The sequence below is a fragment of the Electrona antarctica genome (genome assembly GCF_951216825.1).
Source record: "Electrona antarctica genome assembly, chromosome: 2".
NCBI classification, from domain to species: domain Eukaryota; kingdom Metazoa; phylum Chordata; class Actinopteri; order Myctophiformes; family Myctophidae; genus Electrona; species Electrona antarctica.
In genome coordinates, this window is record NC_136807.1 from 40676056 (window position 1) to 40958555 (window position 282500).

Sequence of the window (282500 nt, forward strand, 5' to 3'; positions counted from 1 at the left end):
TGTAAATTGTAAATTGATTACTGCATGTTTTTTGTGAGGGTACCTAGTCTACCTACCCTAGGGGACATGGAGGGAAGAACATGCAAACTCCACAGAAAGGCCCTTTTGCCAACCCCATGCACCTCGGGTATGGGCATTGGGCACTGATGACGCGGAGGAGAGAACATGTCCACTCATGCCCACAGCATCCCCAGCGGGAATCGAACCCAGGACCTTCTAGCTGTCATTATTATTGATATATGTTTTGAAACATTTATGGAAAATCTTTTAATTTATTTGGAAAGTTTGAAAATTGTACTTCGTTTTGTGCTTTAGTATTTGTTGTGATCGTAGGTCGCAGTTTACTAAGAAAACCTGTCAGTCAGTCACTCCTCGTGACACGCTCCATATATGGCCAGTTTCTCTTTGAATATTAATTATGTTTATTTGTACATTTGTTTTATTATTTGTAACTTTTGAATACAAGTACAAATAGTACAGAAAGCATGTACAACTTTACCTTGTATGTATGCTACTTTGTCCCCGACTACACATCACCAGGGCAGATAGTGAGCCAGCAGGCTCGCCTGGAGCCAACTGCATGTTCTCTGCTGCGATTAGGAAATACGGAAATGAAATTACTGCCGCTGAAGCGAAAACATCGTGAAACTGACTTACATGGCCGGTTAAGACTGATATGAGGTTTGGGGACTTACGGGCCGGTTAAGACTGATATGAGGTTTGGGGACTTACGGGCCGGTTAAGACTGATATGAGGTTTGGGGACTTACGTGGCCGGTTAAGACTGATATGAGGTTTGGGGACTTACGGGCCGGTTAAGACTGATATGAGGTTTGGGGACTTACGGGCCGGTTAAGACTGATATGAGGTTTGGGGACTTACGGGCCGGTTAAGACTGATATGAGGTTTGGGGACTTACGTGGCCGGTTAAGACTGATATGAGGTTTGGGGACTTACGGGCCGGTTAAGACTGATATGAGGTTTGGGGACTTACGGGCCGGTTAAGACTGATATGAGGTTTGGGGACTTACGTGGCCGGTTAAGACTGATATGAGGTTTGGGGACTTAAGGGCCGGTAAAGACTGATATGAGGTTTGGGGACTTACGGGCCGGTTAAGACTGATATGAGGTTAGGGGACTTACGGGCCGGTTAGGACTGATATGAGGTTTGGGGACTTACGGGCCGGTTAGGACTGATATGAGGTTTGGGGACTTACGGGCCGGTTAAGGCTGAGGTTAGGGTTAGATTTAGGCTTATGGGTTAGTAATAGTCAGACAACACGTCTTCATGTGTATTCAGTAAAACCTGAAAATGAAGCCAATCTACAAATAGGTCAATCTACAAAGTCAAGAGCTTGTAGATTTGTTTTTTTTCCCCGGCAATGTGACACTATCGCACTGAGTATAAATTAAGCAAAACGCCTAAACGCGTACCCATAACATTCTGTGATATGCTGCACTGCATGTTGGACATGGCGGTAATGGTGTACACGCCATGGTAGGAATGCCGTGCTGGTCATAACATTAGCCGGGGTAAATAGGAGCAATCATGTGGCATTATGAAATTAGGCGGAAGAGCCATTAGGAGTGACCTTCTCCCTCTGCTTCCCTTGCTGCTTTCAGAGTCTTCAGCCTCCGCCTACAGCAGGTCCATCCCTTCCTCTCTCTTTATCTCCGTCAGTCAGCCTCTCCTGCTGCCCGATTTTTTCGCTCCCCACATGTTCTCCTTCTTGTTTAGTTTTCGTTTACTCAGACGCCCATTCTGACCTTCAGTTTTCCTTTTGCAAAGAACATGGCTGGCACGTCAGCAGAGATTCTTAGGTAACTGTGTACGTGTGTGCGTGTGCAGGCACCATATCAGAAAGATCAGACAGGTGAGATGTAGACAGAGAGAGAGAGTGTCTGTGTGTGTGTGTGTGTGTGTGTGTGTGTGTGTGTGTGTGTGTGTGTGTGTGTGTGTGTGTGTCTGTGTGTGTCTGTGTGTCTGTGTGTGTCTGTGTGTGTCTGTGTGTCTGTGTGTGTCTGTGTGTGTGTGTCTGTGCATGTGTGCGTGCGTGCGTGCGTGCGTGCGTGCGTGCGTGCGTGTGTGTGTGTGTGCACTAGCAGCCTTTGGGGATCAACACATGGCTCTGCCAGCGTGTCAAGCAGGTCCAGCAGAAAACAGCTGACAACAGTGGAAGTGGCCCATGCAGACACCAGAGACGGCACGCTGGAGAGGACATCACAAGGCACTCACGACAACACAAACAACATGCAACATCACTGGAGGGAAAGCAGGCATCATTATTCAAATGCATTAATAAAAATGCATGGGCATATAGTCAGTGCCTTTGAGCACAAAATATATTTCGTTCCTTATATATGTTTCTGCATCGTTACATTTGATTAAAAAAAACACTGATTCGTGGATATGGCACATATTGGATGCAGGGCAATTTTTGGGTGATCCTACCCGAGTTTCTTCCTTTTCCTTTCTCTCTCAACAAGGATTAGTTTGTGCTTGCCTAACGGAGGTTCTAAGGACAGGACTGTTGTTTCCTTAATTTAAACATGGGCCTGTAAAACCATTAGAGACTGCTGTAAAGGTGATTTAAGGGATATACAAAACACAACGTGGTTTTTTTGTTTGGATTTGTTTGCCGGTGACATTTGTTTCCTGTAGTGACTAGAGGGGAAAAGCCAAGGAGTGACAGGAGTCTGTGATTTACCTCAGATGTGACTGTGTGCATGCAGGCATGCATTCATGTGGACGTGCACACATCACATCGCTGTGCTAACAGACTATAGTTGAAGGTGTTTGCGTGGGCTGATTGTAGGTGGCGTGGCTTTTGAGGAGGGCTTGTGCAGTCGACTCATCGACTCAGATGGAGACAAGAGGAGAACGGAGTGGTCCCCGGGGGTCAGGTGATAAGTGGCCTATATAGCGCTGGAGACCACAGCTGCTAGAGGCTCGTGTGACATGTAAGGACACGTGGTTGGCTCCAGAGGGACCACTGGCGCACACACACCACCACACCCTGAAAAGAGGGGAGGAGAGTACTGTGTGTGATGAATGATAACGTCCTCCAACTGTCCTTCACAACACGTCGACATCGATTTGGGACGGTCGGTAGGCAACTCAGGACAGGACAACTGAGGACAAATAACATCACTGTCAATCAAAGAGATGAAAGGAAACAGGAGGAAGAGAGCTCATGCAGACGCAAATAAATTACAAACGGTCTAATAATGGCATGGCCAGACTTCATGTGGCCAGTCCTGTGAGTGACGTACTTTATCTATTGCCTACTGTACTGTATGACTCCACATTTGGGAAAGATTTCAGCCTGACCAGAAACCCACAGACCTCCATGACCCCACTCCGTAACAGCCAGATGTCAGGTCCAGTTGTCTTTGCAACATCTACATATGCACATTTCTGTGAAAATCTTTTCCAGTTCCCCTTCAACAGGTTGTGCATTTTCATGATATTCTAGCTGCCATTTAGCAAAGCAACATTTTCCGCCCTAAGCTTCCTTGCAGACAGCTTAGTGCCAAGATGTAGACTTTGCCCGAAACATCTGTCACGGTCCCTTTAGGTTGGATGCACAGTGTAATCGCTGTCTATTCTCCATCAGTCTCTCTCTCCACCATAGGGAAATGAGCTAGGTCAGACGCAGGGCTTTTGTACTTTGCTAACACTTTGCATGGAGAGGCCCCAGAGGAGAGGCCCCAGTGGCACAACGACTGGCCCCAGTGGCACAACGACTGTGGGAAAGTGTCAAAGATTGCTCTTTCCCGCCTATTGCACCAGGCTTGCTGGTGCATGCATGCCCAGAGTGAGACATGATGCATACCGAATAATATGCATCGCACGCACGCACGCACGCACGCACGCACGCACGCGCGCGCGCACGCGCACGCACACACACGCACACACACACACACACACACACACACACACACACACACACACACACACACACACACACACACACACACACACACACACACACACACACACACACACACACACACACACACACACACACGATGGGATGAAAGCAAATACAAATGCAATATTAGTAAATCACTAAAAATCACACCCGTGTGAACTGAGTGGTGCAAGGTCTTATATAGTCTGATCAGCTATGTCAGTGACGTGAAATGAAATGAAATAAAATGATTACTATATTTACCCAGGGTATCTGGGCTAAGCTCAAGAACTTGTTTCCAGCCAGGACCTGCTCATAGAACACATTTCATCGTAGTGGTTCAATGCCTTGTTCAAGGGCACTTCAGCGGTGGTAATTTTAACGTGTCGGACCGCTGATTCGAACTGGCGACCTTCCGGTATCAAGACCGCTCCGCTATCCGTTCGGCCACCGCTGCCACAACACGCACTAACCATATCAACCATGCTCACCTTTGCACGGACACGTACAGGTACACAAACATACAGACAAAGCTGGTTGTTGGAGTGGTTTGCACCACTCAAAAACATGTGCAGAAAAAAAGACACCATTAGTATAGTATAGCATTAGTCAGGAGTTTTGTGGAGCAGTTCAAACAGAGCAGCGATCAGCATCATCGCAATAACGATAAACCAGGCCAGGTGAGTGCATCACAGAGGCCCCATTTAAAAAAAAAGTGCAAATCAGCAATACTTTTCTTAAGTGCTCCTGATCTAATCAAAGAAACACAAGGTGGCTGGAGACGGAGGCAAGAGGGAGACGCACCGCCGCTAAAAGGCCGCTAAATGACTGTATATGCTGGAAGGAGAGTGGGAGGATGTTGGTGATGAGAGAGAGAGACAGAGAGAGAGACAGAGAGAGAGACAGAGAGAGAGACAGAGAGAGAGACAGAGAGAGAGACAGAGAGAGAGACAGAGAGAGAGACAGAGAGAGAGACAGAGAGAGAGACAGAGAGAGAGACAGAGAGAGAGACAGAGAGAGAGACAGAGAGAGTAACAGTGATCAGTAAGTGTCCATTTGGGTCCATTCTCACACTCAGCTATATTAACAGAGGAGTTTACTGTGGAGTATCCATCTTTGACCCACCTACAGTTGGGTGCCACCGATATTGTCCCTTATCATTTGACCCATTTAGGCCTGACCTCAACATTTAAAAAAATCCTTCTAAATCCTCCAGTTTTCTGAAATAAATATTTTCACGATTTTTCAAAAATAGCAGACCTACAAGCTCGTAGCGCGCCACTCGGTGGCGCGCTATGAGCTTGTAGATCTGCTATTTTTCAATAGCTAAATTATAACATAATGTTTAAAACACCAAAAGGGGTTCCCGCCCAAAATGGGTTAACTGTCCTTTTGCGCAGATCACGCAAAACTCAGCAAAAAGAAAAGGACAATATCGATGGCCTCCAACTGTATGGCTGCATGTTCCTTCAGAGTATGGAAGTGCATGTGCACGCACATGCACGGCAAGGGCGCGTGCGCGCGCACACACACCCACACCGACACAGGACACACCCACGCACACTCACACACATGTCCGTGTTGACGTTGAATGCTATGGTTTTCAGTAATTGTACGACCAGTGAAGTCGGTTCAAGGGGATTTGCCTGCCATTGAAATAGAGCTGATTGGAGATAAGAGAGAGAGCAGGTCTGTAGGCTACTGGCCACTGATACTGCTCTCTGTCAGGGATCTCATTGGCAGGCAACACAGTGTGTGTGTGTGTGTGTGTGTGTGTGTGTGTGTGTGTGTGTGTGTGTGTGTGTGTGTGTGTGTGTGGTGTGTGTGTGTGTGTGTGAGAGAGATAGAGAGAGAAAACATTTATATTTGCTTTAGAGGTGGGAGATGGCATCGTTAAACATGACTCATTTGTTTGTTTAAAGTGTGTACGTGTTTGTGTGTGTGTGTGTGCGTGTGTGTGCATCCATGCATGTCAGCAGCATTGTGTACCAATACTAGGTGTCAATAGCCTCTCTGCCATTCCTTTTCTCACCCCGCAATCGCCATGACAACGCCCTGACTCCAGCCCTGCCGCACACAGCAAATATTTCTCTCCCCTCCCCCCTCCATCCATCCATCCTCCTCCTCCTCCCCCCATCCCCCACTCCCTCTCTCTCTCCCTCCCTCGCTCATCGCTCTCTATTTTCCTCCCTCTTCCTTCATCTCTCATCTTCAACATCTCTCGTCCTCTTGCCTGCATGCTTTCCCTATCTCTCTCTCTCTTTCTCACCAGCCCTTCTGTAATGTCTACATGTTATCTTTACTTCGAAGTCTTCCTCTTTACTCACTGCAGTCACTGCCTACAGTGTATCTCTCTTTTATTTGTGCCCCCCCCCCCCCTCTGCATCTCTCTCTCTCTTTCATTATTGCTTCTTTCTATCTCTCTCTTTCTGCTCCCTGCTGAATGCAAAGCTTCTCGCTGCTTAGATAGCTTCTCTCTCCATCTCGCTCTCTTCCTCTCACGCTTTGCTCCACTCTTCCTTCTTTCCTACAGGGAGATGCCTGTAGATCACGGTCTCCCAGCCGTGCGTCATTAGATTGTTCATTACTGCCAACCTGCTAGCATCACGTGTAGCAATGCAATTACAGGTAGTGCCCTATCGGCCCCCCATCATCATCAAGCATTAACATCCGGAATTATGCTTGCCGGCAAGAGCAGATGAGCTTTTGGATTGGCTCATCTGGTCTCGCAAACAACACAGACAACAACATTGTGTGAATTCAGCTTCATCAAACCCCCTGGAACATAATGTGGTATGAAGGGACAGACGTGGCATGGATACAGTAACCCAGACTCTGGCTAACATCGCCGTCACATCTGTTATCATTATCATCAGCAAACCGCCTCGGCTCGGTAACTAAATCCAATCATTACCAATGGACTCCTCGGCGGAAACGCGTGCGAGGTGAAACGCGGCTCGTCCTCCCCGTCAAAGGAGAGCCGGCCGACATCAAAGGCTGCTGCATTATCTGAGTCGCGCAGACCCTCTGTCTCTGCGGCGGTCCGGGCAAAATCCACCCCACCCTCCCTTCCCTCCCGCCCCTTTCTCTGTGACTCTCTCCCTCCCCTCCCACCCCCCCCTCTCCCTCCACATTACTCCATAGGCTCCATTCCTCCACGCTGTGCTGTGTGGCAGCGCAAAGACATCAAGGACATGACATTTTGGTGAAACTCGCCCCAATTTTCAACAACACAAGATACCAGTATCAAAGGAAGTAAACAGACAAACAGTCTGTCTATCTGTGTCCTTTCCCATCACACAGTGAACAGGAGCGACAAGCGTCTCTGTCTGTGCTTAGGTTCTAAACTGTCAAATCCTGAGTGTTAATTTAACTCTGAGAATGTAAAAATGCACCCACAGGGGTACATTTCTGCCCCACCTAGTCCTAGAGGGTGGTGTGAAAAAGGAGTTCTATTCATCATTACTTGATCACTTCATGGGGCTTAACAATTCTTCGCTCTTCCTTCTTTCCCAGCATCCCGTTATTCTCCTCTTTCCCTATACCTTCCCTCTCCCTTTCCTCTCCCTTGGTCCTCAGGTATTCCTCTGTCGCAGAAGGTCCAGCTGCGACCAAAAAGCTAGCTCCACAGTGTCTCCTCTCTCTTACTGTCTCCCTTTTATTTGGCTTACGACGAGAGACGACAGGAGAGGTTGGCCATCATTCCAACGGCAACAGACTCTGCACGGGGAGCAAGAGAGCAATGGGATGCAGAAGATGCTGCGATGACCTTTCCCCGCAGCTAGAGAGTTAGGCCGACATGCTCTGACAAACCACATACACACACACACACACAGCCCACATGGACCCGCAGCCAGCTGTGTACACCCTCATGCATATTCATGTACTCCCACACTCGCTTTCACAAAGACACATACAGTACACGTGTGTGCACGGCACGCACGCACACAGAACCCATCATGGTTGAAAGGGGCATCATGGCAAGAACAAGACTGTACAATCTCTCTCCATTATGGTTAACAGGCGTATCATCATCACATCATCATGATCATAGCATGGGCCCGTGCTTCTAACCATGCTGACCACATCACTTCCAATATAGGACACATAGACCAGACCACACCACACGCTAGGTCAGCAACTACTGTACTGTTAATTAGCCCAAGCAGCGGCCAGATCCAACCACGAATGGCTAACCAATAAGCTACTGTACTGTACTTAACAGCATTAGAAATGCTTGGTCAGTCGTTGATCATATCAGTAATGGGCCTAATGGCCGATAACGGCCTTAAAAATGCAATATCAGTAGATTCTGTATCAACAAAATACTGATATATATATAAATATTTTAACCAATATTTTATTAACTGTGAATTAATGCTTGTTAATAGGATGTTCGTTTAAAATGGTACTTACTTAATAATATTTATGTTTGAATGTGCTAAAACTAGCCTTTTACGATGATTGAAAACAGCCAATTCAATCACTGTTTTCTGGGATACGGTAGCTTTCAAAAGGTCCATATCTGTGGAACAAATACAAGGGACCGGGAACAAATTATTTTGAGATGGGGGTCGGTGGCCAAATACCGGTACATACAATATTGGAGGTCCTTGACAAACATTGAGCAACATAGGTTTTTTTCAGAAAACTGATTTATAGAAGACATTTGTAGACTCACTCTCCGGTCTTAATGGGTTAACTGGATAGTGGGAAGTACTGCTTTTTTCTGATAAAGACCTCAGAGTCCTTCAGACAGAGCCCGGGGTCAGCGGGCGGAGGCCAGTGTGTTGGCGGAGGAGACAGGAACAGTAATGGCCCTGTCACTAATGTTTACAGTTGGCTTGTTTGTCCCCACTGAACCAACCGCAAGCCCGGTCGTCAAAACACCAAACGGTCATAAATAAAACCCTGACAGTCTGGTATGTCCAGCCAGCGCAGAGATGTAATGTAAAAGATGAACATGGACGGAGAAAGGAGGACAGGAAAGGGTGAATTAAGAGGGAGCAGCCAAGGAGAAATGAAAGGCACACGGGAAGGTCGGGAACATCATGTTTGTTATCAAGCAGAGCGGAAAGTACATTAAGCGTAATGAGAACTCATAAAGACGGATGATATATATACAGCACATACAGCGACTGAAGTCCTCTCGGTACTTCGGACGTGTTGATTTAATCATGTCTGTTCGGTCTGTATAGGCGGAACTACCATCAGTGGCTGAGGATGGGTACACAGTACTTCCTGTTATGTAATTAGTGTCACAAGGGTATTCTTTACACGGCCTGAGAGAGTGCAGGTGTGTGTGTGTGTGTGTGTGTCACTTATACAGTACATCTGCCCCTACACATGTGAAATTTTAATCACAACAAGGATCTCTCTCTCTCTCTCTCTTCTACATCCTTCTCTGGCTTCATCTCATTGCATTGTTACACCATCTAAGCTTGATTCAATCCACTCTCTCCAGCGCCCCGGAGCAACATCACACCCTAATGCTATAATCAACGATACTAAAAGGTTACTGATAATAGACCTCCATTATTTTTGTGTTAACTCAACACCACCCCACCCCCACACCCTTTTCCTCTCTGCGCCCCACCCAGCCCGGTTTGGCCCGGAGGATGAGCTCTTTGCTTAAAAGTATAATTACCTCGTTAAGCTTGTTAACAATGTCCGGACCCGATCTTGTCTCTTCTCTCTCATCTCTCTCTCTCTCACAATGGGATTTGTTATTCCGCCCTCCACCCAGCTGACATCTGCTCCCCTAAATAAATCTATACAATCTATTTTGCTGCGTTTGGGTTTTTTGGTTTTCTCCTGGGTATCCTTCATGTTCTCCCTCTATATCTCGCCCTGTCTCATCTATTCATCAATTCCCCTCATATCACTACAATGTTTTTAGTCTCTCATCCTCCAAAAAAATTAATAATAATTAAGTTCCTGTGAAGAAGAGAAATTTCAAATAAAAGCACTTCTAAAGTTCTAATATACGAATACATAAAATGCCAAAAACAACCCTCGCTTCTTTTCGGAGACTACAACTTGAAAAAGTTTTTACACAAACACAAATGATGCTGATGTGCAGCGGAGCATGATGTCTGATACAGGGGTACACACAGTGTCTCATTGTATCAGTTCATCCACTTACATGCCCACTCCAGTTTGGTGAGCAAATACAAACAGCTTATTATACTGTAGTCAACTACAAATAATAAGTAATGAAAACTTGAATTGAAAAAAATATAGAAAAAAGAAAAAAACAACATTACATGATTCTTTTTAAAGGAGCATTCAGTGATTTTGGTGATTTGGAAAAAACCCCGGTCCGTCCCGGTAACAAGATGTGCACAATTGCACACGCTCTACATTGGGGGAAGTACAAAAGACCAACAGCACGTGCACCAAGGCCCGCCCCACTCGATCATGATTGGAGGAAGGCCCCTCTCATCCTGATTGGATGAAGGCTTTGCCACCCAAAGCCCAAACCGAAACCAGGGTTTTTTTTACCCCAGGGGCTCACTGGGGACAGGGAGGAACTCCTTATATATGGTCAGCACACTTTATAGTAGGGAGGATTATCCAAAAAATAAGAAAAAATAAGTGATATTTGAATTAAGTGAAATCACTGAATATACCTTTAAATGTACGATAAATGCGGTGGTCTATAATAAACACATGTTACATGGCTTATGATACATGGTGTAGGTTAGATACACTTTTGAGGCGAACAACAAGCTTAACATCACTGCATTATTACGTTCGCTCATCAATCCTGTGTTGCAGATGTGTGAGTACAAATACAATCTATGTCAAATATATGGAATAAGCATGCACTGTAGCCTGAGATGAATCAGCTGAATGAATACGTCCCATTAATATTCTATATTGTGGTATTGTTCAAAGTAAGTCTCCGTCTGCAATGTTCTTGAAAACATGTACTCGGTGTGCTGCAGAAGTACATACTGTACGTGTACTCGGATGTTCCATTATCATGCAATGGTGTCGTGAACACAATCAACCAAGCAGTGATTCATTCTAATGTATTCAAGAATATATTCAGCATGACAGCTGAAGAGGCTGATGGACTCACAGGCTCGCCCACTTAACCCATTCTGGGCGGGGACCCCTTTTGGTGTTTTAAAGCATTATGTTATACTTTAGCTATTGAAAAATAGCAGATCTACAAGCTCATAGCGCGCCACCGAGTGGCGTGCTACGAGCTTGTAGGTCTGCTATTTTTGAAAAATCGTGAAAATGCGGCACAGATCTTTGAATATATATTCTATCAGAATTATTATTATTTATTTTTTGACGTCAGGTCAAAATGGGTTAAGCTGACAGCGATGCACCAGAACATTAAGACCTCCCAGGTCAGAGAAGAGCTAATTCAAATCCAAAGGAGGGAAATTATTCCAGGAACTTTAAAACAGTTCCTGGCAAAATAGGGAGTTTTTCCCACCTCCCCTGTCCCCTTACTCCTTTGGTTCACCCCCTCCAGTCTGTGTTCTCTCTCCTTAATCCTTGACATTCAATTTCCTCTCTTTCTTTTCGTGTAGGCTATTTCTCTCCCACCGTGGCACTATTCAACTCTCCTTTTCTCTCCACAATACTGTATATCCACTCCATGCTCTCTCCTTTAGCACCGTACCTCTTGTTTCCGTCACCCCACTCTAACCCCTCAAGCCCCCCTCCCCGCCTCCCCTTCAGTCAGTGTCTGAGCACGCACGTTGGTGGGCGTAAGTGTGTAATAGGATGGCACAGTAGGTGAGATTAAATTAGGCCAGTGTATGGGGATTACAACCCACTTCAGATTCGATCCCCTCCCACTCCCCGTAATCCAGCACCTAATGAATGTATCGTGGCTGACACGGCAGATATAGGGAACCCCATGCAGTCACAACATGTGCAAGAGGGGGAAGACGGAATACTGACAGCCTGTTTACTCACACTAGTGTGTCTGTTGTGTTGTGCGCGGGTTTGCTTTGCTCAAAGAATGCACAGTTAGAGTTTGTATGTCCCATCTGCTCCCGTGCACCGATTCGTTAACGGGAGGTGTGTGGGATGAGGTACGGAAACAATGATTCAGAATCAATAAAGCGAGATATAAACTGAAGACAATCCTTCAGCTGTATTGACAACACAATTCACACCATATATTCCTGCTGCGATCGTTTTGCACACAAGGCAAGTCGTACACAGCGGCTGACTCAATGTCAAACAGTCATCTTTCATTCAGTGCATTTAACTCCCAATGTCTCAGTGCGTCAGAGAGACGACACACATCTCAATTGTCTGCCGTCTCTCTCGGCTCAAGTTCTCTCTTCCTCCTCCTCTTCCTCCTCCGATACACACACTCTGCTTCGCCTTCATATCACTCCACGTTACAGACACAGTCAGATGAGTCATTCTATGACAACCATACGTGTGGGATCATCATCACACTGCATTACCGGACACAGCCCAGCATGTCCGGTAAAAGCATACTATAGTGTTGCAACTTTGCAAGAGAACAAGCCAGCTGGAAAAACGTTGCTATAAACAGGGTTGCACAATCAAACACCTCTGTAAATGCCAGTTGGCAGCAGTTATGAGCACGTACTACTATGATACAGTCTTGGAGTGATCTAACATTTGATTTCACATGACAAATGATCATCAGATCATTCATTATCCAAGTGATCATAACAATGTTAGGATATATAGAAAGTAAACTCATCATAATTGTGCAAAAAATGTTTTCTATAATAAAGTGTTACAAATGTTACAAATACATTTAATTAATAAAATAAACATTCGGAATGAATCAGTCATGATAATGGTGAAATAATGCCATATGTCTCTCACTGTTAGGGTTGCATGGCCATAAGGGCTCCCTCACTCCGAGGCTTTGCCCTTGTCTGTCATTGACCCACTTCACTCACTGGTTTGGATTGGCCCTGTTATTTCTCTCAACAAATCCCTTTTTTCCATGACCGGCTCCGTAGGGAATTATGCTATTTTTCATCAGTTCCAGTGCTTAATAAACAAATCTATCAAGTCAGTCACTGCCAGGGTTACTTAACCCTGCTGGCAAGCTTTTATAACACACTGTCACATGGATATTCTTCCATCTCCATGTGGATAGCCTATTAGAGGTTACACACATCTCTCTGGAAATGTGGACGTGACTCTCGGAGGTTAATGAGGGCATTACTGAGATCTCGTGCCAATTTCACTGTGCTTCCATGGCGAATACGATGCCTTCCATCATTGGTCCGGCAACATTCGAGTCTATCAATTGCCAGTGTTTTCACATGCCAGCCACATGCAGGGATTTAGTGGTGCCAGAATGGGCTGCTTCTTCACGCTTTTAACACATTCTGGGCGGGAACCCTTTTGGTGTTAGCATTATGTTATGCTTTAGCTATTGAAAAATAGCAGATCTACAAGCTCATAGCGCGCCACCGAGTGGCGCGCTACGAGCTTGTAGGTCTGCTATTTTTGAAAAATCGAAGAACGACTGACAAAGAAACATAGCTTTTTCAGAAAACTGTCAGGATATAGAAGACATTTTTAGAATCTGATCTCAGGTCAAAATGGGTTAATAGACATGATGGTTTCAAATTGACCAAGTAACATACTTGTAATGTAATGGTATAGTAATAGTGTTCACAGTCAAATAAGGGTTAAAAGGTTAAATGTGATGATAGAATTATTTTAAAGTGATTAACATAATGTATTGTTTTTAATCAATTTCCAAACAATTGGAATTTATCCTTATATATTTCTAACTATTTTCCTTTATCAATTTTCAACATCTTTTAGATATAGTCTAACTTGATGCTGAAGAGACATGTGGTGACTTACACCATTATGAAGATCTCAGTTACAGGGAGGGTTTATGACACACTGTGGTCACTCTCACAGGCGTCTAGTAGGCTGGGCTATTCATGCATGCACACGCACACACGCACACACGCACGACACGCACATCTGCAGTTAGGCTGTATACAGAGGGTCATTGAGCCTAATTTTAGTCTCTGATTTGACTGATAAAGCCTCTTTGATAGGAATGACGGTGGGGAATTCTCTCTGTGATTCACACAAAGACATAATTTTGCCAGAGACGCAGAGAATGAGGAGGGTGCATGTGTCGGGGTGTCTGAGAGACGTTGAGGAAAGGTCAGATACAGAGTTTCTCTTCATGTCTTACCATTTTTTTTCTCCCTTTCTTGTTCTTGTCAGCTCTGCAACTTCATCTTCACCCTTATCTGTGGTTTCTCTGGTCTGGATTGAAGTCACGTACGTCATTCACAGAATAAGGAAATGGATTAATTCTAAGCCATATGCATTTCTAAATCACAACATTACAGTAATTAGAGGTTTTGACAAAATAGAATCTTCCTTAAACGTCTTATCTTTTCCGATTTGTTTAAACGTAGCCTACATTATTCATTTCTCTTATGGCTCAATCCAATAAGTGCTATGCAGTTTCAATTTCATAAGGAACCAATACAATATTGCCTCCCAAGGGAATGCTCCCATTTATGTTTTCTGGCGCGCAATCAGTGCTGAGAGACATAATAAGGTAATTCACTCTGTCAAATTAATTCCGTTCTCCACACATACAACGCCTCTGTTTGTGCCCCCCCCCCTCACTACATTGCAGATTCAATTGAATAATTGGGTTCCTTTTATGAGTCTTTGTCAATCTTGCTCATTTGGATTATGGCCATGAGTTAAGGCCGGCCGCGCTTCTGCGTGCGCTAATGCATGAATACACACACGACACGAAACGCTCGGAGGGAAGAGGAAGTGGAAGGAGAGAGAGAGGAGATTACCTCCTAGGCTGACAGGTTTGCTCTAGACATCTACTAGGCCAACTTAAAGTGAAGACTCGCTCGGTTGAGGTGGTGCTTCAGATACTGGTCTGACAATTGAATCCACCTCTACTCCACGGCGTTTCATCTAACAGCCCGCTTCACCTTTCCCAGTTCCACCCACGCGCTTCATATGAACCCATGTTCACATATCATTCCATTCTCTGCCTCCCACTTGTCAATGGACCCGACTCCTTCTCTTTGTAAATCATCATGATGATAGGTTTAACATAACCTCGCCTCACCAGGCTTTCCACCACCTCGGATGTTTAACAAGTTAAAGTAGCCTTGTCTTAAAAGGGGGGAAAACAGTTTTCAGCACCTTCAGCACCTTGGACAGCGACCTGGGATATGATTCTTCCTTCTTACATTAAAGGATTGTGAAAGCTTACAGGAAGGCAGGCATTTCAAGATTTTCTAAACAGCTAAAAATGCTGAGCGGTCCAGTGGTTCAACTAAAATCCTCATAGCATCATAAAGACATGTACTCTCACATAAGTTTGTTTCATTAAAGTGCAGATCGCGCACAGAGAGAGAGAGAGAGAGAGAGAGAGAGAGAGAGAGAGAGAGAGAGAGAGAGAGAGAGAGAATCATCAAGAGCCAGGAGGAACCGACTCTGGGCTTTTGCTGTGCTTGTACAACTTTACTTTATGTGATATTAGGAGGATAAGAGAGACATGAAGACAGGTAAGGGATGAAACAGTTGTTTACTTTTCAGTGTGAAATATAGTTCACTCTTTCTTTAGCCATTCTCTTGACAGTTGAATCCCTGGAAAGAAGCAGGTGCAGTCTCTGATCTATAGCAGACGTTTACGAAATCAGGCCAGCCAGGCAAGCTATGATGGAGAATGTTTAATTTGGTGCGGACGCAACAGGATGTTACTGTGTGTGTACAGCTGATAGAGAGCTTTTCATTTAGTGTATGTTTGTGAGTGTGTATGTGTCCTATTTGCAAAGGGTGTACAGTATATGTATATAAATAGAAACAGGTGTGCACACTGCATGTTATTAGCAAACTTGAAGTGCAAGTCAATAATACCAGTGGTTTTCTGCCTGAAGTAAGTGTTTCTGTGTGTGGGGTAACGGAAATGCTATTGTGAAACTGCCATGCATGTATACTATACATGTATACAAGTGTTCCTGTAAGCAAGCGTGCGCGTGCACAGGTGTGTGTTTGGCGGGTGCATGGCTGACTGCTAGAGGTGCCCTGAGGCTAGAACAGGTGGCAGAGAGAGAGAGAGAGAGGAGAGCCGGGTACTGCACGCACACAGTGCACACTGCTCTTCCCTGGAGCCTTCCTCTCCTGACTGGCACATTGAGAGCATGATAGCTCGTCTCCTCCTGCAACTATACACAATACCGCCATGACATCTCTCTCTCTCTGACAGAGACGACGCTAAACTAGGCTGGGAAACATAACAGGCCAGTCTCGGCTGTTATGTACTTCGCATAAAGATTAACTGAGCAAAAGCGTAAATACACCACCATGCACCAGCCTGGAGGGGGTGACCTCCCTGCGTTGTTCACAGTGGAGATCGGAATCCTTTATTATTATACGGGAATGTGTGCACAGATCCTCATTCTTTCCACCTTGTTTCCTTGGTTCCTTCTGTGACCTTGGCCTTTCTCTCTATCACAGTTGATCCCTCCTTCCCCTCTCGTCTCACACACAATACCTCTGGCAGCACAGGATTTGCCTTTCAAATGGAAGCCAACACTCTTCACCCTATCTCTCATCATATACGCCTCCCCATTTCTCCTTTTTTTATCTTTGTTGCATCTCTCCTGCATTTTCTTTCCCCTGTTCCACAACCCCCCCCCCCCCACACACACACACACACACACACACACACACACACACACACACACACACACACACACACACACACACACACACACACACACACACACACACACACACACACACACACACACACACACACACACACACACACACACACACACACACACACACACACACTTTATCTCTCTTTCCTTTCTATGTTCTCTTACTTCTCTCTGATGGAACAGCTCAATTAGCCAGCCAGTGTCACAGGGGAGATTACTTTCGGTACCATATTGTAGCAGAGCAGTAATCATACACTGAACTCGAGCCAGCTGCTCTGACAACGAACAACAAGCTATTCTGCGACAACGCCAGCTATCAGCCCCGGCTAGCAAATCGCCAACTGTATAGCCACAGCCACAGCCACAGCCAGCCACCCACCCACCCACCCACACACACACACACACACACACACACACACACACACACACACACACACTAAATAGTATGATAATGTGGCTAGCAGTACAGGGTCTCTGGAGCATTTTTAACACATTCACGCCTCTATAGCTAGGGCTATCTTGATCTACAGTGTGTGTGTGTGTGTGTGTGTGTGTGTGTGTGTGTGTGTGTGTGTGTGTGTGTGTGTGTGTGTGTGTGTGTGTGTGTGTGGCAGCAGCAGCAGCAGCAGCAGCCAGCAGCATGTTTATGGATGTGGTACAGATGGTAACAAGTCATTGTCAGGTGCCCCTCCCCTCTGCTCCCTTGACTCTGTTCATCTGGGACAGGCTGCAGGCTACAGAGGCGGCGACATTCTGAGACTGAGAAGAGTGCGCTCGGTTCGCACCGACGCACACACACAACACTAGCACACACACAACACTAGCACACACACAACACTAGCACACAAAATAAACAGGTGCACAAAGAAAGGGCTGCATGTGCACCCACGCAGTCAACACAGTCAGAACACACCCACATACACAAGCAAAAAAACACACAAACAAACAAACACATACACATGCAGGCTGGAACACTGACAGCCGTTGGGGTGTGGTGGTGGTGGGCTTTCCAGTTCTGGTGATATTATTTTCCATGCGTAATGTAATTGCTGGAGCCTTTCTTTTCTTCAATGTTCCCCTGTCAGGTGGAACAGATGTATTCCAGGCTACTCTACTGAGAGCAGCAGCAGCAGGCAGCTCTCTCTCTCTGGCACACAGCCAGGTAAGGGCCTTCCTCTCATGGGCACACCTCAATCTGTTTAGTGGGCTGCCTGCCCCACCCGCATTTTCACTCTTCTTGCCATCTCCCCATACCTCCATCCATCATTCCTTCCTGTTGATATCTCTCTCTCTCTCTCTCTCTCTCTCTCTCTCTCTCTCTCTCTCTCTCTCTCTCTCTCTCTCTCTCTCTCTCTCTCTCTCTCTGCCTCTAGGTCCATAATTTATGGTTACCTGCAGTTCGGTGTAGCTTCAGGAAACAAGCCCACTACTACTGCAGCAATAGAAGAGAGAAGAGGCAGCGAGTAGAGCGGTGCACTCACTCACACTCTCTCTCTCTCTATCCTTCTGTCTGTCTCTCTCTCTTTATCACAGGCTACTACATTATAAGGGCTCCATCCTCCACATCCATTGAACACCATTAAAGCATGTTGCAATCAAGGAATATACCGCTATTAACCACATGGCGCCACTCAGCTACTGGTCGGGGGACGGGAAGACAACATAGAGGTAAAACGTATGTACTGTACAGTACATTACAGTAGTAAGATACAGGGAACGATACATCAACTAATAGCGTATTTTTTATGGGAAATGACCCACAGTTGGCAGAAACCTAACAAAGGTAACACAATTTGGCTGAAATGTGCAAAGCATGCACATTCACAGATCCAAGCTGTATAGACAGGAATTGAATCATACTTGGTAGGAAATGGTAATCCAGTGGTGTTGAAATGTTTTTGTTATACATGGCATGCATGATGATAATACAGATAGTCCATTGGACAATATAGAACACACATCCATGATGTACTAAGAATGTGGGGGGGAAAAAGAAAAGAAAAAATAATGCATTTTTCTTCTAAAATGTGTGTATTCATATTATACAGTATATACAACAGCAACTACAAAGTGCAATGGTCAGTATTAACACGTACGAGTTCATTTGGTTACACTCTCAGAGTTACACATTCACTACTGTAGGTATATTACCATGTGGATGTGTCACAGACATATCAGGTAATATTGTAAACATATTGACATGATCACTAGTGATAGTTGCGGTGTGTTCTGTGAGGCAGCATAACAGCGCACAGCATTATAGAACATCCAATATTAATATGAGAGCAGAGCGACCCTGTTGCATGCAACACACACAGAGCATCCTTCACTCGGCAGCATCACAGTAGACACACAACACCCTGCTTTTACCCAAACGGCAACATGTATACGGTACCAACAAATCAGCCTTGTGAGACAATCGTTTAACTTGCAATGCAAATGAACAATTAAAAGTATGGCATAAGATATTCCACAGCACTACGTTTCACCACAACACACCCACCAAACACTGAAAAAGAAAGACTTCCTTGCAGTCATTTTCTCAATTTCTAGAAATAGCAGCTTTTATATACTGTAGTTTTCCTCAGTGACAAAAAAAAAACTCAAGCAAAAGAAATAACATTCAATAAACAAATCTCCCCCCAACTCATTGACATGAACCCGACTACCATCTTGTGGTACCAGCAGATGTACTGACGTACCCAAAGGTGTGATTCCATGACAAGTGCCTCCACCCAACAACCTAATTAAACAGCCCTATACGGCCCCTCCTCTCTTCTTGTTAATGGCAAACTCTGTCCATGTGTTGTGAAATGGCCGCGGTTGGGTTCTTACCTCCTCCACAGGTTTGAAAGACGGCCTCGGGGATGCTCCTTATCCACTGGCTCGCTCCTCGCGTCCTCCCTTTTTTCTCCTTCCTTATCTAGTTGTCTTTTCTTCTTCTTCTTCTGTGTAAAATTGATTGTGCCCTCTCCTCCGTGCTGATGCTGCAGTGATAGAAAAACACACCCTCTCTCGGCTGCTCTCTCTCCCTTCCTGACTCTCATTGGCTGCTCGCTAGAGGTGACATCACCCCTACTCCTCTGCCTTCCTCCCTCCTACCCTGTTCCCTCCCTTCTCCTCTCCTGCTCTCTCTTTCTCTCTCTCTCTCTCTCTCTCTCTCTCACTCTCCTGTGCTCTCTCATCTCCCCGGTCTCTGTGGATTCTGACCATTCCTTTATTGCATCCTCCCCCCATCCTCCTCTCTCCATATCCTCGATGCACCTCTGCCCCTACTTCTCTCTCTCTCTCTCTCTCTCTCTCTCTCTCTTCCAGTCTCTGTGACTGGATTAGCAGGGCCAGGTTCCAGCCAGTAGCCCTATGCCAGAAAGGCCACTTCAACAGTTATATCTGCTCCTGTTATTCAGCCATGCAGAGCAGCCATAACAATACTCTCATTAATGTTAGGAGCACGTACAGTACAGCAGCGTATGGCCCTAGAGGAACACGTACAGCAGCGTATGGCCCTAGAGGAACGCCTCCTCCTCTGCACCAAGCTGGGAGCTAAAAGGCCACACAGGTGAAGCAATGACCGAATTAAAGTGTGTATTAATAATCTCACTGTGCTTTGCAGAAGCACGCTTTTCTCGCCTTGCATCGAGATATTATCGCTGGGCTACATTTAACAGCACCACCAAAAACAGCTCTGGATGTGGTGACTGTTATGTAATGCTGGCGTGTGCAACTGTGCGTGCGAGCGTGTGTGCGTGCAGGTGGTAGTGGTGGGGGGTATTTATTTACTTTTGTCTTTCATCTGTATCTGAGGGGTGGGCCGGGTAGAAGCACAGATACAGTGTGTGTGTGTGTGTGTGTGTGTGTGTGTGTGTGTGTGTGTGTGTGTGTGTGTGTGTGTATGATGACGACAGGATGGTTCATCTGGGTGTATGTCTGCAGTGTGATGTGATTACATGACAGTGGTGAGGCTGGTAAACAATGATACAGCAAGCAGAGTGCCAGAGACGTGCGATATGATGCGATACCGGCATAGCACTGCCTGTGTGCTGTTGACAGCACCCACCTGCACTCACACACACTGGGACTTGGAGCTGCTCCTGAAATAAGGAGCCCCAGAAAACACACACATGCGCGCGCACATGCGCACACACGCACACACACACTTAAGTGCAGCAGTTACATCCAAAAAATCCACTTAAGTGCAGAAGTTACATCCACAAAATCAAGAAATGTGTCCTCAATCATGATGATACAACAAGCATGTCACCCAGCACTCCATGGGCACAAGGAGTAGCGTAGTAGGCATCCCGATTTTCGAAACCCTCTGCAACAACCAGTCCACATGCATGTCCCAGGCTGGACCTTGCATTTAAGTTGCAAATGCATCTTAAATCTGCACCCACTACATTAACGGTGGTAGTTACAACGGAGCAGTTTAACGTCATGCCCAGGACACCGCGTGCACACACACACACACACACACACACACACCCTTACTTTATACTTTCATTCATTTGCTTCTCCAGTCATGATTTGCTTCCTTCCGTACAACGTGTCCCTATCTCAGTCTGCCTCTCCTCACCACATCCGCTATCGTCTCCGCTCCCGTCTTCTGTCTCAGCTCTGTGCTCATCTCTCTCTCCCTCAGTGACATGATGCAGCACTTCCATCTGATCATCCTCATCCCTGCTCTGTCCAGCTTCTCCTCGTGCTCCGTCCTCAGGGCCCGCGTCTTGCTTTTTTAAAACTAAACAGTTTAGAGTATATAGTCATGCAACTTCTGACGTAGGCCGAAAACACTTTCAGAGATGAAAGGGCAAGTGTATTCAGCCTGCATCAGAACGTCCCGAACCCCACTACTCCTGCCCCGTTCACATTCAGCTCCTGTGGTTCTCGGATGTGCCTCTGACTCTGACTCCCCCCCCCCACCAGCACTGTGCCAGTGTGCCCATCTGCCAAACGTGCCACCAGGATCTGCCAGGCGGGTGGCTGACAAAAGCTGTGGGAGGGGGCAGACGGAGGTGGTCAGGGCATGGGAAAAATGATTGATGACAGAGGCTCAGGTAGTCACAGACCAGAGTCATTAGCCTCAGTTTGAGGGTGGGCTTGGAAGGTTGTCTGGAACATAACCGTGGCTGGATGCCAAGACCGTAGACAGACAAAGACTGGGCATCAGCTCAAAACGATGATGAGATTGTGTGCTCCCGGCTCCGCTCACACTGCAGTCCAGTCCATTGTAAAGGGACGCAGGAATATAAAATATGTCACACTCACTTCTTAAAATAATTAGAATCCATAAAGTGGAAGTGGATTTACAGCCACAGGACAAAGGTTATATTCTTTTTCCTAATGGATAGAAGGCACTTCAAGGCAGGCCATTTCCTCTTTGTATTCTCCCTTCATTGAGAAATACAGTAGACAGCAGAGAGAGAGAGAGAGAGAGAGAGAGAGAGAGAGAGAGAGAGAGAGAGAGAGAGAGAGAGAGAGAGAGAGAGCATAATCAAAGAAGAGGCAGCTAAGGTGGGATTCATTCACAGATCTGTTCCAGGCAACAGGGCATGAGAATGGTTTTGTGCAAATCCAAAAGAGTTTGCATAAATGAAGCATACTTTATACTTCGTCGTTAGACTGTATCACTGAAAAATGATTTATGGCGAGTGACACGACAAAGTCTAAATTACTCTTAAGCGTGTGCATGTGAAAATCAGTCCAGCACTTTCTCAGAATTGTTTCACGAGTGGTCCGTGTTAAGACCCAGCCGCTAAAACACAGTAATGTAATATTTAGCAGGTACTCGGCAGTGTAGAGCAAGGGATGGAGAGGAAATCAGGTCTACAGCTTGTAGGAAGTCTCACTCAGACCGATCAATAGAGATAATGTCTCCTCTGTCTCTTCCAGCTTGTTTCACCTCATCATAGCCAGCCTGCCTGGCTCTCACATCGCCTCTGAAACCCAGCTGCATATCGTTGCCCTAAGGCAAAAACCTCGTATGAACCCGTGGATCCAGGGTTCTTTAGTCATTACATTTTATATTTATAAAACCAACAGACTTTCACTTCACACTTTCAACTTGGTATTTTCATTGTAGGTGAAAAGTGTTAACATATAATAATACACTTTGTAACGTGTTGTGAGCTTGTAGAATTGCTATTACTACACTGTCAGGCAACAAAGTATAAAATATAATGAAAACAAATTAAAAAATAATAATAAATACAAATATAAAGATACAAGGTTTCTGTCCAACAGTGTCGATATGAATCCGTTTCCATGTCCTGACTAAAGTGCTGAGGAAGATGAAATAACCTTAAAAAAAGAAATTGAGCCAAGTAAGAGTAATTCTACTCTGTGTACAGTACAGTTCATAGAACCCAAGCTGTCAGTCATCCTCTGTTCAAAGGCCCTCTGTTTAAAGCAGGCCCTCAAGTTTAAACCCATTTGTGTCAAAGAGACTCTTCACCTGCCCTTGGAAAACCGCTTTCCTCCTTCTGCTGCTCTCCTCTGCCTCCCCTCTCCATACATTGCTGTAAGTGAGTCAGCTGGCAGACAGAGAACAAGAGAAATAGAATGATATACGAGGAGGAAGGAGGGTGTATGGAGAGGGGGGGGGGGGGGGTCGGTGGGGAGGGAGAGAGAGAAGAGAGAGAGAGAGAGAGAGAGAGAGAGAGAGAGAGAGAGGGAATGGACAACTTTAAGACCGGGTTTGCAGGAAAAAGTGATGCGGTCAGCAAACAAGACGGAGCGAAAGTATTCCATCAGCTTAAACAGTGAGGCAAAGAAGTGAAGCAATAGAGTAAATGGATACAGTATATGGGCTCAAGAAGGCCTGGGAAGGAGGAGGGAGAAATGGAGAAGCACAGAGAGGAAGATGAAAACAAATGGGGGAGAAGAGTGTAAACCACATGATGGGAAAGGGTGAAGAAAGGAGATGCAGTGGTGTATGGCTGATGAGGTGTGTGTGTGTGTGTGTGTGTGTGTGTGTGTGTGTGTGTGTGTGTGTGTGTGTGTGTGTGTGTGTGTGTGTGTGTGTGCGCGCGCGCAGTCCGAGACGTGCAGACGGGTGAGAAAAGAGAATACGAAGTGAGAACATGTTGAGAGAAAGTAGAAGAGAAGCTGGAAGATGGGGGGGGGGGGGGGGGTGAGACCGACAGATGAAATGATATGGCATGTGAGCCAGGGAGGAAAGAAAGAAGCATCAGGAAAGAAAGTAGATCAGGAAGGAAAAAATAAAGTGGGAGGGGCAGCTCGGCACACAGGCATTGGGAAGAGTGAGAGAAAGAGAGATAGACATGATTTGTCAAAGTGAGAAATATAGCGAGAGTGAGAGATGGAGACTTGCAGACAGCCAAAGATACAGTTTTTTAAATGATCCACAATTATCCCTAGGCGTTTCCTAGAGCCACTGATGACTGATTGGTTGTTGCTAGGCTCCCGATGTGGCCCATGGTTTGGTGGCCCCATTGATCCAGTTAAACTCATTAGTTGGCTCGAAGGTCAGTCGTCCGTTTCTGACCCCAGCGTTAATCACTCTGTAATTGAAGGGAAATGACTCCGATTGAGTTTCCTGTCATACTCGAGTGGCCTGGCTGCCAGCTATGACCAGCACTTTGGTAAGCCAAACACGTGTCATTAAAGCATACTAGCTGCATGTAAATATAGCTAATTATTTGAGTGAGAAAATGAAATGCCTTCTGGCATTATGCTGTGGTAGGGGGGTGGCGGGGTTAGGGTACCGTCGAAGACGTTAGCCACCAGCCGAGATTGAGAATTTTTAATGGCACAAGGTGCTATCTATGTTTTCAAAGTGCAGGGATGAATGTGACCTCAGCTAGTTTGCCATTTGTCACTTCAAAGACTTGATCTGCTGTAAATGGTACATTTATATAGCACTTTTATCGAAAGTCGCTTTACATAGATTGTGCATTAGATGAACTACATTTCCACACACATACACACACCGATGGCAGAGGAAACCATGCAAAGCTTGCACATCTGGAGCAATTAGGGGTTGACTTCAGAATCTTGCTCAAGGACACTTCAACTACTAACTCTGGGGGAGCCCGGGATCAAACTGTGAACCTCGTGGTTCCTATTCGGCTGCTGTACCGGCCACTCTACCCCTAAGCCACTGCCGCCCCATGCAAAGAAATGTCTCCTTTTTGTCCTTTATGTTGAGTTACAAAGAACCATTTTAAAATGGCATCATCCCATGATTAGCATTATTTATTTATTTTTCAATATTAAGATGGCCATTCTAATATCCCGCAGAGGTTCCCAACCACTGGTACTAGTACCACTAGTGGTGCTTGAGCCCGCCTCTGGTGGTACTCAGTAACCTGACTCCGCCAGATGGGGCAGCAGAGATGCTGCCCCATCTGGCGGAGTCAGGTTAGGTACACAGAGGAGTCGCCCAAAAACGGAGAAAAGTGGAATGAAATATTTATATTACTACAGGTAGTTCTTCTGACCAAGCAATTGGTTGAAATAGGCTATCTAGCCGTGCTGAAATGAACATGACAGCATTAGGAATAGAACAAAAAGGGCAGATATACACTCCTGTATTTTCACATCAGTTATCTGAGGTGGTACTTCAGTATAAAAAGGCTGGGAACCCTGCCTTTTGGTAGGGTTCTGCCTTTTGGTAATGGTACGGAGCCCTCCGTACCATTCAAATGAACCATGAAGATGACATAATTAACTTTCCAGCAGTGAAAGGCTCACTCCAACAGTAATGTACAGTACACCGTTTTAAAGTTAGCGTTTCTTAAATTTTGTATCCCTCGATTTTGTAACCCATTTTTTCACCCCTGTGCCAATTATCTAATGTGATCCTGGGCTCTCTACACACCCTCCGCCAACCTAGTCCCCATATATGGGGGACATGGGGAGAGCAACGGACTTGAACTCATGCTTCCTTCCTGCCTGAGTGTCCAAGTTGCTCCTTTACACGTGACAGGGGGGAGTTTCCCTGGTTGGACGTAGCACGTGGAAGGAACACGTTATTCCAACTAGTTCCTTTTCCCCTCCATCAGGCGCCCCGGCTGGCCAGGGGGAGGCAGTTTGTTTAGAGACCAGGATTACTGCATGTTTTTGTGAGGGTACCTACCCTAGGGGACACAGGGAGAACATGGTATGGGCACTGATGACGCGGAGGAGGAAACACGCCGCCAGCACCCACAGCGCCCCGAGCGGGAATCGAACCCAGGACCTTCTAGCTGTGAGGCGACAGCACTACCAACTGTGCCACCGTGCCCCAAGTTAGCGTTTCAACGCTTCAAAGTAACATCATGTCATGATAAACTTGATAAAGCGATTCAACAATCATTAGTAAATCTCTGAAAAGCTCATAGTCCGGCAGCCGACAGGATTCTTTTGTTCTTGTGGGAAATTTTGTATAGTCTTTTTTTATTGGCTTAAAATATTGTCTATATACATACATTCATCATTATTGCTGACAATATTGAGCAATTTTTGTATAGGGATTTCTTGTGACCCTACCATTAACATAACCTGACTCCGCCAGATGGGGCAGCAGAGAGTACACTGGGTTCCCCCCTCCTGCTCCCATCTGGGAACTCTCAGGCAGACTTGATGCCCGGCCACAAAACGGCCTGGCCAATCAGCAGATGAGTGTTAATTTCTTTTCATTTGCTGCTTTCGTTCGTTTTAGAGATTTTAGCTGTTTTTGACAGGGGGGCATATTCGAGCATGGGGCTAAATATGTATTTTTTTACAAAATATTATGGCAATTTCTTTTTTTATTATTTACTATTGCCCTAATAGACCCCAGGAAATTACATCTGGCTACAGAAGATCACAGGATCTACTGAATGTGAAGGTAGCCTACTGGGGGGAAGCCACACTGTGTGTTATAGGCTCAATATGTCAGTTTGACACATTCAGTAATCAGTAGATCTTTTGTGGCCAGATGTAATTTCTTGGGGTCTAGTAGTAGGACTATAGTAAAGAATAAAAATCAGACCAGTCTGAAGCGAGTGGTGCAACAGCACTCCCTATTGGTACTCTAAACATAGTGACATAGTCCCATATTCCCACAGGGACAAAGCTGTTCCTTGGAGTGGTTGCACCACTCAAAAAAAATAAATCGCTATGACATTTTGTAAAGAAAAATACATATTTAGCCAGCCCCATGCTTGAATGCCCCCGCCCCCCTGTCAAAAACAGCTAAAATCCCTAAAACGAAAGAAAGCAGCAAAAAAAAATGAACACTCATCTTTTATTTTCTCTAATAACAACCTAAAACATGAACCTTGGTTGAAAAAAAATAAAGTTGTCCTTTAAGTAGCATGTGACGTGTCAAACTAGGGGATTTTCATGATTCTGAATCCATTCCAAGCATTAGTTTTGCACAAAAAACACAACTTGTGCTAAAAACGGCCATAGACGTCATGACAAATGTGATGAGGTCAGCACATTTTGGGCACATTTGGGCAAGTGGCTATGGCTGTTTTTAGCCCAAGGAGTGTATTTTGTGCAAAACTAATAGATTCAGAATCAGATTTTTGCCTGCCATAGGATGTTAATGGTAGGGTCACAAGAAACCCCTATAAGACAGCCGGTCAGCAAGTGGATTCACAAATGTATGTATAGACAATATTTTAGGCCAATAAAAAAAAGACTATATACCAAATTTCCCACCCGTCCACCTCGGCTGCCGGACTATCAGAGCAACAAAGACAAACTTTACTACTATACTTAGTTGATCTATGCCCCTTCCTGTTTTTGCTCTATACTAAATATCTTTGCAGAAAGAAGCTGATTTACATGCTGCCCCAGAATAGGGATGCTAGGTACACTAGGGTTCATGTGGTTAAAAGCCCATATCCATTCACTCAAAATAGTCAGATTGTTTGATCTAGCGACCACCTGCTTCTTCTTAAAATGCCACAACCCCTCCTGTCATGGAGGGTTGCTGAGGGGGTGGGGTGGTGCACAGCAACATCTAAAACGCGATGACCTTTACAGTAGACGTGAAGTGTCACTTCCGTTTTGAGTTTGGAATGTGGGGTCACAGGGTTTACGTGTATACTCACTGTATGTATGACCAAAGGCCATCCTGAATCTACGCGATGACCAGCTGAGCTCCGTCTTCCAGAGGTCGACTCTCTCTCTCTCATAACTCTCTCTCTCTCATACTGTTCACACACCACCTACACAATACAGTCATACACAAATGATCACTGCAGTAGGCCATAAAAGTCACATTACACATTGTGCAGGTACAACGTTCTACTTCAGTGACGGCATGGGAGAGAATATTTCTCATTGTGGCGGGGCGAGGTTGATGGGAATCATCTCTCCTCTTTAGGAATAAGTCGACAGTCCATGTCTATGCTGCTGCTCTCGCCTGTCTGCTGGCGTGCAGAAATAGCAGCCTAATCAGGAAGTGATGACACGCTAGGGGGCTTACTTTCACAACAGCTCATAACACTCTGGCCAACGTGTCACACCACTGTCAAAAGAGGCCTCCCGCCCCTCACGTCTGTACTTTTGTCTTTTCTTTTCATCCGCACAACAACAGCACACCACAGTTCACTAGATAAAACGCAATATCTTAGTGGATAAAGAAACATCAGCATTAAAGTATGACTATTAAACATTGGCCTACAGTAGATTCTCTCCTCACATGTCCACTGGGATGCTTTAAGGTTGACAAATGGGAGCATCAAACCATACGTACTGTTCATGCTTAATTCATAAAGATGTGTGGGTTCGCATGTTGGGGGCGGGGGGGTAAATGATGCTGCAATCACATCTGATGTAAATATATCACACGCGTACAAACCGAGGGCTCCTCCTCATATAGCCTTTCATCTGTAACTGCATCTTAGTGCAGAGAAACAGTGTTAAATTATGCCAACATATACATAGGCCGACAATAGATTCTCTCTTCAACTATCTACTGGGATGCATTAAGGTTGACAAATGAAGCATCCAACCAACCATACATACACAAACAGTGCTTAATTAATAAGGGGAAGTGGCAGCATTCTGTTCAAGGGCTGTAAATAACGATGCTGGAAACAGGTCTCTAAAGTAGATATATCAAACACCTCCAATGATGTATGCAACTCTGGTCCCCACCCCACGATGCATCTACTGATAAGGGCTCTCCAGTGTTCCCTTTCTCTAGCAAGCAACCCCACCCCCACCAGTGTTCTTGGAGCATGATCATAAGAATTGAATGAAACCCGGTGGGAGTGGGTAGCGAGAATCACAACTGTCATTGCTTCCGTCCTGAATACATCACTTCAATCAAGCCAGTCAGAAGCATTTAATTTAATTAGTCTAATGAACTGATCCTGTGCCCACCCTCTAGACTAGAGTTTGGTGCTCAATTCTGAAAGAAAGCTTTTATCCTCTGGCTGTTTGTGGGCCGTTCAGTATTGTGATTTATTCCAGGGATGCTGGAAGCATCAGCAGCAGAATGTATTAGTCTGAGAGCATTCTGACATTATACACAAAGTAGATTTTATTAATGAACCGCTATACCAGCCTTCATTTCCTGTTCCGCGCCCACTATCAGGTCTACAATCACTGATAGACTGTTGGGTCTATTATACCTACTCTCTGTGCTGCTTGTAAGCAGCAAGGGAGGCGGCACTAAATATGTATGCACAAAGTGATGTTGCAGAAGGGAAATGATCTTGTAAGACAAAAACAAAATATGAATAAACTATGACCAATTACTGATTGGTTCCCCTGCCTTTCAGAAGCAAACTGGGAGCATCAGCGGTTCCAAACAAACATTGGTCAACCCCCAAAACATGCCTGGGGGCATGAAATGGAGCACATGAGGCATGGTGGGTGACTTTGCTGGAAAACAACTGTATTCATGAAACAGGAAACGTCCTGTTCACCGTGTTGAGTCCCATGGGGCAGAGTACAGTGAGGTTACACCGAAAACGTATCAAAGCTAATTTTGCCAGACAATTGATATCCTGATTATTGCACAACTCAGGAAGCCATTGTGGTCAGTGTTTCTATAGTTTCTTTGGAGTACCAACCAACAAAAAAGAAAAAGACGGCTGCACGGTAAACCTAATTATCAGGGAAGGTATTAGAGGGTATTGTGAAATCCTCTGCCAGGCATATTCCCAGGGTGGCTAGCAATTATTTTTCTACTTTATTTGAGAATCATAATCTCCATGCAGCAACTGATACAATATGTTTAAATTATGTGTGGCCAATATCCCAGCGCTAAATTGCATCTGTGACTCTCCCAGGAGGGGGCCAAACAAGCCGGTTGGCCTTTCTAAAAACCAGAAGTTACAGTGGGGCCTGAAATTCCCTGCATGACGGCACTGTAATTTAATTTAGCACGCCTCAGCACACACCAAATCATACACGATTGCTCCTATTGGACTGCCTGTGTGGCTTTCAGCAGGGAGAGGGGAGCGAGTCTAAGAAGCAGCCAAGAAGTGCCAAAGAATAAGATTCGATTTCCTCCGAGGTAGCACGTCTTCAAGTGGAACAAATACAGCACGCAAGAACAGGTAGCAGTAAATGGATACACAACATGGGATTAGGAAGGGAGAAAGAGGGAATGACAGGTGCAAGTGCCCAAACACATCCTCAGTGGAGGAGCATGAGGCTAGACGGGTTGAACAGAATCAGGTGAAGACAAGCTTGGGTATTGTTAAAGTGTGCTGTTTGGCTACACAACACAATTACTTGTAAATCCTTACAGACATGTTTCTGAAGTGCAATACATCTAGAGATTGAAGAAACAAGGAAAGGCAAAGGGACATTGAGAGCCATTTTCATTGTTTAAATGTGTTAAATGAACATTTGTTAAGTTTGTGAACACAACCCAATACTTGTGGTCTGAACCGTCTGCCATCGTGGTTCATTGTGAGGTCCAGACGGTCAGCGAGATGTTCTTCCAGAGACAGCAGACCAGATGGCTCTAACAAAGACCCAAACCACATAATGGTGAAATTATCTGGTCTACTGCACAGCAGTTTAAACCTATACACGTTAAGAAAGTTGTGAGATTTCTGTTAAAGGTCACATTCTGCACCCACCTAAGAGTTTCAGGTCACCAGAGGAGGATATTGTGGCAGAGAAGGGATACTTCGTCACATAATCAGGGGCACAGACACATTTGAGCCAGGCGAAGCACTGGGCCGGTGTCAACATGTAAATGCCAAGCAGCTGATGGGAACACTGTTCCTCTGCGCTACTGTCAGACGGATCCTTTTAACCCAAAGGCATGAGAGACAGAGGATGAGGAAAGCACTTAAGGATGGCATTAGATCGCTGTTCCTGTGACTAAACCTTCATCCGTTTGTCTGATAACAAAAAGAGCTAATACTTTAAATGTCTCGTGGGGAAATCAATTGCTATAGGAGCATTTGAGTGTGGGCTTTACTTCTTTTTTTTTTAGGTCCATCACCTACGAATTACTCATTTTGATATGCAATTGTAAACCTTACACCACACTAAAGATCAAAACATGAGTCAGGTATCGTCATTAGGAGGGATGGTGACTGATAAATACTCACTAGCCATGAGTCAATTCAACCATCACAAACTAGAAATTTACAAGTGTGGTTACAGACCACTCGATAATTAATTTTTAGTTTAGATGGAGGGTGAATTACACTACACATAATGGTTATTATGGACAATGTTAAAAGAGACAATGGACTCAATTTTATGCATTTATTCATGTAGTTATTCCACTCTGATTCAAAGGCTCAAGGCTGGGTCAGCGATTTAATAGCCAAAAATACTCTAGAATTTATGGTTAATTTCTCCTTCAGGTGTTCTCTTCATTTTTTGTACCATCCTTCCTTAAAAATGCCACAAAACTTTGAAAAGTGCATTTTCGCAAATATCTCCAAAACTTCTCAAGTTGTTCTATATCCCCCCCCATAAAAATTTTCCCCATTTTCAAGGCTTATGAGGTCACAAATTTGCAACAAGAAACAGCCAACATTTTTTCCCCAAAGGTTTTATAACCATCCTGTTCACACACACACACACAACCTTCTCCTTTTTCTTTTTTACACAGCCAGAGAAGAACAAAAAAGATTAAACATAATAAACTCCCAAACCTTTTGTACAGAGAAATCAAACTAAATGGAGAAAATGTCTCTTATATTAGTCCATGTTTTTAATCCTCTGAATCCGCTCACGCGTTTTGCCATTAAACTGGGAAGGGAGACACAATCGTGTCAACATGAGGCTCTGTGTGTAGTAGGCAATGTCAATCAGTCCCATTTCGCTTGCTGGTTTATCTGTTTCATTATATGGATTTCAAAACCAGTAAGTCTAGGCCATTCAACAAGTTATCCAGTAATGTTTATGATAGTGGACAGTATGTGTGCACGTGTGGTGAGTGTTTGTGTACATGTGCGTTTATGGGTTGTTGTATGAATGTGTCAAAGAGTAGGCGAGTCTAATTCAGGTGTTCTGAATGCATGTCTGTGTTAAGAGTCTCAGTGTTTAAGCCAGTCCGAATCCCTCCGAGCATTCCTGAATGGCCATCAGCAGCATATGTCTCAGCTTTTCATAGCTCTCATAGGCTGGGAGATCCAGCTGGTTAAAGCTAGTGGGAGACAGAAAGACAGAACAAACTTGTATAACACATTTACATTATAAGGTTCTATTCATAAAATAATAGTTTAAACAGAAGCAAGATAATCTCTGTGGTGCATGTCTATATATATATATATATATATATATATATATATATATATTGGTTAAATATGTGTAAAAGGTTGCAGTCTAGCTTCAAACTGTACCAGGTATGAGCAGACGGCAGGCGGTCAGTGGAGCGGTCATCACGATGGATCTGGAACTTCTGGATGCCATTCATGCCCTCAAGAGCAGCAAAACCCTGCAGGGGCACCTTGGACGTCCCTGTAACAAACTGTAGGAACTTGGCCCGGTCTGCCTGGTCGAATGAACGTAGGGCCCTCCAGAACCACTGAATCTTTAAAAACATGAAGGAATTTAATGATAATATTTGGTATATTTGTTGCTATTCTGAATCCATCTCATTTTAAGGTGTGTGGAAGACATGTGACTGTGTTAATCATGCTATGTATAGGACTAAAGGCTAAATAATTCAGAAAAGGCTAGCTATAAGTCATCAAATTGTTTGTTAGAGATTTCAAATTCAGTGACAAAGAAAAAAAGAAATTCTATTGCAGGACAATGGCATGGAGAAGTGTTAGGCTAGATAAAACCATTCTAAAAGGTGTCAGAAAACATGGAGTATTGCTAACTGGGATAAAACAGATAGCCTTTTCAAATGTGACATTAAAACGCCCCCTTCTGGCAAAAGGCAATAACAGCATTAAAGCCTATAAGAATTCATTATAAACCATTAGAGCACTCTACCTAATTGAGTTTGCACCCTTTAGGATTTGAATCCATTCAGGATGGGAACCCCTTTTGGTGTTTTAAGCATTGTTATACTTTAGCTGTTGAAAAATAGCAGATCTACAAGCTCATTGCGCTGCACCGAGTGCCGCGCTATGACCTGCTATTTTTGAAAAATCGTGAAAATGCGGCGCAAATCTTTGTATATATATATTCTTTCAGAGCGAACGTTTTTAACTCAAATCTTTGCTTCGGGTGGGGGGGTGTTTCATGGAACACCATATTTTCAGATGGGGGTCCGCGGCCAAATACAGATAATTCTGGGGGTCTTTGACATGAAAAAAGTTGACCACCACTGACATAGAAACATAGGGTTTTTCAGAAAACTGTTAGGATTTAGAAGCAATTTTCTTTTTCTACACTCTGCCACAGGTCTAAATGGGTTAAATGTATATCCTGATGCGTTACAGTTAATTGCTCCGCAGTACCTGAATAGAGCTGGACTGGTACTTGTGGTACTCCGTGTTGGCTTTGAGGTCGTCGATGTCGATGTTGGGCAGGCCAGAGATCAGCAGCTCCAGCTCCTGCTCAGTGAAGATGGAGATCAGCCTCTTTGGAATGATCTCGTAGAAGCCCTCCAGGAAGGCGGCCAGCTGCTTACGGATGGCACCTTAAGTAGCAGAACACAGCGAGTATGAAGTCAAAACCACTTGAAAGTAGGGATGAACGATATAATATGTAGCATAATTGGCCATAAAAATGCTTTATCGTATTGGTCTCCTTTTTCACCAGCAAAAAAAAAATTAAAGATTCATCAATGAGTTCAATATAAATCAAGTGTCAAGTACCTCTAGTCTAGAACAAAAGCCAAATCAAATATGATGTAAAATCTTAAGTAAAAATAAACTTTACAATTTTCTACATTTAATTTGTGTTCTCATCTCATTCAATTGTGAAAACAGACACTTGGAAAATAGAAGTATAGGCTATTTATTGATCGATATAATACTTTATTAACAGGCTTTGGGCCAAGCCCCTACGCTTGATTCCATTGTGGTCCTCTGTATAATATCGGAACCGGTCAGAATCGGTATCTGCAGATATGACCATGCAAATAATCGGAGATCGGATATCGGTCATATTTTCAGAATCGTGCACCCCTACTTGAAAGCGCTTTCTTCGGTGGATTGATCCCATTCAAGAGGAGTGACAGATTTAGTTTGGTCAAGTCAACTGCCTATTCTCACCCGTCATCTTCATCTGGCAGACAAGGTGTACATATTCCTTCTTGTTATCCTCTGTGACCACGATGTTGGCTCCATTGGGCTTGAGGTCCCTCACTTCACACACCCCAAACTCCTGGACCTACACACACACACACAGGATATTTAGCACTGCTTCTCTTCAACTGTTAAAGCCCAATCTCAGATAGTCACAGTTGGCATCCATTAACAGCAATTTAGGTCCAGCTGGCTTTAAATTACAGTTTTGAGGCACTTAGGCGGTGTAATTAGCACTTAGCTTCCCATGATGAAAGGATAAAAAGAGCATGAGCATGCTGGACTCAAATCTTTCCTGCCCCATATCAATATAAAAAGGTTTAGGGCACGTTGCAGCACGAGAATCAATTTTCTACTAGAAGCTAAATGGTGAGATGAAGTGAAGCATTACTTCAGTGCTGAATGTCAGCTCATAGCCCAGTGTGGACACGTCATTTTCCAGCAGGTATACCAGGCCCTGGAAGAAGGGGTAGTCCTCGCTCTCCATGTCTGTGTACCTATGGATAACACAAACAAACAGAAAATGTTCACACATGCAAGAATTCCTTGATCCTTTTACTGGCCTTCACTTTCAAAAGGTTTATTTCCTGTGGCTCCACTAACCTGACACTCTTGCCCAGGATGTGCTTGTAGAAGCTGCGTGTGAAGTAGCACTCGAGCAGCCGGTTGTCGTAGACCGCCTTGGCCACAACGCGGCCCACAAACTTGAAGTAGCTGAGATGGTTGGGGTTGCAGTGGGAGGAGGGGTTGATGGTGTAGGTGACACGGTCGCCCGGCGAGGTGCGGAACAGGGCGTACATGGGGTTGAACATCTCCCTGGAGATGATCATGTACCATTCCCTGAGCAGGCCACCGGCATCCTGGCCCTCCTCTCCTTCAAACACAATGTACCTGGAAGCAGGAACACAGAGACGGAAAGACAAGTAAGGAAAGGTTGTCCCAATCCGATCACGTGATCGGAAATCGGGGCCGATACGTCATTTTTCAAATGATCGGAACCGGGAGCTAGAAAACGTGACCGGGACATCCCGATCATGTTTTTTTAGCTCCCGATCCGATATAAATATTAAATCCATATCATGATAGACTGGATATTGTCTGTGATTTGGGATATCGTACTATTGTGATACGGCATAAGTGTCCTATAAAAATATAAATAACAGATCGGGAAAAATCCGTATCGGCAGATACTCAAAATCAAATGATCGGAATTGGATCGGGAGCAAAAAAAAAGGGATTGGGCCATCCCTACCAGTAAGGGTTCTGGAAGGGAAACAACGAGAGGGGGGAACCAGTCAGACAATGAGTAAGTACACTTACAGCCGGTTCTTCATGTCTTCTGGGCTCTTGCGATGCAGTTCCCTGTAGGAGTCCTCGAACACGTGGTCTCTCCTGACATGTACAGCCATGTCTTCCTTCCTCAGGCCCTCATCCAGACGCTCAAGCTCCTGGCGGAAATACCTGCAAGAGAGGAGGGCAGAAAGGGTTAGGATCATTTCAAACAATTTATGAGATGAAACAAACCTGAGGCAACAGCAAAATCGCCCTTACTTCCTCTTGACATCGAAGTCAAGGATGCGGATGTAGTCGACCAGCACGGCAAAAGGCCCGTCGGCCAGGTGAGTGGTGGATTGGCGCAGGATCTGGTTAAGCACTGTGCGGTGAGTTTCTAAATGATAAAAAGAGGAGATGGAAACATGTTTAGTAACTCATTACTTTTCAATCCATTAGTTGGATTTTCCCTAAAACAACCCATGATCCTTTTACTATGATCATTGATTGATTGATTACTTTATTGAAAATACATTCAAAAGGATAGTCACAAGAAAGCCGTTAGGCTTGTTTCCGTTGGGGAAAGGAGATGGGGAGCAACAATACAAAACAGACAACAAAATACTTGTATTTTGCCAAGAGACAAAAAACAAAAAAAAACATAAAACAAACAAATTTTTTTTGAATGCATCCGTTCTACACTAAAAAGGTCAGTATACATGAATTTGATGATGTTGGGTCACTCACCGGCAAAGCGGAGGAACTTCTGGGTATCGGGGGGCAGATTGGAGGAGATGTGCATGGAGGAGGGCTCCCTGGAGAAGAAGGGGTCCAGGGAGGAGGGAGTGGCGGGGGTGAGGGGCGCTGGGGACAGTGGCGGAGGCTCGTCCTTGATGTGTGACAACTGACTCTCCCGGGTGTCCCTCACCGGGGGCTTGCTCTCCCGTTCCGTAGCGTGAACCAAGAAGAAGGCCTCCACCGCTGGCTGGAGAACTGGAGAGAACAGAGACATGACATGATGAAATGAACCAAGAAGAAGGCCTCCACCACTGGCTGGAGAACTGGAGAGAACAGAGACATGATGAAATGAACCAAGAAGAAGGCCTCCACCGCTGGCTGGAGAACTGGAGAGAACAGACATGATGAAATGAACCAAGAAGAAGGCCTCCACCGCTGGCTGGAGAGATCTACAAGCTCATAGCTAGGGTTGGGATTCGGAACCGGGTCCATTTCAGACCCGGTTCCGACATTGCGGATCCGGAGCCGGTTCCATCGTTTTTGTATTAACGGTTCCCCAAACGGTTCTCCTCAGTCGTCATTTAGCTCCACTGTGTCTGTGTGTGCATGCAAGCAGAGTCTGGGGTGACGTCACCCCACCTACATGAATGAGTGGGATCGGGGAGGATACGCCCACTGTTCTGTGCATTCAGCGACCGCCGCGGAGCGAGTGTGACAGTATGTCACACAGATCTCCAAAGTGTGGTTAACAGAGAGGGAAATGACTGAGGCTGAGCACGCAAATTGCAATAAATGCGACGCTATAGTTCCCTGCAAAGGTTGTTGCAACTTGTACCACGTCCACATTGAGGAAACATCTCAAAATCAATATGCCTACACGAGTCCACAACTCACGAGAATAATCTAGGCATAATCTAGGCACATCGAGTTTGTGAGCCATGCGGAAAGCAGTGCACGCTCTCACCGCAGCTCTGATTTCAGCTTTGATTTGGCTCTAAATTAATCGCGTGACTGTTGAGAGCTCAGCGTTTAGGTGCATATACCTACATAGATTGATTACTTTATAAACAGTTTGCAGAAAGAAAGCACAGGAACATAGCCTACAACAGTTCAATACAAGGTCTGCTAAAGGATTTTATAATCCAAGAAAGCACTATGGCTTGTTTCCATTAGGGTAAGCGGTCCTTCATATTAAATTAATCTGAACATTAAAGACAACATTTGTCACCACAACAATATCATTATTGCAATGTGTACTGGTACTATATATTTAATATACAGTATAAATTGCAATATACAGTACAAATTGCAACAATGATATTGTTGTGGTGGCTAGCTGCTGGTGAAGTTTAAATAGTGCCACCTCATAATTATAAAGTGCATTTTCAATAATTTAATTAATGAATTTGTGTTTATTATTTACTTGGTTAGGTTAGTTTTAATAAGCATAATCTGTCAGAAAAAAAGGGGAAAAAATATTAGGATCCGTTAAGGGAAACGCTCAGAACCGGAACCGTTAAGAGGGATCCGGGAAGGATCCGGAATCGTTAAAATCCTAACGAATCCCAACCCTACTCATAGCGCGGCACAGTTATGTGCCGCGCTACGAGCTTGTAGTTGGTGGTGCAAATCTTTGTATAAATATTATTTCAGAGCAAACGTTTTTAACTCAAATCTTTGCTTCTGGCGAGTCCCTGGAACAACATATTATCAGATGGGGGTCGGCGGCCAATTTCATATATTTTTGGGGATCCTTGACATGAAAACGTTTTTAGAACTACCGACATAGAAACATGCGATTTTCAAAAAACTGTCAGGATTTAGAAGGCATTTGTAGAATCATCCTCGGGTCTAAATGGGTTAAAAGGAAATACGGGTTCTATTTCAGTCCTAGAGTACATAAGAAGAACCACCACTGCTACTTACCCAGCACGGCATGCTGGTCATGGGACTCTTCCAGCTCTTTTAGGCACTCCCCGAGCATGTCCCACAGCTCGTCTAAAAGCAGCTGCTCACTCAGCAGAGGGAGGTCTGGAAGCCTCTCCTCACTCTCAGACTGACCATTGCCTTCTTCATCTGAACATGGGGGAAATTGAAAGGCAATATAATACATCGTCAAACTAATTATTATACTTATTTAACTTGAACCCTAGCTTTCCTATTCTGGAAAATAGCAGATCTTCAAAATGCATCGCAAAATGTTTTGAGCTTGTAGATCGGCTTAGATTCAGCTAAGATATCTTGTGTAGATGGAAATATAAGTAGATCTAGAGTCCTGGGGGATTCCTGTCAAATAAAATGTACAAGTGGCAACTGAGGATAATAGATTTATTAAAACGAACTGAAGTTCAACCGATATGGGCCATCAGAGGTGCTGTGGCTTGTAGGAAGTGTGTATAGATGTTTTGCTAGAGCTGTGTCTATAAGTGGCCCTACCCAAAGGTGTAGCATCCTGATCCAGAGGGGATGGCTGGTCCACGTCCATTGGAGACTCATCTCTATGGGCTGCCTGGCTCTCCGACACAGACTGAGCGTCCGACTAATGGGATGGGCACACAGATCAACATACAAGATACAAGAAGAGTGAAAGGAACAAAGATTAATATAACGCAAACCATTTTGTAGTTACTGTCAAGTCTTAGACTGCCGTACATTACAATGACATTTCCATGAACCTGTGACAGGGGACAGGAGTTGGAGAAGGGCAGGGGAAGGCCAAAAGCAGGAAGCCATGTCAGCCAGCTAACCGATCAGATAATATCATACAATCTGGAGCAGGCAGCACATTCACACTGCAAACCGGTTCAAAACATGTCAATGCAGACCAAACCACTAGAGAATGCAGCGGGACCACAGGTGCATCTGTCTCTTTCAGGGCTGCCAGTTCTCATTACATCAGCAGTGTGTAGTGTACAGTACACTCACAGATCTATGACACTGCAGGCTGCAAGAGAACTGCAGTCTGAATTATATTGTCGGTAGTGGCAACGTCGTACAGTAATACAATAATTTAGGGTACCATTTATTGCATTTCCCCCCTGTATTATCAGTTGTAGGGATAGCTTATTAATGTTCCAAGATGCACAGGTAGTACACACCAGTAGCCAACAGCCTCTTGTGACCAAAACAGAATTTGACAGTATTCTGTCTGTAGTTAGTCATACTTGTGTAACATTTTAATAGTCCATTTTAATGACATCCCTTGCAGCTCGATTGTCATTTGTAGGCATGAACTACTGCTGAACATGGAATGCAGCAGGGTCCTATGTTCCAATGCAACACATCGTCAGAAACCGTATTTGTTAATTGTAAACACGTGATTTTGCGGCGGGGTGTTGGGGACAGACACGCGAACAAAATGTTCAATAGCGTTTTGAGAAGTTGGCAAAAAACACATTGTGGAATGGATATTGTGAGAAATATACCAGTGAAAGACAGTACGACTATCAAATATATAATGTTAAATTGAAAAAGTTACAGTATGCCTTTACGTTCATCACAAGTAGGTAATATTGTAGATGTGTAACACGGGAAATATGATATTGGAAGTGTACCTATATTTGAACCACATCGATTGACTGTCATGTCTGTCTGTTGTGGCGGTGTCTTGGATTAACTAGCCTGTATGAATAAGGTTACATGTCTATCTTTGTACTGTTTCAGTATACAAGCTGTGCGTGTGTGAGTAGCAGTCTGCCTGCTGTCAGTGCAGCCCATGCTAACCGTGGCGGTGCCAGCAGCGCCGGCAGGGGGGGCAGCGCCAGCAGGGGGGGCATGGGGAGCCGCCACGGAAGATCCTGCAGCGGCGGCAACAGCAACGGCGGCAGAGGCGGTGGGCGGTGGGGCCTGCTGGAGCCGGCGTGCCCGCTGGCCCTCTCTCACCATCTGGATGATGGCGTCAGCCTCAGCCTCTAGCTGACGCACCGCGGCCTGGATGCTGCTGGCGGAGCCTAGGCTGCTGGAGCCTGGCCATGCAGGGAGCGACGGAGGAAAGGAGGGACAATTGTCAACATAAATAATTGGGGAATTAGCTTCAATTGGGAGAAATGCACGTCAATTGATGTAAAATAACTACTGTGGGTGTATGTAGTTCTCCTACCTAACCGTCCTGTCTGCTTAGCCTTCTTGTTGGCACGGCGCGTGTCCTCGCGGAGCTGGATGATGACCTGTAGCACGCGGAGGAAGAACTTCTGCGTGGATGTCTTGGAGGTCAGGGAGCTCATGCAGGGCAGCTGCAGCTCGCGGCCCCCCAGGGTGCGCTTCTGAGCGGCCACGATCACCACGCTTTCTGAGCCATCGAACCTGCGCCCCCGCCAACACACGAGCATGGGCGACAAGACGAATGCAGTCATTATAAAGAAACGAGTGAGCATGCAAAAACAGGCACGCACAAAATGACACCCGATTTATCTGAATCCCAGTAGTTGGTCCATAATGAATTCATATATATAAAACAGGATTAACATCCTTAGATATTTTAATCTTTGTAGGGTCAATTGTCAAAATGAGCCAAATGTCAGCTTACTTACAAAGCTGAACCTGTTTGCTGTTCTACATCGAAATGTCTAGGGAATAGGATGTGTGCATTATTGACCAAAATCTCCTGAATAGTCTTCTGTCCCCAAGGATGAACAATCAAATAATCGACAAGACTATGGTTGGATAAATTATTACTACAATTTACCATCTAGCTATCGGGTGAGCCTCTTTTTATTCAAGTCTGGTCTCAATGTAAAGCAACCTCCTCCCATAGCTGCTCTCGGCTCACCTGCTGCTCAACTTGCCCTTGAGCCTTGCGGAAAGGGACGAGTCCTCTGGAGGGGCATCGGGGGACTGGGCATCAGCTCGCGCCCTTCTCTGCTGCTCCAAGTTGTATTCTCTAAGCTCTGCCAATAATGTGCCTGGGGGAAGGAGGGTTTAAGATATGCATGTAAGGAAAGAGTAATGTTGGTAGAAAATATACAGTATGCATGCATATTCAGCTAGGGATGCAAGATTGTAACGGTTTGTTTGTTAAAAAATTTAAAATCACACCCTGTGTGAAGTGAGCTCCTATCATCTGTACATCATCATGACGTAACATATCGATTTGCTCAGACACATGATGTAAATTCTCCTTTCATTGTCTATGGCAAATGTGACACGAGTTAGGACAAATAGCTGTATATCATGCAGTGGTTTGAGGAGTCCTCTTTTGAAGCCTTCATTTGAACATTTTGACTTGAACATTTTGACCATCGTAATTATGGATTTTTGCAGACAGAAGTGACCACATTTGAACCAAGAGGATGGAGCTTAGTATAGGCATTGTAACACCTCTCCCTCCCAATGTAGTATACCAATACCCCCCATGTTTATAATAGCTGTGACTGTTAACCCCTAATGTTTCGTCTTGAACAACCACGACCATGTCTCCAACACACATCGGATTTTGTTTTTATAATGTACTATATATTCTCAATGCTGTAAATGTAACATTCTAAGAATGAAATTAAGTCATCATAATGACCAGTGGCACTGTACTGACCAATCTGTTTGCAGAGAGTGTATCCCAGGTGTCTGGCTCCACTGAGCAGCAGTCTGAGCACTGTGTCTCTAGTCGCTCCGTCTCCTCTGGACAGCTGAAGCAGGATGTTGGCCGCGTCTTCCAGACCCTCCTCTGAACATGAGTGAGATGTTAACACCTGGTGAAAAGAAGATCAGGAGTAGGGTTAGGATTTTGCGCTTAAAAGGGATACTTCCTGGACTACAATTCCTATAATGCTTTGGTGCACCAATCCTCCTTGTGGATAGGGGGAGGAGTCTTACTGAGACAACATGTAGTCCAGGAAGTAAGTGAACCCCATGTCCATGACATCAGAGACACTGGGCTCACTGTGTGTAATATGTGGTTTTAGATATTTTACATTTTAGCAAAGACCCCCAGGAAAGTGTTCTAAACGTCATTGTCATATTATTTTTTTTGCAAAAAAGGGTGAAGTTTCCCTTTAACCCATTTAGACCAGAGGCCGATTTAAGAAAAATGGGCTTCTAAATCCTAAAGGTTTTCTGAAAATCATGTTTCTATGTCAGTGGTGCTCAACCTTTTGCATGTCAAGGACCCCCAGAATGATCTGTATTTGGCCACCGACCCCCATCTGAAAATATGTTGTTCCAGGGACCCCCCAGAAGCAAAGATCTGAGTTAAAAACGTTCACTCTGAAAGAATATATATTCAAAGATTTGCGTCACATTTTCACGACTTTTCAAAAATAGCAGATCTACTTGCTCATAGCGCGGCACTCTTTCAACAGCTAAAGTGCTTAAAACAACCCGTCCAGAATGGGTTAAAAGTTGACATGCTAATGATCACAGGTCAAATGGCAGAGAGTAAGACTAGGTAACTTTTTTTTTGGTTACATCAATTCCTATGAGTGGAAAATTCTCAAAAGACTATGTTTTCCATAGTGTTTGGGGCGTTGTGCCTGTATGAAAAATAACTAAAATTAAACTTTTCCCCTACCTCCACAGAGAGTTGTAGTTGTTTCTCAGTGAGTCCAGTGGAGGCCATCTTGGTATCACTCTCAATACTGCTAACAACAGTCCTCTGCTTCCCTGTTCACACAACAAAAACATATTGCTCAATCTTTTGCTCCAAATTTTACAACAGCCTCATGAAGAGACTTTTCCTTGGCCTGCTACAATGGTATGCCACATTAACATTAATTAAATTAACATTTAATTAACTAAATGACAGTGTATATACCTGTGGAGCTGACTCCGGTGGATGTGGGTATAGATACTGCTGTAGAAGAGGAGGTCTGGGAGGCTGCCAGAACAGGCCCAGAGGATGAGCCCTGGGCTCCAACTCCCACCGAGCCCCCTGAACTTACTGCGGCAGCCTGGACAGAGCCAGCTGCTGCCAAAGCCTGGGCGGCAGCCTGGGTGGCAGCCATGGCTGTGGCTGTGGCTGCAGCAGCAGCAGAGCTCACAGTGGTGCTGGGGTTGGCAGCCTGCGGGGTAGGGTGGCCGGCGGGCACCTCGGTGGCCTTGTTGTCAGGCAGGGCAATAGAGATGAGAGAGAGCAGCCTCAACAGCTTCTCTGTAAGCAGGGAGCTGCGCCGGATGACAGGGTGGGACAGCATATTCATCAACTGGCCCAGCGGAGAGGCCTCCAAACTGAATTGGGCTCCCTCCGCCTCAGAATTGCCCCCCAGTGGCACTGTCTTCATGGAGGCTTTGCCCTTTCGGCTGACATTCATGTTGTCCAGCTTGACCAGCAAGTCCCAGAAGTCGGTGGAGATGCCCAGGGACTGGGGCGTGAGAGCAAAGGAACCCAGAGAGTTCATAGAGGTGTTGGAGGGGTTGGAGCTAGGGTTGTTCTGGGATCCTGACCGTGAACCCCCACCTCCCCCTCCTCCACCAGATGAGCCCGAGAGTAGGCGAGCGTCTAAGTCAGTGGAGGACAATGACAGATCCTTACAGCGCTGCTGGGTGAAGTGGCTGGGAAACACCTGCAGGGAGGGAGAGACGAATAGTTCATGTTAACCTAAACCAACACATTTCTACAATAGTTAAAGCTTGACAATGCATTTTGTAGATCAAATTCCGTTTAATATTCAGAAAGCCACTTTCTGATCTATTACCTTATATCTAGAGCTGGACAAATAATCGCAAATCTATCAAATCTAGAACCTCCAACATTGCACGTTAATGGATTTTTTTTGTGATACGCCGGGGCATGACGACATCATCAAAACAAGAATATCTGAAGCTTGAAAAAAGAGGTTATTCGGTACAACCGAATGTCCAGTGACTCACCTTGGCCAGTTGGATGAGTGTGTCCAGTACATGTCGACACACCACCGGAGCGGCCTGAGGGTGAATGTGCACAGTAGAACCTCCACCCCCAACACACGTGACACCTGCCGATGCCCCAGACAGGCTGCCTCCTCCTCCTAATGACGCCGGTCCTGCTGAGCCTCCTGTGGAGTGGCGCTCGGCGTGCTTCCTACTAGACGCTCGCTGGATCTGGAAAATGTTTGTGCGACAGCCCAGGGCCGCGTCCATGGAAACCGAGAGCCAGGAGAGCTGGCTGGAGCTGCGAGACTCCACCCTGTTCAGCAGCTCCAAGGAGGAGGAGGACGATGAGGAAGAGGAAGAAGACGAGGACGAGGAGGAGGAAAGGGAAGAGGCGGTGGTGGCCGAGCCTTTCGGTCCGCACCCCCCCTGGGCGCTCCTCTTGCCCCGTGCCCCGTCTTCAGGGCGTGTCGTCTCCACACAGACCTCGCTCTCACTGCTCCGCTGCAGAATGGAAAGCAGGCTGCGGATCACCCAGCCACGCGTCTGCGAGTGGTAGCACAGGTTCCTGAGCACACGGTGCAGGCGGCTGGTGTTTAGCTTGGGCTCATCCACAAACAGCAGCACCAGCAGACAGGAAAGCGCCTCGTGGTCCAGCAATAGCCGGCCTCGCAGACGGAGCAACGAGTCTACACTCGAACTGGACGGTCTGTGGACAAGACAAATCAATTATTTTTTATATAAATAACCCATGAATCCATGAACAAATAACTACTTGTAAATTTTAACTTGTGATTGTACTTTCAGTGAAAACACTGTAGCAACACGATGCATTGGCACAGATTTGGTGCAGGGAAAAAGTAGCGGTATAGAGCTCTAGGGGACCCCGGACGACATAGGGTTTAAGTGGTTAATAGACTGCTCTATTATTTTATTTTTTTAAGTTTCACTAAAAATCATTCTGGGCCAGTCACCTGCTGTGGTTGGTTCCTCCTCCCATCTGAAAGGTTCCTCCTCTCTGCACAGCCAGCCGGGTGTACTGGACACCACGGTTGCTGCCTAGCCGGCTGGTGAAGGCCGGCGAGCGTAGGATGGCTGACAGGGCAGAGGACGAGCTGTGACCAAACAGTCTCTCGTGCATCAGCTGCCTCTGGCGGGCCTCCTGTTCTCTGCGTAGCGCGGCCGCCTCAGCAGCGATGTCGGGGGGCATCACGGCCAGCACGCTGTCCTCCATGTCCTCCAGGACGCTGCGGCGGAGCTCCGAGGGCAGCGTCTGGATGAAGGTGACCGGGTCCAGGGGAGTGTCTCCCTGGGTAGGCTGCTGGGAGAGCTCCCTGCGCTGCTGCTCTGCCCGCTGCTGGGCCAACACCTGGATAGTCCAAGAACATGTCACCAATTAGCTCAAAATATATATGTAACCAGGTCTAAATCTCATTATCTCAGTAATTTATACTAATTATGGCTGTTTTTGACTAAAATAATTCATAGTTTAATACCAATAGTCATAGTAATTTGTTGATCAATTAGTTGATTCAACAAATATGTTAAAATTTCCAAACACGCAGAGACTAACTGTTTCAGTTAGTTGGTAGACATAGTGAAATCAACTTTCTCAACATTTCTCAACACCTATCGTTAGTTATAGACTGGCAGAATTAAAGGTTTAAAGCTGAAGTTTACAAGAGATCAAGAAGTAACTCAATCAGCAAAAGCACAAATAACAAAATAAGACTTTCAGAAGCTGATTAGACTAATCAACTTTAAATTATAGAACAGATCAACAGATTGGAATGAGTATTATGCATTTCCCCTCACCTCCTCCTGGATGGCTGGTGGTAAGGCTGCGAGGAACTCGGGGCTGACCTCCGTGACCCCTGGCCCTCCAAGGACAGGGGCGGTGGTGGAGGGCAGAGTGGCGGAGGCAGGGGGACGGGCGGGCGGCCTGATGCCCAGCTGATTCTGCAAGACTTCACGACGGATGTCCTCAGGAAGTGCTGCCAGGAAGGATGGGTCCACACCCTCTGGCAGACTAATGCCTGCGGGTGACAAATACAACGGTGAAAACGCAAAGACGAAATGCACACATTACAAGACCAAAATTATCTAATGTCGAGGACAAGCCATGCTAGGGACATTCAATCTTACCTGCCAGTGGGTCTTCCTCGTCGTTGCTGGTGGATGGGAGGGGCTCCTCCTGGATGGCCTGGGATTGGCTGTCGGCACTGTCGCTCCTGGGCATCGTTTCCCCGGGTGATGAGATGGATGTAGAGCTACGACAGGAAAAGAGAGGCATCATTCTTCTGTCGGACAGAATTCATAACAAATGTGGAAAAATCCTGTCCTCATTTTGTACATCTACACAATGTAATTCATCTCCGAGTTAAATCAATGCTCAGGCATTATTCTACAATGTAGAAGAATCATGTACATTGTAGAATGTACATGATGCCTCTTGAAGCCACTGACCCCGTATCTGCATCCGTCTGCCTGTCCGTCAACCCACTCTCCCCACTGCCGGACAGTTCCTGGGAAAGCTGGGCGGTCTGGGCAGGATTCGATGGGGCTTCTTCCAGTGTGGCAGAAGCAGGGCTGCTGGTATCCATGGGTGACCCCTCCAACTGTGACACGCCGACCGCTGCAGGCTCCGAGGTCTCCACGATGTCTGGACTTAAGGAGGCTGAGTTAAGGGAGGGAAAGAACAAGACACATTTCTACATTTGAAATGATCTTCACGGTAAAAAAAAAATGATAGTTTCTAAGGCATATGGTTCAGAAAAGCGCATGACAGATCTTTGGCTACCAGCTTGGTCAATATCACTGCCAGTACAAGATGTGTGCCCTTTGCTGCTGGCTAGTGATTATAAAGAGTGTTTTCAAAGATAGTCTACCTTCCCTGCCTCCATCCAATGCTCCTCCACCTCTCTCACCGATTGTGGGCGCTGGAGACATTTCCATCTGGGACGCCTCTGCTTCACTGCTGGGTCTATCAGCTGCCGTCCGGGGTGGAAGGTCCGCCAAACCCAGAACTGTGGACAGCGAGTTGACATGCGACTCAGCCAGCAGCTCGGCACGCGACTCCGCTAGCGACTCAGCCAACAGCATGTCAGCGATTGGCTGGTGGACCTGCTGACTGATGGCTGTCTCCAGAGAGACCAGGGCCTGTTCATGGGGAGCAGGGGTGGTGGGGGTGACTTCTCCTGATGGGGGAGCAGTGAGGAATCCCTCAGAGACCCTGGGTGGGTCCAGACATGACACGGTACCACCCTGAGCCTGTTCGCCTTCTGGAACAACCAGACAAGAGAAATGTCACACTAGTGAAGGCCTTACCCACTTTGAGGGTTTTGTCCACCATCAGTGACTGTTCACATTCATATAAAGCAGAAACAATGGAAAGTATTATTTTATTGTGACAGGTTTTACACCTGAACCTCTAGTCTGATACAAAGCTAAAGGCTACTGATCCATATAGGCAGGAATGCAGGGAGTCACGGACCTACACTGAGGAAGGCAGTAAGTTGTATAGTTATCTCCTTAACGGGGTGCACAATCCTGATCCCCAACAACAACACAACTTACTACCTCACCACAGCATAGACAAATATGATGTAAATATCTACCACTGGAAAGCTACAAAGCACAGGGTTGAAAGCTACTATACCAATAAAATAGAGTTAAACAATATTGCTAGACATTTTGCAATCAACACAGGAGTTCTCCACTGTAGCTGTAGGTTGAAGAGTTGTTTGGCGTTGCTGTAAGAAAGACAGTAGACTGTATAGTTATCTCCCAGATCTGGTGTGATCCTAAAACTATACAAACTACTACCTCACCCCACAACACGCACTGTCTTTAGCTGGCCATCACATCCTCATCGGTCTTGTCCTCTCCTCAAGGACCAAGATGGCTATGGCACTTTAACCAAATAAGGCATAATAGGTTTAATGGTGACTGTACCTGCAGTGCTCTCGGTCCCATTAACTGTCCCCAGTCCAGAACCCTGTCAACAGACCAAAAAAAATGATTAAAAGCCAAATAATTGACATAATCTTAATCTGAAAAGTGCTAGAGATGCACAGTCCACAACCATGTCTGTCTCCTAACCTGCAGGCTTTGTTCCCTAACATCCTCTGCTCCAGAGGCCCTCCTCTCATTCTGCTTGGTCTCCTCCTCCTCTGCCAGCTGCCTCCTCCTCTTCTCCCGACGCTCTTCCAGCTCCTCATCACGCAGACTCTCTAGGTGCTGCAGGATGGGCACCTTCACCACTGAAAGTATTGCACAAAAGGTCAGTAACCCGTACCATCTGTGGAGCATGCAAATCATAATTTGCCTTAAGTCCTAAAATCAGCCAACCTGCTACGCAGTCGTGCATACTCTCAGCATCCAACACTTTACACTCGTCTGTCCATCTCGTTAAGGCAGTGGGTATACTAGAGAGGGTGCCTAGAAGGATGAGAAGTGAGCAGTGTTAAGAATACACCAAGATCAGCAAAAGTGTCATTCACCACACGTATATCAATGTGTTAGTGATTTTTCACCTGCTTGTCCACCTGTGCTGCTCTGCTCATGGAAAAAGTCATCTAGCAGCTCATCGTCAGAGCGGGCGATTATGTGCACGTCCTCGTTACCCACCAGAAGGCGGGCTCGGCCACGGGATTGCAGGGGCAGAGAGCTGGACAGCTGCAGAATGTCCGCTGCAGCACTGGGACCCAGTAATCTGAGCAGAAAAGGAAGACCCCAATTATAAGCATTAAAAAAAAAGAAAAAGTGGCAGGCCAGTTATGCCCCCAGGTTTTGAGTGACAATAGAAATGGACAAAGAGACCAATTATTTTTGTGTTTCAACAGCGTTATCAGACAAGGTGTGTTGTTGTCACACCATTACATTCTTTGACAAGCTTAAGTGAAACCTCCAAAGACTGCAGTTGATTAAACTAAAAACGCTTCCATCAGGCTTTTAACGCACACTATGACAAGTAACGTTGGTTACGTTGTTTTTTAAAGCCCTGAATGGTCAGGCTCCTGTATAGTCTTGTTAGTGACCGCTGCCCGAGATTCTCCAGCAGGACCATAACTAATGGTTCCAAAATCTTGGCTCGTAAATAAGGGGGACTAGGCTTTTGCTATGCAGGCCCCTCAGCTGCGTTAACATCTTGCCTGGAGATCTCAGGGAGGTAAACGGTCTTTTACATCCCTTCTTAAAACTCAATTTTATAGTACAGATTAATGCCATCATGTTTCTTAAAATGTTGGGTTTTACTCACTTTTATAATGAATTTATTGTAAAGCACTTTTGTAAACTATTTTTTGATAGGTGCTATACAGTATACTGTAAATACAGTTATTAATATACAGACTCTTCTCATGGATCCCAAGGTGATCCACGGTCAACCAATACATCAGTGGTTTCACCTCTGTAGGATGAGTGGGGGGTTGGGCTGCCGGTTGCCAGGGTAGTGGACATGGATGGTGTGTCCGGTGTTGGCGGTGAGCTGGCGCAACGTACGCTGGCTGCGGCCCATGCCTTGCGCCAGGCGGCTGCTAGTGCTGGCCGAACCCAGGGTGAGGGAACCATGGTCGGCGTGCCGCACCATCAGCGGGTGAGAACTGGGGATGTTGCCTGGGGAGGGAGGGATGTCAGCTGATGGAAGAACACAGTAGAGAAGAGGACGCAGACATTAAAGGACTGCTCACTCGCAACCCCCAAGTCATTCACATCACAAGTGTGTCAAGTGAAGGTACCGCTATTCTAAACCTTCATGTTGTATTATTTGACAACAACAACAACATTTACAAAGTGCATACAAAGTGCTTTATATAAAACTGAACCAAATAACAATAAAGACATTTTGCAGAATAAGAACATGATAATATCAGACATGCAAACTGGGTGTGACAAAGAATTGGGGGGGGGCCCATTACTCTCCAAAATTGAACACTTCAAGTTCTGTTCAACACGCTTTCATTATTGCTATGCGGAACTAGGGTTATGAGACATACACGCCAAGTTTGAGACCAAACGGTCGGACGCTGTCCAAGTTATGCCAGGGACAAATTTTGGGTGACAGAGATTCAATGTATTATAGTAGATTCATTCTAATTCATTAGGCCCTATTAATTTTGACTGTTGTCTAAGCCATTGGTTTCTGTGTTTTTTAATGTTGTCTACACAGTTTGTATTTCATATTATATTTTGTTGAATTGTGCGGTCTTTGAGTAAGTTTTGTTCTGCATTCAAAAATGCCAATAAAAGATTGTACACCTGCTATATGTATAAAAAATAAAGTGCAGGGAGAAGTAAAGTAAAGTTAATCATTAGTGATTTTACAAAGCGATTCTAAAAGAAGGTACAGGTGTAGCACAATTAAAGGCCTAACGCAGAGCTGTGTGATATGCCTTACAAAATTACTTATGTTTGAATTAAACTTGAAAATGTGAGACGTATACGTCATATAATCAGACAATTCAATACAGTCCCGCCTACTTACCAGTGGTGGAGAACATGCTGTCAAACTCTATGATGAGGTCGTCGTCCCTATCGAACCTCTCAAATCGGATGTGGGGTGCAGCGTTGATGTCAGGAAAGTCTTCATCTAGCTCCATTTCTGAACCTTCATCATCATCATCCTCATCTCCTTCATCTTCATCCTTGGGGGGGAATGAAGCCGTGAGCATTGAAGACAAATCCACATGCCATGTTTCCCCAGAAATGTTATGCATTTTTCTCCATACTGTACCTGATCCTCCTCCTCTTCCTCTTCTTCTTCCTCTTCCTCATCCTGGCTGTCCTCATCGTCGTTACTCCCGCTAGAATCTTCCTCCTGCGTGTGCTCCTCATCCTCTGGCTCCAGAATGTTCATGGAGTCTGATAAAGGAGAGAGTGTAGTCGTCATAAACACAAAAATAAACAAACAATAAAACAAAACAAGTTCTCAGACTGAGGCCATAATTGCACTACGACCATACAAGTCGCCGTTACCGCCTCACCTTCACGGTTGGCCTGAAGAGTGGACGCCTGGCTAATATTGGAAGGGGCCTCGTCCATCAACACATCCTCCTGCGATTCATCCTCACCACTCCGTCCCACTGGTTGATAGAGGAAACAAAATCAGACTCAAGCTCTTGGCATCACCTATGAACTTAAAGGGCCCCACCAAGAGGGAGCTGAAGGCTTACCTATAATGGCACTGTTAACAGCACCTCCATCTCTCTCCAACAATTCATCAATCAGATCCACCAACTCGTTCTCCACCTGTATGCATGTATGAAACAGGGCACACAAACGCAATGCAAGACACTGTTATATCAGTGTTGGGTAATGGGCGGCGTTACCCTTTGAGAAATACCACCTTACAGATATTCTTTGAGCCACTCACCTGCATGTCCTGTGTGCTGAGCACCTCCGGCTGGCCAGCAATGACCACCGTGTCTCCTTCCGCTTCTCCATCCATCAGATCACTGTCTGTACCCGGCACTCTGAGGCTGCCTTCCACTGGCTCTGCCTCACAAGACTCACCTGGAGAAACACAAGGGGGATGTTTTTGGATTCAGTCACCATTGAGGTCCATATCAATGAATGTGAATTAATTGCATGATTAATGCTCCCAGTGTGTGAGTACAACACAGAACGTGAATATTAGGTGGCAATAAAGCGCAATTCATTTTCAAAACTAGGTAAATTCTTTGTGAATAAAATCATCAAACTGTATGAATGAGGCACCACCAAATGAAATTATGAAATATTTGTGACAATTTCATATAGTTTATTTGTCACGCACCCATGAGTTTGTGTCATTTGGATTGTTTGATTGAATACTTTATTAGCAGGTTTGTTAACAGTACACAGACAGTGTACTATAGTACAGTACTACAGGTATGTTAAAAGGATAACACAAAAAGCCCCAGAGCACTTGTTTCCATTGTACTTAATTCATCAGTAATACATATTGGTAGAAAACTCTGTAGTATCAACAGGTATATTTACCTTGGTCCTGTGTGTTGCTGTTACTGTCCCTGGCAGTGCCCACTGTGTCATGTTCGGTCTTGTTCTTGCTGGAACCTCCCTTGCCACCAAACAGACTGCTAGGTTGATTTACGATTCGAGACAGAGTCTCCAGAGGCTTCAAGGCTGCATTAACTGTATTGGCCATGTTGGGACTGAAGCAATCACACGCACACATGAGAAAGAATGGATGTAAAGCCAGTTCAGACAGAAAAAGAGAAACAGTCAAGGAAAAGCCTCAATATGAATTTACATAATTGTAACTTTTGACACTCTGTTCAATAAACAGAGGATTTTGCTCCCGAGGTAGATGGAAGAGGGAGCTCAGACTAAATATGTTCTATTGAATTTAGATTAAACAATATTGTGACATGTTCTCAAAATCCTTATATTAACATGCCTGAAGAATACAATGACTTGTGAGCAGTACTGTAAATTACATTGTGGGTTAGTTTATGTACCTGGACAGATCCAGGCTATGAGGTACACGGGCCAGATCGTTGACCAGGCCTTTCTTGAGGAAGAGGCGAATTATATTATTCATGCCATTGTGCTGCGTCTTGGCCGCCGCAGTGCTATAGAAGCTAGATGTGGAAGGACACGACTCCATAATGGTACTGATGATGCACATCACTGCCTGCAACCTGAGCGGTGGAGAGATAAAGAGTCAGTGATGTGTGATTCTAAAAATGACTTCGAATTCCTACAGTACACTTACTGTATAAAAACAACTTTAGTTTGAACCCACATTTCTGCCTGTCAGGCATCAGTTTTGTATGGTAAGTGTTAAATAATTTTACTCCAGTTTTCCTGACTTCTTTTACCTTGCATGTTTCTCTGTGCCTTCAGTCATAGCCAGTGCCCGACTAAGTGCAGCCTTCACCTCATTAACCAAGGCCACCTGAGCATCAGTGCCTGTGCCAGCAGCAGCCAAGCTGGCCAGGAAGAGGCGGGCCAGGGCTGGGGTATCCTTATCCTCAGAGTTCTGGGTGTGGGGCAGCAGGTGGTCCAGCACGAAGGCTAGAACACTACAGTCCTATGGGATGGATACAGTACGGTCAACAAACAGGACGAGGCTGTCAACTAGGGCTGATCTCAGAAACTCATTTGAATGTTGGTCTTCAAAATCCAATGACTAGTAGCTCATCAATAATAATTGTCAATAGCAAGTTTACAAAAGGATAATATGAAATAATATTTAATAGGGGAAAAAAAAAACATGGAGTTCCGCACTAGCAGTTTTTTTCCTGAATTCTGTTGATAGTGTATATTTAAAAAAAAAAAAAGATATAGGGTGCTGGTCCTTTAAGAAAAGGTAGGCGGGGCCTTACACTGGCTCTCATCTTTGCGGAAGGTATACAACAACAACATTCCATGGTTGGACACAACAAGATTTAGTTAAACTAGTTAAGTCAGTTAAACTCAATAATTTGTCCACCCAAATCCCTCAGGCTGTTTGTCTGACAGAGTATTTTTAAGGTATATCCAGACCGGATGGATACAAAAATAAATATGTTAAAAATGTATGTAGGAACTTTTAGCTGTTTTTCGGTCATGTTATGACCATGGAATGTGTTTTGGTTGGTTAACATGGACGAGAGGCTGGCGTGTGCTCAGTCTGCACATGCTCTGAATCTACATTATACAGAGACGTATCAAAGACCGTCAATGCTGTGGTCAATCTGACAAAACATTGAGCAGCAGCCTTGCCTATTAGGCCTGACTCACACCTTTACAACAGACTGTATAGCTGATGCATGAGACTTATTTACTGATGCAAGCTCGCAATTAATTTCCAATGGGAGTCACATGGTTTGACAACATTTGTTGTATGAGGGGGGGCAGTTGAAACAGCCGAAAGCCGTACAACACAGATGTTGTGTCAAACCATGTGACTTCCATTGGAAATGCATTGCGAGCTTGCATCAGTAAACAAGTCTCATGCATCAATGTTGTATGCTAGATGCGAAGGTGTGAGTCAGGCCCCCCCCCCCCCCCCCCCCCCCCCCAATCAGTATTTCCATAAACACAGTAATGTCATGATTCTGGCATACAGCTCCTGAAAATCAAAACATCCCATCTATTAGAATATTTTATGAGACCCCTAAAAAACATTTATAATACATAAATGTCGACCATCTGAAAAGTATGTTAATGTATGCACTCTGTACGTGGTCTGGGCTACTTTTAAACAAATTATTTCATCAATGGGGCGTGGCATGGAGGTGATAAGCCTGTAGCACTGTTGAGGTGGTATGGAAGCCCAGTTTTGCTTTGATAGCAGCTTTAAACTCATTTGTATTGTTGAATCTAGTGTCTCACACCTTCCTTCCTACAACCTAGATTCTCTGTGGGGTTCAGGTCAGGCCAGTTGGCTGGTCAGTTAAGCACAGTAATACCATAGTCAGTACACCAATTACTAGCAGTTTTGGCTCCGTGGGCAGGTGACAAGTGCTGCTGGAAAAGGAAATCAGTATTTCCATAAAGCTTGTCAACATACGGAAGAACACAGTAATGTCAAATATCCTAATAGATGGTTGTGTTGCATCTACAATTGATAAAACACAGTGATGATTCGGGTCCATGTTATCTGCATGGTGTTTGTCCACTGACAGTGAAAACTTCACACTGGAGTCAACACAGCCATCTACCAGGATATTTTAGAGCACTTTGTGCTTCAGTATGTTGACAAGCTTTATGGAGATGCTGATTTTCCTTTCCAGCTCGATTTGGCACCTGCCCACAGCGCCAAAACTACTAGTAATTGGTGTACTGACCATGGTATTACTGTGCTTAACTGACCAGCCAACTGGCCTGACATGAACCCCACAGAGAATCTAGGTTGTATTGTCAAGAGGAAGGTGTGAGACACACTAGATTAAACAATACAAAATGAGTTTAAAGCTGCTCAGTATCAAAGCAAAACTGGGCTTCCATACCACCTCAACAGTGCCACAGGCTTATCACCTCCATGCCACACCCCATTGAAGGAGAATTAAAAGTAGCCCAGACCACGTACTGACTGCATACATTAACATATTTTTCAGATGGTCGACATTTCTGTATTATAAATAGAATATTTTTAAAAAAACATAATATTTTGAGATAGGATTTTAGATTTTCATGAACTGCATCTCTTTTGAGTTACCAGTCAGATGTAATTTACACAGCCTACCTGGTTCGGGTTTTTTTCTCCCCATTCTGAATTCCCATAGACTTTTATTATATCGCGTCAAATAAGAACTGTGTTCCAAAAAGAAACAAATAACCCCGGCGGTTTGACTCGTATGGATATGAAGAATCAACAGACGGCGAGAAATCCTAATGTTACGACCGCCGAATTAGTAACATTTTCGCTAGAAAAAGACTATCAAATATGAGTGACTGACTATCGTCAACAATACAGAGCCAGCCAGCCAACAAAAATGCATTGATTTGGAAAGTGAATGTGCACTTTGAAGAGTACAAATGTGACAAAGAATTTATAACTGAGGAAACACGTACCTCCTTGATGAGCTCAGATTGTCCAGCAGTGTAGCAGTAGGAGGCTATGAGTGTGGCGATGCCCACATAGGAGCGCACAAGCTCAGCCAACAGTCTAAGGATGGTGGAGGTGGGCATCAAAGGCTTGCTGGCCTTTGCTTTAGCTGCTTTAGCCTCCTCCGAGGTGGCGCTCTTATCACCTTCCTGCTCTTTCTTCTCTTCTCGCATCTCCTCTGGTGTGGAGGCTGAGGGAGACGGGGACAAGAGTTAGGACCAAACTCAACTGTGAAATTGACCTTTTCCTCCAATAATAGATATTGAATAGACAAATAAATGTAACCGATTTCCATCTCACCTTCCCCTTGTGGTGTGCCAGACTGGGAAGACTCGGCTACACCCCCGTCTGCAGCAAACACCTGAGCCTGATGAGGAAAAAATTGGCTTCTGTTACGAGTCGTGTTAATCATCACATGCTGTGGCGCTGCGGTAAAGAGAGGTCCCACACACACAGCGGCTTATCGCTCTGATAAAAAGTTGACTGTAAAAATTTGGTACACAGCATTTTGGTCTTTTCTCGTTATTTATTGTAGTCTTGCAGCAGTGACTACTGGATGTGCCAGATAGCTTTGATACAGTAGCGTTACGCTCAGACTGTGTGGTCTACACAGGATTGTTGTCTATTAAAATAAGCAGTCTGCCGTCATTTAGTTAACAGAATTCATTGCTTTTAAATGTTCAAAACATTCATATGGCTCTGTTGCACTTGCTACAGGCTCATTAGCTAGTGCACAACCAGAATGAAACACTGATTTGTATTAAAATGCAATTGATATGACCACCAGCCACCACATGATGTCGCCAAACCACCAAAATAGTCCATCTTGTGACTAATGGGCAAATTGGGCATCATTCCACACAGTAGCCGTTTTGTGCCGCTGCAGGTCAGGTAGACTCACGTTGATGTGGAAGGCAGACTGGGAGTCATAGTCGCTGCCCTGCCTAGTGAGTCTGTACTGCTGGTAGACGTCATCCCCAACATCCTGCAGGATCTGACACAAGTCCTGGCCTCCAGGTACTGTCACTGCTCGCTCCTCTGGACGTTCAGCTGCAACACACACACACAAAAACTTAGCTGGCGTATAATACAAAATAAGGCTGACAATAAACAAGTTAATAAACAATGTGTTGAACATCCATGTTTGCTGCTTTAAAATTGTGATATTTTTGGAACAATCCATAACCTTTTTTGGTAGATAAAAAGTTTGGCTTAGTTTAGTGGTTTAAAGGGTGGGAAGCAGGGACATTTACTTTTAAAAATAATGATGCATATCTATCAAAAAAACCCTGAGGATGTCCAGTTAAAAAAACGATTTAGAAAAAAATCTAATATTTGGGCACAGTTGCAGTCAAAGTAAGTCCAAAGTATAGTTAGCCAGTAGATGGCGCCATTTCACCATGTCGATGACGTCAGAAATATTATGTGAACACAGCTCCGCTTTTACAACGCCTTTGCTATGGACAATGTTCAGGTCAAGATTGATTGACATTATTCACAGAATGGGTACAGTTAGAAGGTACAGGTCAATACAAAAACTGCTCTGAGGTTAAAACCAGTAAAAGCACTAAGACTACTCAGGGTTCTCCATTTTCAATTCATCAGGAAACGATGACAGCTCAGTCATAAATATATTCTGGTTTAGAGGGTTAGGCTGTAGTGTAAATCAATTAATATTCAGATCTACAGGAAAATCAACACTTTGATGATGATTGGTTACCATGGTAACCAATGTACAGGAAAATGTATAGGAAAAAAAACAGGCAGAATAACTGTGCATGTAAGTAACATAGCCCAACGATGCTTTGAGTTTGATGCAACAATAATATTTATGTTGTATGTTTAGGCTACATGTATGAATTATTCTGCTCTGAATTATCTAAATCTGAGTAGAGTAGCCTACTATAAGCAATCCATCCATCCATCCAAACACAAGTCTGCTTCTCAGAAGTGACAGCGTTGTATCAAGCTTGTTTAGGCATATACATTGATATGCAATGCTTTGCAAACGTTTTGTTTCTAGGCTATAAGCTGCAGCTGTGTAGTAGAAGAAATAAAGCCTAGAATCTCGTTTGGTTTTTTTTGTCGTTTCCCCCCCCCCCCCTTTTCCATGCATCATTCCATGCAGCTCCGTATGACAGAATCGTATAACATATCACTCCATTCGAGACTACACTGCATACAAACTAAACAGTATGCACACAAAACAGAGCATGTCGTTTCACTTTCATTCTTGACCCACACCCTCTTCTGCCTCTTCCACAATGATTGATTCACTTTGGCCGCGCTGATGATCAGCGTTCGTTGATCACCCTTCAACACACAACCGGCCGCGGGGGTGACAGTAGCCCACTTCACACAATCCTCCCCGCTTGGATCATGATGTCACGTCAATAAAACAGTAACGGTCTGCGATACCATTCTGTATTTTATTCTGCTTTTCGTCGAGCAGCAGACAGAAAACAAACGTCATGTCATCATCATAATCACATTGTGCTGCTGTCCGACCGTCGCGAATCAGGCTGTCACTCACTGCAGTCTGCGTGCTAAGTTTATCTTTCGCTAACTCTCATTCTATTAAAAATGAAATTAAAAACACATATATATATATATATATATATATATATATATATATATATATATATATATATATAGGCCAATAGTCTACCTCTACCTGTCCACTATTAATCGAATGTAGTGTCACTGTTGTTCCAGCCACACACAAACACAGAATAGAGAGGTGAGATACAGAGGGAAAAAAACCCTCCATAAGACACCGAGTCATTTCACTAGTTACACCCAGAGAACAGCACTCATTGTGGGCAAGCTGATCCGCCGTGAGTCCGCTGGCTGGAACAGCCTGGTTGCGATGGACACGACCCCAAGCCAGTACAAGCTCTGTTTCCACATCGATACGAAAAAAATGGCCGGCGCATTATTTACAAAAAATCTCGAGTGTATAGCAGACATGTCATTGGTCATGGTAATCAAAAAGGTTATTTATTTATTTCATTATGAAGACGCTAAAATAGTGCAATCCCAAGGGGCTTTTAACATGGGATCCAATGGGATGACGTAGGGGAGATACTATCGATGACAAGCTGTTTTGGCTCGGCCCTCTCCGGCGCGGTGGGAGGGATTTTTCAGAGTAGTGGCCACTAGCCCGCCCCGACTTCACACAGCATTGAACAGGCTGTATAGAGCCTTATAGTTGCATTTTTGATTATTATCACAACTTTGTCATAATTAAACTCAGACAAAGTAGATGCCAGCGTGATACTCTGCCTTTAACCCGTTTCATGGCATTTGAGTCACGGAACACCATTTGATGAGATTCAGCCTCTCGGACCCAAAACTTATTTTGATTTTGTCAACAATTCCATGCTGTATTGATGTTGGTACCATAAATGTTGATTGAAATAACAATTATTCTACATTCTCTAATTGTGTAGACTTCTTGTAAATTTACTTTAGTAATGCAGATGTTTAACAATAATGTAACTAAAGAAAATAACATTTAATGCTACACGGGTACACAGGAGACCCAAGTACCAATTCCGGGTTATGACATGACAGTTAGAGTTCAGCTTTAAAATACAGATGGGTCAGCTCTTTGTACAAAGCAAATATGATCAGCAAAACTTCAACCACTATTTAGTTATGGTTTCCTAGTCACACCGTCTTACCCTCTTCAGGTGCATGGTAGGCAGCCAGAGCATTGAGCATGTCGTAGATGACCTCCTTGATGGTGTCAGGGATGGTGGGAAGCGGGGACAGTTTTAGTGGGGTGGTCTTCACCAGCTGGACAGCATTGGGACCCTTGATCCGCAGGTTCTCAAACTCGTCATCGGAGGCTGAAACGAAAGGTGTTGACAGGACGATGGAGAGTCAACACTTCTAACTTCCTAGAGTAGATTTTATTCCCATTGCCTAGTCGTCAATACCGTTAGATCCCGTTTTTGCTCTCCTCATTTACATTTTGCAGCACTTGATTCATCATTGTGCAGTGAAAATTTAAATATTTAATAGTGTTTGCACATACAAGGACTCTTAAAAAGACAAGCAGCAACAAAGCATTATAATGGTTACATACATTATTAAGTTACGGTATCTGGATGTATATAAAGTTTAACAAGAAAATTATAAAACGTATATATATCCCGTTTACAGAAGTGCTTTACATGGTGTGTGCACTTGTTGCATCAAACAATCAGAAATGAAACTGATTTAATAAAAAGCCCTTTTCAATTCATCTTCATGTAATTGGTCCTCACTAATTAGATAAAATTTCTGTCTATTCACTCTGTATCTCAGAGGGCTATTTGGACAGTTCCAAAACCTGCCTACCAGTGACAACGGTAAGGAGATTGTCATTTCAAACAAGAACTCAATGCAAGCATAAGAGCTTCTATTTCAACATGCTAACTTTCAAGGAAGCATAAAGCTGTAGATTTTATTGGGTTGGAATCCCCATCGATGATGTAATTGGTAGGCAGGTTTCTGAAGTCAATAGCATAGCATTAGCCTTTCGCTAAACCCCACCATAAAAGCCATTGTCCAATGCCAATCCAAAAGGTTTAGCCACCGTTGCTAAGGATGGCAAGCTTTCGTCACCTCATAACTGTCAATGTTATTTTGCATAGCCGTGTTGAACACATACACAGCTTAACGTTGAGAAAGTTACACGACTGAGCCACCCAGGTAATGGCAATAATACTAATGACCTTAGTCTTACCGTGCATTACATGAAAACTGCTGTCGAGCGGTCGTTAAAGTTGATTGTTGGATGTTTCTCTCTCTAACATTTCCTTGCATTTCTAGTTTATTGAAATAATGTCATGCACATTTGTCCAGTGCATAACCTACTGCGGGCCTGGTTGACTAGATTTAGAATACATTTTGAAGCTCTTGCTACTGAAATGATCGATTATATGGAGAAATCTTTCCATTTAATACGCATCTCAATGGGTGAGGAAGGAAAGCTTGCCATGTCTCCTCTCAGTAACCGGTGTGCACTGCCAACGTGCCTATTGGACAAGGACGGGTTGGGGAAGGACTTAGCGAAGGGCTAATTGCAAACTCACCCGTACCAGCTCCGCGGGGTGCAGGCAGCGCAATACGGACACAGTTGTTGGCTGTGTCGGCAAAGCAATCAGGGTTGCGGCAGGCAGCTGGACCCAGGACACGCAGGATGTAGTTGATCTCTCTGGAACCCAGACTACCCGACACCACACCTGATGTGGTGCTTCCTGCTCCACTGGTCACTGCTGACCTCACCACCTAAAAAAACACAGCAGACAGTCAGTCAGGGATGTTTTATGATATGGTATAGATGCCTACTATACTCAAGATATCATGACCTGTTCCTCAAATGTATCTAACCTTCTCCATGGTGTGCCTAAGTGTGGCTGGATCCTCTATGATGTGTCTGAACAGCAGGGTCACAAGTGGGGTGAAACCATTGAAACCCGAACCTTGCGTCAGCCCTAGGATCATTCTTGTGCTCTTCAGCTCAGCAAACATCATGGCGTAGTGGTGGGTACGCGTCAGGCGCAGGCAGAGGCGCAAGGTGGCATGGAGGGTGTCCGGGTCCACAGGCACGCTGATCATACTGACACAGGCTCTGATGAGGACGGTGGTCATGTCCTCCGTCAAGCCTTGCACCACAATATCACCCTGGGACTGTTCTGGTTCCAGGGAGACACCAGGAGTGGAGGAAGCCGGTGGCGCAGATGAAGCCTCCTTCAGCTGGCTGGAATCATCTTTTGGAGCTGCCATTTCCACTGCCACAGAGGCTGAATCTAGAAGGAGAATACAGATTAGTGATGTGTGATATTTGGATCAACAATTCAATGTGTGACAGTGTCACAGTAACGTTTAAAATAGCTGATCTACAAGCTCACAATAAGTCATGTGAGCTTGTAGATCAGCTTTTTTCGTTGTGCAACCCTGTCATACGACGAAGTGGCCTATAAATTCACCGTACGAAGTAAATGCTTGCCCGGGCCGGCCTAGCGGTCCAGGCACCTAAACTGGTAATCCAGCCTGACAGCGTGTCGCAGGTTCGACCCCCGATCTGCATCTCTCCCCCATTTCGTGTCTAGCTATAAAGATATTTGAGGGCTTTTTGCCTTTTATTTAAAGTAAATGCTTGTTGACTGACTTGTACATACTGAAACAGGGATTAACCCCTAAAGTTGAATAGTACAATCCTGTACTACAGTCCCAAACGTAAGAAGAATAATAGAATATATAGAGCCTTTCAAAAACCCAAGAAACTCAAGTTTCTCCGCAAGGAGCTAAACATGAGTATAAGAGACACTGTATGACGCACACTTATAGATGGGGCGAAATGACACGGAAGCTTGTGTTTCTGAACCAATCGGAGCGTCGCATCCCTTCAAGCTAGCTAGTTAGTAGTATCCGCGACGCGTGGAATGACTGCAGTGTTTGTTTGTCAGTCAGAGACTGAGACGGACGGCTAGCTCTCAGCATGTTTGCCACTACGTGGCTAATTTCGAACCCATGTTTTCAGATACATATTTTAGTGTGCTTATTAAAGTTTAAAAAGAGTAATAGTGTCTGGAATCTGGATGTCATCTTGAATGAGATTAAAAACGGAGTAGTTCTGTAATCAAAATCAGCCGTGTTTGGAGGAACGCACAGTAATGGGAATCAAAGAGGTGAATGAAATCAAGATTAATTTTTATTCATGCCTTGACACATCATCACGCATCACGTTTTCGTTCAAAGGAATTCAATAAAATTGGGAAAATTTCCATTTGTGTATTTTTATATCGAAAGTGCATAAAAATCCATCGTTTTGGCATAAATTATTAGGTATGCCCATATGATGACCACGGATATATATATATATATAAAGTGTGAAAAACTTATTTTTCCTTTCACTGCGTCCAGATCCAGAATCCAGGTCCACTGATCCAATCCTCGCTTTTGACCATTTCATCTCCACAACAGGTTAAAAGTACAACAGTTCGCAGCAAACTATGATACTACTGTGGATATTTACATGATGCGTTAGTCAATAGAAATTGTCGGCTCCCAAGCTCACCCCCTCTCCTTCCAAATTCCCACACTACAGTGCCCAGGTGAACGTCATGATTCATCATTATCATTAGCGTGGCAGCGCCCCAGTTCCGGTGATCACCACCACCACCCACCACACTACTACCAGTGCCCAATCTGTGTGCCCAAGTGTGTCATACGTTCACGTCATCATTTGAACATTACCCGTGTCAGGCTGGGTGTCCTCTCCTTTGCTCTTCTCTCCCTCGTCTCTCTCAGACTCTGTGGTGGTGCCAGTCTTGGCAGGTTTGGTCACACGAGGTACTCTCTGGACGGTGAGCATCACTGGCCTCCTGTTACCAGTCTCCTCATTCACCTGCCGCACAGAAACAGGGGACAGCAACCATCACTTGCATATACTGGAGTACACACCACACATTCACACATGATGCTATGAATATCCAAACACTGGTCTATGTATTTAAGAGGAGAACCATGTTCAGTCTTTACCTGCACCATAGTGTTGAATTGCACAGTATATCTCCTGCGTCCAGCTGTGAAGCGGACACTGCTCTCCCCCGCCCTCCAGGCAGAGTCGATTGTACTATTGTTGGAAGCACTGTAGCTGCACCAGCGGCCAGAGCGGTCGTCGAACCACCGCCAGTTGTTACCATTAGGCTGCAAGTACTGGCAGAACAGACAGACACAATAGTAAACAGTAGAAGGATTGTCTTAAAAAGTGGGGTCAATTATTAATTAACTATCAGAATTCATAACTTTGGTTTTGTTTGGGGCACAAATTCAATGGCTACCTTGTTCATTTGTGCTCTGCGCTTTGAGGAGACTGCCATCTTCTCGTAGAAGTCGATGATCAACAGCACTGGGGTGATCCATCTATACAGAAGACAGTGTAAAAAGTTACGAGATAGTTATATTTTCTGTAATGTTGACGCTCAAAAACCTAAATACAAAGAATGCCATGAGTCACAGTGTGTTGGCATTTAGAAAATTGGCAAAGGTTATCCAGAGCTATTTTTAATCCGTCTGCTCTGTAGATGGCAAGTTGTAGACCACTCACTTAGGTGTCTGTATGTCCTTCTGTTCTTTGGCAGCCTGCAGACAGGGCTGCACCACCTCCAGCAGCTTAATCAGCAAATTGAGAATCCCGCTGTTCTCCACCACTCTGGCACACAACAGCTTCAGCTCCTGCATGAAATTAACAGGCAGTGCCATTACCCCAAGATGTGCTTTTATTAAAAGGCACACAGTGATGGTTCTGAATACTAAGGACAACTCTGGCCTGTCATTCTTATTTGAAAACATGTGAAAGCCAGATTTTCACATGTATCCCATTCCTCACAGTGGAATGATAGTATCAATGTAAAAATGATACGTCACCCTTGAGTTACAACACTGCATTTATTCAAGTGCTTTTATTTTTGTGTGATTACCTCGAAGAGCAACGTGAGCAGCAGAATTCGAGTTGCCAGTTTGGAGGCCTGGGGCAGTGTGGCCATCTGCCTGGTCCACTCAGCTACCGTCTTTGTGTCACTGGTGGTCAGAGGCACGGCGGCCTTGATCAGCACGTCTGCTGCATTCCACACCTACACACAACCCACACACAGCATCAGGCTGACGCAAGCACTATGTTCTCCCACGCCACAACAAATACAAGTGAAATCTTATTCGAAGTAACTTACTTTCCGCACTGTTACTTTCTGCACCCGAATAACCCTTTTGCAATAGTCATCATAGAGGATTTAAGATTTACTGCCATATTAACTCAATTAGATAGTCACAAGAGGCCACTGCTCAGAACAATCATATAACCCAGACATTAGGTGCATATGAACTTATTTTCAAAACAAAGTAATAAAGATCTTTGGAAAAAAAGATTAAAACTAAATCACAAGGTAAAAATCATAATGATATACAATGTTCACACCGACCTGGTCAACAACCTGGCTCAGGATCAGGTCTCGGTACTCCGGGCCACTCCTCTTGATGGCCGTCATCAGCAGATCACAGAGGCGGTAGACTGTGTCGGGAAGCTCGTCCAACAGGTGGAAGCAGCCAGGCAGCATGGAGTCTGTGAAGGTATGAAGCTCTTGGGGGTCCAGAGGCTCAGCCTCCATGAAGCGTTCCAAGCAGCGTGCCTCCTCCTCCTCTGCTCGCTCCCTGGCTCGTCTGTCCTCCTCCTCACGTCGCCGGGCAGCTTCCTGAGGGAAAAAGAAGAGGCGGACATGGGAGGTGACGTCAACCCGTCATGTCATTTAGCAACAGGTGGCTCAGAGTGTGTGTGTTCCTCTGCGTAATGTGTTACGTAAGGAGGCGCACCTCAGGGGAGTCAGAGCGCTGCTCCATGCTAACCTCTTGTCCCAGTGACATGGCGATGGCCCTCATCATCTGGTCCTCTTCAGACATGGTCAGGTCCTAGAAAAACCAAGGAAGAGACACATGCACCAATGGTGAGGGACAGAAAGGAAGTACAGGAACAGTTTGTGTGTATTATACTGTACATGACATTCATATCTCTCCTTTAATTGCTTCCAAGTAGCCTTACCCTGACAGCTCCACTAAGAAGGGGTGGAGGGTGTGTCAACAGGTACTCTGTTGCCTGCTCCATGGTGCTGGTGTTAAGCAGGGCCTCCATTGCGTGCTCCCTGGAGAAACCCATGTCCATCAGCTGGAGGACAGACAGTATGCGGTCAGGTCACAACATTAATTAAGATAGTCGGTGGGTGCGAAAAGAAAAGAGGGAATGATGAGGATGCAAGGGATTCTTGCAGAGAAGTCAAGGAGGGCAGAGAAACGTCAAAGACTGTCACTGAATATTATCATTATTAAAGACCAGGGAAACATTCTTCCACACATTCCTTCTCTTCCCTTCATTTGCTTTTAATAACACTTGAGTGGCCTCAGCAACCGGTTCTCTTTAATCTCTGCATAGCATCCAATCATCATACCTTACCCAACACCACCCTCATGAACAACCTCAGATGGGTTGAATCCCATTACTCTGATTAAAATTCTTCTCTCAGCGTTTCTTCTTACCAAATTAATCCTTCTCCCTCTCCATGTTTTTTCCCCTCTCCGCCTAATCTTTCCTCCCTCCCTCCCTCCCTCCCGCCCTACCTCTTCTGCCAATCTCTCCATCTCTTATACCTGCTGAAGTTGAGAGACCCGTGGGTGCTTCCCTCTCCCCCGTTTCAAAACAAACGCTGGGCGCAGGGTTCAGTTCACCCAGAATATGGAGGAAGTCTCCCTCTCCATAGTCTTGCGTTGCCAGAAAATCTGCCTTCCAATATTCCTGGTGACATCTGAATTCAACATAGTTGCTAGACAAACATATGACTACTGCTTAATCATATCACCATCCAAATATGAAGGACCACCATAAAGTGTTCACATTGGTTCTGCAATTGTTTTTCTTTCTTTGTCTTTTTTTTTACTGGGTTTTCCACCCAGTTTTAGCAACATTGAATTTAGATGTCACCGGACTTCTCAGCAGAAAGATCTCCAATCTAATCTTTCATCCCTATCCATCCCTCCCTCCCCATCTCTTATACCTGCTGAAGTTGTTGTGGCCGATCAAGTGGGTGCCTCCCTCTCCCTCTGCCTCTTCCCTGTTTCAAAACAAACGGTGGGCCTGGGGTTCAGTTCATGCATTATAGGGGAGGAAGTGTGGCATAAACACAGCAGCTCTGCTCTGGTATCACCGACATGGCCGCCTAGGTATCTAATTATACTGTTAGCCTGTGCTGTCAAAACTGCCTGCATACCACAGCAAGCAGACAACACCACTGTAACTAGGCTGTGAGAAAGCCCTGAGCCTACAACATATATAATACTACCACAAAATAATCAAAGCATATGAAATAGCCATACAATACAAAAGGTATCTTAAAAGAAAACAATAAGTGAGCAATGATGAATGATCCTGGAATTTTAGGCCAGAGGTTAATAAATTTGGACAACTGTGACAGAACAGAAGGAGGACAAAACACAAATTGATTTTTGCAGATGGGGAAGTAATGGAAATACAAACATACTGAACAGTGAACGTAAAGATGGCTGTCTCCTTACCTGTGTGAGCTGGGCCTGGTTGACCTGCGGATCTCTGCGGGGGGTGGAGTTGGTAGAGTTGTCGTCGGTAGACCCTCCCGCTGCTCCGGGGGCCGGCGCCGTCCCGGCCGTCGCTGTTCCCTCTCCAGATGGTGCAACGACACTGGGGGCGCTGCTGCTGCTGCTGGGTGCAGTGGGTGCCGAGGGGGTGCCCTCCTCTTCTGGACGGGCCGTGCCCTCAGTCTCCTTGGCCAGGCGCTCTTGGATGACAGGTTCTCCTCTCAGGATGTGACATAGGATAGCCAGCATGGACTCTGCCATTCGACCTCCATACACCTTCAGAGGTTTACGGTTCCACAGGCTTTTGATGCAGTTGAATGCAGCCTACAGAGGGAGGAAGAAAGGTTACTGTCAACAAGATCAAAACCATATGTATGGATGACCAGTTTTCATAGGCTCTTCACTCTTGCAAACACAGACACCAATCACACAATTGTTTGTGATATACAGATTAAAGTGCTTGTAAGGTGAGGCATACCCAAATCAGTCTGTTATGTTAATACTAGTCACTGACCTTTTGGGTGACAATGAGGAACCGCAGGGCACTAAACTGGGGTGTGGTCGGAGTGACACCAGGAACCTTAGCTGGTAGGGAGTGTGGAGAGTCCAGCACAGTGCTGGGGTTCACCATCTTCTCCACCAGCATCAACCAGGCGTCCAGGAACTCCCCTGTTCCATCTGGCAGATCAGTGTGTTCCAGACCCTCAGACACAGGCACCTTACCACCCATGGTCAAGGCCCAGTTAAATGTCCTACAGAGAGAAGAACATAATCAACCGTTGCTGAAAACAAACTCTTTTTTTAGGTCCACAATAGTCCTTTACAAGCAGGCTGAAAGTGTTTTATCAGACTCACTCGAAAAGGGCATCATGTCCTCCAGAGCAGAAGAACTTCTGCAGCATCAGATGGTAGGGGTACTTCCTCTCATCAAATAGCATTGGAGACGTGAAGCCCACGGAGCATATGAAGAATGTCAGCCTACAGCAACAGAGAACACAACACTTGACCATCTTCAGACAACATAATCCATTACTAATGCTAACAAGCAGATAATATCAGATTGAAAACAGATAGTCATGTCATTATTTACAAGCCATGACTAAGATAATGACTGACTCAGGCAGGTTTGCTCATACCTGAAGCGAGGCGTTGGAGTGTAGGGTGGTGGCTGCCAACTCAGGCCCTTGGTGAGTAGCTTGGTGAGGGAGGAGGCAGTGGCGCGGGCGGCAGGAGTAGGGGCAGTGCCCGTGCTGGTGGCATGATGAGAACGGCGCTGTCTCACTGGGGAGCCCACACACAGCTTGACAAGTAGGCCAAAAAGCTCAGCCAGAGCCCTGCCAAGACGAGACGAGGCTAGAGGGACGGAGACATGGGTTTGCTAAGAATGTAATAATCTATTAAGCAACCAGAAGTCTAGGATGTGAAAACACACCATACAAATAAGGTGCCTTGCCTTTACGTCTAATGCCAATATTGACAGACTGTATGAGAAAATTCAACTTAATTTGGTGACACCCACTCACCAGAGAGCAGTGGTTTAATTTGTTTAATGCGAGTGGCCATGGCTGGGGTGAGTTTGGACTTGGCCTTGGGGTCGGTAGTGGTGGGCTCATCAGTTTCCATTGGGGCGAGTGTGTCGCCATCCAAGCCCATGCCTTCCAGCAGGCCCCCAGCAGATGAATCCACAGTCACTGCCTCAGAATCTACATGGGCAAGTCAGAAGGAGAAATAAAGATAAATGGAAGGCCTTGACTTCACTCATCCATGAACATGACGGAAAACAGTTTGTTTAACCAAGTCAAATGGCTCCATTACCAGTTCTCCTGGAGGCAGAGGCTGTGGATGCTGCAGAGCTACCAGGTGGCTTCTCTTCCTTGGGTACCAGTTTCTGCATGTCAGCCTGGCCAAACTCGCAGCCTGGAGGCAGACTGGAGGACAGATACGCGAGGGTCATTGCTTGACAAATGATCAGGAAAGGAGGAAGAGAAGGAGGTGAAGGAGGAGTACTGACCTGTTGGGCGTGCAGAGAGACAGCAGCACTGTGCTTTCCCACACTAGGGAACAGTAGAGCTGGCTGAGCTTGTTGAGGACACTCAGGCCAAGCTGAGATCCCCACTGGTTCACTGAGATTGCTCTGATCTCGCTCTACTCAAACATGAAGAAAGGACACAAATTAGGAAGGGAATCAATAATTTATAGAACATGGATAAAACCAAAAACTCCTCATGGCTGACATTTTGTCAGGCGAAGTCCCATTCTGTGATTTGTTAAACACTATAAGGAGACAAGGCACACTAGCTTTCTGTGTCCTAAACAACTGTAATGAAAGTAGGTCCAACAGGGGAATAAATCTTAAATTGGCACATGGGGTTAGGCTATACATTTTCTCAATAATCTCAGATTTGTACTCCTTGATTCTTTAATATATGATAAACTGTTTCCCTGATGGTCTCTATGGTCTTCACTGTGAAGTGTGTGCCAATTCATGCTTTTTTGTACCAGGCTGACAGTGTACTGATTGAACATTGTCACTTACTAAAAATTATCCCCTACTGTACAGTGAGAACAGCTGCCAAATTAGCCTACTAAACCCCATTGATAGATATGGCGAAATCACAAGCAGTGCATAATTTCCCCTGGTAATTCAAATGCTTCAAGTGTCCCTGCAGTAACCTAGGTTTCAGACAGCCAGACCATCAGTAGAAAGTCAAACTCCATTTATGTAGAACTGAAAATTTTATAACTATACATATTGACCAAAAAAGAGCAAGGCAGGACTCTGCTACAATAGTGCATCACAAAACGATGATCAACCATCTCATGTAATGTCTCATCTACGACTGTGTTGCTTGCCAAAAGGAACAGATGAGATCTAAGCTAACGAGGCAACGCCCCAAGATGCTATTTGATATCACAGATAAACATGTGTACATCTATATCAAAAAAAGTAGAATTGTGCAGGGATTGTTTACACTTTTGTTAAGACATTCTCACCAACCTAGACTGAAATATCCACGATTGACCCTTGCAGAAATGTATTGCCTAAACTACAGCAACTACACATAAAAACACAGAAAATAGCCAAGTTTACCTGGCCCACCCTGCAAGTATGGACAAACATGAGGATATAGGCATGCGCTGCTGTGAGTGCATGCAGCAGTGGCGTGGCACGGGCAGACAGCGTGGCGTCTGTGACATGACCGGCAGTGGCCAGTTCTCTGAGCAGCACAGAGCCTCCAGGCACCTCGATGGGCCGGTGTAGAGGCTCCAGGGCTGTCAGGATGCTGTCCAACTGGCACAGACCCTCTTGGAGAACCTTGGGTTCATGAGACAGGGTCTGGAACAAAGAGAGTCAATTGTTAGAGGGGATTGCTTCAGTCTCAACATTGAAGAATCCAAATTGATACGCCAACATTGTCAACTCGTGGCTCACCAGGATGGACTTGCAGACGCCAGCGACAGCCTGGCAGGCAGCGGAGGTTGGAAAGTCTATGGGCAGGTTAGGCAGACCCAAGATAGAAACCAGTGGAAGCAAGCCCTTCTGGTTAACAAACTCCTGACAGTGGTCATCTGTCGTGTTGTTGCTAAGGATGGATTCCACAAACTTCATCTGGAAAGCACACACACACACTCCAAATAAATGGTTAACTTATAAACAGGTGCATATTTCCCTTATTGTTCAGTGAAAACAATCTTCGGAAGACACAAAATACAAAGTCAAATACTCACAACATTCAGGATATAATCCATGAGAGGAATCGGTATCCGCTCCTCAGTTCCGACCACCCTGCAACAAAAAAAAAATCACAAAATCAAAAAGCCACCAAAAAAAAAAGACAAATTTAAACAAACATAAATCTAGTATTAATACAACTCAGTCTGTTAGGAGTCATCATTCTACTACTCTACTGTGTTTTGAACTCATCGTCATACAGTTCAATTGGCACTGACTGTCTGTTGCTCTCTGGCTCCCCCTGTTGCTGGGTGAAAGTGTGGAGAGCCTCCTCCTCTTCCTCGTCCTCACTGGACGCCTCCTCTGCAGCATGGCTGGAGCGCACTGGCGGCGCCACCACTGTGCCATCCGCCTTCTGGATGGATGGCTTCTGGCAAATGTATTCTGGGGCTCGGCCCAGATTACAGATCTCCTCCAGTAGCTGGAAATGCACATTTATCTTTAACGACCCCACCTTACCACTCTGGACAACTGACATTTTTTGTTTTATCATGGGAAAAATGGAAATGTGTTTGGGTGTCGGACCTTGATGATGGCAGTGGTGGCGTCCGTCTTTAGAGTGGGTTGGTGTCTCATCAGCTCATCCACGGCGCTGCCCAGGTTTGATGCAGTGTCACCTGCAGATGCACGTATAAACAAATGTTAGCTGCACATTCTGCTGTACTGTATATTTGAATAAAGTTTATGAACAAGAACACGCATAGATAGAGGTTGAACTCACCCAACGGGTCAGAGCTGCGACGACGTCGCATGGCCGGTAGATAGTCAGGGGACAGCAACACCTTGAAGAGGCGCTCAAAGGGCTGACACTGAACGAAGGAGTGCAGACCTCTCGCGTTCAGACACAGGGCACTGAACACATTGGGCAGCGAGCCCAGCACCTCACGGGTCGCAGGAACCTGCAGAGAGAGACACTGTGAGAGAGAGAATAGGCAGAAAGAGAAGAAAGAAAAAAAAGGAAAGAGGGGAGAGAAGGCAAGGGGGAGAGAGTGGCGAGGATAGGGTTAACTGCGATGGAGGAAGAGCGGGGGAGAGCCAAAAGGCAAAGGCAGTGAGGACCGGTAAGAATGCAAGTGTCCAATAGAAACGGAAGGGAAAATGAAATGCTGTGTGCGCGCATGAGGAGAAATGCAAAAGAAAAGAGAAGCTTTTCACTGGCTGTGTTCTGAACCAGTTTAAGAAAAATGTGACATTTAAAAATGTTAAAGATTGAGGGGGGGAGGAAGTGTGATGGAATAGCCGTATGGGAGGAAATGAGAGGGATACAGTGAGCTGTCCAGAGAGCGAGAGAAACGAGAGGGGAGGTAGAAAGAAAAGAAAAAGAAAAAGAGACAGCACACAGGAGAGGAGAGTGCTGGCAAGGCAGACTCACGTCTTTGATGAGAAGGGCATGCAGCATGACATCAGTGAGGCCGTTATCCTGCAGGGAGGAGAGCAGGGATGGCTCCTGGAACACAAACACCGTCACAACCTCCGTCGCTGAGAACCAGACATGAAGAGGGGACAGAGCAAAACAAAGAAAGGGAGAGAGCCGGGCAATGTTTAATATATGCAACAATGACAACAGACAACTACAAATTGGCTGAGTGACTAAATTGAGGGGAAAGGGAAGAATTTTTTTTTTTGCGGACAATCATTTTCTCTTTCACCCGGAAAATACATTTTGTAACCACGATCGGTTCTTCAGGTATGGTCCATTGAATAAAGCTTGTTTTGACCAAAAACAGAATATGGGAAAATAATCAGAGATAAATGCATTTTTGTAAATCTGTTTACATTGAGGCGGATGGAAACAGAGTTTTCACTTCCGGTTCATTTGCGGTTGTATTGGTCTCCTAGCAACCTAGAAGCATTCATACGTTGGCGAAGAGCGCCTGCGTCTCTGGCGTAATCACTAAAAACACGGTATTGACGTCCGGCCCGGGGAATGGTGGTTAAACCATTTTGACCTGAGATCAGATTCTAAAAATGTCTACATCCTGATGGTTTTCTGAAAAAGCTGTTTCTATGTCAGTGGTTCTTTGATTTTTCAAAAATAGCAGGCCTACAAGCGCGTAGCGCGCCACTCGGTGGCACGCTATGAGCTTGTAGATCTGCTATTTATCAATAGCTAAAGCATAACATAATGCTAACACCAAAAGGGGTTCCCACCCTAATTGGGTTAAGTGTTGGATTTGGTCTGATGTCGTCATGGGGCAGTTAATGTGTTAGTATTTGATATACCAACTGGCAAAGATACTACTTGGGTAAGTTTTAAAAGAGGGCATATGCTTTTCCTAAACTAGGGATGTTTACTCACCCAATAGAAAGAGTGAAGGACCGTAATACTCTGCATTACTGATGATGTGCTTGAGTGAGGTAGGCAAGGACCCATCCATTACTAAAGAAAGCAAGTGAGAGACACAGGTCAGCAAAGGCACACACTATGACCACACTATGCATTTGCATAATGCAATATATATAGCAATAGCAAGATTTGCATAGGGATCTTGGCCTAAACACCACATTATTATTAATGAGCCTGTATGCCAATAGCTTACCATGGCGGATACCATCAGAAAATGCAGGATCCTGGATGGCTTTCTTTAAGAAGTTTAGCATCGACTTCAACAGAGCTGCCCTCTGGGGGATACACTGTGTGCCTGTGGGGAAAGACATTGGCATAATGAGAAAATGAGCTACTGAAGAACATTTGTATGTAGGAAACTTGGCGCTTATGTGCGTGTACCTGTGCGAGGCGGCGTGTTGGCAGTGCTGCTCTGCACTCGGTGGTCCATTTCTGGTCTGGAACCAGAGGATGTGGATGGGCCAGGGCTGCTCTCCATTGCAACTTCTGACACTGCAGGAACACAAGCACACAACACATTTAGACACAGGTAAGGCAATGTATGGCTCAGCAGGATCTGGCAAACATCTCTAATCTTTGAACCCCTGTTGAGTCTCAGTGCACCCCAATATCCTCGGTAGGGTTATCCTGGGTTCTAGATTAAGACTAGCTATTTTTGGCGAAGAGCCCAGGGGTTCTCTGGTCAACCAAGTATAGGGTTTAACAATGACTGACTGTCCATGTCTGTATCCATATCTTCCGACTCCACAGTCGTGCTGCTCGGCCTCTGGATCTTTGGCTTGATGACAAAAGGGCACTCTTTCCTTGACAGGTCCACTTCATGCTGCAAACACAAAGATAGATGGAGAGAGGGGTTAGCGAGTCCAGACATTTGGCCAGGCCTATGGTGAATTTGTAGTTCGAGTGCTGCGTCAGACACTGTGAAAGAAGAGCAGAATGCATCACCAACCTCCAGTCGGCTGATAAAGATGGTAAGGCCGGTGTGGGACTGAAAGGCAGCCATATCTAGGTTAGTGATGAGGTCCACTACTCTCACTGCCCGCGTCACAAAGGTGATCTGGTCCTGCTCGTCCCCAAGGAACTTGATCACCTACACAGAGTGGATAGGCGTTAGGCAAGGATGGTAAAGACGTGAAAGAACAAAAATCCTATCATACTGTTATCATAACACCACTGGCAGTGATTTAAAGTTTGGACATACCTTAAGTAGGGCTTCCATCATGCCACAGGATACTAAAGCTTCTCCTCCAGCATCATAGCTGGCCAGGTGGTAGAGGAAGGAGAAGAGTGCTGTTGCAAACTGGTGCGGGTAGGGTTCCATCAGGGGGTCTGGCAATAACAAGCATTGTTCCAATTTAATGTGTGTGTATATAAATACACACACACACACACACACGTATGCATAGGAGACATTAATGCACAACATTCTAAATTGGTGCTCACCAATCATGGCTTGTATACAGTTGCGCACCAACACGGGCAGGAAGCCGTGATAGGAAGCAGTGCCGGTGCAGTCAATAATGTTGGATAGCTTTGGTGTTCTTTCCAGATGGACGATGGAAGTTAAAGTGCGCAAAGATGCTGCCTTTATATCCTAAAGGGGAAGAATAGCACATTTGTGGTAAAATTGTATGGGGAGTCCATTTAAAAATGTATTTGCACATGAATATTAATCAAACAACCTTGGCTGCACTTGGACATAGGATACAGAGTATGATTTCATAAACAAGTACTGTCCAGCTTCTTACCACAAGCTGTTTGTCCGTTATCTGTAACACATCCACCAGCTCCTCTATTAAGCCATTGTATAGAATACTGTTGGCTGACTCCTGGAGTGCATTCGAATAGACTGGGAAAGAGTGACAGAATAATGTCAGCAGTGAGCACTCACTGTAAGTAAATAACCGTATATAATAAAAACTGTTTGCATAGTAATAAAAATGGACGGTACTGGTGGACACTACTCACCCAGTATAGAGATGGCATGCAGTCGGGCCTGCACAGCCTGCAGCCTCTTCTTGTGATTTGAGAAGCCGTGGGCCAGGCGGATGTGTGTGAACAGCAGGGTCTGCTTGTCTTTAGGGATGTTGTACATCACCGTCAACGACTCCATGATCTCAGAGGGACTCTCAGAAATCTGGGAGAGACATGGAGCAGGGATAGAAATAGCAGGGGTGTGAGCAGGCAATGTAAAAGGGGTCATTATACACAATACTTGCTGATAAACAACACAATTCAATATCTTGCTTTACCTTGTCAAGCTGCTCGATGTGAATATAGTGTAGTGTATTACTACTGGTCTGCTGTAGAAAGAAGATAGCCCAAATTATTGCCATATTGGTAAACTGACAATGGCAAAAACAAACAATAATGACCTTCACATTGCTATTATGTATTGTACAATGTTAGGAAATCATACACACATTTCCTGCCATTACCTTTCTCTCTACTTTGACCTCAGGACCGGGTTCAGCATAGAACTCAAAGTGCAGTGTGGTGGCACTGGGGGGATACTTCTGTTCGCATTTCAAGGGGTGTCAGCACAGTAAGAGGAATAGATTATTGAATAGTGAATCTTTAGTCTTATTTGAAAGCCATAATGAGAAAAGTAATAATTCCACAAAAGGGCAATCGTTCTGACTTTTGTCCAAATGAGTTATTGAGTTTTAACTTTGACAAACACTTACAGTCATAGACAGGTCCCTGCAGCATTCTGCTAGACCGAAGCCATTCTCTTTACCACCCCAACTCTGTGGGATAGAACAAAGACACTCACAATACACTCAATTCTTGAAAAAGGGACAACTGTCATTATGTCAATGGGGGAAATTATGGCATTATTCAGACCTCTGCCAGGTGCTGCAGACGGGCCAGTAGAGGGGTCCTCTTGTCAGAACCCAGTCTGGTGATGTAGTTTGACCGCTTACTGAACACATAAAGCAGGTTCAACACAGACAGGACCACCTGCATGTCACATGACGCTAGCAAGGTGGTTAAGTGCTGTGAAGAGAGGAAAAACAAGAAAGAGACAGAGAGAAAGTGGTTAATAAATACTAAAAAGGAGCGAGTTTGTTGACTCTAGTTCTAGTCTGACAGGTACATGTTCCAGAGGGGAACAAGGAGAATGGTAGATGATACAGAAGAGAAAAGGAGACTGTCAAGTTTAGGCTTTATGCTTAGGGGGCAAAACGTGTTGTGCAACATGTTGGCACAACATGCTTGACAAAAAAAATGTGTATTTTCAACCTACCTCTATAGAACTGTAGAGGTGCCTGGAGAAGCTGTACTCAATGAGCAGTGCTGTAAAGTTGAGCACAGCCAGCAGCAGGGCTTTGAGTTGCCCATTGTCTGGCCGGTCACACACCAGCAACCAAGACATATTCTCTACAGTCTGTCCTGCGTCGCACAGAATGCCATCGAAGCGGTCTAGTAGGTCCACCCAGTGGTACAGCTCACACTGATGACACAAGAACCTTTTAATAACTACGCCAAACATTTCACTTAGGTTTATCTCCAAAAAAAAATACAGAGGTGCTTCAAGTTTGGATACTTTTTTTGGGATGGGAGATAGTAAGTCCAGGTGCAGACTATGACTCTACATGAATAGGAATCCCTCCCCCTTGCATCTTTGTTGCTTACCTTGCCAATATTCCAGGTCTTGATGTGCTGCAGTTCAAGCAGCAGTTGTTCGTCATTGCATGCCTTAAGTTTCTCTATAAGCGTCCTGCAGTCAGCAGGCTGCACAGATCAGATCATGATAATGTTAGGGACAGACAGGAAAATTACAATGATCATAATTAGTAGTAACTGAGTCTGAGCCAACATCATGTACACTCACAGCTTCTGTGGGGGTTTTCTTTAATTTGCTTCTGTCGACTTTCATTGTTGCTTCTTTTTATTTGTTGCTTCTGTCAAGAAATTGCATATGTCATTCAACTGTACCAAGACAACACTGAATATAGTGGTGATTATCAAATTAGTGGTACAAAAGTAACAACATTTTATGACATGAATAACTATTATTTACTTACAGTAAGTAATTTGGCAATACCCACTTAACAGCATGTTCCATTCACGTTACCTGCACACACAAACACATTGTATTAATTAAGCTGGTTTATGGTAAAACGCAACTTAAATTTGCAGAAGCCAAGACCTCAGATTGTACAAAAATGCAATGAAATCAGTCAACTATTACTTAAAGCTATATACAAATCATGGTCAGTCAAATTAACCTGACATTAGCATCACAATAAACAATGCAACAGCAAAAAGAAAATATATTCTAGAACTTGAAAATAATATTGATTCAGTTTTGGTACAAGGCAGTCAACGAATTGACTAGACTTCAGTCATCCTGTGAAAAACAATGAGTTTAGAAAATTAGTGCTACTAGTCAGCAAACTGAGACCCACTATAATTGGCTAGCAGGTGATGCTAACGTTTCGTTTACCTTAGCTAGCAAGCCAGGCGAATTAGTAGCTAGCCAACTACTATACAAAGTCACTGTAATTTGTTTGACGCCCAACTCGGTGAATTGACACGTTTTACATGCTCAAGAAAAGGCACTCATGTATGTTGACCCATGAAACAAACGTCGAGCCAATTGACGGCAGTGGTTGGCCCGTCAGTGACTTGACACTGACAGGTTAAAGTTATAGCTGAAGCTGGCTAAATTTAGCCCTATCGTTAGCAACACAAACGTTACCTGACTGCCTTCAGGCTGCCACAAGATTCAATAATCGAACACCTCGGTTACTAGATCAGCAACATGCCCGTCTCATACAGCGAGCGAAACCCTCACAACGAACCGATCCTTCAGATCGATAGCTGGGGGAGTTGGTCTGTAGGAGCTATACCAGTCTAGTAGCAAACAGCTACTTCAAAGCAACAAAATAAAATCCAGGCGGAAGAAAAAAAAACTTGCGATAGCCAGCTAACATTACCATTCACCACAGCACGTGATACATAACATATGCACTGGGCATCAAAACGCAGAGGTTTAGCAACAGACTTGAGAAAAAGCCTGCCGTACTGTACTGAGACTTGTAGACCGCCACTAGTTTTGACTCGCTGTCCCGTGGAACACTGGACTAGTTTAGCTCGCGGCTGCAACAGCGCAGGCCGCACCGTCGATGCTAACACGTATAGCTACACCTCGTCAAACCAGCGCGTCTCAGTGAAAACGAATGACGCAATTTTCAAATGAAAAAGGTGTCGACGACAATTTTTTCCGTTGAAAATGCGTCATTTTTGTCGAGAGACACCGCTCGTGCGGTGAAGTATAAACGAAGCATCAGAAGCCCGCACTGTCACCCCCCTGCATCACCACCACTCACAAGAAGCCAGCGGGTACGTCCGTGGCGTGCACCCGGCACAGCTCAACAACAACAATAGGTTTTTGGTTGTGCATCAAAACACTTGCATTCATATTATTTCTGGCAAAAGTTATAATTCTTACCCCCGGCCTTTCAGCTAGACAGCCGTGGCACGCGCTGCTGGCTGGCTAGCTATAGCGAGCTAGCTGCTAGTTGAATAGCAATAGCAGAAACGCATAACGTTAATAACTCGCTGAATCATTCTCAGACGGGTCTAACGTGACACTGCGAGTTGGTGTATTTCAGTTTTCTTTTTGGGGCAAACAGCCGAGTAGAAACCGGCTCGGGATAGTGATGTGTTCCTCTGCCAGGCTGTTAGATTATGGTCATTTTTTTCGGAGAGCAAGCGCGCGTGTATCCGTAGCATGTAGTCAGTGGGTACTGGGTACTGGCTGTCGGCACTACAGTCACTATGACTGGGTAGTGTGCAAAGTGAATAACGTTATGACACGGGCCAGTGTCTTTCTTGTCTCATACGTTTCTCAACGCACAATATACAGACAGAGCATAATGGGTGACCGTTGGTATTTAATTTTATATCAGCTTAATTGTTTTGTAGATTAATTTATTTGTAATCAATTATTTAATGGCCAATAACACTAACGTTGTCAGCAAATGTTTACATTACATAACTATATAACTAATTTGCCTACCCACAATAATAATATATAAACATTAATATCCATCAGGTGTGCAGCCATTTTAGTTATGCTAATTACAGCACTATTAAGGAATGCAGTGTGCCTTCAACACTGTCACTGACATGTCTTGCTTTAAGTAATGCTTTAATTATTGTACTTGTCAATGTGGTTCCAAAGCTCACAGCATAAATTAACTGGACTCTTAGCTTATGAGTGAAATATTGATAGATTCAAAAACAAAAAAAATCCCATTTCAGATTTGATTGTGGCCTAAGGTTAAGGAAATATTACTAGTGTCTGGAACTACATAGTCTTGCGAGCCAGACTGTTGCCAACTTGCCTCCCACAATTTTCTAAAATGCTTCCGTCATACAGTCTGGGAGCACCGAAGCGCTGAAAATGATCAAGCGAGATGTGACACCTCCTTCCCACATCCCTTTTTGTCTTTACAGTCACACAAACTTATCAGAATATAAATAAAGATCATCCAAGCATCTAATAGATTGCTGCTTAGCAGAAATGAAAATTAAAAAAAAGAAATGACGAACAGCTTCTCGTCTCGGATTTCGGGAGATGTGGTTCCAGACTATATAGCTGATAGAGAGATTGTGGAATAGTAGTCTGGCTACTGGAGACTAGGAACTACAGTACACATTCCAAAAGCCGAGAATGGAAGCTTGTCATCTGTTAGTAATTTCAGCTAACAAAACATATTTAAAAATATCTTTAACATTTATTTTGCAATTTCCATTTCTGATAAGCAGCGAGCTATATAAGCTTCGATTATTTGGATTTATATTAGGACATATTTGTGCGACTGCAAAGACGAAAGGGAAGTGGGCAGGAGGTGTCACATCCACTTTATCCTCTGATCAGAGCTTCCATGCGCCAGACTGTATGACGGAAGCATTTAGTCCGGCAGCCGACAGGCCTCTTTTGTTTAAAGTGGGAAATTTGGTATATAGTCTTTTTTATTGGCCTAAAATATTGTCTATATACATACATTCATGAATCCACTTGCTGACCGGCTGTCACTATTGGCCAATTTTTTTATAGGGGTTTCTTGTGACCATACCATTAACATTCTATGGCAGGCAAAAATATCAAACTCTCCTTTTGTTTTTAGTGGCATGTCAAACTAGGGGTTTTTCATGATTCTGAATCCATTCCAAGCATTAGTTTTGCACAAAAAACACATTTGTCATGACGTCTAAGGCCGTTTTTAGCCCAAGGAGTGCATTTTGTGCAAAACTAATGCTTGGAATGGATTCAGAACCATGAAAACCCACTAGTTTGACATGTCACATGCTACTTAAAGCAAAAGGAAAGTTTGACATTTTTCCTGCCATAGGATGTTAATGGTAGGGTCACAAGAAAACCCTATAAATAAATTGCCCAATAGTGACAGCCGGTCAGCAAGTGGATTCATGAATGTATGCATATAGACAATATTTTAGGCCAATAAAAAGACTATACCAAATTTCCCACCCGTCCACTTCGGCTGCCGGACTAATTTGAAAAATGTGGAGGCAACAGTCTGGCTTGCTAGCTGACTAGCCGCAAGTAACTTAGATACTATAATGCTATCTGGCATCCAAGTTCATTGATAGCCCATTCATTGAAACTGAAAAGTCCTATCTGATTATATTAAACAACTTTAAACTCACCAAGATTGGACCTGTATGGAAAGCTCTTTGTATCTGTCAAGTCTTTGTTTCATAAAAATCCACCATAGACAATAAATGGTGCATTTATATAGCGCCTATATCCAAGGCGCTTTACAGAGATTGTGCAACACACACCCCCCCCCCCTCTGGGGGAGCCCGGGGTTGAAGTTGGGAACCTTGCGGTTCCCATCCGGTCACTCTTCCCCTGAGCCACTGCCGCCTACGACAATAGACATGTTTTGACCTACTTTCTGTCAATATAAATACATTCTGTGCAGGTGATTAGTTTTCTTAAGTGTTCGAATGTATAAGGGCTCATTGGAAATCACTCAACGGTCCTGTGAAATTGTACATAATGCGGCAAGGAGGCAGCAGGACATTCAGTTATTGAAAGAGAGTGCTTCCAAACTCTTAACGCTAATAATGACCTGCAAAGAATTTAATGTGGACTTTTATGAAGCAAAAACATGACAGATAGGCCTACAAAGAGGATTACCAAAGCTTTCCGTACAGCTTCAAGATTTGTTTGTTTAACGTTGTTTAATCAGATAGGACTTTTCTTTTGGAAGAATGGGCTGTCAAGGGTTGGTATTGCAACTCAGACACTAGATAGCATTAAAGGCATCAAAATTGCTTGTGGCTACTAGCTGACCAGTGACCACAGGAATGATACTGTGGAAAATCTTTCATAAAACAGAAATCAATTTATGTATCGTTTACAGGTGTTCATGATGCATTGTTGCAGCAGGTGTTTATTCTGCTTTAAGTCGTGTACATATTAGTTTTTATATGCTTTTATGTAAGTTTTATGTATGCTTTAGCCTCATGTGTTGAAGCAGTATGCACAGTTTATTTCCCGACAGATATTTTGATAGTTTTTTCGTACAGGAACGAGACTGTCTTTAATATCTTGTGTTCTTGTGAGGCATTGTGAATTTGTATGGCAACATTTCTGATGGTAAAGTATATATTTCTGCAAAAACAGCCAGAATGGTGATGGTAAATGCCAGGACCTTCCTGCAAACTTTTCTTTTTTGCCAACGCAACAGGAGCCCCTGAGATGATGTGGTAGTCCCAAACATACCCCTGCTTCTATGCCGCAAAGCCATACCTGCCAGTGTCAACTTTTGAAAATAAGGGAGATTTTCAAACACAATAAGGCCCCCCACTCAAAAGAACCCAAAACAAAACACACAATGAATACTTTGTTAGCCTACTAGGCACTAAAGCACTATTGTGTTCTTCTGGGCCAGCCTTATGTTTAGAATGTCGCTCAATTTTTATACGTGCATGTATGTAATATGTATATTATATATATATATATATATATATATATATATATAATAATCAGTTGCATTCAACATAAATCCATGGATATTCATAAACCATTATCATTCCAATAAGTGGGATGGTGCAGTAACAAAATGCGACTGTAAATGCACCAGACCAGTGCAACTATATGGTGCAAAGGCTAACATTGGTTATTAAAATGATAACGCTTTAGCATTAAGAGGAAGGAAAGAAGGAAGGCAGGCAGGAGAAACACTAGGTTAACCAGAGTAATACTTGGTCATGGCTAGATACTATAGGCACGTCTAGAGAAACACTAGGTTAACCAGAGTAATACTTGGTCATGGCTAGATACTATAGGCACATCTAGAGAAACACTAGGTTAACCAGAGTAATACTTGGTCATGGCTAGATACTATAGGCACATCTAGAGAAACACTAGGTTAACCAGAGTAATACTTGGTCATGTCTAGATACTATAGGCACGTCTAGAGAAACACTAGGTTAACCAGAGTAATACTTGGTCATGGCTAGATACTATAGGCACGTCTAGAGAAACACTAGGTTAACCAGAGTAATACTTGGTCATGGCTAGATACTATAGGCACGTCTAGAGAAACACTAGGTTAACCAGAGTAATACTTGGTCATGGCTAGATACTATAGGCACGTCTAGAGAAATGCTTTCGTAGATTCTTAGTTGGGGTTAGGCACCGTTACACCGGGTACTTTTTTTGTATGTGTGATTAATTAGCCAGAAAATATTTTACGAATTGTTGTTTGTGTCATAAGTACATCCAAACGCAAATATTACAAAAAGATACAGGGACACAATCTTTATTAAGTTCAGTAAGACATTATTTCTTACTGAACTTAATAAAGGTATTAATCTGTATGAATGAGGCATCAAATGATCAAATATATGAATAGCTTTCATGGAAATTTCCAACATGGGTTTGGTGCGATTTAATTAATACATTTTAGTTATACATGTAGGTTAGGCAATGTTAGTATTGTTGCGTTTGAGGCATGGGTTAATTAGGTGTGACTTAATACATTTTAGTCAGGGTTAGGCACTGTTAGTATGGTTGGTTGAATTATTAATACATTTTAGTTAAGGTCATTTTACTAATTGTAGTCAAAGGTTAGGCACTGTTATGGTTACACTAAGCATGGTTTTGATGCCATTAAAACAATACATAATAAAATACACTGTAGTTGGCACACATGTTAAGTTCCTTCCCACCATGGAGACTGGGGTTACACTGTAGTTAACTGGGTTAACACCCAGTTAACAACTTAGGCTGTGTAGCCTGACAGCGCGTCGTGGGTTCGAGTCCCGATCCCGACGGCCTTTGATGTGCGTCACTCCCCGTCTCTCTCCCCGTTTCCTGTCAACCTAGTGTTCCATCAATAAAAGCATGAAAAGCCCCAGAATAAATCTTTAAAAAAAAAAAAGGGTTAACTTGGATCTATCATTATATTGAGGAGGACGGAGGATGTGCTGTATAAAAAAAAACTAGAGCTCAAGCTCAAAGCGCACTCATAAAATACATAAAGCTATCTGTATCAAAGAACACACTGGGAAGTGTCAAAATACAACAATGATAACATTCACGTTAACTATCGGCAAAGTCCTCCTTTAAGGTTAGCCATGGGTTTGGTGATCGTTATGGTTAGGATAATGATCTGAGGAGGATGTTCAATGAGAGAATGCGAGCAGCTTTAACAAATGTCAGGTCCCATCTAACCATGGAGTGCGTGTGGATAAAGCTTCTGAAATATCAATGTCAATTGAAGGGACAAAAAAAAAAATTAATCTCCTACTGACATCAGTAGAGCACGAGAAACATTTTAACTTTTGAGCACATAGTAATTTTTTCTGGGTTTGGCACAAGTAATTCCAGCCATAAACCAGTTTCTCTATAATCTCTAGCGAAAGAAATGACCACATCTGCTAGAGAAAAGACAAAATAAATAAGCCTAATAATTTAGTTGAATATCACTGAATGAACAAGTGTTCATATCATAAACTTTGCCAACAGCTGTAGCCAGGCCTTCAACCCTTATTAGAACCACAAAGCATGAATACTGAATGATAAATGAATCATGGAACTGAAGAACAATGTAATGGAGACAGCACCTGAACGTACCAATTGCATTTGAACTTGTTTGCTCTCGTCTAGCTGAACAAGCAGGGTGGATTTATTATAGTAAGACCTGTTCTTCAATACAGACAAACGTAATTTAAATCCTCTGCATCCTCAACTATATGTTGATACCGGTACATATAGTTTTATAAGTACTAATAATTGTTCATTACAATGATCCGGGAACATAAAGATGATGGCCTCCCATTTAGACCTGTATACGTTGTTATATCTTTCAATCCAGGACAACCTCTGTGTTTCATTAGTTATTGCTAAACATGTGTATTTTTTTTAAATTTGAACTTCGGTTAGAAACATCCAGCACACAGATGTTCTTCAGACAATAAAAATGGGCGGCAGTGGCTCAGTGGGGTAGAAAGAGTGGCCGGTAGAGTGGCTGGATGGGAACCGCGAGATCCCAGGCTCCTCCAGAGTTAGTGTAGAAGTTTCCTTGATCAAGACTCTTAACCCCTAATTGCTCCCGATGTGCAGGTTGGTGCCTCCTTGCATGGTTTCCTCTGCCATCGGTGTATGAATGTGTGTGTGTGTGTGTGTGTGTGTGTGTGTGTGTGTGTGTGTGTGTGTGTGTGATGCACAATCTATGTAAAACGCCTTGGAAAAGGTGCTACAGTATATACTGTAAATGCACCATTGAAAATGGTAACGGTAGCCATTTCGTGCAAATATCTGTTAGATTCACTGTTAGATTTTATCCACCACCCATCCATCGTGCATCGAGCTGTGAATGTGTTATGCACTAATTGCACTTGACCTATAGAGCACCGAAGTCCTGACGTCACTGCCCTCTACTACCAGTAGAGGGCAGTGAGCGCCATGGTTCATGTACGTTTTTATAAGCATTGTACTCTCCATAGGGGGATTTTAGATCGCCTCATATAAGAACTGTGTTTGAAAAATAAACCGATCACCCCGGCCTTTTCACTCATATGGATATGAAGCATCGACTGAAGGTGGAAATGTACAAATATACCCAAAGAGTAACAAAATAAGCGTTAGAAACGAGCCAAACAACCCAGAGACTACATTTCCGGGTAGGCTGCTTCTGCCCGCAGCCCGTCGCACAACAGATACTGAACGTTAATTACGTTTATTTTAATTTTATTGATATATAATGTATCGTGGTTAGTACGAGTCGAGTCACCACCAGCTGAGCTTACGTCAACGAGGAATCTCAGGAACGCAATATGTTGACAGCTGGGCGTGACGTATATGCTCAGCGACATTGCATTCATATGTAGTTTCAAGGCTTTTGCGGTCACATTAATTCCATTTTCTCTAGAAACTGGCTGTATCAAATATGAATGGACATCATTAACGACGCACAGCCACTCCCCTGACAGAAACGCTGAGGTGGTCGGTTTATTTTTCAAACACAGTTCTTATATGAAGCGACCTAAAATCGCCGTTTGGGGATCTCAATGCAAATAAACAAATACATGAAACTGGAGATTGACGCCCTCTACTGAAAGTGACGTCAGACTTCGGAGCTCTATAGACGAATCCACAGAGCGGCAATCTTATTCTGTTCTGATGGCTAGTAGCGTACTACTGTATCAATGTGCCTCAGCCTAAATAGTTCACAGCATCTTGGCAGAACATGCCTTCACAGTGTAACCATTTTTAGCAGTACATTGTACATACCACAATCTGCTTTGGTTCATTAGCTCCATCATTCTCCTCCTCGGCTAGTTTCGTAGTCTCTTTAAACTCTCTGAATGAAAGGGGAAACAAAAAAAGATTAAGACCATGAGGATAATCTTTGAAGTTCCCCCTACTGTATACCAGGCGTAGAAAGAAAGGTTTAACATACATGAAATGTTAAAAAAGGTAAATATTGTCCGTGATCATGGCTATTATGAAACTATTTACAATAGCAAGCACTTCAAAAACAACTAACACAAGTGTCACAAGTTTTACTCATTAGCTGAGGATCTTATCCACATAAACTTGCAATGACTGATCTCAAGGACACTGACAGAACAGAGCAGGAATTGAATTGTGATCATTTGCATCGTATAATTAATATACATTAACCACTTCCTTCTTTCTGATTTTCCCCTTCTTCTACAATAAGTGCGGTATTGTCCTCTGGCTAGCGGCCAGAAAGTGTCTGACTTTTTCCTTTTACTGGTCCTTATCCAAACAAACTAAACCAAATGAGTTGAGCTGCTGATCCTGTGGCACTCAGCTGGATTTAACAGTGTACAATATATATATATATATATATATTTTTGCAATTACATGTTCAGGCACAGAGAATGGCTTTAACCGTCTTCCGTTCGTACCTGATGTGTGGTGGACTGAAAATAGTAATAGCCTAACCATCTCAAAGTTTGATAACAAGGCTATTTGTCTCTCCCACACTGGTAGCGTGCTCAGTCAGAGCATGCTCGTGCATGTTCATGTTGAAGTCACGTGAATCAGTAAATATGAAAGAGATGAACACTATGCAACATTGCAATGCAAACTACTGTGATTGGTCACAGCCAGGGCACATTATGAAAGGAATAGCTTCACTTAATATAGTAGTGTTTTATACAACTAAATAGTGAAAACCAAAATCAGCTTCAAGGGAAACAAGGATTCAAAGTTGTTATGGTTAATCGCGTGGTGGCAATTTGTTTGTATACATTTGAAACCCAGAAAGAGTTGGCTATCAATTCAGTCAGGTTGATTTGAAATTAAACAATCAACATTTCAAATTCCATCAGTGCTTCCACATTGGCCCGTGCTTTGAGTTAGTCCTGACTCCTTCCTTCAGCTTAGTAGTGGGTTGGCATGTAAGCAATTATGCCAGCCATTGTTACAATGCAGATTGATTTGGGGGCATGCATGTACGGTTCGCCTAGAAAATGATATTATTTCACAAGCGTATAAGGTTTCAAATGGACTGGATATATCGCACACCCCTGTCATTATTAAAAACTTGCTGATAGGAAAGTACTGCTGGATTACATGTCAAGTTCAAACTTTGTGGCAGAACAGCCAACTGCAGTTGAACAAGATGGTTGTTTAGAGACGCAGTACGTCTTTTTCGGTCCAAAACGTGCCCCAAGATTGTAACGTTATTTTAAACATGTATTTTAGTGGGACAGCTATTCTTGTTCACCGTGTAACGTTATAGACAACACACTTATCCAAGATGAAGAAGGCAAGACACATGTATGTTGACATAATCAGCATCATACAGAATGCAGGGATGTCAGGCCAGCTTCATCGCTTGTCTGACGTAGTTTGGCTACACTAATTAGCAAGCTTCCATCAATCACTTTACGCCGGTTAACGTTTGCTAATGCTAACCTCACCGGCACCACAACAGTATCAGTGAAAGGTAACCCTAACTTGAGTACACGTAACGTTGGCAAAGTTAGAAACTGAACAACGTTAGCTGGCGTGAAGTTATAGCACACGGACATTGGCGAGCTGCCTCCCGTCTGCTCCAAACTGGCGTTAACCGCTAGCTGCTTACTTACATACAAAATGTCAAATCCTCAATCTGACACTGGCATTTTCTCACCGCCGTAAACGTTTACCCAACAGTACCACACAGACATAACGTGCACATACCAACACACATTGAACCCGAGTGTGGCGTGTGTACGTATGTTAGCTAGCAAGCAAGCGGCCAGCAGCACACAATGCTCTATCGGCGGAATCGTGGCTAAATTAAAAATGGCGGTTTACACAGCAGAAAGGTCCGGACTTTACCCCTCAAAAGACGATCGCTTTGTAGGACATTAAACACCATTTTAGATAGAAACTCAAAACAGCAATTAGCTAAGAGAATGAATGTACAGCCTCCGGAGAGTATAGACCAAAACTATAGTGTGGAATACATCTGTCTGCTTACCTCGGTGCGTGTTAATTTCACTTCTCCATCTTGCACTAACGCGAGTAGTAGGGCAGTTTATTTCTCGCGAGAATGACCGCCGCTGTGTGCGTGCGTTACCCTGGGCACTCCCTTGTTGCTAAAAAACAAAACTAATCATGTCTATTATTTTGGGCCGGGGCATATCTCATAAGTAGGGTGGGTATTCACCTATGGTATTCACTTACTACACATTATCTCTACAGTGGTGTATAAATGTGCACACGAAAAGCACTCGGCACAATGCTTTTAGCTTTGAAAAATATACTTTAATTCATCTCGATATGAAAATGTATTCAAACTGAATGAAAACCATGGGATAAAGATCCGACATTTTAACAAACAAATGTTTTATCCCAAAGTTGACTGGGAAAAGTTGCGGTTAGAATAAATGAACAGCTGCTGTAGTAATGCTTAAACAAGTCACCACTAAAGTATGGAGAACAATAAAGGAAACAACCCTGAGAATAACTGTGTGGTCCACACTAATCAGTCAAAAATTATCACTGGAGTGGTTTGTTATTACAAAGACCCATGAACTGTACCCACCATAAAGTAAGGAATAGCAAATACAAATTCATGGGAAGAAATCAAACTGATGTAAAGACTAGATGTGTTTAATACAACATGTTCCCCTTTATATCTTTAGGATGACAGTAAAACTCAGTGAATTCAATCTTTGAAATGTGTATAAGAATATTGGTCAAAAAAGAAAGCAAGCAAGCGCATCCATGGAAAACAATCCATGTTGTTATACTATATTGGCCCTTTAGAATAAAAATCTAATTTTTGGTATGGGGCACTCAAATAATTTCAGTGAAAGAAAAGCAACTTTGCCCAAGGTGTATTTTATCTGTTCCAGGCCATATTTGTATTTAACACATCATGTTTAACATATACAGTACACTGACATAGTGTGAATATCAACAGTATTTAAAATAACTAACAGATTAAACCAAACAAGGGCAGTTCGTTTTAGCGCAATAAGTTCATTACATTGACAATACTACATGAACAAACTAAGCATGACATATTTACTGCATACAAATAAAATAAACTACATACCGTTTCCAAATACAGAAATGCATCATTTACAATGTATGTTAAGAAAGATTTCAAACAAAGTCTCCTGAACTATAAAAGAAATTAAATTACAACATTTATTTACACAATACATATCAATCCATATACCTAATACCAACCTTAAATGTCTTCTCATAGTTAAATCTACAATTCCTTTTGATGCTAGATCATTCCTAAAAGAAAAAGAAAGCATGTCTCTAGATCTGGCCCATGAATGTTGCTCAGACATGGGATGCAAATTATGATAAACTGAGAGGCGGTCTCTTCAGCCCACATTTTACCATTTTGTTTAGCTATATAAATAAATATTTACAATGACTTGAATGAACCAGTAAAAAATAATGAAACAATGAAGATACATTTTTATACAGTTATTACATGGCTGACGATGCAGGGAGGGAAAAAACTGAAATTTACATATAGTTGAAGTGCTGACATCAATTACATAAAGAAAAGGAACTATAAGGAGAAAATATAGAAATACTATATTAAATAAATATTAATAAATAAAGTTGCATGATGCAATGTCTCCTTGGAAAGACAATTTTGGCATCAGCTTAGCACTTTCTATTCAGGTATTAGGCTATTTGTAATAGTTTGTCAACAGCAGGGACAAAATTAAATTGTTTTAAAATTAAATGTAGCATGTGGCACAGTGGACATTTACCACATACATACATATATACATATATATATATATATATATATCATATGTATATCATCCATGACAATGATATACAGTATGCCACTGAAATGCAAGGAAAACAAAAAACTGGGAGAAAGGACTAAAAACAGTAAATCCTGTCCAATTAAGACAAAACACTATTTTACCTGACCAAAAAAAATGTTCTTTCCCTTTACAAATTAATAATAACATTATAACCTCAATGCCTAAATATAAACAAACTCAAATAGCCTAAAACCTCAAATGAGTACATCAATTTAACATGCTAGCTAGTCTTGTTGGCTAAATCCAAGTCTCTAAATTTGGAATTACTACTTAATTCTTGCAAATTTATTTTAGAAAAATAGTAGGATTTACCCACTTAAAAGTTAGTTACCAAGTGTGAAAAATGTTTAACCATCAAATTAAGTTGTTGGCTGTAACTTAATGTCTCCTCAAAATAAGCAATAATGTAATGTTATAAGTGGAAGCACAGTGTCAAAAAGATAATGTGTATTACTTTTATGAGAAGATGACATAACTAAATAACTGTAGTACAAAATATAAATCACTATCATCTGAAGCAGTTACTTCCTTGAAGCCTTCTATAATAAAAAGCCATTTTCTTCGTTCCCATGTAAAATCTTCAGCCACATTTCCAACACCTCACAAGAGAAGCTTGCCATTACGGTGGATTTTCAGGATTTTTCCAAGTCTCTGTTTTGCAGTCGCAAGTCCTTTCTTTGGACGCTTCCCTGATAAATGAGGGTGGAAGGAGAGCAATGAATTAGAAATGGTGCTGTTGCTAAAATTAGTAACTACTGGTTGATAGACAGTAGACACTATACACACATTGTCTGAAATTCACTGTTGATTATGGAGACTCCCTCTTTCCCAGGTGTTTCACCTCGATTGCATCTAAACCCTAACATTTAACTTCACTAAAACTATGCCTAAACCTAACCTCACAACCCTGTCAAACTGGGCGAAACTCCTGGGAAAGAGTGAGTCCTGCTGGTGGTGTATGTGTAGAAGGCAAGTCCGTTGATATAGATTCATATTTCACAAGATTTCAGATTATTTTGATATTTGGCCAATGGCCATTGATAATGATGTCACGAAACACACGATAGACAATATCTGAGATAATCAATAGTCCACAAAATGTCATCTGATACATACATCACAATATCTGTGTACCTGAAGAAATACCAATAAAGAAGGCAAAAAGCAGGAATTATGTATTTATTCACAGAATTGACATGAAGATGAAAGTTTATCAGATTCTTTAAGCTGAATTCCAATACCTCGGCCACTCGCTCACTCACACTGTCACTCTACTCCAGCATGGTGGTGTTACGGTGAAATTAGTGACCTGCTGAAATATGTGACAATCGTGTGTAGACGCCCAGGGATGTTATCTGCTAAGTACGAACACGTTCGTACCTAAAGCTTTACACCAAATATGAAACGGTTGAGCCGAAAATCACCTTTTAACATTGACCCGTTGCTAGGCAACGCCTCCGTCACCCCCAGAACCAGGATTTTTGCACATGGCCCCCATATGCCTCATGTCTCTGAAACTACGAGCACTGTCCTTGGGGATCGTCATCCATCTGTGGTTCGGATGTGATTTTCTATCGCATCACTCCCGACGTTAACGTTTCTGGCGAAAGGTAAACGGCGTGAGATACTGCCAATATTAGCCGATCTTTACAATGGCGGTCTCCATGCCGGTAAGCAAGCGTAAAAATGAAACTACCTATATATACGAAAAAAACCCTAGCAGGGTTTAACTACCATCTCCCGCCACCAGGTGGAAGACAAAGACTTAAAGACCTCCATGTAAGTTGTTATGTGAAGTCCACAAGATGGTCAAATATTTCGGCAGGTCACCAATTTCACCATAACACCACCATGCTGGAGTGACTGAGTGTTAAGTGAGCGAGTGGCCAAGATTTTGGGTATTGGAATTTGGCTTTAGTGTGCATCACAACCTGACCAGTTGTACATGAACAACAATTTGCATAGTGCCTCTGTAACATAAACGGACAGCAACCTGCCCACGACTCCATTTATTAGTTAGTTCTTGGTTCCAGCCGGACTTCCAAACTAACTTTTCACCGCCATCCCAAAATACTAATTCAAATGTATAAATATTGATACCCAGTGCCAGTGAGTGTATTAACAAAAGGAAGCACGACAAATTTGACAATATGGTAGTATACATCTTTTGTCTCACCCCTACAATGACAACTGAGGCCACTTTTACACGGCAACAGTCTCCAGAGAAAATGGCAAAGTCCTTTTGCACTCACTTTTTATTCAGTGTTTACACATAGATGCAACAGTGACAGAAAACGCTGTGGTGTGCATGCCAGGTGGCTAGGTGGGGATGACAAACTGCCAGATAGACAAGGCATGCATGTGTACTAGAACCACTTCCGTTTGTTTACATCATGGTTTACATTCACCAATGCAGCAGCTCGCTAGTCGCTACCTGCTACATTTGTATTCGTATGATAAATGGGGCGAGGGAGCACAGTTTGCTCATCCTAGAAACTCCAAATATCAACTACAGCTCTGCACCAATGTAATAAACATAAGCACCGTGGGCCGACATGAGCCATGATGTCACACGTTTTGCGGATTAATCATTTTGTCCGTTTACATGGAGACGCCAGGCAGAGCGTTTTCAAAGATTTCCACAGTTTTCACTTTGTGTTTTCAACCCCCGAAAATGCTGTTGTCGTCTAAAACGGACCCGTGCAAACAATACTTTATTTTTCCGTTTTCTATGGAAACCATTCTAAAAGGGGCCTGAATTTTTCTCCTTGGATCAATAAATGTTATCTTATCATTGGCTGTGAAGTGTTAAGCCACCAATGCTTACCTTGACCAGGTCCTGTGGTGCCTTGGCTTGTTACGCCTGCAGGAGTCCCGCCTGATGGAGAGTAAGTGCTGCTGTTCTGAGGAGAGAGTGAAGGTCGCCTAGAAGTGAGGAAAACACCGGGGGCCATGGCTCCACTGCCTCTGGGTCCTCCGGGGCCAAAGGGTCCTGGTCCTGCTGTGTATTCATGGTCCAGCAGACTGGCAGAGTAATACTCCATTCTCCTGTCTGGACTGACAGATTCTGGAGCTGCTGGAGGGGAGGGTGGAGCTGGTTCTACCTGGACAGGAGGCGGGGCTACAGGTGCAGGGGGACGCGCTTTTTTGGTGTACTTTCTCTTGGCAGGTTTCTGCTGCTCCTAAGTCATAATAACGGACCAAAAAAAAAGATTAGAGCTCAAGTTCAATGCCACAGAGTTCATAGGTTGGTTGGTTCAGCTGATACTGTCCCGTCAACTCACCTGTTGCGCTAGCTTGGCAGAAGCAGCAGCAAGGCCAGTTTCTACTGATGCTACTCTAGCCCCTTCTCTCGGTGGGCGCTCCTGTTTTGGAAGGGTTGGCATCACCCGGGCTACAAAATGGCAACAAAATGTTTAGGGATCAAACCACCACAATCTTAAAACTGATGTTCTCTGTTATGCAACTACGTTGATTACCTTTGGGGCTCCAAGGCGTGTCATCCCAATTTTTCTTCCGTTTCATCCTGGCTTTGTTGGCACGGTCCTCCTCATCAGACTCCAAGGAGGGGTAAACTGAAAGACATATTTGAGAAATCAAACAATAGGTTGATCATTAACTAATTGTAAACGTTTGTGCTGTGACCTGCCTTGATCATCAGCAGGCACAAGGAAAGTGTGTGACTGTGTGTGTGTGTGTGTGTGTGTGTGTGTGTGTGTGTGTCACTGTCCCATGTTGACCGTGAATGTGTTCATGTGTGTCATTTACATTCTGTTTGGATCCATGCACCAACTGACTTATTTCGCGTACATATGAAAAATAGTTGGTCCCTTTTAAAAAACATATATATATAAATGTGGAAATAAGGAATAAAATAAATAAATAAAATAAGGGAATTAAAATGTGTGAGTCTCTCACCATAATCTGAGTCTTTGAAACAAGTGCCCAGAGCCTCTTGCTCATCTGGACTGTCGTCCTCGCTCAGATGTCGGGCTGGCTTTTTGATGGCCCGTTTCCCAGGCCGCTGCTGAACGGCAGGCTTCTTCTCAAGATTTGACCCCGACTTTTTTATACCTCCAGTCACCCACACTGCCCTCCCTCCCTTCTCCTTGACCACTCCCAGTCCCTCGGTCAGGCCCCCAGAGATGGAGAGGGGAGATGAGGATGAGGAAGAGGACGACGAGGAGGAAGGAGGGTTAGCCATGGAGAGCATGCCTTGGATTGCATCTCGGGTACTGGGAGAAGCCGGTGCTTCCTCACTGAGTCAAAGAAAAGTAAAACGATGGTTACAAAAGCAACACAGGACAGGACAGTTTTACTCTGAACTGGTACAAAAAAGGTTCAGTCTTAGGTTTTAATATACTAACTACACTATCAAACCAACCTGAGTGGAGCAGAGTCCAAGCCTGCCACTTGCTTGCTGGCTTTCAACAAGTCCAGAATGCCTCCAGCTCCACCCTTTACTCCATGGGCTGCCAGTACCTCCTCATCTGTGGTATAGTCCTCCTGAAACCACACGGGCATAAATGCATTAACACCGTTATCACTGCTGCATGACAGTGTTAAGCTAAATGTATGCTCCACTGTACGGTCGTACAAGTTCACGGCGTGTCACGGATCCAACACATGGTGAGCTTGTATGGTGGTTCTATTTTTTTCCGTACGACAAAGTACCGGTATAAAACGGACTTTAGACAAATAATGATAGAAGCCCTGAGTATCGGATGGTTGATTATATTTATTGCATTTTCATTTGGATATTAGTCATATTATCTCACCTCAATGTCAAAGTCCACCTCTCCTGGCTCTCTGATACGATTGGGGTCAGAGCAGGGTTTGGCTCTGGGAAGTTTCCTAGGAAGACCTGAGAGGACACATATTTTTCATTCGTTATACAGTTTTCAGTGGTTATAGTAGTGACTCCTAAATCAGATTAAATGTTCCTTTTTAGAGCCAAAACGTTCCCCCTTACCAAGTTCTCCCTAGATCAATTAAAATGTTCATAGTTCTGTTGAGTCAAGATTTCCTCTTTACCACTTAGTTTCTTCTTCTTGCCAGATGCTGCAGGCTTGCGTCTTGGAGGCGGAGTTTCATCAATCTGCAGCTCATCCTCAGATTCAAAGTCGGAGAGGCTGCTAGACCCCTCCATGTCCAGATGCTTGTACTGTCCAGCACTTCCTGCTCCATTACTGCCACCTGAACGGCTTACTTTCTTCCTACAATCATGGTAAAGAGAAGACCAGCAATGAAATAAAGGTTGGGAAAGAGTGCCACCTACTGTATAGTTAGAAAATATAGAAAATGATGAGATTTCTGGACTCAAAGCTTACCCTTGAATTTTACCATTGGTCAGTACCAGTTTTAGCTTGCTTTTATTTAATTTCCCTTCAAACCCATCCAGTGGTAGGTCCAACTAGAGTGCAAGAAAACAGAATTGTGAGCAAACTTTCATATATAAGGATACAATCCATAAGCGATAAGAGCAAACGTCTAATAATATAATAACAAAGATAATAATACAAATGACTAGTCAGTGTACATTCTTGGTGGCTTCTGTGAAGTCTGCTGAACTCGTACCTTATTTTTGTTTTTGGACTTCCCAGGTTGGAATTTCTTGAGTGTGTGCTTGGTGTGGATCTCAAGGAGGTCCAGTTCTCCCGGCTCTGCTTTTAGTATAGATTTCTGGCCCTTTTTCTTAGTTCCAGGGGGTCCTACACTAACACCACCTTGAACATCTTTAGGTTTGGGACCTCGCTTTTTGCCAGGGGGGCGGCCTGAACTTTGAGAGGTGGTCAGTGGAGCTTTGGAGAGAGGTGAACCAGGGAATTGAGTTCCACTGCGGCCAATATTTTGCTGAAAGATGTCCTTGGAAGAGAGAGATGTGTTAGAGATCTACGATAATAATGTTTAACACTTTTACTGCATGAAAACTGTATGACGAACTTCAAGTACATTTACTCCAGTTCTTCTGCCAATTACCTCAACCAGGCGGATCTCCTTGGCCAGGTCCTTTATTAGCTGTGTCGTCTTGATAGTTTCTGGGATCTCCACCTCATGGTCACTCAAAGCCTGAGTGTGAGAAAATCATAATCCATCATCATTTCTGGCTAAAAGAGCTAGGGCCCTATTTACGGCAGTGCCTTACCCCTTAACCCTAAACTTCTTTGCCTTTTCTTTTTACTATTTTGAAACACATTAAAAAACGTGTCTACATCGACACGTTGTGAGCTTGTAGATCCTTATCATACATCATCTCATTCTGGCCAATTACAATTTGCGTCCTCACTTTTCCCATCTTAACTTTTGTCTTCAATGTTTGTGTTTACACAAACCCGGAAAGCTGTGCATAAGGGACTAGCACCCCTCAAAAATAGTATAAAAAAAAGAGAAAAAAGGCAGACGTTTAGAGATAAGGGGCAAGGCACTAGTGAAAATAGGGCACAGTGTCAAGACTAAATTTAGAAAGATCAGTTCTATAAATCTTGTACTGTATAATTTACAATACTGGCGAATCTTCCACATTTTTCAAATCAAATTGCACTTTTAACTGCATTACACACAGTGGTAATATAATTTTGACAAAAGCTATGTTGATTGTCATACAGTACTGAAATTAATGGAAACCAATGGCTTCCTGGAAGGTAGGGGTGGGAGGAATGTTATGCACTGGAAAATGGCCACCCGTAATATATATGTCATTAACATATTGGTATGGTCCTATCAGTAAACATGAACTCTGAGTGACCTCTTTGCGAGTCCAGGTACGGAAGGCATTGTTCAGGGCCTTTGCTCCGTGGACCAGGTAAGTAGCAGGATGTCTGCGGTTTTCTCTCAGACCTGCAAGAGAAACCAGCAACAGCGTTAGTGAGATCGCAATAATGTATTCATTGCTAGTAATAAAATTCATGGGAAGGCAGTGCGGTCCCTTACCTCTAAATGTGTCAAGAAGGTGCTTTCCGACATACCAGCACATAGTCTCAAAGTTGGGGAATTTGAAAAGGTCTGCTGTACTTAATCTCTTCTCTATTTCATATGCTCTGAAGGTAAAATACAGCACAAATCAATTTGTGATCAATGGAAACAGCCACAACCTGGAATATATATATCTGTGGATGGATGACTTAACCCATTTTGGGCTTTTTTAAACATTTTAAACATTATGTTGTAATTTAGCTATTGAAAAATAGCAGATCTACAAGCTCATAGCGCGCCACCGAGTGGCGCGCTATGAACTTGTAGGTCTGCTATTTTTGAAAAATCTTGAGAATATTTATTTCAGAAAACTGGAGGATTTAGAATAATTCTTTTAAATTTCGAGGTCAGGCCTAAATGGGTTAAGACAAGTTCTAAATAATACCAAATATACTGTCAAACAGAACCAGAGGGGACTAACCGTAGCTGCATGTCAATGTTGAGACTGTGCAGGAAATTCCCTCCAAAAGCCAGGCAGTCTACTGGAGTCAACACAGAATGAATCCACCCTGGAAGACAGACAGAGGAGACATTTGAATCCCACTAGTACAATACTACAATTACAACTACTGTATATGCCAAACCTAAATAACTAACAAACATTATAGCTTACCTGTTGGGATGAAAAGAGTGTTTCCTTGTTTGACAGAGCATTTATAGCACATGTCAACTTGATCGCCGAAGAACATCTCATTCTGACTCGATGAGGCGTTCCAACGCTCAAACAGGGCCAAGTTGGCTGGTGTGGGTGAGATCAGGTAGAAGATTTTCTCACCCTGAAGAGTAGCAAGGATACATATCATACTGTTATTTATGAGAATACATGTCTTCAAATCAAAAGCTCCAATTAATTCATCCAATAAAAACGCATTCTCAATTAGGTACAAAGACATATTACAGTAATTAAATGTACAAATGCATTTTGGTAAAAGAAAGGTGGAACGCCTCTTGATAGCACAAGTATGTTTAATATTGTTCACAATAGTGCATTACATAACGTTTTTTTTTGCATGATGCTCTCGCTTTGTTAATTTTTGCAAGTTTGTTTTTAGTAAACCACCTGAAGCTCAACCTGGACAAGACCGAGCTGATGTTCCTCCCGGGGAAGGGCTGTCCGCACCGAGACATGGCCATCACCATTGATAATGCTGTGGTGACCTCAACTCGGACTGCGAAAAATCTGGGTGTGACCCTGGACGATCAACTGACGTTCTCGGCAAACATCGCATCAGTGACAAGGTCCTGCAGATTCCTCCTCTACAACATCAGGAGGATTCGCCCCTTCCTCACGGAGAAGGCAGCCCAGGTGCTCATCCAGGCTCTCGTCATCTCCCGCCTGGACTACTGCAACTCCCTCCTTGCTGGTGCTCCGGCATCTGCCATCAGACCTCTGGAGCTTGTTCAGAAAGCTGCGGCTCGTCTGGTGTTCAACCGCCCCAAGTTCTCCCACACAACCATCCTTCTCCGTTCTCTACACTGGCTCCCCGTAGCGGCCCGCATCCAGTTCAAAACCCTGGTGTTAGCCTATAGGGCAGTGAAAGGAACAGCTCCTTCCTACCTCCGGGCTATGGTCGATGCCTACACCCCTGCCCGACCACTTCGGTCTGCCACCTCGGGGCGACTGATTGCCTCGTCACTCAAGGGTCCTTCTGGCCGATCCACACGGTCACGACTCTTTTCTGTTCTGGCCCCACAGTGGTGGAATGAACTCCCCACTGATGTTAGGACAGCAGAGTCACTGCCCATATTTCGCCGCAGGTTGAAAACCCACCTCTTCAGGAAACACTACCCTTCCTCTCTGCCTGACCTACTTGTTGTTAACTAGTTGTACGAACGCTTGTTTTCTATTGTTGTATTGTTTATTGGATCTTGTTTAGTCGATACACTTAACTGTTTTAGCTCATGCCCATTTGATTTAGCTATTTTGTCTCATCTGGTTAAGGAAATAGGTAGCTGATATATTGCACTTTTACCTTAGCGCTAGGTATACTCTTGGTTGCTTGTTTTTGCAGAAAATGCACTAAAGACTTCTGGTGATTAGTAGTTTTTGTTCCCTACCTATGTTGAATACACTTATTGTAAGTCGCTTTGGATAAAAGCGTCTGCTAAATGACTGTAATGTAATGTAATGTAATGTAATGTATAGTAGAGACAGGAAACTGAGGGCAGATCGAGGGAACGACATGCAACAGTCTTCAGTCACAATATGGTGTGTCCACATTATCACTGTGCCCCCAGTTTCATTGATTTTCTGCACCAAGTTCACCCATTCATTTTCTGCACCAAGTTCACCCATTAAAACCAAAAAGAATTTCTCTCTTTCTCTCTCTCCAAGTTAAACCTTTGCATTTTCCCCACTTACCCTCAGAACATGATACCACACTGAGGTGCCTCCAAAGTCAATGTGGAAGTCTGTGTAGCTGTCTTTCACTCCCATCAAGCAATACTTCTGCACGTTGGGGCGCTCAAACACAGACTCCTCGGGCCAGAGGTTTTCCACCCAAGACAGTTTCCTTACGATCTTTGGAGTTTCTACCAGGTTTGACAGCCTGAAACAGGAACACATTAATAATTTATTTGACCTGAACTCTCAAGAGTTGACATACATACATGTATAACATTCAGATGGTTAACTAGTTGAGCCTGAGGGAGAAATTGTATTAAACCACTTACTGTACCCATACAGTAAATTAATGGACTATGGGTCACTGATCCATAATGAACTCCAGATCTCACTACGATGGATTAGGAATCTAGGATGTTATCTGTTAAACAACTTGGTATTATACTCTTGTCAATTCATCTGTAGCTAAACAATCCTCTTTAGCTAGCAAGCTCACAGTTGTTAAATTTAACCGGACCAAATAATTTAAAATGTCAAAAATAATTTTAAATATTAGGGCTAGACTACAGTTTAAGACCCATAATTATTTTTTGGTTAATCATTCGTCATTACATTATTAGGGAATACAAATATGGCATTGCGGTGGCTTCAAATGATTACATAATCATCCTCCTCAATCCAGAGTTTATTATAGACCATTTTGATGGGTTCAATATCCAGTGGTACCTAGTCTCAGAAAACTCCAGGCTGATCACATTGAGTACTTTGTCTCTGTTTGGGCGGTTGTAGTATTCCACAAAGTCTCCTAAGCGCATCTTCATATCACTTTGACGAGATACATCAATCACATCAATTTCTTTGTCGGCACCTAGGATCAACACATAATCAATTTATAAATGAATTTATATTTCAATAACTGATTTTCAAGCAAACAATACAACAAACAACCGAGGAAATAATCAGATAAAATATTTTTTCTGAGCCTGGGAATCTTAATGGCAAAAACATCCTGATTCCTGTCATCCAGGGAACAATAAAATATGTTATTTAGGACAAAAGTAAATCTCCCTGGCTGATAGGCAGTTGTTACAAAGTGGATTGTTTGAGGCGAGCCATCGTTGGCATTGTGACCGTGACGAGTTGTGGATCGGCTAAACAAAAAGAAAGGGTGAAAAAAGTTAGTCTTGAGCCCTGTAATCTGGCCAGAGGCATACCGATGTAGTGTTCCACATCGCTGACACCAAACGACGAAGGAGGCAGGTTCATGCCCAGGCCATCCCGCCTTAAGACCAAGACAGGAACACTGAACGAACGTTCCTCTAGAAACTCAACTGTCAGCTGGGCGCCTGAGGGCTTCAGCAGCACCTCGTCCGCACTGTCATAAAATAAGTCACACACACACACACGCACAGAGACACAGACACACGCACGTGATTGTGACCACAATATTTTTCTTTAAAAAATGTTATGGCCATTAAACAAAAACTGATTCTTCAGAGCTTTTAAAATATTTGTTGTGGGATTAGGCTGTCATAATATGATTTTACATGAGAGATGCTGTGTCATATTATGACACAGCATCTCTATAGTTGAAAAATGTTAAATAAAGATGCATAAGATGCTTATGACATTTTAAGTAAGTTAAAGTAAAGATTTACACTCTGGTCAGCCAATAAAATCAAGTTGACATTGTACAGTAGTCCTGCCCCACCATGGCAAGGGTGGTGCATCGTTGGTTGTCAGTTCTCAAAAATGTTCCCTTTCAACAAAACAAATCCTTGTTAAAGGACAGGTCCAGGTGGCTGGTTTAGACGGTTCTATATGTAACAATTGCAATTTTTTTTACTGACAGAGATTTGATTTATTTATTAGATCCCCCTCATTGAATTTGTGTGTCACATGACATAGTCTGTCCTGCAATTCCGGACCAGCGATTTTCTTACCGTAATCAGATGTTATTATCCAACAACCAGTGGTAGAGGCGATGGGGAAAAAAAGTACTCCATCCAGAATGCAGTGGAGCTCAGAACATGCACACTGGGTCATAGGCTTGTTCGCCTTTTTACAGAAGCCCCTTTGGGACAAAACACTGTACATCGTATATATGACCCAGCGTGCACGGTCGGAGCTGCAGTGCACTCTGGAAGGAGTTATGTAATTTTTCACCTGTATCACTAGTTATTGGATACAATACCATCAGACTACGGTAAGAAAATGGTTAATTCTATTTTATGCAGAAATACATCAAACCAAAGAAGACCAAAGACCCCTGAACACAACTGATTGAAAATTTAAATAGAATGATTTGTGCACATGATGCCTCAAATGTAGATGTACCTTGGGAATGTGCGGCTGCGTAGCTCCCTGACGAACTGTGGACTTCCTGTCTTGACAGGTCGACTTGGATCTCTTGCTACACTAAGACCACCATCTGCCTGCTTATTTCCCCCACGGCGCTTGCGCACTGCTTGGGAGAGAGGGGAAAGACAATCACATTTACACTGTCAAAGACAAGGGCATACAGAAGTGTTAGCTGTACTGTAAATGACCACAGAAATACTGCATGCAGTATGGCATGAAGGCAAACCCAGAAATAACTATAACTTACTGACAGATGGCCCATGGGAGACCTGACAGTTGGGGCAGTGATACAGATCAATCTCTGCAGCTTTGTCCTCCTCCACTCCAACACAACTGCAAAGAAAATGATCAATTATTACACAATGGAATGCAGAATAGGTTTATGATCAATTAACCAGGTAAATGTGTTGTACTTTGAGGTTGTCACAATAGTCATGTCGAATTATGCCCAGAACTGATAATGGCAAAACAGACTGTGTTGAGTTTTTCCATAATTCACAAGTTACCATGGGGAACTTGTAATACACTAGTGACTAGATGTAGATTATACAATACAACAATTTCCAACATCAAGTGATGTGTAATGCTGCATTCACAATGGCAGATACAAGACATATTTTAGAAGGAGGATACCAGCACTCACGGAGTAGTCCTTTAAGGCACTTTATTGTTTCATCTTAAATGGGATAGGTATGCTGCAAGCAGCAACACAACAAACGCGTTTCGGCCAACGGCCTTCGTCAGCGTTGTATGCTGTAAACAAGGCTAAGTGTCACATTTATACTGTCCGACGGTGCGACACAATCCCCTGTCCGGGTTGATACACACAACCAGCTAAACCCAAAAGTACAAACACAATAAATTAAGGTACATATTCAACAAAAGATGTCCAACAAAAAATGTCATAATGTTTAGCCAAAAGACTTCGGGAATTCATAAGGCACCAACTGCAGGAATCAGTCTTTTAGTCCAATCCAACATTATTAAATAAGCTCAAAGGGCATAACTGGCTGAGTCCTTAAAGGGGTGGGGGGAGTTAAGGCCGACGAAGGCCATTGGCCAAAACACGTTTGTTGTGTTGCTGCTTGCAGCACACCTATCCCATTTAAGATGAAACAATAAAGTGCCTTAATTTTTTTCCCCAAGTCTGTATATATACGTACGTTGACGCTAGGTGGCGTCATATCCCAAGTCCGTATATATATATATATATATATATATATATATATATATATATATATATATATATACCCCAACGTAGACTCCGTCTATATAATGGTTGATGCCTACGGAAGCCTTTAACATTGGTCCGCTTCGCATAGCAACGCCCCACCGTTCCAACTATAGGATTGGAAATACATTCACAGTGCAAAGCAGTGGAATAGGATTTTCAAACCGTCATAACTCAGATTCTAGGATCGCTGTCCTTGGTGGATTTTCTGCCATCCACATTTCGGAATTAATTTGTTCCTTTGTACTGCGACGCTGGCGCCATGTAAACGCTTCTGACGAGAGGTGTGTGCTTATTCCAATGCTGCTGTGGTGTGTGTAACAAGAGTGTGTGGGGGGCGGACAAACTCCGACTTCTTAAAGTGTATGCTGGCCCCTGGAGCTGGGGTAGCGGTAGAGCGGGTAGCGGTAGAGATAGAGTTAAAGGGCTACTCCGTGAGGGCTGGTATTCTCCTTCTTCTAAAGTGATTCCTGACCATACACCCGGTAAAATGTTCTAAGAGATTGAGACAGGTGGAGTTCCTTCTTTCCGAGATACAAGAAATACAAAGCTACGCAGCATATCTGTCACTTTGTAGCTTTGTATCTGAAGTTGAAACCATCTCAACATTTTTTGTAGCTTTGTAGCTGTTGTAGCTTTTGTAGCAGCTACAAACGTCTGATGCATCTTTGTATCTTCATGTTCCTGTCTTCCATTGAAAATCAATAGTAGACTGTATCTTTGTATCTGCCTAGCCGCAATTTGCAAAATTAGATTTTTTTTAATATGTTGAATCTAGAGTTGCAACCCGAGCCATTGACAGCCTATTGATCCAAACAAAATGATTCTGTTGTATTAAACTCACTCACCAACATTGCAGCTGTACGAAAAGCTTGAATTATCCTCTCCATCTGCAAAGTGTTTGTTTCATAAAAACCCACCCTAGACATGTTATGAGCTACTTGAAGAAATTCTGTGCAGGTGATTATTTAGTGTTCGAGTTTGGAAGCGCTCGTTTTCAATAACGCAACCACCTGCTGACCCCTGCATTATGTGCAATTTCAAAACACGTGGTACGCAGGTTCATTGAGTGATATCCAAGGAGCGCTTCCAAACTCCAACACAACAACCGAATGTCTTGACAGAAAGTAGCTCATAATAACGTGTAACGTAATGTGGATTTTTATGAAACAAACACTTTGCTGATAGAAAGAGGATAATTCAAGCTTTTCATACAGCTGCAATGCTGGTGAGTTTAACATCGTTTAATACAATCAGATAGGACTTCTATTTGGATGTATGGGTTGTCAAGTGTCAATGGCTGTTGTTGCAACTCTAGATTCAACATATTAAAAGAAAATCTAATGTTGCAAATTGCGGCTAGTATCTGCTAGTGTGAACAGCTGTGACAGCATTAGACAATGTTCATTTTATAAACACTGACTCACCTCCCATGGAACCAGTCTTGACAAATGTCACACTCTATCATGAAGCGTGTCACATCATATGGCAGACGACACAGGCAGTACACAGGTACTGAGGCCATACTGAGTAGGTATGGAGATCAGCACCGCCTTAAATATCAGTCAAAAATAAACTCCAGGAGACAGATGCTATGCAATGTGTCGAAGGTGAACCGAGATCCTGGGCAAAGCTGTTACTGGTGGTGAACCGAGCTGTGCCTCCAACACCTGACTTTCAGATTCCCACTTCTGGCAAACATGGCACACACAGCATTCACCTGCAAACCTGTTGAAATACAGCAGCACAACGAAGAAGCTGTGAGAAATATGAATGGAAGTTTAATGTTTCAACTACTACTTAGCATGTATTGTAACCCTGAGCACAGATAGTAACGTCACTTTGTTCAACGTACAGAAAAGCGTCAAGTCCTACTAGTTAGCAAGGTAATCTTTGCAAATTTTAGTTAGGTTGAGATCGTATATTTTGCTGTCAAACAAACTTTTCACCATTGTCTTATTATGTTACATAAAATCCGAGGCGCGGATAACTTGCTGAAAGCACACACAAATAAAAACAACCAAACCACCCGTCTGATATCTATAAGTGTGCCCTGCTAGCTGATTAACTAGCTGTAGCTTTCTATTTGTAAACACTGGATGTTGATAGTACTGCCCGGGGCGCTAAAACATTTAGCAAACACGCTAGCAAGCTAGCCATGCTATGGTACTTAACGTCAGATATCAGTTATAAAAACAAATCGTATCTTCTATTCTAATACAAAGTAATTGTATTTATGTTATATAATAATTTCACACAACAGCAAAAAAAAGGTTTTTTTTAATATGCTCAAAAAACGATTTGTTTTTAAATACGTTGGCAAAATCGTTTGTTAGCAACTTACCATACCTTGTGAGCTAGCGGTCAGAAGCGGATCAAATCCCTACGATAGCTCGGGGGTCGATGCGGCCTTATTGTTCAGGGTAAATTAATCACAACTACTGCCACCACATTCTAGTTTAACAGCTATGCAACGTCCAAATATAATGAATCATGTCCAGAAGTTAACCCTGGCAAGGGCGAAATAATGGAAAAGACACCTATATTAAAGCACACTGACTGGAAATAAATGAGCACATAAACGCATCAGCGCCATTTCAAAGGCAACAGCGCGAGACGTTTGTTTCGTTGCTGACTGTCTGTTGTTGAGGGAACAATAAAGTTGCGCCTGTTCACAGGGCTGCATTCAGCGAGACGACGTTGCGAAATGGTAATAATACCCTTATTATAACTCAATTGAATAATACGCAATGCCTTCTGGCTTTGGTGGTGAAAGTATCAATACCACAATATAGAAATACCAGTTAAAAGTAAAAGTTGTTTAAAATGAACTCAATATAATTAAAGTAGCCAAAAGTACTTTCGGCATAATGATCATTCTGCATAAAGTCCCATTTCACAGTTAGGTTCAGTATGTATTTTCAAAAAAATTAAAATGAAAATAGTAAAAGCTCACAACACATCACAACGCATTATGAGCTTGTAGATCAGCTAATGCATTTTTTTGCAAAAAATAATAATAAATGAATATTAATAATCAAAATCTAGTAACTATAAGTAGGCTAACTAAAGTTTTCAAATAATTGTAGTGAGATGTAGGCCTAATGGAGTAGAAGTTAAAGTATACTGAAAATTGGTATATAGGCCTACTCTAGTAAAGTTTAAAAAATAATCCTCAAATTTGTACAGTACTTCAGAGGCTAAACGTTGGCAAGATATTAATATTCACATTTATCACTTTTAAATTTCAACACATTTCCACTGGATAGGCTATAAATATGGTAAGGACGCAACAATAAGTTTTGATGTTTAACTCCATCATTTATTTTGATTAGTTACAAAACATAAATAAAATCAACAGTTGAATTAGTTACAATTTACAGAGGCTAAATCATATGCAACATACTTTTCATTGTCTACGTTTCTCTGTTTAAATATCCTTTAATCATTGGTTCTCAGTCATGCATTGTTGGTAGTCCCCACATTTTTTTGATATTTTCTATATTATTTTCTATGCAGACCTGTAGGTATATAATTTACTTTGGCCCAGCTGAAATATATTTCCCAACAGACCAAAACATTCTAAGAATCATCTGTCTTGGCCCATAAAAGATGTAATAAAACCAGGGAGTCCCATATCTATAAACACGGATGAGAACCAGTGATTTCTAGTTTCAAATAACCTCTGATTTATAATGATGAGAACACAATTTTACAATTTTTACAACCCCAGTTCAAAATACAAAAATAATCATTTTTCCTTTTAGATAACATTTTGGTAACACTTCAAGGACAGGGCGAGTTCCACATTTCATATCATGAATATCATCAAAGCTGTGGCATGTGGTCAACATGTTAGTAATGGACATGACAGCACAGTAACTCACCTCCACTAATAATGAACTACATCTCTGTGAAAATGTGGGTTGTCTTTTAAAACAACATAAATACTGAAAACCATTATGTTAAATTCTAAATTATGTGTAAAGTTTTACTTTTGAACAACCATAAGCGTAAGCACAAACTGTTCCTCCTTCCACTCTCTTATTTTAAGTGCGTCTCTGACTCACACTTTGTACAATCTCCTGTTTGCCATGGCACAGAATCTCACAATCATTCATTTCAATTAAACAGAAATGCTGCTTTCACTATAGACTACTTGTCCTACCAAGTAAGGTTTCAAAAGATGTATCAATGCCTGACCATTAATGGCCAAATCTGTATATGGCTAAGTACACTGATAACCCAATAAAACATCAGTATAGATGTATTACTCTGTTTCTCTGAGGAATGAAATGTTATAAGTAAACCATTTGAAGTGTGCACAAAGCACTTAATATGCCAGCAGTCTAGCTTATAAAAGAGTCACACACTTTAAACAGCCTATGATGGTGAATGACAAGTGGTTCTTAACTGATATAATAAAAGGATCAGCACAATCCTTGACAAAAAGTCAAGTGAGTGGGGTTCACAGGATGCTACTTAACAAATTAGACCTAAAAATAAGATCATTATGGTTCTGTTCTGTTCTTCTTTTTTTAAACTTTTTGTTTAAAGGCCAAATCAGTGATACACATGTAAAACAAATGGGTAACCCCAACACACACAAAAAGAAAGAAAAAAAATGAATAAAATGCAGTGGAAACATGGTTTTATTCTCTAGATGATTGAGCTCTTGATAGGAGGACTAACTATAGACAACAGATACATTATTTTTTTTAAACTGCATTTGTTGTGGTTTGGGGCTGTAATACGGTAGGTTTTTTATATTGGTAATGTTTGTAAACGTTGGAGTAAAACTAACATATTTGATGATTCATGATGGGGTAATAAAGTTCCAAATTGCATACTGTGCATCAACAAATTAACTTGTTAAGAATGTATGTGAAATTGTGAATACGTTCAAAACAATCTCAGAATGGACCTTTAAAGAGTAAACATTTGAAACTGGGTACAGTATATCGTTTGATGAGAGGCTGTTTTTGTATGAAAACAATGGGGATGCAAATTATGACGCAGTGCAGCAGTATCACAAAGATTTGTCACACAGAAACAAACACTCTCACAAAAAAGTATTAATTCTAAAAGGCAATATGCATGGGAACAACCTGTATGGCTTCCCCATTCCACAATAACTTGGCAGTTTTTCTTTTTTCATCTTCCTCTGTATGACACCTTGATATGCATTGCGGCAATTCTAACGCGAAAATATTTAATGTAAAAGCCTATCAGAGACTGATAAATGACCCAATTTGACTGTATACAGCAGATGTGAGCTTCATATAAATGTGTCAACGGATTGCATTGAGTTCAGGTATGTCAAGATCATGCAGTCTTGAGTTGAGTGTAATCTCACTGAAAGTAGATGCCATATCTCAATTTCATCAACATATTACCAAGATGAGCTCATTAAAACATCTATCATGTGACCTGTGTCAATTCAAATTTCAACTCTAATTTACATCTACAAAGTAAATTAAAATACAAACTAAGTACATGCTGTGCACGTGCATGACACTGCATAACAGAGTGCTCGTGGCTTGTGGTAGTGTTGGAGGCCAGATTACATTACCAAGCTCTACTGTGTAACATGCTGTTGTCTTAACTGCGTTATAGTTCACTGCCCATTGAAACACTTTGTGCTATAGGCGTATACTTATTAAAGGTCAGTTGATTCTGTCTTTGATTTTTTTCCCAACGTGCTTCTATAAAAATATTTGTTTTATGCCTTACAGACAAATCACTACAATACATAATGATCAATTTAGATGACAGTTACTAATTGCACTTTTAAATTCATAGTCCTTTCAATGTAAGTAAGCATTGACAAATAAAACATAAAATGTCAATAAATGATTTCAAAAATCTTAATTAATTGAGGTCAAAAGACGAAGGGATATGTACTCAGACAACACAAGACATCACAATCACGCATTCACAATCACAAATGTGCGCACACACACACACACACGCAGAATGTATACACCTCAACACCCAAACATACCTCTATTCATAACCCCCTGTCCCTGGGTTTCCATATTTCCCTCTGTACATACTAGAATCTACCATCTCTCATCTCCCATCCTTTCAGGAAATACACACAAATCTAAATTCCCATTATCAGTCACATCCTTCTCTCTCTCACTCACTCACTCTCTCTCTCTCTCTCGCGTTCTCTCTCTCTCTCTTTCACTCTCGCGTTCTCTCTCTCTCACACGCACATACGTACACACACACGCACCCGCGCACGGACACACGCACCCGTGCACGGACACATGCACCCGCGCACGGACGGACACACACACACACACACACACACACACACACACACACACACACACACACACACACACACACACACACACACACACACACACACACACACACACACACACACACACACACACACACACACACACACACACACACACACACACACACACACACACCATCTTGTTCCAACGTAATATTCCGGTCCCTCGCTTCTTTTTAAACTCATTATCACTCTTCGTCTTGGTTTTGTTTTTACTGCTGTCCCAGAGGAAGAGTGGAAGTGGGGGGTGTTGGGTGAAGTTTGGCACTGGAAGGCAGAGCAGCAGTAGAGCAGGAGGAGGAGCAGGAGGAAGAGGAGGAGGAACAGGAGCAGAATGTCCCCCCAGTCGCAGTGCCACAGTCTGAGGGCACCGCGGTGCCAGCGCCAGGCAGCAGTGACCCAGCCGGGGGCATTTGGGAAGGCAACAGAGGTTGACTCTGAGGCGGCGAGTGGGGCAGCTGGGCAATGGGCTGTGTCTGTGGTTGCATGGGCTGGGTCTGAGACAGTAAGGGCGCTTGCATCCGGGGATGAGGCATCTGCTGGAGCAGTGACGGCTGCTGGTAGGGCATCTGCTGGAGTGGGTGGGACTGATGGAGGTGTAAACTTTGCTGCAGCTGTGGGACTTGAGCCATGTGCGTTGGTGGCGGTGGCCCCGGTGAGCGCAGGGTGGCCAGGGTCCCGCCTCCTGTGTAGTGAGACGAGGCAGACACAGGAAGGCTGGTAGGGGCTGGGGGGCTCAGTGGAGCCACTTGGAACCAACCAGGTGGAGCCACCTGGATGGAAGAGACCAGCACAATGACGATCATGAAAAACCTTTTACTCTGTAATATTATAATACAGACAGGGAACATTACATAAACCTTGGAACAAAATCGTTACCAAGAAATGTCTTCACCAATGTGTTCGTAAAGGTGTCTAGTAACAAAAGGTATCAATAAGTGATAGAACCCGTGAATGATAGCTGCTTAGCCCATTAAGACCTGAGACTGATTCTAAAAATGCCATCTACATTTTTTTTTCTGAAAAACCCATGTTGCTATTGTATATAGTTAAAATGACACAGATGCTTTCCTGGATTGAATGGGGTACCCACAATCTCATCCGGAAAAATTATCAATTTGGCCTAATCCATTGCAAGCACTTGTTTTCCAGCCCACCACAAATCCGTTTTTGGGGAAAATAAATATGCAGCATGCATGTAAATTAAATTAGCATTCAATAATTCAAGTACTATGAAATACTGCTCCACAATGTCAAATGCCTGATGAGATTAGGTTGCCTGGAGGATCTGGTACATCCGGAGGCCAGGTATAAGGAGGCCAGTCTCTCCTCTCCTATGTCTGGCTCAGACAGCTTGCTCAGACAAGGCCCTTCAAGGCTATAGAATGGGACACCTGGGTGCCCATTGGGATTGGGTTTCCCGAGAACCACTGCAAGTGTTGCAGGAGCGGGCGGTTTTAAAATAGCTGCAGACAGGAATGGGTGGTCAAAAAATAACTGTACTTCCCCCCAAATCCTGCACCATCTGCAATAAACTCGATGTTGCATATAGCATATGGCATATGTAGTTGTGCTTTAATTTAGCTTGATATGAACACATTTATCTTATGACTAAACACAGAGGAGAACTAATTTTAAAATATTGTTTGCGGCAGGTGTGTGCATAATGTAGTAGTAAGTTCAGCTGAGCCCACTGTGTCGCTGTCCATGGTGCTACAATGGCCGCCTCTCTATCTCTGTCTCTCTGTCTCTCTGTCTCTCTGTCTCTCTCTCTCTGTCTCTCTCTCTCTCTCTCTGTCTCTCTGTCTCTCTCTCTCTCTATCTCTCTCTCTCTCTCTCTCGGTAGCTACATGCTTAAAAATGTTCATGTGTTTCGGCAGGCCTGTATGAAAAAACTTTGTACAGACAAATGCCCATTCATACGTCTCCTACCAAACTCTTCTGTTTTCAAAATGCCATATCCCGCCTAATCAGTAATCTGATCAATGAATCTACCTAGCAACCCTGTTGCTCTGTTCGATTCTACAGCTGCTTGATAAAAACCTGGGATGCACCATGCTGGAGACAGTGTGGGTCTCGGGCGGCTAACCATTGGCATATTTTCTGGGGGTGCCCAGTGATTAGAACCTTCTGGACAGAATTTCAGAGATCAATAAATGCTGTGTAAAAAGTATTTACACGGCACTGGTTGCTTCCTGAGGCCCCCACCATGAAAGAATGGATAGATATAGTAAATGATATTTATAATATGGAACAGATCACTTTCTCTCTCAGACTGCAGAAGGAGAAATTTATAAAGTTTTGGTCTAACTGGGTGGAATATGTCATACCTTTGCGACCAGATTTTGTAGCGGCAAGGATTGAATGATTCTGTCTTGTTGTTTTTATTTTAATTAGGCGGCCTACTGCTCACAGCTTCAAATACTCTGTTATGTCTTCCTATGAGTATTATATTGTATTGTACTTTAATATTTCTGTACACATCATCCATCTCTCCCATATGCTTTATTTTTATTTGTTGTATAATATGATTGTGGATGTCCCTAAATAAAGAATACAAAAATATTGTGGGATTATGTGGGACTAAACGGTACGTAAATCTTGTTGCGAGCAGGAGTGGTCCGAAATGAACTGTGGAAATTGTGGAAACAATTGCAAGTGTGGACAGGAATGGTCACAAAACATATTTTTGAGGAAATGTCCCTTTTCTGATAATATTACCTGACTACTATTAAAACTAGGGCAAATTCAGAAACAGTATGTTATTTTTGTGTTTTACCTCAGCTGGCTGGCTCCAGCTTCCAGCCAACTCCTGCACCTGCTGAATCTGCTTGATCTGATTGAGCGAGGGCTTTGGAGGGGTGGGGCCCACCGTCTCCTTCGTCCAATCATCAACAAGCTTGTGCAGTTCATCTGTGAATGTGCTCTTCCTAGGAGGACTCTGGTCTGCAGTAATACAAATAATAATACACTATTGGTACAGCAGTTTAACCCATTCAGGCCTGACGTCGAAATTTAAAAAAAAAAGTTTTCTAAATCATGACAATTTTCGGAAAGATTTGAGGCACATTTTAACGATTTAAAAAAAATAGCAGACCTACAAGTTCATAGCGCGCCACTCGGTGGCGCGCTATGAGCTTGTAGATCTGCTATTTTTCAATAGCTAAATTATAACATAATGTTTAAAACACCAAAAGGGGTTCCCGCCCAAAATGGGTTAATGGTTAATGTGGTTAAACGCTAACGTGACATGGATGCGTTCCAGGTCTCAATGGATTAAAACAGTTACAAAGTACTTCATATACCATTAAAAATGAAAAACAAAGGAAAGATTGTGCGAGAAGTAACAGACCGAAGCAAGTCTATAAAAGTTTGAAGTGAAGTGAACACTTCAGCGAGCATCATCATCGCTGACTGTATGTTGCCTCCATTTTGATATCGACAAACCTCACCTTTTTTGGTTGTCAGTGATGTGGGATGGTCTGGGTTGCAGTACAATCTGCTCTGTTCACCACCTGAGAAACTACTGGACTGCTGTATGCCTGTAGGAGAGCCATAATGAAATAGTTACACAATGTCAAAGGAACAAAGCAAGAGAGACAGAGACATAGAGGAATTGTTGAGTGGAATGATGAGGGAAGAATTAGAGAAACATTGGGTGGAATATGTAGGGGTAAAAGAGGAATGTTGAATGGAATATTAATGTGAAAAAGGTTACTGCACCAGGATGTGCAACTCCATTGTTGTCCATATGAGAGTGAGGCCGAGGCCGAAGCTTGACTTTGAGCGGCCGGGACCTACGAGGGGAGAGGGCCGGGGGGCCTGCTGGCAGGGGAGGGGTCCGGGGCAGAGGGAGAGGCAGGGTCTGCCTGTGGTCTTTCAGCGAGCGGAGCTGTCTGTACAACTCCTGCAGCTCCCTGTTCTGCTGTGACTGCAGCGACACCACTTCTTTAATGTGCCTAAAGAGAAATGGGTACAAAACAAGAATGAGGTTTTCAAAATCATGAAATTATTTGGTGTGAAAATCTCGGGGCTAGTGAAAACGTAAGGGCAAATTGTATTTCTGCATAGCCATAGGGTACGGTAGGCTAGCAGCATTTGACATACATTTCATCACCAGTACGGTTGGTGTACCGTACAAAAGCATCCCAGATTTTGTGACAGCGTGTGTGTACACTGACTGGACATGTGCTAGAACAAAAACACAGACTCTCTGTTTGAGGAGAGGTTGAGTGAGGAGATTCTCAAACACTGCTGTATAACATTATGTGACAACAAAGACTTGAACTCTAAGTGATGTTTGTTGCCAAAGCCAACCAGTTGCATTTTACACCCATGCCTATAGAGCGTCGCAGTCCCGCCCCTACCATGGACCAGGAAATGATTCTCCGTTCATTTTCCTCATAGACATTTCAGAAAGTATTTATTTAAAGACGTTTACACCGCGGACAAAGCCAACTCGAGTCGTGACAAATCATGACAACAAACACAATTCTTTGGGCCGAACAAATAATTAGAAAGAAGAAAAAAACGGCAGGTTACAACACTTTTTTTGTTGTTTTTCTTCTTTGTAATTATTTGTTTGGTCCAAAATATTGTTTGTGTTGTCATGAGTTGTCACGACTCGAGTTGGCTTTGTCCGCGGCGTAACCGTCTTTAAATAAATACTTTTTGAAATGTCTATGGGAAAAATGCATTGGGATTCATTTCCTGGTCCATGGTAGGGGGCGGGACTGCGACGCTCTATATAGTATACACTACACTACACTACACTACAGTATCAGTATGTCATGAAGACTTTGAATACATTTAATGAATGTCACAATGACCTTGACCCTTGACCACCTAATTCTAATGGGTTCTTCTTTGAGTCCAAGTGGCCGTTTGTGCCAACTGTAATGAAGTGCCTCAAGGCGCTCCTGAAACATTGCATTCATGAGAATAGGATGGGATGGGCGGACAGACGGACAGCTGCACAACCTGAAAACATAATGCCTCTAGTCATGGCTGTCTGCCGCAGAGGTATACAAAGCATCTGTAGAGTTCTTCAAAGAATAATGGGAATGCACGGGAAATAACTGACCCAAGTTAGATTAAACAATTAGACTTCTTCTCACGATGGCCTCTTGCCATGGCACATGTCCTTCAGTTGTCTGGAAGACAACCCGCATGGCCATTCCTCCAATCTCGATCCATGCCGAATAGAGGTCTGGATAAACTCTCATTTGAAACAATGGATAGAATGCGCTAGCAGCTCACTCCCTGGGGCTTAGCTAAAATGTGATTGAGTGGTAACAGGACCAGAGTCTGTCTGTGTTTTTTACAACCGGGTGCAATTCAATCTAACAATTTATATAGCAGCAAAATTGGCAGACAAATTCATTAAAACATTGCCTAGGGTATGTGCTCTGCACAATATAGACAAACATGACACACATCAACAGCTTTTGTTGGTGTACCGTTACTTTCTGCAGTAGCCATGTTTGTTTCACTGAGTAGTAGTCAAGTCTCCAGAAGGACTGGGAAGGCTTTTTGAAGAAAAGGTTTCCAAGTGGCCAACTCTGGTACCGCAAGCTTAAACCCAAATCATGAAGGAGCAAAACGGACTCGACCAATGGGTTCGACTCACAAGGCTTGCACATGGAGGTAGTTTGTGAAACGTAGATGCATAATAAAGGACACTAATGCTCATGAGCCCATGATGTCATCAAACCCACTGGCCCAAACCTGGAAGGATAGATACCTTAGTGGGCTCTCCAGATAATATAAAGATATAGTTTAGAAACGTCAATAAATGGCTTTTTTGCTAGCTGTCCAGCTAAGTTGCTAAGTGAAAACGGAGGCATGTTGTGTCTCAACCAATCCAGTGTTGCATTGGTGAATGTATCTCTGGTGGGAGGCTATTTTAAAGATGTCACAGTGCACACACGTCGCTTAACAATTAACACCTACACTACAGGTCACACAATGGACCATTGACATGTCTGTCTGTCTGTCTGTCTGTCTGTCTGTCTGTCTGTCTGTCTGTCTGTCCGTCCGTATGTTTAGGATACCAAAAGAGGGTGCTGTTGCACCACTCACTTCAGACAGGTCTGATTTAAAACTTTGTTGAGGTGTGAAATTAAGGTTTGTTTTTGAGTGGTGCAACCACTCCAAGGAACAGCAATGTCCGTGTTAACCGTGTGTGTGTGACTATGAGTACCAGTAGGGGCAAAAGTGGCGCTGTTGTGCCAGAAACAGAGCTGCACTGTTGCCTGCTAATGAGAGAGAGAGAGAGAGAGGTGCATGTGTGTGTGCGTGCTCCTGAAAAATCTCTGGGCGGAAGGCGCGGTACTGCGTGCAATGACTAATGCAACACTGAACCAATCACAGTAGCAACCAATTACTCAGATTATGAGATTGATGAGACACATGCTGGCTGAGGCCTCAAACATTTTAGTGTACTGTTACTGAAACGAGTAATGTGCTGTCCGGCCAACAGTGTCTCTATAATTAGAAACGCCTGCATTTGAAGAAACATGAGCTATGTATGGGAATCACACAAGGTGAATGAAATCATGATTCATATCGTTTCATAAGATAAGGGGTTGCTGACGTAAGCACGCAGTACTTTGCGCTTGACAGGAAGTCAACCCCCCACCCCCCATCCCCCTCCCCGAGAAAGCAAGCCTGGGATCCATGGTCATTGTGCCTTGTTGCGAGTGCAGCTCATGTTGCTCTTTCTCTCTTGAACGCAGTGTCTGCACTCTGCAGATACTGTCACTCGCATCCACTGTGCACACGGACCCCAGTGCCTATGCGGACGTATAATCAGTATACTCAGTCCTATAGACAGGAAATGGACAACTGAAAGGGCAGATGAGATGAGAAACATCTATATAGTCATAAAACCATCCATCGGAAAACAGGAAATAATCTAATAATGGTGTGTGGCCTCCCAATGCAGTGTTGAGTGAAATTAAGCCACACTCTACACAGGATAAATTGGAATGGCATTGTCCCCGCACTGACAAAATGGTTGATTGTGGGCATGTTGACTAGTGTGGTGACAGTCTACATCTTTGAGGGGATGTACACACACACACACACACACACACACACACACACACACACACACACACACACACACACACACACACACACACACACACACACACACACACACACACACACACACACACACACACACACACACACACACACACACACACAAATTAACCTCGGTCCAGAGATGGCATGGCCTTCACCCACATCATAAAACATTTCAAGACAATACTGATCCCACTTTCCCTTCCCTGTCTCACTTCTCTCTGAGCTTGTGTAGTTCTCTCCTCAGGTCATCATCCTCAAGTTCACCCTCATCATCATCACTGCTGCCCAAAGGAGAGTAACCATGTCCATGACCTCGTGGAGGGTGGGCCAATGACGGTGTCCTCCTACCCTCCTCCTTCTCTCCCTCCTTCCCCCGGGTTCTTCTCCGCTCCCTCTCTCTGTCAGGAGACACCGGGGAACTGTCGCTCAGTGCCTCATCTTTCTTGGTTTCGGCCTGCGTGACAGAGAAGCGCCCCACTTTCCTGTGGCCAATGTCCTGGCCTGAGGGTGCCTCCTTGGGGGGAGAGGCTTCAGGAGGCTGAGGCACTGGAGTCACCTGATGAAAAGATAAATGTTATATGGGCAAACAAAATAATAATAATATATACTTTCTTATTCAGATCAGGTCAGTGTGGGGAACCAAGGGAGAGGGGAGAGACATGCAAGAAGTGGTCAGATTCAGAACCCAAGTCCTTGCGCTCACAAGGAGCATATGGTCTGTGTACTACCCGGCAGAGGCATTTGAGGTTAAGAATTAAATTGCATATCGGATTAAAAAAAACATCCTTAACACATTCCTTATGATTATGGGCATTCTATAGCCATATCACCGATGGTGGCTTTATAAGGTTGCATGCAATGTCCCCACCTGTGGCAGCGGTGGCCGAACGGATAGCGGCGCGGTCTAGATACCGGAAGGTTCCCAGTTCGAATCAGCCGTCCGACACGTTAAAATTACCACCGCTGAAATGCCCTTGAACAAGGCATCAACCACTACGATGAAATGTGTTCTATGAGCAGGGCCTGGCTGGAAACAAGTTCTTGAGCTTAGCCCAGATACCCTGGGTAAATATAGATTTCATTTCATTTCATTTCATTTCACCTGGAATCGTCCTTTGCGCGACTGTGGTGGATCTAGCGGGACAAACTCCTTAATATCCTCCTTTATAGCTTGACTGCTAGGGTGTCCATCTAATAAAGAGATCAGGGAAATGAAAAACAAATAGGGGAGAGACAAGGACACCGGAGACAAGAACACAGATAAGACGACACACACAAATGAAGACGGACACAGACAGACCGAAGCATGCAGGAACAGAAAAAAATTACAGCACGAGGGATGTACCAAAGCAGACAGACATAGACACACAGACACAGAGACACAGTGTTAAAAATAATCCACAAATATCATGACACATTAACAACCTCTGTGACTTACATGATTTCACATGCATGGAACTATGAAAACGTGTAAACATTTATATTGAATACTGTGTGGCAGTCATCATTTTCTTTCGGTGAAAGCAATTAACTCAACAATGTAAGTAAGCTTTTGTGGTAGTAAAAAAGCAAATGCTTTAAGCAAACAGACTATACGTTATGGGGGATGTGGGGAGGGGTGGTAAATATGTGTTTAATAAAGAAATATATATCAATACATAAACAGAAAGTCATTAAACAGAATAAAGGAATATTAGGGAATGTCAGTTGGAATGCTTAATACAGTGATACCCTCACCCACCCACACATCCACTCTCTCCATTCTTACTGACTCACTGTTCCACTCATATACCAGCCAGCAGAGATCAATATCACCTTTGAAGTCTGCGCTGAGATTCGCAGTGAGATTGTTCAGTGTGTTTGGTATATGGAACACTATACTAACACAACACTAGCAGTGTGTATATGGATTTGCTGCATCATCTGAGATGCACTTGGGAATGAGCAGCATGTTTATGGAGTTAACCCATAATGTTATTGCCATATAGACACACATATGCTGAATATAATGCACAGACTGTGCATTATCATGTCACACATATGCTCAAATAACAATATCTAAACATGGAGCTACATTACTGCTACACACATACAATATATAAATGCAAGGATGTTAGCTTACTAAAATATAAAGCTTTTTCAAGCTTAAAGGAGTAGTTCACCTAAAACTATTTTCTAGCAATTACACAACCCATGAATGATGAAACCTTGAAATCATGGAGATTTTTTTCCCGTATTCCTGAGACAATAATTTGATGACCGGGTCATCTGTCAGTAGGAGACTCTTCGACCGAATCGCTGGTCATCAAATTATTGGCTCAGGAATAAGACAACATTTTAGGGGCGTGAACTACTCCGTTAAGCTGGATTCATTCATGGCTTCATGCAACGGTGTTGTACAGCGGCAATAGCTGCTCTACAAGCTCACAACAACCTGCTGTGATCTCGTAGGTCTGCTATCGTTGGCATGCAACGCCGTCGAGGGATGAAGCATGAATTAGGCATAAGCCATACACAAAGCAGCTAAGAAGGAAACTAACAGTAACGTGTAAGCCCTGGACAATGTACACAATATGTAGCAGAAATGATGACTTTCATCATAATCTGGATATCACATAGTTGCAAATTGCGGTAAGTAGTGTCCATAAACAGCATATTATGCAGCTCTCATGGCGTGATGCTGGATGAGCTGACTCTGTCATGCACAAGTATATCCTCAGTGCGCACAGTAAAATCCTCAGTGTCATTTGAACTCTGAGGGCAGTATTATGCGTGTCTTAAGTACCAGGTCTTATTACTTAACTTAAGACCTGGAGGCGTGGTCAATGCTGTTTGGCCACTCAGAATAGCCAAATGGCATTGATCATGCCTCCAGGTCTTAAAGGACCACTTCACCATTTTTCAACATCTCTTCATATAATTGGTCCTCACTAATGTTCATGATAAAACACCACCATTTTTTCCTACTCAGTCTGTGTCTCATAGGAGGGCTTTGGGCAGTTCGGACACCGGTCCACCAGTGACATCATCATTAGGCAGATTTTTTTTTAAACAAGATTTAAAAAATATATATATTTAGATTTTTATTATCGTGAGAACGATGGCTTCAACTTTTGCATTGCAACTTTTCAGGAAAAGAAAGCCTGCCGTTTCTATTAGCTTGGATTCACCATTGATGATGTCACTGGTGGACGGGTTTCTGAACTGCCCACATCCTTCCTATGAGACACAGACTGAGTAGGAAAAAATGGTGGTATTTTATCATGAACATTAGTTAGGACCAATTATAGGAAGAGAAGTTGAAAAGTGGTGAAGTGGTCCTTTAAGTTAAGTAATAAGACCTGGTACTTAAGACACGCATAATACTGCCCTGAGAGTGGACAAATGGGAACCACGGGTTCATTTGTTTAAATTTGTACACTCTCAAGTGTTAAATGAACACTCAGGATTCTACAGTACATTCTCAATTGGACCACGCAGTGACTTATTCTGATCTATTTGTGTATAGACAAGATAATGTCTGTGATAATGAGATCTGGTGCCAAGGTGCATGCGGTGGTGTCAACTACTCTGTGCCAGCAGGTGGGTGGGTGGGTGGAGGTGAAGTGAGATGGGTGGTGTTGGCAGTGCCTGAGGACTGGGGGTTCAGCCGGCCGTTAGTCCAGAGAGCTCATCTGCAACTGGGGAGGGGCATCAGACTCCTCTTATGCCAACATCCTCCGACCTACACTGTGCCAATCTCCCACCCTTTTACTGAATACTCGCCACTGTTATCGCCACTGGGTGAGTGACCCATGCAAAAAGAAAGATTGCCCAAAAAAATGAAATTTAGTTAAAAAGAAAAGAAAAAAAGGGGAGGGGGGGAAAGCAATTCAGCAAAATCAAATAATTCAAAAAACAATAAAGTATGTTGTGATATCGACACTGACACTATACAGGGATTACAGTCACGTTACAATGTACAAAAAAATACTAATTTAGCCATAAACAGTTTCAAATTAATAAAGATTAATTCCTGACAGTCTAGAACATTACATCTACTATGTTAACACTAATAACGAGACATTAGGTTTTAAGTCCATGCCCCCAACACCCCATGCTCTCTCTCGCTCTCTCTCTCGCTCTCTAAGAAGACGCTACCTTGCTGGACTCTGGGCTTCTTGAACAAGCTGGCGGAGTGGCGCAGTTTGCATGCCCAGCTTTTGAATTTGCGAGTCCAGGATTTCTTGCTAACAGGATTTCTGATACTAGGACATGTCAGGTTTAGGCCAAAATATCCACCTCCTGCATTGTGCTGCTGCTGCTGTCCGGGCCGGAGAGGGATCAGTTGCTGATGATTAGGTGGCCACGTGGCGTCTCCTGTGGTACTGAAGTCAGAGTGTGGGGGGACAGCCTGGGGATAGGGGCAGGTGGGGAGGACGGTAAAGGGAATAAGGCACAGTGACAATTAAGGGTAGGTGGCTGTACAGGGTTGAGAGTGACTCACAAAGAAGAAAAGAGACATTGAAACACCACACATATACACAGTACCTACTGGCTGAAAAGGAAGCATTAGGTGTCACAGTATACTGAATGGAACTTTATCCAACTCCGGACACAGTATCCAAGATAGGACGCAATCGATGACTCGATTTCCAGCCTTGAATGCCATGTCATTAATATACCTTAAAGTTATTGTGTGGAAATAATTTAAAACAAAGTCCCCCCCCTTCTGTGTAGCCTAGAACTGGAGGTCTAGAACTTGGGGTCATGTGATCAGTGACATCACAAAGTACTTTGCAATCCAAAGAGTACAACTTTGTGATGTCACTGATCACATGACACAAGGTTCTAGACCTTCAGTTCTAGGCTAAATAGTAGGGGGGACCTTTTTATTATTTCCACACAACAACTCTAAGGTATATTAATGACATAGTTGAAAATGAGTGGTGCTTTAACAACTTAGTCACTTCTCGCAGCAAGTTGTAACATTATGAAGGTACTGTAAGGGTTAATATTTACACAGTCAAGAACTGAACGAAGTGTCCGAAATTGGATACAACAGTATCAAAACTATGTTAAAAACTACTTAAAAAAAGAAAAAAAATTAAACACATTTATTATATTTTATTTAAAAGGCTATTTTCAGATTCGGCTGGTATTCACTTACAAGAATGGTTGGTTCTCCAGGTACAGGTGGGCGCAGGTGCCCTGCAGGGTCATCCTGTGGAAGAGCCAAAAGGCAGGTAGGGGGGATAGCAGAGGTGGAGGCAGAAGCAGAGGTGGAGGGGAGAGACGGGGCAGGCTGCTGCTCCACTGGGCCCAACTCAGCAGACATGGGTGCTGAGGAGGCCTCCTCACCTGCTCTCCCCCTCTCCAGGTCCGGGGAGGTGGAGGAGGATCGGGACGTGGTTGACGACGAGGTGGTGGAAGAAGAGGAGGAATGGGGGGAGGTGTCTGAGGAGGAGAAGGCGGACAGGGGATAAGACGAAGGGCGGAGTTGGTGAGGCTCGGACGACTCATCCCCTCCTGCTGAAGTGGAGGCAGCTGATGTGGATGTGGGGGCCGCGGTGGCTCCACCTGCCACCACTCCCCCACCGCTGTACTCCTGATACAACAAGTTCCGCAGCTTTTCGTCCAGTGTCTTCATGCGGTTGTCTACAAACTCAATTTTGGGAGGGCCCTCGCTGTCTGACTCGGCCACGGAGGAGGGCTGAACAGGGGATGGGGACATGGGGAGGGAGACGGGAGGCAAGGAGGTCTCGCTTGTGCCCAGAGGCAGGGGGGGCAGAGAGGAGTCAGAGGAAGGATAAAGGGGGGCAGAGTGACTGCCTGTGTCCTCTGTGATACTGGCCTCTCCCGTGGAGAGTTCAGACTCTGATTGCTGGAAAGAGGGCTGCTTAGGTAATGGAGCCTGCTGCTGTTGCTGAGGCAGCTCCATGGGTTTAACCACCTCCTGCTGCTGTTGAACCTGCTGTAGCAGCGGCTGTGACTGTACAAACTGCTGAGTCTGCTCTATTGGGATCTGGGGTTGTTGCTGTTGCTGCTGCTGTTGCTGCTGCTGTTGCTGTTGTTGTTGCTGCTGCTGCTGTTGTTGCTGCTGCTGCTGCTGCTGCAGCTGCTGCTGCTGTTGCTGCTGCTGCTGTGCAAGGCCAACATTAAGAGTAAGCGGTTGTGCTGACTGTTGTTGCACACACTGTTGACTGACTGGTTGGGGCAACATATGACTTTGATCTGGCTGTGTAGAGACAGCAGGCATAAATAACTGTTGCTGCTGCTGCTGTTGCTGTTGCTGTTGCTGTTGTTGTTGCAGTTGTTGTTGTTGCTGCTGCAGTTGTTGCTGCTGCTGCTGTTGTTGTTGTTGTTGTTGTTGTTGCTGCTGCTGCTGCTGTTGCTGCAGCACTTGCTGTTGCTGTAAGTGTATCGCCTGTTGCAGACCCAACTGCTGTGGATGTTGAGGATCAATCTGGGCCTGCTGTTGAGGCATTGCAGCTGCTTGTTGTGCCATAGCTTGCTGAGGTAACTGCTGTAACGGAGGCTGCTGCAGTAACTGCGAGCTATACTGTGGTGCTTGCTGTTGAGCTGGTACTTGCTGGTTCTGCTGTATGGACACTGACAGCATTTCTGCCGGGGGCAGGGACTGTTGGAGAGGCACAGGCTGCTGCAACAGATCTATTTGACTTGGCTGCTGCAGCAGCCGCACCTCAGTTTGCTGTTGAAGTGTCAGTTGTTGTTGTGGTTGTTGGTGTTGTTGAGATTGTTGTGGTAGTGGTGGTTGTTGTTGTTGTTGCTGCTGTTGTGGTGGTGGTTGTTGTTGTTGTTGCTGCTGTTGTTGCTGCTGTTGTGGTATTGGTAGTTGTTGTTGTTGTAGTTGCTGCTGCTGCTGCAGTAATTGTTGTTGCTGTAATTGCTGGAGAGATTGCTGTAGCACTTGTTGCTGCTGTAGTTGACCCTGCTCCTGCAACACTTGCTGCGTTTGTTGTTGCGGCAGTGGGACCTGCTGTATCTGTTGGGTCAGTGGTACTTGTTGAAGCTGCACCATCTGTGGTTGCGGTGGAGATGGGTTTACTTGCTGCTGGAATGCCGGTTGGACCTGGGCCTGTGATTGTGGCTGAGCCGGTCTGGTCATCTGGGCAAGTGTTAGCTGTTGCTCTATACCAGCGTGACTAGCTGGAGGAGATGTCACTGCAGCAGCAAGAGGCGGAGGGGAATGTACAGAGGTGGACGAGTGGTCCCCTCCAGACACACTCTGCCCAAGGGGAGCTAGTCCCGCACCCCCCAGGTTGGGACCTATAGTGGAGCTACCACTATTTCCAGGGGACATGAGGACTTCAGGTAAACAGGTTGGAGGTATGCGAGGCATAGCAGCAGGAGTAGCGGCCATGGTGGGGAGGCTGGCAGCGGTGCTTATTAGAGTGGTCATGGATGAAGTGGCACTGGGAGTTTTGTCAACGAGAACTGAGGTGGTGGAAACTGGCTGGTCAATGCCAGCCGGAGGAGGAGGAGCAGCAGCAGGGACAGAGGTTATGGCTGCACTAATGAGAGAAGAGGCTGGGGCAGAGATGCTGTCAGAGACATTGGTGTCGGGAGCGGGGGCAGCGGTGGCTGGGGTGGACATGGAGGCAGGGGCTGAGACAGTGGAGACAGGGGGAGAGGTGGCAGACAGGGGCTGGCAGGGAGGGGAAACCAATCCAGTCAAAGACTCCGACCTCTGGCATCCTTCACTTTCTACAGCCGCCAGAGAGAGGGACACATGGTTAGTTTGTGTTAGGAGTCAGTCAGCCCACTCAAACAGGTCAATTAGCTGCACAGCTGCCAGGGTAATTTAGGAAGACCTTTACCTTTCTCTACCGGGGACTGTGGCACCCTTGTCTCTCCAGTAGGGGGTGGTGTGGCAGCTCCCTGGCTGGACTGAGAATCTCTGTGGCGGATGGTCTGGTTGATGAAGAAGCGCCAGCGTCCCACTGGTGATGACTGGGGCGCTGGGTCCCCTGGGAGATAGAGAAACAAGTACATGCCCATATGTGCAGATATGTAAAGATTTATTTATCAGAGTGAAAGAGACCTCCGCAAACTCACCTGTGGTGCCAGTGGGAGTGCTCACATGCAACTGCTCAATAGATCCAGTCTAGCAGGCAGATAAAAACGATTCAAGCTCTTATTCAACCAAACATTACCATAACAATGACGTTACATTAAGAAGTGTCGAATCTGTGAATCAACACACCTGTGAATGTGTCAGAAGAATTTCCTGGGCTTTCTTTACAATGCCTCTGAGATCCCCCACAAATTTATCTTTCTCCAACTCAAGGATAAAGTCCTCCTCCACCTATAAATGAACATAACAGGGAAGTCATTACTCATATACCGAATATTGCATTTAAACAATTACTGCAAAAGAGTGTATATGGTAAGAGTAACCTACCATGTAATCGGCAATGTCCTCAGGTGCATCCCCTTCGCTGTCGAATTTGAATGTCACCATCTTGTTAGTATGTGTCTCTAACTGACATTCCACCATATTGTCCCCACTGCCAGATACCTGTGGAGGGCAAGAATAATTATGATCGTGGTATAAAAGACAAAAGGCTGAGTGTCAAAACAAAAACAATCCAAATAATCCTGGTCTCTAAACAAACTGCCTCCCCCTGGCCAGCCGGGGCGCCTGATGGAGGGGAAAGGAACTGGTTGGAATAACGTGTTCCTTCCACGCGCTACGTCCAACCAGGGAAACTCCCCCCTGTCACGTGTAAAGGAGCAACTTGGACACTCAGGCAGGAAGGAAGCATGAGTTCAAGTCCGTTGCTCTCCCCATGTCCCCCATATATGGGGACTAGGTTGGCGGAGGGTGTGTAGAGATAGCCTGGCTAATAAGCCAGACCGAATCAGCCGTTGGCACAAAAAAACAAACACTGCCGGCGGATTACGGTCTGGAGAGGCTCAATTGTACGCCCATTTCCTACACCAGAGAACTGGTGTGGCCAATCGGGACACGGTATGCAATATGGGCGGGCTTTGGTACACTGACGTTCAATGCTTGAGACCTTTGACTGACAGTAGCTCTAACCAATTGCGTCAAAGAGAAAATGTTTGAACCCGCCCCCCGGGAAACATCCATACATCCATACACAGCATCTCCAGACTCAAATACCACACGACAGTGTGATTTGAGTCTGGCTTATTAGCCAGGCTAGTGTAGAGAGCCCAGGATCACATTAGATAATTGGCACAGGGGTGAAAAAAATGGGTTACAAAATCGAGGGATAAAAAAAACAAAAAACAAAAAAAACAATCATAGTTGTGATAGTATACTGTATATTCAGCTTTCATGGATTCCTCTTGTCCAATCCAATTACTCAACCCACTGTTATATATTATATATTATACTGTATCTTGTAAATCACACCTGCAGCATGCTCAGTTGAAACTGGTGCAAGCCTCTCTCTGGCCTATGACAGATGGAAGGTCGTCTCTGAGTCTTCAGCCTCTCTAGTTTGCCATTGGCCAAGAGTTGCAAGGGATCTTCTCCATTGGCTGGAACAGACCTGTGTGAGTGGCAGAATCAGTGTCAGTGATGAGCCAATGACAATACAATCCCGCACAGGGCTCTACGTCACGCTTCAGCGCTCTGTGCCCTTCAAAAAGGAAATAGTTAAACTTTTGGAGGGGAGCCTTGCTCATCAATTGAGCCGGAAGTAGACATGATTGTTCCAACAGCAGTTGTACCCGGAGACAAAATCATCTGTTGATACTGCAGTGCTTGAGGTTTGCTGCTGCTGTGCAATGAGAGTGACATCCTGTTGGATTGATGGCATAGCTTGGCAGGTCGATTGTGGTGCAGGAATGTATTGTGGTGCTAAAAGGCCAGCGTGGGCCTGAGCTTGCAGCTGGCTCTGTGGCTGGAGATTGGGAGGTAACAAGCCATGTATTTGAGTTTTTGTCATGGTCCTGCAAAAGTGTATTAAAATGTTTTAACAGAAAAATCCACTCCAGTATGCCATGCCAAGTGTTTTTCTCCTTGTGTTCTAAGCTTCTTCAGATGCAATGGAAAACGCCTTATTTTAGCCAACAGATGGCGATTTGCCTGTCAATCATCGCCCCTGCTCTGAACTCAATCTGTGGACCCTTAAACAACGCACTAGTAACCCTAGTACCCGTGAAGCGTCAGGTCATTGCAAATCACTCCAACGAGAGCATCAGCCAAAGAAATGTGTAACATGTAAATTCACAGGTACAGTTCCTGAGCATATAATTAGAAATGTATTCAAGCACAATACAGACTGTCACACGTACCCGGATGAGGAATGGCGCTCTGTGCCAGATAGATGTGGACTATCCTGTGGAGTGACATAGTATACATACAGTATACATACAGAGAGGGACACAAAACAGAAAAACAAATTAAACAAATCATTAGCTGTACGAGATTAAGCCAATCACAAAAAACTAAGAATACTCGGATATTATTAATCTAAACTGGTTAGTTTGTTTTATTCATAGACCTTTTCAATTGAATAGTTTTCAAACTCATCGTTGGTACATTAGTACTAGGGTATTCATGCAAAAGAAGATTAATCAATTAAAATAGGCAGAATATATTCCAATAACCAATGAAGTGGTGTGTACTTCCTGTACCTGAGAAGCACCCAGCAGGGGAGGGTCGCAGTCTTGCAGCGAGGTTTGGGGCAGCAGGGGAGAGTTAGATTCAAAAGTCCGGAGACTGGTCACGGGAGGAGGGGAGATGGGGATAGTGTCAGCACGCCCCAGTAAGGTTACCGGGGCCTCTGATGTAGGAGCGGGTAGCGCTTGAGCTTGAACAGTGGCAGGATAGAGGGATGGAAGGGATGGGAGAGGTGCTAGTGATGCTGGGGGGCAGGATGCATGAGAGGGGCTGGGAGGTATGTGTTGAAGGGGGAGGACAGCTTGTGGCAAAACAGGCTGTTCAGCAGCGGGTGTCTCAGCTGGCATCTGTGTGTGAGAATGGGCCTGTGTCTGAGTGACTGTCTGTGTGTGGGTGAGTGTATGTGCCTGGATGCTAGTTTGTATCTGTGTCTGGGCTGGTAGGACCTGTTTGGCTTGGTGCTGGGGGGAGGGAGACGGGCCCGCCACTACTTGACTGTAGAGTGGTAGAGCCCTGGACTGGGGTTGAAGCTGGGACACATTACTAGCGACTATCTGTGCAGCAGGTTGGGGTACTAGTTGTGGAGCAATTTGGGGCTGAGATGGCAGTGGACTCTGATCGAGAGGTATTTGGACCTGTTGAGAGGGAGGTGGCTTTTGAATGGGCGTTGAGGGCGTTTGGGTTGGTAACTGGACCTGTAGCTGTTGCTGTGGGGGTGATGCTGCTAGTTGATGTTGTTGCACCACCGATGGAACCTTCTGCAGCTGTTGCTGGTACTGCTCAATAGATTGAGGCAAAGCAGGTGGAGGAATCGATTGGATTACAGAAGGTACAACTGTGCTTCCCGTGAGCTGCGGTTGGGCTTGAACAACTGGTTGCAGCTGTGTTTGGCCTTGAGCATAGGCCTGAATAGGTTGGGGTGCAGGGGTAAAGGTTGTGGGTTCAACTACTGAGCCGGAAGTAGACATGATTGTTCCAACAGCAGTTGTACCCGGAGACAAAATCATCTGTTGATACTGCAGCGCTTGAGGTTGCTGCTGCTGTGCAATGAGAGTGACATCCTGTTGGATTGATGGCATAGCTTGGCAGGTGGATTGTGGTGCAGGAATGTATTGTGGTGCTAAAAGGCCAGCGTGGGCCTGAGCTTGCAGCTGGCTCTGTGGCTGGAGATTGGGAGGCAACAAGCCATGTATTTGAGAATTCGGTTGCACAGCGGGCTCATGCTGGATCTGACTAGGAACTGAGGCAACTGCAGCTGGAGCCTGAATATGGGCTAGATTCTGCTGGGCAATCATCTGCGTGTCGATGGTTGCGATCTGTCCCTGTGGTGGCTGAGGCTGATTAATGACGGGATGCAGAGCTTGAGACGTGATTAATGGCTGTGCAACACCCTGCCCCTGTATAGGAGCTACGTGGATTGGAGTTGTGGCCTGTATCTGAACTTGCTGGGTCGGGGCGGGCTGAGTCGACCCCTGAATGGGGGCAACCACTTGAGGAATTATTTGGGCCTCGATAGTAGCCTGCGATACCTGTGGAGCAGACAGGGATTGAAGTTGAACCGGGACATGGACTTGGGTCTGGGAGTGAGGGTTACTTTGGCCCTGGTGGGTGACGACTTGTGTTTGAAGCACAGTAGGCGTCTGGGTCGGAATTTGGGTGGTCTGAATGACCACTGGGACCTGAGCCTGGGACAGCATTTGAGTTTGGAGCTGGATAGCCTCAGTGATGGCTGGGGCTCCAATGGGTATGCGAGGATCCACTATAGAGCTGCGATGCTGCGTCTGGGCTATGTAGGCTTGCTGTTGTTGGATCAGAGCTGTTTGCTGTTGTTGCTCTATCATTTGCTGCTGCGTGAGGATGGTGTGAGGCTGAAACTGTGTAGCGTTTTGTTGTAGGATACATGCCTGCTGTACATCAAGCGGTTGCTGTTGAATCAAAATGTGCTGCTCACTCTGCTGTTGAATAGGCACAGCTTCTTGTTTCTCAGCTTGCTGCTGTTGAACGATAGCAGTTTGTTGCGGCTGTTCTTGAACCTGTTGCTGCTGTATCAGTGTTTGTTGTTGGATTCTCTCTGCTTGATGCTGTTGCTGTTGTACCAGTGCTTGCTGTTGACGTTGTTGTTCCATCTGCTGTTGTAGGAAAGCCTGTTGCTGCTGCTGTTCTAGTTGTTGCTTCAGTTGGGCATGTTGCTGCTCCAGTTGCTGTTGCTGCTGGAGACTTTGCTGTTGTTGCTGCTGTTGTAAAATAGCTTGTTGTTGTAAATGTTGCTGTAATAGCATGTGTTGCTGTTGTTGCTCCATTTGCTGTTGAAGTAATACTTGCTGCTGTAATTGCTGCTCCATTTGTTGTTGTGTCAACTGGGGTGGCTGTTGCAATGCAACTTGATGTTCAGTTTGCTGTGGCATCTGTGCCTGTTGCTGTATTACAGCTTGCTGTTCAATTTGTTGTTGCAACTGAGGCAGCTGTTGTATTACAACTTGCTGCTTTTGTGGTGGCAGCTCAATGTGTTGTTGCATTTGACTATGCTGCTGTTGCTCCAGTTGCTGCTGTAAAATTGATTGCTGTTGTTGTAAGATTGCTTGCTGATGTTGATGTTGTTGCTGCTGCTGCTGTTGTTCCATTTGATGTTGTAAAAGGGCCTGGTGTTGTTGTTCTTGTTGTTGCTGTAGCTGGGCTTGTTGTTGCTGTAGAAGTGCTTGTTGCTGTTGCTCTTGTTGTTGTTGCAGAAGAGCTTGCTGCTGCTGTTGCTCCAGGATTTGTTTCTGTATGTGAGTTTGTTGTTGTTGATCAAGTTGCTGCTGCTGCACTTGGGACAACAGGCCCTGCTGCTGTTGAAACAATGCTTGCTGTTGCTGTTCCAGCTGCTGTTGCTGCTGTTGCTGCTGTTGTTGCTGCTGCTGTTGTTGCTCCAGCAGCATAGCTGGTTGCTGATGTTGCTGCTGCTGCTGTTCCGGCTGCTGTTGTATGTACACCTGTTGCTGTTGTTGTTGTTGCTCCAGCAATATAGCTGGTTGCTGATGTTGCTGCTGCTGCTGTTCCGGCTGCTGTTGTATGTACACCTGTTGCTGTTGTTGCTCCAGCAGTATAGCTGGTTGTTGTTGTTGATGTTGCTCCAAATGTTGCTGCTGCTGCTGCAGCAGCTGCTGTTGCTGTTGTTGTTGTTGTTGCTGCTGCTGCTGCTGTTCCATCTGCTGTTGTATGTATGCCTGGTGTTGCTCCAGCAGTATAGCTGTTTGCTGTTGTTGCTCCATATGTTGCTGGTGTTCCAGCTGCTGCTGTTGCATGTATGCCTGTTGCAGTATAGCTGGTTGCTGAAGTTGCTGCTGTTGCTCCAATTGTTGCTGCTGCTGCTGCTGCTGCTGCTGTTGTTGCTGCTGCTGCTGCTGGTGTTGCTGCAGTTGCTGCTGCTGCTGTAGTAACAATGCTTGCTGTTGCTGCTGCTGCTGCTGCTGCTGCTGCTGTATCAAAGCCTCCATCTGTGGTTGGTGTATGTAGGTCTGAGGTTGCTCAACAGGAGGCTGTGGTGGTAGTGACAAGGCTTGTTGCTGCGGTGGTTCCATGCTTGGTTTTGTTGGTAACACTGACTGCTGGGGGGGTAGCTGGACATGAGGCTGTTGACCCAACGGTTGTTGTACATAGATCTGCTGCTGAGGCTTAGGTTGATGATGGACAGGCAGGACAGCTGTAGTTGAGAGGTTTTGCTGCGGATGTGGATGTAAGGTTGTTGTAGGTTGCTGTGGCTGCTGTGTGGCATTCGCTTGTTGCTGTTGTTGGAGCAGAGCAGCCTGGGCCTCCATTTGCTGTTGCTGCTGAAGGGTGGTGGTCTGTGGCTCCATCCCTATCTGTTGTTGCTGAACAATGGTCTGCTGAGGGATCATGACAGGCTGTGTTTGCTGGGGTGCTGCCTGGGGGATGATGTCAGTGGGCTGCATGGGAGTGGCAGGGGGCTGGGTCTGCTGAGCGAGGGGCACAATGCCCCCCGCTAGTCCAGTGGGATCACCGCCCGAGAGGGGCGTAGTGAGGACATTGATGGGCGCTTGTGGAGAGACAGGGGGTATGTATGACTGTGAGGGGGCCATTGAAGCCTGGGGAGTGGCAATCTGTGATCCATCTGAATGGTATGGCTGTGTTTGTTCAGTGATAATGAGAGGATGATGAGTGATGTTGAAAGAGGAAGGAAAAGACAGCGGTAGAAAAATAAGGTAAGATTAAGCTTTGGCAAGGGGTAATGTTATTCATAATTGAAACATTTAAAAGCACACAGTCAATACTAGCAACGTGATGAGGATAAAATATGAATTGTTTAATTGAGGAGAGAAACACAAAACATAAGCAGGTAATTGGTTATTATAGCTATAGTCCATGACTGACAGTCACAATAGCCTTTGACTTTAAGCGAACCACTTGAAATCAGCACGACTCGTCACCTGGGAATATTGTTGAGGTACACTTGGTGAGACCTGTGTCGCCAGGGCACCAGGCTGAATGAAGGTCTGGCCAACAGGCGCCCCTCCACTTTGGCCTACAGACAGGCTGGAGAGTCCACCGCTCTGACCAATAGGCACACTTGGAACACCTCCGCTCTGTCCAATGGGGAGCATTTGGAGATGAGTCATGACCCCAGTGCTCTGCAGGGCCATAAATATTGCTAAAGTGATTGAATGAATTCACATAAAAGTGAATGGATGAATTTGTTATTAGTTCATGAACAGGGCAGTAACAGAAAACAACTTACAGAAGCAGTAGAGGGATGGCTAGCTTGGGAGAGAGTGTATGACTCTCCTTGTTGATAGTAGGCCTGACTCTGACCACTTCCAAAAGATTCACAGCTCACTGATCCAATGCTCTCGCCTTCAGATTTAAAGACAATAGAGCGATTACAACATTATATTATTATTATTACATATTAATTACACGTGCTGTAATTCCCAGATTTGATCAATTACATGTTAATTTCCTTCTATCGCCACAACGCCATAAAATAAAATGTAATCTTGCATTATCTTAGCGCTACCTGGCAGAGTGAAGACCGGCCCACTGACAACGGGCTGCTGTCTGACATGCCGGACAACCTCTGGCAGCTCCCCAGACTCAGCTTGTCCTCCCGCTGCTGCCATTGGCGCAGTGGTCCCTGGTCCCAATGAGGAGGGGCAGGAGGGATGGGGGCAGGCGCAGGACGCCAGTAGGGTGGAGTCTCTTCTCTCGTCTAAGCTTCTTCCAGCCTCTCTTCTCTCTTCCAGCTGTTGCTGGCGGCGCTCCCGTGACTTCTTGATCTGCGTAACTCGGTCTCGGATGGACTTGCCCACCACCTTCGCATCACTCTCATGGAAGAAGCCTGACTTCACCTGAGAAACAGTGAGTGGAACATTGGAGAAAACACATAAATGTTATAATTGTTATGTAGCCCCAAACAGATCTAAAAAAAGACATGGCTATCCATACAGTACTATACAGCAGAGACAGAGATTGTTTATTTTCATATTCCATATTGATTGGCTAAGATTGGCATTTAAGTTAGCAGGAGTGGCTTGTTTTCAACAAAATGCCTCAAATCATAAACACAGCATCTGATTGCCATGCAACTTTGCATGTACATTCCCAATAGACCAAGAAAGAAATGTCACCCTTTCACATTGTCCTGTTATAGCAACACCATTTAATATTACTGGTACTCCTAGGGCCCTAAGGGCTCTATTTTCGTCCATGCCTTGCCTTACCGCATATAGCAGGTTTAGAACCTTCCACTATTGGTAATGGTATCTTGCGGACACACACAACCCACTATACATTTTGCAGACTCCTGGGGGTGTGGCCGGAGGCATGTTGATGCGCTTTCCTTGAAATTGCTATCTTGCCCATACAGGTTTAGGACAGCAGAAAGTGCCTCCTCAAACCACCCGCAATGCCAATTCCGTTTGATAGAAGAAGGCGCTCCTGAGTTGGAGCTGCCTCGACCACAATGTTGCAGAACATTCACAGCTCAGAGGTCTCGTTCTGTCTTAATTCTCCACAAATCTCTGTGATTGTAATTTTACATTTGTGTGTGTTTATATAATTATCTATTCAAAGAAGTTATTTGATTTGTGCCGTGCATTGTGCACGATTCCATTCGCTCGTTGAGTTTAATCACTCCATTGCGCAGCAAATATTTTATGGATTACAATAATATAAAATTCCCCATAATCAGTAACACGTAGACCAAATGTAGTTTTATTGAAAGGCAATTAGGCTAGATGGTAAGGAAGCGACGGGTGTCATTTCCAATGTTATTTCACCTCAGTTCAGTGCAAGTCTGTTTAATTAAACCGAACTTTGCTTTTAGCTTGATACCGTTTCATAGAGAGACAATAAAATCACGATCTATATACCAAAAGAAAACTGAAACCTTATATATTACACAGAACTTTGCATTTTTGAAAATGCTTCAGATTCGAGTTATGGCTTAATGAAATGACGAGCTGTTTTGTTTTGTGTTTTGTGCGCGTTGACATTCACAGGTCTCATTAGTTTTGTGTTTCCCTGTGTAAGGCCACCTATGTGCATTGGTGATTTATATGTTTGTCTTGTTAGAAAAAAAATAAAAAATAAAAAAAGTTTTGTGAAACTTTGGCGATTGTGTTTGGGCTAATGCGCTCAAGACAATCAACCATATTGAAATGAATTGAGAGAGAGGAGGAGGGAAAGAGTGGGTCGACATTATTCATGAAATGGGGCAGAAGGTAATTTGAGTGAATCTAGGTCAGACATACTGTAGTTGGCTAGGAACACCTGATAAATGAGCTGTGGGATTTAGTCACATACATCAAAGTTACTGTACTGTGCCTTTCTTTCAGCATTCTGCCTTCCATTAGATCCAATCCACTTTATTTTAAGTCAGCAAAGACTTAACCCCCCCCCACACACACACACACACACACCCAGTACAGATGACCACCTCATTTCCCTCAGTCAGACCACCTCCTTTCCCTCAGTCAGGCCCAATGTCTCACCATCTCCAGCGCCACCTCCTCAGCGCTGTCGTTTTCCAGGTCATAGCTGAACTCGATGGCCTCATTGTCCTTGTGCTTCCCCTTAAGCTTCTTGGGCTCCTCCACCCAAATCCGCAGGGCCAGGCAGTCCTGGCACCCCGTGTCCTCCTCTGCCAGCTCCACCCGCACCCCTGTGTCCTCCCCAAAGAACGCATGGTTCAGGAGGTCCCGGATGGAGAGTCTGCCCCCAAAAAGAAGGCAATAGAAGAAAAGATATGAAGCAGTCAAGCAGAAGCACTGTGATGTTTTACAAGCACTCAGTCAGCAGATATCCACACGATAATACATCATGTTTCACACAAAAAAACTGCTTACCTCTGGGTCTTGTTCTGACGAATGCAGCACTCGATGATCTCTTTAATCTCTGGGTCGTTAACTTTATCGAAGCTGGCTGGTTTTATACCCTGCAACAGAAAATTAGGGATTTGTATTTGTAGGCCTCCTATCAAAACAGGATAACCCGAAAATGGATATCATCACAGAGGACAATTCTTTCCCTCTTCTTCTACTTCCATGCATTAGGAAAATAATGCAGGCAATGAGAGAGACTCACACTTGTGACTTTGCGGTAGATTTGAGCAGCATTCTGGCACTCTGAGTAGGGGTATTCTGAAGTGGCCATCTCCAGCATACACATCCCAAAGGCATAGACATCTACAGACTCATCATAGTGCTCCTCATACATCTCTGGAGCCATGAACTCTGGGGTTCCTGTAAAAAGCACACAATTCATTAAACACCAGTCAATTACTAAAGAAAAAGAAGAAAAAAAAAAACGTTGCCGTTCTCAGTATTTGTATTCACTGTAGCATGTCCAATGCTATCCAGAGAGTTGTAAATGTAAATACAGAACATCCCAGATTGGCTCAGCAGGTATCGACGCATTTCCAGACAACATCACACTGAACTGCGCGCATACTGGCCACCCTACTGGCCGCCCTACTGGCCGCTAGTTTTTTATTCCTAGGATAGCTCAGGTTTAGGAGCGCTCGTTTTACCGCTCCGCCACATCTTTTACTACCGCGGATTTTTTAATAGTTTTTGGATTAAGGTTGGTGAGGGGTACGTTAATAGTTTTTGGATTAAGGTTGGTGAGGGATGCGTTGCTCCCCTGCTTGCGGTTATGTTTAGGTTAGAGTTAGAGATAGGGTTAGTACTAGTAGTCATAGAGTACTAGTAGGCATAAACACTTGTGTGCGGTCCAAAACACAGACCCAGCGCTTCCTACTCCACTGACAACCAATCACAGCGCTCCAAATTCCCTCCCATCATAGGAATAAAAAACTCGCCTACTGGCCACCCTACTGGCCACCCTACTGGCCACCCTACTGGCCGCCCTCATTAGATGCAATCTAAAAGTGGTCACAGCACTCGTGTGTAAAAATGCAACGCTTCAAACATTCAGATGCTGTTTTCCTTCCAGTGTCGAGGTAGAAGGTTTAGGATGGATGTTTATTGTGATCTCTTGCTCTTGAAATATATACCTTGATTTATGTTGTGTGTAAACAATTATAGCGATTCTCAAAGCAGTTGCCCCCCTCCTCCAGCCGCAGAGGGAGCACTCCCTATGATCACGGCACCAGAGCCTGCTTGATCGCGCAGCGGTATCCTCTCAAACATACTTTTTCCGCGCCGCCGCCACCGCGCAAAGGTGTTGCGCGCAGAGAACGGCTGAGAACAGCAGACCTCCAAGCTCACAAATGTCACATCCGTGACACGATGTGAGCTTGTATGTCAGTTGTTCTCGGTGTGCAATACCATTGCGGGGTGAAGTATCATATCTCGCAAGGAGCGTCTCACCAGCCAATACACAAGAGGAGGTTGAATGAACAGAAACCAACGCTCCCCAAAACAACAGGTTTGGGGGACGGGAGACGACACGTTAGTCCGATGTCCCGTTAGTCCAACATACGTGGTTAAGATTCACCTGTGGCTTCCACGTGCGGTTATGGTTAGGGGTAGGGATAGTAATGTTGGATTACTGTGACATCGAACTAACCCGGTTTGGGGATCTGTTGGGAATTGATTACATGAAACCGGCACCTGCGTGTGCACTGCAGTCTCAATGTTTGTAAACAAAAAGTCCGTCTACAGCGCTAGATGGATTGTCATTCTGAAACAGGAAATTAATTGGAAGCACACAATTGTCTAGAATGCCATTGTAGCTGTAATATTTCCATTCACAAAGAGCACTAACTAGAAACTTGTGACTCGAAATTATATAACTTTTGGTAATATAGCGCATGAGTGAATGTATACATTTTAAAATGCTTTAGAAAAATGCGTTATTTACAGTAAATGCAGACCATACATTTTCCAGATTCAATTCAGAGCTGATAAGAATCTTCCTAAGGACTGCGACTGTTTTATCGACCTAAAATGTACTCAAAGTGCATGTTCTGGTGGACTCTCAAAGACAAATCTCTAATCTGAGGTCTATATTTGTAGTAAGTGCTGCCCATATGGATTTTGGACAGATCGTTCCAATAATGATCTATACTATTCTAATACGGTAAGTGTCCCGAGGCTGTAGGCCAGAGTTCGATACAGTGAGGTATTGAAGTATTGAGTCGGTTAGCTGGTGTAAATAATATTATGTCTTGTTATCAGCCTCTATTTATACAGCGTGACAGGGACAGACTGCTTTTCAGACTTCTGTTATATTTTTAATACAACAAAGATTATACTAGAATTGGCAGAAGAAGATTCTCTTATTTTTCTTTCTTTTAATTATTTTTTATTAAGCAAAAGTTGTTGAAGTTACAACCCCTTAAGCAGAAGAGTCCACCTGTTTAAACCCTCTCTCTATCCTATCACTATGACGCAATGATTTACTCTTGTTAAAAAGAAAAATGTCTTTTGAAGTTCTAGCAAGACAACTACATGGCAAACTACGAAAGCAGAAATGTAAAATAGTTGTCAACAGGAGTACCTATGACACTCTTGGCGAAGGAGGTCCTCATTAGTGTGGCCAGCCCCAGGTCTCCTATCTTCACTGAGCCTGTGGGGCCTGTGATGAAGATGTTGTCACATTTCAGGTCCCTGTGGACTATGGGAGGAGTTCTGGTGTGGAGGAAATGCAGGCCCTTCAGGATCTGTCTGCACCAGCTCCTCAGAACCTTGGGCTTCATTACCTTAAAACGCTTCAGGTAACTGCATGGAGAGAGAAGGAGAATGGTGAATGTTATGTTCAGGTAAGGACGCAATTGTAATATAACAATGATAAAAACAATATATGAAAAAGTAAATCTTTTGAATTAAGAGATGAATTCTAATATTGGAACTACATAAAAAGGACCTGGATATTTTCTTTCATTTTTTGTTTTCTATAAAAGAAAATTTTAATTCACATCACAATGTTTAATCTACAACAATTTATAATCTGTTCTCAATAAAAACCTATTTGACAAAAAAAAGGACCTGGATAAATATGGATAAAAACATAACGTGTTAATTTGACATGCCAATTAAATGCATATTTTCCCTTTCACTATCCTCCACTGTGGCTTTGAGTAATTCTATCAACAAGCATTCATGAACACAATGTCCTCTAATCAGTCAAAGACCAAAGATGATGGTCATGGAGTGAGTAGTAGTGTGTGCGTGCGTGTGTTTGTGTGCATGCGTGCATGCGTGCGGAGCACTGACGTTTTTAGTGTTCCTGAGGTCATGAGTTCAGTGACCAGGACAATGCACTTCTTCCCACGGAGAACTGACTCCCAGGAGTCGTAGAAGCGGACAATATTGGGGTGCTGGAGTCCTTTCAGCATCTCCGCCTCCTCTTTGAAGCGCTGTTGCTCTGCCTTGGTCAGCTTGCGGTCCTGGAGTACGAGACACAGTATATACACCGTCATATAAACTGTATACAAGGTGTGTGTGTGTGTGTGTGTGTGTGTGTGTGTGTGTGTGTGTGTGTGTGTGTGTGTGTGTGTGTGTGTGTGGTCACACTACACACACTACCAACTCCAACAAACTCCAACTAACTCTTGCTAAGTGTGACTGCCACACACATCTGCTACAGTACCACTAGATGGTGCTAGCAAAACAGGGTTGTGGAAGTGACGAGACAACACCCAAGCTGAGTTTTATTGAAACGCATTTTCTGCAGCATCTGCCACACAGGCGTTGCTTCACATGGCGGTTTACGATGGATGCTGCAGAAATTCCACTCACTGGCGCAGGCAGGCAGCATCCCATAGGAGCAGGGACAGCATGTCCACTCAGCCCACTGGCAAACAGCCCATTCATTATGGAGGCATTAGCCTTACAGAAGCTTCCTGGAAACAGTTGTACAGTGTACAGCAATTCGCATTTTGCACTCAAAGCTAAAGGTTATCACACTAGAAAGGTGCAATTCTGGGGAAATTGCAAGTGTGGTTGCAGAGACAATTTAAATGTGTTGACCCACATGACATCACGGGGAAATTTATATACAGAATAAATAAATATAGTCGGGCAATTATGGGTACTATAGTCTGGTTGCAATTAGGGCAACCACACAAATTTGATTATTTGCTGTATGCATTCTGGTCTTTGGCCTATTAACCTTTTTTGGACCTTGTGACTTGCTAATCCAGGGATATGGGCAATGTTGCCCAACAGCTTTAACAAACAACAACCACACACTTTTACCAGATCAAGGCCAAAGTCTTGATCTGGAGACAATTGACAATTGTTGTGTGACTTGACCTTTTATGTAAAAGGAAACACATTTGTCAAACAACTCTACTCTACATGCACGTACTACATCCGTACTTATTGTAACATGTCACAACAGCATTCTAGATACATGTAGCACTTGTGAAGGATCAGTATCAGGGTTCTAGATATATGTAGTACTTGTGAAGGAGCAGTATCAGGGTTCTAGATATATGTAGTACTTGTGAAGGAGCAGTATCAGGGTTCTAGATATATGTAGTACTTGTGAAGGAGCAGTATCAGGGTTCTAGATATATGTAGTACTTGTGAAGGATCGGTATCAGGGTTCTAGATATATGTAGTACTTGTGAAGGATCAGTATCAGGGTTCTAGATATATGTAGTACTTGTGAAGGATCAGTATCAGGGTTCTAGATACATGTAGTACTTGTGAAGGATCAGTATCAGGGTTCTAGATACATGTAGTACTTGTGAAGGATCAGTATCAGGGTTCTAGATACATGTAGTACTTGTGAAGGATCAGTATCAGGGTTCTAGTTATATGTAGTACTTGTGAAGAGGCAGTATCAGGGTTCTAGTTATATGTAGTACTTGTGAAGAGGCAGTATCAGGGTTCTAGATATATGTAGTACTTGTGAAGAGGCAGTATCAGGGTTCTAGATATATGTAGTACTTGTGAAGGATCAGTATCAGGGTTCTAGATATATGTAGTACTTGTGAAGGAGCAGTATCAGGGTTCTAGATATATGTAGTACTTGTGAAGGAGCAGTATCAGGGTTCTAGATATATGTAGTACTTGTGAAGGATCAGTATCAGGGTTCTAGATATATGTAGTACTTGTGAAGGAGCAGTATCAGGGTTCTAGATATATGTAGTACTTGTGAAGGAGCAGTATCAGGGTTCGAAATACAGGGAGAGCTACGGGGAGCTTTGCTCCCCTGAAAGAGAAATGTGCTCCATATAAAAGCCTGTATTAATGTATATTAATCCTGTATATTTAGGTTCCTGTAATAAATAATAGGGAATTATTAATAAGCACTTTTCACTACAGTACCTTCCCACCCCCATCGCTGAAAAGTAGGACTCCCCAAAAGCCACGGTGTAATTTGAACACTGAGTGGGAATGCATGCATTGCAGTTTCACAAATAGACCTCCCTAAAAATAGCAGTGATCATAACACTGTCTTCCCACTGATCGATTCCATTGATGCTGGGAACCTGTTTGTTTGGACAAAGTTGTCCACATGCAGATGATGTACAGCAGATGTAAATGAGCGTGCATGGTTCTTTTGCATGCTGGACTTTTCCCGATTCATTAGGTTTCCCATGCAGATTATTTTGCCCCTCTTCTCTCCCTCTCGGCTTTTGGTACATAATCTTTTCCAAGACCTTTCACCCTGTCTGTCTATACTGGATCCATGTCCTTTTCTGGTAGTATGAGCGACCGCCACCTCCCACCCCCCTCTTCTCCTGTATTCCCAGAGACGGAGCATCAACAGGGAGACTGCTCTTCATCGCTTGGTTTTGGCTAAAAATAAGTTGCTCGTCGCCTGCCCCTCGTCTTCTCCTGTCTTGCACTTCACATTCTATGTGCATGTCTGTTTACATTTGGAAAGTGTGTGTGTGTGTGTGTGTGTGTGTGTGTGTGTGTGTGTGTGTGTGTGTGTGTGTGTGTGTGTGTGTGTGTGTGTGTGTGTGTGTGTGTGTGTGTGTGTGTGTGAGAGAGAGAGCACAGAGGTAGGTGAAGCACCGGAGAACACCAATGTTTTTATGAAATAATAACAGCCACACCCGTTATTACCATCGTTAATGTAATAATGTGCTAATAGGATGCAGTTAACACGCAGTTTTTATGAAATGCGGTCTAGAATCCTTCCGTGGTTACTAGTAGATGCTGATATTTTGTCTAACAAACAAAAAGCATATCTTAACAGGTAAGGTATGAATGAGCATGTGTTCTGCCTTAGGATAGATGACTTCAACCATGAGTCATGTAGACTGTACTCAGTCTTCTTTGATTTTAGAGATGCATTCTGGACTCTTTCTCATGATGTCATGAAGTGTACATTGACATTTACAGTGCGTCCTCCATTCAGGTTATCTGTAGAAAACAGCTGACTCCACCTATACCACTTTTTACCATATTGCCATCGACCAGTGGTTAAAGTGGTTATGTGTGTGTGTGCACTGTGCCCCCCACGGTGTGATTTCCCCCTAACCCAATACAGGACTACACAGATGATGTCCAGTTGGCTTCCAAGGAAGAGAGAGTAATTAAAAGCATGCTAGTCAGATAAGATTTATTTCTTGAGTGGTCAGGCCTGGAAGTTAAGGACATAAAATGTGCTGTATGAGAGAAAGAGCGGAGGAAATCGGAGGTACCACTCAAAAACCGACACATGCCCTGATTTCAGAATAGCCACAAAACCCATACGAGTGTGTGCGTGCGTGCGTGCGTGCGTGCGTGCGTGCGTGCGTGCGTGCGACACACATGAGTGTATCTACCTACATAATGTGCAAATGTGTTTTTGCCAGGATGTTTAGAAACATCTCCCTGTATGTGGACTCTTTCCTCAGTGAAATTAATATAGTCTGTTCAGGGGAGGGAGGAGGTGGGGGGGATAGCGTGTACCTCCACATGCGTTATGCCCCCCTAGTGAGACCTTTCACTGTCGGGTGGAAAGAAGATGTTGGCTTGATGGCCCGGGTATCGGAGGAGACCTGAGGCTTTCTTCACCCTCCCAATGAGGCAATGACTGATTGTGGGGGTTAGCAGAGATGGAGTACTTGTAGAGAGGCTGGGGAATTGGGAATTGGCTTTACTAAATTGGGACTTGAAGGGGAGAAAATGTTTTTCTTTTGTCTTGAAGGGGCATGTTTTGCACAATAACAGTATTTTCATTATGTCTGCCCACGATCTCTGATTCATACAGTAGGCTACGTTTGTTTACCTCAGTCATTGATACTAAAATCGTTTATTTTTATTTTTTCTATGAACCTGTGACTTGACACCCATACTGTTATAAAACGAAAATAAAAAGATTTTGAAAAGAAATTAATATAGTCTCCTTTTCCTTAAAGAAGACACTAATGTATATGGAGTGGAATGTTCTTTTCCTATGTATTGTTTTAGCGGTGCTAATCGCTAAAACATGTGGCTTTGTGTGTTTGTGTGTCTAGGATTATTATCTTCTGAGTCGTGTGTTGAGTGTCATTTCTCTTGTGGATCTCACTCCCGACCCCTGAGTGAGAGCATCACTCACTCTGACTCTCTGGAACTGGGTGAGACAGAGTGCTTGTCTGGGAGTCTGTGTATACACAGCCTGCTCTCCCCCTTTGCCCTTCACATCTATCTGTATGTCGCTCTCATCTCTTGTGTCCAAAATCTCCAAAACTGCTACTTTTCAGGAAATAGAAAAAATAATCTGTGTTCAATTGGATCCAGTGTAGATATGAATTAGTCACAAGTTTTTTCATTGGTTAAATATTTATACAACCCACAGACAGACTTAACCACTTTCAACCTGACCTAGTTTGGGCATGTCATTTATAGGCAACATGGGACACTGTCTGAGTTATGCCAGGGACAAGTTTGGTATCACACAGAGACTCTCATACTGTGAAAGGCACACTGGCGAAGAAACATTAACATATGAAATGTGTTTCTGCCAGACAGCGACGATATAAGTGAGTAATGTATGACATACAGTAAATGTCATGTCACCAGGCATTGTAATTATAGGCTATATCCGCAAGGAACGGGCCATATTAATATAATAACAGCTTTTCTTTTTATCTGGGAAGGCAATAAACATAATCAGGGTCAACAAGGTTCAGAGAGATCAACGTCTAATTATTGCAATCCTATAGAGAACTAGATGGGCCCATGCTGGACACATAATTGTGCATAATCAGACATACACACACTAATGCACCGCCATTTACTCACTCACTCACCCCACGGACACACAGAGAGAGAGAGAGAGAGAGAGAGAGAGAGAGAGAGAGAGAGAGAGAGAGAGAGAGAGAGAGAGAGAGAGAGAGAGAGAGAGAGAGAGAACCCTGTAAGGTACCCCTCAAATGGACAGTTTTTAAGGTAGGACATAAATTAATATAGAGGATTTTCCTATGCAAGCACAATAACACAAATATCCTCTTTTCATTGTCAAGGTCTAGGATAGAAATGCTGGGCCCCAAACTTGGGCTCCCGGGCCAGAATAATACTCACTTAAACATTAAAAAGTGCATTCAATTCAACAATTTTTAATGAACAAGAACGATTGATTTATTTATGAGTACTCATCAATAATGATTACAAATATGTACAATAATACAGCTGCCTAGGATTTGCTGCCTTAAATTGCATAAACATAATCGTAAGATTACACTACTAATAATTTCTTATGCAGTTGTTTACCAAGCAAATGAAGGTGGGCATTCAAGAAAACAAAAGTAAGTAAATGCTATATGGTTGGTATGTTCCAAGGTTCCTGTCCAGCTCTCTGAACCATCTGAATCATTTAGGAAATTCATAGAAAAGAAAATCTCACTATATTCACATAAGGTTATGTATAAAGCAAATTGTTTTGAAATGAAGGAAGTAGCTTATGCCTTCTTCAGCACAACAGACGGTGACAAAATCAGAAGGGGAGAACTGGCAAAATCACACATGCACCATGAACTTCAAGAAGTTTTTTGAGAGAACAGCCTCTTGACCATCAGCTAAATGGGGAGAACAGCCCCTTGACCATCAGCTAAATGGGAAAGAGAGAACAACAAAGAGACCGATACCGAGGGAGTGAAAAGGGGGCAGCCATGAAGCTATGAAAGAGCCCAGTGAAAGGACTATTGTGCCCTGGCAGGCTGTGGATGCCTTTCTTCCTCTCTGCATTCTCATGTGAATATGCCAGGCTAAGCCCCAAGTAGAGTAAAACATATGGACTGAAGCCATTCGAGCAGATCAGCAACTGGTGGGAAGCAAGAAAGCCATTATAAAATGTTCATGTATGTGTATTGATTATGACTCATGAAAGATCCAGAATGTGTTAATGAGTACACCTGAACTACTCCGTTGGTTAAGGCCTTCTCTGGCCCAGCCAATCAAACAGATAGTCTGGATGAAAACAATTGTCGCTTCGCAGAAAACTTGAAGGAGATGAAGGATTTGCACAACAGCATTACCTCCCCTCGGCTTGTAACATATTCTGGGTTTTTGGGAATGATCTTGCACTTTGGCAAGTGGCAGCCACCAAGTCTGTCTTTCTGTGACTTGGAAAACATGCTATGATGATGTACCTGCTTAGTGCTTACCTCGACATGTACACTGAGACTGTTTTGGATCAGACACCTGGCAGAGCAGAAGGTTAGGCTCTGGGTTTAGACTCATAAACCACCAGGAGGAATGGACAGGATGTGGTCTACAGAGGGAGCGCCGCTGGGGAGGAGCAGGGAGGCCCTGAAATAGGAGCCATGACCCCCAAACCCACACCCAGCCCTGAACATTGCAACGTATACATGGCAATGGCATACATGAGCATTATCATATGCCTTATCATGTTTTCTTCCTGCATCTAGGAAGAGGAAAGGGTGGGGGTGGGGCAGGGAATCCCTTCACCTGCAATACGATCAATAGTTCAATAGACGAGGAGGTCAAGGCTATTCTCGGCAATGTCGGACGTGTACACATGCATGAGCTGGCCTTAGTGTGGCCGTTCTGTGGGTCACGTGTAAGCGTTTTAGTGTGTGGGAATGCGAGGTAGCGGATGGCTGGGATTAGATTACTGACTGTAATCTACAACAGCTCAGACCAACATGATGGATGCGTTACATGGTCAGTATTACACCCTGGATTAGCACCAGTTAGTGGGCCAAGTTCATAGTGTAGAGGGTGGGTTACATAGTTACTGCATGTTAGTTGCTCTTTATCAGCTTGGACAGCATTGTGCCGAGTACATAGGATGGTTTCTCATTATGCTGGGCTAGACAGCTGTGTGTTTGGTTAACTCGGCGATGAATTCCTCAGCTTTGCACTGCTAATGAGTGTCATTTTGATAGCATAACGTCTAAGATAACTAGTTGAGAGACATGACAGGCTTAAGATGAACACCCCAGGAACTCGTCCAATCAATATTTCATTAGTCTTTAATTGCGCACTTGGGCTTCACTGTATATTAGGGAGATGAAAGCCTTCTGGTGTTCATATTACTGGCTGCATGTAGTGAGGCATGTTTTATGGTGTGTTAATAATAGGGGTAGATTGTCACTGCAGAGGGGAGATTGTTGATCACTTGTCTAAAGGATCCTTAAGAATCACACATTTTAACAATGTGATGATGTACTGTTTAGTAGAGATTATGGATTATTAGGTTAGGATATACAGTACCATTAGCATCTGATCAATCCAACAGGTTCAATTACGGTTGGGTTTAACTTGATCAATTCCACTGTGGCTTATTTAGCGTTGCTCCAATTTTAGTCACTAGTTAGTCATACGTAGTAGCCAGATGATCTACCAATGTCTGGTGACATCTAAATTCAATGTAGAGCTAAAACTTGGTGAAGAGAAATTAAAATGATAATAATAATAATAACTGCAATATAGTAACAATGCAAAGACTGACAGGTTCTTGATATTAGGATTGGTTTTCAAAGCAGCCATTCTTCTGTTCTGTTCTATCCCGTATTGCATTTAGATTTCCCCAGACGTATAGTAGGCGGAGATCTCTGATCGACTAGTCAATAGTCAATTCTAACATGTTTGGTTCATCTGACCTAAACCAACCTGTTTTGAGGCAGTGTTCCTGTCTGTCTTGGATTATGGGGACATAATCTATAGACAGCAATCTATAGCAGCATCCACTCTTAAATCCCTAGACTCTGTTTATCACTCATCGATTCGATTTATTACGAGTGATAGCTATGGTACTCACCAATCTTATATGACAAGGATGGATGGTCCTCCCTGACAGAGAGACGACAACTGCATTGGCACCTGTTCTTGTATAAAGCCATGCTTGGAGATTGTCCTAAATACATCTCATCATTTCTGAAATGGGACTCTGAACCCTACCACACCAGATCAAGTCATTTCCCCAAATTCAAGGTACCAAAAGTTAACTCTGAACTTGGTTAGATCTGCTTTTAGCTTCTGTGACCTGCAAACTACATTAAATTGACCACATTTGTACCCCTGAGTCGTTTTAAAACCTTGGCGAGCATACAGATCCCCACAATATGTAACTGTTTAGATTGTTTTAATTTGTCTTAGCTTCTATTTGTAACCTACGTATGTAATTCACATGTATACCTTTTGTATACATGTGAATTTTTCCTTTTCCTGATCTTCTGATGTATTATTGTGATGTTTTTTTATATGTTGTGTTACTCGACGACACTGAAAATGAGTTTGATTTAGTGTAAATTTGAGAATAAATAAAACTTGAATGAATGAATGAATGTTTTGTAATCGGAAACAATTAAGTCACATTCCAAAACCTCACACCCTACTAACATTTCATCGGTTCTTCTCAAGGACAAAAAAGAACACTACCACATACCACAGTAAACGCACATACGATACACCATTGGTTTCGCTCACTTTTGGGTATAATGCCTTGACTATGATTATGTACTGTATATATATATTTTTTGTGTTTCTTTCCGTAGTTTCCTTGTTTGTTATCTTGATTCTTTTCTCCATACATAGTATACTATCTTACATCAGTACTTTTCTGTTTTTCTGTTTAATTGCCAGAGTTTACCTTACAAAAGGAAAACAATACAACAAAAGGAAAAACATTGTAAATGTAAAAGCCCACAGACTGAGTAGATAGGACTTGTGAGATCTTGATTTGATGTATCGGTGAAATGAGTAACCATGTATGTTTTAAAATGTTTTTAAAATGTTTTTAATTTCTGAACAGATTATATTTATATTAATAGGTCTGGGTCCCCACCTACTCACTCAGGGTTGACGTACGTGTCACACCTGCAGTGATGGGAGGGGCACCAAAATGTGGTGTTTTGATTGGATAATGGGGGCACTCCCTATTATAAAAGTACAAACTTTTGTGTATGTTCACATGACCTGATGAAGATCAAATAGATCGAAACGTTGTCAGAATTCTCAATAAAGAACGTCTTTCTTGTACCTGTGGTGTGCGGGCTCCATCCACTATCTACTGAAGTTTCTTTAGCCCAGCACCCAGCCTGTCGATGTGCGTATTCTACGTCCGCTCTTCCCTGAACCTTAACCATAACCCTAACTGTTACCGTGACCATAACAGAAACATGCCTCAACTTAACGCTAACATATACTGTACACACCCAAACAGATCATGATTACCCTAACCTGGGGTGCCCGCTGGCCTAGCGGTCCAGGCGCCACATATAGGCTCTGGCCTGACAGTCCCGTTCATGACGACCTTTCGCTTTGTGTCTCTCCCCTTATCTCTCTCACTCTTTCCTGTCAAGTCTTCTCTTGAAACTATCAATAAAAGCCAAAAACAAATCTTATCTTTCCTAACCTGACTGTATGACACACACACACACACACACACACACACACACACACACACACACACACACACACACACACACACACACACACACACACACACACACACACACACACACACACACACACACACACACACACACACACACACACACACACACACACATCAATGGATTTCAATCTCAATCTACCAATAGACCCTCCACATGTTTTCTGTTTTCTGATGAATTGAAAATGGTGGACCCTGTTGTAAACAATAATGATTTATCAGTGTGTCATCCACAGTAACAGCCTTTGTATTGAGTTGTGCTTTCATGTGAAATGTACCCATTCTGCAAAATGTTAATAAATACTTTAATCAATCAATGTTGAACTAAAGTGAGATACGACCACGTGAGACACAGGGTTGCCAGTCTTGCCAACATTAACGGTTGCCTGATTGCCCAGAGCAAGTTGATTGATTGATTGATTGATTGAATACTTTATTAGCAGTTTGCAGAAAAAGCACAGGAAAGTACAGTTCAATTTCAATACAAGGTCTGCTAAGAGGATTTAAACCCAAGAAAGCCTATGGCTTGTTTCCAACTTTCCATTGGGGTCCATTGGGGAAACAATTAATGACAGACAAATAGAAACTAGAAAAGTGCACACAGATCTCTGCCAGGCCTGGCAGAGATCTGTTATTAATCAGGCCGGAGCAGAAGTGAAAGCGGTTTTGAAGAGGAGGCCCTTAAACATGCGATTCCAAATTGGGACAGTATTAAAATCCTGTCTGACAGTCATTGTCACATGACTAACAAGACCATTTGTGCCTAATTTGGTGGTACCGGCCTACTTGGGAATGATGCAAATAGGGAAGGAATGCATGCCCCACCGTGTTATGCATTACCATTATACCCGTTGTCAGAGTACCCGTTACAAACGTCTGTCTATCTGTGTCCCTTTTGTCCACATATGGAAAGGTCCTTGTGCAGTGATAAACGTCTGTGGAGAATGTCTGAAGAGTGCAAACTGACTGTGGAGAGTGGGCTGACTAACTTATCAAATGGCAGGTGTAGGTAATTCGACAGGTGTGGGGAACTTGCCAAATCGAGTTGCGATGGCAAAGAGCCTTTTCTGGCGGTTCTGGACAACCGACCGACTCAACACATAGGCCTCTGGAGAGGCCTATGTGGGGAGTTTGTCATGATCCAAGGAATCCAGGGGACACACAAATAGATTGCACGGCCTGTGGTTCAACAGACATACAGTAGGTCAAAATGTGAAGCATGCCACCATGAGGATGAATTTAAAAAATGTAAAAAACCCGTGTGAAATGAGGGGCGCTCTTGTCATCGTACATCAATTTATGTTAGCGTACATTTGACATTGCTACATAAGGTACATAAGGTGGTCCCTTATTGGCCAAGCGCTCCCACCAACATGTGATTGGTTAGCCGATTTGCTCGTTGACATATGACGTAAGTTTTTCCTTCAATGTCAAAGGTGTTTAATGTTTTGATGTTTAATTTACGTCATATTTAGCGGAATTCTGACGTTGGCAATGGCAAATATTGAGACGTGTGGGGACAAGATCTTGCGGACATTTGACCTGAATTCCCCTTTCATTGTCGATGGCAAATCTTGAGACGTGTGGGGACAAAAGCTGTTTATAGAAGGCTAGCCCCTTAAACATCTGGGCCTCTGTGTGGTGTGTGTGCAAAGATTGATGTCAGAGATTACCTGTTCACAGACACACACAAATAGACACACACAGACAGACATAATCTCTGCCTCCCAGGCGCTCTGGCCTGGCAAAGACAAAAACGTGAAGCCTGTCGGTCAGACTGGAAGTCAGGAACTCTAATAGAGGTCCTGAGCTCCAGTTTGCCAGGAAACACGATTGTCGTACCGTACGACAATGTTGCATGTTGCAAATAGCAGATCCACAAGCGTTGTTCGGCACACAACATCACCATACATACGCCAAAGAATTTAAAAGCAGGCTCAAAGCTGGCAACCATCTGCAGATGTAAATAATACAGAGCACTCCAAAGGGGAGGGGTGGTGGGGGGGGGGGTACTGCCTGTTTCTGGGGAGACATCACCACATCTCTGAGATGGTATCATAGCAACCTTAGCGCTGAAGTCAACTCAGGCCTGAGTTGAATTGTATTTAAAGACTACATTTATACTGTATCTAGGCATTATTATAAGACAGGAAGGTCAGGCTCCAGAGGAGGGTAACGTGGCGCCTAGAAGGTTTGGTTGGGTACAATAACTGGTGGAGTCATAAGGGCTGAAGGTTTGGATTATTTGATCCCATTCCCGTCTATGTCACTTTGAACAGCTCTATTCCACTGTCACGACCTCCTCTCCTGGCTTACTGTAGCATGCTCTAACATTAGATTGATTGGTGTCGACTGATGTTTGTTTGCCTGTGCCTATTGATCAGCGGTGAACTCAATTAAGCTGAGCTGAGCTGAGCCGGGCCGGGCCGGGCTTTGCCAGTCTGGGAGGACTGGGTTGGATCAGTCGGGTTTCTGCCGCCCGAGTTGTGCTGTCTGTGCAGGGTTTTTGTTTCCAGCCTGACAGGCACCCACTGTAATTAACTCCCTGGATCACTCTGTATACTCACTCACACAGACAAAGCAGTGTGGAGGGAGGGAGAGAACGAGCGAGCGAGAGAGAGAGAGCGAGACAGAGAGAGAGGGTAGACGGGTGGGGGAGGGGGTCAGACACGTAGGGTGGCATATGCGCACTCTGGACAGCAACGGCAACGCATATCAACCACACAGCTGCAGAGACAGTTACATCCAATTACATTCAGGCCAGTCGTGCAAGCTCACACACATGCATAGAAAGAACAATGCATAGTAGATATACACATGCAAACGCACACAAAAAAACATGGATGTTGTGATGATGGATGTTGAAATATTTGACACAAGCACCAGCATGTGTAAATGTGATACTCTTGCCCTTTCAGAGGAATGTTCTGTAAACCCCTACTACTGTACCTACTCGTTCAAGCTGCTTTAGGACAGCTAATCCTCCGTGTCAGAGTGGCTTCCCTATCCTCATGGGACACAGAAGAAGAGATACAACTAGACATTTCTGGCAGCAAGTACAAGAGCCACCCCTGCACACATTATGCAAATTAGACATCCTTATCAAAGCCTGCAAACTGAACGGACTTCATTTGGGGTGGAGGAGGTACTTCTGTGACTTACAGTAACAGTACTAGCGGTATGCACAAGGAAGTCGGCACTGATCGGTTCAGCGTTTTGCAAGATTAGCTCCGGACAGACAGATCCAGACATACAGACAGACAATCTTCTAGAACTCCTAACAGTAACAGTGGCGGCCATTTTTTTCACCAGCTTTGATGCCACAGATAGACAGCCCATTCGATCAGCCGAACTACAGACGGACACACAGATGGACGGTCACTGACAGATTTCGCGCATTTATAGTAGGATATTGCTGCATGAGACCCATTGTGTACCAATATGGCTCAAGCCACAGGGAGTATTTCCTGAGCCTGTTTAATTACTGGCAGCCGCAGTTGGGCTACAAATATTGCTTGTCCGATACAATGGGAAGGTAAACAACAATGGATGACATTATTATGATTTGATGTGTCAGTACAATGGGCGTCATTCCAAACCACATAAGCTATTGGCTGTGTCAATAATGCAGCAAAGGATAAATACAATTTGGTTAAGCGAATGATATGGAATAACATTCTACCTCTTAGCTCTCCACTCCCATGTTTTCTGCTGCTAGTGATATTGTTTTTTTGTTTTGTTTTGATCCCACGTCAATTATCTAATGTGATCCTGGGCTCCACACACCCTCCGCCAACCTGGGGAGAGCAACGGACTTGAACTCATGCTTCCTTCATGCAAGTCGCTCCTTTACACCTGGTTGGACGTAGCGCATGGAAGGAACACGTTATTCCAACCAGTTCCTTTCCCCTCCATCAGGCGCCCTGGCTGGCCAGGGGGAGGCAGTTTAGAGACCAGGATTACTAGTGATATTGTTAAAACAAGTGTTCAATAGCTTTAAATTCCCACAGCAATCACTGCTTTAGAATGTTTGTTCAATAACACAGATCTCCTCCCTCTCCACCAGCTCTAAAAATAAATAAACACATTTTCAAGTCAGGATACCACTTTTATCCAGTCGGGAAAGTGAACTCATACGGGATACAGGATAAACAATTGAAATGGGAAAGTGATTAAATAAATAAATGAGCAGACAAAATTGGAACTGGAACACAAGCTGATAGTTCTCCCCTGATTGGATGAAATGTATAACCCCACCTGAAAATGCATGTTCTGTTTACTAGAGACCTGGAGAGACAGGGAGACCCCTGTTACTGAACACTCTAGCAGTGATTACTATCACAATATAGCTGGAACTTTGAAACACATTGTTGGTTTTAACAGAGAGAAAAAAACATCACTTACAGCAACTCCAAGAATGACACATCCTGTGGATCACATGATCCACACGATATGAGTATTACATTGACCTGATTTTAAGTGGAAATATACCGTTCACCGTCCATGACACAGGAGTCAGGACAGATCAATTACTTTGTCTAACTACGCTATCATTAATGCTACCGGCCAATCCCATCTAATGATTATTGTCATTCTAATCACACTCCACTTTAGCCGGACACTGAGAAGAGGCATCAGATGCAGGAAATGGGACAGGTCACCAGACCAGAGTGTTCCTGCAGTGGCCCTAGATCTAGTTGCAGGCAGGCATGTGACCAGGCCTGAGAGAGAGAGAGAGAGAGAGAGAGAGAGAGAGAGAGAGAGAGTGTCTGTCTGTCTGTCTGTCTGTCTGTCTGTCTGTCTGTCTGTCTGTCTGTCTGTCTGTGTGTCTGTCTGTCTGTCTGCATGTTTGTGTGGGGTAGCTTAGCATTTGCCATACGGCTGATCTCTGCGAGGGATGGCATAATCCAGTGTTTGCCTCATAATTCTCTCATTCTGTCTCTCTCCCTCTCATCAACACAGGACCTGCCTCTCTATCTTTCACACATAATAATCTTCCCACTCAAGTCTTGCACTTTTGCTTTCTTTCTATGGCCCCCTTGTGTGACTCACTCTTTCAGCAATTGCCTTACTCTTGATATTATGAATAAAAGGTAGTTTGATGGTGGAATATGCAGAGTTCATGATGTTGAATATTGTCTCAGTATATGAGTCATTCCACCAAACCGGTACTATTTGCGGAACTCCTCTGACCCTTTCAGGTGTATTTTAACGATTGAGTCACCAAAATCTATTTTTAAAAGCTTCATCAATTGAAATGTTCCCCTTAATATTGTGTAAAGATTACTCAAGAAAGACACTGCGATGAAAGTGGATCCACTTCGATGAAAGTGGATTTCGTCATGGAGATATGAGTGTAAAATGTACAAAAATCCATAAATTATGCCATTCACAATCTATCTGTGCTTTATTGTCATGTTTAGTTTTTGAATAAAGAGATGATTAATCATTAAAATAGCATATATATAGCACCAACAATAATTGGCATTCTACCAGCCTTCTGAACAACATGAAAGAGGCAATTTCACACCTAATTGTGTTGTTTGTTTGTTGTATGTTTTATAGCCATTTAAAAATGGTAAATGGTGCATTTATATAGCGCCTTTATGCAAGGCGCTTTACAGAGATTGTGCATTACATTCACCCATTCACACACACATTCACACACCGATCCCGGAGGAAACCATGCAAGGCACCAACCTGCACATCGGGAGTAATTAGGGGTTTAGAGTCTTGCTCAAGGACACTTCGACACCAATTCTGGGGGAGCCCGGGTTTGAACTGGGAACCTTGCAGTTCCCATCCGGTCACTCTACCCCTAAACAACAATATAACTGATTTCTTAATCTCATGTATGCCAAGTATTCTCCTCTTAACCCCCTTATGGCCACCCTAAGTAACAGTGGATTGTGCACTATTCATATTTTTAATTCATCATTTTAATGCCAATAGAAAAATCTGTGTTATACACAATATATCTCATTTTAACGGGGCACGCATATAGTATAGACACCCAGTCCTGATGGTGGCAGTAACTTCACCATTATGCCGACCGTCAAATCATTTCCGGTTCAACGGATGTCAACATCCGCTATCTTTCTGCACTGTGTGTTACAGTAATCTGTCCCCGATGCTATGCGATCATCATTTATTTTCATATCTAAGTCAAATTAAGCTCTAATCAAGCCCCGAATATCGCATTTTGAGCAGCTATGCCCATAAAGACCGTGTGCGTGCGTGCGCGACCGTGCATGCGAGGATTTCGGACGGTTTTAGGTGAAGGACATCGGCCCGTTAGCCAAAAATGCTAAAAGTTGCTACATTATTTAAAACAAACCCCCCGATTATAGGGAATAAAACAATTACGTCAATAACGTCAACGGTTGTGGGGGATTAATTAATTCACTACGTCAATACCGTCAAGGGCAATAAGAGGGGTAGTGCAAGCACTACAGGTAGAGCAGTGGCCATCTTGAGTATAAAAAAAAATCACAACCCTGCAAATAACGGGGTTGATTATTTCCACCCCGTTATTATATTATTCTATTAAAATATTAATGTAATGCCTGAGATGGAAAATATGTTTTTCTGATAGTTAAAGATGTCCTTAATATTGTGGGGTATTCAGAAAAGTAAAATATTTCGGTCAAAAAAAAGTCCAAATTGTACCGGTTTCGTGGAGTGAGCTCTGCTTCACTTATAAAGCATTGCCCCAATGCATTGCAGTTTGGTACAAATGTTTGGGTTGTGTCGCTTTGGAATTGGATTAGATATCATCTTAATAGCACTAGCACACAGACTGATGCGTGCGATGTTCAAATCCAGGTTGTTAACACATAGTTTAGCTCAAACAGCTTAAACATTCTATTCTATTATAGCATGCTAACGTTCCAGGAAGAGAAAGCCTGCAGTTTCTATTAGCTTGGATTCCCCATCAATGATGTCACTGATAGTGAAGAGTGAGGACCAATTATATGAAGAGACAATATAAGAGATGAGAAGACATTTAAGAAAACATTGCTGCTTGAGGCCCATGTGATTATAGTAATTAATATGTAGTTTGTAGGTAATTTTTGCTTTTGAATATACAACAAAGTATATGGCTTAAGTAACCGTATTTCACTCTTAGGCTTATTGCTTACTATGCTTACAAAATGTACAACTGGTACTCAAACAACAGGTGCAACAGGTTTTGCATAACTGGGTGGGGCGGGCATTTTCTAATTCCCGACTTGCATTATTCTCGAGTAAACCGGTGCCCAAAGAGGGAGTGTGGTGCGCGGCATCTAGTCGGTCGGATAGACCAATCCGATATGCTCATATATGGGCATAAAGAGGAGATCCGGTTGGCCAGGACAACCAGTTGAGCTTGTAGATCGGCAGTTTTCACCGCTCCACACCAATGTGCACCAAAGTATAAATCGGGCTTTAGTAGATAGTAATAAGAGACTGCTCACACGCAATATGAGAAGAACGGTATGCTCCAATGTGTATCTCAGACATTATGTATTGTGGACAGCCTGTGTCATCTAGCAGTGTTTATCAACCTGTGGGCCGGGAGTCAGGACCCCCATCAGGGTCCCCACATGACAGTAAAGTGACAATATAAGGACTTTTAATACCAAATACAAAAAAATCAAATCAAATAAATTAAAAAAGACTATTATGGCATCAAAGGTAATCAACAAATGATACTATTAGAACTGGTCAAACATTGGCAAAATTGTCAATTAATATAGCCTAATTAAGAGGCAAAGATTGTGAAAATAGGCGCTCAACGCCTCGCAAGTCACAATGTGAGGCGTTGTGAAAAGGTTGATCTATGGCATCAGCTGTCTATGATGCATCTATGACGTATTCACGACTCCACATTTTGGACAATGTTTCAGCCTGATCACACCCCCATTGACTTCCATTATGAAATGAAAGTTAAAGGAATATGTGAATAGTGGATGTACCTCTGTGGTCTACTGGCAGCATGCATATAGACTGCATCATTAGAATGGCACAGATGGGTCCGTGACACAGACACACTGACCCTCTCATAGACGACTAGCCCATTACAGAGCCACGCTATATGACCATTCAGCGGTTGACTTCCTTGGCCTGCTGGTGGTAACATGGACAAGAAATGAGGTGCTGATCGGTGGTGTAGTGGATTGTGAGATTAGCTGCAGACTAATAAAAACACCTGGGTTTCCGAGGCTAGCTGCAGACAGACACGGATGGCTGGATGGACAGACACAACAGTGAGGCGTGTTTTAGTTTTTTCTTTCACGTAGGTATTAGGCTGTGTGTTTTTTCACCCAGTTGAAAAGTAAGGTGCTCTATAACGCTCATGCACCTCGTCATGCTGCTGGTATTTACAGCATAGCGTAAATACATGGCGCTGCCACTGAAAACTATTCAAAACATACAGTACGCTGCACTCAGGAAGAAAATGCCTCGGTGGACATAGCCACTTATTGCTTGGTGTTACAGGCAGCCTCTTATCCACTTAAAACCTATATACCTTGTTGATTGGTGGCCCACAAATATCTATTCTTTGAGGCACAAATACAAGTATTTGGGGGGCGTGGTCAAGTCCGCCATTGAGTCCACCATTGAGTTTGCCATTGAGTTTGCCATTGAGTTTGCCATTGCCTTAGAGGTGAAAACAACAACGGTATCAGCGTTGTCCTATTGCAAAAGGTTAAGTATCATATTGCAGGGACCTGCAGCATGAAAAATGAAGACGGTAGACTCGATAACCAAATATCTGTTTTCCAAGCTCCAGGGTCACAAAAAGGAGCCAAAAACACACAAGATGCACCATAGCTTGCTGCACCCCCAACAAACTCATGATGTAGATTCCCTTGATCTCTTCATGTGGTGAATGACATAACACCACTGAAAGTTTAAATGAAACAGACTACCTTTACAAGCTCCGCAGGTCTCTTGGATAAACTCTGTGTGAGATGGAGCGAGTATTTGTCTGGGACTGTTGCCTTTGATGGAGCTATGGCCAGAAGCAGCAGTAGCCTCAGTGAGTGATATTAGACAGAGGCGAGCTGCTGTTGGAAGGAGACCAGGGTAGGTAACGGGGGTAATGTTAGTCCAACACGCAGAGTCTGAACCAAATAATTAGTTAAGGCTCTTGTTTTGGAATTAGCAGTTTTTTTCTCACACAAAGCCGGCAGCCAAATCAGCTGGCAAACCACCACACTGCTCTCTATTGTGGGGGTAAGAGGGAGGGAGGGAGGGAGAGAGGGAGGGAGGGTAAGAGGGAGGGAGGGAGAGACGGATCCACTTTCTTTGCTCCTCTCCTCGAGTGCATCTCCCACTCCTCCCACCACATGTTGAGCTCACTTCACTTGACAATGTTCCCCATTGCTTCGAAAAGGCCATAAATTATGTTGGCGATGTAAAGACTTCCAAGACCTCTGGCAGAAAAGCGTCATTAAGATCTGACATCCACCACCACACGTCACAGTCAGAACAGAGTTCTTCACTGTGAGGATTACTGACGTTACAGTGGTCCTTTTTCATCTTTGTTCCCAAACTATGGCCCATTCAGAGCTTCCGTCCTCCATGTCTACGCTGATTTCATTTCCCATATCTCTGCCTCATTAGTTACTGCATCATGTGCAAACCGAGACACAAGAGAGTTGTGTCATAATTGTTCCAAATCAAAGACTAAAGACCCTATAAGGCTAGCCTGATTATCAGACTGTAGCTTTCAAGAGACTCAGTCCACTCAGAGAGTGGGCGGGGTCTTTGGGCTGGATCCAGGCTACTATAAGGCAGCTCTTTGGATGATCTAGTGTTTATGGTGTTAGGATCTAACCTATACATTTAGATTAACCTAATTAGTCAAATAATGTTAACTATAAACATTTTGGTTAATCTCCTCAACGTTGTAACCTTAGGTAAATCTAAATGCATTATGATTAAATGTATAAAAACATTCACTGATTTAACAATCTACCTACATTTTCAGACTATCACGAGGCAAACTGAGGCTAAACTTAATTAACTCAAATAAAGAAACTGTGAACAACCTCATACACAGAGTCACTGTGCTATTCCTGATGAAAGCTAATTAATATCAATCCATATTAATTCCTAGAATTAGACACGCATTCCAAATCTTTACGCATGAGAAAGAAAGAAAAAACCTCAGACATCATTTATGAATTCAAGACTGTTCCAATCAGTATGCTGCAACTTATCACAACACCGGAAGGTATTACAGCAGTTCACATTCTATTATTCATTAAAATCCTAGAAAGGCCTCACGCACTCATACGGCAATGTCACTCAACACGTGTTGCACCGCCTTCTCACCCTGGTCTCCACTGAACAGCACTCACAGAATGAATGGCAAGCGGACAACCGAGTGAGATTTTCCCAGGAAGGAGCGAGAGAGCTCCAAAATTAATCTGGTGCAATTCACTTCAGAACGACTGAATCTGTCAGGCAGACTCAAGTTTGGTCATCATGTGCCCTTCCTTGAGCATGGCACCAGAGCCCAATTGTTCTGGTGGAGCTGCTGTGCTCAGTGGCCAAAAATATATATGATTGTAGCTGTATTGGAGCAGGCATGAAGTGTGAATAAGTTTAATGTGAATGTGTGTGAAAATTACATTTGTGCTACATTTACAATTGCATGTTTCTCATCGTGAATGAAGCACAGATAAGTTATTCTTACCTGAAGTTCACACCAGGCAACCTCCACCCATGTCTCAGTGTCCAGGCCTTTATAGACAGTCTTAAAGGCTCCTCTGCCCAGTTCAATGTCAAACTTGAGGAACCGGCCTCCAGGAGAGGTGGCAACGGCTTTCATCTCTGCCTCCTCCTCCTGCTCGCGGTCCCTCTCCTTGCCCTTTTGCGGGCTGGAAGACGTAGGGGCATCCTTGCCGGACTCCTGAGCAGAGCCAGCGGCGGTCAGGTCGTGGCCCAGGGCGGCGCACGCAGAGGCGGCCCCATGCGGCTGTGGGCCGCTGGTGAAGACCGAGTCTGAGGAGCACAGCTCCAGGTGGGGGGCACTCTGGGCTGCTACGTGGGGCTCCTCCACCTCGTCCTCCTCCTCACAGATCTCCACACTCTTCCTGAAGAAGCGCCTATCCCTTCTCAGCCTGCCGGGGCCTTGGGCGGCTGGCGAGGAGGGGGTGGAGAAAGACATGGGCCTGACTAGGGGCTCCTCGCCCCCCAGGCTGACCGTTCTTCCTCCCCCCGCTCCTCCTCCTCCTCTGGGTCCCCCCTCCTCCCCCCCTGCCGCTCTCCTCTCCTGGGTCTGGGAGGAGGGGAAGTCCGAGGGGGTGCTGCGCGTCCTCTCCCTCTCTCCGCCGGCCCTGCCCTCCCGCTCAGCGTCCTCCTCCCTCTGTCCATCAGGTTTCTCAGAGGAGTCCTCTGTGCCCGTGGGCTCGCCCGGGTCGGTCGCCATGGCGAAGGGCCTCTGCAACTCCTCCTCCGCCGCCGCCGCCTCCCCCTCCTCCTCCGAACCTCTGTTTCTCTGTCAGTCCCCGTCTCTCTCTCTTTCTGTGATCCCCCTCTCACCACCTGCAAACAGTCTGCTCTTCCAGAGCTGCAGGTGACTCAGGCGTCTTCCTCAGCTGAACTGACCCTCCCCTTCTGTTCTCCCTATACGTGTCTGTACAGTATGTGTGTGTTTTTCCTTACAGCAGCATAGAGGGTTTGAGAGCAAAGGCCTTAAAGACTTGGTTCTGTCCTCACCCGAGCCCTCTCCATCCCCTACATACCTGTTCACAACTTTTTCAAAAATAAGGCTCAGCTCATCCAACTCTCACAGAACGACACACGCATCAAACCAGTGAAGGGCCTTTTAAGTCTGTGCCCGTGGGGCGATCTGGAGGCCTCCTCTCCCAGACACACTCGTTCAAAGCGCTGTGTGAATATCTTCAGGTAAATCCTGCAAAAAGAAAAAGAAAAAAACAACAACACATTAGTATTCACCAGACTAGAATAGTGCATTGTCACATTGTTCATCATATTCAAACCATTGAAGTGGAACGCTTTGACAGAATATTAGTAATGTGATGGGTTAGAAAGGTCAGAAAATGTGCGATACATAAAGACAAAAACAAATCAATATCACCAACATCCAATGCAAGTTTTCAAGACAGATGTATCCTGATCATACAGTAAAGGACATATCATGTTCTTTTTTTGTATTCAGCTAAATAGTGTAGATTTTTGTCTTGACAAAATTAATGGAGAATTTACGTCATAATGTAGACGAGCAAATTGGTATTTTTGTCCTACGCAAATATTAAATTCCCATTGCCAATGAATGGGGAATTTAATATATGTCTGAGCAAATAGACATGTTACGTCATGATGATGTACGATGATAAGAGCGCCCCTCACTTCACACAGGCAGTGATGCAAATAGCCTGCATCCTGCATCCTTAGACTCACTAAATTGAGAAAGGACGCAATCATGACACCTTCCGGGGGTCCTGGGATGCAAGATCCTCAGTACTGTACTCTAACGTTGTTGAACTAGGACTCATAAAATGTCCCTGGGACTCATCTAAAAGACAACCCCTGGGTCTCGGGACCCATTACATTGAAAACCTATTTACATCACTGCACAGGTGTGATTTTTAATAGAAAATGCTGAAATACAGGAGCAGCCTATCCCAATGTAGCTGACCATTGATATTTGTTGTTAGGTGTTGATTTCCTGCGCTATATAACATTGACTATACTACGGTACTATAATATGTAGCATCATATAAATGATGAACAGTAGATTTTCCTATGTGGTTCTGATAGAGCGTTGCAGTCCCGCCCAATTTCAGAACGACACCAGGAAATAACTCCCCATTCATTTTCCCCATAGACATTTCACATAGTATTTATTTAAATACCATTAAAGCCGTGGACATTAAAGCCAACAGCCGAGTTGACAAATCATGACAATAAACAATTTTTTTGGGGCCGAACAAATAATTAGAAAGAAGAAAAACATTGTACTGTTGTATTTTTTTGTCTTTCTAATTATCTGTTCGGCCCAAAGAAATGTGTTTATTGTAATGATTTGTCAACTCGGCTGTTGGCTTTGTCCGATGCTTAGAGGTTTTTAAATAAATATGTTTTTAAATGTCTATGAGAAAATGAATGGTGAATTCTCTTCCGGTGCCCTAGCAGGGGGGCGGGACTGCAACACTCTAGAACTGCTTTTTAAACTATTATACTCTGTTGTGGAAGGTTTCAGTATAATCGGATACACAGTAAAACTTGAGCTCGTAAAAAATGTCCGTAAGTGGCCTTTTTTTTCCAGTGCTGGTGGTGGTCAAACAAGAACTTAAGGTGATTAATTGGTCCATTGTTAATTCAGACGTGGCGGAAACAAAGCAATAACCACTTCCACTAGTGCCCATATATGGTGAGGACATCCTAAACCCCTCCACTGGACAGCCTCCATTAAATCTGCTAATCAGAAGCTTTATCTTTGTTATGGGTTTCAATGAACAGTCACCTCATAGAATAGAAAACTACCCATTTCACCATTCACCAAGCATATGTTTTTTATGTCTTGCAACTTCACGTGTGTTCATTTGGCACCATTGGCCTATACTCTATAGGACTATAGACTATTGCATTTAGGAATATTTGATACGGACCATTAAATATGGATGATGCACTATGGGCCAGTTGAGCATGAATTATTTACAAGCAGATGGATTGTAGAACTGTGCTGGTGAATGCCATGTGCACAAAGCCCTCATAAATATACAGAGTTATCGTTGTAATTATCATTAGCAACAGGCGTTTGCCCACAGTAACGCTCACACATTCAGTCATCCACTCAGTCTGTGTTTGATAGGGAGGCAAGCTGAGTTGATCCTAAGTGGCTCTTAATGTTATCCTGTTTCACCAGACAGTGAAACTGATCAGAGCGGGTTTCAACTGACATAGCTAATGCTCTGCAATGCTGTAAGCCACAGAGTGATTGGTTTTGTGTGTGTGTATGAACTGTGTGTCTGTTTTTGTGTCATACAGTGTGTGTGTGTGTGTTCCTTGGTGTCCCTTAGGTCTTGGGCCTTTATCTCCCCTCTTCTATCACCCCTCCCATCTGTGCCCTGGGGTCATATCTCCTCTCACTTCTGACAGATAATGACTTGTCTGTGGTCTCACCAGCGCTGGGTTAGTGGCTCGCTAGAGCGCAGCCTACAATGTTTACATACTCTCTCATCAAGAGTGATTCAGAATTATTTAGCAGGTGGAATTTCAGTGTCTTCCTCAAGGTGGTTGTTGATGACAATCAGCTGCAGTGGGGATCCAAGCCTGTGATGTTTTAGGTTACAGGGCACTAAGGGCAGTAAATCTATACTTGGCCAATTTCCCACAGACAAGGCTGAGCTTAAAAAGACATATCACCCCTCAACTATGTCTGCCAGACATAGCAGCCCAACCCCTTGAATCCAGCAGCCCAACCCAGTAGTCACTTTGAGTAGCAGGGGTGCGTATAGACCTTAACAGACGACGTCACACTGATAAGCACCAGCATGCACGCGCAGGCCGGCCGCACAAGAACCCGGACTCTCATAACATGCAATGGAAAAGTTCTAACTGCACTCATGTGTACAAAATGCACCATCACACTTTCAGATACTGTTTTTCTCCCAGTGTGGAGGATCTCTCGCCCTTGAAATATATAATCCTTGGTTTCTGTTGTGTTTGAACAATAATAGCAATTCAAAGCAGTTGTCCTCAAAACCACACCTCCAGTCGCTGTCATAAGAACGATGTGAGCGCTCATGATCACGGCAGCAGAGCCTGTTTGTGCACGACTGCACGCGCACCTGCAGCCCATTATCAAGTATAATTTATGCTCCGTCCCGCGATGGTGTCGCGCACGCAGACCTCTAAGCTCACAACAGTCACGTCCGCGATGCGATGTGAGCTTGTATATCAGCTGTTCTCTGTGCGCAATACTGTTGCGCAATGAAGTATAAATGTCTCCTAGGGTGCACCTCACTAGCCAACACACAAGAGGAGGTTGAATGGACTGAAACCAGTGCTCCCCAAAACAACAGGTTTGGAGATCTGTTGGGAATTGATTACATGAAACAGTCACCTGTGCGCCCAGTCCCAATGTTTATAAACAAATATTGGTCTATAATATGACATTACTAACCCTACCCTAATCCTAACCTAACAGAACGCGGAAGCCACGGGTGGGTCTTTTTTTAAATTTTTATCCCATGATTTTGTAACCCATTTTATCACCCATTGTCATCTCATGTAATCCTGGGCGCTACACCTGTGGGGGCAGCGGACTGACCTCATGCTTCCTTCAATGCATGATGAGTCCAAGCTGCTTCTTTTCACCTGGCGGGGGAGTTTCCCTGGCTGGACATAATGCATGGAAGGAACACGTTATTCCAACCAGTTCCTTTCCCCTCCATCAGGTGATGGCCAGGGGGAGGTAGTTTAGAGACGAGGATTACTGCATGTTTGACTGTGCCACCTTGCCCCACTAAGCCATGGGTGAGTCTCAACCAGCCACGTATGTGGGACTATTGTCTGCGGTTGGCGGAGAAATAGTGGCGCAAGCAGGATTCGATACCAGGAGGTGTGGATTGGGAGTCTAATGATTAGCGAGCCAAGCCACTGAGGCCGGTGGTGAGATGGGGCATTCGGTCTGTATTAGAAATACAGACGGCCTGGGCCGTCACCCCCTCATCTCTCTCCCCATTTCCTGTCAGCCTACTGTCTGTCCCTCTATAAAAAATATAAAAAAAGGCGAAAGCCAAAAATAAATGACAACGCCCAACTCCTGTAAAAAGAAAGAAGCCCCGCCCAGTAGGGGAAGGGAAGGGGCGAGGCTTCCCCTCCCATATTTCTGGCAGAAGCTCTTGATGGGTGAATTCTCCATTCTGCAAATTAAGGACATGATAAGGCCTGATATCACCATTATGATAATACAATTGAGCCTGCCGGAAGAGAGAGCACTAATGACCACCACGCCACTAGTAAACGCTGTGGTGAAGGTCAGGAACATGGTTGTCTCAATTATCATACATAACGGTGCACTGAGAGGGGAGCAATATATAGCCCAAGTAGATTCCACTCATTCCAGGTCAGGATACAAAACTGCTTGGATATTGTTTTACAACGGAAAACACATGACCAACTGAAGTGCCGCTGTCATTCACTAGCCGTGTCTAAGGTTACTGCTCGCACATTACAGAGAATCCTGGAGACCTCCACAACGCCTCACATTCACAACCACTGGAATGTCCTTTTTGGTCCTCAGTCAAATTAATACAGGCAAGCTGGGGATTTTTTTTCTTCCCCTAAATACTTTGGCTCTAATGAGCAAAAAGCACTGTGAGCTGCGGGTGGCATGTACAGTAGCTCACAGCAGAGCCATTAACTCTTTTATAAAACGGTCATTAGCACTCACGTCAAGCATGCCCTTTCTCCTGATCCAAATTCAGACAGGCTGACAACCCAATGCCAATAGCTGTCAGTCAAATTAAAGATACAATACGTTGATATTAGACCAACTGACAAATGGGAGGGGCCTGAGAGGTCTCGGACCGGTACGCTTGAGTCGTACAAAAGTAGCTATATCGGGTGAATTCTCAAAAGCATTTCGTTTTCCCAGTATGTAAATCATCCATAAGATAAGTTACCTGTCACACAAATTAATGGTGTCTGCCTTTCTATGGCCTAAATCAGGAGGATCGGTGTTAGGTTGACCCTAGAGGGACACACGGAACTGTGAGACAAAAAAGGTAAAGGCTAACAGGATGTGGAGGGACAAGGGGGAAAAACAACAGGCGATAAAGAGAGGGAAGTTCTCCTTTAAACAAGAGCTTATTTGCCAGTGTCCCCAGGGCAAGGAGTTCCCATGAAAGCCACATACCGGACAGAGTTATCACAGTACATCAAACACATTCACAGTCCCATCGCTGTCTCTCACACCCTCCCAGACTCGCTTCCAAACGCATGCACAAAAAGTCAGACACATACAATCATACATGAGAAACTCACTAGTGCACTAGTGCATTCGTACGGAAGATATGACACACTAGTGTACAAATGCACACTCACATGAAACGCACAATTGCGCATGCAGAGGCCTCACACAACATATGCCCACATCAGAAACACAACAGTGCGCGGGTGCACTATAGTGCATATACACGCATGCATGCACACACTACACATAAATCCCAGAAAGTGAATACACATACCAAACCAGTCATACTGTACTGTATACAAGCTCCCTCTCTCCCTCTCTTTCTCTCTCTTTCTATCTCTCAAACCTACAGCACACACACAACCCAAACCACATGTCCCCTTTCAAAAAGAAGAATGTCAAAAAGGAATTTCCTGACACCAGCCAAATGACCAAATGGCTGCCCATGTGGGCAAATGTTGTAAACCACAGAGGTTATAAGAGTTAAGGATAACAAACGCACAACAACTGAAACGATGGCATCTCGCTTTGGCAGCAAAAAAAAAAACGAATTCAGCCCATAGGCCGTGTTCACATGTCAGAATCATTGTTCGTTCATTCATTCATTAATTCATTCATTTTCCTCTACTGACGCTACATGAGAAGGGGCCATCTGACATGGTGCATTCTTCCTGCCCTGCGGGCGTCCAAGCTTTTACTTTGGTGAAACACCTGCAGCTTATTGCTCGTCAGAAATGCATGTGTAGGACTAGGGAGGGTCATGGTGATTTCACACGCTGTTTTGTGTTTTCACACATTATTTGTACTGCAGCCTCAAGCCCACTGAGGCTCAAACTTTGTTTTTGCTGCAACTTTCAGTGGTCCTGAACACAAACGTTTAGAGACTGGCAAAGAGGGAATATTATTAAAAGAAGATATCATGCCCTAGAATAGGCTAATTTCACTCTCCGTCATGCAGAAAAAAAAGACAAAGACAAGGATACAGCTTCCTTCCTCTCACCAATAGTTTCCAAACTGCAAACATAACAAAAATATCGCACACTCTCTTCTGTCTCCTGCACTTTTTCATCCCTCCCTTCATGGGCACACACACATTAATCCCCTGGGACCGAACGACCGCTGGAGAATTAGTCAGGCAGACAAAGGAGGAGAAGCCAGGGGGACAGCATGTGTGTGTATATGTGTGTATATGTGTGTGTGCGTGCGTGTGTGGGCGCGTGCAGGCAGAGAGCTCGGTTTTGTGATCGAGGGGGACATGTAGATGAAAAGTGTGAATAAAAAAGTGGGTGGGGGGGACAGGAAGGGATTGTAGTTGGTTGGTCAGAGCAGACAAGGTTTGAAACTGGGAACAGAGGAGGGAGGGGGGTGGTCGGGCACAGAGGCAAAGAGAGGGAGACAGTGGACAGTGGACGAGAGAGGGGGAGAGGGAGGGAGAGAGAGAAAAGAGAAAGAGGGGAGGGGGGCTGGCTAGTAGCAGGGGTGGGAAAAATGTGTGTGTGAAAGAGAACAAGAGAGAGATAAAGAGAGGGGGAGGCACAGACAAAAAAGGGGTTGGGGGGATTTTGCCTGATAAAATATGTGCCAGTGTTTGTGTGAATGAAAGCAGTGACTATAGCTAAATTTCTGCTTGAACAAAAACAACTACAGTTGTACATGGACTGGAGAGGAGAATATCATGGAGTACTAAGAAGATAATAATATCACAGGTTGGAATGGGTTGAATAAATGATATAGGGCTGCATTGGCATAGGAACAGTTTGTGAGGTACATCCAGTGGGCCGGGTGAGGGGGACTCTCTGGTAAAGGTTGTTAAAGTCCCACTCTTTAGACAATCCTGATGTATTATGCAAGTACAGCCACTGCTGCATACCAAGTGTATGCTTTTAAATTAAGGCCATTAAAATACAATTACCTATTACATTCCTACTTTTCAGCCTTTAACTACTGCTCCCAGAGCGATATTAGGCCTCAGTGATATGGACAAAATCAAATATCACATTTTAACTTGTAGATTGCCTATTCAATCTAGATTTTAACATCTGTACAAAAATCCTAAACGACTTATACCAAAAGACATCACTTATACTGTATATGCCACATCAATATAAGAAATTACACCCGTGTGAATTGAGGGGTGCTCAATTCAAATCGTACATCATCATGATGTAACATGTTGATTTGCTCAGACACTGATGTAAATTTTCCATTTATTGTCAATGAGAATTTAATCTATGTAAAGGACGAAAATGGCCGATTTGCTCAGACACATATGTCTGATTCATTGTCAATGGTAATTTAATGTCTGTGTAAGACTAAGATCTACACTAATAGCTGAATATAGGAGGGGCTAGGGCCCCTCAAAAATCCCAAATGATGTCAACGCTCATATCAAGATGTCGATATAATATTGATATTATATAGCCCAGCCAGAGTAGATTATCACAAGTGTGCTGTGTTCAAAGGCCTTGCTCAGTCATCATGTATGCAGATCAAGTCCTGACCTGCTGTGCTTCCCTAACACAGCAACCTCTCCATGCATGATTAATGCCAGTTTGAGTCTCTCCACGCCGTTCTCCATTTATCATCTCCCATAGTGATTAAAACAAGAGATGAAGTGCGCAGAGCGATGTGGAGAGACAGGGCAGTAGTAACAGAGTTGCTGGACAAAATTCTAAGGGTCCGGTGGGTACAGACGCGCGAGGGGTGTCCAATCCCTACAGAGATATCAAACTTGTTAAAGTTCAACGAGGTTGAACTAATACGCGAGCGACGGCACATCATACATCGGTGCACCGCAACCGGAAGCTCCCCCACTTTCACTCGGACAGAATGGAAGTGACCGTGACATGTCTGTTCAGCCATGCATGCGTGTGTACTACATAAGGACGGGTATGGTCATTGGTCACACATGTACGATAGCAGGGGAAGAGGGAGTTTGCACATGCCAAGCTTTGGGGAAGTAAAAATACATGCCATGGCTAAATGCTTCAATGTTGAACTAAGTTGAACTTCACGTGACACAACCGGAAGCTTGTGCAAAACGGGATTCAACCGTTTCTGTCGTGCATGTGTGACCTTGCCCTAAGCCTGATTTGCACGCCAGTGTTGCACACGATACTAGCGATCCACAAACTCACAGCGCAATGTGATGCGTTGTGGTCGCCTATATGTTATGCAAGACTGGTGCACAACTAAGATTAAATCATGCTAAAGGTAGGCTACACACATGCGCAATGGCAAGTGATACTTGTTTTGGCAGACTTTGGTTGGATTGCTATAAGGCCGAGAGGTAATATTTGGAAATGACCAGGGGTATTGTGCAGTTCCCTGGTATGGGAACTGCACAGTCCGTTACTGGAAAAACCTACCGCAGGTGGCGTGTACGGCCCAGCTTCCATCCCTCCAGGAATTATACAAGTAACGGTGAGTGGTCAAACCTCAAAGCTCTCCCACAGTTTCAAATGCCTGAACATGTGCCTTCTGGTTTCATCAGACTTTTATTATGCCAGTCTAGTCTTGCTATGTTCGATTACCTTCCTGTGGATTACACTCATACTTCCTCATGCAGATTTACCAGTTCTTTTTTTGTTATGCCTGAGGTGGATTATAATACCTATGTGAACATATAGCACCTTCCTTCCCTTGTTGCACAAAGTCTATTGAACACACTGTATCTGATGCTACTTTCTTTACCGTCATTTAAACTTGGAGTGCAATTGAAAGGCAGTTGGTTACAATACAATAGACACAAAATAAAAATAACAGGGCATTAACTTTGAGGAAAGTACATTTCCCATTCACTTGTCTGGGCACAAAGGTCACTTGTCCGGAGCATGAGCACACACAAATACATTTTAAATAAACTAACTGTAAGTTGGTTTTGGTGAATACATGTTTGAATATTAGATGAGTATTGTCAGTTTACAAGTTAATAGCCCTAGAATGTCTGTGATCTTACATACATTTCATGTATTCCAAATACCTGTACTGTACACAGCCATAGTTCAGTCCTATCCAAATACCTGTACACAGCCATAGTTCAGTCCTATCCAAATACCTGTAGTGTACACAGCCATAGTTCAGTCCTATCCAAATACCTGTACACAGCCATAGTTCAGTCCTATCCAAATACCTGTAGTGTACACAGCCATAGTTCAGCCCTATCCAAATACCTGTACACAGCCATAGTTCAGTCCTATCCAAATACCTGTAGTGTACACAGCCATAGTTCAGTCCTATCCAAATACCTGTAGTGTACACAGCCATAGTTCAGTCCTATCCAAATACCTGTACACAGCCATAGTTCAGTCCTATCCAAATACCTGTACACAGTCATAGTTCAGTCCTATCCAAATACCTGTACACAGCCATAGTTCAGTCCTATCCAAATACCTGTACACAGCCATAGTTCAGTCCTATCCAAGCACGGTTGGCAGACTGATCTCGTCGGCATTTAAACTTGTATCAAAGCCCTGCCAGAAAACTCAGGACTGAACATATCAAAACTTCCTTAAGAAGCACAAATGTATGGGGCACAGTGCACACAAAATAGGTGGTGTGATCAATTACCCCAACCCAATCACAACACACCTGTCAATTGTGTGCCCCATACATTGTGATCCTAAACATAGACTGTTCCCAAAGGAAGTTCATATTTTCAGTCCAGCTTTTCGTTGTGGAAAAGTGGTGATATATTACTTGACACATGTTTGACACAAATGGACATGAAACTAGAAGACATTACTGGGTGAGTTTAAATGCTGATGTAGTCAGTCTGTTAACCGTGCGCACATACTAGGAACGATCTATGGCTGATGTGGTCAGTCTGTTAACCGTGCGCACATACTAGGAACGATCTATGGCTGATGTGGTCAGTCTGTTAACCGTGCGCACATAAGAACGATCTATGGCTGCGTATTTGAAATAGATGAAATGTACAGGTATGTAAGATCACAGACATTCTAGGGATATTACCAATATTGGAAAGGTGAATATTAGGAAAGCCACAAAATAATACCAGACAATATTGTTGGCTGCTAGGAGCGTCAAAGAGTCACTTGTCCAGAGTTACTTGTCCAACGGACAAGTAAGCTTTCAATGCACTTGTCCGGAAAGATTTACCGGAATTACTTGTCCCGGACAACAGGACAAGGCTTTAATGTCATGTGAATCAGAATTGATTATATTATTATACTGATTATATCCATTTACAAATTGAACTTTACTAATAATACTGGCTCAGGGCTTGACATAAAGGCTTGTCTTGTTGTTCTGGCAGAAAATGTGTATTCAGTAAAATATCTCAACTTTTCCACGAGCTGCACACAGACTACATTCTCTCCGGCGACGGGCCCGGAATGAGTGCACTACTGAACGTCCTTTGGGCCCGGAATGAGTGCACTACTGAACGTCCTTTGGGCCCGGAATGAGTGCACTACTGAACGTCCTTTGGGCCCGGAATGAGTGCACTACTGAACGTCCTTTGGGCCCGGAATGAGTGCACTACTGAACGTCCTTTGGGCCCGGAATGAGTGCACTACTGAACGTCCTTTGGGCCCGGAATGAGTGCACTACTGAACGTCCTTTGGGCCCGGAATGAGTGCACTACTGAACGTCCTTTGGGCCCGGAATGAGTGCACTACTGAACGTCCTTTGGGCCCGGAATGAGTGCACTACTGAACGTCCTTTGGGCCCGGAATGAGTGCACTACTGAACGTTGGGAAGCACAAATGAATGGGGCACACAATTGGCAGGTGGTGTGCTTAATTACCCCACCCACACCAATCGCAACGCACCTTTCAATTGTGTGGCCCATACGTTTGTGCTTCATATGTTCAGTCCAGCAGTCATTTCAGGTCCTGCCTCGTCTCTGACAGAGAATGCTGTCTGTGTGAATCTCATGGAAAAGTGGTAATATTTTACTAAACACATGTTTTCTGCCATAACTTTCAAATGGATATGAAACTAGAGGACAATATCTGACACCACGTCTTTTTTAAATGAATTATTGAAATTAGGTTTAAATTCGTCAAGGTCAATCTGCTAACGCGCGGATAGGACCGATCTATGACTGTGTATCTGGAATACATGAAATATATGCAAGATCATAGACATTCTACAGCTATTGACTTGTAAACTGAGAATATTCATCTAATATTCAAACGTGTACCGTATTCACCAAAACCAATTTAGCTTGCTTGTGCTCCGGACAAGTGACTTCTGTGCATTAACTGACATTAACTAGGTCAGGCTATGCCAAGGCTATGCTAGAACAAGATGTATTGCAGAAATGTATCCAGAGACAAATAATAGACATTTTCAGTCCAAGCACGAGACATTCATTTTCATCCTTCATATTTTCAAAAGAGTACTATAAATAGTTCAATCTGACATCAAAATGCACTGTGGACTACTGAAGACTGATAAACGCCTATCTAATCGTAGTACAGTATCATTTGATTCAGCACACTCTGGATCCATTTGCATCTTTGAGGTGGTTATTTTGAAATGTGATGGAAAAAAAAACTACAAAAGGAGTCAACTTGAACTCCTTGACTATTAGAGTCAAACACTCAATGATTGTTCTGTTCCCATTACAACAAGCCAAGGCTGAAAAAAAAGTACTTTTGTCCAATCCAGGTCAAGCATGGGATAGTGTAGGTAGCACGCGCACACACACACACACACACACACACACACACACACACACACACACACACACACACACACACACACACACACACACACACACACACACACACACACACACACACACAGGGGACTGTTCATTGAGACTCAGAGCAAAAGAAAGAAAGTTAGAATGAGAGAGAAACACACAGAGACAAGCAGACAGACAGACAGAGACAGAGAGCGAGTCACACAGAAAGAGAAAGTTAGAAAGAGAAACACACAGAGACAGACAGCGACAGAGAGAGAGAGAGAAAGAGAGAGAGAGGCGGGTGGGGGGACCCTCTTTTATTGCATTCCCTCCAACTGGTAGAGCCCTCTCTTCCTAACTGAATGGCCCATCTAATCCAGGTGGGAGAGTGTGCATTAATCAGGCGATGATGATGAGTCAGGATTACACATATTCCTAAATTGGCTTAATACTCTCCTAGAGCTTAAACACACAGCTGAGCCTATTCTATTACACAATAATAACTACAGCATCAAAACAGTCGGACCTCTGAGCCGATCATCTCTGTGCTCTGCTGACTTCATAGTGGTGGAGTGATTTCTTTAAAGATTACAGAGCTGTCCTATACAGTATGTATGATTTAGTAGTAGTAATATTAAAACAAAGTTAGAAAGTGCGTTACATAAAACTTGATAACATAACAAAACCAATAAAAAGTGTAAAATGTGCAGTGAGAAATAAAAACATTAAAAGAATTAACACCATTTTAAAAATGTCAAATAAGGAATGGCCTTTTCGACAACAGAGCCTTATGTTTTAAGAAGAGATTAATGAAGTAATTAACCAAACAGCACCCCCCGACCTTACACCCCCAACCGGGCAAGAAAAAACTCCCAAAGAAAACGTTCCTTGACAGGAGAAGAAAAGGAGGAAACCTTGGGAAGGCTCACAAAAGAGGGGACCCCACTTCCTGGGGGGACTGACGTGCAATAGCAAGTGGGCAATATATAAATGTAAAACAAAGAACTAAAACTGTTAAATGGACATGCTGGCAAAGTGACAGACATTACTATCAGCAGGCATAATGTGGGCATTAGTTTTCGTTCTACAGTTGTCAGCATTTATACAAGAATGGTGGCTTGCTAGTCACCTCTAATGTTTAGAATACCATTAGGCCTACTCCCATTGGGGTAATCAAAGCATGCACAAATCAGTGTTTTTGACATAATGGTTATAGAATATTGATATTAAATTACATGGACTATTGCATTGCCCAGGCCATTGCTGATCATAACCCAGGGGCTGTCAATGATAGGATAATAATTAATTCACCATAAATTAAAGGTGAGCCAATAACAGTCAGGAAAGGGGTTAGAATTTTACAACAACTCAATTTGTTATATTTTAATGTTCTAAAACAGGCATAATAATCCGTGTGTGTGTGTGGGGTGGGGGGCAACAGAGTATCTGGTTCAATACTCTGTCTGAAATCGTGTTGTTTACTGGCTCAGTCTGGCTACATTATTTACAGCTACTGTAGTGTATTGTATGCTGATCCACGGGCCCTCCCCCGCCATTGGCCAGCATGAAGCTCAGCTGACTTCAAAAAACGCCAAAAGGCTACAATCACCCAGTCACGAGTTACTGTAACTGATTCCCACTGTCTAGCGTTATAGGAAAAGCAAATTGTATGCAAATAAAAAATAGAAATAAAATTTAAAAATAGGGCCAACAGCACCCAACTACAGACAGTAGCACGGGCCCTTTGACAAAACGTCGAATTATGCAAATGATGTGCTGTGCTAAATACTTGGCGTTTGTAGGCCCGCCGCCCGCCAGTCAGCAGTCCGTCTGTCTGCACTTGACTCAAGTGCTTCATAACTGCACGTCGTATTTCAAGAAATAAGCTGTTGAGCTGTCTAAACGTTGAATGGACTTAAAAACACAACACAACATCACAGTGATATAATACCCACTCACTGCACGTCAGGTAGTAAACGGACTGCAGGGACAATAATAACATTGTGTACTGAATGAGGAGAACCCGCTGCCGGGCAGTTCCACAATAAGTACATATAAAGCAAATATATATTAGTTGACATGTGTTATCACATAATAAAGGCAAATAATAACTAGGTCTACTCACCCAAACGTAGCCTATTATCTTGTCCATCCAGTAGGCTGTTTTGCTTTTACGAGCTGGTTTAACGTTATATATTCCCTTAGCTATGTACAAAGAGCTTTCAAATAGGGCTTTAGCTGATTTACATGGGGGGCGGGTGGGTCGTATAAAATTATTTTACACCAAATAATTACATTTGCACAGAGCTAAAAAATTAAAAATACAAAAAGCGCGTATTCGTATATATTTTTTTGCTATATTTTATGAGGTTCTCCCATGGTGCTGTCGGCTTGAAAATCCCCACTCCAGTCGTCGAGCCTTGGTCTGTCCAATTGCAGTGATGCTTGCCTTTTTCACATAATTTGTCCACTCGCTCGTCCTTATGGCGACTCACACTTGTATACCCCGTGTACCTGTCCATTCAGGTGTTTAAAAAAATAATCGTTATGTACATAATTTACAGCATGCGGCCATTCGGTAGTTCAAGTGTATTGAATGCGCTTGTCTGCAGCCGCTCGTTCCTATCTCGACAGTCGAGTACACTTGCCACAGGCCGTCTGTGGGATGCAAACGACCTGTAGTCGTTTGGTGTGATCACTAGAGGGCAGTGGTGCACGCCACGGTGCTTGCATATAGGCCTAGGGATGCTTCGAACACATTAGCGTGAAACGGTTAAATCCATCGGTCCCTTTGACCACTTTTATAATGTACGAAATGTACATAAGAATAAAAGTTAATTATACTGTCATCTCTCACCTCACTGACAACCAGGGTAAGCTAAACCCTGCCCTGGTACTAGGCTGGTAGCATGTCAGGTCCACCCATGCAAATGCCATGGGCAGATTGAACGCCAAAATCGCCAATACAATAACCGCGACCCAGTCTCCCTCTGGTGGACTTCGCCATGTATGACACTTGAGTGATTGAAGTGCATTTAAAGAAAAAACGCACCTAATAATTGGTTTCATAAACATTTAGCTAAAAACTAATTTTATGATCAGCATAGATTCCACAATACAAAACATTCCTTCACATACTTTCTTTTACTGATATTTTAACAAAGCTATACGTTCATAGCAACAAATAGACCAAGGTAGCTACATTAGACTGTCCCATGTTAGGATTGACAATAGTGAGATACATTCAACTGTGTAAGAAATAACACATACTCAAAATACAAGACGTAAAAGGTTGCATTTTGTAAATAAGCACACACATACGAAATGTATTATTTTAGGCCTGAGACAAAATTCACAGCATCGCCAACACGCCCTACATATTAACAATAGTGCTGTGTTCGATGAGTAAAGATGCATGTAAGTAGTTTCTTGAATCTGGCATTTCCTGCACCAATGTCAAAGGTTCTGTAAACATTGAGCAAGCAGTACTCTACAAACTGCTGTGCCGCAAGTTGTCAGAAGTGGATTGTAGCTGAGCTACAACATCATACATAACAGCATAGGTGAAAGATATACTAAATCACAGGATATTACATCAATGTATGTTGAAATGTAACTTTGCCTACTGGACAATGTCTTTGTTAGAGCAGCTGCTTAGAACAGTAGGTGGTAGTTTGTCTACAGTACCTCATGTAGTCTTCCCACTGTGTAGGAACAGACTTACCCCATATCCCTCAGGAGAGAAAAATAAGACAGGGATTTCTCTCTTACACCAAATTTAAAAAATATGGGGGGAAAAAATATATATACATATCCCCTTTGTTCAAGCAAAGGTGACTAAAACACTAGCAGTGGACTTTGTGAAAGACCTAAGACCTAATTCAAAATCCTGCATGGGCTTTGGAAGACCTACTGTATTGTTCATTCTCTGGTATCACTTATGATTTGATTTTATTGTTGCGTGTAAAGTCACGCACCAAAAATAGCAGCTTTAGAGTGGCTATTTTCAGTGCGTGACACCCGAGCGCGACTAATAAATCAGGCGTTACATTTTGGTCATCACACCTTTGGCCTCTGAAGCTTCCCTTTAGCTTACTTACATACTGCAGTCCTGTGTTACAGACCAGTTTCACTATCATCTCATAACTTGACCAGGCAGGTTAGGTGCTGCCTGACACACTTTGCACACAAAATCCAGCATATTTTTCTCAATGAAATGAGTCCCATGTCTATCCTCCTTTGCAGTCCACTCATGCCTGTCTGAACAAACAAGACAGGAGAAGATGCTAGAGTAATAAAATGTCTAAGGCGGTCTGAACCATCCAAAAGTTCCTTGACTTAGAAACCGTAAGCACTAAGCATGATCCGCGGGTGGTAAGTCATTGCAGCACTGCTAAAAGGCACGGTATGTGTTCCATCATATAGGAGTTCCAGAAGTTACAAATTCTCCAGAGGTGCCCGCAGCGGAATGCAGCCGTCCATCTCCAGAGACTCCGGCCAGCCTTCGTACTTGTTGTTAGTCTTAGTGTTCTTCATACGCTAAAGGACACAGACACAAAAGCAAACTTGGTTAAACTCAGATCATTCAATCATCAATGGTAATGGTTCTCAAAGGGGTCCTTGGGGGGGTTCCAGGGGATCTCCAGCAAAATTAGGAAAAGTTTAAAGAACCTGTAAAGGGAATTTGTTGATCCGTTTCTGAACACTTTATACATGTTAAAGAGTAAATGTGTACAAACTAAGAGGCACAGTACATATTGTACAAGCTCAATTATGATATGAATATACTGTATGTAGATATCAGGATTTTTGCCTATGCTCGACACGTTTCTCTTTGCCGTTTGGTTTATTTTTCTCCTTGCTCGCCTGAGGGCCTCCTCCTAAGTTATGATTTTATGGGAGGGGTTAAAATCATCACTTGATGACACACTGGGCTGATACTGTAATATGTAATGACACTTTCATACTTAAATCATAAGTGCGTGATGATTTAAGCTCTTCCCCTAAGAACACACAGAACATAGTGGCAGCCATCATTGTTTATACAGCATTGCAATGAATGCTCCTGGGTTTCTTTCAGCTTGGATTTATACTCCATTGTACTAATGTGTCGCACTGATGCCTTCTTCTTTCGTGTATCATCCTCAAATGTCCAACTCAGTATCGTGTAGCCCCGCCGTTGTCTGGGGCCAGCCTCCGTAGGTGGCTCGCCACACTCGCATGCTGCACTCTGTCACTCTGGGTGACAAATCTGTAGTGTGTTGGCGGAAGCATACCAGCAAGGCTACCAGCGAGGCGTCAGATAAGTGAGACCCTTGATGTGACCGTGGCTCTCACGTCTTCAAGGTGTTGATTGAATGACAAGAGTTTTAGCTTCTCTGTTGTTGAGGTGGTATGCTGCAGACACCGTCTTGCCTGTGCTGAGCTGCAGGCACCACCTGCGGAGGTATGAAGCCAAGATGTCCATGTCCTGGTTAAGACCATCTTCCACTGGTTTTCAGGTTGGTCGCCGTGGCATAATGGCCAGGTCATCTGTATACCCATACTTCCTTGATGTTGTCTCCGGTAGGTCGTAGATGTATATATTAAACATCATCAGGGAAAGGACAGAACCCTGGGGGACGCCATTCCTCAATCTTCTCAGCCTGCTTCGCTGACCATCGCTGGTCCGTAGGATGAAGATGTGGTTTGACATCTCCATGATGAAGTTCACCATATGGCGATCTGGAATTGTCCTCAGAAGCTTTAGGTGATGTCCATGGTGCCAGACGGTGTCAGGTCGACAGACAGGCACTGATGCCAAAAAAAGCATATCTACAAGCTCACCAACTTAACTATTGTCGAGTAGAAAAGGCAGAGGGAGTAGTGAGGACAGACATTACACACTAAATTAAGACCATGACACAACATTACTAGGCATGTAACGATATATATAGATATTAATCCCGACGATATGAATCGATTCGAATCGATTCATTGAAATAAAAAAAATAAAAATTCCATCATATTCAAGTGGAAAAAGAGAGAGAAATGATAGTCACTTTCAGTAGTAGAGCACTGTAGAGGGGAGCTGTGTGTGTGTCTGTGACTGTGCCCAGGTGATGATGGTCGTTGATGCTCATCAAGGAAGGCAATTATGTTTCTGCACTGTCAAAAGTAATGCTACTTCTTTTGCAATGTCGTTAAATAAAACATCTCAGGGGGAAGATAAATTATATAAAATTAAAAAAACGGTAATTCTTCATTAAAATATATATTTTTTTAATATCGTGAAAAATCGTATCGTGAACCTCATATCGTGATACGAATCGTATCGTGAGTCGAGTGAATCGTTACATGCCTAAAGATTACACATAAAGACCCCTAACCCCATTCCCATATTCAAATAACCAAGAAAACAGCTTCACATTTCATACAACATAAAGTGCATCCTGGGAATGCATATTTTCAAATTTGACATATTTTCAAATTCATATACAGCAACCAAATACAATATGGTGGTCCTTCACACTAAAATGTTTGAGAACTACTCATCTATGGGTCCTAGTAGAATCTACCACATGTAGCCAATAGCCATAATATACTATGTGGTCAACACTAATCAATAAGAATGTCGCCCCCTTGCCCAAGACTCTAGAGCCAGGACCACAGCTCTACATGTGTGAACAAAACTACCAAGAATAAGAAATGGCATATTACCTGCTCAAAGGGACTTTTATTCTCAATGCCCTTGGCCCCTACAAACACCCAGCTGTCTCTAAAGGCAAGCTCCTTCACTGCTGTGCTGCCGAGTTCTTCAAATAGTCGCCGAGCCTCATCGTTCAGTCTGCCATTGAAATGAGGAGACGGTAAGTGGTTGAACATTAATAAATTGCAAAGAGTCATGGGCATACTTTGGGGGCAGGTATGGCAGCTGCCACACCATGGCTGAATTGTTTACTCTATTAACAGTACTATAATATGCAGTCCCCCCCCCCCCCCCCGGTTATACCTGTTGTACCCGTCTGGGTGATGCACCCGTCAGGTGCCACACTGCAAAAATAAGGGATAGTAATTCACATCCGTGTGAGCACCTTTATCATTATCACGTTTTGCTATCTCCGTTGAGCACCTGGTTAGTTCCTTTTTCCTCTAACTAAAAAGGTTCTCGTAAAATACTGTATATATTTAGGAGATAAAGACAAAAACTGATTGACAATTGTTTGACTTGACCAGTTAGCTGTACAAACCAATGTTATACCTCAGTGGGTATTTTATGTACAGTAATAATTTTAATAGTATTATGTATGTTGGTTGAAGAGTTTGAAATCTGATTGCAGATGACAGACTTAACCCATTTAGGCCTGAGGCCGATTCTAAAAACACCTCTAAATCCTGACCTAAGTTTTCTGAAAAACTTCAAATATTGATATAGCAGCATTTTTAATACTGTACATACTGTACAGAACCCCATTTGGGGGGTTCCTGCCCCAAAATGGGTTAAACAAGATTTCAGGCACTCAATTGAATTATTAACACCTCCAGACTCAATAATTTCAAGTGCTGTCCATTCATAAGCAACTATCGATTCAAAACTACTGTTTTTGATAAACTGTCGATGAGCAGCTGCTGTAAGTACTTACCAGTGTCAAGGAATAACTCAACAAAACAAAAAGTTCTCAGAATTAAATACACTGAACATATATTTTTAAGCTACACACAACTGTAGCTTAAAAATGCTGAAAACGCAGCAATACTCTGTCAGAATGGTTTCCATGTGTGACTGTAGAAGAGAGGCAGGGGGGGGGGTGAAGAGGTGCAGGGGAGAACACATCACACACGCTTACTTTGTAGCTGCATCATCAAAGGAAGCCACGAACACAAGAGTTCCCTCATGGAGAGGCCGGAGATACTTCAGCAGGTCTGAAACATCTGGGAATGAAAAGCATATGAGCAAAGTACTCCGATTTATGGACTCTTATGTTCAACACACCACATGTTTGTGCAACATGCTTATTTATGTAAAGCTCATTGTTTTAATTACCTCCCGCCCACATGTCAAATGACTTGGTGTCCAATAGCTCTCCTGTCACCCCTGCAAACCACAAACATCCACTAGATGTTAGAGCAGGCACACAATAAGAACACACAAGAATTAAACCACATAATACATTCCATTGGAGCCTGGAGGCATTCTTACCATTTACTAAAGCTACGTTTAGTCCTCTGCCAACATTGTTCTTTACACTGCTCACCAGCCTACAAGACATAAAGTGAGATTGATTGAAGCTTTGTCTGAGAAACTGTACATTGTTGCACGCAGAAGATACATTGTTTTCATGCTAAGATGTATTAGCTACAAAATAATTTATCTTCGACGTCGAGATTATAAATCAGATGCAGGAGCTCAGTTCTATGGCTTAGAAGGGGACACTGGGAAAGGTTAATCTGCCACTGATACAGACAGACTGTAAGTGAACTGCCAAAACGGAAAGATCCACGCAACAGACTACCAACAAAAGAGGGGCAGCCAGACAAAGAATACTTGCATTGAGCTCCTCAGACAGACCTGAGGCCCATTTAGGATGACAACACAGAGAAAGAAAAAGTGGCGTGTGTGTGTGTGTGTGTGTGTGTGTGTGTGTGTGTGTGTGTGTGTGTGTAACAACAACAAAAAGACAGTGGGAAAGAAACAAAGTAGTAAGGAGAGTAAATGTGCAGTGATTCTCACATCTTATCCTCGAGGCAGATTTTGGGGCCGATGACATTGGCAGCACCAGACACTAGGCGGAAAGCCAAGTGTTTTGGGGGACAGGCAGCCGAAAGGCCACATTTATACCTATGAGGATGAGGCTCCGCTAAAGGACATAGATAGTAGTACATGAGTTAGTGATGACAAGGAAGAGATGCTACAGACTCAGTCAAGACAATGCTTGCCAGTGATAAGTGTGGTTATATTATACTGTGTTAATAGTTCTTCTACTTACCAGGTGTTGGTTCCTCAATTTTACCTGAACATTTAAACAAAGAATTTTAGTACAGTACAAACGGGATCAAAGGCAATTACAGAAAGATAAATTGGATCCGAGTTGAATCTCATTGAAGAATAATAGTAGTAGCTAGCTCCACATGTTGTCCTACCTGTGAAGAGATTACTCAGGGAGGTTGAGCCACTGTCCCCACCAAGTAGTACGACGCTAACCACCCACCATGTGAGTCCCAACAGCAGCAGCACGGCTACAACACGCAAAACTCCTGCATAACGTACAACATGAAGGAAAGTACAAATTAAATGAGCATGACCAGCACAGGACAGTTCTCAAATTAAATACATGCATGTACCGAAAATGTCTGCCAACCTGTTAATCTCATGATTCACCAGGGTCGCTGTCCTGTAAAGACCGAAAGAACACGTTAAGGCCGGTGCTGTGCGATATATCCTGTATTATTCATGTCTTTCGTTTGAAAATGTACAAACTGGTCAATCAAGATGGCTCGACAGGAGAGATGACGCTACCAAGTGTGTGGATTCAATGTTGCATAACAACGCATGAACTAAAGCAGTGAGTGAGAATGTTGCTCAATGGTGTGTAATACACAACAATACACCGCAAAGGGACTGAGAAAACCTACCCGATGTTTCAACGAAAGAGAGAATTAATGTCTTAATTGACTCTTATGAAACGGTACAGAGCTTTTGCTCTTCTTGTCACCATGGCAGGGCGACTTTATTTCTTGCGCTGTTTCCTCATCGAGACGTTGCTGGGTTTTCCCCCCCCCGTGCGAAATTAACACTTTGTAGTAGAACAACTCCCGAAAACTCGAATAGGCGCTTTTTTTAGTCGATCGTATGATGTATTGATTTTCACTGTATTATTCACATCATTCCAGTTTTGCCACGCTTGGAAGAATTATGTCGTCTGGTCTGTGTGTTTTTTTTCTCTCCCAAATCTTCCGGTTTCGCGTTTATGGGTGTATTCTTCGGCGTGTGTGATGTCACAGGGCGTGTCGCTTGCCAAAAGAGCAGATCTACAAGCTAACAACGCGTCGCGATGCGACGCGTTGTTAGCTTGTAGATCTGTTCTTTTTGGCACGCAAACTTGGACCAGGGGGCGTGGTGGGGATCCATTCTTTTAGCAGTTTGTGCAGATCCGGTCTAGAGCGGACAAGGAAATAAGGTATAATAATAATAATAAACAAAAAAGAAAGAACATAAAATAGCATTAAAACAAAAGCAAAAACACAAAATAAGATGAAAACATAGCAAAGAACACAAAACAACATTAAAATAAGAGCAAAAAAAGGCAGAAAATCAGTGAACACAGAGATTAAAAAAAAAAAAAGCTCAACTAAAAGCAAGAGTGAAGAAGTAGGTGGGCTCAGGACAGGATGTTGAGGATACAACCTTCAAGATGTATTTTTTTATTTCATTTCATTTCACTGGTTGTTTGCATTTGATAATCAACCCGTTGTCTTTTGAATTAACACAATAAAGCAATGCAAACATTATAGACGAACGCCTCCCTTCCTGTGTGTGTCACGGGCACGTAATATCTGACGCACACGCGACTAAAATAATAATACTGTACACACCCACACACACATCCTGCTTTCAAATCAAGATGGCAGCTTCCAGTGTTGCACCCTCGATGGCCAAAATAATTAAGCCACTCTGGAGTGGACGACTGGGAAATACTGTTAAAGTAAGAGACGCTTGTCACGCATGATCAGTCTTTTAGTTATATCGAGGTTCCATCCAGGTTAACCTCCAAGGCTTTTCCCCCCTAGCAACACAAGGTCATTTGGTTGGCTGGCTAGGCACTGAGCAAGCTATACATATAAGCATCTCTCCTCATCACAAATATCTATTGTGTGATATCTAGGTCTAGGTTGTCCATTTTGATAACGTTACTGTATTTCAGGTATTTGGAACAACTTCCACAAGTCATAGACAGAGGTCGACACACGCTGTGAGTTGAAATATTTGCTGACCTCTTTGCTGACTGAGCTTGTTACTTAAATAGATTTTCCTTTTCATAAAAGTTACTCACACTGACTGGGGTATTAGCCCTAGAATGGCTGGAATATCACAGCCATTCCAGGGCGATCACTGGGGCGGGGTTGCATGCATGCATCTGAATCTGATCTCAATACTACCTGCAGAAGCTTAACCTGCTGCAGGCAGCATTGCAATGTAATTAAACAACAGCTTGATCAATCATTTCTGTGATAGAACTGGTGTCATCAGTTTGGCAGCTTCTGCCACATGAATCATTGATAATCTGTTTGGCCCAACAACTTTCCTATAGAGGTGTTTTTTGTTTCTGTTATTTAGTTTGGCATTTGTTTTAACCTCGATATTTTCCATGATTGATCCTCTGTGGGAGGAGTTTGTAAGCTTTTGGATTTCTGGTACACTAACATACCAAACTATTTTCTCTTCTGGCTTGTTCTACTGTCCATCTTCAACAAACAGAGAGATCACTTGTACATTGTAAGTAATCACTCTAATGTCACTCAATAGTCTGCACCAAAACCTCATCAACTTTTATTATAGGATGAAATTGCCAGTGTACCCCAAACATTTCCACAATGGCAGAAGAAGTGAACTGTATTTTAGCTGATTACAGTTCAATTGTGACTGACTTGAAGATGTCAATGTTTCAGCCACCTCCGGCAAAGTATGGAGGCAGACACACAGTCACACTCATACCCGGAGATGGGATTGGTCCAGAGCTGCTTAATCACGTCAGGGAAGTCTTCCGGTTGGTCAAGTCATGTTACACAAATGAAATGACATTCAGCTTCTGTAAATTACTTTCAGGTGATTTGGCACTGAGTTTGCCTAATCCTGTGACATTCCATCACGCTGTAGGTTCAGCTGTGTGCCGGTGGACTTTGAGGTGGTGCATGTCAACTCTACTTCGACCACTGAGGACGACATTAATGATGCCATCACTGCCATCCGCCGTAATGGAGTTGCCCTCAAAGGTGAGAAAATGGAAAGATGTTTTTTTTCTGTTCTTTTTGTTTGTTGTGGGTGAAATAAGGCTGAGAAGATTTTATGTTAGTTATAATTCAAACATATATTTTTGTCTTATTCTTATACATTTACCATCGCTGATCACCTCTTTTGACAGGAAATATAGAGACAAACCACACCATGCCGGCTTTTGTGAAATCCAGGAATAATCTCCTTCGGTAAGGATTTTAAGTCCCTGCAAAAAAAAGGCCCTTTGTTGTGAAACCATACCCTGTGATTTGGCCTAGTGCTCTCAGCTGACTATCTATTTCTGTTCCCCTCCTCTCGTCTCACTCTCTTCCTCTACATTACGTGTGTTTGTGTGTACATCCGTTCACAGCACCAGTCTAGATTTGTTTGCCAATGTGATGCACTGCCAGTCTCTCCCCGGCGTACAGACTCGCCACAAGAACATTGACATCATGATCATCAGGGAGAACACAGAGGGAGAGTACAGCAGCCTGGAGCACGAGGTCAGACAGACGCACGACTGATTTCCGGCCCCTTTTCCACCAAAATAACTAGAACTGGTTCCGTTCTACAGTAGATTCTTGGAATCTTGGTGCTTTCATGGAACCATTGTAATTGGGGGTGGCGTAGCTGTGTGGTTAGAGAGCCCCAGGTTCGATTCCAGGCCTGGCCAGCAATGTGTTGAATATGACAAAAGTATGGTCAAAGTATCCATGTCAGTTACAGTTTCCCATTTCTTTTCTTTTTCAATTAGGATTTTTGATTTTTCGCTTGCTTTGCCATTGTATGTTACAACTGCATCTTTCAACCTGTAGGATGGTGACATGTCCCGTTTGGTTCCCAGTTCAGTTCGCAAAAAAGTAAAATGACTGAACCAGTTCCCTGGCAGAAAAAGTGCGTACTTGTCTTTCTGTAGCCGGATTTATACTTTATACAAGTTAACAACAGTGTTGTTAACTTGTAGGAGCCTTTTTCTTATTATTGTTTTAGCTGTCCCTGTGTATGGCCACCTATGTGCATTGCTGATTTACATTTGTTTGTCTTGTTAGAAAATATAAAATAAATTACAAAAGTTATCTTGTAGGAGCAGGAGTCCCCAACTGGTGGAAAAGGGGCCATTGTGTTGTTACAACACAATGGCCTCTTTTCACCAGTTGGGGACTCCTGCTCCACATGCGGGCTCTCTTAATCATTCAGTTATGTCACCTAAAACTGGTGGAAACGCAAGCTGGTACAGGCCGGTTCCGTGAAAGAACCAAGGTACCAAGAATCTTGAACAGAACGGTTCTAGAACCAAAGTTATTTTGGTGGAAAAGGGGCCAGTTGTGAACTTGTATATACTGTATGGTGCATCCGTGTTAACCAAAAAGGGAAAAGTAAAATAATTGCTCAAGCTTCACATTGCACTTTTGATCTTGAAACTATACATTTTATTTAATTTTACAAATGCATTATTTGGGCTTTTTAGATTTTGTTTGTTCATTTAAAAAAATGAAATATACAAATAAAATGTAAGAGGCCAAATAAATCAGTGAAAACCCACTCCCTCTAGTGGTTCCATTCCTACCAGAGAAGACTATTCATTAATTTCTCCCTCCTGAGTTTATTGTCTCCACCAGGCCGAAGGCATGGGGAGAGAGTATGTTTTGCACTCCGTGTGTCCGTCCGTCCGTGTGTCCGTCCGTCCGTCTGTGAACAGCTAATATCCGGCACCGTTAACCCGGTCGATGCCACATTTTGCACACACACTCCCTGGATGCCAACAATGAACCTCTGCCCCAAAATGTCCAGAACGGCCTGTTATAGCGCCACCAGGAGGCCGCTTTGTGCAAAAAAAGTTTTTGGACAGTACGCCTACAGATTTTGTCCAAACATCACGCAAATTGGTACACAGTCTCTCTAGAGCCATTCAACGAAACGGGTCTTTCAGATTTATCAGACTCCATCCTGATTGGCTAAGATTGGCTTCCAAAGTTTCGCAGGAGTGCTCAGTTTCAAACAAAATGCTGCAAATCATGAACACATGGTGTGATTTCCGTGAAATTGCGCACGCACATGGCCGAGGAAGAAATGCCACGTGAACATTTTCAACTCGGCCTCATGGTGGCGCTATAACTGGCCGAAAAGTGTTTTTGCCTGGAATTTTTCACATCTGCTCTTTATAGCGCCACCAGGAGGCCGACATATGTAAAACATATTTTCTAATATTACTCCTTCAGATGTTATCCAAATTTCACGCAAATCGGTACACATGCTCTCCATAGTAATGTGATCAAGACGGGTTTGTTTGATTTCTCATAATCCACCTTCATTGCCTACGATTGGCTTCTAAACTTTTCAGGAGTAGCCCGCTTTGTACCCGTTTTGTACAAATCGCCACAACTACTCAACGCAGCGTCCGATTGCGGTGAAACTGCATGCATATTCCCACTAGGCTGAGGAAGAAATGCCACTTGACAGTTTTCAAATCAGCCTCATGGTGGCGCTACAACAGGCCAAGCCGTGTCTCACACACACACAATTATATTACTCCTAAACATTTTTGCCAAACATCACACACACTCCTATCCTCCTGGTGGAGACCTGTGCCCAGAAGGGCACTTTTTCTAGTTTTATAATGTTTTGTACAGTGGCTATACTTCAGTCTGAAGCAAATTCCAGATTAGCACTAACCTGTTTATTATTATTATTATTACAAATCTATACCAGCACACTGTAGTCATTGGCGTCCTAGGCTTTTGGGGACATACTGTATAATATACTACATTGTTTCTTTCAGCTTTTGCATTCTTTGACCTTTTCTCCTGTCTTGCTGTCCCACGGTAGAGCGTGTCAGGGGTAGTGGAGAGTCTCAAGATCATCACAAGGACTAACTCCCTCAGGATTGCCGACTACGCCTTCCGACTGGCCAGGGAGAAGGGTCGCCACAGGGTCACCGCTGTCCACAAGGCCAACATCATGTGAGTCCACCTGTGTGATGTGACAACATGATCGCTGACTCAAGTCAAACATACTATTTTCAATGTTTTGGTGACATGTTTTTTTTCTCCCATTAGGAAGCTTGGTGATGGTTTGTTTCTGCAGTGCTGCAGGGAGGTGGCTGCTGGTTACCCAGACATAACCTTTGACGCCATGATAGTGGACAACACCACCATGCAGGTGACGAACCCTTTTGAATGACATAATAGTTTTTACATTTCTATGAAGCATGTTTCAATTAAAAATGTCATCTATAACTACCTCCTTTTCCGCATGTGATCCGATTGGTATCTTTAGCTGGTGTCCAAACCAGAGCAGTTTGATGTTATGGTGATGCCCAATCTATACGGGAACGTGGTCAGCAATGTGTGTGCCGGCCTAGTGGGAGGGCCTGGGTTGGTGCCGGGGGCCAACTACGGACGCGACTATGCGGTCTTTGAAACGGTAAGCAGTTGCCATTAGTTTATACGTTATAGTACTAATCTATACAAAAATGATGATCTAAAAGTGATTGTGGAAATGCTTAATATAATATAGAGGTTATGCATGTGACATCATCATACCCGGAAGTTATGCGGGAAGTTCGGGAACGCCTACTGAGTGGCACAAAACAACGTTCTGGCATTGACAGCCCATACATCAAAACAGAAAAGTCCTATCTGATTGTAATCTACGTTAAACTCACCAACATTTCCAGTGTATGGAAAGCTTGACTTGACTTACTTTCTGTCTGCAAAGGTTTTGTTCCATAAAAATCCACCATAGACACGTTATGAGCCAGAGGCCCAGAGCTACTTTCTGTCAAGAGATTCCGTGCGGGTGGTTATTGTGTGATTGTCAGAGTTTGGAAACACTTGTTTTCAATAACGCAACGTCCTCCAGGTGATATGCATGAACGTTGAGTGATGTGTAACAAACTCTGCTCCAAACGCTCCATGCTGCTCAATGTTAGTCTTCCGTTCTAGATGCATAATACTCAAATAACCAGATCTTATATTACATGCCACGGAAAAGCAGTGCATTTTGCTACATGCTCCATGGTTGTCCTAGAAAAAATGCATGCAAAGGCATTTCAAACAATTAGGGAATGTGAAATCGAAACTTATAATATATATAAAAACATATGTATAATTTTCATAATGTTATATAATAATTATACATACATGTCTCTCTTCTTGATGTCTCAGGCTACAAGGAACACTGGGAAGAGTATTGCAAACAGGAACATTGCTAATCCCACTGCCATGCTGCTGGCGAGCTGCATGATGCTGGACCACCTCAAGTAAGTTAAGATGATTAATAATCATCCACCTCATCCTAGAATATCATACCTTATTATTATTGTAGTTTATATACATATGTGTATGTATCTGTACCTGTACCTATACCCATTACCCAGATAGACCCAAATATTATACACGGACTGCCTGGTTGGCAATTGGGCTACAAGTCCTTTGTGCTGTGCAGAGGCTGTCCGGGGACAGGTTTTTGTCCATCGGCTCCTCGGAATTTAATTAACTATTAAACTATATAGCTGGTAAGACTAGATTGTAGCCTAAATATTAAAGTAGGCCTAATTTCCTGACTTTCCATTTAAGGGACATTTAACTATAAGCCGAACACATTAATAAATAATAGCCTAAAGATGTTTTTCTCCCCGACAGCCTGCTGCATGCTCCTCGCAAACACAACACACACAGAAACAGATACACATACATGTATAGCCGCCCATAGTGTACCGTTGCCTGATTTGTGCTTCTTACCACGGTACAGAACTGATTCAACGCATCTCATCCACTGTGATATTGTAGGCTACATAAATGTTATCTGCGCCACATGCAACGTGCGACAAAAGCAATCCAAGTTTATGAGTTGAACTTCTAGGCTATAATATATTCAGGGCGCATGACTCGATGGGACTCGATTGGAGCATAGCGTTTAGATTGATTGCAGCTGTAAAACAGTTGTGTAAGTGTAACTTGTGTTTCATCAATGAATATAAGAATAGATGAGGCATGCATGGATCGAATAGCCCATGCAGGGCCAGGCACACGTGTGTGATAAAGTGTGTTTTTTCCGACAGCCAGCCACCCTCTGCTGCCTCGCAATACACACACACGTAGGCTACAGACTGTTGCTTGATATGCGCTTCTTAATATTTACCACGGTACATTGTGTCAGAAGTTCAGAACTGATCTATAAACTGACAACGTGTCTCATCTGGCACTTGGTCTTGTACATCGTATTGTTATCTGCACGACACCATCGTGCAACGAAAGGTAATCCTTATACAAAATTATATTCATCTAACTTCCAACTGTTCAAAAGCGATATAATGCGAGTTCAATGCTTTCTAATTAGAAATCTTTTCCGCAAGTGTTTCCATACCCCATTTGCACATTTCACTTTTTCGATATAGCCCCATAATCTGCCACCTTCAAGCGAAAAAGTGTTTGTGCGAAAAATGGAGACTTATTCGCATTTTGAGGTGTTTCCATCCAGGAGATTTTGCGCAAGAGCCTTAATGCGCAAAAAAGGCTTTATGGAAACGCACCTACAGAGTACAAATGTGCTGTTTTAATGAAAGTCACTGTGAACCTAAGAAGGGCATGCATGACCAACCAAATCATTGGCAGTCCATGATAAGCAAGAATCTCCTCACATTTGTGAGATCAATAAACATAAACAAAAACATTGTCATTTGCATAAAGAAGTATTTTGTAGACCAGTTTCAGCTGTACCCACCATTCAGATGGTTACTCACTATTCAGGGGAGCACAAGTGTCTTGCCCAGGGACACTTTGACAAATAGACCAGGTGTGACCTTTTGATTACCAGACTGATACCAAATTGTGCTACAGCAAGGCTAGGTTAAATTATAGTCCAACGGAAATTAAATAAGGCTTTTAATGTGACAGAAATAGATTCTCCCTGGGGTTTCTGAAGGTCATCTAAGTTTGCGTCCCCCTCCCCCCTTTTTAAATTAAAATATCTTCATATTTTCTGACGTCAGTGAAATCACCCGGGAATTCAGCAGTGCTGCGCTGTGCCTCCTCTATACATGTCTGGAGGAAGTCCAGCAAACATCATTTTTGTGACAGTGTTTTCTTTATTAAATACCAGTGAATGCAAAGCTATGTGATACTGATACTGCTGAAGCTACTGTTTCAGAATGATTTATTCCTGCCTCTTTCTGTCTCCAGACTTCATGATCATGCCAGTCTGATCCGAAATGCAATCCTCACCACCATGAATGAAACCAGGGTAAGTTAAGTTTCCCTCAGATGGCATTGCTCGGCCTCCTCCCCTCCTTACCAGCCGGCTTATCAGAAGGCATTGTTGTTTGAAACAGACCCAGAGGCCATAGGATGGCAGGTCTGGCAGGTTTCCTCCAGAACCCTCACACAAAACAAACATTATAGTCTCCTCTTACTGAAATTGTCTCTGGTTACTGACATACTAACACAATTTGTTTTTATTTAAAACAAAAAGAGTCTACCACACGGCGCAGCGTCATCCTATGCGGTCTAGTGTAAATTACATTCCCTTACATTCTGTTGCGCTTGTCATCCAAAGCAGCAGAAAGGCCACTTTGGCAGATCTTGTTACCATTAAAGAAATGATAAAAGGAATGATTTATGAGTCCTCCAAAAGGAATTGATTTTGTGTGCTCAACTAAACAAAATGTCAAATGAATCGTTCAACACCTGCTCTTGAAATGAACAAATTACTTACAAAGTGATTAGTAATAAGAAACTCTACTTCTTTCTTGTGTTGCAGTTACACACGGTAGACATCGGGGGGCAGGGCACCACGTCAGACGTGGTCCAGTCCATCATGAGGATGATACACAGCAAGGGACAGCAAACTACCGAGTTATAAAGCCTCTGCCACTCCATACCATGGAGGACAACACACAGACGTGTGTGTCCATGCATGTCTGTGTCCATATAGTGAATACTTTACACCACCAGCGGGTCCACTCACTGTAAAAGCTTCCTTTTGTCCTTCACTTTATGCTTTACGTGTCTCCGGTGAACACGATTTAAATTTCTACCATTCCTGTGGTCACATCTGTTTAGTTTGGGCTTCAGGGCACAGCGGATAACTCTTGAATTATGAGTGTCTGAGACTAATAAAGATTTCAAATTGTTAGACAGTGGTATTGAAATATAAACAAGAACGGCCTGCCGCGCCGGCACACATAAAGTACACCAAACAAATGGGTTATGACATTGCCTTTAAGAAACGTGCAGACATGCATAGTTTTTGTGCAAAGTCATAAGATCCCTCTTTCGCCACCAGCCAGTGTTTGCCTTTAGCGTTGGTGGTATACATCTATTGATTGAAAATCGTGTAATTTACTGCTGTCGGAACCTTTTGCATCAATCCAAATATACAGCTTTAGTTTCGCCTTACATTTCTGTGATACTGTTATTGAAAACTCTTGTGCTGTATGTCTGTGTGTAAGATCTATATACCGTACAAAACTGTTATGTAGGTGAGATTAACGCTTTCTGTTACAGCTAAACAGCGCTTGTGCCATAATGTTCTTTTTGTTTTGGACCTTACCTCAATGTGGCCCAAATAATAAATTATTAAATGTGTATGAAAAGACAGGTTTCTGAGTAAATGTATAGCAAATATTACCAATAAAGCACTTGTCCATAATCTGCATCTGTGTTGACCTCAGAGTTCCTACAGGGGCAACAGAAGTTATTGGATGTACTGTGGTTCCCAACCTTTTTATACTGAAGTACCACCTCAGAAAATATTTGGCTCTCCATGTGCCACCATAGTAACTGATGTTAAAACACAGGAGCTTATAACTGCCCTTTGTGTCCCATTCCTAAGCCAATAATGCTGCTGCTCTGACAACTGTCTAGACCACTAATCAGCACAACAACGTGATTAATCCGTCCTCAAATCTTCTATTAACTCATTCTGGGCGGGAACCCCTTTTGGTGTTTTAAGCATTGTTATACTTTAGCTATTGAAAAATAGCAGATCTACAAGCTCATAGCGCAGCACAGAGTGCCACGGTACGAGCTTGTAGATCTGCTGATGGGGGTCACCGGGAAATAAATAAATGTTGGGGTCCTTTACATGACATAGAAATATAGGGTTTTTCAGAAAACTGTCATGATTTAGAAGACATTTTGTAGAATCGAGCTCAGGTCGGCTAGGTGTGATGTCATGCTCATTTCAGCGGGGTGCATACTTAGTTTAGACTAGTCATTGGTTAGACATGGGTTAGGTGTGCTGCCCTGTGGGAGGTTAGGTTTAGGGTGAGGGTTTGAGAGGTTGTAGGACTAATGACTGGTCTAACCAATGACTAGTCTAAACCAAAAACTGTCTAAACTCTGGATAGCCTATTTCAACCAATTGCTTGGTCAGAAGAACTACCTGTATTAATATAAATATTTCATTCCACTTTTGTCTTTTTTCGGCGACTCCTCTGTGTACCACCAGAGGGGGGCTCAAGTACCACTAGTGGTTGGGAACCTCTGCTGTAGAGTACACTGAACATAGCACTGGGTAACCGTTGACCGATGTAAAATATGATTTTATGAACTGATAGTGTATATTAAACAACTGTTTTATGTGAGTAAATGTATAACATAACTATTAACAATAAAGCTCTTATTCAGTGTGTGTGTGTGTGTGTGGGGGGGGGGGGTTCCTTCACAAGCATGCGTAGTCTACCCTAAACCTAACACTGGGTGACGTAAAAGAGGGTTTTATGAACTCTTTATCCCTCAGATCCACTTGTATTTATTTTCATTCCGTGCTCCTGTTTAGAATGGTAACGTTACAACACATCTGTGAACTCCCCGCTTCTCTTGAGAATAGGGATTATATGGCTATAAATAAAATTGGCGTAGTTGATCCATCCCTTGACATTTTCACAGTCTACGCCATGCCTTATTATACATGATGGATGCATTTTTCTCACTACGTGGCAACAATTGCAACTTACCTTCACATACCCACATTCACATTGTATGCATGTCTGTGTATATATGTGTGTGTCTGAAAATAACATTTTAGTTTTACGTTAAATGTGTCAAGAACTCTACAACATATGTGGAAAAAATATTGTGGGATTTACTTCCTTGGCCTACTGGCAACAAGCACAAGGCATGTGCTGATCAGAGGGGGATTGCCAGATTAGCCCTGGAAACAGACACACACACACACACACACACACACACACACACACACACACACACACACACACACACACACACAGACCCTCAATCTAGAATCTAGATCAGTGCTCCCTGGAAACAGACACACACACACAGACCCTCAGTCTAGAATCTAGATCAGTGCATATTAGCCCTGGAAACAGACACACACACACAGACCCTCAGTCTAGAATCTAGATCAGTGCAGATTAGCCCTGGAAACAGACACACACACACAGACCCTCAGTCTAGAATCTAGATCAGTGCTCCCCAAACGTTTTAGCACGAGACCCAAAAGAGACATTTTGGATTTATTTCTTTTTTTCAGGAATTCCTTTGAAAAATGTTCCATTTTGTATATTTTAAAGAAAGATTCTTCTTTTATTTTAGGAACCTAAAAAAGGTGATATTTACTCGCAACCCATAAAAAGGGGTCCTGACTTCTGACCCCATTACCAATGGCTAATTGGCTATAGATGGCTATAATAATAATAATAATAATAAAAACATTCATAGGGATAACCAACAACCACCAAATGAAATGCATAAAACAAAAAACAAAAGACAAAAGACAAATAATAAAAATCAAAGCATATGCAGTACATGAATGGACATGATAAACGAGTAACGTGATAAAACTAAGGAAAGGCTTTAATGTACAAATTTGTTTTCAAAAGTGATTTAAAAGATGACACTGAATTAGCTAGCCTTAAAGCCAAAGGCTTTATTTATGGCTATCAGCCATAAATAATAAATACGTGTTCTCTGCAGCCAGAGAACATGCAGGAGTAGGACTGGATCAACGATGAACTGTCCATGCTGTAGTGCTGCATAAATAATCCCAGCAGGCCACCATTATTGTTCTGATCTGTTTGAGGGACAGGTCCCATCTGATCTGTTTGAGGGACAGGTCCCATCTGAATCTGATCTGTTTGAGGGACAGGTCCCATCTGATCTGTTTGAGGGACAGGTCCCATCTGATCTGTTTGAGGGACAGGTCCCATCTGAATCTGATCTGTTTGAGGGACAGGTCCCATCTGAATCTGATCTGTTTGAGGGACAGGTCCCATCTGAATCTGTTTGAGGGACAGGTCCCATCTGAATCTGTTTGAGGGACAGGTCCCATCTGAATCTGATCTGTTTGAGGGACAGGTCCCATCTGATCTGCTTGAGGGACAGGTCCCATCTGAATCTGATCTGTTTGAGGGACAGGTCCCATCTGATCTGTTTGAGGGACAGGTCCCATCTGAATCTGATCTGTTTGAGGGACAGGTCCCATCTGATCTGTTTGAGGGACAGGTCTCATCTGAATCTGATCTGTTTGAGGGACAGGTCCCATCTGAATCTGATCTGTTTGAGGGACAGGTCCCATCTGAATCTGTTTGAGGGACAGGTCCCATCTGAATCTGTTTGAGGGACAGGTCCCATCTGAATCTTTGTCAAATATGTTTTCTGTGAAACACAGCGGCTTCCTCTGTTTAGAGTTTTGAGTAACCGTTTTGTGACAGGGCCTAGACAATGTATTACAGATTTACCGGATCTGATGGAATAAACAAGCTTAGGGCACAAATGGAAACAACTATCCCTTTTATAGCTTTTAGACCAAGTGTTTGCTCTGTGCTGTTTTACATTTCTGTCTAATAAACTATTCAATCAATCAATCAAAGCCTGCTAAAGCAGTTGGAAATGAGCAGGGAATTACATGTGTAACGGTATTTTGGCCTCGGGTGGTTTGGAATTGGCATTATGTTGCTGTTCTACAAATTCTATCCATTCACACCAGCAATTCACCTTACTGAGATGCCAAGTTGACTTGGATGTGCTCATAAATTTCCTAGAAAATTGAACGGCTTTTGGCTCCCCACCCCCCCTCCCCCCTAAACTTCATCTGGGATGTCCCAGTTTCTTCTCATGCTCCTATCTATACTGTCATAACACCCTGACACCTCAAATCACTTCTAATTGCTGTTTCGTGACTCTGTGCACTCTTTCCACAGTTGCCCATCAGCTCCTCGTCTCGGCTCTGGTCCCCTACGAGCCTACCCTGGAGCCAGGTTGTGAGTCAAACGGTTGGAACCATACAAGCCCAGTCTATAGAGAACAAGCTTCAGCAACAGACACAAACTGCCTGACCTGAGGTGTCCCCGCCCACTCCTTCCACAATCCCTTGAAGAACCAGAGGCCCTCAGCTTGCTAATCAAACACTGATCCAAGAGCTGCCTTGAAGCCCAATCCAGTCACACTCCATTCATCCTCGCTGCCTGGCTTTCATTCCAGGCACAACATGGCGAGTTCACGAAAGAGGGCAAAAAGCAAGAGGTTAGTCCAGCTGGCGAGGTTAGTCCAGGTGAAAGCGGACACTCATCTTGATATCACCCTGATTCACCTGGTTAACTTTCGCTAGAAAGAAGAGCAGGTGTTCCTAATGTGCTGTACTCTGGAACATGTTTCGTCTTTATAATGCACTCAACACTTGGTTGTTATTGGCGTTTAATTACCAGGACTCTTTTCTTACCCTCAACCATTATGTGCCTTCCCCATGTTCCTGCTATGCCCAAAAAGGACCTGTAAAGTTCCATCCATGTGATGTCACACTCTCAGATGGATTTGACTGTGTACTTCTCATCTCCCTCTCCTCATATTCTTCTTGTGTCTCTGCAACACCATGTTTAAAATGTACTTTTGCATGATGAATGAAGTAATCTAAATGGCTATCACTAACCACAAGATATGGGAGGAGTGATATTAAACATGTGCCGTTATTAGTTGCCATAACTCTTGCATTCGGGAATTGCTTTAGCTCATTTCTCCCCTTGCCCCCCCCCCCCCCCTCTCTATTTCTCTCTCGCTCAAGCTCTCTGCACTCTCTTTTACACACTGTTTATTCATTCTAATTGAAGTTTATAAGGGTCATTTCCTTCTAGATTTCACCCCTTATTTTATTATGTGTGTGTGTGTGTGTGTGTGTGTGTGTGTGTGTGTGTGTGTGTGTGTGTGTGTGCGCGCCTTAGGTGCGCGCGTGCGTGTGTGCGCTCGCGTGTGTGTGTATGTATTCAATCCGTTATCAGCTCTTGGCCAGTATGCAGCACAATAACAGGTGATGGCAATCAATCACCATGTGTGATCAACCTCTACCCAGCACAGCTGGATCCAGTCAGCCAGCTCTACTCTTTGTTAATGGGACCCCTCCGCCACCCCAGTTAGTTACTGAGCTACGTCAGCCGTTAACTATGCCCTCCATTACTTACCCCAAAGTGGTCTTGGGGGTGAGACGGATCGTCCTGTCCTTATTTGCAGGGACATCATGCATAATCACTGTATAATAATAATAAAGTGACTGGGCAGGCATGAGGCAGCAGCGTGGGTGGTGACACCGGGCCAAACAGTTAGAAAGGGAGGGAAGGCATGGGGTGGCACGTGGATGTCAACAGGCGAGGAGGAGAGGGAGAAAAATGAGAGCAGAGAAAGTGGCAGAGAGAGGCGTGGAGAATTTGGAGTGGACTGCGGAGAGCCAGAGGACTGTTTAAGGGGGTGGAGGGTGTTGATATGATACTGTACTGTATATAGCTTGGCAACAGAGACCGCCCATTTTAAAATCAGAGGCATGCACTATGGACCACATTATAGGTGAATGACTGGCTTGGTTCTTTATCTGGACTTGTTGTCATAGCCAGGGTTTGGACTGGAGGTGGACGTCACAGCTGTGTATCATGAGACTTTCCCCAACTAGATCCTCCTCATTATGCATTCACACTGAGCCTTCCATAAATACTGGGGGTCCCCAATGCTGAGTTTAGAACCAAAACATGGGCATTGCATAATATAAACACGCCTGTTCAGTGTACATAGATGTCGCACGCACGCACGCACGCACGCACGCACGCACGCACGCACGCACGCACGCACGCACGCACACACACACACACACACACACACACACACACACACACACACACACACACACACACACACACACACACACACACACACACACACACACACACACACACACACACACACACACACACACACACACACACACAGTCACACACACATCCAGTGACCTACTGTATGCCAACAGTTACCTAAGTGCATAATTATAATACTCTTGCATGACTCCCTGGAGAGTAGATCCAATTCCCGACATAATTGAATGCGGGCGAGTGTCCATGCATCCATGGTTGTAACTTGTGGGGCATGTACTGTGGATGTACATGCGATGTATACTTTGGAGTGAATGCACGTGCGTCCCAGACAGTGTACTGTGTATGAGTGCTGTAATGTCATGAGAGGTCACTAATAGGGTGGAGTAGTGTGAGGCAGTGCAATACAGAGACAATAGGCAAAATGGAAAGTTCAAAAGACATGGAAGCCTTATTATCCAGTTTTTTTTATAGCTCACGTGTGATCTTGTAGAACGCCTATTTTCGCCATGAAGCTACTGTCTTCGCCAGGCCGACAGAGCAGGAGGTGAAGACCATGTATTTGCCCCTGTCTGTGTCTGTGTCTATACTGATCTTGGACACTGCTGCACAGATAGACAGCAAACATTGCATGCACACATACTCCCTGTAGGCCAAGGAACAACCTACACCTGCCCACATTTTTCACATCAGCCTCATGGTGGCGCTGCTTTCTCTTTTTTATGTTGCTATCGCTCCAGATTAGATGAAAGTTTTTTAGGTGCATGGCTGAATAATACAATGGAAATGAGGAAATGACCAGCACACAATGAATGTCCCTTTCACGTGGTTTATTTACTAGTCATGGACAAGCAACGGACGCGTTTGGACCCGATAGGCCTTCCTCAGCGCTGTAAGGAAGACCTATCCGTTGCTTGTCCATTAGAGGTAAATAAACCATGTGAAAGGGACATTCATTGTGTGCTGGCTATTTCCTCATATCCTCAACTGTTGCTGTAAACACAATTGCCCTTCTGGGACATTAATAAAGACCTTGAACCTTGAACCTTGAACGTGCTCCCTGAGCACAAACACATCTTCGTTTTGACCCAATTTCTCCCAAGCTGCACATACCAACTAACCATAACTCTTCTGGAATTATGGCAAGTTCCAAACTGCTGCGCAGCTGCCTCAAAGCTGCGAAGGGCCCTTTCCTGCAGGGACTGCCCATAAGTACAACATCCCGTTAGTCCGACCTACGTGGCCGGTTAAGACTGAGGTTAGGGTTAGTGACCTACGTGGCCGGTTACGACTGAGGTGTAGCCGGATAAGACTGAGGTTAGGGTTAGCGACCTCAACGTGGCCGGTTAAGACTGAGGTTAGGGTTAGCGAGCTCAACGTGGCCGGTTAAGACTGAGGTGTGGCCGGTTAAGACTGATGTTAGGTTTAGCGACCTCAATGTGGCCGGTTAAGACTGAGGTTAGGATCACTGTAATTTGGCAACGCCAAGTGAATCTCCCCATTCACAATATGGTGCCCACGGTGTCTGTGACCAACCTACCTATTTATGTCTGTGCTCTGCAGCCAGGTGCTCTATGACCCCTTCCTCTGTTTTGCCCTCTGTCAAGTTCCTAAATCCTGCTTCAATTAGGAGGCACCTACACCTGTGTGAGTGATGAGGCATTTTGGGAGAATTATGTACAACTCTGGCCATTTTGTGATGTGGCAGCTGGTCCGATGGTATGGGAATGTATCCCCCCCTTCTTAAACCACCACCACATGGCATGTATGCTTTTAGCAGAGCCATGTTCTGTGAACCAGGATAGAAAATGTATCCCACCTGTGTGTCAAATTAATGCATGGTATTATGCTCTGTCAGAGGGCCAAATGACAACTGCTAAATGGAACACATAGTAATTAACTCCCCAGTGTTTTTGGACCCATAAGGGTCCATTCGAGTTCATTGTTAAGACTGAAATGACTGAAATGACCACTGAGGTATTTTACTGTGAGGTATTGTGGGGAGGGGGGAGGGGCTGTCAGGGGTTTGTAGCATGTGCGTAATGTTAACCAGACTCCCTGTTGCATCATTTGTGGATAGGAACCTCTGTACCTTGTTCTGTCTATCCCTGTCTCTGACAAACTTGCCGTTTTCTTTTTTCCGGCATGCTGAAAACCGCTTGGCAGGTTAGGGTTGAGACTGGCCATGTGCAATTTCTGTGTGTGGTCTTCTATTAGCGATAAATGAGTTTTCCTGTTCAGGTCACAGTGGAAGCAGATACACTATGTAGTTTCTCATCAGAAGAACAGAGATACCTCAGTAGCATAATAAACTACTGCTATAAGTGAAGACAGAGGACCGTTTGAGGGGCGCTAGCCCCTCCTATGCCCAGCTTAGTGTGTTTGTGTGAATCATAGCGATGATTTGATTGGCTGATCAACCCATAGCGATACTTTGATTGGCTGAGCAAAGTACATAGAGGATAAGAAATCACACCTGTGTGAACTGAGTGGTGCAAGGTCTTATATAGCCTGATCAGCTGTGGTCTGACGTAATGTCAGTGACCATAGTAACCATGCTCATTCTTTTGGGCCCCACGTACAGGTACACACAAACACAGATACAAACAAAGCTGGTTGTTGGAGTGGTTTGCACCACTCAAAAAGTGAAGACAGAAAAGTGAAGACGGAAAAATGAAGACGCAAATTGCGATTGGCCGAAATGTGATGATGTATGATGCCAAGAGCGCCCCTCACTTCACAAAGGTGTGATTTGTCTCATCAGAAGAACATAACATAGACAGGCTGTCTAATCGGTGTATAGACAGGTTATAACAGGTAAGAAGAGCGGAAAGAGAAAAGAAAGCAGGGTCAATTCATGAGCTATCTGAAGCCATACTTCAGTATGGGCAATATTTATCATATTCTATTAGGAGATTTATGTCCTGTTCCTGTGCCCTGGGGTCACAGGGCAGTACCCTGAACTCTATTACATTAAAATGAGTGTGCTGTGCTCATGACAACCTGCATAACACTGCATGGACGTCAGCGTCAGGCACATTTGCTCGCTCTCTGACTTCAGCGCACCTTGGCTTTTTGCCAAGACACTTTCTACCTCTGTGCATAGACTGTATGACTCCAGCCTAAACAGTAGTGTGCTCTACCAGCCAATGGTTGCCAAAGCAGAGCTTCTTTCCCAGCGACATTGATGTATGATTAATATCTATGCGAGTCTTCTCCTGGACCAGGCCGGCATCTCTTTTTATGCTGCCAGGGACTTGCTGTACAAAGACATGCAGTCCCTCTAAAACGCTCAAAATTTTATGTGGGCTGTTCCTTCTTATATGTTGTAAATTTAAAACAACAAAAAAGAGTCCATCTGTCCAATCTCCATGTCTTTTGTCCATATGTTTCTTTTATCCAAAGTTAGCTGGCTTCAGCTAAAACTATTTAAATTCATCCTGATTGTTCCCCATTCCATTTCCCTCTTATTATCTTGGTCTATTTCCTGACCTTCATCCCATGTCTGAAACATGTCTGTTTCTCTTCTGGTCACCCCCCACCACCGTCTTTTCATGTGAACCGTCTCTAAATAGCTTTTGATGAAAAACAATTTCTGCAAATCCACCAGAAAACACAACTTTCATTATTCTTGGTTATTTGTGACAACCCTGTACATTCTGACCTCAGTGGCTTTCCATCCATTAAACCCGTCCTTTGAGATAGTTTACATAAACATTTCACAGTGTCATACAACTTGAAAGACATACTTGGTTGTCTGGCAGTGATTGTGTGACTCATGTGCCCCAATATTAGTTTAATAATATATGTATATAAAAAGGTTTAAATAAATGTCTAAATGTGTAATCTATAAAAGTGAGTTTTAAGCAGGGATTTAAAACATAATGCAAGTGTAGGAGCTCTAATAGCAAAAGCCTTTTCTACGTTTGTCTTTAACCTGCATTTTGGAAAACACGGAAGAAGTGCTTTGCCCAAGGATGTAAATAAATGTACATCCTTATCCTTACATGTAAATTTGCGGTTGCAAATATGGAGAGCAAATAAGAAATGTAGGGCACGGGGCGCCCGCTGGCCTAGCGGTCCAGGCGCATGCCACATATACTGTAGGCTCTGGCCTGACAGCGTGTCGTGTGTTCGAGTCCCGTTCATGACGACCTTTGCTGCATGTTTCCCCTTCTCTCCCTCCCACTTTCCTGTCTATCACGCTCACTTCAACAATCAATAAAAGAAAAAAAAAAGAAATGTAGGACAGAGCCAGACTCAACCTGGCCTTGTATGTAATTTACAATTTTAAAATGGTCAAAAGAGATTGGCCAACAATGTAAGGGAGTGAAAATTGAAGAGCAATGATGGTAATCATCGCTAGTGTTTGTTCAGAAAAAGAGGTCTCTCCAGCTTTTTAGTGAACTGAAAATACATTTGGTATACCAATTGTATCCAAATAGGAGGAGAGCACATACAAGATACAGGATAAACAATAACAATGTTTGTGTGGGGGTGATTGGATGAAATTGGCACCCTGCCTGCATGTATTTACTGTTTACTAAAGAGCTGGAGAGATGTTTGATTGATTTGATTGCTTGAATACTTTAAAAATCACACCCGTGTGTACTGAGTGGTGTAGGGTCTTATATAGACTGATCAGCTGTGGTCTGATGTAATGTCTGACGTAATGAAATCACACCCGTGTGAACTGGGTGACCATAGCAACCATGCTCATTTTTTGAGCACAGACAGACAGACACGTAAACTAACAAAGCCAGTTGTAGGAGTGGTTTACACCACTCAAAAAGCACAGAAAGTACAGTTTCTTACAAATACGTATGGATATGTTAAAAGGATTGAATTGAACCCATGTAAGCACTATGGCTTGTTTCGAGCCTGTAGCCTGACGAGTGACTCAGAGAGTGGACGGGTCTATGGTCTGGATCCAGGCTAGGGGAGATTTGTCCAAAAAACACGTTTACAAAAAAAAAGAAAAAAAGAAGAAAAAAAATATTTTTATGGAAAAACGAATCACTTACACTGCATCTACAAGGAAGAAGTGTTCAGTGATTTTCCACCCTGACAGGATCCAGCGGGTGAAGGACAGTCTGATCCCCGGAGAGATCCATATACTGGTGCTGAGCCAGCTGAGTAGTCTCAGACAGGAAGGAGAGTGCTATGCTTGGCTAGCAGGGAAGCCACACCACCTGAGGGCAAGCTAAGCAGCAGCAACATACTTACATGTCCTGACCTGGCTTTAAAGACAAAAGACACCTGAACATAAAGAAGACATGCACTGTACTGTAAGCTTCCAACTTCTGTTTTATGGCCACAATCGTCGAAAAACTCAATCATCCCAGTCTTTCATCAAATTCAGAAAACATGAACACCTACAGTGAGGATGAGCTGACGTTAAGTCCTCTGGCAATGCCTTACGTTGACACTTTTTATTCTGTTGACGGTGTAGAATAGTTGGAGTGTATTAAATATTTCCTGATATAAGCAGATGGCTTGTAAATCCCAGGTTTTCAGTCCTACAACCCCAGGACACAGTCTTGTTTTTATTGGCTCCACACATTTCGGGAAGAATCAAGATGTTCCACTTGTACATTTTTATCATAATTTGCTCCTTGCGTCAGCAACCCCAAGTTCACATACCTGCCTGCCTGGCCCCTTCTTTTTCCTTGCATTTCTTCAAAACCTCCTCCGCCAGTGTTTCCATGGCTTCCTTCCTATCGCCCCATTCCCTAATCTTAAACAAACCAGGAGCTCAACTGACATACGTTTAACATATGGCTTCATTTTACCATTTAATGCATAACTCAAGTTTCCACTATGAGCTCACTGAATCGGCCCTGGCCAAAATGTGGCCTAGTGTGTTTTTTAATTGGTACAGTGTGTTTGTTCATCAAATGAGCCCATATCTGTTTTGACCAACAGCACATGGGATTAAGTTCAATTTTCTTGAGGGACCTTTCTGTTCTCTCTTTCCCATGGAGCCCTTGTCTCCAGTAAATTATCAATTATTAAGACATTACTACAAATTACGGAAAGAACCTGTGGACAAAAGTTTGTTTTGCCTTCGCCAATCTGACGAACACCATGTTTTTGCCCCTGTCTGTCTGTGCGTGTCCGTCCGTTAATCTACAGCTAATCTCGGTCACCACAAATCTTTCACATCAGCCTCATGCTATAACAGGTCGTTTCAAGTTTTGGCCTGTAACTCTTTGAACCATTGGTCATAGTTAGTTAGTTAAGAATTCACTGGATTCCTTGGATCATGATTCAATAAACACATTTTTTAGACATACAAATTCACACTAATCAGTACACATGATCTCTGGAATAATGTGATAAACATCTATCCCTCCCCCCATCTTCAGACGTCATCATGATAAAAGGCCCGCAGCACTTCACACAAGTGTGATCTTTCATATTTCATTCTGGCTGTAATTGCCTTCCAAAATGCGCGGGAGGGGCCTGTTTTACAACACAAAAAATGGAATCCGAGTCTGATCTAAACAGTCAAAATCCATAGGGGCGAGGGGGTGGGGGTAACAAGAGAAAACCCAGAAAGCAGATGTATTAATAACACTGGCAATACGCACAGTGTGGCATGTTTATACTAGTGTGTTGTATGGCAACGTATAAAAAAAGGCTTTAAACAGTAAACACCTTCACGCCAAGTCATCGCCTGCATCACTAGCTCATTTTCCATGGAAATGCAATTCGGAAGTCAGAGTCAGACGCGATCCCCCTTCCACTAATAAATCCTTGTTGAAGACAACAGCTGTACAGTCTAAATTTATTTCTCCCATATCCGCCACTGGCCCGCATTTCTCTTTTCATTATACAAGCACATTTAGAGTCTATTCGGCCTTATGAGATGATAATAAAGGCTTAGGGGTTTACTGGGTCATCCACCATTACTTGAGCATGTCTTAAAAGAACAACTGGTTCAATGCATTCGTTACACGGTCATGGAATTTCTAAGGCTAGTTGCCCGACTATATGGCAAGCATACTGTACGACTCCATGAGCAGTCCTGGGTCTGTTTATTTTTCTCTACAGTACGTATATACTGTATGACCTAATGTACCGAGGACATCCGTTGAGGAGTAACTTCTCTATATAGGGACATAAGGCTAAAACAATTCCAAAACAAATTTCAAAAAATGTCTATAAAAAAACCAATAAATAAAATAAATTAAATCATATGAATCTGGGGAATGGGATCCATGTGGGAATGCCGTCATGGCTCCGATGTGGATCTCAGATGTCGCCAGCCTGATGTCAGTCATCTATTACAGTCTTTCTATACTTATGACACATGACTCCTGACTTTGGCAAGGTTTCAGCCTGCCCCCCTTTGACTTCCATTATAAAATGAAAGTGAAGAGATTTCAAAAAAGGAAGAGAACGTGGACAGAATGAGTGGAGGTGCTTCTGTGACCTACTAGCAGTGTTCAGTATTCAAGAAATATGGTACTGATCAGTTCAGCGTTTTGTACGATTAGATCCAGACAGACAGAAATCCTCTTCTAGACATCTGAGGAAAATAGTAAAACACTGAAAAGTTTTGAAAATAGTACAAATAAAATAACAAACTCACAAAGCCTTACATTGTGATCTTGTAGATCAGGGTTTCTTTTGTAGATTTGAAGGGGCGCCCCCTTCTATAAATAGCTTTTGTCCCCACACGTCTCAAGATTTGCCATTGACAATTAAAGGGGAATTCAGGTCAAATGTCCGCTAAATCTTGTCCCCATACGTCTCAATATTTGCCATTAATAACGAACAGAGAAATTAGGGCAAAATTCCGCTAAATATGACGTAAAACATCAAAACATTAAACTCCATTGACATTGAAGGGAAAAATCATATGTAGTAAACAAGCTAACCAATCACAGGCAACATTTTTGCATATGATGATGTGTATTGGGTTAATAAGTACGTAAACAGAGCAGGACTTGCCGATATAGCCTGGGGCATTTACTCTGTATTCAGGAAGTGAGGCTAGGGCCTAATACAGTATAATATTGCACAGATCTATACCTTTATCATGGTCTGCTGCGAGGGTTTAGAGAGTCCATCATAACTTCCCATACCACAGCTGTGAGATCCACTGCGCAGTAAAAATCCTGCTAATTGAAATTAACACTCAGGATTTTACAGTATGAACGGGGAGGGAGCGGAAGAGACGGTACAGTTAATCCCTGTCACTCAACGGGGACTTTTGGCTATTTGATCCAACTTCATTACCACCATGTCATCGTAAATATGAGAGCCCAGCCAGGGCTGAGCAGTAGCAGATGGAGGAAGAGCGGTCGCTCGCTCACTACCATACTCACTTGCCAGTACTCGCGGGTCTTACGCAAGGCCTGTTATGGCTCTCCGCATGGGGACAAAATGGCTCGGTCTAATGTTCCGAATCCTAATTCTAAGTGACACCAGAGGGAGGGACGGACGGAGGGTGGGAGAGGGAGGGATAGGGAGGGAGGAGGAGGGGGGGGGAGAGAGAGAGAGAATAGTATTAGTACACCAATAATTTATAAAGGCTTGAGGACAGTTTCAGTTAGGGGGAGGGACAGAGCATCCACAAGGCCATCTGTCCTGTGTCCCTAAAGCTGGGTCACGTTCCCTTAGAAGCTACAGGAGCACAGCCATAATCACAGACATGTTATAAAGCCATATTCTGAATTCAGGACAGGTTAAGACACCGGGCAGTAAACATACAGCAATAATCACATGAAATAGTTAGAAAATGCAAACAACCTCCCGTTACCATTGTTGACCCTCTTACAGTATGTACAGTACAACAATCTGTGACAGGCACTGCAGCAGGAGAGCAGAAAGTCTGCAAGGCACTTGTGACATCATTGTTGTTATTGAACTACCAAACCAGAACAAGGTTTGTGTTCGGTTGGAGCATACTGCTATTACTGCAGCCTTATTTAGACTTTTTAGAGCAAAATTAGCATACTCCAAATGTGCCATAAATGTGTCTGTCTAGGCAAGGCCTAACAAGGTCACTCTACTGTAGGAGCGTAGCACCTCACAGAGCGCAGGCCCACAACCCGAGACTGATCGTGTGTTAAGACTTCATTCAACAAACATGCAGACATGTCACATGCATGGTCATGCACGCATGCATGTATGCGCACACGCACGCACACAAACACGCACGCACGCACGCACGGTGCACGCACCCACCCACCCACCCACCCACCCACACACACACACACACACACACACACACACACACACACACACACACACACACACACACACACACACACACACACACACACACACACACACACACACACACACACACACACACACACAGTGCTGTCGCCAACTGATGGCCGCCACAAACCTGACACCTCACAGTGTGGACAGTCTGGAGACTGACTCACTTAATGTTTTATTGACCGTAATAGGAGATGACCATAATCTCTCTAAAGTCCCTCTTTATGTTTGTGAGAGTGTGTGTGTGTGTGTGTGTGTGTGTGTGTGTGTGTGTGTGTGTGTGTGTGTGTGTGTGCGTGCGTGCGTGCGTGCGTGTGGGGCTCACCCTAATCACTCTCATTATTCTCTCGCTATATCTCCTACTCTCATGTCATGGAGATTTTCCAATGCACCGTAGGACAAAACCTTCCTCAAGGATGGAAATGAAAACATATTGCAGTGGACTCATGGCTCCTCGCTCCATGCAAGCCCTGTAGACACTTTCCACTGTCATTCCTCTCTTGTTCTCCATCTCTCCCTCCCGGAGACCCTGTCCTCCCCCATTCCTTCTGGCTTGGGAGAGTAATGAGAACCATGCCTAGTCTAACCAGCATCTCAACAGCTTTAACACTCAGGTCAGTTTCTTGAGACCCAGAGCAATTGTTCCCACATTTCCTGAACCACACTTCAAAGCAGACCAGTGTGAATCTGCTGGAGACTGGCTGGTTTTCGAACACGTTCCTCATTATGCAATCGGTGCGATGGCTCAAAGCACTGCCGTGTTTGGAGATGTAAAACAGTGGTTCTCAAATCGGGGTCCAGGGACCCCCAGGAGTCCTCGAAGGGTTTCCAATTGGGTCCCCAGCCAAATGAATGATAGTTAATATATTATACAGTAGCACCACTTTACCCCTATTTTATTCTTTAGATAATCAAAAAGCACACCTGTGTGAAGTGAGGGGCGCTCTTATCATCGTACTTCATCATGACGTAACATGACGATTTGCTCGTATGACGTACATTCTCCATTCATTGTCAATGGGAAGTTAATGTTTTGTGTAAGATGAAAATCTACACTAATAGCTGGATATAGGAGGGACTAGCTCCCCTCAGAAATAGACAATCTACAAGCTCACGAAGGCTTGTGGCACGCTTTGAGCTTGTGGATCTGCTGTGTTTGAAAGAAAAAGAAAAACCCTGAACAAAACATTTTGATATAAAACATTTTAACACAGTTGTTCTCTTCCCGGGGTCCCTGCAGGCACAATGTTTTCAAATAGGGGTCCTCATATCAGCTAAACACTGCCTATTTGCTCTTGGTTGTAAAAATCACACCTGTGTGAAGTGAGGGGCGCCCTTATCATCATACGTCATCATACATCATCTCATTCTGGTCAATCACAATTTGCGTCCTCACTTTTGTCTTACTCTTCAATGTTTGTGTTTACACACTTTTGTCTTCAATGTTTGTGTTTACACAGGTTAGGGTTAGGGTTACACAAAGCTGGACATAGGAGGGGCTAGCGTCCCTCAAAAATAGTAGTATAATTGTGGTGTTTTTACCCAAAATTACACTTGTAATAACCGTGAAGTGCTTCAAGTTTACCTCATACTCATAACTCATTCTCAGAGGAAAAAACTCTCCCCCACTCTGGCAAATCCTGAGCATTTAATTCAACTCCGAGAATGTACAAATGGACCCATTTGTACATTCTCAGAGTTAAATTAACACCAGTGCTGCATCTCTCAGTCCAAGACAGCAAACTCGCCAAGCTCAGATTTATGCCGCCTCTCAGGCGGAGGTGGTTTGTTGGTTTATGCCGCTCTAAATCACAAAGGCAGAACAGCCAGAAGCAAACCTTTTAGCCCTCCTTTGTTACAGGCCAGATATTACTACCAGCGCCAAATGAGTTATTAAATGGAAGTGCACGCAACCATAACATATCATCGAGTACATATAGTACATGGCATAATGGCCATGTACTAAATAATAAGTAGAATCCTTGCAATATAACACAATATTTGGACACAGACGGAAAAAAACGTCCATGCATACACATCACAGACATACACACGATTAAATACGCAAGCAAAATGCAGGAAGACGTCACTCGCTCTCTTTCTCACACACACACACACACACACACACACACACACACACACACACACACACACACACACACACACACACACACACACACACACACACACACACACACACACACACACACACACACACACACACACACACGCACACATTATACAATCAATCAGATGCAGAACCACAGTGACATGTAAACACACCACAAGAGGCTCTCTCTTTTCTCCATCCTCCCCAACACAGAGAACTATTGAGCGTGCTCCCCGTCCCCCCTGTCCCTCGCTCCCTCTCTCTTCCTGGCCCATGCTCTGCTCTCTGCAGCCTGCGACACTGTGCTCATTCAACTCTCATGGCTACCTTTTATTTATTTTTTTCCACAGCCACCGATAAACAAACACCATCATGATAATTATAATTAACCCGGTGACGTAAACAGCTGGCTCTCAACGAGGTGAGACGTAGGTTGTATGCTAGGAGACACATTGAACACGCTGCATGCATGCACCCGGCACCTCGTGAACATACATGTACACATAGTCATGGATGGATAGATGCACGTTTCACATATACACTAATGCACACCAATATCCATGTGGGTGTGTACGCAGGCACGCACACGCACGCACAGTCGCACACGCACACACGCGCACACACACACCCCCCCTTTGGCCTAACAGCTCCTTTTCCATATGGAACCTTTGATTCTTGTCGGAACATAAACATCCACTCATGACACAAAACACAACACCTTTTCACCCGCCTTTTGTGCACACCCCAATCCAGAGTGTTGCTTTTCCGTGCATGCTCGCATTTGGACAATGGATCCATCCTCCCACGCCAGTCCTCTCCTGGTGGGCTCACTATAGATGACTTCCATTTTAGATTTACGTTGCGTCCACACGGTGTTTACGTTGCGACCCATAAACTCGTAATGCATTTCGGAGGGAGGTTTGGTTTTCTCTGTCAATATTGTCGCGGGGTTTCTGTGGGCTGGTTTCACTCTGCTCGCGCTTCTGTGTTTGTTGATCGGCTGTATTTACTAAGTGAGATTGATACCACTATTGTCAAGGTTTTTCTGTTTTGCAGAACCATCTCTTTCTTCATTTGTCTCTTCCCGTATATGTCTAGCATGGCTTTCATGATGGAGCTGTAAGGCTTTGCTTTGTTATACAACTTTTTGCTCGCATAGGATGCAGAGTATGAGGAAGTGCAGTTTTCGCCTTTGTGGCCATAATACATTGACTTTACCTCTGCGTGTTGCGCCTCACTCAGATTACAGCGACATAGACGCGTGGCGATAGACGTGAGCGTGCCGCAGGCGGGCGAGCTTCTAGCATAATGTACATTATATCACAGAATACAGGTGAATTTTGTTGTTACAGGTAAAATAGAAATATGTTTAAAAAAATCATAACTGAAAAATCAGTCTGAAAATCATCTTTTTTTTTGTTATCAAATGTTTTTTATTGAAGACAAAATAGCACAATCAAACGTGTTAACACCATGAATTAATAAAGAAAACAAAACAAGTAATACACGTACAACAGCAAAAGAAAAGGAACACAAAAACAAACAACAAACAAACCCCACCCCTCCCCCCGGGACCAAAGATGCCACAAAATGCACACATGTGCCAAGATTCCTACCACAATAAGACAATAAAGACTTGACCAAATCTGCAATACTAGACCAAATATTAATGTTGTCCTATTTCGCTCCGTGTAATCTTGCCATGGACATCTCCAGATAGATGATATCTAGAAAGGTCAAAGCCCATTGGCGAGATGTCAATGTATGAGGACTCCAGCGTGTAGCAACCATCTTCTTTGCGGCCGTTACGCCAGCAAAGAAGACACGGATACGGGTATTATTTAATGGCAACTGGGATACATCATTTAATATGAATAAAGATGGAGAGGGTGTAATGTTAATTTGTAAAATAATCGAAAGATTAGCAGCAACCATATTCCAAAATGTGAGAACACTTGGACACTCCCAAACCATATGGAAGAATGTACCTATGGTGTTTGAAGTGCAGAAAGTGCATTTGGGATTATTTAAAATCCTCATAGCACATAATCTACGGGGGGTCAAGTACGTCCGATGAACACAATTTAGATGAATTTGTTGATGATCAGGATTCCTAGAAGGCAGCATAACATTAGACCACACTGTGTCCCAGCTCCAATCTGGATCTATAGATTTGGTATGTCATTCCTCCATACAGTATCAACAGGCAAGGTCCCATAATTAGATTCTTGAAAATCATCGTTGTCAGCAGTCGTATTAGTTTTCTGTGGCTGTCTCTGTGTGTGTCGATGCCTCTGTCTGTGGTGTTAGTACCACATGCACGGCGACAACGTCACTGTCCTATATGCCCTACAGACTACAGAGCAGGTGTAGTGTCTGTATTGTGTCCCGTCTCCCTCTCAAGGTCAAAGAGGAATAAACGCGGGAAAAGGAGTTAAAGACGATAATTGTATAACTTCCGCCAGGTGGAGACTATGTTTTCTTTCTATGAATCTCGCGTTTCTGTCCGATAAGTGCTGACCGATAAGTGTCTTATCTTATCTTTTCGTGTACCCGGCCAGTAGATCCACAAAGACACTAAATCTTTGAAATCAACCTGCACTTACCATCTAAACTTAACTTAACCCTTACCCTAACCAACAGATAGATACATGCCTTAAAGTTTGTATCTGTCTTTATCTTTAACATAACCCCAACAGATCAGTAATGCTTAACCTTAAGCCTTATCCTAATCTCAACGCTAAGAGATCCACGTCTAATGTTAACCCTTCCTTACCCTTGTGAAACGGCAGTAGCAAATTAGCAAATTAGCAAATGTATGCCCAGTCAATTGGATTATTGTCCTATATTGTCCCCTAAAGTGTACTATGTGTCCAATACAAGCACAGACAGGCACACATACATGTACATAGAAAGATCCATATGCAAATTACACATCTGTACAAACACATTTTACTCACTCTGTGCCATCAACACACCCCCCACCAACACACGCACGCGCGCGCACACACACACACACACACACACACACTGACACACACAACAGGTTGCATTTTCTGATCCAGTGTGCGTGTGTGTTTGCATGTGTTTGCATGTGTTTGCATGTGTGTGTGTGTGTGTGTCAATGTGTGTGTGTGTGTGTGTGTATGTGTGTGTGTCAGTGTGTGTGTGTGTGTGTGTGTGTGTGTGTGTGTGTGTGTGTGTGTGTGTGTGTGTGTGTGTGTGTGTGTGTGTGGTTGGGGGGGTGCTGGCACAGACTGAGTACAATAATTGGGGAGGGTAAACAGTTTTGACATTGCCAATTCAGCCCAGAGCCTCCAAAACCGCAGTGTCCTGTTCGGCAACAGTCTTCAACAACATCTGCATCTCTACATCTGTATAGTCGCTTCTCACACTCACCCTACTCTAAACAAACTCTGCATAGAAACAGGCTCTGTAGTCACTCTGTAGTGTGCACACGCACACACACACACACACACACACACACACACACAGACGCACGCACGCACGCACGCACGCACGCACGCACGCACGCACGCACAGCATCCAATCATCATCATCCTGTTGTACATCGCTAGTTTATTTAAGGATGTGAATGGATTATGTTCAAGATCCAACATGCACAACGCCGCTTTACTGTGCGGTGATGTCGCGGGTGGCATACCACCTCCTTTCTCAGTTCACTAGAGCCTGATTTATACTTTGTACGACAGAGAGTAAATTAGGCATTAGGTCGTACCCCCAACCACCACCCCCCGCACCCCCCCCCCCCCCCCCCAGTGCCCCTCCCAGTCCCCACACAGTAATCCCTTTCGCTCTCTAATCCCTGTGATTCGTTCCCCCTGCAGCGTCTTGTTTTTCTCTTGTCCAGGACGCAACGGTATCTGCCGTTTTCTGCTCAAGTGTCTTCCGTCCGTCTTTCACGCTTGAATTAAGGCCTTGCTCGTTGTTCCTGTCAACGGACCACATCTTTGTTTGCCATGGAAGGGATGCAGGATGGGGCGGACTGTGGAATGGACTGTGTGCACGCACGCACGCACGGAAGAGCAGGAGGGAAAGGAAACGCTGCACGGGGACAGAGAGCTTTCAGAGTTTGGTTTTGCTGCAGACCCTATCAGTTGATAGCTCGAATGACACCGCATGTCCCCAAACCTACAGGGGACATTTTATTGATGGATCAAAGAGAAAAAGGATATGTTATCAGATATGTGTTCACTTTAACACCATGAGTATACCTTTGTTCACCTAACACCGTGTTCACTTAACCCCTTAACACCCGAGGCCCATTCTACAAATCTCTTCTATAAATCCTCGTTGTCTTTTTACAGGATATTCTTTCAATGGCATTTTTTGCCTCCCCTTTGTGTGTCGTTCCCAACCTGGTTCTCCTTTGTCATCGTGATTTCAGTGTATTTTCTTTGTTGTTTTCCATCATTTGTCTGAGCCCTGTGCTGTGCAGTGTGCACATCACTCATGTGCTGCGCACACAAAGGATCCATCACTGTCAATCGGAGGGACTACAGACAAGACAGAAAACAGCACTTTACTGGTAAATCAAAGTGTGTGTGTGTGTGTATGTGTATGTGTGTGTGTGTGTGTGTGTGTGTGCGCGTGCGTGCGTGTGAGTGAGTGCGCGACTGTGCGAGCGCGCGCGTGTGTGTGTTTGGGGTGAATTGGACGAGGGAACACATGATGAGGACAAGAATAAAACATGGTATGGGGGATTCTGCACAGGGAGCATCTCTGTCGGGAATAATACAGGACCTCTCTTGGCTAGTTCTCAGGACCCCTGTGAGGTTCTGGAGACGTGCACACAGGCACGCGCACCGCAAGGCATGACCCCTGTGAGGTTCTGGAGACGTGCACACAGGCACGCGCACCGCAAGGCATGACAGGCAATGTGGTACAGTAACTCTCTGTTAATATCCACTACTAGTTAACATATTGCTGTGTGATTGTGACCATCTTGACCATCTGTATTGCTGCAGAACGATGGACCTTAGTTATTCCGGTTGACCAACCATGTAGTCATTTAAGAGTCGCTGAAGTTCATTACACGCACAGAGAATATAGTACAAAGAAAAAAAGAAAACAGTGGCTGATTGCCATGGCATCAAAGTGTATCAGTATAGTGCTTATGCCAATCAGGGCCAATCAGATGAAGTCAGTCAGATAAAGTTCCCTAAGTTCCCTATAACAGTTCCCTAAGTTCCCTATAACAGTTCCCTCTTTCGTCATGAATTGACGGAAACGAAAGTTTGTCATTTGTCATCATGATACAAATTAAGAGTACAAAAATACGCCCAACACTTGGTAGAGGTGCTGGGTTCAAAAGTAGCATCAGAAAAAGAGAAAAGAACCCGCATACTCATCTGCTCCAAAAGTTTTTGAGCCAAGGCGCTTCATCTTCATCAAACTCACGAGTTTGACCAGAGTACACCACGGTTACAGCCGGGGCCGAAAAAACCTATACTATCACAAATAATTGTCGTAGTTGTCACTGAACACTCACCTGCCTTAGGAACTGTAGCAAATATGTGATATGAAAACTGAACTGGGAAAAATGTCCCTGGGGCCCCCTTAACCAAACCTTCCCTCCTAGAGCGAAAACTTCTGCCTGCAACGGTGTACACAATAAAAAAGGTAAGACGTTAATAATAACATAAAAAAAGAGATAGAAAAACATGGATTAAGAATTCGATATTGTCCTTTTCTTTTTGCTGAGGTTTGCGTGATCTGCGCAAAAGGACAGTTAACCCATTTTGGGCGGGAACCCCTTTTGGTGTTTTAAACATTATGTTATAATTTAGCTATTGAAAAATAGCAGATCTACAAGCTCATAGGTCTGCTATTTTTGAAAAATCGTGAAAATATTTATTTCAGAAAACTGGAGGATTTAGAAGGATTTTTTAAAATTTTGAGGTCAGGCCTAAATGGGTCAAATGATAAGGGACAATATCGGTGGCACCCAACTGTATACTATACAGTACCAAACAGGACCCCTGTGTTGTTATGGAGACATGCACACAGCAGGCACGCAGTGCCGCAAGGTATGAAACTAGTACAATGCAAGCACACGCATGCATTCCCTCTCTGTCTTGATTTAATGTCTCTCTCTCTCTTCCTTCCTTACACACACTCCATAATTTAAATCACACACACCAGAAGGTCGAATGGGGCGTGAACGTGGTTACTGTAAGTAATCTTCTGTCTAATATGCACTAGTTAACGTCTTGCTGTGTGATCTGTGACCTTCTTGACCATCTGTACGGCTGCAGAACGATGGATCTTACTCCTTATCTCGTCCCCATATGCTTCCATCAGCCTTACACCTTGGTGCTGAAAATCACAGGTCTGCCACGCAGTTGATCCATCTCTGTCCTCCTAAGCTATTACCATGACAAAACACACACAGAGATAATGGAAGTGTTCCACCACGAAAAGTGACTCCGGCTATCGTACTGTGACCACTTGGAGCTGTGATTAATGTATGCTCTGGTCTTAAAGCTTTATGTATATACAGATTATATCATGGACAATCCATCTTTTTAAGTGAACATAACATTAAGGAGAACACACATACGTAGGATGTCTCCCACCGCTAGTGGCAGGATGGCCTACTGTATATAAACCTTAACGGTCAAAGGGTTCCTCTGTCCAAAATGTCTATTTTTGAGGGGCGCTAGCCCCTCCTATGCCCAGCTTTTGGTGTCTGTGTAAACACAAACATTGAAGCCAAAAGTGAGGATAGAAAAGTGAAGACGAAGCAAATTGTGATTGGCCAGATTGACATTTGTGATGATTTGATTGGTTGAGCACGGAATGTATGATAAGAGATCCCCTCACTCCACTCCTGTGGAAATAACAATATATTGAAATGTGACTTATAGCCTTCTATACAAACACATTTTGAGAAGATAAAAAGTATTCATTGAATGTCAAAGTCATCTTCTGCAATATCTTGTATTTATAGGGAAGAATGACAGAATCGCACAAATAATCCTGAATTCCTCACCTGTCTTTTAAATTTATGGGATAGTGGTAGCTGACAGTTAATCATTATTTCAGATGTTCCTTGATGCTGCTGTACCAGCTTTGTCAAACCAGCTGGTGTTCTGGCCTCCATACGTCTTTCAGCTCAAGGCCCATGACCTAAATTCGTCTCATCGTACAAGACAAACTGGTCTTTTCTTTTGAACTTTTATCTCCACTGAGTGTACAGCAAAGCAGTGGGGCTCTGAGCTCTGAGCAGAAGGTCTGCCATGTTTTTGGGACAGCTGCCTGAAGCAAAATTCTTTGGAGAGCCAAGCAAACCTGAGAGAGTGAGTGAGTGACTTTGGGCTCATGCAGTTCAGGGCGTTCCATCCCTGAATCTCTCTCACTCTCTCCTCTTCCCTCAGGCAAGAAGAAGGTCCGTGATTGAACACAGTTAACACGATTGATTCATGTGGCCTTTATTCAAGACTCAAGCCGCCTTTCTGTCAACACCCTCATTAGAATGAGGAGGTCTTTGTGAAGAGTTGTTGAAAGGTCTGAAAAGCGACTGCCTCTCAAAGGAAAACAGCTGTCATATTTATTTCTGGCCACAACACTAGGAGCTGGAACTATGCCCCAACATGTGGGAGAATGTCAAGCCAGAAATCTCCAGCCAGAATCCACTGATGGATTGAGATATTTGATTTGATGGTTTTCGCGTCAGTATACGCGCCACATCATGTGAGCAGCATTACACACAGGACTTGTCCAACTCGCTCAATGTCAAATAAATGTGAAAGTAGGACAGCGCCATTAAAACAGGTTATGCAGGGATTCCTGTACTGCCTGACAAATCGTATCAAGCGATAACTCTGTATCAAAAGGCTGGCCTGCATTACATTTATTTTGATTCCCCATCTGATGAGCATTTTCTCTCTAATCTAAAATAGACTCCTTCCCTCGTCTCTCACTCATCATGCCACACACAGCCGTTGAAGGGAGAAAGTGAACGTGGACGGGGGCTTACTTTTGCTGCTGTGTGACCTAATGTCCTCGGAGACCATGCAGTGGATAATCGCATTATGCTGATTCTTGGAGACTTTGAGGTTCCCTAACCTCCCCAGTCCCAGTGGTACGACTGATGTGAACCTGGCAGCACTGCTGGAGCGGAACGACTGGGTTCTCTGACATCATGGGACCGGTCAGTCACCGTGGACGTGGATCAATATAGTGCTAAACATACTGTACATCAACTTATGCCACGGGTAGACCATAATCGGAGTGTGGGCTTTGCTGCATTGTTTGTGCGTGTGTGTTGTTTGTGAGTGACTGTGCAGCAGGAAAAGAGATGTTGTAACACCCTGCTTGAAACACGTTTGACTCATCTGTTTTAGAGGAAGTACAAGAGAGCAAAGGACAAACATTATACCTGTACCTGCCCATTCAGTTTTCACAATCTCTGTGTGCCAGTAATATGTTTATGTACTCGGCAGAGTATACACGCACAATGAACACCTGCACTCGTGCATGTGCACAGGCATGCAGGGAATTCTGTATGCACTCATACGTGCTAACCCGTGAGCTTTTGCACACATACGTACATAGACACACACACACATATATATTCCTATGCTATTGTGTGGGAGACTGTGATATGAAAACCGAGAGACAGACCTCGTTTTTTCTGCACTGACCTTTTCTAGCAAGGCGTGTTCAACCAAGGGTGTGAACTGTTGTTGACCAGGCTGAGTCAGCCAATACGCATTCCTGGATGGGGTGGAAGGGCAGAAGAACAACAGGAAGGCCTATGGAGATCACTGGGTTTTCATGTTCCCCGCGCAGTACAATTTAGCCCGTTAATTCAACTCTGAGGGCATACGAATTCGTAAACTCTCAGAGTTACAAGTGGATGAGCCCTGAGGATTACACAGTGTGTGTTTTCGTGTTCTCCGACAAAGGCGGAGACGAGAAAAACAGCAGAGCGTTGAATTGAATCATGAGCGGTGTCTGTGCATCGTTGAGCAACATGGAGTATAATGTTTGTCACTAAGGGAAAGGGTGCCCGTCTCTCTCACAGAAACAGTCACAGGCTACACATGCAAATACGCAACATGCAAGCTCACGAATGTGGTTGCCGGCAAACACACGCCCACGCATAGAAACATGAGACACTCCCGTACACACACACGCACGCACACACACACACACACACACACACACACACGTACCCAAGCACAAAAATACACATGACACACCTGTACACACATGCATAAGACAAAAAACAGGCTTGCACGTACGGTACGCACACACCGTCGCAAAACATACACCTACTCATTCTTTACCATGATGGTTATAGTTAACTCTTTAACTCCTCCCTTTGTTATTGCACTGTTATTACACTACATTATGTCTGTCAAAGCCATACACCCCCATGCACGCACAACTTGCGCACACACAACTTGCGCACACGCACAACTTGCGCACACGCACACGCACACACCCACACACACCCACACACACACACACACACACACCCTCCCTGCAGGCTCCACCCTCCGTCCTACAGGACAGGATAGTTGACCCAGGAGGAGGGGATTGAGGGGGAAGGAGGGGGGCAGTAAGATCAGACCCAGCTCAAATTCAGTTCTGTCTGCGCTCGAGGCACAGCAGCAGCACAGCCAGAGCAGAGCAGAGCCTACTATCAGGACGCACATGGGTATCATATGGATTACTCTGACATGCACTACTTGTGAAACTATTTACACCGCAGGATATGCCACCAGGGCTCACACGCAGGACCTGATCAGACCTTGCAGAATTGCAATTTCTACGTTGACAGACCCAACTGGATTACTAAAGTACTGTCTAACCTAAATAAAGCTCACAACAGGCAAGATATCCTGGGTTTGACACACAAGAGAGAGAGAGAGAGAGAGAGAGAGAGAGAGAGAGAGCGAGAGAGAGAGAGAGAGAGAGAGAGAGAGAGAGAGAGAGAGAGAGAGAGAGAGAGGCAGAGAGAGAGAGAGAGAGAGAGAGAGAAAGAGAGAGAGAGAGAGAGAGAGCTGCGCTCCATCTCTTGCCCACGTCATTCAGAAGTCAAGTGTTTTTGGCATTGGCACCCGCTCCAGTCTGACACAGAACTTGGCTTTGATACTGTAGATATGAAGGATGTGAATCTCGGAGAGGGAAACATTTATGACACCTTTGTGTCACGCAACAGAAGAGGAGCATATTAAGCCAGTAAGTACCTTAAACTTTGCTTTTTTAGTAACTCTCTGATGTAAATAACAATCATAATACTACTGATAATAATATTAATGGTTTTGCAAGTTAATGTAATCAATTAGTCTCTTATGTTATGTACAAACATATGTTCGTAAAAGTACCCAATGTAAAATGCAGCACATTTTGTTTGAATAGCTGTGTTTGCTGACCAATTTAGATTGATCTGTCTGTCAACTCTGACACATATACCTACGTCACTAACTCACTATAGACATTTTGTTTATATTTGTATGTATGTATCAAGTTATAAAAACATGAAACCGCTGCATTGTACAGTATGGGTTTTTTAGCCGAGGCTAATTTGGGACCCCTGTCCCTGGTTATATACACCTGTACCGATGGGTTTTGGACATAATCAATACACTTGAAACTTAAATAACATTACCATGATCTTCCTTTATCTAACATTAAAAGTCTTTAAAGAAATTCTTGAAAAAAATAGAACAAAGTTATCAATTAACCACATCACACCTGATCATTTTAATTTGCTTGTCAAATTGTATAGCTTTATTTATATGGAAAGAAATAACATTTAATTTGACTAAGTAGTGAAAAGTGACATTTCAAAGGTTATATCACCTCACCAAATGACTGGTGACCTTAATAGATTAACCTCATTATTGAAATGCACTGATGTAAACTGTTCTAATCTTATCGACTATGACATTTAAAATTGTAAGATTTGGCCTGGGCCATGGCTCAGTGGTCCAGGCACCTTGGCTGGTAATCCAGTCTGGCAGTGTGCCGCGGGTTCGACTCCCGATCCTGACGACCTTTACTGCATGTCTTCCCCCCATCTCTCTCCCCATTTCCTGTCAGCCTACTGTCTGTCCCTCCATAAAATATATAAAATAAAGGCGAAAGCCACAATAAAACAATAAAAATTGTAAGATTTATTTCCAAACTCGTGACACTGTAGCATTCCGTGCCGACATATCATGAATACATATTACGTCGAAAATGTATAAAAATGACAAGCAAGCACTGTAAATGCCAAGGTGAAATGCATGTTTTCAAGTCAAGTCTGTAGAGCAAGTCAAGTCTATAGAACAAATGCTCCTCCACCCACCCAAAAAATGAGAAGCAAATAAATAAATAGAGCATTTATGTGACGTACTCTAGCATGTAATGCAAGCTGATGTTAATGGAAATTAATGAGCGGTTCTCCCACTTTGCCCTGGACAAACAGAGACATACAGACACACCTCTAGAGGACACGGGTGAGGAGGCTCACAGTACCATGCACTGACAGCAAGGTGAGCGATGACAGGGGGGTGGGCCCACACTCACCTTGGGGTGCTCTTGTTGTATGTGACTGTGTGTGCGTGCGTGCGTGTACATGTGTGTCCGTGTGTGCACGTGCGTGCCTGCGTGTGTATGCGTTGCCCTAAAGTCTGGATGAAGTCTTATTTTTCCCATATAAAACAAAGCTATATTTAAGACAAGGAGGTCTATCCTGATAGGCCAAACTGATAGAACTATACTATGATGTTTTCACATCTTCAAAGGTCATTGTTGTGGATTTGAAACAAACTCACTATAAGGCACTATAAGTGTGAGTTCATGTCAGCAACCACATTTTCTTTTTGACGTATGGTAGTACTGTGTAATGTGGCTATGTTCCCTTCAGCACCACATGTGCTTTGTCACTGCTACGCCGTCATATGAAAATAATAGATTTTCATGAGCGACACGGCCATGTGACAAAGTAGGTTATAAATTTGCTCTTTCTGCGACTTTCCCATGCAGGCAACTGCGGTTTGGCTTGACAGTTTCCACTGTGTAAAAAGCTATGGCCAATCACAGTACCAAGACAATTCTATCAATAAATCACCGTATGGCATTGTCATTACCCCGAGACGGCTGAATCAGTACGTGTGCAGCAGCCACACCGCCTGCCTGCTTGTTTCTATTCCTATTTGGCACGTTGTGCACGTTATGCATGTTACGTTGGAAAAATACAGATGTTGAAATCGCCCCCTTGATTATAATTGTGAATTGGAGACTCTGTCAGGAAAAGCGATCAGCATCAGTCATTATCATCATCATCTTCGTCATGCTTTATTTAGGTCAATCAGTCATAGACAAGGACTAAGAACATAAATGGACGATACACAGCAAAATCTATACTTTGAAAGTGAACTTACAGTACAGTATAGGGTCCATCAGAGTTAAATGAACATTTTGTCGTACGTATGTTGTATACGGTCTTGTTTGGAGGACATGCTGGTTGGCAGTGTACAGGTTAATGATAAATAACAAGGACAACACACAATGCTGGGCTAATGAACAGCCTTTATAAGCTCAGGTACACCAGACTGGGACCAGCAAAGCCTGGACCATACGGTCCTCCTGTCTATTGTGGAAACAAACAGCGACTATGCCTAGAGGCAAGTACAACATTCAAACGGCTGCACACATGAGTGGCATTGACATATGGCTAGAAGTGATTATATCAGCATGTGCAATGAGGTGTTGTCCCCTATGATTAACAGTTAATGGACTCTTTAGGTGAGATAGCGAACAGAGTGAGATAGTGAACAAAGTTTTCACCTGGCTGCACACAGTAAAGGCTTGGGCCACGCAGGACTCGACACAGATTTTGTCATTGAATTGACACTTTAACATTCAGTGTATTTCGGTTCAGTCTATGTGAGTATACTATACGCGGGTACACTGCAAAATGTTCATTTAACTCACAGTTTATAATGGAACGGTAATGTGCAGGACATGTAGGATGTCATTGTTATGGGAGCGAGCAATGATTCATGATCTGCACAGCAAGGAGAGCGAGGGTCTACCAAGTGTTCGTATCACTTCTGCATGCTGATCAAAGCCTATAGGAATTTAGAGCTGAGCATGTGGTCCCGCATGATTCACCCAGGACTTTGTTGAATAATGTGCTATTGATCGGCATATTAATATAGGCTCTTTGCCAAACTCAAAGTGGCATAGTCGTTGCACTGTAGCTTCTCTGCTTTACATGGCGTGATCTCATCGTTGAGTCATATGTTTACGTTCAGCGAGGCAGCTGGAGGCTGACCGTACGGATTTGATCCAGTTTCTGGCCCCCCAAATTAAGGGGCTTACCATTGGAATGAGAATGAGAATAATGAAATGTCTCTTAGGAGATGTTTCCTATGCCGTTTGAATGCTGAATGAGTGGTGGTATGTTAGATGGGAGCGGCGGTGGTTCAGGGGTAGAGTGGCCGGATGGTAACCGCAAGGTTGCCAGTTCGAACCCAGTTAGTGTCGAAGTGTCCTTGAGCAAGACAGTGAACCCCTAATTGCTCCTGATGTGCTGGTTGGTGCCTTGCATGGTTTCCGCCGCCACCGGTGTATGAATGTGTGTGTGAATGGGTGAATGTAATGCACAATCTATGTAAAGCGCCTTGGATAAAGGCACAATATAAATGCACCATTTACCATTTACCATTTAAGAGTGGGTGAATGACGAAGAGGGGGAAACTAACAGGTGAGTTGGAGAAAAAAAGAAAGAATGGATGGACAGATTTGAGTGTTGAGTGAGCATTCCCGGGCTAATGAGGACAGTAAGGTGTTTTTGCATCAGGACAACCAGGTTCAGACCTGATAAATTGAGCTAATAAAGGGATTCGCACACAGGCACGCAGGCACGCAGGCAGGCAGGCAGGCAGGCAGGCAGGCAGGCAGGCAGGCAGGCAGGCAGGCAGGCAGGCACGCACGCACGCAGGCACGCACGCATGCACCCGCAGGCAGCAGCAGATGTAATGACTAATGAGTCTTTCATTAACCACTTAAAAACCTTATACTTCACTGACTAGTGTCCCCCAGGGGTACTAGGGTCTCCACAAGTTTTCTTCCCTCTACACCAATGGTGTTCTACCCTTTTCATATAAAGATTAGTTATTCCGCATTTTTGAGCCACAGACCATTAGATTTAGCACAAAACTAAAGAATAGGTTGTTATCGTTGGATAAGATTTTGTCCACAATTGCATTCTGTATTGATGTGGTACCAAAGGAGATATAACAGGCCAACGTTGATCAAAGTGCGGTGACCCTGAGCAGACCTCCGACAATATCATCTACACCTGCCCCTTATACAGACCACCCTCGGAAGCCAGCCTCTTTGACCTGGGACCAGAGATGCGGGCGTGGCTCCACGACACCGAGTTGGACCTCTGACGTTACACGAAAGAAGAAGAAGAAAATAACAATTATTTTACATTCCATAATTGTGTAGACTTCTTGTAAATTAAGTAAAGCAGATGTTTAACAATAATTTAACTCGAGAGCGTAAAATGAAACCATTTTAACACTCTCAAGAGTTAAACATTTATAAGGGTCCATTTGGTTACAAACTCTACATAATTTAGCTGGGGACCACCTGTCACGGTTTGCAGGTGTTAGGACCCAAGTGCAGGAAACTCAAACAAAGGCAGGACAAGAAGGTCACATAAACTTGACTTTACTTGGGAAATGACATAGGATAACAGGACATAGGATAACAGAAGTACATACACTGAACATAAAACCTGACACTAACTTAAGATCCAGCACTGAACAAACACAAGGCAGAGTTTAAATAGTCACTGGAGCTCATCACCCAACCTGGCTCAGCTGGTCCCCACAGGTGATGGCACTCAGTGCAATCAGAGTCAGAGGAGCAGGACTTGGGAGAGACAAGAAAATCATGGACAAACGGAGAGGCTCAGGACGTGACCATGACAGTACCTCCCGCCAAGGGACAGATCCCAGATGTCCTTCTAGGCCACTCTGGACCACAGGACAACTCAGAATGACGGGGGTAGAACATGGAGATCCTCAGGTAGGTGGGGCAGGAGGAACTGGGAAGAAGTGGTCAGCAAGGGCTCTGGTGGGGGTCATCACAGAGACGTGTCAACACGGAGCAGAGGGCACAGGCTGGTCATCAAGGGAGAGAGGACATCAGGGCGTCGGTCAGGCAGGGCTCTGGCGCGGTTCATCAACAAGACACTCAACACGGAGCAGAGGGCACAAGCTGGCCGTCGCCTTGTCGGGGGAGGAGGGGACATCAGGATAATGGCTAGCCAGGGCTCTGGCACGGTTCATCATCAAGACACTCAACGTGGAGCAGAGGGCACAAGCTGGTCATTAGGGTAGGTAGGGTGCTGCACAGGCTGGCCTCCCAGGTCAGCGCAGGCAGGAACACAGGACTTGACAGGAGCAGGAGGGTGGGGTCTCCAAGTCTCCGGAAGGCAAGACAAGGGGGACAGAGGAAGTTAGGATCTTGGACAGTGACATCAGTTGTGGAGCGCAGGGAGAGAAAGGCCAAAGTGTGCTCTGTTCAGCGCTGGTGAGTTCTGCTGGGTCCAATGATGGCTGGATCTTACGGCCACGCTACACCGCGCGTTTCTCGCGCATTTTCTCCCGCGCGTGCGTTTAATTTAGGTCCAGTCCTATTTTAAAAAACGCACGCGCGGGCCGCGCGTTTACGAAGATCACATAAACTTGACTTTACTTGGGAAAGGACATAGGATAACAGAAGTACATACACTGAACATAAAACCTGACACTAACTTAAGATCCAGCACTGAACAAACACAAGGCATAGTCACTGGAGCTCATCACCCAACCTGGCTCAGCTGGTCCCCACAGGTGATGGCACTCAGGGCAATCAGAGTCAGAGGAGCAGAACTTGGGAGAGACAGGAAAATCATGGACAAACGGAGGGGCTCAGGACGTGACCATGACACCACCTGGAATCCCTCCAAGGTCCACTGGTGGTCTCCGGACCACTGGTTGAGAACAACTGCTCTACATCTACACACTCACAATGCATCAGATATGCTGTTTTTGTCAAATGTTCGCCTAAATGGTAAATGGTCACGGTGCATTTATATAGTGCTTTATAGATTGTGCATTACATTCACCCACACACACTCACCGATGGCAGAGGAAACCATGCAAGGCACCAACCTGCACATCAGGAGCAATTAGGGGTTCAGCGTCTTGCTCAAGGACACTTCGACACTAAGTGTGTTCCCCTCCGGCTTCTCTACCGGCCACCCCTGAGCCAATGGTGTCTATTATGACATGTCCAGGTAGCGAGTTTTTTATTCCTATGATGGGAGGGAATTTGGAGCGCTGTGATTGGTTGTCAGTGGAGTAGGAAGCGCTGGGTCTGTGTTTTGGACCGCACACAAGTGTTTATGCCTACTAGTACTCTATGACTAGTACTAACCCTATCTCTAACTCTAACCTAAACATAACCGCAAGCAGGGGAGCAACGCATCCCTCACCAACCTTAATCCAAAAACTATTAACGTACCCCTCACCAACCTTAATCCAAAAACTATTAAAAAATCCGCGGTAGTAAAAGATGTGGCGGAGCGGTAAAACGAGCGCTCCTAAACCTGAGCGATCCTAGGAATAAAAAACTAGCGTCCAGGTATAGGGACGCCAGGGATAAGTGGTTAATTTGGAATGATATTCCCTAGATTGATGTCTGAATCATTATTCACTACTGGGTGTTTGCTGCCTGTGGCTTCCATAAAGCCTCTGGTTTACTGTCTATTCTACGTTCCATGTCAGTCCATAACACACACAAGCGGGAGCCAAATCTCATCGCATAGTTGGCAGAAGGAACGATGTGTTGGCGGCAAGAAACGAGAGCAGACATGATGATGAAGATGTAGCTGTGCAGTATTATTCCGTAGTATGCACAGGAGCGTGCGTGCGTGCGTGCGTCTCTGCAAACTAATTTCAACAGAAATTCTAATGTATTTAGTTGTCTGCATGTAGCCTGAAAGAGACCCATGGTTTTTCTGGGCATAGAGGGGCGGATAATTTCCTGGCTGAGACAGCGGGGGACTTCCTATTGGTTCACCAACCTATGTGCCCGCCTCCCCAGAGTCTCCCATGCAACCCCCCCCCCCCCCCCCCCCCCCCCACACACACGCCCCCTCTGCTCCTGACTCACTCCACACAGCGGAGAACACTGACGTCACCACACCCCTCTGCACTCTTATTGGTTAGCGAAAATACAAGGTTCACGCCTCTCGTATGCCAGTTCTCATGCATGGCTCGCCTAGGCGTTTCTTTCTCCTTTGAAAACAAAACGCCTGTGGTCTCCGTAGCCTGGAAACCAGATGAATCCGCCACAGGAAAAGAAAATCCCTGGGGAGATTGGTCTGGCACTCCTAAATTTGAAATACATTTCGCTTATCCCAGAGTTGTGGGTGACCAATCAGAGCCCATTATTCAAAGTGAGACATTTTTGCTGTGCCGTTGGAATCTTGTTTGTAACCGCCTGGAAATAAATCCTCCACACCAAAGTTCCAGACTAATATCTACATTTGGGTGCCACCGATATTGTCCCTTATCATTTGACCCATTTAGGCCTGACCTCAAAATTTTAAAAAATCCTTCTAAATCCTCCAGTTTTCTGAAATAAATATTTTCACGATTTTTCAAAAATAGCAGACCTACAAGCTCGTAGCGCGCCACTCGGTGGCGCGCTATGAGCTTGTAGATCTGCTATTTTTCAATAGCTAAATTATAACAATGTTTAAAACACCAAAAGGGGTTCCCGCCCAAAATGGGTTAACTGTCCTTTTGCGCAGATCACGCAAACCTCAGCAAAAAGAAAAGGACAATATCGATGGCCTCCAACTGTATACAGTGATATTAGTCTGGCCATGCCAGGCCACGGTCTCAGAAGCTAGTCTGCACGTAATGGCACGTGAAAATTAGGACGTTTTCAACAAATTAATTACCATATATTTTGATAGTTTGATTGATTGTGTGTGCCATCGTCCTGATGGAACAAAGTAGTATTGCTGTATATCGTCTCACCTCCTGTCTCAGATGAAATACAGAAGCTTCCATCATTGAAATACTGGCTTGTTTACAGTTATTAAGTTCTTACTGTGTTAACAATACCACAGCTTATACCAGGACTGGAATAGGAGTGATCCTATTCCATGTAGCATTAGTATTAGACAACAAAGATTAACAAAAGTACTGTAGGTTCCAAATGTCTGTGTTGCTTCATGTACTATATACAGCGACTACGGAGGCTCTGGATTAATATCAAACCAAAACATTACAACACAAATGTCCACTGAACTTCAGGCCGTAGTGAATCACACTAAAGCCATGAGGGACAAAAATATAGTTCAGCTGTGCTATGGGTGAAATGTCCCTTTAAATACCTGTTTTAATCATCCATGGGCACACAGCTGTGTGCCTGAGAGGGGTGTGAGGGGAGATAGGACTCGGGAGGGAAATACGTGCAAGAATGAGTGGGGCAGGAAAACGGATGGTTCCACACTGATTTGCCTCTAGAGAGGAAGGTTGAAGGAGGTACTGACTCACTCATTAATCAGAGTAAAAGCTCTGAGAGGTAAAAAAGGTAGGCCTACCGTATAGCGGATCACAACACTTAGGGCTCATTTACTCTTTATTGCACGAGCGAGTCGCCAGACGAGAATAACTGGTTTTCAACTGAAAAACATTACGCAATGCGTCAAATTTTCACTGGAAAATCTGTTATTCTTGTCAGGCAACATGTCCATGTGACAACATAAATTACTTTCCTATACCAGCAGCCCTTTGAGACAGGATATTTAACATAATAAGTCAGAAGTAAGAGATAGGAATGACATGCTCTGTCAAGAGGAAGAAAAGAAAGAACATTCTTGAAAGCTGAACGTGCAAAGGATTGTATTTGTTTGGACACAACACAGTTGTGCATGCATACATCATTCCTATTTTCTATGCAACTTCAGTTCAAGGAACTTTCCCTCAGGACATCACATGCTGGTGCCAAAGCGCTCCTAGGCTGTCCGTAGGTCTTCAGTAGACGAGCCATTGGGCAATTCTAAGATAATCTATCTGATTTCTTGGATGGACCCGCTATGCAAATGAGACATGAACATATTTGGAGAAAATTCAAAACAGTCAGGAGTTCAAGGAAACAAGGAACTAATTCAGAGTTCCGAGTACAGGTCTCCAAAGAGACTGTGGAGAGCATCTTGAAAAATTGATCTTGTGTGGTGATTGCTGAATCACATGCCTTTGTAAATCCCCTGGTGGGATCAGAGGAAACCTCACACATATTCACAGTAGCTTTTACCAAACCAGTTTACACTCCCAGTTGAAGTAAAACGTTACATTTAGCACAAATCAGTCAGAATGGATTTATTACTATTAAAAGCACTTACTATAGCCAATGACCCCAGGCTCCCCACCCCAACCCCATGCCATTCTTTACACGACTACCATCTGGATGCAGATACAAGTCCTGAATATATCCTGCTGCTATAGTGACCTAGTGAATGATATGTGTATGTACTGAATGTGTGTTAATTATCTACAGCTAATAAATGTATGTGCAGCCAGCCCAGTACATTGTAGTAAATGTTATTTATAGATTTTCACCCGGGCATTTGTCATTGCCTGAGCTCATAAATCATGAGGGCATTACTTAGCATCACCAGCTATTGCCCTAAGCTAGGCTGATGACTGCCAGGTGATCATTTATTTATCACACAAGAGTACACACAGCCCTATTTATTTAAAGAAAGTAGCCTTTGATCAACACTTTAAATGTATAGATTCATCTCCCCAGGTGAACGACATGCTTTCTGGCCTGTGTGTGGAGAGAGTGGGCTCAGTGTGTTGTTGACTTGCCTCACATTTGTTGGTTTGCAGCCATTCTACAGAATGAACCGTCGATGATCACCGTTTTCCACTCTGTATTTTGGTTCCTTTTCGCCAGGATAAACTCCAGTGTCTCGTCTCCCTCAGCTGTGAATTCTACCAAGCCATTTTCAGCAACCGTGCTCGCAGCCGGCTGAGTTTTGTCAATATTTGACATGTTATGTCGAGGAGGTCACTCACTGCGCCACTTCAGTGTAGGCAATTTAGCTTGTGCCACTAGGGAAGGTATGGTTTTAGAGCGATATACAGTATGCCAGCTGCTGTATATATAACCCGTAGGGAAGCTGACTGACTGACTGACTGACCAATCAGGGAAAATATAGTACAGACTGCGTAAATGGTCTATGGTGGTGATTGTGAAGTGAGAAGTAAAATGTTACAATATGTTTACCAGTGATAATAGAGGACCTTCTCACATGGTTAACTGACCTACTGAGGTGTTTGTTTGGTGAAAGGTCAAAGTTCATATGTTGAGTTGTGTATGTGTCGGTGATTATGAAGTGAGATTTCTCTAATTTTGTTGGAGTAAAATGTTACCATAATGTTCACATGGCTTGAAAAAGTTAACTGATCTACTGAGGTCAAAGGTCAAATGTATAGAGGGTATGTGCGTGACATCATCATCATGCCCGGAAGTTATGTGGGAACGCCTACTGAGTGGCAAAAAACGACTTTCTGGCCTTAACAGCCCATAACAGAAAAGTCCTATCTTATTGCATTAAACGACGTTAAACGATGTTAAACTCACTTTGCCACTCGATTTGCCACTCACCTTATGCATGCTCATACCCTCTATATGTGTTGATAATATTTGTAGAAGGAGGTAGGGCCCGCACACCATTCTTTTGGTAAATAATTACTTTATTGAAAACGTTTCGATCTTGCCAGATCTTCGTAAGTAATTCTTTACCAAAAGAATGGTGTGCGGGCCCTACATCCTTCCATAATTGCCTTATTGGCCCTGCAGCCACTGTCGAGGTGCGTGTAAATAGGTATGCTCTGATAATATTTGTAATCATAACACCATTAATGTGTAAAACCCAGGACTCTCTGAAACTGGCCAAACTATTCTCTAGTAGTTTAAGGCACTACTTGAGGATGCATTCTTTACCAAAAGAATGGTGTGCGGGCCCTACCTCTTCCATAATTGCCTTATTGGCCCTGCACCCACTGTCGAGGTGCGTGTAAATAGGTATGCTCTGATAATATTTGTAATCATAACACCAGCACTACCATTACACCAACCCATTTACCGCTACCATTATTTAGTCGCGGTCTGCCAGGGTTTTATCGCCCGTAACACTTAAAATATATCCGTAATCGCATTTTACTATGAAACCATTCCGTGTGTGTTGACGAAGCTGGTGCTTGTTCTTTCGGTCGGTGGTGGAAAAAGTGGACCGCGAGTATCACAGCGCCTGCTACAGGCCGTTGAAAACGCTTGTCTGGGACAAAGCGACCCCTCCAATGTCGCTTCTGGAGATACATCCGTCTGAAAACAGAGCAGGCGATGTAAGTGGATGCGCGCGCATCTTCAAAATGGCCGCGGCCAGTGGCTCAGAAGCATAACAGAGATAACGAACGGTAGCTGTCGATACGATCGTATTAAAACATTCATTAAAGAATACATCGCTGTTAAAACGGCTTTTCCGGGTGTGGCACGGTACGCTATTCTACGTGTCTATGTTCCTGGCAGGCCTCGTGTTAATGTGTAAAACCCAGGACTCTCTGAAACTGGACAAACTATTCTCTATAGTCATTGGCAAGGCACTACTTGAGGATGCAAGACATAACGGCTTGTTTCTTGTAGCCCCAGTGAATTAGCATTATGATGTTCTTTTTAATATTGCTCATATATATTTCACCTTATGTAACATTGTGTTATATTTTGTATGTGTGATCACATTGTACTCAGGGCGTCCTTGCAAAAGAGAGCATGCTCTCAATGAAGGTAAAAATATAACAATGTCACACAGCCCCTAGGGCCTAGAGGCAGCTTGCACACCTCAGGTAGTGCACACATCACAGTTTGGGAATCCTTGGTCTATAATATATCTTATACCAGCCCAAATAATTAACCCCAGCCTGGGTTCCAGCCTGATTGGCTGCGTTCCGCGGAACTGAAAATGTCACTGCGCTACTCAGTCTGGACAGTCTCCTATTCGCGGAGGTAGGCGGGACATATGAAAGGTTGAAAGTTACATTGATCCAAGCCAGAACACAATCAGTTAAAATAAATGAAATGTCTTCTTAAAATGCAGCCATGTTAAGAGGTCCATGTTAAGAGGTCAGATGGGTGGTCTGCGAACGCAAACCTGATCCATGAAAAGTTGAAAACCAATGTTTTACACCCTATTGGACTTTGGAATCGATGTCCAGGTCAAATTCAGGTCACTCACACTAATTTTGGGAGAGATTGTATTAATCTGCCATTTTCACCATGAGATAACTTAACTACAAAAAGTTTTGACGTCAGAAATTTGTCATGAGGGCAATTATACCTAATGTAATTACATGGAGCGTTGTAGAGTACTGCAGGAAAATAAAGAGGCATCTTATGAAATATAATTGCAGAGAAGGGGACAAGGATCATCTTCAGGTCAAGAAAGACAAAGGGAGGCCATGAGATTGCCTGATTGAAATGAAAGAGGCAGATTCTTGTCTAAGCCCTTAATTAAAAACATAGCTAATAGCAAAGATAATTGCTGGCTTTCATCTAAGGAGAGACGGCTAGTTACCCCCCCCGAGCACCACAAACTATTTGGGCAGAATAAATTATAAAAGTTCATAAATGTGACACAAGCTTGGGGATGTTTAACAAATTCTGAAATGGTTTTGCCATCTATGGCAACATTGTGGAAGCCACAAGTACCCCTTAAGGGATTCACACAAAGGATTCATTGTGGCGAGCTCTTCTGAGAAAGGGCTTCACTCAGATCCTCTTTGTTTTAGTCAACTGTCTAGATATACCTTCACACTGGGCACAGAGCTGGAGAAGTTAGCTCAGCCTGTCATGTGTTATCTTGTTCATAAGACTTAAAGTTTAATACAACAAGCAACAAATTGTCTATTACACACTGTAGGCTGGCTGACTGTACAAACATTATATTAGCCTTATATCCACTGTCCATAGTCTGTACAGTATATCCATTCACTGGCGAAAGATGTATGTTCAATTGTTCATATTACTGGTGATAGATTGTAAATTATACTTAAACTTATTTGTATTTGTTAATGGTATATTAATTTCTCTAACTAACCCAGTAAGTCCAGGTGCAGTTGGTTAGCTCTTTGGTTACATTTCTACTCTTACAGTAGCCTACTTATATGTCCTATTTTTCATGCTGCACATTTTCATGATCCCCACAGGGATCAATAAAGGTCTGCCTATTAAGTCTTGGCGTTGTGGAGGAGAATTCAGGACACTCGCGTGGACGAAGTGCAGTGGCGTTGTTAGGCACGGCCTGCCATAAGGCTGCATGCCCACACCACTACGAGCTTCAACATAGTCATGCTTGTTTAGTAATGATAGATTCAATTACACTTGTTTTGACTAATCTTGGCTTCTATTCGGGTGGACTGGGAAAACATCCAGCAATTCATTGTCTCTGGACACTCCTGTGCAGATTAGTCAAATTGATAAGGCTACCGCTGGTATCATTCATTATGACATTTAATCAAGAGCAGTTGGCCTAACTTTCTGTTTAGTGTTATCATATGCTATCCGTCCATACCTCCTCTGTTGCTCTTCTATGCATTCTGACTTGTTTTTCATTTATCTTCCCTCCCACCACTCTTCCTTCATCACTCTGTCTTCATCTGCTAATGTTTATTTGATGGAGGCCACACGGAATCCCATGACCCTGCTTCTCAAATTGTCAGTTCCATTCACGTCACAATTTGTTATTTTTGTCCCATTTACTTAAAGGTATAGGAAAATAAACTTGGATTTTTATCAAAAAATAGAATACAATATGAGAGGAGAAAAGCTTTGCCGGCCTCCATGGAACTGAAGAGAGAAAGAGGGAGGATAAAAAGGGAAAGAAAGGAATGTATGCTGTATGGAAGGCATGAAGGAGTGGTGGGATGGAGGGAGAGGTTGACAGGCCAATGCATGAGAATGAAAACAAACTTGCGTCAAACGGGTTTAGATGGAGAGAGACCGACACTGTAGAGTTGAGTTATTATTATCTTATTCAGATTCTAAGAATTGGGGCCATGATGAGTGCTGAAAAACAGATCTGATCTGTTTTCCACCCAATACAGAGGCTCTGTACTGTGGAACACCTAGCAGCACATCACTATGTTCTGTTTTGCTTGTTTGTTTTGATGCAATTATTGACGAGACAAGTTCAATGGTATCAAATCAAAGTTCAAGCCTGCATCATTTTGCTCTGATTGAACAGGTAGTTGTCCTATATTCTATTGACTGAGTTCACCACTAGCTCCCTCCAGAACCTTTTAGATATACAGTTGGAGGCCATCGATATTGTCCTTTTCTTTTTGCTGAGGTTTGCGTGATCTGCGCAAAAGGACAGTTTACCCATTGTGGGCGGGAACCCCTTTTGGTGTTTTAAACATTATGTTATAATTTAGCTATTGAAAAATAGCAGATCTACAAGCTCATAGCGCGCCACCGAGTGGCGCGCTACGAGCTTGTAGGTCTGCTATTTTTTTTAAATCGTGAAAATTTAGAAGGATTTTTTCAGGATTTAGAAGGATTTTTAAAAGTTCTGAGGTCAGGCCTAAATGGGTCAAATGATAAGGGACAATATCGGTGGCACCCAACTGTATGCACTCATCTTCCGGTGCTGGAAGCAATCCCTACCAAACGTTTTCATAGAGGTCCTGCCTGTCGAAGATCCTAGTCTTCTCTCCATATACAATACTCCATTATACGTCCCTAACCTCCAGCTGTGTACCTCACTGTCAAGACAGCAAGTACTGTGTGCTGCCTCTTCTTCAAAGAAACACTCATGAGGCCAACCCAATTAAACAAAGAATGGCAGACCTATTTCTTTTGGGTATTTTTAGGATGCCATGAGGATGCGGTTCAAAACTTTGCTTGTGGTCCAGAGTTCAGAAAGGGTTGAGAACTACTGCTATACAGGATAAACTCAGAGTAGCAAGATAGGAAAGGGGTAGAGAGAGATGAGAAAAGATATGTGAGACATAACGGGAGACAGATTTGAACTCAGTGCATGAATTATTAAATTAACGTATGCACTAATTGGTCACGGACCAACAGGTACCTCAGAATTACAGACCTATTTCTATACTGTACTACTTCAGTTTTTATTTAAATAAAGTTTCTCAAGGTGGTGAAGGGAAGAGGCTGTGAAGTGTTCCACTTTTATGTTTAAGAATCTGCATCTGGCATTAATCAAAGTTTAAATGTTTTGAGAGTTGAGCGTGCCACTCACACGAGAAGAGCTATGAGACTTGACATGGAAATTCAATAGTTAATTACGGTTGTTAATGAATGCGTTACTTAACTGAGACAACAAACTTGAACAGGACGTGTTGCGAAGCAGCACCTTGAGGTGATTAAAGGACAGAAGCATGTTATTCATGAGAGCGGATGTTCCCATTTTTAATTGAGTATGTATAAGAATATGCGCCTGCATACTGTGTTACATTAAGTTCTGTAGTCTTTTTGGCGACACCTCTTGTAGCTCCGTTATCGTGATAGCGTTTGTCTATACAGAACTACCGCTCAAAAATGATTGCTGCAGATAGTCAGAAACAGTATTTTGTTCAAAATTGATTTTTTTGTACGGATGTCATTTTGGCATGAGTGTCCAGGACACCCGCTGATACAAAAAAATAGTGTTTTGGTCTAGAGTTTCAGAAGTACTATCTGAGGTAATGGGAACTAGAATTCCCCTCTTGCCTAATATTTTTTTGTTGAATGATGATTCAGCGATTGGGTTGACATAGACAATGCCACGTAGAAGACTCCTGCTCTTAGGGCTGACAGCTGCAAAAAAAAAACTGCTCGTCCTAAGATGGAAACCCCCCCATAAACTTGAGGTCTCACAATGGATCCTCTCATTAATGGACATGATATCTCTGGAAATCTCTGATGACTGTTATTTTGTTTTCTTCTTTTATTTTTCCAATGGTAAAGTACCTGTCTTGCTTAATTTTTTTTTATGTATTGTAATATTTTATCTGTTTTGCTGTTCAACCTGTAGGGTGGGGGGGGGGGGGGGGGGGGGGTGGGGTGGGGGAAACCCCTTTTTTAACAAAATAAATAAATAAAAACATGATCACAAAAAAAAAATGAAAACAAAAAACCCATTTATGGCAAATGGTTTGGTTACTGTGAAAAGTATACCAGTGAAAGAGTATATCAAACAAAAAATTGAAAAAGTTACACTGTATGACATTAATCAAAGTTTTAAAAGATCTGTGAATCGTGTGTGCCAAACCGTGTGCCAAACCATAAACACAACAACAACAACAACACCACTCCTAAGAGCAACAACAACAATATACTACTGTTGTAAAACTCAACTCAACAACACCCCTTACTTTTTTTAATCACTTCAAGTGATTCTCGCTGTTTTGCTCCAGATCATTTGCAGTTTCTCCCAATTTTTCTTTCACTTTCAATCTCCGGATTGCTCCCAGCTGTCCTACATCCGTAATCCATAAATATACACTCTTTGATGTGTGGAAACAATGTTTGGGCGAAAATTGGTTTAAACTGATCTGCTTATTTTAAGTGAAATGCTGTAAATATGTAATAATTCTTCGGCTGTCTACTTTTTTTGTTACAGTCTATATGGGCCAGTAACATAGCTAAATATAAATTGTTTCTAAACAATTGTTTCTACTAAGAACATTCACACAACTTAATATACGTAATATGTATACGTCTTATCAAAACAATCAAATGCTTTCTCACGGAAGTAATTCCAGTGATAATAGCATTTAAGCATTTAATAATGATGTAATTAGAAAATGCAATATATGTGCCCAAAACATACCCAAACAAGGAGGGTTCTTCCTATTTACATTTTGACATATCACATGCATGGTGCCGTTTCCACATCATATTACAGTAGTTCTCAAAGTGGAGTCTGGGTCAGGGGTCCTTAGGGTATTCCAGGGGGTCCCCAGCTAAATGATTGATATAGATTAGGAACCAACTGGACCCTTAAAGGTCTGCAACTCAGTGTACAAATGTAACTCTAACCTTAAAGGCCAGTACATGCTCCTTCCAACGTCAGAAAAGACTTCTGTTCCTGTCGAACAGGATTTCTGAACTAGTTCGAACAGTCACATCTGGGGGTGCAGGAATTCAGAGAAAAGGTTCCGGAAACATCGGAAAGCGTATGTATTGGCCTTTTATACGGGTCCGTTCGGTTACATTTATACACTGTAGGAGTTACATTTGCACTGAGGATTTTACAGTGTAGATTGCGGTCCCAGAGATTAAATAAACTTGAGCTTGGAACGATGCAAGTTGGAAATGCATGCTTCACCCAGTTATTATGTCTGTGTCCCTTTTATGCCCATATATGGAGTTCTTTGTCAGGCATGCTCAAATATGGAGTCTATGCAGATGTCAGAACATCAATATGATGTCAGAATAGGCCAGCTCCATATATAGATATATGGGTGATCAGGTCCAGAGCCCGGGCAGAGGTTTCTGTGGTGGTTCTGGACAACCGGCTATCCGACGGACACGACACCGGGCACTGCACTCCCTGTAGGGGTGTGGAACGCGTTTGTCAAATTTGAAGTGGGGCGAACGGTTCTCGAGTTACGTGGATTACAGACGTACACACGTACATTGGTACTTTGTACTTGGTGCATTTATAGATAGATGTAGATCAATAAATCAAATATAAACTACTGTCTGGCCTATGCTTATCAAACTGGAGGTCCTTTGAATGAAAAGGTTTGAGGAACACTTCCATATAACAGTAGATGCATTAAAGAAAAAGTGTTGAGCAAGACTCTCAACACATAGGTCAGGACAGCCTAGGGGCAATGACCCAAAGTTCACCAATAGTCAAACATAAACTAACTCTCACAAGTCTGAGGGTAACTTGAAACTTTAGAAAGTTTTTATAATCATACAACACTGACACGAACAAACAAGCAGCTTCCGATGTTGTCTTTAATAATCCCAACAATTTGTCTAGTTTTGTTGATAAAAGCCTGAGCATGCAACGTCTTATAGACTTTACATGCTACTGATAACCGTTAACAGCCTGTCTTATCTTTACAACCATCTACAGGTAGCATCTCAGAATGTTTTTATGTCAGAGTTGAACTTCTGGGACAAACTGAGTTTGCTGAGTTCGCCACAGACTTTGAACCTGTCTATTACACGCACTCATATAGACATTCAAATTCTTCCTTCAATCTTCACTCTTCATAGTGAACAGATCAACCAGGTATGTTCATATAAATATCTAGGAGTAGAAATAGATCACCTACTGTCGTGGAAAGATCAGACTGAATCAGTGTGTAAGAAAACAAAGCAAAGAATCTATTTCCTTCGCCGTTTAAGATCCTTTGGTGCTAGTAGACGGATTCTTCTTTTGTTTTTCACTTCTGTTATTATGAGTGTTCTTCAGTACTGTAGTACCACCTGGTATGGATGCTTGTCTCTAGCCTTAAAGTTACAGATGCTGCAACTAAACATTTGTTCAAAGATTGTTGGACAACCACTTCAGAGGCTCTATACATCCACGTATTATAACAGCATCCTAAGGTTAGCAAGGAATATCACCTCTAATACTAGCCATGTCTTGTATGGAGAGTATAGGTTGCTGCCTTCAGGAAGGAGATATGGTGTTCCAGCATACAATAAGGTCAGACTGAAGAGGTCTTTTGTCCATCAATCAACTCTGAGGCTTAATCAGGATTTTGGCCAGAACTAGACTGAGCTGTGGACATTGCTTTCTGCCCTTATGTTCTCTATGTATGTAACTGTATTTTATTTCTATTTTTTGTCCTGTGTTATGTCAAATGTGTATATGTGTTGCATACAAGGCCGCTGGGTCGCAAAACGAATTTCAGTGCGAACTGACAATAAAGTAATATATCATATCATATCATATCAATCTTCCTTTACCTCACAAACTTCCTTTGGGCTATAACTATCGATTATTTTCTTAGAGATGATTCAATTACTTTTTCCATTAATTGAATTATCGAGAAGCTTGATTTATTTTTCAACAACAGTTGGCTATAAATAACCATGAATCGATTATCCGCGTAAATTGTAAGCCCTATTTTATACTTTGTTACACAACCGTGGATCACAGTGCAAAAATCTACAAACTCACAAGAGCTTGTAGATTGGCTATTCTCACTACTTTGAAAGTTTACAAAAAATTAGTTTTTTATCCTCTGGGATATATACTATTATCACAAACTCGCCTATAGGATCTCCCCTTTACACGTTAATCCAGTGTAAATCAGCTCCTATTGAGTCTCGGTTTCCATTACAGACCGGTTACACCTCACACAGTTAGGCGTTAGCTAACACTGAAACGCTCCCTTGCAGGGCCGTTTTGATTAAACATCACATCACCTATCGGGGGCATAACCGCTATCATAAGACCTGTAGGCTACTATTATGTACTATGTAATCTCCACAAACAACATACTGTACTGTATAGCCAGTTTTCCTTTTTTACATTAAGAGTAAGACATATTTGTCTCTGTCTTCCAGGCATGGAAAGCATTGGCGGGGAATCCAGCTGGGATGGGTTATCCCTCTCCTCTCTGACGGCAACAGGACAGACCAACTTCACATCCGCCTCACTCTTCTCCGATCTGACCTCCCTCAACAGCTCTCACAGTGCAGGCTCGTTTTTTGGGATCTTCCCCGAGAATGCCACCGCCACGCCGCCTACTGCGCCTAGGAACGAGGTCCTGGCCCGCGCCGAAATTGCAGTGCTGGGACTGGTGCTGGCTCTCACAACCCTGGGGAACGGTTTTGTGCTGTGGGTGCTGCTGAGGAGAAAGAAGCAAAACGCACCCATGCACCTGTTTATGGTCAACCTGTGTGTGGCTGACCTGGTGGTGGCTCTGTTTCAGGTGAGCTGCCTGTTGAAAAGATAAAAGCCCCCCCGCCCTTTGCCACTTGAACTGGATCCTTTTCAAGGGGTGAAAATGACACGGCAACGTATACTTTTCTCACGGTCATGTGTCAGCTTGATTTATAGCTCGCTTAGTACGACCGCATACAACGGTGCATAAATTAGGTATAAGTATTTGATTCATTGCCCAGGCTGCAGGGAATTGTATATAGCCTCTATCAGTGGCCGTATAGCCATACATTACGTGGCATGCAGTACTACAGTATACTATGAAAAATCTACTCGTGCTAATTAACATTAAAACAAATTCTTACACTACTAATAGACTAAAAGCACCTCTTCTTCATGACAGTGATGTAAGCAGGGGAGCTGCTTGGAGTTCTGAGCTCCATGGCAAAATATCAGTCTGGAAATGTTTATTAAACAATGACATTTGTAAACCACCGCAACTCTGTTGGTCTTTATCGACGCAGGGTTCTTGAGGCCTTTCCAAACGGTCCCCCCCAGAGTTGGCACCAAGTATAACATTATTATTATTATCCTCCACAATTACCCCAGGCTTTCTATTGATATATAGAGACTCTGCTGTGAGGAGGAATTCATTCAGCTTAGCCGTTTAACACCTTAGGCATAACTACTATATAAATCAGGATAGGCAATTTACTTCTCAGAAAGTGTGTAGTGACGCCTTTCTTGAAACTCCAATGTGTCTTTCTCCCCTTCATCTTTCTTACGGTCTTCACATCGATGCCGTGTGACCTACATACCCTTTTTTCACCCCCTATAGTATGCAGTATAGTCTAGAACGGTTTTCATTTCAAGTTTAGCCATTAAGCAGTGGATGGACCCAGATAACTCTGAGTGTACAAATGGAACCAAATGGACCCCATTTGTACACTCTTGGGTATTACAGACCCGTAAGGGTCCATTTGATTCCTAACTATCAATCGTTTAGCTGGGGACCCCCCCTGGACCCCCCTCAAGAACTCCTGGGGGTCCCCAGGGCCCATTTTGAGAACCTGACCGATAAGACGGAAATAATCATTTACAACGGTTGCCGTTTTTAGAATACGAGTAAAGGAGGAAGCAATTAGCATTTAGCTAACTGGAATGCTAATTTATAACTTATTTTTACATTTTGCCAGGTGACACTTGTCCAAGGGGTCTGAATGTGCATTATTTTTCTTCCAGGTTCTTCCCCAGTTAGTGTGGGACATCACAGAGCGATTCCAGGGCCCGGACCTGCTATGTCGCTCCGTCAAGTATATGCAGATAGTGGGAATGTTTGCCTCCTCTTACATGATAGTCGCCATGACGGTGGACAGGCATTATGCCATCTGCTGCCCGCTGCAGGCCTACCGCGGTGGGACCGTATCCCGCTGGAATACCCCGATCATGGTGGCCTGGGCTCTGGCTCTGGTCCTCAGCTTACCACAGGTAAGGAAGAAGCCATACACACACACACGCACATGTACATGCACACAGTCCGCACATGCGCGCACACACACTCGCACACACACACACACACACACACACACACACACACACACACACACACACGTAGCCTAAGATTTAGACTCTCATAGATGTATTTATCGATTTTGACATTTTCAACCTACGAGAGTCTAAGGCCCCATTTACACTGGCAGCCAAATTCAGCCTGAATCAGATCTGTGCCACATCCAGATTGGAATCTGATTTGTTTAAATAAGTCTAATGCAGACAGGCCACATACAAGTCACATGGAATCAGATTTTTTCCAATGTGACTTCTGTCTCAGTCACATCCACATCTGTCTCAATCCGAATGCAACAACCTGATCTAAATCAGATTCCATGTGACTTGTTTGCGTTTAGACTTATTTAAACAAACCGGATTCCAATCTGGATGTGGCACAGATCTGATTCAGGCTGGATTTGGCTGCCAGTCTGAACACGCATATCAGATCTGGTCAACGGCATGCAGTGTGAACGGTCGGGCCAAAATATCAGATTTGAGAAATAAATCTGATTTGACTGGATGTGACTGCAGTCCAAATGAGGCCTTAGGTATCCTGAGCGCAGAACCCGCTGCCTCCGTAGCTACTCTGATCATGTACAAATGCTAAATCTAAGGTGCTTACCCTACTGCCCCACTTGTCAGGTTGGCTTGCGTCTAGCGTTTAAAACCCGTAGGTCCGTAGTTTTCAATAAAAAAAGTGTTTGATCCACTCTGTCTCGGAATCTGTCATCCATTTTAGCAGTAGGGTAAGCACCTTAGGGGCATGATACCTTAGACTCTTGTAGATTGAAAATGTCAGAATTGATAAATTCATCTACGAGTCTAAATCTTAGGAGCGCACACACGCACGCACACACACGGCTGAGTATGGGAAGGGTTGCCAAATCTTTTCAGCTCAAGATCTAAAAGAGAACTTGTGTCTCCCCGGCAACCAATCTTACCAAATGCATTATGTAAGGGATAATATCTGGCTAGGTGGTCATTGTCGGGAGATAATTCACCGACAGGGAGTTTAACTCCCTGAAGGAGAATTATATCCCGACAATGACCACCTAGCCAGATATTATCCCGCTTATTACATGGCAACCTAACATAAATTAACACATTGACCCAAAACACAACAAAAAAAGTATTCCATAAGTTCACACTGGCTGCGTCTGCCCAGCTGCAGGGCTGGAGCACTGTCGGAAAACAAGGAAGTGAGTTGATCAAATAGAATCCATTTTCAGGTCCTGCTTCGTCTATTTCTCGCTGAAATGTTTTCAAAAACATTTTTGAGAGCAATGTTTAGCTGTAAATGTCATTGTGTGTCACTAGTGTGTGTGTGTTTACATGGCTGTCATGTTGGAAACAGCAGTAAATCAAGCGGGGCGCAGCCACGCAGCTGGTGCTCAGAGGGTTTGATTAGGCAGCGGTCTGTTATACAGCGGAGCGGTCATTATGATGAGATAACTCACCGCTGAATTAAGCGATTGACCAATCAGAATCAAGCATTCAACCAAGCCATGTAAGAATATTAATTAATTAGTTACATAAGCCGTATTTCAAATATGGGGGGAAAAAATTTAATAAAAAGCTGATGTGATGGTTGGGAGTTAGAAGATCTGATATGTACACTATTTAAAATAAATAAATATAATGATAATGATAATTTTATAATTATTATTTAATTTAATTTTTTAATTTTTTTGGGGGGGGGGGTCTTTTGAAAACATTTCCAATAAAATAAATAAACATTGTACAAGACGTTCAAAAAGAGGATATTTACTTGCACCACAAAATGGGTCACAAGCCCATGTTTGGGAAACCAAAGTTGGGGTGCAACCGTGCAGACAGCTGTAGTGACTGCTGTAGATAGACACCCATGCCGTGATAGGTAATAAGACCACAACAGGACATCTCCCGCTCTTGACTCGTTCAGTAGAATTCAAGATGTCGGGTCTATTTTTAGCACAAGCTTAGGGTCAGTTATAATGGGGGAGGAAATTAGGTAGTCATGCCTTTCCTGTGAGCCTTCCTCATGCCTCTCCTGATTGCTAGGGGTGTCACAATTATTACATAATTGTCTAATTGCAATTATTTTGTCATAATCATCATAATCGTTACCATGTTGAAAGATGTTCATACAATGACGATAGTAGATGAGCTATTTCCGTTATTTTTAAGTGTAACATTTATAGAAATGGCAGTCATTTCTTGGTATATTTCAGTTATTTGTCATATCTATCCATGGGTGGAGTCAATGGGGGTGCAGGGTGGGCACCCAACCCGTGTGACCGTGGGTCGCGACCCACGGGTTTAAGAGACCGGCATCACTATGGTTACAATGCTGTAAAGCAGGTCGTCTCTGGGTGACTAACGTGCCGAAGCTATGAAATGAACTAGCCTACTTATTTCCGCAGTTTTCTAAAGTGCAAAGGAAACACTGACAGCAATCGGGTAAATAAACAAACTTGCAGGATTGCAGTGTCCTGTCAATGCCGGTTGTTGTTGTAACTTCTGGCTTCTGACTGTAGTTTGTAATCATCTCTCTTATCATGAAATGATGACTCGCTGTACGGCTGTAGTGCGTGTGTGCGTGTGCGTGCTGCTGTACTACATAAATAACTCGTTTTCAGGGGTTAGGGGATTGTAAAAAACGCAAAAATAATAAAATAAAGGCCAAAAAAATCGTGGGATTCCATCCCAATGTTTCACACCCCCTGGGGTCAAGTTAAATTAAGCCACGCCCATGTATCTACCCTGTGCACTTTTTATTACGAAACCTAAAAGGCAAAACTAATGAACTTCCCGTTGCAATTAGATTATTAGAAATGCAGACTCACTCCTATAATCTTCCGCTGTAGTCTGAAAACTCACCTCCTCATCTTAGCCCATAGCACTTGCCGTAGCACTTGCACTAGCCTCAATGACCTTACAGTCGTATGCAAAGGCTAAACTAATGTAATTTTATCTATACATTTTATGTATACTCATAGTTTCATTGTACAGATATTCTACTGTTAGACGGATAGGCTCTCAGCTTGCTTATGATCCTTGATGATTATTTATATGTATTTAATGTATTACCATCTGTTGCTCTTGCTTACTGTAAATCGCTTTGGATTAAGAGAATCCGCCGAATGCCTAAATTATAAATTGTAACAGGCAAACAGGAATGTAATTTCTATTCATAATGTTCCAATTTCAATAACACAATAAAATCATTAACCGCAATTATTTTCGGTGGTGCTCTGCCAGGTGTTCATCTTCTCCAGGATGGAGGTGACTCCCGGGGAGTTTGAGTGCTGGGGTCACTTTGCTGAGGTGTGGGGGCTGAAGGCCTACGTCACCTGGATGACCGTGGCGGTCTTCCTGCTGCCTGCACTCATTATCACCATCTGTCAGGTAATCTAGAGGTGTGGAATTATGATGAGCTCTTATCACCGGAAGGTTGCCAGATACAGCTTCCACTGAAGTCCCTTAAAAGGGGAATGCTACTCGTCTTACTATGTCAACTCATTAATAGACCTTAGAGTTGTTGTGTGGACATAATAAAAAGGTCGCCAACTTCTGTTTAGCCTAGAACTGGCGGTCTAGAACTTGGGGCCATGTGATCAGTGACATACAGTAAGGAAGGTGATCCCTACAGGTTTATGTCATTTTGCATACATAGCATTCATTGTAGTCGTCTTTTTGAGGACACCTCTGGTAGCTCTAAATAAGACAATGAGGTTGCGGCGTTGCGCATCAATAATGGGTTTTCAAAGTGAGTGTGAGAGAGAGTGGTAGGCTATACCCAAAGTCCAATATACATATCAAAAGTAGGAAATATCAAAAATGGAGGACAAAGTACTCCACCTTATTGGCACACACCATTAAACGAACACAGCTATGAGCCTTCATCAGAGCCTGACCTCCGGTAGCTCTGTCATATGGTCTGTTCTGTTGGAATGGCGATTCTCAGAATTCAGTTTGAAACGAAGCCACAGAACACCGCCCAAAAACAAATGTTTTTGGGCTACACTACAGATGTAGTGTAGTGTTCTAGCACAGATGATATTTTGGAATGCAACAACGTCAGAAATTGCACGTATAAAATAAAAAATAAATAAATACAGACAGACATTTCCAATGCCTGCTTCATTTTGACGCGAGTGTCAGGGATAGACAAGTTGTCAAAAAACTTGTAGAATGGTTATTGTGAAAACTATACCAGTTAAAGATTAGGTTAGGCCTATATCAAAAATAATTTTGTATAATTGAAAAGGTTATACAGTATCAATTTAAAGTATGGACTCTATATTTCCATTTCTACATCCTTTTCTCTAGAATCAGCAGGAATCTAGAATCTGCAGGAATCACAGCATTGTAAATGCGTTTTCAAAAGAATATTCCAATTCAAGACTATCAATGTGTGTGTTATTTATAAAATATGCTTAATTTAAACAAAGAAAGTTGGAGAACTCTTGTACTGGAGGATCTAGTAGAGAGCCCTGAGTGGCCCTGGTCAACTAAGTGTATATATATAGGATTTAAGTGGTTAATAAATCAATTGTTTATATTCTATTCATTGTGCAGGGGCCGCACCATCTTGGAATTGCATAACACTAGTGGCTGCACTGGGAAGCTCACCAATGCAAATGCATAGGGTCAAGAAGGTCATGGCTGTAAAATAAATACAAATTTAAAAATAACTACCCTGTCCATAAAACAATAAAATATTGACAGACTGCTGGCTGAACTCTCAGCACCTTAAAATATCCATCCTGGAACCCATGGCTATGATGATTACATAAAGCAATAGTATCCGACAATCAAGTTGGTTGTGAATGAAATGCTTTGTTTGCACGGAGAGGGGGCAGTTTGGCCGCCAGGGCCGTTCAATAAACTGGTGGCAGTTTGTGGTGCTCGCTGAATGATCGTCATTAGACAGTTAGTGTTATATAGCATCCTGGGGAAAGGAACAGCCAAGTTATACTACGTCGTACAACGGTGTCAGTGTCTCACACACACACACACGATCTACAAGCTAACAGCACGTCCCATTGCCGCGCCTTGTTAGCTTGTAGATCGGCTGCTTTTGGCGCGCGACACATGTCATATGGTGAAGTATAAATCAGGCTTAAGCATTCTGGGCTGCCTCCCATGCTGCTCTATTTAGGGAAAGATATGCTCAGGGTTCAACTATTTCCCTTAATTAACACGGCAGTGGGAGGAGCAGTCCGAAGATCTGCATGGCCGCTTTAAAAGAGCCGCTTTAAAAAGAAAAAGCCAAACGTGCCAGATATATTACCCAGTTGTGGAAGACCTGGCTCTGATATATTCTTCATATTATTTCATGTCAGGTGTATGCAGCAGAATTCCTCAGGCATGAAAAGTGTCTGCTACTGCCAGACACGTCAGATTCAGCGTGCGTCATCACGATTGAAGCTGGATGGCAACATACTGTGCAGTATCATGTAGCAGTCAGTCAGTGTTGGACAGTAACAAAGTACATTTACTTCAGTACATTTTTGAATATGTGTACTTTGACTGGAGTACTGGGGTTCAGGGGTTGAGTACTCTGTCTACCACTGATGGCCACATACAGTATCATGTAGCCCAGTGCCCGTGAAATCCTGCCTCCTGTGAGAATGTGTTCCTCCCTGTGACATCTGTGCATGTATAAAAACAGAGAGAAAAATAAATCAGGCATGTGAGACGTCATGGGAGGAACGGTTCTGCTATATTTAATAAAACATCAAGCATGGGTGAATTGTCTATTATTAGATATAATTTGAGATGACGGCTGCAAATAATAATTGAAGTTGCTCAGCAATGGTTTGTATGAAAAAGATGGCGCATACACAGCCTGCATTGTTTTAACAGATGGGAGGCATAATGTCATAAAGTCATAATGTCATAAACTTTCCCGTCATTCCCTAGAACATAATCAAGGAATAATGCAGAAATAAATAAATAAAAACAAGGAAATTAATCTGGACCATGTTGGCCATAATACATTCATATCAGTCCCTTTGCATCACTGAAAGCGAATATACTCAAATCCTGAGCCTTGGAGGATTGGATCTCTATTTTTATCCTAATTCTACATCTCAATATTGTTGTTGTTATTAGGTTGTGTTAGTAGTTAGTTAGTAGCTGTAGGAGTAGTGACAGATAAACCTCCTTGATTTACATTCGTAGCAAGTAAAACCTTCAAACGTGCGTCCCTTTCAGATAAGAATCTTCCGGGAGATTCACAACAACATCTACCTGAAGTCAGAGAGGGTGGTGACGGCTGAGCTGAAGCGGAACGAGGTGGTGTTCCGCTTCAACAGCATCAAGAAGGAGGAGAGGAGGAGGTCGTCGGGAGGGGGAGCGACGAGGGACACCAGGAGAGGTTCCGTTCTGAAGGGCGTGAATAACAACCCCTCGGGCTCTCACAATAACACTCACAGCGGCCAGGCGGGGGAACGCTATGACTATGCGTCGCCCGTCACTCAGTACAGCAGCTGCCATGGAGAACACAACACAGCGGGCACACAACAAGGACCACTGATTGCTGTGGAGAACCACGCGGATGTCCCCACCGCCGCTGTGACCACTCTGTGTTGCGACTGTCGCCGCGGACCTGCCGCTGAGTCTTATGCCTCCTACGAGGTGGAGCCCGCTGGTTGCCACCGGGGATCACCTCGCACCTCCCTGGCCCCCAGCGGTCCGCCCCCCAGCACCCCCATCACCAAGGCCATGTCCAAGACGGTGAGGATGACGCTGGTCATCGTGCTGGTCTACACCATCTGCTGGTCGCCGTTCTTCATTGTCCAGCTGTGGGCCGCCTGGGACCCCAACCCCCCAGACCAAGGTTAGTCTGAACCAGACCTTTGTGGGACATTTTCTTGCAAGAGGATGTATTCGTGTTTACCTCTGACAATGAGGTCATGTTTTCACCCCCGTCTGTCTGTTCTGAACAGATTTGTCCAAAGTTTGCTCCTGGGCCAAGGTAGAATTGATTAAGGTTTTTCATGCAATTGGCCAAAAGGGGGTATGGTTTTGAGCAATAGGAACTGTATAACTTCTTCCCCCTCTCTCCACAGTCCACAGTATCACATGTCTTCTGGCCTGGCCCCAAGCGCTGGGGAAGAGCCAATTAGCGCCTGCGCTCAGGGCCCAGGCTGTGATTGACAGGCGCCGATTGGCCATTCCACCTTTTCGTTTCTGCAAAACGCCCTGATGAAGCAAATTTATATTATTATATATTTCTTAGAATTGACGAAATTGCTTGATAAAAATGCTTTAGTGGGAGGGAGTGCAGGTCGCAGCAGCTCACACAGCTGTCAGCAGGAGAGTGGGCCCTTGTATTTACTATTTACCATTCACACAGCTCACTAGAAGAGATCAAATGCTTATTGTTTTGTTCTGTAGCCAATTATAATCTGACAGTCAGGGCAGGGCAATTCGGTCTATCTGTGTGCTTCGCTGGTGTCGCACGTATTTGTATGCTGTATGAATGTTACACAGGGATTTAAATAAATCTTTCTATAATCTCTTATAACGTTGTATCTGAGTCAAGGTTTTGCTGATCTTTTGAGAGTTTCAATTCCGCTAGACTTTTGGACTGGCGACCATAAATTAAGCAAGGATGTCCACGTCAGCCCACACAGCGCTTGGGCGGGGGCAGACCGATTGGCAGAAGACATGATAATGTGAATTCACGTGACCGGGATGGTTTACCAGGCTATCTCTCACCTGCCTTTCCCATCAAATAAAGCAGATAATTTCACTGAGTGCACCTTTCTCACAGTCCAGGTAGTCCAAAGCGATCCAATTTTGTCGGTCTTTGACTCCAAATAGGATTATCTTCATTAAACCAAGGACACTAGCCAGTCGTGATACCAATGTATAAGATACAGGGTTCGGGTAGGGTCAAATAGAATGACAGTTTGACAGTTCTGGCCACAGTACAATTCTAAGAGACAGAGAGCATCTGCTGATGTATTTTCTGGCAGCCAGTTGTGAACCATGGATAGTGGAGCCAAAAGTCAGGTTACTGCAGTCAGTGGGGCTACATTACAGAGTGACTGGGTTTTCTGTCCCTCTCATCTGAACATAGGAACAAAGCCCCCATGGCTAAGATATAAGCAGTTTACTTCCCCTGCTGCTTTCACAATCCAGCCAGATGTGGTCATGTCATCAATAAATGTTTGGTGCCAGCAGCACGCACACAGAGTTCAAATACATTGCAGGCAAACAGAGATAGGTATGTACACATTCATACGTGAGTACTTGTATTGCACACTCACTCATGCCTAGGGGATATACTGTACCATCACAGTGCCAACAACCAAACCTAAACCATACTGTATGCGCACATTAACACATGTGCGTGCACACACACGCGCACACGCACGCACGCACGCACGCACGCACGCACGCACGCACGCACGCACGCACGCACGCACGCGCACACGCACACGCACACGCACACGCACACGCACACACACACACGTGGATGATAGATGTATCTGATTACGATCAGTTGTTTAGTCTGAACTCGGTTTGCACTATTCATTTTCCTGAATTGGCAATGATGAAATAAGCAGGTCCCATTCAAAACAGCCATGATAATCAGAGTTCGGAAAACTTGCCAAAAGGAAGCAGACATTGCGAGGAACATGATACAATGACCATAAACGGTTTATATTCATAGTCAACGGTGGGAGCACATGTTTATATTTGGCTCATAGGAGAGAGGAGAGGAATGATATGACCTTTTTCTTCTTCATCCACGCTTCAATACTGTACTGTAGCTGTCACTACACTCTAGTGTACTGTAAGCCATCAGTACTTAGTACATGAGCTCCCACTGGCTCTACTGTATGACTGTGTGCGTGCGTGCGTGCGTGCGTGCGAGCACGTGTACATTTGCATGTGTCAGCATCTACATGTGTTTAACCTTGCACCCCACCCCCCATACTGTATATTGTATTCAGGCTTACGTTAGTGTGCATGCGTGTGCATGTGTGTCCTCTTTGCCTGTGTGTTGTAGGTGTGGCCTTCACCATCCTGATGCTGCTGGCCAGCCTGAACTCGTGCACCAACCCGTGGATCTACACGGCCTTCTCCAGCAGCGTGTCCAGAGAGCTCCAGGGCCTGCTGCGCTGCCGGCCGCGGCCCAGCCGCCGGGGCTCCATGTACGAGGACTCCACCACCACACACACCTCCACCACTTTTAAAGACACCCAGTACTGACAAAATATGAACGCAATAGCATAGCGACACCAAAACAATACACGGTCAGGTGATCGCCATTCAAAGGGGCGAGGACAGCAGCATGTCCTTGCTGATGCACGCCCGCATCGCAATGCACCATGATGCTGCTACTGCCATCGGCAAGGACTGACAACAGAGCGTACATGCTAGTGATATCCAATGTCACCACCAGGCTCAGAGGCAAAATGGTAAATGGTGCATTTATATAGCGCTTTTATCCAAAGCGCTTTACATAGATTGTGCATTACATTCACCCATTCACACACACATTCACACACCGATGGCGGAGGAAACCATGCAAGGCACCAACCTGCAGTGCACATTAGGGGCAATTAGGGGTTCAGAGTCTTGCTCAAGGACGCTTGGACACTAACTCTGGGGGAGCCCGGGATCGAACTGGGAACCTCACTGTTCCCATCCGGCTGCTCTGCCAGCAACTCTACCCCTGAGCCCCAGGCAGTGGCTGAGGCAGAGGCAGTAACAATAATATGGGAGAAACTGCAACTGAATAGACCCGACTCAAGGAATTTAATTAACAAACAATCCAAGAAATAACAAGAGAGGATATTGTGGAGCCAGCCAGATTATCGGTGGTGTGTGTAAGTGGTTGTAATGGCATGTGTTATGTGTTGTACAGTAGGACGCAGAACCAAACAAACGAGACATGCACTGCTGGAATTGAGAGGACCAGCTTAATGTGTTCCATGGGATGCACCGGGTCCAAGTGAATCTCATAAGCACTGAGTGACAATCCACGCCTCACTACAGGCTAACGGACAGAACAGAACATTGAAGCAAACACACGGCAGTGGAGTTAGAGGAGATGTTACACACCAACCATAATAAGGACAGCAGCAGACGTCACCTGTTTCTCTCCAACCGCCCCTGGCACTGGGGGAAGGGTGGCAGTGAAGATGTCAACAGCACACCATGGAGCACCATGGATTATACAGCAGCTGTCAACAACAACATCTGCTTCAACGAATCTGTCCTTGAAGGAAACTCATAATTTATATTTTTTATTTAACGTCACTCACCCATCGAGAAGGATCCTGTTTGATCATTTGTACACTGAAACTATAAATCACCTGTCCTGAAAATCACCTGCAGGATTTGTTGCATTAATAGACTGACAGCATGCCTAATGTACAAAGCAAAACAAATCTGTGAGCTTTGTGTCAGAGGGTGAGTAACAGAGAGAGAGAGAGAGAGAGAGAGAGAGAGAGAGAGAGAGAGAGAGAGAGAGAGCACCATAGGTAGAATGAGAGAGGGTAGAGGACTGCTGTTGGACAGAGATCAGACAGGGGATTGCATGGATGTTACAACTGTTACAACTGCTGGAGCAGTCTTGCGAAAGCTGTAGTAGTTGAAATCAAATAATGTAATAATATTGCACTTTGGTAAAGCAAGGAGAAGAGATCGGAGACGGATAACTAGGGTTGGATTCATGTTCAGCCATGAAAGCAATCCCATTTCAAAGAACAATAGTGAATTGTGAGAAAGATATGCCAACACATAAAATGCAGTACAGACAGAATAAGGCCTGGAATTGAAATACAGTGTAGAAACAAATATACATGCACGCACGCACGCACACACACACACATGCACGTAAGAACACACATAGGACTGCACATACATGCATAAGCAACTCAGACACATAACCACACACAACTGAGAATCAGAAGAAAAGTTACTAAACCAGATTTTCTGCAATCGAGACACAATTGATTGTTAGACAGTATACTGTATGTGGTACAAAGTGGCACGCTCCTGCCATATGTCCCTGTGAAAGTATAGATAATGGACATTGTGAAGGACACAAGGTATGAGTCATTCAGCACAGCAGCATTCCATGTAAACTGATCAACGTTGTATGATATATTTATTGAAATTCTGAAAATGTAAGGCACATTAGTATTACATATTGTGTTTGATAACTGTTGAACGTACACCATACAATTGTGACAGGATGACATATTATATGCGTCTCATTAAAAAACAACAAGAACACGGTAAACCAAAGATTCTTAAGCTGGACTGTACATTTTCAGGTGAACGTGTTTTAAAGTGCTACCCAAGATAATGTATGTTCATCCAAGCTAAGAAATGTGTATTTATGGGTATACTGTACAGTATGTTGGAGTGGGGGGTGGGGCATTTGAACACATACTTAAAACTTTGGAATAAGATAACGTCTCCATAGTTGCTCCAAGTGCTGCCAAGTGCCTCTAATGTTAGTAGCAGTGGCCTCCCCTGCAAGATGAATCTTTATAGGATGATGTCATACAGTTCATATTAGCAGTGGTGGAAAAAGTGCTGAAATGTTTTACTTCAGTAAAAGTATCAATACTGCAATGTAGAAAAAGTCCGGGAATCAAAACATATTGGCATGAAAATGTACTTAAAGTACCAAAAGTAAAAGTACTCATTATACAGAATGTTCCATTTCATGTTTTCAAATGTATAAAAATCTATTGAAAATAGCGGATCCACAAGCTCACAATGCGTTGCAACTTCACGCATTGTGAGCTTGTAAATCGGCTATTTTCAAATGGCCGAAATGTATCGGGCTGAAGTGGTTAATGAATGTTTTGTAATAAGAATCAAAATCTAGTACTAGATTGAACTAGTAGAACTAAAGTTTTCAAATGATTGTAGTGGAGTAAAAGTACAATATTTTCCTCTGAGATGTAGTGGAGTAGAAGTAAAAGTATAGGAAATTGAAAATACTCAAGTAAACTACAAATACGTCATCATTGTACTTGAGTACAGTACTTGAGTACATTAGTTACTTTCCAACACTGCAAATTAGCCCCGTTATTCTTAGACAGAGCTGCGACCCATGCAGGGATCTTCAGACATATCATGTCACACCTCGAGCCATTCATTCTTTTCTGTATTTATTATGTATATGAGAATATATAATGTATCTATTACAGTTCCTATTACTGCCTAATGTTCATGTACAGGTTTTATATAACACATTGTTTCCATTTCTTGATATGCAGAGTACTGCATTATGCCCTTCAACTGCATGGCAGACCCTAAAATAATGATCTTATTAACCACAAACATTAATTTAATTAACCTTACTTAATTGACTGTGATCCCCCCAGGGGTCTATGCCTTTCCACCTCGACATCAAATCGCTCTGCCGAAAATAGCCAATCTAGATCTAGATATAGATCTTCTATCCCTGAAAAGGGATGCTAGGGTTCATGTGGTTAATCTATTTCAACATTTTGTTTTTATAAGATCATGCTTATAGCAACCACACATGCTATAAGGTGTATAATGTCCTGTGTGTGAAAACAAATGAGTCAAAAAGAAAGTCTGTATGCAGAAAAAACTATTGTTTTCAGATAAAAAATGTTCCTGAAAATACGAAAATTCTCGGAATAGTGTTTTGGCTCATTCTGGGTGAATTCTGCACGTCCTCGCACATGAAACCAGCAGCTGTGTGAATCCGGAGGACAATACTGGCACGTGTCCCTTCCAAGAAGTCTTGAGAGCTCTGCGGCAGGTCCAACATTTCCTCTGCATTCAAGGTGTTTTGTCTTTCCACGGGTCACATGCATGTGTTCGGCAGACGCAAGCCCTCACCTTTGATCTTTGGCCAAATGAAGGGCAAGCAGCAGTCACATGTCCTGTGTGTCTCACGTTGTTGAATCAGGAAAGAGATTAACTTCTCCCAATCCCTCGGGCATACATTAGTGTATTTCACTTTCCTGTCAGGAAGTTGAGAGGTCAGCAGATGATTCTTTGTCTCTGCTGATGCCGCCGACCTTCAGACCTATCCAGCCCCACTGGGTGGTGGTGATGTGGAAGTGAATTTGGCCAGACCACATGCAGTCCGTGTAGCCATTAGAAGGCACAAAACCAACACAATAACCAATGCACTCCTGGCTACAACTCTGTGCACATTAGGCTACAACCAACATTCCCATGATTTTCCACATGGCTTCATGTATGCATGGAATGTGGATGACCTTACATCATCACACCAGCAACTGGTGATATTGTCACTGCCCATCTGTAAATCAGCACCTGGCTTGTGTTTGTGCGTTTGTGTGCACTACAAACTCATGTACTGTGTGCGAGAGAGAGAGAGAGTACAGTGTGTGTGTGTGTGTGTGTGTGTGTGTGTGTGTGTGTGTGTGTGTGTGCGTGCGTGCGTGCGTGCGTGCGTGCGTGAGAGAGACTGTGTGCGTGCAATTTTATGTGTTCGGGATGCCGATGACATCCAGGCTTAACAAAGTCTGATGTCTAAATCCAAGGTCACTTCTTCATTACAGGGGAGGGGGGGGGGGGCAAAGCTTCCCACTAGGCCACCACGCTGACAGGGCATTCAAGAAATAAACGACTCTTCTGCGTGACTGTACAGAAGGACAGGGTCTAGGTGAACTCCGCTGTTGAAATCAATTAGGGTCAACGGAGGACTTTATCCAGCAGCTTTGAGGAATGATGCATCGCCCTCAGCCTTGACCAAAGGAAGTATAAATCAGAGACAGCGCCATGGAGCGCCACGATGCTGAACAATGTGTCTGTGTTGCTCAACTCAAGATGCTTCCACAGACCTGATGACTGCTGAGGCCATTACTAAGCTCATTCCAAGACACGAGGAGGCCCCGAGTGACCAACTTACACAACCAGGGCCCAGCCATGCACAGTAATATCTTCATTGTGTGTGTACAAATGGAACCAAATGGACCCGTAGATAAACACTTTTCACAATTTAATTTACTGTGTATTTTTACTGCATACTTCAGATTGTACTTGATAATCAGAGTGGGGAAATGGAAAAACAATTGACACTGGTGAAAAAAATAGGTTACAAAAATCGTGGGATAGAAATTTTAAAGAAAAAGGAAAAACTAATTGTACAATAGATCATGACTTTTCTAAACAAAATGTGGCATTCTTTCCACATTTACAGTATTTCTATCAGATTTGATTTAGGACTTTATGGGGAATGTTGGTGAGAACAGCTGTGAATATATTTTTTGTTGCAGGATATTTTTCTTACTAAGGCTTATAAGGCATTTGGACTCAAATATTTATTTACTCACAATATATGTATAGCTCCACTGGAATGGTTAGCAACATTTTTATTCTCAATAATACAGATTCTACTCTTTTGAATGCAAATATGGCCCAGTAAATGATGTTAAAAGTATTTTAGTTATGTAATGTAACACATGTTATTTGTCCAGAAAGCCCCGAGGAATAAGGTTAGTTTTATGACTTCACATTGCCATTTATTGTCACGCCTACCTGTATCCGCCTGGCTGTATCTGCATGGCTTTACAAGAGCTGGTAATGTGTAATTATTTGTAATGGTAAAAACATGTGAACAGACACGGGCCTGTATATTTTATGGTCTGCCTGCAATGTGCATGCTTGAAGTTCTTCTGCTGGTTTTATTGGCTAAGAGGTCTGTTAAAATATACCTGTTGTTGGCTATGGTTGTTTGTCTATTTCTTCTGCTCAGGGCCGATATTGGCACACAGACATATTTCAAAGAATGGTGCGTGCAAACGAACAATACAATGTTACAGAAACTGAGTTCTTTGTGTGAAACATGGGGGGGAGGGGGGCTATGATGCAGGATGATGTTTTCATAAAGACAGGGGGGAAAAAATCATTCTCCCCTTATATGGTTGCTTCTTGTCTGGCAATAGCCTCCAGAAGTAAAGCGGATTAGTTGACAGGAAGAGAGGGATGATAGACAGACATTACAAAGGCTGGTTGTGATTTTATTCACTTCAAACATAGGCCGAGCTGTTCTGGATGAAGGAACTATACATTTTAACAGCGTGGTTCATTGGTTGTACCCATCCATGAAATAACTAGAACAATTATTGTTATTACAGCATGGAATCCAGTGAAAGTTTTACAGTCTGTTTTCTGACTGTTCTACTGCAGTGTGTTGACATTGTTCTGCTTGACGACATCAGTGTGAGACGTGAACAGTAAATAGTGTCTGTGTAGAACCAGAAATCTGTGACTTCATGTGAGAATCATTGGTCCGTTTCCACTCTACCGGGTCCCACTAAGCCCATTAGTGTCTGCTCCTAAAGTCACTGTTTTACACACCTCTGTCAGACCAGCTTTGATCTGCCTCGCAGCACACACACACGCACGCAGCCATGCATGTACACATGCACTCACACACAAGACACAACGTATGCTCACAGACACATGCACAGTTGCACACAAGCCCCAGATTCCACTACAGTAGCTCATTTCACAGTATGGTGCCTTTAATGTGATTACACACAAAGCCAGATGAGATGTTAATTCTCATGTGATTCTGTTTCTTTACTCAACACACTAGCAATATCCAAATACTCAACACACGCTTTTTTAGCACAGAGTTTTGTTTTTTGTCTGCACACTTTACAATAGCACTTTTGTCTCTAATTCCATTCTCCTCCATTAAAGCAATCCGGCAGACAGGAGCTTAACAAATTAGGTAGATAGAGATAGAGAGTAACAGTACGTGCTTTTGTTAATACATGTATTCTTTGTTTTGAAACAATAACCTTATGTTGTTATTTATTTCTGCGGCAATTACCAGACAGTGGCCTTGTGGCTAGAGTGTCCGCCCTGAAACTGGGAGGTCGGGGTTCGATCCCCGGCCGGGTCATACCAAAGACTGTAAAAATGGGACCTAATGCCTCCCTGCTTGGCACTCAGCATCAAAGGGTTGGATTGGGGGTCAAATCTACTAATCAAATGATTCCCGAGCGTGGCGCACGCTGCGGCTCACCGCTCCAAGAGATGGGTCAAATGCGGAGAACAAATTTCACTGCGGTAACGTGTGTGACAAATCGTATGACTTTGACTTTGATTAAATTCATTTTATTTCACATAGGTCAGTCACTTCATCCTGGCCTGGTGGAATTAAATTACATTTCTAACCACCACACCAGAACATTTTTCAGCATACTTTTACTGTGTTTACTACGAACATGATAACATTAAGCTGGGCATAGGAGGGGCTAGCTCCGATCAGCTGGTTAAATATTTGCCTTAGAGAAGTACAAAAAAGCATGCACATCCACTCACTTAAAGCCAGGTGCCGGGCCGAGGTAGTAACAATAGAACAAAAGTAAGGTCCGCACACTGGGTAACGCTCAAAAGCTTAAAAACATAGTGCACATGCCTCTCTGCTCTCTTTCGAGGTTTGGTTTCGAAACCTCAAAACCACAGCTTAAAAAAGACATTTATTAAGGTTCCTTGGCTTACACCATAGTGCACATGACGTTTCAAGTCTCTCGGCTCTTCATCAGATGTTTGATGAACAGAGTATGTTCATCAGATGTCTGATGAAGAGCCGAGAGGCTCGAAACGTCATGTCCACTATGGTGTAAGTAACCTAATTTACATGACAGGCAGTTGTTGGTACCTGCAGGGCATTTCTGCCTGACGCACCTCCGACGGTGCCTAAGCGCCAGCTGTAGGGTTTCGTCATGTCCACTATGGTGTAAGTAACCTTAATACATATCTTTTTTTAAGCTCTGGAGCATTTACCCAGTATGCAGACCTTACTTTTTGAGTGGTGTAAACCACTCCTACAACTGGCTTTGTTAGTTTGTTGAGTGGTGTAAACCACTCCTACAACTGGCTTTGTTAGTTTGTTGAGTGGTGTAAACCACTCCTACAACTGGCTTTGTTAGTTTGTCTGTCTGACTGTTCGTACCAAAAAATGAGCATGGTTGCTATGGTCACCCAGTTCACACGGGTGTGATTTCATTACGTCAGACATTACGTCAGACCACAGCTGATGAGTCTATATAAGACCTTACACCACTCAGTTCACACGGGTGTGATTTTTTATATTTGTTTTTGGCTTTTCTGTCTTTATTGATAGTATCAAGTGAAGATAGATAGGAAAGAGGGAGCGAGAGAGAGAAGGGGAGAGACACGCAGCAAAGGTCGTCCTGAACGGGACTCGATCACGCGACACACTGTCAGGCCAGAGCCTATATGTGACATGCGCCTGGACCATTTGGCCAGCGGGCGCCCCAGCGGACCTTACTTTTGTTCTAAATATTATAGCCTAACCCACTCCTCAACTTCACCTGTTGCCTATATACTAATGCAGACAACGTAAGTTGACATTTATATGAAATAAATATAATTTTCTGCCATTCAGTGCTGCTACAGCAAACACTGCATTTATTCCGCCACTCTGTAGCTCTTTGTGCTCCGCAGTTCAAACAGCACCGCTATGATAATAATTTGATATCATAGGATGCCAGCTTTACATGTCAATATTAGAAAACGTCAAACGTCATCTAAAACACACACACACACACACACACACACACACACACACACACACACACACACACACACACACACACACACACACACACACACACACACACACACACACACACACACACACACATTAATCATTTATTTAATACAAGGACACAAATATTTACAAGGTGCTGTACAAAATGCAGTCAGCAAATCTTGGACAAATACCCACACACCCTTCAGGTGTACAAGTAACAGCGTCTTCGCCATATTTGGCCGCTACCGATATTAGAAGAGATTGCACAGAATTTTGCAAGCCGTTTAGCTGCTTTTTTGCATCCCAAGTTGTTGGAAGCCTCTTACAACCAACCTATGTACATGTCCTAGGCTGCCAAAAATAAACAAGTACAGTAGATTGCACCTAGCCTAGCTCTGTGATGGTCTGGAGGAGCGGCTGGTATTTAATGACTTTGGTCATAAAGGCTTCTTCTAAGCTAGAATCAAAGGTTCAGGCCCCTTCAAGAATGGAAACTGATCTGTTTCCTTCATTGACAACAACATTTGGTCTATTAGCAGAGAGATGTGCAAAGATTTCAGGATTTTCAGTAGTTGAAAGAGTTGAAACATGAAAGGTTTGACACAGGAATGTTTGTACATTCTCACAGTGTAAAATGTTTAGATATCTAATCTTTTTATCCTCCCCCCCGAGCTTTTTTATTTAACTAGGCTAGATTGCAAAAGTAGCATTACTTTTCATGTAAAATTACTTAATTTCTGTGCAACAACTGTAAACATGCTTTCTTGTTTAGAACCTAGCTCGAGTTAACATGTAAAAAAAAAAGCTTTCTTTGATGGCATTTTAGGATAGATGTAGACCTATTTGACAGTGCAGAAACATAATTGCCTTCCTTGGTGTATTAATGAGCATCAATGACCACCACCTGGGCACAGTCACAGACACACACAGCTCCCCTCTACAGTGCTCTACTACTGAAAGTGACTGCATGGAGTCTCATTTCTCTCCAAAAGCACTTGAATATGATTCAAGCTCACACTTCAAATCACACACACCATAATTCACTAGCCCCCCTAAAAATATATATATACCGGTATATATATGTTTTTGAAAATTATTTTTTATTAAATCAATATATATCGTCAGGATTAATATCGATATACGATATATCGTTACATGCCTATTGCCTAATAGCAGCCATTCAGAATGTGTGACATGGTTTCTGTAACAAACTAGCCCTGTTATGTGATGCAAACAATGACGTACATGGAGGGGGTCAGTTATTAATTATGTCCTCAGAGACCCTCAGTCTCAGAGTCAGACCACGCCCACTCCAGGGACACATTGGCTTGGACACAGAGATCCTTCAAGTCCGGCCAAACCGACTGACTTCCTGTATAAAAGGACCTTGTGTCTCTTCAAATCGAGGAACAGGGAAGATCTAGCCAGCTCCCTAACATCCCTGTCATCATTATTCAGCATGCTCAATAGATGAGATATGCGCATGCTGATACAAATCCATGAGACATTGGGTACACCCAGCCCACGGGTGCTGTGTGTGTTCAGGGAAAACCACTTACGTACTAAGCTCACTGTTTTGTTGTTCATTTCGCTTAGTACGTTCTGCTGGAGGTGAACATTGGAGAACTAGAAAAAGTGCCCTTCTGGGCACAGGTCTCCACCAGGAGGATAGGAGAGTGTGTGTGTGTGTGTGTGTGTGTGTGTGTGTGTGTGTGTGTGTGTGTGTGTGTGTGTGTGTGTGTGTGTGTGTGTGTGTGTGTGTGTGTGTGTGTGACGCAACTTGGCCTGTTGTAGCTCCACCATGAGGCTGATTTGAAAACTGTCAAGTGGCATTTCTTCCTCAGCCTAGTAGTGGGAATAGGCATGCACAGTTTCACCGCAATTGGATGCTGCGTTGAGGAGTTGTGGCGATTTGTACAAAACGGGCTACTCCTGAAAACTTTAGAAGCCAATCGTAGCCAATCAGGATGGATAATTATGAGAAATGAAACAAATCACATGATCACATGACTATGGAGAGCATGTGTACCGATTTGCGTGAAATTTGGATAAAAGGAGTAATATTAGAAAATGTGTTTTACATATGTCGGTCTCCTGGTGGCGCTATAAAGAGCAGATGTGAAAAATTCCAGGCAAAGGTTTTTCCTTGACCTCTAGGGAGTGTGCATACATGGTTTTACACAGATCGGTGCAGTTATAGGTAAAAACACAAATCGGCCAGTTATAGCGCCACCATGAGGCTGAGTTGAAAATATTCAAGTGGCATTTCTTCCTCGGCCTAGTGGGAATGTGCGTGCAAAATTTCACGGAAATCACACAATGTGTTCATGATTTGCAGCATTTTGTTTGAAACGGAGTACTCCTGCGAACTTTGGAAGCCAATCGTAGCCAATCAGGATGGAGTCTGAAAAATCTGAAAGACCCGTTTCGTTGAATGGCTCTAGAGAGACTGGGTACCAATTTGCGTAATGTTTGGACAAAATCTGTAGGTGTACTGTCAAAACATTTGTTTTGCACAAAGCGACCTCCTGGTGGCGCTATAACAGGCCAATGTGAAAACTTTGGAGCAGAGGTTCAGCTCTGGCATCCAGGGAGTGTGTGTGCAGAGTATGGCTGCGATCAAGCCAACGGTGCCAGAGATTAGCTGTTCACAGACGGACGGACACACGGACGGACGGACGGACACACGGACGGACGGACGGACACACGGACGGACGGACGGAGTGCAAAACATACTCTCTCCCCATGCCTTCGGCCTGGTGGAGACAAAAAGTGTTGTACTTTAGACAGTTCTATTGGTCTAATGGCCTCTAGCTTCATGGTTAAAGGCAGAGAGCATCTGTCGATAAAGTCTAACCTAGATGTGAACTCGGACAAGATGAATGTTAACTTGTTCCTTCCATTCTCCTGCAATGTTAAACTTATACCCGAGATAGTACTGTATGTCTCATGAAGGGAGAACACTCGTATGGGTTTTGTGACTATTCTGAAATCAGGGCACGTGTCGGTTTTTGAGTGGTACCACCGATTTCCTCCGATCCTTCTCTCATTATAGCACATTGTATGTCCTTAACCACTCAAGAAATAAATCTTATCTGACTAGCATGCTTTTAATTACTCTCTCTTCCTTGGAAGCCAACTGGACATCATCTGTGTAGTCCTGTATTGGGTTCGGGGGAAATCACACCATGGGGGGCACATACACACATAACCACTGGTCGATGGCAATTATGAAGTTAACTGCGCTCCATGGTCTGCTATATCATAAGTGGTATAGGTGGAGACAGCTGTTTTCTACAGATAACCTGGATGGAGGACTCACTGTAAATGTCTGTGTACTGTCAATATACACTTGAGGTAATTTTATTTCCTCAAGTGACCTGATCATGACATCATGAGAAAGAGTCCAGAATGCATCTCTAAAATCAAAGAAGACTGAGTACAGTCTACATGACTCATGGTTGAAGTCATCTATCCTAAGGCAGAACACATGCTCATTCATACCTTACCTGTTAAGATATGCTTTTTGTTTGTTAGACAAAATATCAGCATCTACTAGTAACCACGGAAGGATTCTAGACCGCATTTCATAAAAACTGCGTGTTAACTGCATCCTATTAGCACATTAACGATGGTAATAATAACAATGGGTGTGGTCTCTGTATACTTGGAATATATCCAAAGAACTTTCTACAACAGACAGACAAAAATCTTGGATTTTGGACTTCTTCAAGCAAGGAGAGCTGTTGCGCTATGCTGGAAAAACACAGACGCTCCAACACTGAGGATGTGGCAAAAGGAAATTATGAATTGTATTGGACTGGAAAGACTTACGTATATAGTTAGGGGCAGACAGAATGATTTGTCCAGCTTTGGGAGACATATATGAATACTATACAGACTATTATCTAAGAGGAAAAGAAACAAAACTGAAAACTAAAGAACTACACAATGTTTTTTTTGTTTTTTTGTTTTTTTAGATACTTATTTTTGTTTTGTTTATAAAGTGCAAGTGCAATATCTGTGTGTGAATGTGTGTGAATGTATTGTATGTAATGTATGTTATAAAAAAGCCAATAAAAATATTATTGAAAGAAGAAAAAAAAAAACAATGGGTGTGGTTGTTATTATTTCATAAAAACATTGGCGTTCTCCAGTGCTTCACCTCCGTGCTGACTGACACACACACACACACACACACACACACACACACACACACACACACACACACACCTACTACTGCTATGACATACACACGCGTCGCGCAGTCATTGAACCCACTTTTATTACACATTACGCGAAACAAAAAACACACATTTCTGACAATTTTCTGATCCTTTGTACATTTAGCAGTGTGTATGTGTATATACTGCTTGTGGTCAGTGTATATAATTGCTATTATGAAAATGATAACATTGTCCTCCATGGCTAAAGCCTAATACATTAGTTGGTCAAATATTAGCCTTCCCAATCAATCAGCCTCACCCGTATTATTATTATTGGGGTGTGTCCTATAGTACTTGATCATGCTGTAAAGAAGAACATTACGGGAGCGTTCCAATATGTGCCACCGGGAACGCACTCACGTATTAGTTTATATTGCACATATTATATATATGTTTTCTAATTGCCATGTTTTAAACTTGTGTGTTGGAATTTAAATGCAAATGTTGTTTGCTAATTTTCTCTCCTGTACTGCTGGTGGCATTTCCCTTGAGTAGGAAGGGGCCAAGTGATATGCAGGAGAGGGGTGTTTCTTATGCTTTGAGTAATTATTTGTCATTGAGTTTTCGTGCTGATTTATACTTGTTTAATTGTAACGCATTATTGATACTGTTTAGGTTACTTTTATGCAAGGGCTTATTTATGGGAGTATTTATTATTGAAGTATTTGAGAAGAAATGTGCTAATTGAGTCTGTGTCCAGTGGTAGGATCCACTCCTATTTAAAGGAGGCTGCAGGCTAGAGTTAGTTAGCAGTAGGTGCGGTTCCATTAAGCCTTTGCGAAAAAAGGAAGCGTATGTTCATTAAGTCGAAAAAAGAAAAGCGAATTGTCGGTGTTTCCATTAAACTGATAAAATGCGCATATGACATAAGTTCATTAAATATGCAGTAGTTGGCACTGTTTTGCCAGTAAAGTGAGGCTCATGTCAAGTAGTCCTAATCCATGTTCACACCATTGATTTAGGGATTTGATGCGCTTGTGCGCAGTTTAACGGACCGACGGGACCCCATATACTGCGCTGTAATCTGATCCCTGGTCAGCGGCTGACCGACCATCAGCAAGTCTACAGCAAGCCAGCGGGCATCTGCTGCTTTCACAGTATTGACGACAGTCAAAGAACGTAGCCTACAAAGAACGATTTGTTGTGTAATGCTTGTCTTAATATATTCGGGGCACATGTAGCCTATATGTCGCGGGACTCGATTGGAGCATACTGGTCGTTTATACTGTAAATTGATTGCAGCTGCAAACAGTTGTGGATAACTTGTTTCATCGGCTATATAGACTATAGCCTACACGTTTAGGTTGCTTATCTTATGCAATGAATATAAATATATAAAAATAGATGAAGCGTATGCATGGATCGAAATCGAATAGCCTGCAGGGACCCGGCAGCTATATATAAAAGTTTAGTCTACTACGCTACTCGTAGTCCACGTGTGTGTGTGTGTGTGTGTGTGTGTGTGTGTGTGTGTGTGTGTGTGTTGCATCCATACAGTAGCGATCCAGATATCAAAATGATCGGATCGCGAGTTCAATGCTTTCTAATTAAAAACCTTTTCCGCAAGTGTTTCCATACACTATTTGCGCATTTCCCTTTTTTCGAAAAAGCCTAAATCCGCAACCTCCAAGCGAAAAAGTGTTTTTGCGAAAAATGGAGACTTATTCGCATATTGATGTGTTTCCATCCAGGAGATTTTGCGCAAGAGCCTTAATGCGCATAAAAGCGGCTTTATGGAAACGCACCTAATGACACAGATAACATCCCTGAGGGAGAGCTACAGGGCCTTGTGTGATCAAGGTACAGCCTGAAGAGAGTTCTTTTTTTTTTTTAAATAATTTGTATCCCACGATTTTGTAACCCATTTTTCACCCCTGTGTCAATTATCTACACACCCTCCGCCAACCTAGTCCCCATATATGGGGGACATGGGGAGAGCAACGGACTTGAACTCATGCTTCCTTCATGCCCGAGTGTCCAAGTTGCTCCTTTACACCTGACAGGGGGGGGGGGGGGGGGGGGGGTTTCCCTGGTTGGACGTAGCACGTGGAAGGAACACGTTATTCCAACCAGTTCCTTTCCCCTCCATCAGGCGCCCCGGCTGGCCAGGGGGAGGCAGTTTAGAGACCAGGATTACTGCATGTTCTTTGTGAGGGTACCTACCCTAGGGGACACGGGGAGAACATGCAAACTCCACACAGAAAGGCCCTTTCACCAACCCCGCCTCGGGTATGAGCACTGATGACGCGGAGGAGGAAACACGCCGCCAGCACCCACAGCGCCCGGAGCGGGAATCGAACCCAGGACCTTCTAGCTGTGAGGCGACAGCACTACCAACTGTGCCACCGTGCCCCTGAAGAGAGTTCTTATCCAGTTGGGTTTTGTTCATTAGTGTTTGCTCAAGTGTTTATTTCATTTTGTAATCTTTCTATTTTTGGCCAGTATTTAGTTTTGCTATTTCAATTGTCTTTTGCACTGAAAACGGTCTGGAGTTTGTGAAATAAAAAACCCTTTTAATTGCATTCCTGACTGTTCTTGGAGCCTTGGCCGTTCGGGCATCACATGATGTCATTTTCTTTATAAAAGACAATAAATTCTGCACCTGATCACCAGATCCACATCAGGAACTTTCCTGATGAAAGTTTACTTAGTTTGTTTAACCAGCGAGCAAACTTTATTTTATTTGATGTTGAATTGTTGTTTGTCCTGCACCTGGGCACTTGAGTTAATTAACTTAATATCATTTCCTGTCATCCAATCCTGTTGAGACACTGTTGCATTTATTCTGCTATACTACTCTGTAGCTGTGTGCTCCGTTGCTCAAACACTAGAAAAGAATGCTAGCTTTTTCGCTCCAATGACACAATCTAATCTAAAAACACATCAACATATATAAGCCTACACAACACAACACAACACAGACTCTTATGTTTACCATATACACACAATGTTTACCATATACAAGTTCATGTGTCCAACAGTGTACATTCCTTCTGGCTTGATGCAAGGCCACACATCATCATCCCTGCCAATGTCACATTTTACCTCTTACCAAGCCGGACTTTGGTCTAATCGCAAAATCAAGTGAAACAAAATGGCAAAGACAACAGTGTACAGTAGATACTAATGCAGTGGAAAAATCACATTCCACATGCAGCCGCCTGGCAGAGATCTGCATTGCGGAGCGCCCCTTTCTAGTTGACTTTACTTTCACTACACCCGTGGTTCCCACACTTTTTCATGTCAAGGACCCCCAAAGGGGCACTAATTAGCCCACGGACCCCCATTTGAAAACATATGCCAGGGATCCATCATAAGAGAAGATTTTCACGTCTCTAGCCGTGATTCTCAACCATTTTCATTTCAAGGACGCCCTGCAGTTTGACCTGCATTAGGCTACTGACCCCCCCATTTAGACCCCCCCCATTTAATGGCATTTCTCCCCTCCCTCCCAATTTATATTGTAAAAATCAATTTAACTCGGAGAGTGTACAAATTTTAAAACAAAAGTTTAAAATTGGTACCCCTGAGTCGTTTTAAAGCCTTGGTGAGCATACAGATCCCCACAATATGTAACTGTTTTTAGATCGTTTTGAAATTTGTCTTAGCTTTTATTTGTAACCTATGTGATTCACATGTATACCTTTTGTTTTCCATTTCCTGATCTTCTGATGCATTTGTGATGTTGATGATATTGTATTACTCGACGACACTGAAAATGAGTTTAATTACTCAGTGTAATTTCGAGAATAAATAAAACTTCTGGGGGTCTGCGGACCCCACTTTGGGAACCACTGCTCTGAACAGTAAAATCCTCAGTGTTCATTCATCCATTTGTAACTGACAGTATGTGGAAAGTAACTATAAATGGTAAATGGTGCCTTTATCCAAGGCGCTTTACATTCACCCATTCACACACACATTCATACACCGATTGCGGCGGAAGCCATGCAAGGTACCAGCCAGCACATCGGGAGCAATTTGGGGTTCAGTGTCTTGCCCAAGGACACTTCGACATGTAGCCAGGAGGAGCCGGGATTCGAACCGCCGACCTATGGATCAATGGACGACCTGCTCTACCTCTTGAGCCACAGTCGCCCTGTACTGTACATTTACTTAAGTACTGTACGTCCAATTTTGAGGTATTTGTAGTTTACTTGAGTATTTCCAATTTCAAATACTTTTACTACTCCATTACATCTCAGATCCAAATAATGTACATTTACTCCAGTACATTTATTTTACAACTTAGTTATTTTGTAGATTTTGATTATGATTACAAAACATACATTAACCACTTCATACTTCACACATTTCGGCCATTTGAAAATAGCTGATCTACAAGCTCACAATGCATTGTAGATCGGCTATTTTCAAACGTTTTTATACATTTGAAAACTTCAAATGGCACATTCTGCATGACTACTTTTACTTTTATTACTTAAGTACATTTTGATGCCAATACTTTTACTCAAGTACATTTTGAATTCCTGACATTTGCTTGTAGTTCTATATTGCAGTATTGATAGTTTTACTTAAGTAAAGACCAAGTACTTTTTCCACCACTGAGCCAACTAATGTAACAGCTGAGGGCAGATTTAGGTGTATTTAGCTAAATCCACCATGCAGCAAAGAGAAGAAAAGTCCTGGTGTCAGCATGGCTCAGAGAGTCTAGCCATGTTTATTTGTTCATTCATTCCATTTTTATCCCCACACTCAGCCATTCCCATTTCCCACATTGCTATACGTCAGTGCTTCTCAAAGTGTGGTTCGGGGACCCCCAGGGGTCCTTGAGGAGGTTCCCCAGGCAAATGTTTAAAAAAAAACCATTGTGTTCAGCAACAACACAAATCCTTGTATGACAAAATATTGGCATATAATATTTTCTGATTGGGGTCCACAGTTAACATGTTAATTTGTGTGACCACTAGCTGTCCCATGTTTGTGGATAGGTGACCACAGGATGAGGGAGGTCTGGCTGGATTCCCTCACGCTATTATGTCATTTTAAATTCAATCAATATGAAGGCCCCTTTTCCTCAATTTCCTTCATACTGTACATATGGAGTCACTTTCCAGGCAAGAACCAATCTTCAAGACAATAACACGTCGCATGGAGTTACAATACAGTTAAAAGAGAACAATAGATACAATAGATATGCTATCTGCCTGCATCGGTAGGGTGTCACACATAAACTACAGCATTGTGCTGGCAGAGCCAAAGAAAGTCATATGAGAAACTTCCCGTGTACTTTGTACATTATGTTGTGTATATGTGCACGTGTATCATGTTACACATAGTTGGAGCAGTTATGAGACTATGGTACAGTACACATTGTGGGTCCTAATGTACTCTTTAGTCTTTATGCAGCCACTGGTTCAGACTACATAAATAGAAATGCTAAGTTTAAAATCTATGCAACAACCAAGAGCCCCTTTATTGCCTAATAATGTGATAGAAATAAACTGGAATGAAGGGCCAGTGTGTAATAACAGAGGCCCATATGGTTATTATTCAATTTGTGACATTACATTTATAACAGATTTATGTTACTATACGATAGGCCAACTATAAATCCTTATAATAGCCATTTATAGTATCACTGCGAAATTAATATCACTGGCCCTTAACAAAAAGGGAAGGGGGCCGTGATAAAGAGCCTCTAGTGACACTACAAAAGCAACAGTGAGCTGCCACTATGTGTGCATTTGGCAGCACTGCAGCAAATCAGAATATTGCAATCCAAGATGCTACGGTGCCTCTATACTATAGACCAATTCTACAGTTTTATTTGCTTACTGCATGAAGAGAAAACTGAACACTTTGCTGCGTGTGAACTCTTGACGCCCGAGTCGTGTGTGTACCCCTCCTTTTGACATCTAGGCATACCAGTGGGGGAGCTTTTCACTGCCACCAAAGACAAAAATAGCACCCTATCTCCACTAACGGTGGAGTAAGATCTTCTCAGTTAACCCGTGATCATGTTTACACTTTACAGCAGCAGCAAAGCTACAGCACAATGTTGATCTTTACTGCCATCACAAATACACAATACTGTAGGAATTAGTGCTCCAAGATAGGCTAGAAACAAATATTTAACATTTGTCTAGCTTTAGGAAAATATTTCCCCTGAAAATGATGGCCCGATCGTCTTGGCTTATTTTCCCAAAGACAAATCAGTCAAAATTGGAACAAAAACAAAAACTGATGATTTATTATTTTGCTATTTACATTGCTATTTTAAGATTTAAGTAGATTCTACAAAAGTAAAAGAATAATAATAAAAAAAAAACCTTTATGGAATAGATGTGCATTTGGATCTAGAGGTCAGTTGGTCTGATCAATCATTTACTGAATTCCCCCAAAACGCGTGCAAAGAATGTGTTGCTATGGATCGACGGCTCGTTAACCTTCCTCTCTGCCTTGGAACAAGAAGAATTTATGGAAGAGCCAGTCTGTTGCTGGATTCTCTCACAAAGCCAAAACACAACAGTGGAAGAAAAACAGAGCATTTATTCAGTTCACCGCTATAACAATGTTAGGCCTATCCAGGCCAGCCAGTGCGGTCACATTTGTGATGATCACTAAACAACATTACAATGTCATAAAGAGAGGCGGAGATCTCCTGCTACTACTCAGATGTTCACCGTATCTGCAAAAATCCCAATCCATCCGACGGTCACCCACAGTGAAGAGAGCGTGGAGAAAACTGATGTCTGCATGTTCCTACTTCCCACAGACAGTAATTAGTGCAGGTCCATACCGTACTTAGCTTTAGGACATGACCACCTGTTTTTCTTTATTCGCCGTTGGGTTTACAGGACTGTTGCTGTATATTGTTCAGATTTTTACAAAAACAAAGACAAAATATCCTAAATTAATCTGTAAATTGACAAGACTGACAGCATACAGACACAGTCTGCTTGAATAAAAAAATTACAAAGATGTTTTGGCTCTGGCTCCTCATCTGAAAACAGAGTCGGTGGCCAAATTAAATAGATCTGCCACAATATTAGATGAGAAGACTGGCAGATAGGTTGCACCAGAATGCAGTCTTTAAAGATCCAGTGGTTACAATTATTCGACTTGGGGATCCTTCTATGCCTGAATGGTGCTCTTTGCGGTGAAAGCCAGATAGTAGACCAGAATACCAATGAGAGCAGCCAGAACCTCAGTCGACACCCATGGGCCATTCCAGGCACCCTGTTGTTGGATAGGAAAGACACCAAGATCAATACACCCCCGTGAAATGCAAATGAAAACAGAATCCAAGTTTAAAGTGCAATGTCCTGAATAAAAAGAACAACAAGTCCCTACAAGTCTAGGAAGAAAACAAATTACAACTGCACAACAAGCAACCAATGTTATTGTTGGACTATCTATAACTTACCACAGTCAACGTTTACGGGAGGGATCATTATCTTGAACATGTAAATGACACTAATTGGACACTTCCCCTCTTCCTGGAATTTGCCGAGATGATTTATCGCTTGCTTTACCACCTTAGATCTCGTTGACCAAATCCATAGAGCTTTACTCAAATGGCATGTGCACTTTTTAATTGCTTGTTTTATCCAATGGTAGACCAATTTTGTGAGGTTTATGCTAAAAGCATGTGCAGGTTTCTTTGTTTTTTTAAATGCAATGTTTACTTATGTGTAAAACTGCCTGTATTGTAGTATTGGATATTTTCACTGCCTCAGTTATATATATATACACACACAAGTCATCATTGCAAAACTGAAGCACCTTCTCAATTGACTCATCTGGTAAAATAAAGTGTAAAGAAAAAAAATTCTACATGAACCGTTAACACACATTTATGCACTTTGGGTAATAACATCATATCCTGTGTTTGTAAAACAAATGAGGACAACCCCTTGCAACTTCACATTACTGCCAGTGCCAACTCATGTGTTCAGAGTTGTTCAGGATACCATCCACATGCAGTTTAACCTTAGTCTTGGCCTTCTACTTTCATTTGGCTTTCAAGTGCATTACTTTTTTTTTGTTAGTGCAAGCAGATCGTGCAAGTACTGCGATTGGCTGGGTATGTATGTGTATGTATGTATGTATGTATCCTCCAACAGCCAATAAGGGACCACCATTCTTGGTGACACAACTAAGGTACAAGGTCAATAACGGGTCTAAAGGATTTAGAATAGCAGAGCTCTATGACCCAGAGCAGCAGTCGTACCCAGACAGAGCTCTATAGGGACTCAGAGCAGCAGTCGTACCCAGACAGAAACAGAGAGCTTTAGGACTCAGAGCAGCAGTCGTACCAGCAGTGGTGAGCGCACCTCATGGCACGCTCTGCGTGCACACAAGTAGGCCATACATGGCCTACTTGTGTGCAAGGCGCAAGTTGGCATCTCGACAGAGTTCTAGTTCTAGTTTCATGTCAATTTAGCCATAAATAAGTGAATTATCAGTAATGTTTAGGTGTTTTGTACAGTAAAAGTCAACTGTTTATTTTCAATATTGTAGTAATTTTGAGCTACATTCTACGTTATGATGGCAAGGTGCCATCTATGCACAAGGGCCTTGTGACAAGGCTATGTAAGCGATAAAGCATATTGATGTCCCAAAAATAGGAAATTAATGAATGAGGTAGGGAGGTACAGGGGCAGTTGATAATCGAGAAATCTGTGAAATTGTGTTTACAACCATGCAGAGACCAGCCTTTTCAGCTTGGCGTGTTTGAGAAGCAAACATTTTAATGTTGATTTTACAATAGCTACTGGGCTGGAGTAGCTTTTGAAAGTTATATACTGTCAGAATTAAAGTGTTACCTAGAGTTTAGCAGAGATCTGCATGGAAAAAATAAACGAATCAACAAGAACAAAACCGATTGACTATGAGTTGGTAGTCCAGTATTTTTTTGTAACCATGATCAGCGGCACTTTAGTTATCGGCCGTGAAGCTTGTTTTGATTAGAACCAGAATCTGGGGAAAGAAATTTGGACGGGTGCGGCCATCTTGTTTCCGGGTTCATGGCCCGTTTACCTGATCGCAAAGCAACCCAGTGCTAATCATATACAACCACGACGTAAATTAATCAATATAAACTCTTAAAAGACTCTGTCTAACCAGACTCACCCTGTGATCCACGTTGACGGAGAAGAGAGGCTGGATGGATGCTACATCCTCATTGTTTCTCTGGGCCTGGGACACATACAAATCAAAACCATCAGTCATAACGTAAAAGAGGGAGAAGCTTAGCTTTCCCAATTACACAAGTACAGTCCTCTGTACTCTGTATCAAAACCCACCTTGCGCAGCACACTGTAAGATTCCTCATCATAGAACTTGACCTGATAAGTTCCAGAGCTGGCCTTAATGTGAGGAAGGCTCCAAGACACCTGAGAAAAGTAGAATGGTATACATTGCCAGTTAGCCAGCAAACAATGCAGCATACTGTGTACATGTACACATACAGTCATTAGAGAGCCATACAAGTAGGGTTGGGATCTGGAGGAATCGGATCCAACATTGTGGAACCGGAATCGGTTCCATCACATTTTGGAACCGTTTCTGGAACCGGGTTTTAATCACACTGTCAGAGCTCGTATGTGGCCTTCACGACTGCTATGCAATTATTACAATAGCAGTGGTTCTCAAACTTTGAAATTTCAAGGACCACCATAACTTCCATTTGTTCCATGTGTACACTCTCGAGTTACAGACCTGTTGGGAACCCGGGAACCCCCCATACCCATAGGAGTCGTTAAAGCCTAGAGAAGCGTTAAGCCTTAAGGAATCGGACCATTAAGAGGTATTTGTTAAAAGAACAGGATTGATTGCTTGAAAAATGTATTTACAGTGTGTAGAGTAAGCACAGTTTGAGGAAAGCACAGGTCAATTATACAAGGTCTGCTAAGAGGAATCATCAAAATCCCAAAGGATCACAACCTACATAAAGTAAGTACAGAGCACCATCCTCATACCTGGTACTTGCCAACATCTTGGCCTCTTGTCACTGGGAACTGCCTTCCGTTGACATCAGCATACAGCGCCACACTCTGGTGAAAAAATGAATAAGCAGGGCATTCCGTTAATCATTCAGCAAACCTCAGTTCAGAGGGACACGTTGTTTAAGAAATGTCATGTACAGTTGAAATGATTACGGGTGTCGGTCGCATAATAATTAAACAAACAGTCACCTGCGCGCCGTTGGCACAGGCAAGGCTCAGTTCCACAATGAACACGGACTCGGAGGAGATGACAGCATCATTCGTAGTGTAGGCCGAGGGAGTGATCACTGGCTCTGTGCAGCTTTCCGCTGTACAGAAGGGAGAGAAAAAAAGAATAGAGCTTGTATTGCAATTTGCAAACTCACAACAAATAAATAAAAAAACCTTTTCCCTAATAAGTTTAAAGCCTTTAGCGGCACGCAGATAGATGGAATGGAAGTCAACTTAGCCCAGCCAAAGGGGGACGGTTTGGTTAGCTAAAAATGTATAGCAAGCATCGTAAAAACAAATTAAAAGACAACCAAAAGCAGCATTTTATCTACCGCACTGACTTACCCGAACAGGCGCACACTAGCAGCGCGAGGAAAGCGGCTATTATTCTGATCATGTTGACGGGCTGGTGTGTTGTTGTAGTCCCAGAAAGGTTCTTATGTCTGGAGTGGAGGAAAAGAAGTGAATGAAGTCCACCTCAGCTATCCGCCGGTGCGCTGTAATGACGTGTACGTACCGTGGTGACGCAAAGCATTCTGGGAAGACGGCGCCGATAATAGCAGATCTCGAAGCTCACAGCGCGTGGCGGAAGCGACGTGCTGTGAGCTTATAGATCTGCTTTTTTCCCCCAGAGCGCTACACCGTCGTGCGTTTAGAGCGAGCTTCTTGACACGTCATCATAAAATTAGAAATATGCCGTTCTTATTTATTTATATTGTATAGTTTAGTATAGTATTGTATAGTTTATATATTATACACACAGTCTCACACACACACACACACACACACACACACACACACACACACACACACACACACACACACACACATACACACACACACACACACACACACACACACACACAGTTACTTACCCAATATAGGAATATACCCTACGGCCTACTGGGCCTAGTAACATTTGATTTAAAATGTAATTAATATTAGGCAATATCATTCTAGATATTCCCATTCTTTTTTTATTTACAAACATCCATAAGGCCTACTTCATCATGTAATTTGAATGGAGTAATTGACGTTAATTAAACCATTTAAAAGTCTATCTCAAAATATTGTAAAACACTGTTGCGTTCATTGTATCAGAATGGTTTATTTGATGTAAAGCTGTACAGAACATTATTCGTGTTGACTGGAAAATGCATAAAAAAGATATCTCCATTGGAGGGCGAAGACGAAACTGACCACATAATTCACAGTTTGCCCTCTCAGTATGACTCCATAATTTTTTCCAAACAAGTGGTAAAACTGTGTGTGTGTGTGTGTGTGTGTGTGTGTGTGTGTGTGTGTGTGTGTGTGTGTGTGTGTGTGTGTGTGTGTGTGTGTGTGTGCGCGCTCGCTCGTGCGTGCCTGCCTGCGTGTGCGTGTATGTGTGCAGGCACATTATGTGCCACCCGTGTGTTTGTCTGGGAGGTGGACATAGAAGTGTATGAGGGCATTTCAAGGTCCAATGAGCAAAGCAAATTAATTTGCTAGTGGCATTAATTAAAATTGGTCTGTCTGCACTGATTAACAGTGCTAGCTTACATGAAGGACAGCACAGGCACAGAATCAAGTTGAACACAATACAAGCTACAAACACTTCATGTCAAATAATTTCACATATACAAAATCAGTAAATAAAAGTATAAAAACATAGATCCATAGCCTCTTGCTAGCCTACTCTTTAGGCACATATTGCACTGTCAACTGACATGCTGTACATTGTACAAAACACTAACAAAAGGCTTCTCAGTATGAATGAACTCGTGTCCAACCGGAATAGCTCATAGTCTCAGTCTGTCTGAACAGACATGTCCAGCGAGGTGATTGTCAGCGCTCTCAGCCTTCAAACTGCCCATGGATGCTGACACTAGTACACACACATTCAAATCCTTTTCCTATTTTATATAATCCATCCACTGTCTGACAGAAAACTTGCATCTCCATATTTCATCTATATTTTTGAAACAAATCAATGCCCTATTATGTCATACTTTATCGTATGATCGTCACACAAAAATAGTGAAAACATCCCTAGTTTGTAGATCGGCTTCTTGTATAGCTATTTCTTTAAGATTAACAGTTTCGCCTATAATGACATGCCCAAAACAGGGACGCCAGGTTGAAAGTGGTTTAACTGTGTCCATGGGTTTTTATAAATATGTCATTAAACCATTGAAAAGTAGTACCAAAAGCTTTTGACAAAATAATAACTACTTTGGATCCGTTGGAACACGGGTTCAAGGTTTCCGACGGCGCCGATATGATCCATTCAACCAAGTCGTCTTTCCATTTTTCTGCTGGTCTAAACTGACTAAACTGCCCTGCGCCTCCCTTTTTTCAGGAAAGGTAGCATGACGTGAGAGGAGGAGGAGGGATCCTGTAGTGCTTTCTTAGAGAGCAGCTCCTTGAAGACAGAGTTCATCTGACGACAGACCTCCTGTGAGATGAAACAAAGCACATTGAAGATGGAGAGGAAAGATACAAGGCTCTGTGTCTCCTCTGCACTGCATGCCCCACATCCACTGAACCTCTAATTACGCTTCACTTAATGAGTTTGATAATAGCAACAATGTTCTGTGGACAGTCATTATGAGAAAAGTAATTTTGAAACTAAATATGAAAGAAGCCAGACCTTGTCAACAGTGATATCTTCCGAGGGAGAGAGGTCCTGGGCCCTTTTTGAAGACAATAGGTGGAGATAAAAAAAAAAGGCCTGTTAAAAAGATTTGTTAAAAATCCATACTGTTTCTTTACTGATCACGAATCAGTTGACGAACTGTCTAATCTGGCTCACTTACTCTCTCCATATGAAGCCAAGGGACTTGGCCCGTGGGGGCTTGCCCTGTGAAGCCATGGAAGGCGTTAGCATGAACTTTACACTTTGAGCAATAATGATCGCTGGTAAGAGTGGTGGTGAGATGACTCTAGAGTTGCTCTGGTCTGCGGAAGCCCTCCTGGTGGTGTTTTGGTCAGTCATGGTTCCTGTTTCCAAATCTGTAGCACGGTATAAAAAAAATAAGTTTACTATTACTGAGACACACGATTTGTGAAGACAGTAACTGTCAGGGCTTCAGCATATGCACCAAATGACTTATTTGTACCATCTTTACCGTGGGTGTTTTCTGCCTCTCCATCTCCCTCTTCTGTGTTGGCATCACTGAAAAGATGATATAAAAACAATAATAAAACAATAAAATAAATAAATAAGTTTTCTCTCTCTCTCTCTCTCTCTCTCTCTCTCTCTCACACACACACACACACACACACACACACACACACACACACACACACACACACACACACACACACACACACACACACACACACACACACACACACACACACACACACACACACACACACACACACACACACACACACAATCCTATATGATCAAGAGTGATTTTTACAATGAAGTGTCTCTATACAAATATATGTAATATCCGTATCTGTGTTTGCAGATGTACAACATGTATCTTATCTCACCCGTCATCATGTTCCCGTGTCATACATGTCTCATAAACAGGTCCCTGTACCTCAGCCTGGCTGGGGAAGATGCTTTCATGTTGGAGGATTAGGTTCTTGATCAAGTTATTGATCTGACCCTGCAGGGTGACCACGTTGTCATCGAGGGCACTTCGTACCAGACTGGGGCCAAAACACACAGCCAGGTTGTACGGCTGCATCATGTTCTCATCACTGTACTGGGACACACTGGGTGGAGAAGAAGGAACCATGGTTATTATAGTTTAAAAAAAAATTTACTTCATGTTTTCAATTTCAAGGGGTTTGATAGTTTAGTTTAGTTTTTATTTTGTGAAAGAGCTTAGCTTTAGTTGAGTTTTTATTAGATTTAGAGATCGTCAACCGAACTCGTCAACTGCTTGATCTGCATTCAATCCCTCTGTTCTTAATCCATTTCCATTCTCTCTCTTCCTACATTTCCCATGATGCATTTCAAAGGCATCACAACTTCGGCGACGTTTCAGACACATAGAAAACTACTCGGTTTTATCACTGCTAATGGAACGTTAATAGCAATGTATCGATAATTGTGAGTGTCCTTTTAAGCAAAAGGTTCCAAGTTCACCTTAACAATTGAGTAAAATTAATGTCTTTTAAAAAATATTTAAATGCTGAATTGTTACATCACTCACTGATGGAGGAATGCAAACAGGTATCTCAGTACAACAGTCAGAGGCTCAGGGTAGGATGAGATGACCGTTTTGAGATGAGCTGCTCTCTCAGCCTTCTCATCTAGTTCTGTGAAAGGAAAACACAGAAGGGAGATACATTAAGAGATTCAAGCTGCCGTTGAAAACCATGCACCCACAGGCACACGCACCTGCACATACTACATACAGACGTATGGCTCATTTATATTTCGATGCATATTTATGTCAAAACCTTTTTCACTTGTTTGCCTGGGACCCAAAAAAGTGAAAAACAATCTTTGAATTTGTTTTTAATTCATGAAATGTTTTTATTTTAATAATATTAATTAAAAAACAAAATGTAGGAAACAAAACACATTTATTAAGCCTTACGGGAATGTTCCAGGAGCTGGCCGGTGCTGTCAATAGGGAATAAGGGCTTCTCCAAGCTTCTGAAATAAAGCTTCAACACTCCAGCCACAGAATCCAGGGAACAATCCCTCTCAGCCAGCGGGTCCTCTCCTGTAAGAGAAGCCCACAACACACTGTCCCACATTATTAATGCTCTTCAGAAAGGGTACCGGTATACTAGGGTTGATTCTGTGAGCGCACAAACACACGCACGCACGCACGCACGCACGCACGCACGCACGCACGCACGCACGCACGCGCGCGCGCGCGCACACACACACACACACACACACACACACCTCGCTCAAAGGCATCCCTTAGGCTGTTGACATCCAATTGGGACCCTGGCACCCTGAAGATCCCCTCGTGGTGAAGACCTGAAATTATGGACGGATGGATGGATGGGTGGAAGGAAGGGAGGGCATATATTAACCAAATTAAAATAATACACGCATGACACAAGTTATTGAGATACAGCACTGACGACACTGTATCACTGTTGTCTGTTGTCAGTTGACTCACCATTGAGGTTGATGAATCGAACACAGCTCTCCACAACCAGTGGAATTTGTTGTCCAGATGCCTAAATGAAAAGAACAAGTTATCAACTTAAGAGATAAAGGGAGTCAGTCTGCAGGAGAAGGGATAGACCTTAACCCTTTATTCATGTGCTAGTACAAGAAATGACTGACGTTTCAATCTTCCTAATTAAAGTACTTATATAATATAATGTATATAATATAATAATAATATGAGAAAAGGCAAAATAAATTAAATAAATGGACAGCTAGACCAAAACAAAACATAAAGTAGGATGTTTAACTGTGACAGTATATACTGTATGATTGAATGTGCTATGTGTTACCTCCAACTTACCTGTATGAAGGACAGCATATCCCCACTGAAAAGTTTGTGATTGTGAGTCAACTTGCAACTGGAGTGAATTCTTCTCATAGACTTTCTGTTGGTTCTGCAGGATGATACAGTATACCATGCAGTCACTACAGTGTGTATATATATTTTATATATATATACAGTATATATATGGAGTAATATACTCACATACTCATTTTACAATACCAAATGTATTTTATGTTTTACAATATCTCTTTCAAACAACTCCACAGAAGCATAATTCAGCTGTACCTGGGTTGATGGTCCTTTGTTACTACAGCTAGGAAGAAGAAAAATGAGAGATGCAGAATTAGCTGTTATAAAGGGAAATAACGGTGTTAAAGTCAGACACTGTTGTTTTGGTTTTAAAAAAAAAGGAACAACAATTTACTACTGACATGTCCGTACAATGAGTTCACTGCAGTCAAGCTGAACAATGGGGTTCAGTGTTTTTGCCTTGCTGTACAACTACCCTATGTAAGAATTGCAGAAGTGATTATTGGTACCTTTTTCCACAGCCACTTTAAGCAAGTCATGTTTGGCTTTCAGTTTGGAAACCAGAGAGCTGTCTACCAGGTACTCTTTTACTCCCTGCAAAAGAAGTCAGCATTTCAAAGTCATTATAATGATTATTTATTAGATATTATTAGATATTTGAAGGTACATATGTCCATTGAACGTTCATTCAAAGTCACTGTTGTCGTGCAATCGTCATTTATGGCTTGTGTCATCACCACTATTTGTCCCAATTACACCATGTAATATAACACAGTTATTCTCCCCCTGACCTCACAGTGAGGTCAGGGGACCTCCAGGGGTCATTGAAGGTGTTCCAGGGGGTCCCCAGCAATATGAGGAACAGTTTAAACACCAGCTATTCGGAAACAGCCGATCTACAAGCTCATGAAGCATTTTGATGTGATGCGTTGTGTGCTTGCGAATCTGCCATTTCCGAAACATTTAGCTAAATCTTGACTTGTCCACTCTTATGGTAGTCCCGTGGCATAAAATATTTTCAAATGGAAGTCCACGGCTGCATACATATCAAGTTGGGTTCGAGAACCCCTGCTGTACAGTAGTACATTACCACCAGATGATAATCTATGAGGTTTAGTACTACTGTGTGGACTCACAGTGACGTAGAGATGTTCTGCTTCTTGTAGATTGGCTCTCCGTTGAGCCACACTCGGCCTACTGGCTAGGTTCTCAGCACTGCCTTCCAGAGCTGAGCTGCTGGCTCCGCTGGGCTCCAGGTCATCGTCACAGATGCTTTCCAACAGGAAAGCGTGACGTGTCAGCAAGCATTTATGAGCCTGGGTCACATCAGGAGAAAGGACGGTGAGAAACAAATGGAACTGGACCATCACCGAGAAGGAATGGATCTGTGGGAAGTGTCACTCTTGACTCAAGTCATGCAAAATCAAACTGTTGGAGTGTGTTCTGTCCCAAGTCCATATTATTCCACAACTCATCAGATGGAATACAAACAGATCTTTTCTGGGAGTGAGGTTGAGAAAATACTAATGCAAATTCGGCCCCCACTCCTTGGGGTGTTATCCGTGCACATACATGAAATTTGGTGGTTCAGAACTGCTTTAGAAATGGGGGCTGTGCCGCTGTGGCCAAATACAGTCTCAGTTTGGGGGGTTCTTTGACATGAAAATGTTTGACAACCACTGCTTTATGGCTCGTACACACTGCCCGATATTTGCTCCGATTATGCTGTCGGGGACCATTTTTGGCGCTCGCCGACAAAACCCTCGATCTGACGCAAGATCGGGCTTTGATCGCCGAGGTTTTGCTCGCTGTGTGTGAAAGGCTCTGCGAGAAGATATAGCGCCGATAAAAGCGCTCACCGATGCCTTCCCGACTGTTTCTGAATAACAAGCAGGTTTGATATTTGGCTCTCTCGCCGACTAGACCGCGTCCCGAGAAGGCCATATTACAGCCAATGAGAGCACAGGACAGCTGTGCTCACTCACTGACTCTGTCTGTCTGTCTGTCTGTCTGTCTGTCTGTCTGTCTGTCTGTCTGTCTGTCTGTCTGTCTGTCTGTCTGTCTGTCTGTCTGTCTGTCTGTCGACTATAGATGATAATGATAATATATATAACCTTTATTCCTTGGGTAAATCCCTGTGTATTAGCGCAATGTTGCTGTTAAATAGTCTATAAAACCAACGCATTTCACTTGAATAATGTTGATAAAACCGCATCGGAATCACATATGGAGAGAGTCATTTAATGAAAATCAAGATGAGAGATGCGTCCTGTGTCGGTCTCGCGCTTGTATCACGGTATCCTGCACGTGCGTGAGATGTCAAAATGAATTGGAATAAAAAACAAAATAATGATGAGGCCTATATCGGGTCTGGACCGCATCTTGGTGAACTCTTGCAGTGTGTGATGCCTAGTCGGTGACTAGTGTGAAAGCCACACAGATATAATGGCAGTCGATTTAAAAATAAGACTCCTGTAGTGTGAAATACATAACGATCTGATGACTCTCCGACAACTTTAAAACTCCTACAGTGTGTAGGTGTAGGGGCCATGCTTTAGGGGGATTGCAGTGCAACAACAGTGTGGTGGCATAGCAGTGAGATGTACCTCTTCAGTTTCCTGGGTGACTGCAGTCAGTCTGGCCTGGATCTGTTCGTATCGGCTCTCCAGCTCACTTCTCATCTCACACTCACCCGCACTCACCTCTGACACCTGAACGCAAACAGGAAGGGGAGACTGAGCATATAGTATACAGTATTTCATAATCAGACGCACTCACGTGCTTGTGCAATGTGCATGAATACACACATTTGCACGCATGCATGCACACACCACAGACATACAGTACACACACATCAAAAACAATACTAATATTAACCTATAGCCTATGGAAGCGCACACGTACAGCACACACACATGCTGCAGCTGTACCTGGTCACCATCGTGAGGCAGGTAGGGGAACCGTTGGGGCATGCAGAAGATGTTTTGGTGGGCCTCCAGCAGGTGGTCTCTGTCCTGCTTCTCGTCCAGCCCGTTCACGGTCCCTTGGAGCTGCTGCAGGCCCGTGTCCAGGTTGTGTTGAGCCCGCGAGCGGCTGGACAGGTAGGCCCTCATCACACGGCCCAGGGTGAGGTGGTACCCCGCGTCTGCACACTGAAGTGAATGCATAGCACTGGTGTTATTTCCTTACTAGTCTCTCAAGACAGACTGTTGACTCAGACAGAGGTCGCTGTTTTCCCGTTATTTGCTGATGGGATTCTCAGATTGTTTCATTACAAACTAGAGAGCGGCCAAAAAGTGGCCAATTCCGTTTGATACAAAGCCACGGAAGTGCCGCCTCAAAAGGAATGCTGCAGGGTGCCTCATTGGGATAGACAGTCGCAACTAGAAGTTCTCAAAAACACATTTCTGTAGAATGGTTTTTGGGAAGAATATTCCAGTTAAAGAACCACTTCACCACTTTTCAACATATCTTCATATAATTGGTCCTGTTCACGATAAAATAGCACAATCTTTTTCTACTCGGTCTGTGTCTCATAGGAGGGCTGTGCGCAGTTTAGAAACCCGTCCACCAGGGACATCATCGATGGGGAATCCAAGCTAATAGACACGGCAGGCTTTCTATTCCTGAAAAGTTGCAATGCGAAAATGGAAGCCATCGTTCTCACGATAATAAAACCTAAACATTTTTTTAATCTTGTTAAAAAAATCTGCCTAACAAGGTTTCTGAATTGTCCACAGCCCTCCGATGAGACACAGAAAGAAAATGGTGGTAATTTATCATGAACATTAGTGAGGACCAATTACATGATTGAAGATAGGTTGAAATGTGGTCCTTTAAAGATGATGTCAAAAATAACATTTGTTTAATTCAAACAATTTACACGGTATGTCATTATATCAAATGTTATTTTTTATATAAAAAATAACATGTGCAATTTAGAAAGTTACACAGAATGGCTTTAAATGAATGCAGGACTTTAAGGTGTATGGGTATATTAAGGGCTGAGGCTGTGAAGCTGATATGAGTTACTCACCTCTATGATACTGGAGATGTCTTGGACGTAGTACTTGTTCATGGATGCGTTGGCTGCTGCCAGGTTGAGGAGGTACTCATTACGGGCCTTGGTGCATTTCTGACGGATCTCCTGGACCTTCCCCTGTCTCTGTTATATACAGTAGTACATGGTCAACACGGGTCAGCCATGAAAGAACAATTAAATACACTATACAAGTCTGTGTGGTGGGTAATGGTTAGGTAATGTTTAATGAAAAGTGGGCCTGAATACTATTAACTAAAACGTTTGTATATTGTGTATAGTATCATTTCATATACAGTATAGGAAGCAAAGCATAATGTAGTCTATAAGTGTGAGACGCAACCCCTAACTTCTCTGTGTATTAAGGGCAGTTCCCCGCTGCTGCTGCCTCCTAGTTAGGATGGGTTAAATGCAGAGGACACAAATGAACAATGGCAAATAGTCCAAAACAACTAACGGGGACTCAATTATTATTACAATTATATATTGATCTCATGACATAATAAGTGAACATGAGAATTATCAGGAAATGCGACTAAAAAAGATTCTGAGAAAGCAGAGAAAAGCCCGATTTATGTTTCGTTGCATGTAGCAGAGCTTTCGTTTCTGGTGTGAACTTTTTCAATAGAAGGGGTGAGGAAGCTCTGTCTGTGTGGTAGGGTTACGATAGTAACCACATCCGCTGCTGAAGTGCCACCTGCTTTAAAATAGACGCCCATGGTGCAATAGAAAGTAGAAAGTTTGACTTTCAATGTAGAATGTTAGTGATTATGAAACTAGTTACGTAGGGAGACTGGTAGGGAGAGAAAGAACGAGAGTGAATACACTATATTATATATTATAATCGGAGACTAGACTATTTGACATTCAATGTTCTTTTTCCACAAATGAGTCTTGAAAAATGGGGGTCGTCTTATTATCAGAGTTGTCTTAATACAGTATACTGCAACAGTGAGCATTTACTCAGAGAGTTCTTGAATAAAGGCAGAGATCTTTAATGAACCCTATATACTTAGTTGACAGGGGTCTCCCCGTGTTCTATACTACAGATCACTTTTAAGCTTTTCTCTCCTGCATTGTGGTCACAAGGGTAAGGATGACTAACATCCTTTTGCTACAGGGAGAGGTGGTTATGTGTGTCGATTATTTGCACATACTACGTGACATGTGTGCATCCGTTATTTGTCATAGTAAAGGTTGTTTACTTTTCCAATTAGTTTCTCCACTTTCCTGGCGGCACTCTGCTTCTGTTTTTCTTCCATCTTTTCTGCCTCCTTCAGCTTCCCTTCTGCACTCGCATACTCTGAGTGGTACTGGTAGTATGTCCTCCATGCCTGCACACACACACACACACACACACGCACACACACACACACACACACACACACACACACACACACACACACACACACACACACACACACACACACACACACACATACACACACACACACACACACACACACACATTATGTACAGTAATATACACACACCCACATGCTGTAATTATTATTTTTAAAGTGCTTATTAAAGTGGAAAGATGTTTTGGGTAATTCATTTCCCACGTACAGTCTGTAGTTCTGTGGTGACCTTCAGTAGTCCATCCTGTAACTGGGTGCAGACGTCCTTACTCTGTAAACACGCAGGACAGACCAAACAACACGGAACGAGTGAGATAAGGATACTGCAGGGAAAGACCGCGGAGAGACGGAATACACTGATGAGGTCGAGAGGTGCATAAGGGACAGAAACCAAGCTGTGAAACATTTGTGTTATTATTGGGGGCTTTTTATGAGTCTTTCATACTAGGACAGGTATACAGGGTAGAGAGACAGTAAACAGTAGCGTAGGGGATGCCACGCAGCAAATGGCCCGGGACAGCTGAATCAAACAGGGACTGTCTGTCAGGCTTGAGTCCATGTGGTATGTGTGCACTAACCATTCAGTTGTCGGGTCACCCCAAAATGAGACCAATTTGAACCAAAGACCACCCTGGTAAATACACTATGCACACAGAATAACTCCCTACTTCCTTCACAGGTGTTACCGGTAATACTAATTAAGGCTCTGTTCCATTTAGTGTACAGACAGTCATTCTCAAATGTTTTAATTTCAAGGACCCCCATAACTCTCAGAGTTACATACCCGTACGGGGCCATTTGGTTGCATTTATGTATGAAAGGTGCTATACAAATAAAGTTTATTATTAGTACTCAAGGACACTTTGAGACCCACTGGTGTAGCAGAGTGTTTCCAGTGAGCCAACGTACATGCACAATAGTATAGAGGGCTAAAACTGCCATATCTAAAAGCACCCCAACCTGTTTGACTAGAATGGAACAGAGCCTTAATTAGTATCATCGGTAACACCTGTGAAGGAAGTAGGGAAGGGGCCCGGAAGTAGGACAAGTTATTCTGTGTGCATAGTATAGAACCTATTACATTGCAAGTGATACAGTGTTTCACCCCGTGTGAAGTGCTTATGTAAGTAGTACCGTACCTTCCTGGCCAGACGCTGCGTGTACTCCAAGCAGTGTGTGAGTGGCTGGATCAGAAGGTTACTGCAGCTCTCACTCAGCCCGCTGTGCCCCCGAATCTCCTGACGATTCTGGGTCAACAGGGTCAGCCAGACCTGAGCCACTGAATGACCGCCAGGGTCCTTCCTAGTGTAGGCCAAAGGAAGAAAGGAGACAACTTCATTAAAGCCTAATTTAAACACAAGTTTTTGGT

General features: G+C 43.5%; 9 protein-coding genes across 15 annotated transcripts in view; 2 read left to right on the forward strand and 7 right to left on the reverse strand.

The window, feature by feature from the left end:
- l1cama (L1 cell adhesion molecule, paralog a) overlaps positions 1-19588 on the reverse strand; it is a 61299-nt gene extending 41711 nt beyond the window's left edge. For all 3 annotated transcript variants that reach the window (XM_079513339.1, XM_079513340.1, XM_079513338.1), the window contains exon 1: positions 19453-19588. The gene's annotated coding sequence lies outside the window, so the exon portion shown is untranslated. The remainder of the gene's footprint in view (positions 1-19452) is intronic.
- Positions 19589-31571: 11983 nt separating this feature from the next.
- Positions 31572-87901, reverse strand: huwe1 (HECT, UBA and WWE domain containing E3 ubiquitin protein ligase 1). The gene is made up of 84 exons (XM_079523850.1): positions 87800-87901; positions 85591-85660; positions 76835-76884; positions 76642-76711; positions 76443-76541; positions 76054-76260; positions 75651-75803; positions 75491-75553; positions 75242-75319; positions 75056-75106; positions 74772-74940; positions 74552-74652; positions 74247-74397; positions 74005-74132; positions 73753-73893; positions 73518-73626; positions 73185-73295; positions 72997-73098; positions 72756-72836; positions 71829-71935; positions 71178-71370; positions 70982-71073; positions 70657-70877; positions 70453-70510; positions 70157-70333; positions 69815-70060; positions 68735-68868; positions 68539-68651; positions 68247-68426; positions 67860-68076; positions 67579-67701; positions 67238-67475; positions 66685-67047; positions 66168-66224; positions 65162-65284; positions 64936-65031; positions 64548-64817; positions 64050-64202; positions 63677-63804; positions 63411-63492; positions 63109-63285; positions 62824-62974; positions 60955-61373; positions 60657-60852; positions 59259-59426; positions 56474-56622; positions 55873-55939; positions 55539-55762; positions 52859-53070; positions 52496-52678; positions 52017-52189; positions 51409-51548; positions 51209-51284; positions 51020-51118; positions 50770-50897; positions 50521-50680; positions 49445-49673; positions 48572-48750; positions 48387-48476; positions 48138-48298; positions 47991-48033; positions 46925-47317; positions 46503-46713; positions 46182-46306; positions 45852-46072; positions 45011-45405; positions 44058-44745; positions 43003-43750; positions 42760-42851; positions 41785-41941; positions 41026-41158; positions 40357-40559; positions 39981-40222; positions 38694-38796; positions 38184-38333; positions 36267-36512; positions 35799-35916; positions 35568-35708; positions 34851-35138; positions 34639-34744; positions 34215-34332; positions 33456-33637; positions 32385-32575; positions 31572-32188 (listed from the first exon to the last, which is right to left on the reverse strand). Exons 4-84 carry the CDS (start codon positions 76684-76686, stop codon positions 32086-32088), a joined length of 13938 nt encoding a protein of 4645 aa, XP_079379976.1. The 5' UTR covers positions 76687-76711; positions 76835-76884; positions 85591-85660; positions 87800-87901; the 3' UTR covers positions 31572-32085.
- A 517-nt stretch (positions 87902-88418) lies between these two features.
- On the reverse strand, positions 88419-105194 carry phf8 (PHD finger protein 8). 3 transcript variants are annotated; one of them, XM_079522409.1, is made up of 22 exons: positions 104888-105194; positions 103966-104266; positions 101555-101640; positions 101284-101413; positions 100161-100321; positions 99673-99814; positions 98965-99151; positions 97216-97378; positions 97024-97111; positions 96561-96667; positions 96376-96467; positions 95610-95699; positions 95208-95495; positions 94961-95043; positions 94665-94846; positions 94409-94494; positions 94015-94136; positions 93549-93889; positions 93110-93205; positions 92915-93024; positions 92458-92812; positions 88419-90319 (listed from the first exon to the last, which is right to left on the reverse strand). In XM_079522409.1, the coding sequence occupies exons 2-22, from the start codon at positions 104061-104063 to the stop codon at positions 90231-90233; spliced, it is 3096 nt and encodes a 1031-aa protein (XP_079378535.1). In that variant the 5' UTR covers positions 104064-104266; positions 104888-105194; the 3' UTR covers positions 88419-90230. The 3 variants fall into 3 exon arrangements, with proteins under 3 accessions (XP_079378535.1, XP_079378536.1, XP_079378534.1); XM_079522410.1 differs by having other exon boundaries at positions 101284-101410; positions 104883-105194; XM_079522408.1 differs by having other exon boundaries at positions 104883-105194.
- A 663-nt stretch (positions 105195-105857) lies between these two features.
- On the reverse strand, positions 105858-158218 carry wnk3 (WNK lysine deficient protein kinase 3; the record flags this gene model as incomplete). Its single annotated transcript, XM_079515434.1, has 25 exons — positions 105858-109624; positions 111631-111797; positions 112304-112393; positions 112575-112810; positions 116156-116499; positions 117046-117134; positions 120084-120336; positions 121093-123650; positions 123764-123913; positions 124002-124050; positions 124150-124251; positions 124348-124464; positions 125329-125467; positions 126216-126259; positions 126558-129608; positions 129708-130667; positions 130971-131171; positions 131279-131394; positions 131558-131888; positions 133533-133752; positions 133887-133975; positions 134125-134282; positions 136504-136724; positions 137220-137392; positions 157484-158218. 25 exons carry the CDS (start codon positions 158216-158218, stop codon positions 109064-109066), a joined length of 11154 nt encoding a protein of 3717 aa, XP_079371560.1. The 3' UTR covers positions 105858-109063.
- Positions 158219-173470: 15252 nt separating this feature from the next.
- Positions 173471-180324, reverse strand: fam3a (FAM3 metabolism regulating signaling molecule A). The gene is made up of 10 exons (XM_079490367.1): positions 180006-180324; positions 179732-179764; positions 179514-179627; positions 179360-179383; positions 179104-179230; positions 178573-178631; positions 178417-178467; positions 178220-178304; positions 177093-177219; positions 173471-174932 (listed from the first exon to the last, which is right to left on the reverse strand). The coding sequence occupies exons 2-10, from the start codon at positions 179742-179744 to the stop codon at positions 174831-174833; spliced, it is 702 nt and encodes a 233-aa protein (XP_079346493.1). The 5' UTR covers positions 179745-179764; positions 180006-180324; the 3' UTR covers positions 173471-174830.
- A 604-nt stretch (positions 180325-180928) lies between these two features.
- idh3g (isocitrate dehydrogenase (NAD(+)) 3 non-catalytic subunit gamma) lies at positions 180929-190018 on the forward strand. The gene is made up of 13 exons (XM_079490403.1): positions 180929-181075; positions 181295-181342; positions 181849-181866; positions 182040-182137; positions 182248-182363; positions 182513-182573; positions 182735-182867; positions 185191-185324; positions 185421-185523; positions 185641-185787; positions 186531-186625; positions 188547-188607; positions 189124-190018. The coding sequence occupies exons 1-13, from the start codon at positions 180995-180997 to the stop codon at positions 189223-189225; spliced, it is 1197 nt and encodes a 398-aa protein (XP_079346529.1). The 5' UTR covers positions 180929-180994; the 3' UTR covers positions 189226-190018.
- Positions 190019-216454: 26436 nt separating this feature from the next.
- avpr2aa (arginine vasopressin receptor 2a, duplicate a) lies at positions 216455-249931 on the forward strand. The gene is made up of 7 exons (XM_079518196.1): positions 216455-217019; positions 218254-218320; positions 236451-236818; positions 238012-238257; positions 241561-241707; positions 244522-245146; positions 247331-249931. The coding sequence occupies exons 3-7, from the start codon at positions 236453-236455 to the stop codon at positions 247531-247533; spliced, it is 1587 nt and encodes a 528-aa protein (XP_079374322.1). The 5' UTR covers positions 216455-217019; positions 218254-218320; positions 236451-236452; the 3' UTR covers positions 247534-249931.
- A 16653-nt stretch (positions 249932-266584) lies between these two features.
- ssr4 (signal sequence receptor, delta) lies at positions 266585-270792 on the reverse strand. Its single transcript, XM_079524085.1, has 6 exons — positions 270621-270792; positions 270255-270373; positions 270039-270113; positions 269364-269453; positions 269191-269256; positions 266585-267294 (listed from the first exon to the last, which is right to left on the reverse strand). Exons 1-6 carry the CDS (start codon positions 270670-270672, stop codon positions 267190-267192), a joined length of 507 nt encoding a protein of 168 aa, XP_079380211.1. The 5' UTR covers positions 270673-270792; the 3' UTR covers positions 266585-267189.
- A 484-nt stretch (positions 270793-271276) lies between these two features.
- LOC306941275 (rho GTPase-activating protein 4-like) overlaps positions 271277-282500 on the reverse strand; it is a 14062-nt gene continuing 2838 nt past the window's right edge. For all 3 annotated transcript variants that reach the window (XM_079526644.1, XM_079526643.1, XM_079526642.1), the window contains 19 exons: positions 282271-282433; positions 281340-281402; positions 280976-281104; positions 279768-279896; positions 278662-278883; positions 278338-278442; positions 276868-277047; positions 276241-276325; positions 275987-276014; positions 275717-275810; positions 275363-275423; positions 275140-275217; positions 274823-274951; positions 274433-274538; positions 273762-273989; positions 273386-273432; positions 273074-273269; positions 272908-272950; positions 271277-272712 (listed from right to left, as the gene is read on the reverse strand). In XM_079526644.1, the coding sequence (XP_079382770.1) occupies positions 272587-272712; positions 272908-272950; positions 273074-273269; positions 273386-273432; positions 273762-273989; positions 274433-274538; positions 274823-274951; positions 275140-275217; positions 275363-275423; positions 275717-275810; positions 275987-276014; positions 276241-276325; positions 276868-277047; positions 278338-278442; positions 278662-278883; positions 279768-279896; positions 280976-281104; positions 281340-281402; positions 282271-282433 (2212 nt within the window). In that variant the 3' untranslated portion in view covers positions 271277-272586. The remainder of the gene's footprint in view (positions 272713-272907; positions 272951-273073; positions 273270-273385; positions 273433-273761; positions 273990-274432; positions 274539-274822; positions 274952-275139; positions 275218-275362; positions 275424-275716; positions 275811-275986; positions 276015-276240; positions 276326-276867; positions 277048-278337; positions 278443-278661; positions 278884-279767; positions 279897-280975; positions 281105-281339; positions 281403-282270; positions 282434-282500) is intronic.

What these genes read in the sequence shown, in the direction of transcription:
- ssr4 (XM_079524085.1), bottom strand. Translation starts at nt 270,672, where the DNA reads ATGATCAGAATAATAGCCGCTTTCCTCGCGCTGCTAGTGTGCGCCTGT. An exon ending in CCTGTGCCAACGGCGCGCAG is followed by an intron (nt 270,114 to 270,254) that starts GTGACTGTTTGT and finishes TTTTTTCACCAG; the next exon opens with AGTGTGGCGCTGTATGCTGA. An exon ending in CCGTCAACGTGGATCACAGG is followed by an intron (nt 267,295 to 269,190) that starts GTGAGTCTGGTT and finishes ATCCAACAACAG; the next exon opens with GGTGCCTGGAATGGCCCATG.
- fam3a (XM_079490367.1), bottom strand. An exon ending in CCTGAGTAATCTCTTCACAG is followed by an intron (nt 179,384 to 179,513) that starts GTAGGACAACAT and finishes TTAAATGTTCAG; the next exon opens with GTAAAATTGAGGAACCAACA. An exon ending in ATTTGACATGTGGGCGGGAG is followed by an intron (nt 178,305 to 178,416) that starts GTAATTAAAACA and finishes TTTCATTCCCAG; the next exon opens with ATGTTTCAGACCTGCTGAAG.
- idh3g (XM_079490403.1), top strand. Translation starts at nt 180,995, where the DNA reads ATGGCAGCTTCCAGTGTTGCACCCTCGATGGCCAAAATAATTAAGCCA. An exon ending in TCCAGGAATAATCTCCTTCG is followed by an intron (nt 182,574 to 182,734) that starts GTAAGGATTTTA and finishes ATCCGTTCACAG; the next exon opens with CACCAGTCTAGATTTGTTTG. An exon ending in GTCCACAAGGCCAACATCAT is followed by an intron (nt 185,325 to 185,420) that starts GTGAGTCCACCT and finishes TTCTCCCATTAG; the next exon opens with GAAGCTTGGTGATGGTTTGT.
- phf8 (XM_079522409.1), bottom strand. Translation starts at nt 104,063, where the DNA reads ATGGCCTCAGTACCTGTGTACTGCCTGTGTCGTCTGCCATATGATGTG. An exon ending in CTCCCATGGGCCATCTGTCA is followed by an intron (nt 101,414 to 101,554) that starts GTAAGTTATAGT and finishes CTCTCTCCCAAG; the next exon opens with CAGTGCGCAAGCGCCGTGGG. An exon ending in AGGTGGACTTTGACATTGAG is followed by an intron (nt 94,137 to 94,408) that starts GTGAGATAATAT and finishes GTGTGGTTTCAG; the next exon opens with GAGGACTATACCACAGATGA.
- avpr2aa (XM_079518196.1), top strand. Translation starts at nt 236,453, where the DNA reads ATGGAAAGCATTGGCGGGGAATCCAGCTGGGATGGGTTATCCCTCTCC. An exon ending in TGGTCCTCAGCTTACCACAG is followed by an intron (nt 238,258 to 241,560) that starts GTAAGGAAGAAG and finishes GTGCTCTGCCAG; the next exon opens with GTGTTCATCTTCTCCAGGAT. An exon ending in TCATTATCACCATCTGTCAG is followed by an intron (nt 241,708 to 244,521) that starts GTAATCTAGAGG and finishes CGTCCCTTTCAG; the next exon opens with ATAAGAATCTTCCGGGAGAT.
- huwe1 (XM_079523850.1), bottom strand. Translation starts at nt 76,686, where the DNA reads ATGAAAGTCGACAGAAGCAAATTAAAGAAAACCCCCACAGAAGCT. An exon ending in CAGTCAGTGCCAATTGAACT is followed by an intron (nt 70,511 to 70,656) that starts GTATGACGATGA and finishes TTTTTGTTGCAG; the next exon opens with GGTGGTCGGAACTGAGGAGC. An exon ending in CAGCAACACACAGGACCAAG is followed by an intron (nt 51,549 to 52,016) that starts GTAAATATACCT and finishes GTGTTTCTCCAG; the next exon opens with GTGAGTCTTGTGAGGCAGAG.